This window comes from Aquarana catesbeiana, linkage group LG02, assembly GCF_042186555.1.
Source record: "Aquarana catesbeiana isolate 2022-GZ linkage group LG02, ASM4218655v1, whole genome shotgun sequence".
NCBI lineage: Eukaryota > Metazoa > Chordata > Amphibia > Anura > Ranidae > Aquarana > Aquarana catesbeiana.
Window position 1 is genome coordinate 125,070,492 of NC_133325.1, and position 288,358 is coordinate 125,358,849.

The 288,358-nt window shown below is 43.1% G+C and overlaps 1 protein-coding gene across 3 annotated transcripts; it reads left to right on the forward strand.

Annotated features, from left to right (window-relative positions):
- The first annotated feature begins 45,098 nt into the window (after nucleotides 1-45,098).
- Nucleotides 45,099-188,291, forward strand: SACS (sacsin molecular chaperone). 3 transcript variants are annotated; one of them, XM_073613437.1, is made up of 10 exons: nucleotides 45,099-45,232; nucleotides 67,408-67,838; nucleotides 99,397-99,547; nucleotides 132,761-132,848; nucleotides 139,611-139,696; nucleotides 139,923-140,034; nucleotides 140,874-141,020; nucleotides 146,975-148,457; nucleotides 149,577-149,668; nucleotides 174,145-188,291. In XM_073613437.1, the coding sequence occupies exons 2-10, from the start codon at nucleotides 67,819-67,821 to the stop codon at nucleotides 185,688-185,690; spliced, it is 13,725 nt and encodes a 4,574-aa protein (XP_073469538.1). In that variant the 5' UTR covers nucleotides 45,099-45,232; nucleotides 67,408-67,818; the 3' UTR covers nucleotides 185,691-188,291. The 3 variants fall into 3 exon arrangements, with proteins under 3 accessions (XP_073469538.1, XP_073469537.1, XP_073469539.1); XM_073613436.1 differs by having other exon boundaries at nucleotides 45,103-45,452; XM_073613438.1 differs by having other exon boundaries at nucleotides 45,103-45,243.
- Nucleotides 188,292-288,358: the final 100,067 nt, after the last annotated feature.

The following is a 288,358-nucleotide window of genomic DNA, read 5'->3' on the forward strand; positions in this document are numbered from 1 at the left end:
AATGATGTGCCAAATATGTTGGGGGGGGGCATAGCCAAAGTTCCCCTTTTGGGTGAAGTCTGCAGGACCATGGCATTAAGCCCATGATCTGCTAATCATGGGTGCAATGCTTTAAAGGTCCCTAACAAAAAAAATAATAGATGCATATTTTTTTAACCTGCAAAAAAATGTGCATTTATTCTGTTTTTTTTTTTTTGTAAAAGTGAACTTATCCTTTAAGCCATTCAACTTTCTGTAGACTTTTTACATCTTTAATCCAGTAAATATACCCTTTTTTTTGTCAATGTAAATGCCTATAATTCCTGAAGATTGCCGATCAAAGTAAAACAATCACATGTGACCCAAAGCTCTGAGGGGCAGAGCGAAACGCGTTGGGACGTGGCCTTGACGGAGTCCAGGCTGATGTTGCCATTAATACACTCAGACACTCAGCCAATGGACAGCACAGATGTGCGGCTGTAGGGAGACATTTCTTTGCATTAAAACAGTCACGTTACATGAAATTTGGCGGGACATACAAAAGATGTTTTCCTCACTCTGCAGAAAGAGTCCAATTTCTATATGAATAATTAGCCCCCCGGGGTGCCTTAACCGAACACAAGGTCGCGCTTTAATGCTGTCACTTGTAAAACTTTATTTAGCCAGCGCAAACACACAAAGAGTTCCCATCTGCAGACCATCCCACTTTAACTCTTTATCACCTCTACAACTAAGCCCGCATCAGGTAAAAAGCGCCAAAGTTTTACGAGTGATGGCATCAGAGTATTATCTTGAGTTTGGTTCAGTGACAGCGAGATGGAGTGGAGGTGGGGTGGGCTCCCTTTGGTCTGCACCTGCAATGCACGAGGATTAAGAGGTGTTTCGGATTGGCGACTTTGCCTTGGATTTGTTAACAATGACCTTTTCATTTTTGCTCCTATTGGTCTGCTAAATATTCCACTAAAAGTGTTTTGTTATATTGGTTTGATAAGTGCAAAAAATACCTGTTGATTTTGCAACAAATCTTGTGGGATAATAACCTGTGCTCTCTGCCATTGGATTCAGTAATCTCCATTATTAAAGACTTTATGAGGTGAAACGCGTTAGTCCGGGAGGTGGACGGGCGCTGTACAGGTGGGTCTCTATGTTGTAAATTCTCTATTTATCATATGGTATCAGTATGTAGCCTGTTCATTTCTACTTGACAAGTGCATAAGGAGGGGTTTTGGGGATGAAGAAAAGGTCTGTGCTCTTTGTAATCTATCAGAAATGCAATAGGCAGAACTGACAACACGTACTTAGAAATTCAGAGCTGTGTTGTCATATCAAGGTGGAAGGTAGGCACATCCGATATTTTGGGCACATCAACAGGTATTTGTACTTTCAGCATGTAATGGGATAACACATAGGGACATGTCCATGCATTCCAGAGATGTCCATGCATTCCAGAGATGTACTAAATATGTTTATTATTTTTATTTTGCCTCAAACATATGCTTTAAGTTATTTTACTCAAAACATCTGTCTGCCCACTCATGTATGACATCACTTACTTTAAAACACTGAAACATGATGGAATATATTACTGTATCATTGGAAGCAGAAGAGATCAAGATATGGAAATCACTTCATGTCAATGGAATGCTTAGCTTAGCGGGGTTTATATATTAATACGTTCTTCTCAAGAGATTTTTTCCTATGCTGCATGCAATCATCATTCTGTAATTTAATTTAATTATGCTGCCCTGAAATGGCCAACATTAATAATGGCCAAATGTCTAACAATATTCCCAAGTGATGCAACCGATACAAGTTTTGTATGATTTAACCACTTCAGCCCCGGAGCATTTGGCTGGCCAAAGACCAGAGCACTTTTTGCGATTCGGCACTGCGTTGCTTTAACTGACAATTGCGCGGTCGTGCGACGTGGCTCTCAAACAAAATTGACGTCTTTCCCCACAAATAGAGCTTTCTTTTGGTGGTATTTGATCAACTCTGCGGTTTTTATTTTTTGCGCTATAAACAAAAAAAGAGCGACAATTTTGAAAAAAAAAGCAATATTTTTTACTTTTTGTTATAATAAATATCCCCCAAAAATGTATAAAAAAAATGTTTTTTTTCCTCAGTTTAGGCCGATACGTATTCTTCTACATATTTTTGGTAAAAAAAAAAAAAAAATCGCAATAAGAGTTTATTGATTGGTTTGCGCAAAAGCAATAGCGTCTACAAAATAGGGGATAGTTTTATGGCATTTTTATTAATAATTTTTTTTTTGGAGCGATCAGCGATTTTTATCGTGACTGCGACATTATGGTGGACACATCGGACACTTTTGGCACTATTTTGGGACCATTCGCATTTATGCAGCAAACAGTGCTATAAAAATGCTATAAAAATGCATTGATTACTGTGTAAATGTGACTGGCAGTGAAGGGGTTAACCAGGAGGGGGCGCTGAAGGGGTTAAGTGTGTCCTAGGAATGTGTTCTAACTGTGGGGGGGATGGGCTACGTGTGTCATGACACTGATCACCACTCCCGATCACAGGGAGCTGTGATCAGTGTCCTGTCACTATGAAGAATGGGGAAATGCTTGTTTACATCAGCATTTCCCCGTTCTTCCTCTCCGTGAGACGATCGTGGGTATCTCGCGATCACACTCACGGAGCTTGCGGCCACAATGCCGCTTCTTAAAAGCGACGTACAGGTACGTTAATATGCCTGTCTGTGCCATTCTGCCAGCGTATATCAGGGTGAGCCGGTCGGCAAGAGGTTAAAGTACTGTATCTAAGCCAAAAATATAGCTGGAAGGGTTATAACCTCTGTTAGGTTCCAATTGCTCTCTTGGCCACCCCTAGGGAGATTCACCCTCCCTGTTTGCCTTGGTGACCATTGACAGCAGTCAATAGAACAAAAACAGGGAGGACATTTTCCAGTGGGGATACTTGTTCTGTTGACAACTGTTGTATGTGCAGGTGAGTGTGCCAGTGGCTATGACAGCTGCCATTATGCGCAAAAGAGGAGTGCCTGGAGGTATGAAGAGGTGGTGTATGCTGGATATGTATGACAGCAGGCAGTATGTGAAGAAGAGGAGTGCATGGGCATAGCAGTGGCCAGTATGTAAAAGTGGGAAGTGCCAGAGGGTATGACAGCAGTCAATATGTGCAGGAGAGGAGTGTGGAGGGTATAACAGGGGTGGAGGAAAGGAGGGCAGGGGGGTATGATTGCAGGCGATATGTGTAGAAGAAGAATGCAGGGGTATGACAGTGAGCAGTAAGTGCAAAATAGCAGAGCAAAGGGATGACAAGGGTAGTATGCGCAGAAGAGGGGTGCCATAGGGTATGACAGGGGCAGTATGTGCAGGAGAGGGGTGCAAGAGGGGTATGACTACAGTCAGTACGTGCAGGATAGGAGTGCATACGTATGACAGTTGGCAGTATGTGCAGGATAGCAGTGCAAAGTATATGGCAGGGTAGTATGTGGGGGAGAGGAGTGCCAGAGGGTACAACAGGGGCAGTACATGCAGAACAGGAGTGTGGAGGGTATGACAGCTAACAATATGTGCAGGACAGCATGTGCAGTGTATGACAAAAGACATTATGTGGAGGAGGGGAGTGAAGAGGGTGATGGAGTGGTGTATGCAGGAGGGGGTGCTACGGGGGAATGACAGTAAGCAGTGTGTGCAGAAGAGGAGTTCAGGAGTGTGACAGTGGGCAGTATGTACAAAATAGCAGTACAAAGGATATGACAGGGGCTAGTATGTGCAGGACAGGAGTGCCAGAAGGTATGACAGGGGCACTATGTACAGGAGGGGAGTGCCAGAGGGTATGACAGCAGGCAGTATGTGCAGGAGAGGAGTGTATAGGTATGATAGTGGGCAGTATGTGCAAGATAGTAGTGGGAAGGGCATAACGGGGTAGTATGTGCAGGAGAGGCGTGCCAGAGGGTATGACAAGGCAGTAGGTGCACAAGAGGAGTGCCAGAGGGTATGACAGCCAGTGGTATGTACAGGACAGGAGTGTGCAGGGTATGACGATGGACATTATGTGCAGGAGAGTAGTGCATGAGAGTGTGATTGGTGGTATATGCAGGGAAGGGGTGCTACAGGGGTTTGTGCAGAAGAAAAGTGCAGGGATGTACATTGGACAAAATGTGCAGAATAGCAGTACAAAGGGTATGACAGGGGTAGTATGTGCAAAAGAGGTGTGTCAGAGGGTATGACAGGGACAATTTGCACAGAGTATGATAGCAGGCATTATGTGCAAGAGAGGAATGTGGAGGGTATGACAGTGGGCAGTATGTGCATAAGAGGAGTGCAGGGTAAAACGTCAGGCAGTATGTGCAGAAAGGAGTGCCGGAGGGTATGACAGGCATAGCATATAGAGCAGAGGAGTGCCATAGGAGTATGTTGGCGGGCAGTATGTGCAGAAGAGGAGTGCAGGGTATAATGGCAAACAGTATAAGCAGAATAGGAGTGTAGAGGGTATGTCAAAGGCATTATATGCATGAGACGAGTGCTAGAAGGTATGACATGGGAAGTATTGTCAGGAGAAGACTGCAGACATTATGATTTAAGCAGTATATGCAAGATTGGTGTCTGCAGGATAAGTGGTGGTTTATGCAGAAGAGGAGTGCCAGATGGGTGAGACAGCAGGCAGTATGTGCAGGAGAAGTATGCCAGAGGGTAGGGTCAGTATTGGCAGGAGAAAAATTGTGTTGGGTATGAGGAGCAGCATGTGCAGGCAGTGCCGGGACAAGGTCATCTAGTGCCCAGGGCAAAGATGCCAAACTGTGCCCCCCCCATTCATTATGTGTAAGCTTAGGGGATCCTACGTCCAGTAGTCAATCACTTGTCAAAATCACTGTGCAGCTTTAAAATTGAGCACATGCTTGTGTTGATGGCTCTCTCCTCCACCTGCGGCTCTTTCCCTACAGTAAACCATTGCGCCCAGGGCAGCCACCCCTGCCGCCAACCCCTTGTCCCGACCCTGTGTACAGGAGTAAAGAGCAGATGGTAGGATAGCAGGCAGTATGTGCAGGAGAGGAGTGCAGGAAGTATGAGAGTGGGAAACATATGTAATGCTGAGAACTTGTGGGTCCTCTCTGTACAGTAGAGATTGGTGAACAGACCTTTACCCATCTCCTGTCTCTTGGTATTCTGACAGTGATGGCTAAATTGCAGGGTCTATCTTCATCTCTTGAAAAGGAGGATTACAGCAGGATGTGGAACATTGAAGGTCTGGACTCCTAGAAGCGGAGTTGAGGCCTACACCCAGCCCAGTCAACAATAATTTGTAAAGGAGAACTCATAGAAGTCATATCTAGCAGTCTCATGTAATATGCCCAGTGTAAAGGATTCCCATCAAATGTAGAGCTTGAAGGACACCGCCACTCGCTGGTTCTTCTTTTTAAGGGCTTTGTTTTCCCCTTTTTCAACAAGTTCAACAAACAAAGATAGGTTTCCCTCGCAGGGGTTTCAGCATTCCTTTTCATCAACCAAACTGCATTCAGCCTAGTTGTCTCTCACTTGCAGCACTGCAACTCTGGCCTTACACTCCAGGCCCTTGTCTGTCTCATACAGACTGTTTCACCGACCCCCTTGGTGCACACAGCTTTGAAGCCCTTCAATGCACACAGCTTCTGGCTTCCTGGACGCACACAGCTAACAGCCTCTTGCTGCACTGGCTCCCATGTGGAGCCCTCCTGACTCCTGGTACTCAGACTTCCTATCTGCCGGGTGGAGCCCAGAACCATGGTCAGGTTACTACTAAAAGCCCAGCACACACCTGACCAATCAGTATGCTGGCTGTTCTCAAAATCAGGACCCAGGACTAGGGATTTCATCCCACCTGGATCTCTCAGAAATCCCTGAGCTCCAGGTCCCAAAGTGGACTTTACAAAACACTGAGGAAACTGAAAGGCTAGTTTCCTCTTCACCGTCTGGTTGAGAATTCTGGGTCACATCCTCCTTCTAGACCCTGGCAGGGCAACGCTCTGCCACACCAAGCATTCCATTTTTTTTGTTTTGTTCAACCAGCAGGTTGAACAAGAAAAAAAACAACTGACAGAGCCCCCCATCAACACAATGATGTGCTGAACTATTGTATTCTGAGAGGAGGACTCCCATTGGTTGCAAGTGCTGATCGAATGCTGGTTTTCCAGCAAGACTGTTTGACAGAAGCCAGTCGCTAGGTCAGCTTCTGTTGAACAGACAGCGGTACACCTATACTGTAAGTCAGCTAGTTCCTGCTGAACTTGCCAACTTTCTGTACGTGTGTATCAGGCTTTAGACTGTCTTCTGCAGTATGTCTCCAACCACTCTTGCCATATACACTCTCAGACCATCTTTTGTATCATGCCTGCAATCTTGGACTGTCTATTATTATTATTATTAGTTAAGGTAGTTATATAGCACCATCTATTTATGCAGCGCTTTACATATACATTGTACATTCACATCAGTCCCTACCCTAAGGGGCTTACAATCTAAGGTCCCTAACTCACATTTATATACTAGGGGCCAATTTAGACAGAAGCCAATTAACCTACCAGCATGTCTTTGGAGTGTGGGAGGAAACCGGAGTACCCGGAGGAAACCCCCACAGGAACAGGGAGAACATGCAAACTCCAGGCAGGTAGTGCTGTGGTTGGTATTTGAACCAGCGGGCCTTTTTACTGCGAGGCGAGAGTGCTACCCACTACACCACTGTGCCGCCCATTCTAAAGCCGGTGTACACACAACAGTTTTTTTTGCATAAATAAAACCTGACAGCTCCAGTCGGAGCCAATGTACTAACCATGTGAAGTTAGTCCAGCGATCTCCCCCGCTGAGCTGTTGTGTTCTGACAGGGGGACAGCCCCCCCGCCAGAACACTCCGATCAGCGCTCTATGCCATTGGCTGAGAGTTCTGATCGTGAGCCAATGGGATGCTGGTCCGACATGCACATCTGACATACACACAGGCAGAATATCAGCAGGTATTTTTTGTAACGGCAAATGTTTCCCGACATTCTGCCCATGTGTATGGGGCTTTAGTTTTCTCAAACTATTTCTATAGCATAAGCCCTCATGCACACAGGCTGTTAAAAAAACGTTATGAAAACGCCAGTATCTTTGCAGTGATTTTTTTAAACTTTTTTCAGCTTTTTTCAGCGTTTTTGCAATAGCGTTTTTGAGCGTTTTTCCGCGTTAGCTTTTTTGAGCGTTTTTTTTTCAAATTTTTTTTTTTTTTTTTTTTCAATGGATCAAAAACGCTAAAAAACGTTGGTGAATGACGTTTTTGAGCATTTTTGAGCGTTTTTCAGCGTTAGAGCGTTTTTACAGCTGAAAAACGTCTTTCAGAACCCACTGGTCCTGGGTTTTTTTTACAGCTTAAAAACGCCTATGCCACTTGGAGCTCAAAAACGCCTAGGTGGGCATGAAGCCATAGACTAACATAGACAGGCCTTTTTAAGCTGCAAAAAAAGCTCAAAAAAGCAGCTGTAAAAACGTCCGTGTGCATGAGGACTTATAATCACCAATTGTTATGGGATGCCCTTTGGTGATGTCAAGTGGCACACTGACTTTGTTCATTTAGTAACAACCACTTAGTGCCTTAAAATACAACCAGAATGATAATGTATCTCACATACCCTTGCAGACAACTAAGGGTTAAAGAAGCCCGGATATGATCACAGAGTAGATTTTAAATTCTAAAAAAAAGTTAGGAACCAAAAGTCAGCTCCATAGATATAAAAATGATATGGATTGTTTCTTCAGGCCAGACGCTCAACAGCAATTGTTAAAGAATCCCCCTGAAGGCGATCTGGCTACGTGGCGCAATATGACATGTCAGAGGTAATGCCTGTGATACAGTATCCACTCTCATTCTCACACAGGTTACCCCAGATTTGCTTAGGAATATTACACTTTTACATACAAATCTGTGCTGTGTTCTGCAGATGATATCATAGGATCAGTGGTAGCTGCATTTGACATACAGTATTAATGGGCCAGTAACCCTGTGCCCTAATGTTGCTTAAATAAACAGCTAATAATAGCAATATTGATGACAGTTCAGAAAAGGTTCTCGTCCTGGAGAAAGACATATTCCTGCGCTCTGCTGACTTCCTGTAAAGCTTCATTAAAGCAGACCTTCAGTCATTTTTTCATCTTTCCATCTATTAAATCTTCTGCCCTTGTTGTTTTAATTTTGGATAGTAAAACATTTTTCTTCTGCCAGTAAATAGCTTATCCGGTTCCTGACCGGCGCACGCCGATGTATGTCGGCAGAATGGCAGGGCTGGGCAAATGGGCGTACCTGTACGTCCATTTGAATTGCCCGCCGTGCCATTGCGTGCGCGCCGCTGGCGGCACGCGCGCGCCGGCCGGGAGCTTCGTGAGTCGGGTCGCGGGTCCCGCGGACTCGATCGCCGTGGGGATACCCACGATCGCCTCACGGAGAGGACGAACGGGGAGATGCCGTTGTAAACAGCATCTCCCCGTTCTGCCTAGTGACAAGTGTCACTCGATCTCTGCTCCCTGTCATCGGAGCAGAGATCAGTGACGTCACACATACAGCCCATCCCCCTACAGTTAGTAATCACTCCCTAGGACACACTTAACCCCTCCCCGCCCCCTAGTGGTTAACCCCTTCACTGCCAGTGCCATTTACACAGTAATCAGTGCATTTTTAATTGCACTGATCGCTGTATAAATGACAATGGTCCCAAAAATGTGTCAAAAATGTCCGACATGTCCGCCATAACGTCGCAGTCACAATAAAAATCGCTGATCGCCGCCATTACTAGTAAAAAAAATTATTAATAAAAATGCCATCAAACTATCCCATATTTAGTAAACGCTATAACGTTTGTGCAAACCAATTATTAAACGCTTATTGCGATTTTTTTTTACCAAAAATATGTAGAAGAATACGATCGGCCTAAACTGAGGAAAAAAAATGTTTTTTTATATATTTTTGGGGGATATTTATTATAGCAAAATGTAAAAAATAATGTTTTTTTTCTAAATTGTCGCTCTTATTTTTTTTATAGCGCAAAAAATAAAAATCGCAGAGGTGATCAAATACCACCAAAAGAAAGCTCTATTTGTGGGAAAAAAAGGACGTCAATTTTGTTTGAGAGCCACGTCGCACGACCGCGCAATTGTCGGTTAAAAGGACGCAGTGCCGAATCGCAAAAAACGCTCTGGTCAGGAAGGGGGTAAAATCTTCCGGGGCTGAAGTGGTTATACAGCCCACATCTTGTCTGGTCATTAGCCTAGGCTTATGACATCATTCACAGCTCTCTCTCTCACTATTGTGAGAGTTTGCCAAGAAGGGAGGGTGGATGAGTCATAAGAGGGCCAATGAGAGCTGCAGGGCTGCAGTGCTGGAGGTGTGCCTCTGTGTGTCTGTGCTGCCTGTTCACTTCCTGTGTAAACACAGGAAGTGAACAGGCAGCAACTTCAGCTGCCCACAGTTAAAATGGCTGCAGCCAGACTCGGTGGAGGGAGATTTCTGCAGCATATTTGGCAAGTACAGAATCACAGTGTATATAAAATAATATGCAAAGTGGTTGGATGGATGCTTCAGAACGGCAAAGATGTTTTTTTTTAACAAATTATGTGAGCAGACTGTAGTTCCTCTTTAACATATGTGAATATACAGGCACATATGGTTGTTTAAATTTATTATGACACAATTGTTTTTTTTTTTTGTACCAAAACATTAAAAATGATTGAGCCAAAGAATGATTCATAAACATAAGGCATGGAGGGGCCTCCCTAACCTGTAAAAAAAAGATCTGTATACTTACCTAATTTCAATTTGCTCTGGTCACATGATCCCGCAGTTCCTTAAGTCAGCGAGCAGCTGCTGCAGGGGTGAAGAGAGGGCATTGGCAACAGCTGGGCTATGGGAGCTTATGGAGGATGTCATGTCTCCAGGAAATCAGAGAGGTTGTTGAGCACTCACTTACACAGAACTGCAGGGTCACATGACTGCAAGGGATTAGTAGGTAAGTACACAGATCTTTTGTTTATACAGGCAGAATATATAGGAGGAGGAGAGAGGGAACATTTTTATAACAACAGTTATAGGCAGGCTTTTCTTTAAGACCCCTTTCACACTAAGGAGGTTTTTTTCTGCGTTTATGTGCTAGAAATAGTGCCTGTAAAGCTCCTGAAACCCACCTCCCATTCATTTCAGTGTGACTTTTCACACCCGGGCGGTGCGCTTGCGGGACGCTAGGAAAAGTCCTGCAAGCAGCATCTTTGGGGCGGTTTGGGAGCGATGTATACAGGGCTTCCAAAACACCCTGCCCATTAAAATCAAGCTTTGGAAGTGCCGCAACACGGGTGCTTATAACCCCTTCTTCAGTAAAGCGCCGCTAAAACAAGCAGCGCTTTACGGCTAATGCTCGCGCGGCCCCAGTGTGAAAGGGGTCTAAAGGATTTCTATGGTCACAACACACACATTCATTTTTAGAACACCCGAATTACAATAACACCCGAATTAATAACAGTACAAACAATATTTATTTTTGACAATCCAATACAAGCTTACTTGAAAAATTGCCTTTTATGTCGCAAGGGCTGCCTGTCTGCTGGCCATCTCTATGGAGCGGCAGATGTAAGTGGCCCTTGCTCTTCAAAAACTTAGGCACCCCTGCTCTAAGACAATTGTCACCAGAACACATTTTGGAAGAGTTTCTCTCAACCCCCTGTTCGTGTAACAACTCCCAGGGACAATGGCCACCAAAACCTATAGTTAGGGTAGATCTCCCCATATAGGACACAGACAGCAATAAAAACCTGCCAGAGATGCTAACCCACATGTTATCCAAAACAAACATAAAAAAAGTTGTGGATTTACATACACTTTAAGACGTAACAGATAAATATATTCTATTTATATTATTCACTATCATTGTATCTTCAAATAACTTTGTGCTATAAAACACTGTGAGGATAACCATGATTGCTGTAAATTCCACGGGAGCTCCTGGAGGGTACTTCCAGGCAACTTGTAGTATAGAATAAGTACTAGCTCTGCACACCAGCCATGAACACAGCATACTTGTAATTCTTAGCAAAATACCTTCCGTATAAAATACCTTACACGAGCAGCCCGCTTTGTATATAAAAGTGGAGAGCATCCAGTTTTGTTCAGTATAGTTCAAAAATAATTGTACATATTAAGTGAAATAATAATTTAAAGGACATGTTTGGGCTATATAAAAACCAAACATACATACTCACTCCCATGCTGCAACATCGATCTTATGCTCCAGCTGTCCCCCACCGGCTCTAAGCCCCTGTTCACATCAGGATGATTTGACATGCAATTTGACAGGTCAAATCGGAGCCTATTGTCGGCAACAGGAGTGTCCCAATCGGTGCAATGCCAACTTTGCGGCGCCACACCGATTTCCAAAAGTAGTTCCTGCACTACTTTTGGTGACTTTTGGGGGCAAATTCGATAGACATCTGTGCATGAGCCCGCACATATGTCTTTCAGGTTACCCCTGAAGTCGGACTGAAATGTGGCTTTGAATTCGTGCCAGTGCAGATGCACTGGCACGATTTCAAAGCCATGCTCAGTGTGAACGAGGGCTTAGACCGAGAACTGAGCGATCACGTAACTGCCGATTGCTTAGTTCTCAGTGTGCTAAGAGTGGAGAGCAGTGACTGGCACTCACTGGCTCGCTATCAGCTGCCTCTGGGTCACAGGAGAGCAAAAGTAAGTGCACTTCTGTCACCCAGAAGAGAAGTATGACCAAAAAAACATTGTCCATACTTTTAACTTACACTAAAAATGTATTTCCCATTATTACCTGCTAATAGGAGTAACATCCTAAGACCAATGGTTTGGTGGTTATGCCTTGCATCACTGGGGTTCCTGGCTCAAATCTTGGCAAGGACACTTTCTGCATGGAGTTTGCATATTCTCTCTGTGTTTGTGTGGGCTCTTATATTCCAAAGAGATGCTGGTAGGTTAACTGCCTCTTTTCTAATTTGGCCCTACCATGTGTGTACCAATTGGATATGCACATGTCGTGTGTTATCACATTCTGCATGCCAATCCTAAACTAAAACAATTGTGGAGGCTTAGGAAAAGACCCCGGGGACCTACCTTGTAATAAAAATTTTAGAGGATAGAGGTTGTCAAGGGTCTCAGACATGGTAAAAGCTGACCTATAGAGTCTCCAAGAGTTGATTAAAACTGAATGGATACATTATTATACACACCAAGCTATAATAATCATTGATTGACATAAGTATTGTCATTTTCAGAAGTTAGAGCTGAAATATAGTTCATTATGGTAAATAACACATACATTATAGCTTAGTCACAGCTATTTGGTGACATGTTGTCTCTAAATAGGACTACATGCACCAGAAGTCACCTTGTCTTTTTGGGTCATAAGCACGTTCTTAAATTCTATGTGACCGGTTACATGGCAGCATCACAAAATACGGACAATTTAAAAGAAAAAGAGAGAGACTGCTGCTAAAATAGTTTTTTCCCATTATTGTAGAGCTTCCATCCACTCCAAGTGTCTCTTGATGCGATCTTTTCTCCAGTCAACTGTTTGTTGGAAAGACAGAAGGGGAAGTCATGTGGAGCAAAACAGGACATCAAAGGTACCCAAAAGCCCAAGGACATCAAAGTAACCTATAAGGGCAAGAACATACGCAAAAGTCATCTAAAATCACCCAAAAGCCCAAGGACATGCGCAAGGCAACCCATACCATTACATCCATATTTTATAGTTTCAGTACCTGGGAGTATAGTGCTGCAGTACTAAAGTGAACCTGTCAACCATTATAGTCATACAATTTCAAGTCATAAATTTGAGAAGGCACCACAAGGTACCTGATATACCTTCTGTAACCAGAACAGCCTCTTCTCTGCACTCCTATAATTCTTGTTTTATTTAGTTACTTAGACTCATGTCACACTTGTGGTCCTGGCGCTGATGACAACTTACCAGCATATGATCACTCTACAGGACATGGCAGAAAGATGTTCACCAGTTTCCACAGGCAGCTCCATTGCCAGGTGATGCTGGGAAAGAGGCGGATGAATGACAGGACCCTCTCCCCGGTTCACAGGATGAGCTGGGAAAACAATACAAAGATTTCTTCAATGTTGGAGCCAAGGAAATGACCCTCCGCAGTTCTAGAAGGAACATTTCTACATTTCTACATTATGGAGCAAGCAGCAGAACACAGCCTCATTAGAGAGAAGTAATGTTACCGAACATGAATTCCAGAAAAACATTTTAAACTAAACTGCAGCTTAAATTAGAGATCATTTATCTGTATTATATTCACAGGCACAGTACATAATGCTGTGTTTAATCCATGTATACATTTTATCCAAATCTATGAATAAAAATGAAATATAGTTCAGTTTATCAGTTGTACATTATGATAGCTGCATTTGTTTTCTTGTTTCAGACTTTTTTTTTATATACATGATACTGCAATTATGGGTAGTAATTCACATTTTAATTGTTATTAAAATTTACCTTTCCTTTTTAATCTGCAGCTCTGTAATTCTCTGTAAAATACAATGCAATATGGATACCTGGAGGAGTTCTCTACACAGATGGTGTACAGAATGCCCACTGAAAATGTAATTTCCTGCTTGTGTGATTGGCTCACTGACTTTCCAAGAAGTCTGCGCTTCAGATTTTTGGTATCCCCTGCAACAAAATGTCATTTTTGGTGAGATACTCCCCAAAGGAAATCAATTGTAACGGAATGCATACTTTGACACTTTCTTCATTAGAGCCCTGCAGGTGCAGCAGCTGATAATTATATAACCACTCCCATTCTCCTTCACTTTGCACATGTACACAGACAAACAAGCTGTATCTTCAGAATAACAAAAAATACGAATCTGCAACAAAGATTGTTAAAATCCAATGTACATAGATCACCCAGAGGGGAATGTTTTTTTTTTCTCAACAAAGGTTCAGTTATGCTTTAACCGCTTCAGGCCCGGAAGATTTTACCCCCTTCCTGTTCAGAGCACTTTTTGCGATTCGGCACTGTGTCATTTTAACTGACAATTGCGCAGTCATGCGACATTGCACCCAAACAAAATTGACGTCCTTTTTTTCCCACAAATAGAGCTTTCTGGTATTTGATTTTTATTTTTTGCGCTATAAACAAAAAAAGAGCGTCAATTTTGAAAAAAACACAATATTTTTTACTTTTTGCTATAATAAATATCCCCCAAAAATATATATAAAAAACTATTTTTTTCTTCAGTTTAGGCCGATATGTATTCTTCTACATATTTTTGGTAAAATAAAATCGCAATAAGCGTATATTGATTGGTTTGCGCAAAAGTTATAGTGTCTACAAAATAGGGGATAGTTTTATGGCATTTTTATTATTCATGTTTTTTTATTACTAATGGCTGCGATTTTTATCGTGACTGTGACATTATGACGGACATATTGGACACTTTTGACACATTTTTGGGACCATTGTCATTTATACAGCGATCAGTGCTATAAAAATGCACTGATTACTGTGTAAATGACACTGGCAGGGAAGGGGTTAACCACTAGGGGGCGATGAAGGGGTTAAGTGTGTCCGAGGGAGTGACTCTAACTGTGTGGGGGGGTGGGCTACAACTTACATGACAGCGATCACTGCTCCCGATGACAGGAAGCAGTGATTTCTGTTATGACACAAGGCAGAACAGGGAAAGGCCTTGTTTACATAGGCACTTCCCCGTTCTGCGGCTCTGTGACACGATCGCCTGGAGACTGGTGGACATTGAGTCCACCGGTCCCGCGGGCATAGTCAAGCTGTACGCGGCGGGGGCGCGCGTGCCTGCTAACCCTGCCAATTAAAGGGGACATCCAAGTACGCCCATTTGCCCACCGCTGCCATTGTGCCGATGTATATTGGCGTGCAGAGGCCGGTCGGCAAGTGGTTAAAGCAAAACTAAACATTCCTATTTTGACAGACCTATCCTTTACAGCCAAAGAAACTGCCATCTTAGCCTCTGTTCCATCTGCGGTTGCCTTGGTACTGCACATGTGATTAGCTATGACACCAGGCGTGGCGTGAATGCTAACTGTCACAGTTGCTTGTGCTTCAAAGAAACAAGACGCTCCAGGTGAGTGAGTCTCTGGTTAATCCCCACACACACTAGTCAGGTGTTAGCCCAGCACGCATGCTGTGTAACATGAAGAAATAATTCCGGATGGCTGCACTTCCAAAAATCCCTTTATTGAAGCTTCATATGACAAGCGATTGACAAATGGAGCAGGGGTAGACGCGTTTCACGCAAATGTTAGCGCTTAGTCATTATGGTTAAATGCTAACATTTTCATGAAACACGTCTACCTCTTTGTCCCCTGCTCCATCTGTCAACCACTTGTCATATGAAGGTTCAATAAAAGGATTTTTGGAAGTGCAGCCATCCGGAATGATTTCTTCATGCTTGTGCTTCAAACCAAACTGTGAAACCATCAAATGCCTGGTGTCACAGCTGATCACATATGCAGCACTTTGACAATTGCAGACCAAACAGATGCTAAGATGGCAGCTTCCTTGGCTGTAAAAGATTCTTTGTGTGTTAGGTTCCACTCTGATCGCCAATTGCTGCATGGCTGTGGAATCAGGTAATTATTTCAGTTTATTAGAGCCCCTGAGACTGAAAAAGCATTACGTTCCCTGTAATGCTTGTGGGGAGGGGAACATCCAACATTTCATTATTTTAAAGCAATCCAGAGTATAGTTTTAAGCTATTCATTATGATAACACAATCCAGCAGGGCCGGGACAAGGGGTGGGCAGGAGGGATGGCTGCCCTGGGCGCAATGGTTTATTGCAGGGATGGGGGCATCCTGTGCCAGTTGTTTCTGTTGCAAGGCTGACAGGAGTAGTGACAGCGACATCACTGCTAACCTAACCCTAAGGGGAGGGGGTGTCACAGTTTGGAATCTTTGCCCTCTAAGCTGGATGGCCTTGTCCTGGCACTGCAATCCAGCTATCAGCACAAAGGTGCACAGTTGTTCCTTAGACTAGCCAAACATGGCTAGACTTTCAATAGATTCTCCTCATGCGCACCAAACTTTGCTAGAAACCTCCAGTCCCGGCTATTGTATTCAGACAGCCGCAGCTGCCTGAATACCTGAACAGTGACTGCATCTCACTGTCACTGTTTGAATGACAAATTTCCATATGGCTTAGTTAATTGTCAAATTGACTTTTGTGGTCAGGCAGGTCAACAGGCCACTCACAGCATGAATTCTGGCGGATTCAGTGATAATCTGCTGAAATTCGAGTTGTGTATGGCTAACATTAGAGGGGCCAGATGTCTTTAAATCAAGAAGGAGAACCAAAATTACTTTTGCTGTGTGATTTCAAAGCCAAAACTACATTTTTAGCCCTTTGCGTAATTCATTTAAGAAATATGTTAAACATTATTAACAGAAACTTGAAATAATGTTTATTTCCCTCAGCACAGCACAGAAAAACTGTATGCCCCCCAGTCATCCTCTAAAACACCCCACCGAAAGTATTATATGTTGAGAAATGTTGCCCACCTGTCTATATATTTAATTGCGGCTCCATACAGAATATCTTAGTCCTCTTACTAATACTTTGTACACTCATACTTGGATTGCACTCACTGTTAATACATGATTTAATACATATTTGTGCTGTTACCTCCACCGACAGATGTTATCTAAATTTAGAGGTATTTTAGAATTCATCAACATGATACAAGAATTTGTTGATGACGCAGCAGAAAAATATTTAGCAATAAGGGCTCACTTATTCCAGAATGCAGTGTGGGAAAACCCGCGTTCCGTGCGTGTTTCCCGCACCACGTTTAAAACGCGCTGGGTATAGGATTGCTGTATCATCAATTTGCATAATTTTTGATGTCATTATGTCCAAATTTTGTCTAATATTATATGTATTTTTCTATATAGTTACCAAATAATTATCATTATCTTTTTCTATACTGTTTGTTGGTAGTGCCTAAAAAATCCCACCCCTATGGGTTCCTTTTTTTTCCAAAACGCACTGGGTGTGCAATCTTATGCGGGTGGCAATATATTCCCAACGACACCCCAAACGCAGATCGCAAACACAGTGCATACAGCAGTACTATACGATTTGTTGCAGTATGTTTCTGAAAAGCAGTGCACAAACTAATTTTTGTGTGATTTCAGCCCATTCAATGAGCCGCACAGGAATCGCTCAGGAACAAGGGACCGCAATTCTGTGTGATTCAGGTGTGAATCGGTCCTAATTACAGATACCTCCCTATGAACGTTGCTCATTTGTTTACTGTTGAGGCATTGTTGTTGTGGTGTTTGGAGGACCAATTTTTTGGTAAAGCTGGACAAACTAACAGCCCTACTGTCACAGTATCTCACAAAAGTGAGTACACCCCTCACATTTTTGTAAATATTTTATTATATCTTTTCATGTGACTACACTAAAGAAATGACACTTTGCTACAATGTAAAGCAGTGATTGTACAGCACATAACAGTTTAAATTTGCTGTCCCCTCAAAATAACTCAACACACAGCCATTAATGTCTAAACCACTGGCAACAAAAGTGAGTACACTCCTAAGTAAAAATGTCCAAATTGGTCCCAATTAGCCATTTTCCCTCCCCCGGTGTCATGTGACTAATTAGTGTTACAATGTCTCAGGTGTGAATGGGGAGCAGGTGTGTTAAATTTGGTGTTATCGCTCTCACTCTCTCATACTGGTCACTAAAAGTGCAACATGGAACCTCATAGCAAAGAACTCTCTGAGGATCTGGAAAAAATTGTTGCTCTACACAAAGATGAGAAAAAGAAAAATCCCTCTTACATTGGGACTTTAAAGGCAACATACACTTGGGTAATGCAAAAAAGTCAAACTTATTGAATGTACATAAAAATATTCAATCATAAAGATGATCGATGATTAAAAAACATCAAAATTTTTATACATGAAGTACATACAAAAAAGAAAAAAAACAAAAAACAACAATTTACATGAACAGTAATGACAACACAATAATACTCTCAGGTATATAGTGATCCCCGGTAGCCGATGCGTTTCTGTTTATACACCTCGTCAGGGGTATAGGATAGGAGTAAGTATAGTCACTCCAGTAAATGATTCCAACAGAGGAGAAATAGGTGAAGCAACTGTGCAGGAGGGGGCGTAGATGGGCGCCAAACAGGGAGCGGTGAGGTCATAGAAGGCAATGGGTTCCAGGTTTAGTATCTGCCTATTAGGTAGCAAAAAGTGAGTTCTGGCGGCTTGGCAGGACAATGTCCAATATCAGCACTGCAGAGCAGGGAGGCGCCAGTTTTTGGGACCCATGTACACACTTTTATGGGATAACATATACGTATGAAATTTGGATGTCATGGTGTTACTGATTAACTAGGAGCTTTTTTTAAGGCTCTGATCAGCTATCTTTATATGATATTGGACATTGTCCTGCCAAGCCGCCAGAACTCACTTTTTGCTACCTAATAGGCAGATACTAAACCTGGAACCCATTGTGTTCTATGACCTCACCGCTCCCTGTTTGGCCCCCATCTGCGTCTCCTCCTGCACAGTTGCTTCACCTATTTCTCCTCTGTTGGAATCATTTTGCATGTAAAAAACAAATTGTGACTATACTTACTCCTATCCTATACCCCTGACGAAGGTGTATATCCAGAAAGGTGTCGGGTACCGGGGATTACTTTATACCGGAGAATATTATTGTGTTGTCATTACTGTTCATGTAAATTGTTGTTTTTTGTGTTTTTCTTTTTTTGTATGTACTTCTTGTATAACAATTTAGATTTTTTTTAATCATCGATCATCTTTATGATTGAATATTTTTATGTACATTCAATAAACGTGACTTTTTTGCATTACCCAAGTGTATATTGCCTTTAAAGTCCCAATGTAAGGGGGATTTCTCTTTTCTCAACTATTTATCAGGGATGTAGCAACTGTACACTGTTTGGATCTGACATGGTGAAACGCTCTCTTTTTCTCTACATAAAGATGGCCTAGGCTATAAGAAGATTGCCAAGACCCTGAAACGGAGCTGCAGCACGGTGGCCAAGACCATACAGCGGTTTACCAGGACAGGTTCCACTCAGAACAGGCCTCGCCATGGTCGACCAAAGAAGTTGAGTGCACATGCTCAGCGTCATATCCAGAGGTTGTCTTTGGGAAATAAATGTATGAGTGCTGCCAGCATTGCTGCAGAGGTTGAAGGGGTGGACGGTCAGCCTGTCAGTGCTCAGACCATACGCTGCACACTGCATCAAATTGGTTTGCTTGGCTATCATCCCAGAAGGAAGCCTCTTCTAAAGATGATGCACAAGAAAGCCTGCAGTTTGCTGAAGACAAGCAGACTAAGGACATGGATTACTGGAACCATGTCCCGTGGTCTGATGAGACTACAATAAAATTATTTAATTCAGATGGTCTCAAGCGTGTGTGGGGTCAACCAGGTGAGAAGTACAAAGACAAGTTTGTCTTGCCTACAATCAAGCATGGTGGTAGGAGTGTCATGTTCTGGGGCTGTATCAGTGTTGCAGGCACTGGGGAGTTACAGTTCCTTGAGGGAAGCATGAATGGCAACATGTACTGTGACATACTGAAGCAGAGCATGATCCCCTTCCTTCGGAGACTGGGCCACAGGGCAGTATTCCAACATGATAGAGACTCCAAACACACCTCCAGGACAACCACTGCCTTGCTAAAGAAGCTGAGGGTAAAGGTGAGGGAATGGCCAAGCTTGTCTCCAGACCTAAACCTTATTGAGCATTTGTGGGGCATTCTCAAACGGAAGGTGGAGGAGTGCAAGATCTCTAACATCCACCAGCTCTGCGATGTTGTCATGGAGGAGTGGAAGAGGGCTTCAGTGGCAACCTGTGTAGCTCTAATGAACTGCATGCCCAAGAGAGTTAAAGCGGAGTTCCACCCAAAAATGGGTGAACTTCATGCCACATTTGGCATGTAATTTTTTTTTTGGGGGGGGGTACCCTCTTTTCGCACCACGGCACCGGAAGGGAGATCACCTCTCCCCCCTCCCTCTCGGCAATCATCTGGGACATGTCACAGGTCTTAGGTGATTACCTGGCCAGTCACAGCGCGCGGCGCGGCTCGCGCGTGCGCAGTGGGTACCCGGCTGTGAAGCCACAGCCGGGCGACCACACTTACAATGCCGGCACTGCAGGGAGGAGGGGGAGATGAGCGGGGCTTCGCTCCCCCTCATCGCTGGACCCTGGGACAGATAAGTGTCCAATTATTAAAAGTCAGCAGCTGCAGTATTTGTAGCTGCTGACTTTTTTTTTTAACAGAACTTCGCTTTAAGGCAGTGCTGGAAAATAATGGTGACCACACAAAATATTGACACTTTGGGCCCAATTTGGACATGCTCACTTAGGGGTGTACTCACTTTTGTTGCCAGCGGTTTAGACATTAATGGCTGTGTGTTGAGTTATTTTGAGGGGACAGTAAATTTACACTGTTATACAAGCTGTACACTCACTACTTTACATTGTAGCAAAGTGTCATTTCTTCAGTGTTGTCACATGAAAAGATAGAATAAAATATTTACAAAAATGTGAGGGGTGTACTCACTTTTGTTAGATACCCCCTTCCCGCCGACCGTATGCAGATCTGCGTACTCGGTTTTCCGGGGTTATACCGGGATGATGCCTGCAGCTGCAGGCATCATCCCGGTACCGTTGTTTAGAGCCAGCAATCGGCTATCCGAGTATATCAACCAATGCGGCTAAAAGCCGCTCGGCTGTTATACCGGAGGAGCGGAAGGGGACATCCCCCCTCCCGCCGCCTCCCGCCGCTCTTACCGGGCCTCCCGTGCGATTTGGAGGCCCGGTGTCCAATAAGCTGCCTTCGGCGGCTGGGGGCAGGCTGGAACGAAGCTGTGGGCGACTTCGTTCCAGCCTTCTCAATGTAAACGCAGAAGCGACGTCATGACGTCACTTCCCGTTTACCTCGGCTGCCAATGGCGCCGGTTTTAAAAAAATATACAGTATTCAGAATCGCCGTTTTCGGTGATCTGAATACTTTGAAGTGCAAAGGAGGGATTGGGGGTCTTTTAGACCCCCGATCCCTCCATAAAGAGTACCTGTCACCACCTATTACTGTCACAAGGGATATTTACATTCCTTGTGACAGCAATAAAAGTAAAAAAAAAATTTTTTTTTTAAACACAATTTATAAGTATAAAAATAAATAAAATAAATAAAAAAATAATAATTTTTTTAAAGCGCCCCCGTCCCGCGAGCTCGCGCAGCGAAGAAAACGCATATGGAAGTCGCGCCCGCATATGTAAACGGTGTTCAAATCACACATGTGAGATATCGCTGCGATCGTCAGAGCGAGAGCAATAATTCTAGCCCTAGACCTCCTCTGTAACTTAAACCTGGTAACCGTAAAAAAATTTTAAAGCGTCGCCTATGGAAATTTATAGGTACCGTAGTTTGTCGCCATTCCACGAGTGCGTGCAATTATAAATGGTGACATGTTTGGTATCTATTTACTCGGCGTAACATCATCTTTCACATTATACAAAAAGATTGGGGTAACTTTACTGTTTGGATTTTTAAAAATTCATGAAAGTGTCCCTTTTCCAAAAATTTGCGTTTAAAACACCGCTGCACAAATACCGTGTGATATAAAATATTGCAACAATCTCCATTTTATTCTCTAGATTCTCTGCTAAAAAAATATATATATGGTTTGGGAACTCTAAGTAATTTTCTAGCAAAAAATACGGATTTTAACTTGTAAACACCAAATTTCAAAAATAGGCTTAGTCATGAAAGGGATACTGTATTTTCTCTTATTCTCCAAAAGCAAGTCCTCTGTACTCATTGAAATCATGTGGCCAATACTTTGGTCATGTTTACCAACTTTTAGGCAGGTGCAGTTTATTGTGTCCATGCAGCTGGAGTGGAAGTCTGGAATAACCCGGTTCCTCTATGTTTTCCTGGATTCACTGAGAAGAACTGTTATGGAGACAAAGCTCCATTTGTTGTTGCCACCATCCCAAATATAGTATGTATATAAAAGCAAGTACCCCCCGGTACAAAAGAGACTCCAAGGGCGAACTTTTTACGAAAACACAAATATTATTAAAAAAAATATAGAAAAGTAGAAACATCTATTGAATAAAAAGCACCGTCATAGACAAAGATAACAGTAATGCATAGAATAATATACAGTATCCAAAGGTAGTATATAAACAGAGAAACACTTCTCCTATAGCCCGACGCGTTTCAGGAAATTCGGGATAAATCCCTTCTTCAGGCAAAGGCGCATGTGCAGTAAGGAACGCAGAGACGTCACGCGCCTCTGCGGCACGCAGGGGCGCTGGCACGTGCACAGTACAAGATGCAGTGACATCATGCGTCACCGCGACAAGCACATGACACACGTTGTCATGGCGCATCACGTGACATCACCGCATTCCGTACTGCACATGCGCCGGCGTCTCTATATAGCCCCAGATGGCGCATCTGCTCCTTGCGGATGCTGTCTACTGGGGTTATGTGTGAGACAAACACCAGTGATGATCATCATACAATCTCCTTTTACTCTCTGGTCTCATTATAATAACAAGGAGACTTAGTTTATCAATTCTTTTATTATCCTTCCTTACAATTAACTTATTTAAGTTACTAGTATAATGGAGGTAATGCTCGATATATGTTATATATTACATGATTTTGTTTTGCCTTCCTTTTTGTAAAATATCTTTAGTTATTTACCCCTTGTTATTTTGTTCTGTAGGACTGATTTTTTTTCAACAAGTGTAGCTATAACACTAGCCTGCACTTCTCTGGTGAGAGGACTCACTTTGTTTTTGGGGACCCTTGCGAGGGCTCTCTTAAGCCCTAAGGATTCACATTTTTTGATTGGGTAACCATCTTCCCTGCTTGGATATATGTCTTCACACCTGCTTGGTATCACCTTTAATCATCTAATTTTTAATATTCTATTCCATGAAATAGTATTGGTATGTACGCTTTTATGGCCATGATGTTTTCCATGTTCGTTTATCTGTTTTCTCTGTTTCAGAGCATCTCCAATCATTGTCTTCTCCATGCCCCTGAAAAAGGGATTTATCCTGAATTTCCCAAAACGCGTTGGGCTATAGGAGAAGTGTTTATCTGTTTATATACTATATATGGATACTGTATATTATTCTATGCATCACTGTTATCTTTGTCTATGACAGTGCTTTTTATTCCATACATTTTTTTACTTTTCTATATTTTTTTGAATAATATTTGTGTTTTCTAAAAAAAGTTTGCCCTCAAAGTCCCTTTTGTACCGGGGGGGTCACTGGGGAAGTGATCCAGTTGGATGCTGTTGCCCTATGTGACTCTGGCAGACATCTTGGGTCAGCCAGAGCCTATTTAAGACCTTGGCACCCGGGTTTGGTGCACTTTATGCAAGTGGGTATTGCAGGGAAAGGTAGCCCATCTGTTAGGGACAGTTCTAGCAGTAGGGAAAGGTTCCTGACAAGGAGGGAAAGCGTAGGGTCACATCTCCTCTGGACATCTTCCAGATTGGGCACAAAACGGACAGGCCACATTCTGCACTCTTTACAGAAATTGTTATTCTGGCTGGCACCCGCTCTGTAACCGTGAGTGTACCTGGTTGGGCAGTCTTCCCACCAGAATTGTTGTGGACTGTTCAATACAAGTTTATTATCGCAACTAACTGTGTGAATTATTGCTGCAGCATCACGTTGCACTGCATTTCACGTATTGCATCCATATATTGTTTAAAAGTATAGCATGGCCAATGTTTTTTTGGCCATACTTCTCTCGTGGATCACAGGAGTTAGTTTACTTTTGTATTCCTTTTGAGCCAGAGTCAGCTTATAGCAGGCTATTTTCCGCTATCACCCGACAAGGCAGAGCCTTGCCTGGCTTGGGAAGGATCCCAACAGTATTGTTGGAACTCACCACACTGCCTGATTGACAGCTGGCTCCACTTTTCAGCGCGCAGCTGTAAGCCAGAGCCAGTCGTGCCCACCCCATCCCCAGCTAGGCTTGCCACCTGTGCTATAATGACCCAGACAGTCCAGGTTTTGACACTTGTGCCTGGGTTTCTGTCCTCCTGAAACCCTGACACAGCAGCATACCTCCAGTCCCAGCCAGTGGGGGAACTCAGTGGGAGGGGGTTCATACCGTCTGTCCACGCCAACATCCCCCCCACCCCCAGGATTTTGTAATGCAGCACTAATGATTTCTGAAGGATTGCGGCTTCACTGCCGAGCGCTCTCTCTCCCTTCAGTGCAGCATTAGTAAATCCTGACGGCTGTGGCTCACTGCTGTGCGCTCTTTCTCCCCCACTGACCCCTGTCAATACAGCGCTAATGAAGCCTGAATGCACTGCTTCCCCCAGTAGTCGTGCCAGCGCCGCTAAGCAAACATCAGCGCCGCTACATACAGAGCCGTTATGTTATCTCCTCCCTCCGACTCGCACCAACGCCCCTGCTCAGTGTTTTAGGACTAGCGATCCTGCCAGTAACCGTCATGGTCACACTGGGCGCATCCCCAGGAGCATGCACGCACACAGATGTGTGACAGCGGTTACACACAGATGCAACAAGGCAGGTGCCCGCAGACACGCACCCAGTGACAGTGTTTGGCGCCCTCTAGCCTATTTAAGCCTGCTGCAGTTGTATGCAAGTTGCTGGATTATCATCAGCTTCCTGTGTTCCCAGTACCTGCTACCCGTATCTGATTACCTGATTCCTGTTTACTACTCGGCTTGCCTGACTCTCCCTGATCTCCGCCTGCATCGACCCCTGGCTTGGACTTGACTACGCTCTTGTCTGCACCCCTGTACCTTCGCTTGTCTGCACGGTCCTGACCCCTGGCCTGGCTACTGACTCTGTTCCTGATTAACCTGTTGTACCTCTTCTCGAACTGCTCCTATGGTACATGACCCCTGGCCTGCCTTGACCCTGTTCCTGGTTTCTCCACTGGAATCCTTCCATGCGGTTGCCCAACGCACCCCAGCAGCTCTCAGCTATCCAGCAATCAGCATCCGGCAATCCGTGCACCTTTGGGCACCGTATTCCGTGTCTCACTCCCAGGGTTACGCTGCACTTAGCCGCAAGGGGCGCCCTCTCAGCAATCCGGCCTCACACCAAGGACTTGACAGAAGGGATGTCTACAGTAGTTTGTTCTGCAGGGAATGTGGAGAGAGGTGAGTTGGTGGGGTTTTGTGAGATAATGAAGCTTGTGTGCAGGGACTTGAGAAAGGGGCTTGAGATTGGGGGGGGGGGGGGGGGGGGGGGCGATGAGAGCAGTGTCTGCAGCATGGTGGCCAGTACTAGTGCTGGGCAGCTAAGTTCAGTTGCTCTATGCATGTCACTGCAAAGTGGGCTCTGCAGTGCTCCATGAACTAGGGCTCATTCACACCATATACTTTTACACCATCTGCACCTCTCTCATGCACATGTACTACCCACCACCATACACTTCGCACTCCTCTCCTGCACATACTACCCGCCGCCATACACTCCGCACTCCTCTTCTTTTCATACTACCCACCGCCATACACTCAGCCACTCATCACCTGTACATACTACCCACCGCCATACACTCTGCACTCCTCTCCTGCACATACTACCCACACCATACACTCCGCACTCCTCTACTGTACATACCACCCACCGCCATACATTGCGCACTCCTCTCCTGTACATAGTACCCACCGCCATACACTCCACACTCCTCTTCTTTTCATACTAACCACCGTCATACACTCAGCACTCATCTCCTGTACATACTACCCACCGCCATACACTCTGCACTCCTCTCCTGCACATACTACCCACCGCCATACACTCCGCACTCCTCTTCCTTTCATACTACCCACCGCCATACACTCAGCACTCATCTCCTGTAACATACTACCCACCGCCATACACTCTGCACTCCTCTCCTGGCACATACTACCACCACGATACACCCGGCACTCCTCTACTGTACATACTCCCACCGCCATACATTCTGCTCTCCTCTCCTGTACATACTACCCACCGCCATACATTCCGCACTCCTCTCCTGTACATACTACCCACCGCCATACACTCCGCACGCCTCTTCTTTTCATACTACCCACCGCCATACACTCTGCATTCCTCTCCTGTACATACTACCCACCGCCATACACTCCACACTCCTCTCCTGTACATACTACCCACCACCATACACTTTGCACTCCTCTCCTGCACATACTACCCACTGCCATACACTTCGCACTCCTCTCCTGTACATACTACCACCGCCATACACCTCCGCACTCCTCTCCTGTTCATAGTACCCACCACCATACACTCCACACTCCTCTTCTTTTCATACTAACCACCGTCATACAATCAGCACTCATCTCCTGTACATACTACCCACCGCCATACACTCTGCACTCCTCTCCTGCACATACTACCCACCACGATACACTCCGCACTCCTCTACTGTACATACTACCCACCGCCATACATTCTGCTCTCCTCTCCTGTACATACTACCCACCGCCATACATTCCGCACTCCTCTCCTGTACATACTACCACCGCCATACACTCCGCACGCCTCTTCTTTTCATAATACCCACCGCCATACACTCTGCATTCCTCTCCTGTACATACTACCCACCGCCATACACTCCACACTCCTCTCCTGTACATACTACCCACCACCATACACTTTGCACTCCTCTCCTGCACATACTACCCCACTGCCATACACTTCGCACTCCTCTCCTGTACATACTACCCACCGCCATACACTCCGCACTCCTCTCCTGTACATAGTACCCACCGCCATACACTCCACACTCCTCTTCTTTTCATACTAACCACCGTCATACACTCAGCACTCATCTCCTGTACATACTACCCACCGCCATACACTCTGCACTCCTCTCCTGCACATACTACCCACCACGATACACTCCGCACTCTCTACTGTACATACTACCCACCGCCATACATTCTGCTCTCCTCTCCTGTACATACTACCCACCGCCATACATTCCGCACTCCTCTCCTGTACATACTACCCACCGCCATACACTCCGCACGCCTCTTCTTTTCATACTACCCACCGCCATACACTCTGCATTCCTCTCCTGTACATACTACCCACCGCCATACACTCCACACTCCTCTCCTGTACATACTAACCACCACCATACACTTTGCACTCCTCTCCTGCACATACTACCCACTGCCATACACTTCGCACTCCTCTCCTGTACATACTACCCACCCGCCATACACTCCGCACTCCTCTCCTGTACATAGTACCCACCGCCATACACTCCACACTCCTCTTCTTTTCATACTAACCACCGTCATACACTCAGCACTCATCTCCTGTACATACTACCCACCGCCCATACACTCCTGCACTCCTCTCCTGCACATACTACCCACCGCCATACACTCCGCACTCCTCTTCCTTTCATACTACCCATCGCCATACACTCAGCACTCATCTCCTGTACATACTACCCACCGCCATACACTCTGCACTCCTCTCCTGCACATACTACCCACCACGATACACTCCGCACTCTCTACTGTACATACTACCCACCGCCATACATTCTGCTCTCCTCTCCTGTACATACTACCCACCGCCATACATTCCGCACTCCTCTCCTGTACATACTACCCACTGCCATACACTCCGCACGCCTCTTCTTTTCATACTACCCACCGCCATACACTCTGCATTCCTCTCCTGTACATACTACCCACCGCCATACACTCCACACTCCTCTCCTGTACATACTACCCCCCACCATACACTTTGCACTCCTCTCCTGCACATACTACCCACTGCCAATACACTCTCGCACTCCTCTCCTGTACATACTACCCACCGCCATACACTCCGCACTCCTCTCCTGTACATACTACCCACCGCCATACACTCCACACTCCTCTGCTGCACATACCTACCCACCACAATATACTCTGCACTCCTCTTCTGTACATACCACCCGCCACCATATACTCTGCACTCCTCTCCTGTATATATTACCCACCACCATATATTCCACACTCCATATATTCCACACTCCTCTCCTGTACATACTACCCACCGCCATACACTCCGCACTCTATTCCTGCACATACTACTCACCTCCATACACTCCGCACTCATCTCCTGCACATACTACCCACCGCCATACACTTCACACTTACATGCATATATTGTGCTGCATCATACTGTATTTACATCTGTACATTGTGCTGCATCACGACAGCGACTCACACCAATACATTGTACTGCACTCGCTGTACACTATGCCACATCGTGCAGTACTCCCTGCGCTTCTGCACTATATATTGACTATATTGTTATATATATATATATATATATATATATATATATATATATATATATACTTTTACACCATCTGCACCTCTCTCATGCCCATATACTACCCACCACCATACACTCCGCACTCCTCTCCTGTACATACTACCCACCACCATACATTCCGCACTCCTCTCCTGTACATACTACCCACCGCCATACACTCTGCACTCCTCTTCTTTTCATACTACCCACTGCCATACACTCTGACTCCTCTCCTGTACATACTACTCATCGCCATACACACCGCACTCCTCTCCTGTACAAACTACCCCACCGCCATACACACCGCACTCCTCTCCTGTACATACTACCCACTGCCATACACTCTGCACTCCTCTTCTGTACATACTACCCATCACCATATACTCCACACTCTTCTTCTGTACATACTACCCACCACCATATACTCCGCACTCCTCTCCTGCACATACTACCCACCGCTATATACTCCACACTCCTCTTCTGTACATACTACCCACCACCATATACTCCGTACTCCTCTCCTGTACATATTACCCACCACCATATATTCCACACTCCATATATTCCACACTCCTCTCCTGTACATACTACCCACCGCCATACACTCCACACTCCTTTGCTGCACATACTACCCATCACAATATACTCTGCACTCCTCTTCTGTACATACCACCCACCACCATATACTCTGCACTCCTCTCCTGTACATATTACCCACCACCATATATTCCACACTCCTCTCCTGTACATACTACCCACCACCATATATTTCACACTCCATATATTCCACACTCCTCTCCTGCACATACTACCCACCACCATATACTCCACACTCCTCTCCTGTACATACTACCCACTGCCATACACTTCGCACTTACATGCATATATTGTGCTGCGTCACACTGTATTTACATCTGTACATTGTGCTGCATCACACAGCACTCACACCAATACATTGTACTGCATCGCTGTACACTATGCCACATCGTGCAGTACTCTCTGCGCTTCTGCACTATATATACTATATTGTTATTTTTATTTTTATATATATATATATATATATATATATATATATATATATATATATATATATATGTAGCGCTGGTAGATTTGCGATCTACCATATGCTAGGTAAATTTAGTAACTTGTTAGTTAGGAAGGTTAAGTTTGCCTCTGTTCCATCTTGGCTGACGTTGTGTGTGTTTCCAGACTGACCGTGGGTGTCGCTGTTATCACTAGTCAGTGTTGGAAAGGCAACATGTCGAAGCGTATGGATGCTCTTCTGTCCCGGAGACAACTCGGTGGAGGTGGTCCTCCGAGTTGCATTCTGGGCGAGGGTTATTTATGGGACAGACGCCATATTGTGGGGTTCGTTTTACAGTCACCTGCTGGCCCTCCTGGCCGACAGGTATGCGTTAGAGAGCAATCTCGTGGTCCTCTGTTCCGGAGGCCCACGTCGTGCACTCCTCTCCTGCACATACTACCCACCACCATACACCCCGCACTCCTCTTCTTTTCATACTACCCACCGCCATACACTTTGCACTCCTCTTCTTTTCATACTACCCACCGCCATACACTCCACACTCCTCTCCTGTACATACTACCCACCGCCATACATTCCACACTCCTCTCCTGTACATATTACCCACCGCCATACAATCCGCACTCTCCTCTTCTTTTCATACCACCCACCGCCATACACGCCGCACTCCTCTCCTGTACATACTACCCACCGCCATACACTCCGCACTCCTCTCCTGTACATACTACCCATCACCGTATACTCCACACTTTTCTTCTGTACATACTACCCACCACCATATACTCCGCACTCCTCTCCTGCACATACTACCTGTCACGGAACGTCCCGACACTCCGCTTGAGTGCTTCCGTCATATACCACTTCCTCCCAGTCCATATACAGATATCAGATATTCCAACCTCTCTGAGCACAAAACAAGGCGACACTTGCTTGTTGCTACCATGAACTGACTTTATTCAGAACCAGAATACAGTCTTATATACAGGAGAAAATATTACTCTAACAATACAAACGTAACCTAATTAACCTAATTAACATGAGCTAATTAACTAATCCTTTATACAAGCCTAGGTGACTGAGATATGACCTTTTGCCCAGACTGAGTTAATTATCACAGGACACCCTTCTCACAATAGCAGCAGCTCAATAGGAGTCGTCCCGTCTCCTACATTGTATAGAGGACAATGTGATCAGCTCATTCAATTAACATAAACACAGGTAATTGGAATTGATGACACCAGCATCTCCTCACAGGATGTGTCCCAACAGTATAATTCAGTCTTATCATTCTAATATGGCATATAAAGGGTTCCAGAGTCTGTGTGTTTTGGGGGGACATGGAGCTGAATCCAAAGTAACACCAACCCCAGGGTCCCCAGGCATACAGCTCACAGAGAGCACCATTCCCCCAAATGCTAGGGCCCATAATCAAAAGGCAACAGGCTTGCATTCAGTCCTCTCCAACAGCCTCTGTCCCGGCTAGGTCTGTCACACTACCCACTGCTATATACTCCACACTCCTCTTCTGTACATACTACCCACCACCATATCCTCTGTACTCCTCTCCTGTACATATTACCCACCACCATATACTCCGTACTCCTCTCCTGTACATACTACCCACCACCATATAATCCACACTCCTCTCCTGTACATACTACCCACCGCCATACACTTCGCACTTACATGCATATATTGTGCTGCGTCATACTGTATTTGCATCTGTACATTGTGCTGCACCACACAGCACTTACACCAATACATTGTACTGCATCGCTGTACACTATGCCACATCGCACAGTACTCCCTGTGCTACTGCACTATATATACTATATTGAACATTACATACTTCTTATCAAAATGTTCATTGTCTTAACAGTATCTGGTTACTAAGCAGTCCCTGACTATTTTAACTAAGGTTGCCTTTAAAGTAGGCTCATATAAAATGTTAGCTCTCTTGACTATTTTCAGTGTACGCAAAATCATATGTACTGAAAGAGTTTTTGTTTTTTTTAAGGATTGTGCTGAGGTTTATACATGTCTGTGAGACACTTACTTGTGGCACAGCAATCTAAGATTGCTGTGCCACATTACTACTCCCCTTGGGGCACCCAAAGCTGTCCCAGATCTTTTTACAATCCTATAGTGCAGTGGCGGCTGGTGCTCCAAATTTTTGGATGGGTGCAAACAAACTGAAAAATACTGAAAAAACCCATCAATTGCAGCCACTGTGCCATCAAACACAGCCACTGTGCCCATCAAATGCTGCCACTGTGCCCATCAATTGCAGCCACTGTGCTCTTTAAAGGCTGCCACTGTGCCATCAAACGCTGCCACTGTGCCATCAAACGCTGCCACTGTGCCATCAAATGCTGCCACTGTGCCCATCAAACGCTGCCACTGTGCCCATCAAATGCTGCAAAATGCCATAAAATGCTGCCACTGTGTCCAACAAAGGCTGCCACTGTGCCCATCAAAGGCTGCCACTGTGCCATCTAATACTGCCACTCTGCAATCAAATGCTGCCACTGTGCCATTGAGTACTGCCACTGTGCAATCGAATGCTGCCGCTGTGCCCATCAAATTCTGCCACTCTGCCCATTGAATGCTGTCACTGTGCCATCCAATGCCGCCACTGTGACCCGCCTGCTCGCTGTCTGCCCGGCACTTACCCTGTCTCAGTGGGGCAGCGGGTGACGGCAGTGAGCAGTGTCCTCTTGTGGTGTCTTCATGTGTCTCTTCCCGTCCTCGCCTCCCGTCAGTTGTCCAATCACAGCACCTGTCGTTTCAGCCAATCAGGTGATGGTTAACAGACCCAAGCACCTGATTGGAGGAGAGGCGGTTCAGTGTTAGGACAGCGAATATTCATTCGCTGTTCTAAAACACCTGGCAAGCATGACGCTCGCAGGTCACCTTTTTTGCCACCTATTAGAGCCTATGGCTCTAATCAGGTGCATCAAAAACACCCCCTGCTGCTGTAATTCAGGCGCCTGGCGCCCAAAAAGCGGCAGGGTGCCTGAATAGGGGGTGGCAGCGGCAGCCATGGATAGATTCATGCAATGCATGAATTTATCTATTGATCATAGAGGGGGTGGCTGGAGAGAGGGGACGGCGCCCGTACGCCCTTATTGTATGCTACAAAAAAAAAAATCCTGTGCGCTGCTTTGGCTTGAAGAAAATGTGACAACCCTATCCCCAGCCTGGCAGTCAAGTGTAAGCGCTGGAGGAGCAGTAAGGACCCAAATCTGACCCCCTGTTTCAATGCCTTTCTTAAACCCCAGCAGTGGGTGCTGATCCTATGATGGGGCATTGGGGGAATAGAACTGCAATACAGATTCTGCTACCTGATAGCCAACATTTATAATTAGAAAGGGAAGACGTTTGTTGTGGGAGCACTTACCACTGGCATTGAATTAAGGGAGATTTAATTAAAAATGAATGCGGCAGCTTCCTTTCCTTAGTTTTTTTGTTGAAAAAAATTTCAACAAGACATCCAGGTATGTCTGTAGATGTGTGTGTGCTGCCTTCAATAAATATAGAGGCTTAGGGAAGTGAAAACAAGGCACTGATAAGCAAATCATGACTCCCAATTTAGGTTACAAAATCTGAATTAGACGCCAACTTGTCTTTCTCTTAAAATCCATCAGCAGTCTTACTAACTTTTTGCCAGTTGATCCCAATTGATGACAAAAATTCAGCATTTTGTGCTATTTACCTTCCTTAAGTCCCATTGTGCCTGAGGTCTCTGTCTCCTTTCTGGGTTAAAGTGATTGTAAAGGCAAATGTATTTGTTATTTAACCACTTGACCACTGGGCACTTAAAGTCCCTTCCTAACCAGACCAATTTTCAGCTTTCGGTGCTCTTACATTTTGAATGACAATTACTCAGTCAGTCATGCAGCTCTGTACCCATATGAAATGTTTGTCCTTTTTTCCCCACAAATAGAGCTTTCTTTTGGTGGTATTTAATCACCACTGTTTTTTTTTTTTTTTTTTACGCTATAAAAGAAAAAAGACTGAAAATTCTGTAAAAAATGCATTTTTCTTTGTTTCTGTTATAAAATTTAGCAAATTACTAATTTTTCTTCATAAATTTTGGGCAAAATTTATACTGCTACATATCTTTGGCAAAAATAACCCAAATTGGTGGATATTATTTGGTCTTTGTCAAAGTTATAGAGTCCACAAGCTATGATGCCAATCTCTGAAAATTGATCACACCTGAAGTACTGACGGCCTAATTTCTTGAGACCCTAACAAGCCAGTACAAATACCCCCAAATGGCCCCTTTTTGGAAAGTAGACATTCCAAGGTATTTAGAAAAAGGCATGGTGAGTTTTTTGAAGTTGTCATTTTTTCCCATAATTCTTTGCAAAATCAAGATTTTTTTTTCTTTTATTTTTTTCACAAATTGTCATATTATCATGTTATTTCTCACACACAGCATATGCAAACCACAAATTACACCCCAAAACACATTCTGCTATTACTCCCGAGTATGGTAATACCACATATGTGAGACTTTTACACAGCGTGGCCACATAGAGAGGCCCAACTCGCAGGGAGCACCTTCAGGCATTCTGGAGCATAAATTACACATCTAATTTCCTGACTACCACTTATGGGCCGTACACACGATAGGATTTTCCGACAACAAATGTTGGATGTGAGCTTGTTGTCGGAAATTCCGAGCCTGTGTACACAATTCCGACGGACAAAAGTCCACGCATGCTCGGAATTAAGCAGAAGAGCCACACTGGCTATTTAACTTCATTTTTCTTGGATCGTCGTACATGTTGTACGTCACCGCGTTCTTCATGTTTGGAATTTCCGACAACATTTGTGTGACCGTGTGTATGCAAGACAAGTTTGAGCCAACATACGTTGAAAAAAAATCCACCGTTTTGTTGTCGGAATGTCCGATCATGTGTACATAGCATAACATTTTGAATGCCCTGGAGCACCAGGACAATGGAAACGCCCCCAAAATGACCCCATTTTGGAAAGAAAACACCCCAACGTATAGTCTATGAGGCATAATGAGTCTTTTGAACATGTAATTTTTTTCTACAAATTTTTGGAAAATGTGGAAAGAAAATGAAAACGCATTTTTTTAACACAAAGTTGTCCTTTTATGCAATATTTCTAGCACATAGCATGTACATACCAAAAATGACACCCCAAAATAGATTCTCCTACTCCTCCTGAGTACGGCGATAGCACATGTGTGAGACTTTTCCACAGCCTGGCCACATACAGAAGCCGAGTACGGCTGAGTATGGCTGAGCACGGCTGGGTATGGCTGAGCATGGCTGGGTATGGCTGAGCATTGCTGGGTATGGCTGAGCATTGCTGGGTATGGCTGAGCATTGCTGGGTACGGCTGGGTATGGCTGAGTATGGCTGGATACGGCTGAGTATGGCTGGATACGGCTGGGTACGGCTGAGTATGGCTGGGTACGGCTGAGGGTGGATGGGATGGCTGAGCATGAATGGATGGATGAGTATTGCTGAGTATGGATGGGTGGATAAGTATGACAGAGGGATGACAGAGCATAGATGGATGAGTATGGATGGTGGGATGGATGAGTATGGATGGCGGGATGGATGAGTATGGATGGCGGGATGGATGAGTATGGATGGCGGGATGGATGAGTATGGATGGTGGGATGGATGAGTGTGGATGGCTGAGTGTGGATGGCGGGATGGCTGAGTGTGGATTGCGGGATGGCTGAGTGTGGATGGCGGGATGGCTGAGTGTGGATGGCAGAATGGCTGAGTGTGGATGATGGAATGGCTGAGTGTGGATGACCGAGTGTGGATGTCGAGATGGCTGAGTGTGGATGTCGGGATGGCTGAGTGTGGATGTCGGGATGGCTGAGTGTGGATGTCGGGATGGCTGAGTGTGGATGGTGGAATAGCTGAGTGTGGATGACCGAGTATGGATAGCGGGATGGCTGAGTGTGGATGGCGGGATGGCCGAGTCTGGATGTCGGGATGGCTGAGTGTGGATGTCGGGATGGCTGAGTGTGGATGGCAGGATGGCTGAGTGTGGATGGCGGGATGGCTGAGTGTGGATGGCAGAATGGCTGAGTGTGGATGGTGGAATGGCTGAGTGTGGATGACCGAGTATGGATAGCGGGATGGCTGAGTGTGGATGTCGGGATGGCTGAGTGTGGATGTCGGGATGGCTGAGTGTGGATGTCGGGATGGCTGAGTGTGGATGTCGGGATGGCTGAGTGTGGATGTCGGGATGGCTGAGTGTGGATGGTGGAATGGCTGAGTGTGGATGACCGAGTATGGATAGCGGGATGGCTGAGTGTGGATGTCGGGATGGCTGAGTGTGGATGTCGGGATGGCTGAGTGTGGATGTCGGGATGGCTGAGTGTGGATGTCGGGATGGCTGAGTGTGGATGGCGGAATGACTGAGTGTGGATGGCGGAATGGCTGAGTGTGGATGGCGGAATGGCTGAGTGTGGATGTTGGGATGGCTGAGTGTGGATGGCAGGATGGCTGAGTATGGATGGCGGGATGGATGAGTATGGATGGCCGGATGGCTGAGTGTGGATGGCTGAGTATGGATGGCGGGATGGCTGAGTGTGGATGGCAGGATGGCTGAGTGTGGATGGCAGAATGGCTGAGTGTGGATGGCAGAATGGCTGAGTGTGGATGACCGAGTGTGGATGGCGGGATGGCTGAGTGTGGATGTCGGGATGGCTGAGTGTGGATGTCGGGATGGCTGAGTGTGGATGGTGGAATGGCTGAGTGTGGATGACCGAGTGTGGATGGCGGGATGGCTGAGTGTGGATGGCGGGATGGCTGAGTGTGGATGGCGGGATGGCTGAGTGTGGATGGCGGGATGGCTGAGTGTGGATGGTGGAATGGCTGAGTGTGGATGACCGAGTGTGGATGGCGGGATGGCTGAGTGTGGATGGCGGGATGGCTGAGTGTGGATGGCGGGATGGCTGAGTGTGGATGGCGGGATGGCTGAGTGTGGATGGCAGAATGGCTGAGTGTGGATGGTGGAATGGCTGAGTATGGATGACCGAGTATGGATAGCGGGATGGCTGAGTGTGGATGTCGGGATGGCTGAGTGTGGATGTCGGGATGGCTGAGTGTGGATGTCGGGATGGCTGAGTGTGGATGGTGGAATGGCTGAGTGTGGATGACCGAGTGTGGATGGCGGGATGGCTGAGTGTGGATGGCGGGATGGCTGAGTCTGGATGGCTGAGTCTGGATGTCGGGATGGCTGAGTGTGGATGTCGGGATGGCTGAGTGTGGATGGCGGGATGGCTGAGTGTGGATGGCAGAATGGCTGAGTGTGGATGGCAGAATGGCTGAGTGTGGATGGTGGAATGGCTGAGTGTGGATGACCGAGTATGGATGTCGGGATGGCTGAGTGTGGATGTCGGGATGGCTGAGTGTGGATGTCGGGATGGCTGAGTGTGGATGTCGGGATGGCTGAGTGTGGATGTCGGGATGGCTGAGTGTGGATGTCGGGATGGCTGAGTGTGGATGGCGGGATGGCTGAGTGTGGATGGCAGAATGGCTGAGTGTGGATGGCAGAATGGCTGAGTGTGGATGGTGGAATGGCTGAGTGTGGATGACCGAGTATGGATGTCGGGATGGCTGAGTGTGGATGTCGGGATGGCTGAGTGTGGATGTCGGGATGGCTGAGTGTGGATGTCGGGATGGCTGAGTGTGGATGACCGAGTATGGATAGCGGGATGGCTGAGTGTGGATGGCGGGATGGCTGAGTGTGGATGGCGGGATGGCTGAGTGTGGATGGCGGGATGGCTGAGTGTGGATGTCGGGATGGCTGAGTGTGGATGGTGGAATGGCTGAGTGTGGATGACCGAGTGTGGATGGCGGGATGGCTGAGTGTGGATGGCGGGATGGCTGAGTCTGGATGGCTGAGTCTGGATGTCGGGATGGCTGAGTGTGGATGTCGGGATGGCTGAGTGTGGATGGCGGGATGGCTGAGTGTGGATGGCAGAATGGCTGAGTGTGGATGGTGGAATGGCTGAGTGTGGATGACCGAGTATGGATGTCGGGATGGCTGAGTGTGGATGTCGGGATGGCTGAGTGTGGATGTTGGGATGGCTGAGTGTGGATGACCGAGTATGGATAGCGGGATGGCTGAGTGTGGATGGCGGGATGGCTGAGTGTGGATGGTGGGATGGCTGAGTGTGGATGGCGGGATGGCTGAGTGTGGATGGCGGGATGGCTGAGTGTGGATGGCGGAATGGCTGAGTGTGGATGGTGGGATGGCTGAGTGTGGATGTCGGGATGGCTGAGTGTGGATGTCGGGATGGCTGAGTGTGGATGTCGGGATGGCTGAGTGTGGATGGCGGAATGGCTGAGTGTGGATGTTGGGATGGCTGAGTGTGGATGGCAGGATGGCTGAGTATGGATGGCGGGATGGATGAGTATGGATGGCCGGATGGCTGAGTGTGGATGGCTGAGTATGGATGGCGGGATGGCTGAGTGTGGATGGCAGGATGGCTGAGTGTGGATGGCAGAATGGCTGAGTGTGGATGGCAGAATGGCTGAGTGTGGATGACCGAGTGTGGATGGCGGGATGGCTGAGTGTGGATGGCGGGATGGCTGAGTGTGGATGTCGGGATGGCTGAGTGTGGATGGTGGAATGGCTGAGTGTGGATGACCGAGTGTGGATGGCGGGATGGCTGAGTGTGGATGGCGGGATGGCTGAGTGTGGATGGCGGGATGGCTGAGTGTGGATGGCGGGATGGCTGAGTGTGGATGGTGGAATGGCTGAGTGTGGATGACCGAGTGTGGATGGCGGGATGGCTGAGTGTGGATGGCGGGATGGCTGAGTGTGGATGGCGGGATGGCTGAGTGTGGATGGCGGGATGGCTGAGTGTGGATGGCAGAATGGCTGAGTGTGGATGGTGGAATGGCTGAGTATGGATGACCGAGTATGGATAGCGGGATGGCTGAGTGTGGATGTCGGGATGGCTGAGTGTGGATGTCGGGATGGCTGAGTGTGGATGTCGGGATGGCTGAGTGTGGATGGTGGAATGGCTGAGTGTGGATGACCGAGTGTGGATGGCGGGATGGCTGAGTGTGGATGGCGGGATGGCTGAGTCTGGATGGCTGAGTCTGGATGTCGGGATGGCTGAGTGTGGATGTCGGGATGGCTGAGTGTGGATGGCGGGATGGCTGAGTGTGGATGGCAGAATGGCTGAGTGTGGATGGCAGAATGGCTGAGTGTGGATGGTGGAATGGCTGAGTGTGGATGACCGAGTATGGATGTCGGGATGGCTGAGTGTGGATGTCGGGATGGCTGAGTGTGGATGTCGGGATGGCTGAGTGTGGATGTCGGGATGGCTGAGTGTGGATGTCGGGATGGCTGAGTGTGGATGGCGGGATGGCTGAGTGTGGATGGCAGAATGGCTGAGTGTGGATGGCAGAATGGCTGAGTGTGGATGGTGGAATGGCTGAGTGTGGATGACCGAGTATGGATGTCGGGATGGCTGAGTGTGGATGTCGGGATGGCTGAGTGTGGATGTCGGGATGGCTGAGTGTGGATGTCGGGATGGCTGAGTGTGGATGACCGAGTATGGATAGCGGGATGGCTGAGTGTGGATGGCGGGATGGCTGAGTGTGGATGGCGGGATGGCTGAGTGTGGATGGCGGGATGGCTGAGTGTGGATGTCGGGATGGCTGAGTGTGGATGGTGGAATGGCTGAGTGTGGATGACCGAGTGTGGATGGCGGGATGGCTGAGTGTGGATGGCGGGATGGCTGAGTCTGGATGGCTGAGTCTGGATGTCGGGATGGCTGAGTGTGGATGTCGGGATGGCTGAGTGTGGATGTCGGGATGGCTGAGTGTGGATGGCGGGATGGCTGAGTGTGGATGGCAGAATGGCTGAGTGTGGATGGTGGAATGGCTGAGTGTGGATGACCGAGTATGGATGTCGGGATGGCTGAGTGTGGATGTCGGGATGGCTGAGTGTGGATGTTGGGATGGCTGAGTGTGGATGACCGAGTATGGATAGCGGGATGGCTGAGTGTGGATGGCGGGATGGCTGAGTGTGGATGGTGGGATGGCTGAGTGTGGATGGCGGGATGGCTGAGTGTGGATGGCGGGATGGCTGAGTGTGGATGGCGGAATGGCTGAGTGTGGATGGTGGGATGGCTGAGTGTGGATGTCGGGATGGCTGAGTGTGGATGTCGGGATGGCTGAGTGTGGATGTCGGGATGGCTGAGTGTGGATGGTGGAATGGCTGAGTGTGGATGACCGAGTGTGGATGGCGGGATGGCTGAGTGTGGATGGCGGGATGGCTGAGTCTGGATGGCTGAGTCTGGATGTCGGGATGGCTGAGTGTGGATGTCGGGATGGCTGAGTGTGGATGGCGGGATGGCTGAGTGTGGATGGCAGAATGGCTGAGTGTGGATGGTGGAATGGCTGAGTGTGGATGACCGAGTATGGATGTCGGGATGGCTGAGTGTGGATGTCGGGATGGCTGAGTGTGGATGTTGGGATGGCTGAGTGTGGATGACCGAGTATGGATAGCGGGATGGCTGAGTGTGGATGGCGGGATGGCTGAGTGTGGATGGTGGGATGGCTGAGTGTGGATGGCGGGATGGCTGAGTGTGGATGGCGGGATGGCTGAGTGTGGATGGCGGAATGGCTGAGTGTGGATGGTGGGATGGCTGAGTGTGGATGTCGGGATGGCTGAGTGTGGATGTCGGGATGGCTGAGTGTGGATGTCGGGATGGCTGAGTGTGGATGGTGGGATGGCTGAGTGTGGATGGCGGGATGGCTGAGTGTGGATGGCGGGATGGCTGAGTGTGGATGGCGGAATGACTGAGTGTGGATGGCGGGATGGCTGAGTGTGGATGGCGGGATGGCTGAGTGTGGATGTCGGGATGGCTGAGTGTGGATGTCGGGATGGCTGAGTGTGGATGTCGGGATGGCTGAGTGTGGATGGCGGGATGGCTGAGTGTGGATGGCGGAATGGCTGAGTGTGGATGGCGGAATGGCTGAGTGTGGATGGCGGAATGGCTGAGTGTGGATGTTGGGATGGCTGAGTGTGGATGGCAGGATGGCTGAGTGTGGATGTCGGGATGGCTGAGTGTGGATGTCGGGATGGCTGAGTGTGGATGTCGGGATGGCTGAGTGTGGATGGCGGAATGGCTGAGTGCGGATGGCGGAATGGCTGAGTGCGGATGGCGGGATGGCTGAGTGTGGATGGCGGGATGGCTGAGTGTGGATGGCGGGATGGCTGAGTGTGGATGGCTCATACAGAGGGATGGCTGGATTAGGCTGCAGTTGTCACTGAGCAGTGCTGTGGGCACTACACATCCAGCCCACAGCGCTACTTCATCCGATCTCTCCCCCTCTCCTCTCACACTGTACCGATCAGTACAGAGAGGGGAGAGAGGAACCGGACATGACGCTGATTTGTTTACAACCTGTCATTTGACGGAGCGATCACGTGGTAAACGGCCGCTGTCAGCAGCCATTTACTGTGATCCGTGATGCGTCAGGTCCTCTCGACCCGGCGGTCATGGATACTCCCGTGTGCATGCCCCAGGGGGCGCGCAAGAGCGCGATTCCCGGAGGACGTCAATGTACTCCCTCCCAGAGTTATCGAGCCGCACTGTAGCCATCATAGTGCGGTCGGCAAGTAGTTAAGATAAAAAAGATGTTATACCTAACTGTCCTGTGCAGTCCCCTTACCTCCTCCTCTGGAGTCCCTCGCTGGCGCTCCGCCCCCCTCAGCAAACTGTATGCTGAGGTGGGCACCCATGTGGGGCACTCCTGAGCCAGGCTGTATGCATCCATAGACACACACGGTGTGGCTCGGCCCTGCCCCCTGCTTCCTCCTCACAGGACTTGACTGACAGCAGTGAGACCCTATGGCTCCTGTGAGATCAGGAAGTGAGAGACATTGCTGCAGCTGTGACAACGCTGGACCAGTGACAGGTGCCAGGTGAGTGTTCAGGGATGGGGAAGGGGGATAGAATTGCCACCTCATCCCTTTAAACCTGAACACCTTTCAATTACACAGGTTCTGAGGCTAATTAAATGCAGATAAGGTTTAATTACCACCTTAATCAGCCACAGAACCTGTGTAATTAATATGTGTTCGGGTTTAAAGGGATAAAGTGGCAACCATAATAGGGGATAGTTAGTGAAACGTTTTTTAACCTTTAGACCCCTTTCACACTGTGCCACCACCGGCGTCAGCAGTAAAGCGGCGCTATTTTTACTGTCATTTTAGCGACGCTATTCGGCCGCTAGCGGAGCAGTTTTAACCCCCCGCTAGCGGCCGAAAATCCACCTGCAAACGCCGCCGGAGCAGCTTTTTGCCGGCGGTATCGCAGCGCTGCCCCATTGATTTCAATGGGGAGCAGAGGTGGAGGAGCGGTGAGTTCACCACTCCTTCACCACTCCAAAGAAGCTGCTGGTAGGACTTTTTCTGACGCCCTGCCAGCGCACCGCTCCAGTGTGAAAGCCCTCGAGCTTTCACACTGGAGTGAATGGAGCAGCTGTTTTAGGGCGGTTTGCAGGCGGATTTTTAATGCTATAGCGCCTGCAAAACGATCCAGTGTGAAAGGGTTCTTAGTCCCTATTCACACCTGTGCAATGTACATACAGTGCCTTGAAAAAGTATTCAAACCCCTTGAAATTTTCCACATTTCGTCATGTTACAACCAAAAACATAAGTGTAAAGGCTAGCCAGAGGCTAGCCTGTATTTGTGGGAGGAAGCTGAGAGGGCTACTTAAGCCTCCTCCTCTATCTGGCCAGGGCTCGTCGGCGTTTCTGGGTTCCCACCCACCCGTTTCCCCCAATCCTCATATATACTCATATTACGTTTTCTTACATTCAGGGTATGCCCTCTTTTCAGGCATACTGACCAGTCGGGTCAAGGCACACCTCAGGCCTTGGTGCATAGGAGTATCACTTTCTTACTCGAAGACTCTGACTACAAATGTGTTTTATTGAGATTTTATGTGATAGACTAACACAAAGTGACACATAATTGTGAAGTGGAAGGAAAATGATAATAGTTTTCAAAATTTTTTACAAATAAATATGTGAAAACTGTGGTGTGCATTTGTACTCAGCCCCCCGGAGTCAATACTTTGTAGAACCACCTTTCACTGCAATTACAGCTGCAAGCCTTTTGGGATATGTCTCTACCAGCTTTGCACATCTAGAGAGTGAAATTTTTGCCCATTTTTCTTTGCAAAATAGCTCAAGCTTTGTCAGATTGGATGGAGAGCGTCTGTGAACAGCAATTTTCAAGTCTTGCCACAGATTCTCAATTGGATTTAGGTCTGGACTTTGACTGGGCCATTCTAACACATGAATATGCTTTGATCTTAACCATTCCATTGTAGCTCTGGCTGTCTATATAGGGTCGTTGTCCTGCTGGAAGGTGAACCTCCGCCCCAGTCTCAAGTCTTTTGCAGACTCTAACAGTTTATCTTCTTAGATTGCCCAGTATTTGGCTCTATCCATCTTCACATCAACTCTGACCAGCTTCCCTGTCCCTGCTGAAGAAAAGCATCCCCACAACATGATGCTGCCACCACTATGTTTCACGGTGGGGATTGTGTGTTCAGGGTGATGTGCAGTGTTAGTTTTCCACCACACATAGCGTTTTGCTTTTAGGCCAAATAGTTCAATTTTAGTCTTATCCGACCAGAGCACCTTCTTCCACATGTTTGTTGTGTCCCCCACATGGCTTCTCGCAAACTGCAAACGGGACTTCTTATGGCTTTCTTTCAACAATGTCTTTTTTCTTTCCACTCTTCCATAAAGGCCAGATTTGTGGAGTGCAGGACTAATAGGTGTCCTGCGGACAGATTCTCACACCTGAGCTGTGGATCTCTGCAGCTCCTCCAGAGTTACCATGGGCCTCTTGGCCGCTTCTCTGATTAATGTTCTCCTTGCCCGGCCTGTCAGTTTAGGTGGATGGCCATGTCTTGGTAGGTTTGCAGTTGTGCCATACTCTATCTATTTTCAGATGATGAATTGAACAGTGCTCTGTGAGATGTTCAAAGCTTGGGATATTTTTTTATAACCTAACCCTGCATTAAACTTCCCCACAACTTTATTCCTGACCTGTCTGGTGTGTTCCTTGGCCTTCATGATGCTGTTTGTTCACTAAGGTTTTCTAACAAAAATGAGGCCTTCACAGAACAGCTGTATTTATACTGCAGTTAAATTACACACAGGTGGACTCTCTTTACTAATTAGGTGACTTTTGAAGAAAATTGGTTCTACTAGATTTTAGTTAGGGGTGTCAGAGTAAAGTGGGCTGAATACAAATGCACGCCACACTTTTCAGATATTTACTTGTAAAAACTTTTGAAAAACATTTATCATTTTCCGTGCACTTCACAATTATGTGCCACTTTGTGTTGGTCTATCACATAAAATCCCAATAAAATTCATTTACATTTTTAGTTGTAACATGACAAAATGTGAAAAATTTCAAGAGGTATGACTACTTGTTCAAGGCACTGTATTATTGTATTGTATTTTATTTTGCACTTTAGTTACGCAACAGCATAGGGCAGCCCATTCACTTGTATAGACTTCCCTACATGCAGCAAACCAGTCTTCTTCTCCTAGCTGTGAGCCTAATACGTTTTTGTAATGCGTGATTTTTGCGCATTTTGTTTGGACAAAATGTGTGTCTGCTAGTCTGCTGTGTGTCTGACAACGGTAAACTTGACAAATAGGGTGAATCTCCCTAACAGGGGCACAGACAGAAATAAACATCTGATGGGGTTCTCATTCCTCCTGACTGTAAGCAAAACTAAAAAAAAAAAAAAAAAAAAAAAAAAAAAAAAAATGCCTATAGTGACACTATAGGATGGAAAAAAAAAAGAAAAGTTTGACTCTAGGGCCACTTTAAAGCGGAACTTCAGTCATTTTTTCATCTTTCTATCTATTAAATCTTCTGCCCTTGTTGTTTTAACTTTGAATAGTAAAACATTTTCTTTCTTCCAGTAAATACCTTATACAGCCCACTTCCTGTTTCTTGTCTGGTAAAAAGCCTGGGCTTATGACATAATGCACTGCTCACTCTCACTCTTGTGAGAGTTTGCCAGGAAGGGATTGGGAATGAGTCATAAGAGGGCCAATGAGAGCTGCAGAGCTGGAGGCGTGCCCCTGTGTGTCTGTGTAAATCCAGGAAGTGAACAGGCAGCAGCTTTAGCTGCCTACAGTTAAAATGGATGCAGCCAGACTCAGTGGAGGGAGATTTCTGCAGCAAATTTGGCAAGTACAGAATCACAGTATAAATAAAATAATATACAAAGTGGTTGGAGGGAAGCTTCAGAATGGCAAATATGTTTTTATTACAAATTATGTGAGCAGACTGCAGTTCCTCTTAAAGCACAAAGTGTGACTGACATCGTTAAAAAAACAATTTCATGCATTTATATGTGTTTGCAAATCCCCTATAAACACACATATGTCATTGCTACTGTGGAAGTAGCCACAATGTTATTTCTTAACTGGGACCGTAATAGTATCCTTTCACCAAGCTGCTACAATGTACTGTATAGTGTAACAAGTATCTGAGCATGCGCAGTGCCCATACACATGGCTGCCTAGATGGTTTCCATCTCCCCACTGCACATGCTCACTTCCCACAGACGTGGCCGCCCCCTCTGAGCATGCGCAGTGGTTACAGCCTCCCTCTAGCTGCATCTAACGGTATCAGAGTGTGTGATGTTCTCTGACTACTCCCATTATGACTTTTCAAGGAAGGTCCCCAACTGACAGCGGAGGAAGCAGAGCCGGGGCGGGTGAGACGGAGGTGACATGCTGGTTGGAATGAATGGAGGGGGAGTCTGGTCTATACGGAACGTGTCCGGATCTGTCCCCGGTGCACCAATCGCCTCGGAGCACTATGTGGGGAAGCTGCTGATTTTATACTAGACACAGGAGAGCGAGCAGTCCTCCCAGTCCTCCCAGTCCTCCCAGTCCCTGCACCTGGGACCCGATCCTGGGGACAATCTGCGGCATGTGAGTACCCTTCCCCATCACTGACATCGGATCCGGGACTTTCTACATTACAAGGGACTGGTGATCGTTATCCCTGTGCCGGGCACCGACCGTTATCCCTGTGCCATGCACCGACCGTTATCCCTGTGCCATGCACCGACCGTTATCCCTGTGCCATGCATCGGTCGTTATCCCTGTGCCATGCATCGGTCGTTATCCCTGTGCCATGCACCGACCGTTATCCCTGTGCCATGCATCGGTCGTTATCCCTGTGCCATGCATCGATCGTTATCCCTGTGCCGGGCACCGACCGTTATCCCTGTGCCATGCATCGGTCGTTATCCCTGTGCCATGCATTGGTCGTTATCCCTGTGCCATGCATCGGTCGTTATCCCTGTGCCATGCATCGGTCGTTATCCCTGTGCCATGCATCGGTCGTTATCCCTGTGCCATGCATCGGTCGTTATCCCTGTGCCGGGCACCGACCGTTATCCCTGTGCCGGGCACCGACCGTTATCCCTGTGCCATGCATCGGTCGTTATCCCTGTGCCATGCATCGGTCGTTATCCCTGTGCCATGCATCGGTCGTTATCCCTGTGCCATGCATCGGTCGTTATCCCTGTGCCATGCATCGGTCGTTATCCCTGTGCCATGCATCGGTCGTTATCCCTGTGCCATGCATCGGTCGTTATCCCTGTGCCATGCATCGGTCGTTATCCCTGTGCCGAGCACCGGTCGTTATCCCTGTGCCGAGCACCGACCGTTATCCCTGTGCCGGGCACCGACCGTTATCCCTGTGCCGGGCACCGACCGTTATCCCTGTGCCGGGCACCGACCGTTATCCCTGTGCCATGCATCGGTCGTTATCCCTGTGCCGGGCACCGACCGTTATCCCTGTGCCGGGCACCGACCGTTATCCCTGTGCCGGGCACCGACCGTTATCCCTGTGCCGGGCACCGACCGTTATCCCTGTGCCGGGCACCGATCAGGATTCCCAGTGTCCTAGCTGGGCACTGATCAGGATCGTCCCAGCATGGCACAATGCAGATCTGCAGTCCACATTGACTCACTCCCCCCTTTGCATCACTTCCAATGCGGCAGCCGAGCACAGCTCATGATCAGGACAGGGATGGATTCTGTTGCAGTAATTCGCCTCCATCCAGTCCTATAACTTTACCATACTGCCCAGCTGTCTGATGTCCAGTGCAGTTCTATTCTGACCACACACACTGAGAGTTTCTGTTCATTTAATCAGATTTTAACCCCTTCTTTCTGATGCATCAATACATCCCACTCCCATCTCTGCACAGAGATATGAAGATCTGATGTGTGAGAGGTTGCTGTGCTTTTTGATTGTTTGCTTATGAGATCGAAAGTACTAAAAGATTGCCCTGTGTATTGATGCAGCACTAGGGTCTGTGTTTTTTTTACAGACTGTTTAGTTATTACAAGTGTTTATATAGTACCAACGATCTATTCCCTGCCCCCATAGGAGCTTACAATCTAAAGTCTCTCTATCACATTTGTACATACACACTTTAAGGCCAAGTAACCTATCAGCATATCTCTGGAGTGTGGGAGACATGAAGTCACTGTGCTGCCCTTCAGTTTTCAATATTGATCATTTTTGTTTTGAACTCCCCATTTTCTGGGATGCGTCATCCAGTACTACAGAGATATATATATATATATATATATATATATATATATGTAATATAATATTTCAGGCAACTTTTTATGGTCTAATAAATAGTTAGAACCCATTCTAGTAGATATGTAAGTAGCAGTATTGCAAACCTAGCTTATGGAAAATGAGATTTTTCAGTAAGGGCTTATTGTTACCACATCTCTTGTGATTATGATAGTTACTTTAATGTGTGATTACATGCTGTATATATGTATTCTGGTGTGTTGCAGTGCATTCCTAATTGCACTCCAGTACAACAGAAACAACAGAATGCACACGGTAATAAAATAGTGCAGGTGCTTGTTTGTGCCTTGAGGTGTATTACCTTCCCATTCAAAGTGAACTGGCTGACTAACGCAACATATGTGCTTTATTGCACCCATGTTGTGAAAAATCCTAACACAAAGAGATGCTGTAGGCACCAATCAGGATTTATGTCTCTCAGATCTGCCAGGAGCTCTGGTTTCCAACCTGTGGCCTAAACGCAGAATGTGGCCTTTTGGCAATTATGGTGCTTTACTTTGATGTTTTTTTTTCAAGCCAGTGAAGAATAAAATATCCTTTATATTAGCCATTCTCAACCAGGGTTCCTCCAGAGGTTGCTAGGGATTTTTGGAGCTGTGCTTGTTTGGCCTCTCATCTGATGGTGTTGGGATAGCTCCTGCCTGCTACATTACACCAATGATATTTGAACTGGAATTCTGATCACCACTGTAATGGCAGCATTCTTTCCAATGACCCACTGCCCACCAGTGTAAGGTGCCCTCTTCCCACTGCCCGCCAGTGTAAGGTGCCCTCTTCCCACTGCCCGCCAGTGTAAGGTGCCCTCTTCCCACTGCCCGCCAGTGTAAGGTGCCCTCTTCCCACTGCCCGTCAGTGTAAGGTGCCCTCTTCCCACTGCCCGCCAGTGTAAGGTGCCCTCTTCCCACTGCCCGCCAGTGTAAGGTGCCCTCTTCCCACTGCCCGCCAGTGTAAGGTGCCCTCTTCCCACTGCCCGCCAGTGTAAGGAGCATTCTTCCCACTGCCCGCCAGTGTAAGGTGCCCTCTTCCCACTGCCCGCCAGTGTAAGGTGCCCTCTTCCCACTGCCCGCCAGTGTAAGGTGCCCTCTTCCCACTGCCCGCCAGTGTAAGGTGCCCTCTTCCCACTGCCCGCCAGTGTAAGGTGCCCTCTTCCCACTGCCTGCCAGTGTAAGGTGCCCTCTTCCCACTGCCTGCCAGTGTAAGGTGCCCTCTACCCACTGCCTGCCAGTGTAAGGTGCCCTCTACCCACTGCCTGCCAGTGTAAGGTGCCCTCTTCCCACTGCCCGCCAGTGTAAGGTGCCCTCTTCCCACTGCCCGCCAGTGTAAGGTGCCCTCTTCCCACTGCCCGCCAGTGTAAGGTGCCCTCTTCCCACTGCCCGCCAGTGTAAGGTGCCCTCTTCCCACTGCCCGCCAGTGTAAGGTGCCCTCTTCCCACTGCCCGCCAGTGTAAGGTGCCCTCTTCCCACTGCCCGCCAGTGTAAGGTGCCCTCTTCCCACTGCCCGCCAGTGTAAGGTGCCCTCTTCCCACTGCCCGCCAGTGTAAGGTGCCCTCTTCCCACTGCCCGCCAGTGTAAGGTGCCCTCTTCCCACTGCCCGCCAGTGTAAGGTGCCCTCTTCCCACTGCCCGCCAGTGTAAGGTGCCCTCTTCCCACTGCCCGCCAGTGTAAGGTGCCCTCTTCCCACTGCCCGCCAGTGTAAGGTGCCCTCTTCCCACTGCCCGCCAGTGTAAGGTGCCCTCTTCCCACTGCCCGCCAGTGTAAGGTGCCCTCTTCCCACTGCCCGCCAGTGTAAGGTGCCCTCTTCCCACTGCCCGCCAGTGTAAGGTGCCCTCTTCCCACTGCCCGCCAGTGTAAGGTGCCCTCTTCCCACTGCCCGCCAGTGTAAGGTGCCCTCTTCCCACTGCCCGCCAGTCTAAGGAGCATTCTTCCCACTGCCCGCCAGTGTAAGGTGCCCTCTTCCCACTGCCTGCCAGTGTAAGGTGCCCTCTTCCCACTGCCCGCCAGTGTAAGGTGCCCTCTTCCCACTAGCTCGTCTTCCGTCTCTGATCATTTTCCTCCTGTTCCTCGTCTTCCGTCTCTGATCATTTTCCTCCTGTTCCTCGTCTTCCGTCTCTGATCATTTTCCTCCTGTTCCTCGTCTTCCATCTCTGATCATTTTCCTCCTGTTCCTCGTCTTCCATCTCTGATCATTTTCCTCCTGTTCCTCGTCTTCCATCTCTGATCATTTTCCTCCTGTTCCTCGTCTTCCATCTCTGATCATTTTCCTCCTGTTCCTCGTCTTTTGTCTCTGACAGTTTTCTGTAGAATTACTTTCATTGGATATTATGTGGCCCTTTGGTGATATCAAGGACCCCTATATCAACTAAGTTGACCACCACTGGTGTGAAGTAATCTGACCTACTACATTTATTCCTTCCATTGTATTAAAGCGGAACTTCACCCTAAATAGAAAGTTCTGTTTTACGACCCCCTTCCTTTTCTGTTTTTGGCAGTTTTTTTTTCAGGGGGGGGGGGGGGGGGAGAGAAGGTACCTGGTTTTGACAGGTACCCGCTCCCACTTCTGGACAGGTCGCTGCGCCTTCAGAAATTCTCCTCCCCTGCCCGCAACCTTCTGGGGCACGTCATAGGTCCCAGAAAGTTGCGGGAACAGTCATAAAGCACAAAGGGGCTTGTGCATGCGCAATCGTCAGCCGGCTGTAAAGCCGCTAGGAATCACAGCCAGCTGCCTGCAGTTAACATCCTGGTGCCAGGGGCCCAGGGTGGATAACTGGCATCAGAAATGGCCAGATTTTGGCCAGCAAGTGAATATTTCACAGTGGATACTGCCAACACAGCCAGAAGGGTTCTAGATGTTCAGATCTATAATTGCCATTTGCTCCAGTGCTGGTCATATGCTTCTTTTGGGTGGCTGATAAAGACATTCATGTCTGAAAAGCAAAGTTGAATTGGGTCATATCATTCGCACATGTTAGTGTTTGTGTCGAAATTCTATAAATATGAACAGCTTGTTCAGTGTTGGGCAGTGTTGTGCATTATGGAAATTCTTCTCATGCTATTGTTCCTAAATGTAATGGCCTATTATTAGAATGAATGGGGAGGGGGTCCTCTAAGTATTTGTTCCCAAATGATTAGACTGCTTTATTTTTGACATATGGGTCGTTTTACTGCATGTACGTGTATTGTGTTACAATCTGCTATTGGAACAGTGACACAAATCTATGCTCAAGGGGAACTTTGCTAGGACTACTGTGAGGAGCAGGTTATAGTAGGATTCCAGCTTTCGGCAGGCCCTAGACCTTGCAAATTAATTTTCCGCAATCACAGGTTGCAGGAAAGAAATTTTCACGATTCCCCCATCAACACAGACAGTGCAGACAAGAGAATCCCTCCAGCTTACGGGTGGGGGGAAGCCATCCCCGCCAGGAGAAGACAGTGGATAACGCTAGTTCCTACTGAACCAGCCAATATTCGAACCGTCTATGGCCGGCCCTACTATGACTATAAGTAGTTTGGAGGCAAGCTGGCCCAAACTAACAATTTTCTTTACATAATGATGTAACCGCTAATATACAGTAGCATTAGCCACATACAGTACAGTACGCAAGAAAGACACCCGTACTGCTGCCAGAACTAAATCGAGTTGGCCTGAAAAGGTCTCCATCATTCAGGGGAAGCCTCATATTTTCTTCAGTGAATACAAGGCTTCCTCTGATTGGCCAAAGTAGAGAGGTGGGTGGATGACGTCCTGGTTTTTTCCAGTCAGAGGAAGCAAAATACAAGACGACTTCTGAGATGCATTCAGACCGACTCAATTTAGTTCCGGCAGCGGACTACTGTATGTAGTTAATGCTACTACAGAGTATTACAGCACACACAGTGGCCACGTCATTATGTAAAGAAAATAGTTTGATCCAGCTTGGACCAAACTATTTAAAGTCCTAGTAAAGCTGGAATTCTTCTTTAAGCGATTCCCATCCAGTGACGTACTGTTGGATTGGAAGGGTGATATCTTGGTCATCACTGCAGCGATAACCCAGCTTCTGTATTATTTTTTACAGCCATCAATTCCCTTTAGTGTAAAAGTAATCCTACCAGGTTTGGAGCCACTGTATTACTTTTACAGGTGGTGGAAGGATGTCCCACCCCTCTCCTTCTGCCGCTGGCTCTCCCGTGCATTTGGGGAGCCCAGAAAAGATGCGACTGGTGGCATTTAAGCCTAAAGTCAGAAACCATAATGAGGATTAAATCTCTTCCGGTTTCCGTTCTTTATTTATTTGGCTGTTACTGGCCAGTGAAGAAGCTGATCAGACCGATCTGTGTCTGATCAGCTGCATTGGAGGCCAGAGGAGAGATCTGGAAGCTAACAGAACCCAGATCTTTCCATAAAGAGTCCCTGTTACATCCAAAGTTATCACTTTTCCTTCTGATAGCAATAAAGTTGATAAAAAAAAAAAAATTCTAAAAACAAGGGAAGCAACAATTTTTTTTTTTTTTACTGACATCTCCAATAAAGACATTAAAATTAAACCCAAGGCAAATGACTAAATACACAAAGAAATACTGTGGAGATATATATCAGTCTGCCCCTTCTCCTTTTAAAGGGGTTGTTAAGTCAGAAGGTATTTTTATCTAAATGAATTCTATGCATTAAGATAAAAAAACCTTCTTTGTGCAGCAGCCCCCCTAATATTTACCTGAGCCCCATCTAGATCCAGCGATGTGACAGAAGAGTCTCATCTGCCCGGGACTTTCCCTCCTGATTGGCTGAGACTGCAGCGCGGCACCATTGGCTCCCGCTGCTGTCAATAAAAGTCAGTGAGTCAATGAGGAGGGCGGGGCGGGGGGGGGGGGAACCAAACCACTGCTCCATGTCTGAATGGACACACAGAGCAGCGGCTTGGTTCGGGTGCCCCCATAGCAATCTGCTTGCTGTGGGGACACTCAGCAAGAGGGAGGGGCCAGGAGCGCGGGCGAGGGATCTGAGAAGAGGAGGATCAGGTCTTCTCTGTGCAAATCTACTGCAACAGAGCAGGTAAGTATAACATGTTTGTTACTTTTAATTATTACTTTAACTATCCAGCCACAGGGTGAGGGGTGGAGAGAAGACCAGTAAGTAAAAGTGTGCAGCAGAGAAAGATACGGTCCCCTCCGCTGCTCAACAGGACTGTGGAGCCGAGCTGAGTAAACCTCGGGACTGGATGGACAGAAATACATATCCTTTGGTAGGTAAAACAGCATATATATATACTCTCCACAGTATTTATTTGTGTACTTAGCCATTTGCCTTTGGGTTTAGTTTTAATGTCTTTATTGGAGATGTCAGTAAAAAAAAAAAAAAAAAAAAATCATTGCTTCCCTTTTTTTTATTTTTAGCATTTGAAGTTTGTTATTTTTAGTATAACTGTCACTAATATATTCAAAGTCAAACTCTTGTCTTAGAAATCGAGCCAGTGAAGTCTACAGTTAGTAAATAGGTTTAGTTAACAATCTTGATTTTTCCAGTGTGACAGATGAAAATGGTTTGTTATGGAGGATACAGATGTCTACAGTTCTCTCTAGCCGGCTAGGATTACTTTAATAGATACATCATTCATTGCCTACTGTTACTGTACAGCACCAAGAAATGCCTGATCCTCTTCTACAGGGAATCCTTAACTTCAGGGAAGTTTTAATAGTACTTCTTGCAGTGGGGTTCCCCTGCACTTCAAGGGTTAAAAGCTTGTTTTTGTCTGCGGAAGGGGACATAAAATGCAGTCTTGTACCTTACCCCTTACTCCCCTGGCAGCTGGAGCTCTTCCTCTTTCCTTCAATGCTCCGGATTGTGGATGGGTATTCATCATCCTCACAAACAGTGCAGGGCTGCTGGTCCTGTATGGTACATGATAATGTTATAGTACCTGTAACCAATGGTACAACAAAGAGATACTGCTTTAGGGAACCTAGGAGAGGAGGAGCTGCAGGGATGAGGGAATAGATAATTAAAACATTTAAAGGTACCCTAGACAAAAATGAATATATGAATTCCCTTTTTGATAATGTACTTTTTCTCCACATTGTCACTGGATAGTTTGATCGGTATGTAGATGATGTAGTTTAGACAAACTATACAATGCCATTGAGTGGCACAGTGGCTTAGTGGTTAGCACTTACTTCCTTCAGCACTTGTTTGAATCTTGGTCAGCACTCTACCTGCATGGAGTTTGCTTGTACTTCTGGTGCTTTCCATTGGGTACTCCACTTTCCAAAGACAAGCTGGAAGGAGCTGGTAAAGTGGAACTTATATATGTGTACAAATTGCTAAGCTGAGTAGTAGGACCGTGGAAAGACCTGGCCAACTACGTCATAAAAACAATGCAAAGAAAATTCTGTGGAAAAAATCTTTTAAGTGTATCGGATAAAGGGTATAGGGTGCAGAGAGAGCTTACCCATAGAATCAGATATGATAACGTCATCAGAAGGGGTATGCCAAGGGACTATTGATCTGGGGGTGGTGGGGCAGTCCCCCCGACCTGGATGGGAGACTTGGGGCTTGTTCACACTATCTTTGTTCTCTGAAAAGCGATCTGCTTTTGGAGCATTTGTCAGGCCGTGAGGAGGCGTTGTCACTTCCTTACTGCTGCTTTAGCCCCAAGGAAGGCATACATCAGCTATGGTTCCCAATTTTTTGAAAACTCACGGTGCGCATCTTTAAGAATACTAGACATTTGTTTATCAAGCATCATGGTCATCAGACAATCTCTCACGCCCTTAAAGGGGACCGTAGGTTTCTTCTAGGCCTGGGCAATTTGTTCTTTTGGCTGTTATCAACAGATAGGATGCCAATTTTTGTTAAAAAGCAAAGAAGCCTGGGATGGGGCAATGTAACAAAGCAAATTTAGCCTCCTTTCGGATGTTCATATGGAACAGGGAGTTCAGCAGACCAAACACTCAAGACAGAAAATGCATATAAAAGCAAAGGAGAAGGCCTTCAAAAAATACAAGGTTGAGGGATCATCATCAGCATTCAGAATGCAACAAGAAATGTAAAGGTGCAAAAAGGACAGATAAGATAGAACATAAAAGACACATAGCGGAGGAGAGAAAAAAAAATCCCAAGAAATTCTTTAAGTATGTAAACAGTAAAAAAGGGAGGACAGACCATATTGGCCCCATAAAGAATGAGGAAGGACATCTAGTTACAAAGGATGGAGAGATGGCGAAAGTATTGAATTTATTCTTCTCCTCAGTCTTCACAAGGGAATCGGGGGCTTCAGTAGCCAAAACTGCAGTGTTTATCCTAATGACACATCACAGGAAGCACCTCCATGGTTAACAGAGAACAGAATTAAAATTAGGCTTGAGAAACTCAACATTAATAAATCACCGGGACCAGATGGCTTGCACCTGAGGGTACTTGGGGAACTCAGTCAAGTAATTGCCAGACCATTGTTCCTAATTTTTACTGACAGTCTACTGACTGGAATGGTACCAGTTGAGAAAAGCCAATGTAGCACCAATATTTACAAAGGGCCCAAAATACATCCCTGGGAATTACAGACCAGTTAGCCTAACATAAATAGTATGTAAACTCTTGGAGGGGACGATAAGGGACTATATACAAGATTTTAGTAATGAGAACGGTATCATTAGCAGTAATCAGCATGGATTCATGAAGAATCATTCTTGTCAAACCAATCTATTAACCTTCTATGAAGAGGTGAGTTGCAATCTAGATAAAGGAAGGCCCGTAGACGTGGTGTATCTGGATTTTGTAAAAGCTTTTGACACAGTTCCCCATAAACGTTTACTGTACAAAATAAGGTCCGTTGGCATGGACCATAGGGTGAGTACATGGATTGAAAACTGGCTACAAGGGCGAGTTCAGAGGGTGGTGAAAAATGGGGAGTACTCGGAATGGTCAGGGGTGGGTAGTGGGGTCCCCCAGGGTTCTGTGCTGGGACCAATCCTATTTAATTTGTTCATAAACGACCTGGAGGATGGGGTAAACAGTTCAATCTCTGTATTTGCGGACGATATTAAGCTAAGTAGGGCATTAACTTCTCCGCAGGATGTGGAAACCTTGCAAAAACATCTGAACAAATTAATGGGGTGGGCAACTACATGGCAAATGAGGTTCAATGTAGAAACATGTTAAATAATGCATTTGGGTGGCAAAAATATGAATGCAATCTATACACTGGGGGGAGAACCTCTGGGGGAATCTAGGATGGAAAAGGACCTGAGGGTCCTAGTAGATGATAGGCTCGGCAATGGCATGCAATGCCAAGCTGCTGCTAACAAAGCAAACAGAATATTGGCATGCATTAAAAAGGGGATCAACTCCAGAGATAAAATAATTCTCCTGCTCTACATGACCCTGGTCTGGCCGCACCTAGAGTATGCTGTCCAGTTCTGGGCACCAGTCCTCAGGAGGGATGTACTGGAAATGGAGCGAGTACAAAGAAGGGCAACAAAGCTAATAAAGGGTCTGGAGGATTTTAGTTATGAGGGAAGGTTGCGAGCACTGAATATATTCTCTTGGAGAAGAGACGCTTGAGAGGGGATATAATTTCAATATGCAAATACCATACTGGTGACCCCACAATAGGGATAAAACTTTTTCGCAGAAGGGAGTTTAACAAGACTCGTGGCCACTCATTAAAATTAGAAGAAAAGAGGTTTAACCTTAAACTACGTAGAGGGTTCTTTACTGTAAGAGCGGCAAGGATGTGGAATTCCCTTCCACAGGCAGTTGTCTCAGCGCGGAGCATCGATAGTTTCAAGAAACTATTAGATAAGCACCTGAATGACCGCAACATACAGGGATATACAATGTAATACTGACATATAATCACACACATGGGTTGGACTCAGGGGCGTTGCTAGGTCTACAAAAGATCTGGGGCTAGAGCCCATAGCAGCATAGTAAAGAAAGTCATAAGCTTGGGTGTGCATACACATGTATATACAGTAATATATGTGTGTGTGTAAATATATCCCCAGAGAGCCTCCCCCTTGCATCAGGGTCCCCAGAGAGCCTCCCCTCCCCTTGGGGACCCCTGCAGAGACTTGGGGCTATGGGCCCCAGATTCGGGGCTATAGCCCCAAAAGCCACCCCCTAGCGATGCCACTGGTTGGACTTGATGGACATGTGTCTTTTTTCAACCTCACCTACTATGTAACTAAGACCAAAAGCCTACAAGTTGTGGACAGGTCCACCAAGTGTGCAGAACGTCCCCACGATGGCCACACCCCCGGAAACAGCGATCACTAGAGATTGGGTTGGCATGGGCCATACGAGCCAGAACCCAATACCATTGCAACAATACTTTATACGCCGCCTCTAAGGTGGCAGTGTTAAATGAACATTTAGCAACTGAAGACCAAGCCTTGCTCCAGTCTGCCGGATTCATTCCAGTTCCCAGATCTCGTTTCCACTGAGCCCCAAAGTAAAGTGAAAGATGATTGACTATTGAAAGACGCATAAAGTGTCTGAGTGGAGATGAGACCCAGGGAGTGCTGACAGATGTGTTCGAAAGTGGTTTTCTGGAATGGGTAGGAGGAGGTACGCCAGAGAGAAGTTGTCCAGTGTTGAAGCTGAAGAAAGCAAAAGAGCTCAGATTGGGGAGCGGCCTAGATCGGTAGAGATCAGGCAGTCAAAAAATGTTGCACATATGTAAGACCACAGGAGATCCACCAAGTGAACACCTGAGGCTGGTCTGTAAAAATGTCCATGTGGGAAAGTACGTTCCTACTTCCCCACTGCTGCTCTTGCCACCATATACCATCTGTCAAAATGAGGAGCACATCTCCTCTGCTTCCCCATTTACCTCCATTCTGTAGATACTGGGGAAGGAGAGGAGGGGAACTCTAAAGAATGTCCCTTTAGTGACAGTGGTGGGGCTTCTGATATCACATCCAAGATTGCAGCTTGCAGCATCAGTCTCAGGGCTTTGAGATGTGTACACAAGGGAGGATTTCACAGGTAAATAACTTGCATAAAATACATTAAATGTACATATAATCTTATGGGAAGATTTTTGTGGTAATGAATGGTTAATGGCAGGGTCTATTTAAATATTGATGTGGCTTTTACAGTTTTACATGCTTAGTATTCCTCATTTATGGCAGCAGAAAATAAAAGACTCGTAGATTAAAGTGGTTGTAAACCCTTACATATTCTAAAAGTGACTAGCCTCAGGTAATACACAGAGTTGAAACAATCTCCTACATAAGTTGTACCTGTCTATCTGCACCCCTCTCTCCTCTTCATTCTACAGCTTGTTTGAGCTTTGAGAATGCAGGGAGTGGAGAGCTGAAGTTACACTCTGCAGATCTCATTGAGTAGAGCTCTGAGAGCTGATCAGAGGGAAGGAACACATCCCCTTCACACAGCACACAGGAATAGAGTTGAGGCTGTCAAATCACACTTTCTCCCCTGTCACATTTTTTCCCTTTTGGTGTCAGGAAAACCTATCAGAAGGGACTCGTGCAGGTAGCAGAGGAACAAGGCAGCAGACAGAAATTACACTCAGTGCTCTTAATTGAGACAACTACACTCTATAGAGGGATATTCTTTGTTAATATTTCATGAGGTTTACTTAAAGAGGAGTTCCACCCAGGGGAGCCGTCAAAAAAAAAAAAAATTAAAAGTCAGCAGCTACAAATACTGCAGCTGCTGACTTTTAATTGGACACTTACCTGTCCCTGGGTCCAGCGATGCGGGGGATCGAAGCAGTAATGGACTGTGCAGCATTTTTGAATTTCAACCAACAGTGGTTGGCCTTATATCCATATGTCAGTAACATCAGTATATATTCACTGTTGTAGCATAGCATGGTGTGCTGACAGTTAACAGAAACAAAAAATATTTTATTGTATCAAGGCAGATCTCTGAAAGTTTTCACAGCTGCTATCTGATGATTTCTAGAGATCTGTGACACTGGAATAGAAGCAATAAAAATGCGTATACAGTGACAGGCTCTATGCATGTCACTTAAAGTGGTTTTAAACTCTTTCATATACCCAGCGAAGTCATTGGCCTCAGGTGATACACAGAGATGAAATAAATCTCCCTACATAAGTTTTACTTGTTTATCTGCAGTCTTCTCTTCTCTACAACCCTTTCAAAGGGCAGAATCATGTTAAAATCCTTCTCCATTTGTTAGTATTAAGAAGAGGGGGCGGAGAGCTTCAGTTACAGTGTGTGAGAGCTGTTTGGGGGAAAGGCGCACACACCCCCTCTGCACAGCGAATCGGAGCGAAGGAAAGATGCAGAACTGTGTTCCGGATAGACAAGCTCCGTGCTGAGCTCTTCTCCTCCGCCACAAATTTTTTTTCTCATGTGTTGGGAAAACTTCTCAGAAGTGACACAAGCTGATAAAAGGGGAACAAAGCACCAAAGAATGGACACTAATGCCGTGTACACACGACCGGACTTTTCGACAGCAAAGGTCCGACGGAACAAATCCGCCGGACAATTCGATCGCATGTGGGCTTCATCGGACCTTTGCTATGGAAAAATCAGACGGACTTTAGATATAGAACATGTTTCAAATCTTTCTGACGGACTCTAGTCCGGTCGTCGGTATGCTAGTCTGACGCTAGGGCAGCTATTGGCTACTGGCTATGAACTTCCCTATTTTAGTCCGGTCGTACGTCATCACGTTCAAATCAGCCGGACTTTGGTGTGATCGTGTGTAGGCAAGTCCGTTGCGTTGGAACTCCGTCGAGAGTCCTTCGGAGTTCAGTCCGTCGAAAGTCCGCTCGTGTGTACACGGCATAAGACCCCTTTCACACTGGGGCCGTGCCATGTCGGCGGTAAAGCGCTGCTAGTTTTAGCGGCAATTTACTGTCGTTTTAGCTTTTCGACTGCTAGCGGGGTGCTTTTAACCCCCGCTAGCGGCCGAACAAAGGGTTAAAAGCTATGTTGCGGCGCTGCCTTCATTTCAAAAGGGTCTTAGCGCTTTGGAGATAGACAGGTAAACACTACAGATATGTGTTTGTTCAGATTTCATGGTTGAAGTCTACAACCACAAAAGTACAAAAAAAAAATGTGGTCACTATACAATATTGTCATACAAATGTTTCTACAATCTTTTTGTGTATGGAACACAGATAATTGTATCAGTGGAAGAGAAGCATTTGTGTTACAAGTGGGCGTTTTTTTTTGATTGTCCCTTGTAATGCTCTAAAGCAGAAGTGAAATCAGCGTGGCACTGCAGATTAGGACATCATAGGCTGTATTTTGGGAAATTGCCGGACGTGTTGAATAGCAGATGCATGCTGGATGAAGGCAGGATAGTCTGAGGGATGCTTTAAACAGTTCTAATTGTACAAATCTGAAAATTAAACTAGAAATCAGACTAACACTTCAGTTTTATGGAACATCCAATACTTGGGGTGGATTTATGCAGGCTCAGATGTATCTGTATGTATGTACTATGTATCCTACTATGTTGTCATTATTTCTATTAACCGCTTAAGGACCACACCCCACGTACATATACTTCAGCAGGGCGGCCCTAAAGCACAAAATCACTTACCTGTACGGCGGCCTGCCTCTCCCCAAATGATCACCGGGTTTCTCATTGATTGGCTCCCGCTGTATCCAATCACAGCAGGAGCTGGGCTCCGACGGCGCACGTGTGCCCCAGAGTGCCGAGGAAAGGAATCACATACCGGTAAGTGATTTTGCGCTTTAAGGCTGCCCTGCCGCACTATATGTACGTGGGGTGGTCCTTAAGCAGTTAATAGAAATAATACATATGGATACATCTGAGCCTGCATAAATCCACCCAAAGTATTGGATGTTCCATAAAACACTGCCCTATGTGAACCGCTGCGGGTGTCAATAGAAAGTTAATGATTCCCCCAGATCAGTTTGATATGGCAGTGCGAACTGTCAATTCGGACAGGAATCGGATCGCATGGGTGTGAACAAAATGTGAATGCAGCCATACAATCTGTATGGCTGAATTTGCATCGCACAGACATCGCATGTGATTTTTCATAGCAGTTTGGTGCAAATCGCATGCAATGTCTGACATCGCAGCAGTGTGAACCGACCCTAAGAAAGCACTCCCAGGAACATAATTAACCCTTTGATCGCCCATGATGTTAACCCCTGCCCTGCAAATTTTTTTTGGCACTGATCACTGTATCGGTGTCACTGGTCCCCAAAAACTGTCATTTAGTGTCAGATTTGTCCACCGCAATGTCGCAGTCCCGCTAAAAATCACCGTCATTACTAGTAAAAACAATAAAAATTTTTTAAAAAAAAGTCCATAAATGTATCCCATAGTTTGTAGACGCTATAGCTTTTGCGCAAACTATTCAATATACGCTTATTGGGATTTTTTTTTTTTTAAACAAAAACATGTAGCAGATTACATATTGGCCTAAACTGATGCAGAAATTAGATTTTTTTTTTTCTTTTTTTACATTTTTTTTTTGTCTGTCTTTTTTTGTTTATAGCGCAAAAAATAGAAACCGCAGAGGTGATCAAATTCCACCAAAAGAAAGCTCTGTTTGTGGGGAAAAAAGGACATACATTTTATTTGGGTACAGCGTCTCACAGCTGCGCAATTGTCAGTTAAAATAACGCAGTGCAGTATCGCAAAAAAAATGGCCTGGTCAGGAAGGGGGTAAAACCTTCCGGAGCTCAAGTGCTTTAAATAATTTTCATTCTCCACACAGGCAAAATCGTGATCACTAGTATTTAGAATTGGAACAGTGGGATTGGTAGAGTGAATTTAGAGAGCTGTATATATCCCTGCATTGAGCTGATCCAGCGCTGAGCGTGATCTGCTAGTACTGCAGTGGTCAACAGCAATGAATAGTCTGCACTACAGTCCTCAGCTTCAGTTGTAGCTGGGATAGACAAGCAGAGGGTTAATATTTCAGCCTTGGAAGATCCAGTGAGTGGAAGAGCATAGACAAGGGTATGGGGAGATGTATGAGCCAATAGCAGCAGGAGACTTCAACAGCAGAAAACTAAGATATGTCTCTTCAAATGTATTCATTTTCTATGACGATTAAGGCTGCATTCACACCTGAGCATTTTCAGCTCGCAAAATGCCAGGAAAAACGTCCAACAAGCAAAATCCCATTAATTTAAATGGCCCCTGTTCACATCTGAGCGTTTTGTAGCCTGAAGCAAAACGTCTGAAGCTCAAAAAAGTACATGAGCTTCTTTTTGGCCAGATTACAGGCGGTTTACTGCTTTTTAGATTGGTGACCTTTTTGACCTGTGCAAAATCGCGGTAAAAATACGCGACTTTCTGCCTGAAAACAAAACGCTCAGGTGTGAATAAAGCCTAATAAAAAAATGCCAATATGCAGCTTTCCCTTCAATACTCACCTTCTTTCTAGCGCTGTCCTCTACAGGATGTCTGTTCCAGCCTCTGGCTGCTTATCGCCTTCTAAGTTGAGTGATGGCATGCATCATTTAACCCTCTTCCTGTAAGACATACCCCTTGGGTATACATCACCAAAGAAACCTGAACTCATAGTACAACAGTGTGCCGGGGATGATGTTCTCTGCAGAATTGAAGATGCCCCTAGCAACGCAGAAAGAGGATCCTGGGATGTCACATGACTGGGCAGAAGATGAACTGAAGGCTGGATTCACACAGCTTTTGTTGCATTTAGTGTGTGTTAAACTGCACTGACATCTGTGTATGTGTGTGTGTATGTATGTGTGTGTGTATGTATGTGTGTGTATATATATATATATATATATATATATATATATATATATATGTGTGTATATATATATATATATACACACACACACACACACACACACACACACACACACACATTATTTCCTTTCTTCCATGCATGTGGTAGTGTGCTGAGATATGTTGCAATGTATTGCTGCACATTTTTTGTTTGTTTTAAGTCCACGGTGGAGCAAAACCTAGAACGCAAAAAACGTGCATGGAGTAGGACCTCTACCCTGACCCCCAGGGCACAAGGCTCCTGATGGGGACATAGGTATACATGGTCTGCCTAGTCAGAAGGCTTGGCAGACCCCGTCCTCCTACGACAGCCGAAGCCACCCTCTAATACTAGGTCAGGGAAGCTCTTCCAAAAAGAGACCCCCCCCCAGAGGCAGGGGAGGAAGAAGCCTAAGACCCCTTTCACACTGGAGCGGTTTTCAGGCGGTATTGCGCTAAAAATACCGCTTGAAAACCGCCCCTAAACAGCCTCCGCTGTTTGTTCAGTGTGAAAGCCCGAGGGCTTTCACACTGAAGCGGTGCGCTCGCAGGACGGTAAAAAAAGTCCTGCGAGCCGCTTCTTTGGAGCAGGGAAGGAGCGGTGTATTCACCGCTCCTAAACCGCTCCTGCCCATTGAAATCAATGGGACAGCGCGGCTATACCGCGGTAATACCGCGGCTATAGCCGTGCTGTACGAGCGGATTTAACCCTTTTTCGGCCGCCAGCGGGGGTTAAAACCGAACCGCTAGCGGCCGAATACCGCTACAAGAACGACGGTACAGCAGCGCTAAAAATAGCTCTGTTGTACCGCCGACGCCCCCACCGCCCCAGTGTGAAAGGGGCCTAAAGGCCACACATCCTCCCCCTAGATGTGAGGGTAAGCCTGAGGACTCACACTTTTCATCCAGTTAAAAACACACACAAAAGTGAAAGGTGACAAACAGTGAGAGAAAAATAAATAGAAAATAAAAAAGTGTCCATGCCAAATAGTGCCCTGGCCAGGCCTTGAGGCCTGGTATACAAAAACTGGCCCAGACTTTAGCCAAAAGGCCAAGTCACCATGTGTTCCGTATACACTGTGGGGTTCCACACCCAAGTGTTACTAAGAGCACCCCTAGGGCGACCACTCCCAGGGGCCACAGGTACCGCAGACGCTCTGCCTTCTCAGCCCATGGCCAGACAAGGTAGAACATTCAAACCAGGAGGTAATAGGCTCTACCAGCTTGCCCGGGGGAATTACTCCCTTGCCCCAACTGCCTGTGAGCAACCCCAGCCGGTACTAACCTTCCAAGCCCCCACCACTCCAGCAGTATTGCATAGCCACCACCCCAACCTTGGTCAGGTCAGGATAGTAGCACAGCGCCACCACTGGATCACTGAAAAGAACCGATACTACACTTGATCTTAGCACATTGTGCTGCATTTAAATGAAGCATGTCTAATTTTCACCCAGCGCACGGATTTCACCCAACGGATTTTATCTTGCTGCATTGGACAACACAGCCCAATGCATTTGGTGTGAATGGGCCCTAAGGGATGTACAATGGCTTATTGGTTAGTACTTCTACCTTGCAGGACTGTTGTGCATGGTCAGGACACTATCTGTATGCAGTTTGTATGGCCTCCCTGTGCTTGTGTGGGCTTCCTCTGGATACTCTGCTTTCCTCCCACACTCCAAAGACATGCTGGTAGATTAATTGGCACCTTTACAAATGGACCCTAGTACAGTAATACCTCGGGTTGCGAGTAACGCAGTTTACGAGTGTTTCGCAATATGAGCTATATTTTAAAAAAAATTCTGACTCGGTTTTCGAGTAGTGGTTAGCATTTTCACCTAGCAGCAAAAGGGTCACTGGTTCGACTCCCAACCACAACCATAAAGCTCTGCGTATATTGTCAGCACTGTATAAATACCTGAAATCAAAAATAAAATAAGAGGAAAAAAAAACAAAGTTGTTGGGGAGAATGTGGAGCAGATGGTTAAAAAGAGGGGTTCTTTAATAACTATAGATTTATTATTTGAGGTTTAATGGACTAAAGAACTGGGATCTGAGTGTGTTTGTTCTCGCTGAATGATGTCATTTCCTCCCACCACCCAAGAATGTCAACTGTCCTCATGACATAGACTGTAAGCCATAGAATATGCAATTGTCTTTCCTTCAATCGCTCATTACCCTCATCAACGCAGTCAGTGTTGATGGGGGAATCCCTTCCTCTGAGCTATTATATTCTGACAGTGGGAGGTATCCCTGCCGCCAGAATACAGTGATCACTGCTGGCAGCTATAGCATGAGAAAAACCCGTCAGGCTGGTGATGCCGAAGTTGATTGATTGATCGACTTTAGTACAACCAGCCTGCTTATAGATGGATCAAAATTTGTCCGGTTCCTCCTGAATCGGCTGAATTTCCATCTGTCTATGGCTGGCCTTATGGCAGTGGTTCTCAACCCTGTCCTCAGGGCCCACTAACAGGCCAGGTTTGCAAGGTAACCGAAATACATCACAGGTGATATCATTTGCTGCTCAGTGATTGCAGTATTCTAGTCTACATCTCCCCAAGGTAATACAAAAAATCTGGCCTGTTAGTGGGTCCTGAGGACAGGGGTTGAGAACCACTGCCTTAGGGCATTAGGTTGTAAGTTCTTATTAGACAGGGGCTGATATGGTGGGATCTATATGTACCTTGTAAAACACTGTAATATGTTGGTGTTATATACATTGTAATGACTACCCTGGGTCTATCACATACCTTCCAACTTTTTAAGATGGGAAAGAGGGACACCTATTAGCAAAATTATGTGGGCATAAGACACACCCACTGCCACACCCCCTTAAAGGAGAATTATACAAAAAAAAAAGATTAGTTAAACCCACAAGTGCTTTTTTTTACCTACTACTATTCCTTTATATTGGCTTTTGAAATTTACAAATGCAGTAATTTAGAAATCAGATGAAAGGTTTAGCACTGGGAAACACTTTTTAAAAGATAGTATATTTTATATACAACTATATAGACAGTTGGGAGCTGTGCTATCATGGCAAATGTTACAGAGACAAGACTTGGAAACATTGGTGACCTTGGACAGCTCTAATTATATCCAGTGGAAAGATGAGCTGTTGGTAGGGGTGTACTGTACGTCGCTTTGTCCATCTTCAGTACAAGAAAAATGCTAGCAAGCAATTTAATTTGATGTCTTCATAGCTGCGCTATTTGCATCTGCTTCAGGCCCAGTATGTCACTGGAAGCTATGAGATCCATACTGTACGCCCACATTCCACAGCTGTTACTGATCCACTTTTGCAGCTTAATCCATAGCTAGATAATTCTGGTATACAGCAAATTGTTTGTATTCCATACATGGAGAGGACGTGTCCTGCACACACTTCATTTATCATATATATGGGGCTTCTGCACTCTTCTGCTTTATTGTATAAAAAATCCTGTATTTTAAATCCTGTTAAAACGGATTTGAGTACAGATGTTTTTAATGAGTAAATAATGTGGTCGCTAATGTGTTGACGCTTATGAAATCACTAAATAAAAAACACTTAACCCATTTACTATCTTTCATCTTCTGCACCAAGGTGCTGGGCCAAGCAAGTTTACAAAACCAACATTTTCACTTTTCCCTTTAGTTGTGCTGTCAGAGAGTGCCCTATGCGAACTGATGCGGGTCTCAATACCAGATCGGTTCGCAAGTTGCAGTGCGGACTGTCAAATGGTGCAAAATTGGATCGCACCCATTCGACCCGATTCTACTGTGGACCAAAAAAGTGTCCTGCACCATTTTGGTGTGAATGCGATTTCAACCATACCGTTTGTATGGCTGAAATTCGCATCGCACAGACATCGCATGTGATGCCTGTCATCGCATATGTGTGAACCAGCACTTAAGGTTGTAAAAAGGGTAAAAATATGTACTGCAACTCATGTTAACTGCTTTGCACCCGCCCACCATCAAATGACGGCGGGGCGGTGCGGCTCTCGTTCTGGGATGACGTCATATGGCAGCATGCCAGAACGGCCGCTCTCGCGTGCCCGCGGGGGTTGCGGTTGCGCCGTGTTGCTAGGACACAGCACGACCCCGATCTCTGTAAAGAGCCACATCCACGGCTCTTTAACCATGTGATCGGCTCTGTTCAACCACAGCCGGTCACATGTAAACACGGAGATGCCGGTAATTGGCGCTCCTCGCCTCACACTGACTGAGTGTGTGGCGAGGAGAGACGATCAGCGGCATCTCCATGCAGGGGGACATCTACAGATGTGATCAAGGCACTGATCATCAGTGCCCTGATTACAAAATAGTGCCAACAGTGTCACCAATCAGTGCCCACAAGTGCCACCAATCAGTGCCCATTAACGATGCCAGTCAGTGCTGGCTTATCAGTGTTGCCTATCAGTGCTGTCGATCAATGCCCATCAGTTTCGCCAATCAGTGCCCATCAGTACCGCCTATCCATGCTGCCTATCAGTGCCGCCTCATCAGCAGTAATTAAATACCACCAAAATAAAGCTCTATTTGTGTGAAGAAAATGAAAAAAAAATTTGTTTGGGTACAATGTAGCATGACCGCGCAATTGTCATTCAAATTGTGACATCGCTGAAAGCTTAAAAATGGCCTGGGCAGGAAGGGGGGTGTAGGTGCCCTGTAGGCAAGTGGTTAAAGAACACATGCCAGCCCGCGTGAGTAGTTATGCACACACTAACATGCACTATGGTGTGAATGAGCCTTTAAAGAAAGCATACCTATCATCTCTTTAAATCAAAAGTTGGGCTTTTATTAGCCAGATGCATTCATTTTTTTCAAGACCTCGCCGCACTATACACCTCCAGCTTCTGGACTCTTTGTTGCTGTCAGTATTAAAGTGTTGCTAAACCCACAACAGTAAAATCAGTCTGTATATGCAGTAAAGCATGCTACTCACTGTGGAAGGGATTAATCCCCCACATTGTGTATAAAGCTGTCTTCTATGATCCTCTCCTTCTTTTACTGCCCCAATCCATCTGCTGATATTACATAGCCTTGGAGGCACTCTGCACATGCTCAGTTTGGTGTGTATTGCTAGAATTTTTTATTTTTTTTGTTTTTGGGAGGGTGCATGTGATCAGCACAGGGCCAATCCGCACTGTCCAGACAGAGGGTCAGGGGTCCTGCGGCCTCATAGGACAGTCGGAGGACAATGAAAACTCCTCCTACAAGCTAACCAGTGCTCAGCTGGACACTGATAGAGGTCACAAGACTGTTATATACTTCTGATGAGAAAAGGTATTTTGCAGTTTATATTTACTAAAATAATTGCATTCCCATGTTCTGTGAGAGACCAGATATAGTGAATGCAGGGTCCTGGGTTTAATAATACATTTCATCAAATGGCCACAAATGGTTTGGTCATACCAGTAAGCAAAAGTAAGATGGGAATGTCCAGTTTCTGCTTGGATCAGATGGAGTAATGGCAAGGGGAACAACATGATACCTTTACAACTTTATATTTGTGTTGTTTTACAAATGCACCAAAAATTGAACCCGTATTGACCTAGTATCCTTCTGTTCTCTTCCTCCAGATATGTGGCTGCTGCAGTCCTGGTCCAGGAAGGTCAGAGTAGAAGGACGGGAAGAATTATTTTCATTCCGTTGACTTCACAAGCTGGAAGTGGAAGCAAACAAAGAAAAGTGCCTATGTTGGAAAGAGGAAATGTAAATTCTCAGATGTGCCATATGTTCATTGTTCCTCCTTGTTTATATTAGAGCACATTATTGGAAGAAAAGCCAACAGCTACAGCTTTATGGATCAAGATAACTGACAAGTAGCTAACTGGCACGATGCAAGATGCATACTGTTAGGTAGTATGCACACCCAATCAGGCCGGGAAGTGTTACCTAATCCAGAGAAGAGTCCCAATTGAGAGGAACCATGAGACTTTGAACAAGTCAATGCCTTGTTTGTATCTGCTGGGATCCACACAGTGAATACAATGGAGCCCATGGATACAAGGTAAGGGTGTTTGGTCTTCTGTATTGTTTTATGTGTGTTATACTTGAAGACAAAAAAAAACAAACAACCAAATACCTAGGTAAAATGCCCTTTCCTATAATTAGTAAAAAAATATTTCCAACCAGAGTCAGGCTTTGATTTGTTGGTGTTGGGATTCAGTATTGACCAGTATTGCCTGAATTGAGGTCCTTTCTAAGTTGCTTCAACATTTGCAAAAAGCCAATTTTAAACATTATGCTCAGCTATGTTACCAGGCTGCAGAAAATATATTCAGATATGGGTCAGGGACAGGAAGGCATCACAAACCTCCAATAAAGTTACATTTTCCTGACTCTTCTAGAAACGTGTTTCTTCTGTGGAAAATTACTCCAATCAGGATATAGACATAGTCATTTTTTTTTACTTTTATTCAGTGTTGGGGCAAGGGGTTCAAAAGTGTACCTTGCATGCAGTTAAAGGTGCACTTTATTGCTGTGTAATCCTGTACCATTGACCACTGCCCTTGATATTTGCGTGGCGATGGACATTTATAATAACTGAAGATTTTTTCGGTCTTTTTTGTGAGGTTTGAGCAATTTCTTTGGGTCTGAAAAGTAGTTTCAGGGCAATTTAATTCAGGGATTGGGTGGTGGTGGTGGGGGTCCACAACCTGACCTGTCATACAATGGCCTAATAAGCTTGTTTTTTAACCTGTAAATAATGTATTGGCCCTGTGTTCTAGGGCACTGGCACAAAAAAGATTTTCATTGCTGATCAATATCCAGTCAGTTTGTACAATGACCACTTCTGTTCATGTATGCATTTTTCATGCATTATGGTTTGCTTTGGTACCAGAACAGGCTGATCCTCAGAAATCTTCATAACTATCTTAAATGGTTATGAAGTGATGTTCTTGCTGTCAGTTTAAGGCCATATCTTGATGCCTATCTAGGCAGTATAGGAGACATACCACCTTAACAAAAATTAAAAAAAAAGCCGATCATCTTAGAAATTCAGAACTGCCCTGTGCCTCATTCTGTAGTATCTTTGGACTATAGAATGATTACCCTTTATGTTGTAGAGATTAAAGTGTTGTTAGGTCTAAAGCTGGGTGTACACGGACCATAAATCGGCCAGTCACTGTGTGTGCTCCTATCTGTTCAACAGAAGCTGGTTTTTAGACAGGCTTCAGTCGAATGGTCCTGCTGGAAAACCAGCATTCAATCAGTGCATGCAGCCACTGGCTGCAGTGCTGATCAGTGTATTCTGTCGGGGGGGAGTCCCCACTGTCAGAATACGATAGAATAATAGGGGAGCTTCCTTCATCCACATAGCTTGTGTGAATGCAAGGATCTGTGAGGGTTTTTTTTTTTCATTCAACCCACTGGTTGAATGAAAAAAAAAACCTCTTAAGTGTATACCCAGCTTCAGTAGTTTAGCAAAAGAAATATGGGCAGGACTGACGCCACACAGCCCACAAAAATGCTGTGTGTTGTCAGCCCAGTACAGGACTTTTACTAAGAGTGCATTCCAGCAGATCTTTAAATGGATAAAACGTGTGGAAATGTCCCATGTATCACATAGATGTACTGTACAGTTTATATTAGAAGTTGAAGACCCTTTGTCAAACCCTCTATAGCAGGGGTCTCCAAACTATGGCCCTCCAGTTTTTCGGGAACTACATTTCCCATCATGCTTGTAAATGTCAGAGTTTTACAGTGTCTCATGGGATGTGTAGTTCCGCAACAGCTAACAGCTGGAGGGCCGTAGTTTGAAGATCCCTGCTGTAAAGGCCTTGTTCCCACAGGCTCTGAGGCCTGCAAATGGGCCATATCACTGTTTGCGTTCCAGGTTGGTCACCCGCAAGACTGTCACATTAGGACGAGCGGCTGTGTGTTGTACATCCTAATAGACTTGATAGGGCTGCCTGTACGCAGCACCTGGAGGCCAGAAAAAAAATAGCCTGTTCATGGTATATGGGCCCCAGCGCCTGTGTGAATGAAGTTGGAGCTGTGGTCTCCTATATATATAAGTGACGGCTTTGCTGATGTGACAACCCCTCTACTTTTGGATTCTTTCATGTTATGAAGGGTGGTTTACACACAGTATGTTCCTAGGAAGCAAAGTATTATGTATTTCTACCTCTTGGCATACATGTAGATGATATCACAGTCCAAATAGGAAACAGCTTGAATAGTGCTTTCTGTAAATTTATATTCCGTCTCTTCCCAGGAGTGAGATGAGGTCATTCATTTTTCAGATTTCTTTTCCCAGGTTCCAAAACAAATGATAAGATTCAAAATAAAATAGTTCAGTTGTACGCTAATCCATTTTTTTAGTGCATAGAAGGGCATTGCTGGGTTACTCAGGATGACATTACAGCGGAACTTCAGTCATTTTTTTCATCTTTCCATTTATTAAATCTTCTGCCCTTGTTTTAACTTTGGATAGTAAAACATTTTTTTTCTGCCAGTAAATACCTTATACAGCCCACTTTATGTTTCTTGTCTGGTCATTGGCCTGGGCTTATGACATCATACACAGTGCTCTCTCTCACTCTCAGGGAGTTTGCCAGGAAGGGAGGGGGGGGGGGGGGGTTGAGTCAAAAGAGGGTCAATGAGAGCTGCAGATGAGCTGGTCACAATCTCCTGCTATGCAAATTGGATGCAGGAAAAATCCGCATCCAATTCGCAATATTGTGAAGTAAGGATGAGCTCCGGCGTGTTCGCATGCTGAACGTGCCGAGCCCGCCAGGAAGTCGGCACGGCGCGGCGCTAATCACAGGTAGGGAGACGTTTTCCGATCTCTGCAGCCGCACATCGGGAAATGTCTCACTGATTGTGATTAGCGCTGCGCCGTGCCGACTTCCTGGCGGGCTCGGCACGTTCAGCATGCGAACACGCCGGAGCTCATCCTTACTGTGAACCCAGCCTAAGCTTGCTACTGCAGCCATTAGCTTGTACTTAACCCTTCACTCTCTTGCCATCAGTTGCAGATTCAAAGCAAGTTAATCAGCTTTAACAGTGTATGCACTGGAGAAAGTTTTTTCTTTTTTTTTTTTTTTTTTTTTTTTCATCTATCCTTACAGAAATTTTAGGCACTGCTGATAATGTTGTCAAACTTTATAGAGACCCTGTCACCAACTTACTAAAATTGTAAGTAAAAGCACAGAAAAAAAAAAACAAGTATTTTAAATATCAACTGAAAGCTTTTTCCTTTCCATCAACAATTTATTGATGTGCAATATGCTTTTGAACTTTCTATATAATTGATACTCCATAAAATGTCAGTTATGTAGCACAGCCCCCCTTCCCCTCACCTATCGCCCCATATCCCTAATAAATATATATATATATATATATATATATATATATATATATATATATATATATATATATATATTATATCCCTCTATTCTTTTGGGAGTGTCTAATTACTGTCTGTGCTGACCAAGCTCCTCCATACCCTCCCATTCCTGCACATATAACCTTCTATGTAGCTGTCAGAGAAGGAGGATAGGAAAGTATTAAAAAGTGACACCTCTGAGTCTGCTGGGGTCTTACATCCTATCCAAGATGGCGGCACCCAGTCTCAGGCCTTTAGATGTCTATGTAAGGAATGTTTTTTTTTAAAGTAAATAACATGCATGAAATATGTTAAATGCACATATAATCCTATGGGGTAAGATTCTTGTTGAAATGAAGGGTCTGGTGACGGGGGTGAGAACTCTCTCTATATCCACTGGGCAAGTCAAAAAGTACCAGTGCCATCATGTGGGAGTCACCTGCTCCACCATACCTGATATTTCTCTACACTCCCTGTTGTAGAATGGTGTGGAGTGTGTACTGCAGGGTATGGGAGGAGTTTTACTCCCTATTAATGCTCTTATTCAGGTTTCCACCCAGTGACTCTAATGCTGAGTAGAATTTAGGTTAGGTGGTTGCCGCTGTGGGGACCGCACCTGTTCCTGCACCCAAAGAGAAAAACGTGCTGCAGCTCAGGAGATGCGTAGGGGTATCATTAATCCTAATGGCACCCCTACACACTGGAAACCGCACTGCACTATGTGGTTTCTATGCAGCTGTGTTTTCTGAAAAGGTGCAGGGATCTTTTCCCTGAGTTTTCAGTGGATACAAATGAATGGGCTGCTGTGCACGAGCAACCGCAGCTGCAGGGGAACGGCATATATGTGAACCAAGCCTTAGATTGTTTGCCATATGTTAAAGTGTTGCTTGCTATGATGATGTTGGATCCATGCCAGAGTCACAATACGATGGTGTCCCCCCACTGTCCCTCCCCCCATGACTGCATTGGAGTTGGCATGACCCTGGTTGTCTCAGCACCTCCCTTCTCAGCTGTGATGTAGAATTGTAAATACGTCTCTGTTTGTAAAAGGTCTGCATCAGTTTCAGTGTTGCTCAATGTTGCTTTGTCTGTTTTCCTATCTTGTATGTTCTACATCTTCGTAACCTGAATGTTAAATTAGCCGCTGAGTCATTGTTTCTTGTCTGCAGTCCCTGCATGCTGTGAGCTGCGGCTTCAGATCCTCCTTAGTTTTCTGTGAATGCTGCAAAAGCATCCTGCACTGATCATTGTTATAATGGGAGTAATGTGCTCCATCTGTATAATAAAATTCTACTCAGAGACAGGAAATTGTGGCAATGCAAGAATGTGAGGCTGCAGACAAACGGGAAGAATGCTATACTGCTGATGGAAGTGCCTCTGTGACCTCTACTGTCCCATTGCCTTCATTGTGCCAATACCTGTACACACTTGTGGAATTTGCATGGCACTATTTGCTCGTCTGGTGGTGCATTGGAAAAGGAATGCAGTTTTCACTTTAATATAACATAACATAACATAATTTGTAATAAAAACATCTTTGCCATTCTGAAGCTTCCCTCCAACCACTTTGCATATTATTTTATATATACTGTGATTCTGTACTTGCCAAATATGCTGCAGAAATCTCCATCCACTGAGTCTGGCTGCAACCATTTTAACTGTGGGCAGCTGAAGCTGCTGTCTGTTCACTTCCTGGATTTACACAGACACACACAGGCACACCTCTAGCTCTGTAGCTCTGATTGGCCCTCTTATGGCTCATCCCCCCCCCTCCCTTCCTGGCAAACTCTCACAAGAGTGAGAGAGCTGTGCATGATGTCATAAGCCTAGGCTAATGACCAGACAAAAAACAGGAAGTGCGCTGTATAAGGTATTTACTGACAGAAAAAAATGTTTTACTATCCAAAATTAAAACAACAAGGGCAGAAGATTTAATAGATGGAAAGATGAAAAAATGACTGAAGGTCCTCTTTGTGTAATGGCTGACCGCAGTTAATGGGCCTCTTGAAAAAACCCAAACATTTAATATATTGCAGTTTACCAATTCTTAGATGTGATGGCTGCATTATTTTTTTTCCTTTTTAGGTTTATTTCCTTTATTTTTATCTGGTGATCAAGCCAGTAAATCTGTTGTTTTTTTCAGCAGAGCAAGCTGTCCTGCAAATGTATCAGAGTGTTGAGACAAACTGTTACTACTGACAGAGGTGCTTACAATGATCCACTTTTATTTATTCATGTAAAACCTTTATCCCTAAAGAAAAAAAACTGTTGCTGTAACTGCAGTGGAGTTTGGCTTCAATTAGTTAGTGTATCTAAATCTACTAGTACATCCAATACTCCCCTCCCACAAGACTGACAATGCTTCTGTCCAAAGATGCCCCCTTTGCTCCTTCATCCAGAATGGGGGCACTCTAATACAGGAGGTGTGTTGCTGGCCAAATCACCGGGTAAAAACAGTGGGGGAAAAGCCTGAAAAAAGAAAACGAATGCAGTCACTACATCTAAGGATTGGTAATCTGAAATATATTACATTTTTTGGTTTTGGGTTTAATACCACTTTTTAAATTCTGGAAGATGCGAAAAACATAAAGGAATGCAGGTATTCATTTAATCATTACAATTGTTTACATGCATTTAGTGTAAGTACCTTAATGTGATTTGGTATCTTAATGTGACTTGGTATCAGCCTCTTGCAGTCTCCTGTACTGCAGCACTCAGACTGGGAGAGAAGGACTGGGAGCCAATCAGGTGTGTTGCATTCAAATATGTTGTCATGGAAAATGGTGATAGGAGGAGACAGTTGAGTGACTAGCGAGTGACCTTATCAGTCTGCAGCATATTGTTTACTGACATAAAATCACACACATAGGTTGGACTTGGTGGACTTTTTTCAACCTCGCTTACTATGTAACTATGTATATGCAAGGCTCTATGGCAGTCTTGTAATTAGGTTATGTGCTGCCCTAGGCCTGACTAAACTCATGCACCCCCTAATTTAAATACAACCCTGCCCCGCCCCTAAACACACCCTCGGAAATTATCTCATGAAATTACACTGTTAAATGTTTTATGCAGAATTAAGTTCCAAAAATAAATAACTTTTGAACAATATCATCATAAAGCCCTATCAGTGCCCATCAGTGCGGCCTTATCAGTGGCCACCAGTGCAGCCCATCACCGTGGCCTTATCAGGGCCCATCAGTGCGGCCTTTTCAGTGCCCATCAGTGCGGCCCATCAGTGCAGCCTCACTCTGCCAGGGACAGAGAGGGACACGGTGCAATGGGGACAGAGAAGGACACAGTGCGACAAAGACGGGGGGACAGAGAGGGACGCTGGGGACAGACAGAGAGGAATGCAGTGGGGACAGAGAGGGACGCAGTGTGATGAGGTCAGAGAGGGACGCAGTGTGATGAGGTCAGAGAGAGGGACGCAGTGTGATGAGGTCAGAGAGAGGGACGCAGTGTGATGAGGTCAGAGAGAGGGACGCAGTGTGATGAGGTCAGAGAGAGGGACGCAGTGTGATGAGGTCAGAGAGAGGGACGCAGTGTGATGAGGTCAGAGAGGGGGACGCAGTGTGATGAGGGCAGAGAGAGGGACGCAGTGTGATGAGGGCAGAGAGAGGGACGCAGTGTGATGAGGGCAGAGAGAGGGACGCAGTGTGATGAGGGCAGAGAGAGGGACGCAGTGTGATGAGGGCAGAGAGAGGGACGCAGTGTGATGAGGGCAGAGAGGGGGACGCAGTGTGATGAGGGCAGAGAGGGGGACGCAGTGTGATGAGGTCAGAGAGAGGGACGCAGTGTGATGAGGTCAGAGAGAGGGACGCAGTGTGATGAGGTCCAAGAGAGGGACGCAGTGTGATGAGGTCCGAGAGAGGGACGCAGTGTGATGAGGGCAGAGAGAGGGACGCAGTGTGATGAGGGCAGAGAGAGGGACGCAGTGTGATGAGGGCAGAGAGAGGGACGCAGTGTGATGAGGGCAGAGAGAGGGACGCAGTGTGATGAGGGCAGAGAGAGGGACGCAGTGTGATGAGGTCAGAGAGAGGGACGCAGTGTGATGAGGTCAGAGAGAGGGACGCAGTGTGATGAGGTCAGAGAGAGGGACGCAGTGTGATGAGGGCAGAGAGGGACGTAGTGTGGTGTTACAAGGACGCAGTGCAATGACAGGGGGACGCATTGCGGACATGAGAGGGGTTGGGACACCGTGGGGGAGGACCAGGAGAGTATTATGGGTCCTTCTGAATCTGCACTTGCTCCCCCCCCTCCCCCCCATGGTGGCGACCCTGGTGACTCCTGTAACAAATAGAGTACACAGCCTCACCCCATGACTGTGATAAGACCGCTCACGGTTCGCTGTTCCCCAATGGCCCCTCTCTCTCCCCCTCCTCCTATAGTCACAGACCCCGGACCAGGGAGAAGATAGTGTTGACGCCACACGGAGGAGTGTAGGCGGAGCATTAGGCTCCACCCACCAGAAAGTACGTGCACCCAGTCTGGCTAGTCATCGGCCGTCTTATGGGGGTGCCAGTTGCTCCCCCCCGACCAAGTATGCACAAAGACTTCCTATTAGCAAGTGCCGCGCTACAGCAGGCTGGTGTTGCTGTATTTGTACGGGAGGCCGCAGGAAGACAAATCTTCTGTAGCCATCATACTAAGGGTGCTCTGGGTGATTTTAATGCAGTGGAAAGTTTTTCTGGCACTAGAATTTAAAGTGATTATAAATGATCACCTTGTAAAACAACCCATTTAACTTGAAATAGAAATTAAATACAAAACATTTGTATATATATATAAAAAAAACTAAAAATTATAAATACCTTTTTCCCCTTTTTTAGAAGTGATCACATTCCTTCTGATCTCAGGTGCATAAGAGCTCGGGGAGGAGAAGCAGCAGCACACTGAGCTTCCCAGTGATTAGCTGTGCAACAGGGTCGTATCAGGACAAGCTGATCATTGGAGAAGAGTACACTGACCACGGTGTGCTCTGCTGATTTAGTGTGGTCAGTTTTTAATAGTAAAGCAGAGGGACTGGCATGAACACCAGGGATTTAACACAAAGGAAGCAATACAAAGAGAACAGGGGACTTTTTTTTTTTTTTAATACAAGTACTGGGTACAGCTGGCACATATTAGGATAGAAATGACGAGGTAACAAAACTTTAACTTAAAGTAATATTAAACCCCATAACAAAAAATATTATATTGCAGCTTACCAATTCTTAGGTGTGGCGGCTGCATTCGTTTTCATATTTTAGGCTTTGTTTCCTATATTTTCACCTTTTTATCTGACCAGTAGGTCTGTTAATTTTTAACTTTTAACAAACCAAGCTGTCCAGCAAAAGTGGCATAGAGGGTTGGGACAAACCATTTACCACTGACAGGGGTACTTTCAGTGGTTGGCTTTTATTCATATCTGTAAAAACTTTATCCCAAAAGGGAAAAAAAAAGTGTTTGCTGTAACTACCTAAATATTACCCAAACATATTATACTTACCTGCTCTGTGCGATGGTTTTTCACAGAGCCGCCCCGATCCTCCTCTTCTGGAGTCCCCGGCCCGCACTCCTGGAGTCCCCGGCCCGCACTCCTGGAGTCCCCGGCCCGCACTCCTGGAGTCCCCGGCCCGCACTCCTGGAGTCCCCGGCCCGCACTCCTGGAGTCCCCGGCCCGCACTCCTGGAGTCCCCGGCCCGCACTCCTGGAGTCCCCGGCCCGCACTCCTGGCTCCTCCTGCCTTTGAGTACTACCCCAGCAAGCCGCTTGCTAAGGGGGGTACTTGTGCAGGCTTCTCCCAAGCCGCACTGTGTACATCTGTTGACACATGCAGTGCAGCTTGGCCCCACCCCCTTGTCACTTGATTAGGTTGACAGCAGCGGGAGCCAATGGCAGAGAGAGCGCAGCAGAGGTGGACGGAGATCGGTCTTAGGTAAGAATTGAGGGGGAGGGGGGCTGCTCCTAAAAGTTTTTTACCCTAATGCAGAGAATGCATTATGGTAAAAAAAAAAAAAAAATAGCCTTTGCAACCATTTTAAGCATGCGTACAGGGCACCACATTGTGTTCTTCATTCTGTGGAAAATTTAGAAATCCATTTCATTAAACCATTTATCTTCTCTGACACTTGGCCACAGAACAATCCTCTTTATTATTATAAATAGGAATCATGTTACTTCTCTGATATCAGTTATGCGACTAGTAAAATAATGCCAAACAAGACAACAAAAACACAAGAAAACAAGAATTTTACTGTTCTCACCAATGTACTGAGCTTTTTTTCCTTAATATTTCACCAATTATTTATTTTTTTGGGGGGTAATTTCTCTTTTTTTCTCAGACAATAGGACAGGGTAGTCCATGGTTGTTTGCAGTCTAATCTTGTCCAAAACATATATTTTAGAGATTATATGTACATTATCCACCAAAGGCATAAATCTTTGAAGCTCTCCAGTGGTTGAATTCCACTCTTGTGGTTTGTGTTTCTTACCCCAACCAGAGGGTAATAATGTAAGGGTCACTTTCTAGAAGTTGGACTTCCCAATTTATTTTTGTAACAGTATGGCAGAAGAAATGGTATAAGAAGAGGGTTGAAGATAGATGGGTGATGATCTTCATGATCATTTGGACCCATGGCATTCTGGACTCCTGGGTCTGATGCGTAGGCTCTATTACAAGATAGAGTTTCAGACTCTACCCCCTCCTCATTTTATGTGCTCCAACCTTTCCTCATCTCCACAAAACCATGCAGGCCCCTCTATGCTGCCCTGGAGCAGTTCATTGGTCATGGCGTTAATACCTTTGTCCCAGAAGGGGAATGTTTTCAGGGGTTGTACTCCCATCCTTTCACTGTTCCAGAAGTCAACAGGGACATTTGTTCCATTCTGGAGTTAAAGATCCTTAACACCTACCTGCAGATACAAGATTTCTGCATGGAATCGACGAGATCTGTCACTGCCTCCCTACAGCTAGGGGATTTCTTGGCCTCTGTGTCCACAAAAGGCCCTTATCTACATGTTCTTATTTTTCTGGTGCACCAACACTTCAAGCATTTTGTTGTGGACACTCCGCACCACTAGTTTGTGGCCCTCTTCTTAGGACTGTCCATTAAGCTCAGGTCTTGACAAAGTTTCTGGCCATATGCTTGCCCTGCTTTGTCACAAAGTTTCTGGCCCTGTGTTTGCCCTGCTTTACTTACAGGAAATCCCCATTGGGGGATACTTGAACCTTCTCCTTTGGAAATGGTCAGCTTGGGCATTATCAGTCAATGTCTGTCAGACAGTCAAAATCCTGCAGAGTTTCGGATGGGGCCTCGCAATGACGTGCCACTAGGCCCACTCCCTTCCAACACTCTGAATGTGACATACATATCCCAGGAGGCCCAGCAAGCACTAGGTGAATGACGGGTGGGGCCGCGATCATACTTCCCAACTAAGGATGAGCTCCGGCGTGTTCCCATGCTGCACGTGCCGAGCCCACAAGGAAGTCTGCACTGCACAGCGCTAATCACAAGCAGTGAGACATTTCCCGATGTGCGGCTGCAGAGATCGGTAAATGTCTCACTGCCTGTGATTAGTGCAGCGCATTGCCGATTAACTGGCGGGCTCTGCATGTGCAGCATGCAAACACGCCGGAGCCCATCCTTACTCCCAACATTTTACGATGGAAATGAGGGACACCTACTACCAAATGTATGTAGGCATAGGACATGCCCCCTACCACTTCCCCTTAAAGGAGAATTAACCAAAAAAAGGTTGATTAAATCCACAAGGGCTTTTCTTTTTACCACTACTATTCCTTTATATTGGCTTGTAAAATTTACAAATGCAGAAATTTAGAATTTGGATGAAAGGTTTAGCACTGGGAAACACTTTTTGAAGGATAAAAAATGCATTTTATATAGATCAGACCAAAATGAGGGACAAATGAGGGGAAAGAGGGACAGAGGGACATTGCTCCAAATCAGGGACAGTCCCTTGAAATCAGGGACAGTTGGGAGCTATGGCTGTGATGCATGCAGAAAAAACAAAGTAAATTAAAAAAAAAACCAAAGCAACCTTCCATATTCATGGGGGGGGGGTGTAAAGGGGGATTTTGACAAAAAGCGTAATGTTTAGCTTTAACCGTGGTTACTGTGGGCTTGTTAGCAGTTTGTAGGCTGTGTTGCCCACCCCTCAGTTGGATTGCTTTATCTAAAGCCCCATACACACTATCAGATTTTCTGCTGATTTTTTCCTTCAGATTTACCAAAACCATATAATATGAGGTCAAACCTTAGGAGTTTCAATTTGTATGCAATCAGACAGCCCCTTGCACTACATGGTTTTGGTAAATCTGAAGACAAAAATCAGCAGAAAATCTGATAGTGTGGTATGGGGCTTAAGTGACTGAATATCTTTCTGTGTTCCCTAATGAATGATTATGAAAATTGTATTTTTGACTTGTCCTGTAAAATTCCTTTCTTGAAATTCATTTGGGGACACAGGTCCCACCACTTTGCTCCTGTGATCCTTTCCTTTTACTACTTGCTACAAAAGTGAGGCATGTGATCAGCAGGAAGGGTCGTGCATCAACTGGTTGCCAGTGTCCAGTCTCCTGAAGTTGGCTGCATATCCTTCTGTTCTGTATCCCCTAATGAAATCCCAAAAAATTAGACAGGAAAGTCTAAAATCAAATTTAGGTGTTCAGTGACAACACTAAATTTGCTTTGGTGCATTGTAGTACTACACTATATTTGGTTTGGTGTTCAGTGACAACACACATTTGTTTTTGTGTTCAGCTTAATTTTTTAACTTGCAATAGTAAATAATAATTAAAAAGAAACCCTTCCCTGCTATAATTTCACCAAACTGAGCTTCACAGATCATGTCCTATTTAATTGTTTGCTATGGACTGCAGCCCAGCACTTCTCTCTGAACTATGCGATAGGCCCAAATTTCAGCATAGTGAAGCAGTGTGCTGAGTCAGCAATACCCCAAAATGGCAAAAGGAAGTCGGCAAAGAGCCAGAGAGCATTTAAAAGCACCATGCACAGAAAATAGTAGAATTTGGTAAACAAACTTCGACACAAGCCTGTCCAACAGTTGCATTACAATGTTAAATTATCCTTGAAGAAATGCCAATACTGCAAGCCATGATGTTGTGTTTTTTTTTTTTTGTTTTTGTTTTTTTCTTTTTTTTAATTACAGCTCCTTTATATAGAGCCATAAATGTACGCAGCATTATATATAATATATACATTGTGCATTCACATCAGTCCCTACCCTCAAGGAGCTTACCATCTAAGGTCCCTAACTCACATTCATACATACACATACTAGGGCCAATTTGGACAGGAGCCAATTGACCTACCAGCATATCCTTGGAGTGTGGGAGATAACCGGAGTACCCGGAGGAAACCCATGCAGGTACAGGGAGAACATGCAAACTCCAGGCTGGTAGTGCCTTGGCTGAGATTCAAACTAATGACCCTAGTGCTTCCAGGCAGAAATCCTAACCACTTAGCCACCATGCTGCCCATGATGCTCTTTTATACAGCAGTGTTCATGGAGCATTTTTCATTTACCTGGAGAGCTGAATGGCTTATCCTGTCCCGGACTGCCAGCTGACAAGGGTGACCTCAGGCGCTGGATCTTAGAATACCGTTGCACTGCTCTTAATCCACTAGGGTTTACACAGCACAGTACCCTCCTGGGTAAACACAGATGCTGCCACTGAGTGGTTATAAATCTCCTGCACTGGTAGCAAGTGGCAGAACCCCTGGGACCTCTTGTAAAGCTCTAGGGTTCTGTTGGTTCCCGGTTGGGACTCCTGGTGTGTTTACAGCCACTGCGGACAAAAACTTGAATAAGACATCAGTAATTTGCCACAATAATACCCCTCGAAAGTGAAGTGCATAGGTAATTGGATGCCAGTTGGTTTAATCATGCACTGGTATGTGAAGATTGTGAACACACTTGGGGAAATCTCCAATCCCTGATAAAAAATAAGTGATGTCACCTACTGACTGAGGTGACACCAATGTTGCTTCCCTCTGTCATATAAACGTATCAAATATTCTGTTAACTAGAGACAGCGTAAAGTGGTTGTAAACCCATTACAACCACTTTAACCTACAGGTAAGCCTAGATTAAGGCTTACCTGTAGGTGCAAGAAATATCTCCTAAACCTACATGGTTTAGGAGATATTTGCAGGAATAGCAGCACCGATGTCTACGGGTACACCTTGCTAGTACTGGGTTGGACCCCCTTTTGCCTTCAGAACTGCCTTAATTCTTCATACCATAGATTCAACAAGGTGTTGGAAACATTCCTTTAGAGATTTTGGTCCATATTGACATGATAGCATCACACAGTTGCTGCAGATTTGTCGACTGTACATCCATGATGCAAATATCCCGTTCCACCACTTTCCAAAGGTATTCTATTGGATTGAGATCTGGTGACTGTGGAGGCCATTGGAGTACAGTGATCTCATTGTCATGTTCAAGAAACCAGTGGTGAGATGATTTGAGCTTTGTGACATGGTGCATTATCCTGCTGGAAGGAGCCATCAGAAGATGGGTACACTGTAGTCATAAAGGGATGGACATAGTCAGCAACAATACTCAGGTAGGCCGTGGCATTTAAACGATGCTCAATTGGTACTAAGGGACCCAAAGTGAGCCAAGAAAATATCCCCCACTCCATTACACCACCAGCCTGAACCGTTCATACAAGGCTGGATGGATCCATACTTTCATGTTGTTTACGCCAAATTCTGACCCTACCATCTGAATGTCGTAGCTGAAATTGAGACTCATCAGACCAGGCAACATTTTTCCAATCTTCTATTGCCAAATTTTGGTGAGCCTGTGCAAATTGTAGCCTCAGCTTCCTGTTCTTAGCTGACAGGAGTGCCACCCGAAGTGGTTTTCTGCTGCTGTAGCTCATCTGCATCAAGGTTCAATGTTTTGTGCGTTCAGAGATGGTATTCTGTATACCTTGGTTGTAACGAGTTATTATTTGCGTTAGTTGCCTTTTCTATCATCTCAAGTCTGACCATTCCCCTTGCTTAACCACTTACATCATTAAGGCATGTTCATCCACACAACTTCCGCCTACTGGATATTTTCCCTTTTTTCGGACCATTCTAAATCCTAGAGATGATTGTGCGTGGAAATCCCAGTAGATCAGCAGTTTTTGAAACACTCAGACCAGCCCATCTGGCACCAACAACCATGCCACATTCATAGTCACTTTCTTCCCAATGCTGATGCTCTGTTTGAACTTCAGCAAGTCGTCTTCATCACCTCTAGATGCCTAAATGCATTGAGTTGCTGCCATGTGATTGGCTGACTAGTAATTTGTGTTACCAAGCAATTGAACAAGTGTACCTAATAAAATGGCCGGTGAGTGTATACTGTAATTTATTTTGGGTTGAGGATACCCTTGCTGTGGCTAAAGGCAGTCCTTGGTAACCAGAGACGAGATTCTATCAGTAACTTGCTGTGACTTGATCACTTCCCCCTCAAACATTCCTTTACACATTGATCTGTACAGAATTTTGAACTGTGTTCAGCAAGGTCATTATTATCCAAGTACAGTAATGACCTCAGTAAAATGATCGATTCGCTCTTGCAACCTTTCGTCATCTGTATGCCCTCGTTTGTGAAGGACACAATGCACCTACTTTAACTCATTCAGGGAATATCACTTCCACCCAATTCCATCCTTGTGGCCATTGACGTCGAGGCCCTGTATAGCTCGATACCCCACTACAAGGGGATCGAGGCTATACGGGCACTCCTGTCGAGACATCTAAGATATGATGGGGCAGTTAACGAGTTCATCATCAAAGGACTCGAGTACATCCTCAATCACAATTTTTTCGTCTTTGACAACTCCCACTACCTCCAGGTGCAGGGCGTGGCCATGGGCACTTGTTGTGCCCCGGCCTACGCCAATCTGTACCTGGGGGAGTGGGAGAAAGTACTCGATGATGGGGAGGACATTGCCAGGTACAGGAGCCACATATATATGTGGCGACGGTACATTGATGATGTCCTCCTCATCTGGGACGGCCCTGAAGAGTTATTATTAAAGTTTTTTGACCAAATCAATGAAAACAAATTTAATTTAAAATTTACTATGTCCTACGATCGTGACCAGATTGCATTCTTGGATGTACAGCTGAGACGTACCCCTGAGGATACAATCTCTAGTACACTTTTTCGAAAAAGCACCGCAGGAAATACCATCCTTCACGCGGATAGCTTTCATCCTACTCGTCTAAAAAACTCGATCCCCTATGGACAGTATCTACGTGTCCGTAGGAATTGCTCCGACGAGGTATCTTTCAAACAAGAAGCACAAAAACTACAAACGAGGCTCTTAGCGCGAGGCTATAGCCGCTCATGCCTACGCAAGGCATACAATAGAGTGGTTACACAGCCAAGACATACACTGCTGTTCAAAGAGAGAGTGAGACATGATCAGGACATGGCCACCACCAGGGTGATTTTACGCTTCTCGAAACAGCACAACGAGATAAACAACGTCATCCGTAAACACTGGTCTATACTTTTAGATGACCCCAAAGTCAGTAGGTTCATTTCAAATACCCCCTCCATTACTTACAGACGAGCTACATCATTGAAAGATAGGCTGGTTCAGAGTGAGTTCAAAAACGCACAAAAAAGACGGAAACACTGTTCTGTTCTGGGATCTTTTCCCTGTGGGCACTGTTCGTATTGCCAATATATTAGACGTGAAAAGGTTTTTCATCTTCCAAATGGGTCAATTTTTAAACCCAGGCATTTTACCAATTGCCAAACAAGAGGGGTGGTATACCTTATGTCCTGCGAGTGTGGAGCGCATTATGTGGGCAAGACCAAGCAAGAATTCCATCAGCGGATATCAAAACACATCTACCATATGCAAATTAGTAATCCATACTTACCCCTTGGACGCCATGTAATGGAAATCCACAACTCTATAATGCCTAAGGTATCCTTCGCCGCACTCGATCGAGTTCATATACCCGTTCGAGGCGGCGATTGGAACAAAACTTTGTTGCAACGCGAACAGAGGTGGATCTTTATGCTTAATTCCACCTCGTTCCCAGGACTCAATGAGGCTATCTCATTTGCCCCCTTTTTAAAGGGTTTCGTTTCTGGAAAAACACAATAGTTAGTTTCCAATGAAACTATATATAGCTCACAAAAATTGGTGACAATAAGCTTTGCCCTTTATTGTTCTGTTTTATTTTTATTTTGTTTTGTTTCATTTTATTTTACTTTATTTTATTCTATTTTATTTCATTTCATATTTTTTATTTTTTTTTTTTTTTTTTTTTTTTTTTTTTTGTTGGTTCTTTTTTCTTATGCTTTTTATTCCCCGGTTATCTCTTTTAATAATTGGATATTCTATTATATTAGTATGTGTTATCAATTCATATACCCTACTTATCCATTATCACTTTTTCCCTTATCGGGATGTTATGTAGATGCCAACATATGCATTTGAAGTTTTCCTCCTGTACTGATGCTCCTTACGTATAGATATACATGCCAATGTTAGTATGAATGACATTGCTATGAATCAACAGATATATGTTATGTACAATTTTTCAATCGTTTTTTGTATACTCTTTTCCACTTGGAACTGCCCCCCCCCTCCCCTCCAGATTGAGGGAGTCCTGCGGTGCTGTCTCCGCCCCCATCTCAGGATCGGGGGTGATCCGCGATCTGGCTTCCCGGCAAGGTGGGGGGGGGAATGAGCCGGCCCCTATAGGTGGCTCCTCCCCCCCATGTTTCCCCATTGGATGCCCGAATGGCCACCGGGCGCTGTATTGGGGATTACTTCCTCCTTGCCGGCGGCATTCCGGAACACTCTCGGATGTCGCTCGCCACTGCGCATGCGCGGGGCCCCGCGCGTGCGGCATGACGTCATCGGCATCGCGAGATTTCGACGAGAGTGACGCTGAGTCGGAGCTATGCTCTTCCGGAATGCCGGGGAAGCCACGCTCGACTGCCTATATGGCGGTCACGCCGCCCACCGCAGAACAATCAGGGATGGCGCACACACCTGGATTGATCATAAGTGAGTACACACCCCCAGTAGGCAGTATATAAGAGGTATACTCGCAGCACATCCTCAGTCTCTTTTCCTCCCTGGTGAACAGCAGGCACTTTTCAATTTACACCAAGTAAGTATCACTTCTATTACTCCGTATTTGGTCCTTGTCTAGGCACTACTTTTTGTCCTATACAATGGGGGCTCATGCGAATATTATTTGATTCTGCATTGACCCCCGTTTATTTATAGTGGCCTTGCTGTACAATGACTTGGCCACCATTCGTTATCTACAACTTACACTTTGATGTTTACCTATTTTTCAGACTGGTGGACTCAGTGTGGGATACCAATCCACCGAGCCCGCTATACCCTATGACCAATCCCGGGTTTGGTTAACAGGCACCAGTCTTGTATATGGGGCAACACAGTGCCTAAACACGTGTCCTTTAGTACCCCTTGAGGTAATTAATTCTTTTTAACTTTTTGTGCAATTTCTTTTTCTTCCCCTGTTTACCCCCAAACACCCCAAACCTCCCCCCCCTCCTTCCCCTCCTTTCCCCCCCCCCCCCTCCCCCTTCCCATTTTCTCTCCCCTTTTTTCCCCCCTCTTTTTCCACATCTTTTCTCCCAGCAATTTCGGTGCATTCACTTCCTTTCACCATATTCCTACACTCAGTCCTCACTAGTCATTACCTATTTTTCATCCTTTTCACTCCACCTTGGTCTTCTTATATTTCACGTTTTCACACGGATCGTCATCACATTGAGCACACACTGAGGTGCTGCCCATACCTTATACTGCCTCTGGAAAATTTCATATATATATATAATTTTTGTTTTCTTGTCCCTTCTTGGACATATAATCAGTACCATGTAAATGACTGAGTTTATTATGAGGAACTTTTTGATTACCCTCACAGGTGTAATCCTCTGTGCTCCCTGGTTGTTTTTGTTAGTCTGGTGGGTGGTATCCAGGAGTGTGACCTCTCGCAAGCCACGTCGCTGCTTTCACTACCCCGGCCTGAACCGCGGTTGGCGGTAGGGGTGCCCGGTGTCCTTCTCCTGGGGGGGACAGGAGGATAGTCGTTCCAAGGGATCTCCATATGGGAGGCCTCGTTCTCCTTTTTGCCGAACATATATTACTGGGTAAATTATTACTATTGTATCCATATTCTACATGGTGAATGTAATTACCATTATACTAATGTAATTTATTTACATGTATCAATTTTCATCTATGTATATTTCTCAGCAGACCAATCCTCTGAAGAAGACCCCAAGTACAGGGGTTGAAACGCGTCAGGTTCAAATATTCATGCTACCGAGTGTTGTTGTGAATATATGTCTGCCAATATATGTTCAGCCTATTAATATGTAATGTACATTTTATCTCAAATGCCCCCCACTGGAGCTCATTGTTTTAACTTTTATGGTATACTTTAATAAATTTGTTATATTTTTGATACTGAATTTGATTTTCTTTATCATTGTGCTGCCTAAAAACCCCATTTTGGGGGAACCTCTCTCTTGTTTATAACTTTCAAGGGGTGAGCAGCAAATTCTTGGTTTCCCCTCTGGTGTCTCTCTATATAGTACAGTAATGATAAACTCCAGGATCAGCAAATATTTTCTAATTACAAGAGTCTAAGTATATTTTTGATTTCTGAATTCTTTGTGTATTTACTCCAGATCCGTACAGTAATCCAATGAGAAATGTTGCCTCTGTGCAGAGCTTCCTGTAATAAAGACCAGTCACTGCTGCTAGCTCCCCTTGTGCAGGTGACATTGGTCTTCATTTTTGGTCTGTGACAATTTATTGACAACTTTTTTTTTTTTTTTAAAGAACAAATTGTGACACCAAAAAATTGAATACAACCACATGACATACAGTAAGAGGCAACAGGTCTGACAGTTAAAATAAAACTATAGGCAAAACTTTTTTCTTTTTTCATTTTGGATAGAGGGTCACAACCCCTATCAGTTTATTTTTTGCCATCTGTGATTGGTGAGATTTCCCCTCACTTCCTGTCCCATAGCCAAACCACAAAGTGAGAGGAAATCCCTGCAGATTAGGGAGTCTCTGGGGGACACCCAGGTCACCAGTACTAGTGTCCACATAGGAAGATATCCCCTCTATTACTTTTCTGGGGACAACCCAAAATTTGGGATTTTCTTTTACTTTCACTTTCAATGATAATGGTAAACTGATACTGTTTTATTTTTTATCGGTGAGTACAAGTACAGATACTTGTGCCCAAGTACTCGCTGATACTGATTATGCCTCTGCGGTGCAGTTTGAACTCCTACAAAATGAATAGGCTCAAATCACACTGCGATTGCATGCGATTTGAACAGGAATGTGGTGCGATTTCTGTCCAAAATGCATGCAGTTTCTTGCATCGCTTCTATGTGAACAGTTTGAAGTCACTATGACAAGCCTGGGTTCACACAGGAGTGGTGGGGGAAACCACATGTGATTTGGCACCGCATTCCTGTTTAAATCACATGTGATTCTTTGCAGTGCAATTTGAGTCCAATCATTTTGTATGAGCTCAAATGACACCCCAAACGTATCGGAGTACTTGCGCAAATGCTTAGTATCAGTACTGATACCGATACGTTATCGGTAAAGGTGCAACCCTAGTAAACATGACAAATAGAGAGGGGGAATCTCCTTTATGGGGGCAAAGACGGCAATAAAAACTGCCAGGTGTTCTAATCCATCTCCACTTTATCCAACACTAACTAAAAAAAAAAAAAAGTTTTGTCTTTTAGTTGTACTTTAATTCAAGTGCAGTTTTGTGAATTGGGGTGTGTAAACTGTGTAGGCCTGTGGTCGGCCCAATACCAAACACTCTGATATATATCATACCAGCACTCGAGCAGACGGGGGGAAGGAACCCAGAGCTGCCACAGAAAAGTCTTGAATGAAGGAAAGTTGGAAAGTCAAGGAGGGGGGTCAGTTTTACTTGTCACCTGCAAGTAGGACATTATAGTCCCAGGAGCAGGTAAACCAGGTCTAATGGAACCAGGTACTTCGGAATTTCTGGCCTGTGGCAGTTTTATCTTTTAATCAAGTTTAAAAGGCAGCATCCTCTGGCAGTGGAAACTGGATTTTGCCATTTCTGCTTTCCACCATTATTCACATATGCAATTATTTTATTAGTTTATTCGTTTTGATTTGTATTTATAGTTCTGTTTATTTAAGGTTATAAAATATATATATATATATATATATATATATATATATATATATTATATTTTATTTTGTCTTGGAAGAAATGTCCTCATCAACAGCAGTTTATACATTTTTTGCAAAGCTAGACACCAACTATTAAGGCTCATGCACAAAGCGGTTAAAACATGCTGCTTATACAGCAATCAGTGGGGGTTCTTTTTTAAGCCTGTAAATGCACCTCTATGTTAGCCTAAGTGGCCATGCACACATAGGCGTTTACAGGCAGGAAAACAGGAGAAGACAGGCAAAAAAACGCACCACATGTGTGTTCTGATCGGAGTTTATGGGCATAATTTACTTGTGTACGTGCATAAACGCACATAAATATGAGCGTAAATGTATTCCAGTGGCCAGAATCAATTAATATTCCTACCAGTGGAATGCATTTATGCTAAGCGGCCATACATGCATTTTTTCTGTCAAGTTCTGGCAGACAATAATCCAGTATATTTTATGCATAAATTCTTACGTCCGTGTGCATGAGGACTTAGAACTTTTCTTTTTAAGGACATTGGGGTTGATTTACTAAAGGCAAATCCACTTTGTACTACAAGTGCACTTGGAAGTGCAGTTGCTGTAAATCTGAGGGGAAGATATGAAATGAGGGGAAGATCTGCTGATTTTATCATCCAATCATGTACAAGCTAAAATGCTGTTTTTTATTTTCCTTGCATGTTGTACAGCGACTGCACTTCCAAGTGCATTTGTAGTGCAAAGTGAATTTGCCTTTAGTAAATAAACCTCATTAACTACTTTCAGTAGTTTTTATTCAACTCTGGATGAACCAATATTCAACCATAATGTTCATGGAGTGCTATAAATTACAGGCCCAGTTTACATAGATAGCCATGAATTTTTACCTGTTGCTGTGTATGTGACCCACGGCTACCCTGCATGTAGAAGCACATTCTGAAGAATTATACAGAGATAGTATATTGTGCTCTCCACAGTGGGCAGGTGTCAGCAATAAATGCAGGCCTGGGGCAGAGTGTCTCAATGGCATTATCTACAAGAAAGCTTAGCAATCACTTTCTTTTTGTGGAATATGTGCTATACTCAGTACTCATAAGTATGATGTTTTAGTTATCGATTTACTTTAGGTCTCAACTTTTGCTATAATCGTGTCCCTAGACCAGTGGTCTCCAAACATTCTAAAAAAGTGCCCAGTTTACTCTCCTTCAAACTTTAGGGGGGGGGCTGGACTGTGACCAGTGAGAGAAGAAAATGTCCTGGAATCAGTTGAATTAAACAATGCCCCATCATTTATGAATAAGTGAAGTACAGTGGAACCTCGGATTGCGAGTAACGCGGTTAACGAGCGTTTCGCAATACGAACACTGAATTTCTAAAAATCCTAACTCGGTTTGCGAGTGCTGTCTCGCAAAACGAGCAGGATTCAGGCCAAAGCAGTGTGCAGTACTGCTTTTGGCCTAAGGTGGGGGGTGCCGGAGCCGATCGTCGCTGTTCAGAAATGCACGGAAAGGCCCGAGGACAGTTTGGCTGACCTCGGCGAACCTCGGAAAGGCTCGTGAATGGAGTCTTTCTGAGGTTTGCTGAGGTCAGCCGAAGTGTGCTCGGGCCTTTTTGGCCATTTCCGAGGCTCTCCGGCACCCCCGCCTCTGGCCGCATGAGGTATTACATCCCATTGAAGTCAATGCGGAACAAATTATTTTCGTTTCCATTGACTTCAATGGGAAAACTCGCTTTGATATACAAGTACTTTGTATTGTGAGCATTCTCCTGGAATGGATTATGCTCGTAATCCGAGGTTCCACTGTATGTGGCGCTAACTAAAGTGCAGAAATTAATCAATATCTATATAGATACTAAATAGAACTGCTCACACACCTGACAAGTAAGCATGTAGAACAGAATAGGCAAGTGCAAATAAAAATAACAAATCTTCTCTAGATCACTGGTAAAGTACACTAATGCCACAGATTCAAACAGCAATCTAAAATAACATCCAGTGTGTATATAAGGTGCATCAAGTGAAAAAATATGACAATCCTAGTCTAATGATATAATGACATAAAAAAACATATAACATAAAAATTTCTGAAAAAATCCACTGTTCTCCTTGAGTGTAAAAGGTGAAATTCAAAAAACAAAGTCCAACAAGTGATAAACACTAATATGAATTAGTACACATATATAAGTACATGAATAAAATCCGTGTGCAAAAACAACTTTCGATCAGTGTCAAATTCCTCCAATCACTTATATAATATCCGTGGTGTGCCACACGATTCCCCCAGCCTCTCACCTCAGATGGAGACCTCTACGGGTCGAGTCAAGCCTTCGGTATGGAAAACAGCAGATCCCAGCACAATGATCGATTTCCAGCGATTGTCCCAACAATAGCGGATTTTTTGGGGGTGACTCCAGGCTTAACCGATACGGTGATCACATGAAATAAGAGGGTGGCTCCATCGTGTATTATTTCCCAAAAGAGTTTTATTAAAACAAAGAGTAACTTACAGTTTAAAATCAGATAATCCAGCAAACAGCAGAGTACTTCTGGTCTCGGCCGCGACCGGAAGTAACGACACCTGGCTCTTCCCTGACGCGTATCGTCACTGAACACTTGACTTTATCAAAGGGTCTTTGCCCCATCATTGGTATTAGGAGGTGTAATAGTGTTCCATCGTTGGTATCCATGGAAGGAATAGTGCCCCATTGTTGGTATCAATGGAAGGAATAGTGCCAAACATTGGTGTGAGCAGGAGGAATAGTGTCTCATTGTTGGTATCAATGGGAGGATTAGTGCCCCATCATTTGGTATCAACGGGAGGAATATTGTGCCATAATTGGTGTCAGTGAAAGGATTAATGCCCCATTGTTGGTGTCAGTGACAGGAACTATGCCTATCCGCAGCAGTGGGGGATGGGGGGGTGGGAATAGTGCCCCAAAGGCCAGATAAAAGCATGCAATGGGTTGCAGTTGGCAGACCACTGCCCTAGATGATTTTTCCCTTTATACACTACAAAGAACAAAATAAGCAATTGATAAGAGCAGCTACATGTGGAGACCAGTCTGGTCCCTGTTTTACTGTAGTTATACTAGTGAAAGCACACACCTCCTTCACTATGCTCCAGTTACCAACACTTACACTCCCTGAGATTGGAGCACTGCAGAAGGGAAGTGTTGGACCTCTGGAGTCCCCTGTGTTTTGTGAGAGCAGTGGTTTGGCTCTCCAGGATGCTGCAGACACAGAGCAGCTTTTACAGTACAAGGCATACACTTCGTAAGAATCAAAATAAACAATTCCAGATTTTGTGGTTGTTCTTCATCTTGACTGCATAACAAGTAACAATGCTTGCCTTCAATTGGGCTTTAAATCTGGTTATTAGGGCCTGGTGTGCTTCCTTTGCAGTCATTTGGCTTTGCACTTCCTTATTGAATAAACATGTAAGTTCTGTTTACAATCAAAACAGTTTTTTTTAATCAAACTTCTCTTCTTGGTAATGCAGAGGAGATGCCATATAAGGCAGCATTTATATTCTAAGATAGGTCTGCCATGAAGTCACACTATACAGTAAAACTTTGGATTGCGAGCATAATTCGTTTCAGAAGCATGCTTGTAATTCAAAGCACTTGTATATCAAAGCGAATTTTCCCCATAAGAAATAATGGAATCTCAGATGATTCGTTCCACAACCATTTATTCATAAATCCTTCAGTTTATAGTCCATATAAAAATATTCTAGCAATGTGATAGGTTGTGTAACCATAAAATGTCCATCCACAAATGGTCGCCTCCACAAGGAGATTAGAAGAAAAATCCAGCAGGAGCTACAGAGTATAAAAGAAAAGAGAGGCGCCTCTAAGTGTAGCAACATGGTTACATTTAATGAAGGTACAACATTTAGCAACCCACATGGTTGATGATTAAAAGAGACACATCTAAGTATGCAGGCATCTGGGGTAAAGCTGTCCACCGCCGGCGCTAATCACTGTCAGTCTTCAGTCGTGACCGGGAAGACTACCCTGCAGTAGAGCGATCTGAAAGCGAGGCTTGAAGGGCTTGTGGAGCGCAGCCTGGAAGGGATGACGTCAATGGTGGTGTGGAGAATGGTCTATGTGAACAGCTTTACCCCGGATGCCTGCATACTTAGATGTGCCTCTTTTAACCATATAAGTTGCTAAATGTTGTACCTTCATTAAATGTAACCATATTACCACTTAGAGGCGCCTCTCTTCTTTTTTATACTCGGTTGTGACTTTACACTACTCTTATATTAAGACATCGCTTGTATATCAAGTCAAAAGAGGTTTCTTCACAGTAATGCCCCGTACACACGGTCGGATTTTCCGATGGAAAATGTCCAATCGGAGCGTGTTGTCGGAAATTCCGACCGTGTGTGGGCTCCATCGGACATTTTCCATCGGATTTTCCGACACACAAAGTTGGAGAGCAGGAGATAAAATTTTCCGACAACAAAATCCGTTGTCGGAAATTCCGATCGTGTGTACACAAATCCGACGGACAAAGTGCCACGCATGCTCAGAATAAATAAAGAGATGAAAGCTATTGGCCACTGCCCCGTTTATAGTCCCGACGTACGTGTTTTACGTCACCGCGTTTAGAACGATCGGATTTTCCGACAGCTTTGTGTGACCGTGTGTATGCAAGACAAGTTTGAGCCAGCATCCGTCGGAAAAAATCCTAGGATTTTGTTGTTGGAATGTCCGAACAAAGTCCGACCGTGTGTACGGGGCATCAGAGCTGTGTAAATGTGGAAAAGACTCCTTCCAGAGGTGGTTCTGGCCCAGTAGATTGCTTTAAGAAAGGCCTTGATTCTTTCCTAAATGTACATAATATAACTGGGTACTAACATTTATAGGTAAAGTTGATCCAGGGAAAATCCGATTGCCTCTCTGGGATCAGGAAGGAATTTTGTTTTCCCCTGCTGTAGCAAATTGGATAATGCTTTGCTGGGGTTTTTCGCCTTCCTCTGGATCAACTGTGGGTATAGGATTGGGTTTGTAGGATATTATTTTTTTTTTTATTATTGTATTTCTTTTTTTTATTTTTTTATGGTTGAACTAGATGGACTTGTCTTTTTTCAACCTGACTATGTAAAATTTATTTAAAAATGTTGCTTGTCTTGCAAAATGCTCTCAAACCAAGTTACTCTCAAACCAAGGTTTTACTGTACTTGAGTTGCGTTGCAGAAACAAGTGAGTCGTGTCTTCAGAACCGAAGCTGAAGCTTTTATTCTATTCACAGGATACAAGGTGTCCTGGGAATGGACAAGGGGAGAGGAAACAATGGGTGAATGACAGGATCCTTTCACTGTATGATAGCTGAGCTCTCATAGCTCTCATACCTGCAGTGTTGGCTTTACTTTTCGTTATGAATGAAACTAGGATTTTTACTCTACACTTCAGCAATCCGGATCTAGGATACTTGATCTAGGATAATCGATCCGGTTCTAGGTAAAAGACAGGATCTCCCCTTGTCCATTCACAGAAGACCTTGCTGTGACAGACCCAACCGGGACAGTGGCTTTTGGAGTGGTCTGCAGGGTAGCCTCTTGTCTACTGACTATGGGCCCTGGCATGTTATATAATGCAAAATGACATTAGCACATTTAACAGTCATGAAAGTCATGATTGTCTGTGCCAACTTGAAATTCATTGCGAAGATGTATATGAAAGGAAAGCTAGTTAATGGGATTTGGACAGCCCTGGGTCTTCTTGAATACTGGTGCCGAACTGTCTGGGTATTTTGCAATGTTTAGGATAATGTGATCAAGCTCTTACCTGATCTTGTGTGGTATATATTATGTAAGGATTTACTGTAAAGAGTTCCAGTTTGCACCTAAGCTAGTGTTGTCTAGTTCTTAGGTGCAATTCTCAGCTCTAATACCTAGTTCCAGGGTGGAGGAAGCTGTATCTTTGCGGAGGTACCGAAGCGGGCTGCTAGGTGGTCCATCATGCTTGTAATCTGTTAGCAGAATACAAGGTGTTTTGTGAATGGATCGGGGAGAAGAAAAGGAGATAAACGGGATCGCTTCCCTGAATGAGAGCCACAGCTTTCATACATACCTGCAGTGCTGGAAGTACAGGTAGCTTTTTTTGTCCACAGCACAAGTCAGTGTAAAAGTTTCCTTGTAGAGTTCCACTTTAAGTAATAGTAGTTACTAACAGAACTTCCAGTCTAGCTGGAACTGAGCAGATCACTTCAGAGCTGAATGAAATGTGTAACATATGCCAGGCTGCCGATGACTGACTCATTCCTGGCCATGGAGTAACTAATGAGAATCTCAGCACACTCTACTGACTCATGTATAGTGAAATGACTTCACTTAGTGTGTAAAACCACATAGGGCTCTGAGAGTAACCATTTTAATGGGTGATGGAAAATACCTACTTTATTCTTCTTGGCATCCTTCCCAGCCCTGTATGTGAGTTAAACACATCACAAAGCATACACAAAAACGTGGACAGAGCGATTGATGATTTAATGTTTTCCTCATTGTTTTCTGATGAACATTAGAGGATCTCTAACAAAGCAATGCCTAAAGGGAACACTGAGTGTATGTAGCATGAGATGAGCTCCATGACTGGTCACAGATGGATGCCAATATGACCTCAGGCTGCATTGTCATCCCTCATAGAATCCACAGCCAGTTCCATGCTGAGATACTGCCTTCTGAGTTTTCAAGGAAACATGGAATGAGAAAATATGTAGGCTGACATTTCTTGACTCTCACTTCCTGTTGTGGCGGTGGGACAGGAAGTGAAAGAAAATCTCCCCAATGGGACACAGATGGCAATAAAACAAAAACTGACAGGGGTTATAACCTTCCCTTACGCTATCCAAGATGGAAAAAACGTTTTGCCTTCAGTTCTACTGTAAACCAGTTGAATTAAAATAAATACAGATGCACAAAATGATTAATGCTCCATTCACACTTGTGCGCACTTGCATACATGAAGTCGCATGACAAGTCAGAGCCAATGTATTTCAGAGGAAGCTGTTCAAATCTATTCGACTTAAAGTTGCAGCAACCTAAAAATGGTTCCTGCACTACTTGTGACTTTCATGTAACTTGAGTGCCATAGACTGCAATGTAAACTCTCAAAAGTCACATAAAAATTGCATCTCAATGTTATCAATGCGACAATTGTGCAACAGTCAAAGTCAACAACCAAAGTCGCATTCAAGTTGAACTCCAAAGTTCCAATTTAAAGTCACAATGGAAATCGCACAACTTTGGAGTCGCAGAAGTGTGAAAGGAGCCTTAAAGTGTTACTAAAACCACAACAGTAAAATCAGTCTGCATGTGCAGTAGGGTTGCACCAATACCACTTTTTTAAGACCGAGTACAAGCACTGATATTTTTTTTTCCAAGTACTCGCCGATACTGATTACTGATACTTTTTTTTATGCTGAAAGCTGGAGACACTACTGGTTATACATCTCCATATGGCAGGTCTGAGCTTATCCCCACAGTGGTCTTCTCATCCCTTGTGACGGCTGACTGCTTGATTGGTGATCCACATCCACCCTGTGTGCAGCTTGCAAGATACTTTTATGTAAGAGTATCTCAATAAAGTGTTACTTGCTTTTACTATCACACTGAGCCAGGCACCCTCATTCTGCTGTTTTTGGGATACCTTTTTTTGTATGTCATGTGACAGTGGCACTAATATGCAGCACCGGTGACGCGTGGACTGTGTCAGTATTTATTTATTTTTTTACATAGCTTTCTTTCTTTGGGGGAAGGGGGGAGTGGACATTGTCAGTGTTTATTTTATTTTTTATTATTTAACAATTTAACCTTTTCAATATTTATTTATTACAATTCTTTTTTTTTTTCGCCCTGTTCGGGGGTGACTTTTGTGAGATATCAGGGGTCTTAACAAACCCCTGACATCTCTTTTGAGACAGGGAAAGGTTCTGAGGACACAGATTCCCCAGTACCTTTCTCAGCAGCCTCAGCTGCACTAAAGATGAATGGACAGGAGACAGAAACTTATCTCCATTCATAAACTGAAGCATCAGAAACACAGTTTATGATGATCAGTGACAGTTATGAATGAATTAAGTCAGTGATCACTGACTCTGTTCATTCGGAAAAGGAAGGACCCGGTAAATGACAGATTTACCGGCTCCTTCCTCCGCTCTCCATCCTGACAGATCGAGGATGGAGGGGGACCGAGGAGCACAGAGGGGGATTGGAGGAGGATATGGGGGACAGTCAAAGAAGATCGGTAGGGCACTGGGGTGAGTTACAATCACCGATCTCCCTGTATATATTTCAAGAGGGAGAGAGAGAGGAGAAGTGGCTGTCAGCTGCTTTATTGAAATCTATACAGGGAGATCGGTGATTGTAACTCCTCTCCAGTGCCCCACCGATCGTCCCTGACTGTCCAGGTATCAGATTAAGCATCAAAGCATTTGTACAAGTACTCTGGCAAATGCTCGGTATCAGCACGATACTAGTACTGGTATCTTTGCAACCCTAATATGCAGTAAAGCATGCTTGTTATACTCACTGTGGAACCTAAGGGGTTGATCCTCTGCATTGTGTATAAAGGCTCCTCCTCTTCTTTAACTAACTCCAACCCATCTACTGATATAGCATTAGGAGTCAGGCCGCACATGCTCAGTTTGGTGTGTATTGCTAGAGAGATTTTTTTTTTTTCCCCTTGGGACAGTACATGTGATCAGAACAGGCCGAACAGCACTGTCCAGAGGGTCAGGGGAAAATGAAAACTCCTCCTACAAGCTTTAACCGGACACTGATAGAAGTCACAAGACTGCTATATAGTGTTGATTAAAAAGGGTATTTAGCAGTTTATATTTACTAAAACGATTGCATTTCCATGTTCTGTAGGAGACCAGATATAGTGGATGCAGGGTCCTGGGTTTAGTAACACTTTAATAAAGTGTATATTCAACCAATATTTTTTATTTTTTTTATTTTTGAATTGGATGAGGGATGATTGGAACCCCTTTGCCGTTATTCTAGGATCCATTGGAAAACTTTCCACTAACTTACAGTTCCAGTGTGAAGGGTTTCGCCAGATGGAAAGTGATGCTTCTGGACTGTTGAGACCTGCTTATACCTATGCCATCTGGAGACTTCTGGGGGTAGTTGTGGGATGCCAGTTGAGCAGGGTGTGTATAACAGGAAGCCAGGAAAACCGTGACATAGACAGCAATACATTTTTTAATTGTTTTGTGGCAAAGTAGGCCTTTTATAGTTTTCCATTTCCCTGTTGAACATTTTCCCTCACTTGTGGTCATCCTGCTGACAGTTTAAATGATATGTTCACCTTTTGTAACATGTTACATCTTACACCAGTATTTAGGATGTAACATGTTACTAAAAAGCACCTGCCCGCACTTTCCAATGATCCCCCTCCCGTGACAGCAGGTGGGGGACCTTCTCCCGCATCTGCTGTAACAATTTAAAAAAGCGTGGCTGTGTAGGGCTTTGCCAACACAGCCGTGTCATTCATTCATTCATTCATTCATTAACAGAGTTCTGTAAATTAAATGAACTGCAAGTCCCCTCTGCCACTGTGGCAGACAGCTTGTAGTTCTAACTGAAATGCGAAGGTTCTGATGTGGGCCCTTGTAGTTCATTGATTCTTCCTGCTCTTCAGTAACTGTCTGCCCATATGGGAGGTACAGGCTGACAGCTTTGAGTGTCTGCAGGAGCCTGGCATTGCAACCGCAATCTGCTGATCGCAAGTGCAATGCTCTGCAGACTCTGGAAAAAAAATAAATAAATGCACACATTTTTTGCAGGTACAGAAATGTGTATTTATTTATTTTTTTTAAGTCCAGGTTCACACTGATGCGGTGCAGGATTTGCAGTGATTACTTGGCATTTCCGGCACCACATCACAATCGCACTTTGTTCATGCCGCTGAGCGTGTCAGTATTAAATGAACAACACCACAAAAACGGGTTGCAGAACGCAGTGCAATTGGCTGAATTGGATTGCATGGATGTGAACACTGTCACTGTTTATGCTGTCAGGAAAAACGCATCTGTTTAGACACGTTTATATCCATTGGGATTAATGCACTTAATCGTATATACATGTGTTAGGTGCATTTAAGTGTGTTTACAGGCTTTTGCATGCGTACATGTGGTATGAATTCACGATCTGTATTACTTCGAATGTCTCTCTGCGCTATTATACCACAATGCACAGAGTGTTCACATGTGTGGGTTGGGGTGTGATAAAACTGCTGTATAATGCCAGGTAGAAACACGTTAATGTACTAGTATGTTTTGGAATGAATGAATTTACAAGATTGCCCAGAGAAGCCAGTTTCTGCACCTGGTAAGATTTGGACATATAACGCCACATTGCAATTTACAGCACTGCCACTTGGCTACCGGTCTGTCCCATGAAGAAAGCAAGGGCCTACATTATTTCCTATCAGATGTTTCCTGGATGTCGTGTATAGGGGATATGTTTGCTCACAGAGCAGAGGCCATGGTACTAGTGACAGATGTCTCTGGGATCAGTTACTCCTCCATCTGTTTCCATGAAATGACAGCAGATGATCATATGCTGAACTCATGGTGCCACCTGGCTCTCTAATTATCAGTCTTTTACAGTAAACAGTAACTAGATTCACTTAGAAAATCATAAAAACTTTTAGATACGTTCAAGAATTCATCAAGGTCCATACCACCAAGTCCAGGACCCTCTTGTCTGTTTTGTGTGCATGGGTAGTGTTGTTTTTTGTTTGGTCTCATTGCTATTAGCAACCATATTTTATACACCATATGTAGGTTAGGGATTCAAAAATCTATATTAACTCATATGTTTGTGTGTATTTGGGTTCAATAAACATTTATTATACCTTTTTGAATCGTTGTGCTATGAAGATGCCTTGTCCATTCATTAGAGAATATAAATCTGGTCTTGTATGTTCATTTATGACACTTAATTACTCTGTTTGCCTTGGCAGGTTGGTCAGGGTAACAGTCCTACATGACTATATTGGTTGTAGGACATTTGAGGTGCCCCTTTCAGCAGCTGTGGAGGACATCAAGCAGCTTATCTACAGAGAAACTAATTTTCCTGTCTCAGAACAGCGTGTCTCGCTCCACGACAAAGAGGTGAGTAGCAAAACAATCGTATATCTTAAACTTTTTATATTGATAGTCGTGTTCTATGATTTCCACAGCTGAAGCAGGTTTGTGTGTTGGATAAAAGGTTACCATGGTTCATGTGGCCTTGCTGAACTCAAGAAGGCAATGTTTTGAAAAATGATGTTGAAGATGACTGCTGTACAGTGAGACCCCAGTATCTCAGGACAAGCCATCTAACTAGAGTGCGTTGAGTTGGCCAAGTTAGGTCTCATGTACAATGCTGCTGGTAAACAGATGTTTAGGCTTTATGTACACGGGACGTTTTTACAACCTCTCGTGAACGATTTAACTTCACAGATATTAACCCAGGTTTAAAACGTCTGTTTTGCCGCGTTTACATGCCGCGTTTCTAAAAAGAAAAAAAAAATTTACCGCGTTTAGACGCAGTTGGCGTCTGAAATGTTGGAAACTTCGGTGTCTGAACTCATTTTTTTGCCTTCAAAAAAAGGCCTAACAAACGCAACTGCCTAAAAATGACCGTAAACGAACATGTGTACATGTACACATAAGATAACATTGAATGAGTTCATGGGCAGTTGAAAAAAATGTCCAACTGCCTCTGAACGTCCGTTTAGCAGCAGCAGTGTACATGGGGCCTTAGGAACGGTTGGGAGTTTTTTTCAGCTGCCCCTGAACTCTCCTCTACACAATGTTGTCGTTTATAGTTGTTTCTAGGCAGTTGAGTTTAGAAGCATTTTTTCTAACGCAAGAAAAATGGGTTTAGGACGGACGTTCAGAGGCATTTGAAATGCCAAATCCTTGTAACTGTTTGTAAACGCATGTAAAAGCTGTAGCTTGAGTTTTGGCACGTTTTCGTTAAGAATATGTAAAGGCCTCATGTACACTGCTGTTGGTAAACGGACGTTCAGAAGCAGTTGGCTGCTTTTTTGAGCTGCCCCTGAACTCATCCAATGTTATCTTATGTGTACATGTACACAGGTTCATTTAATGATGTTTTTAGGCAGTTGCATTTAGAGGCTTTTCTTTAAAGGCAAAAAAATTAGTTCAGACGCCGAAGTTTCCAACGTTTCAGATGCAAAGCGCCGCTAAACGCAGCACTGACGTTTAGCCGCGTTTTCATTTAGAAGCGTTTTTAAAGTTGCCCTATTTAAAATAATAGCAAATGATGAAAAACCGCTAAAAAAATATTTTAAAAACTTGTAATTGCTTGCTATGCTTCATAGACCATTTATATACCCATAATGAGCCCATGATCCAATCCAATACACCACTGGCATTGCTATAAGCCAAAGTATAATTGGAATTTGACCTATATGTTGTTAGATTTCAACCAGATGACCCCACCATTGAGCTTCACCCCCGACTTGATCAAACATGTTAAATTCTAGGTAGCTTTGACAATAGTTAGGGTTTTCCCCTTGAAGAACAAGTTACGAGAACAAGTTTAGGGTTATGGTTTCCCGTTAGGGTTAGGGTTTACGGTTAGGGTTTCCCATTAGGGTTAGGGGGTTATGGTTAGGGTTTTCCCCTCGAAGAACAAGGTCAGGGTTAGGGCTTACAGTTAGGGTTTCCAGTTAGGATTAGGGGGTTATGGTTAGTGTTTTCCCCCTGAAGAACAAGTTACAAGAACAAGTTTAGGGTTATGGTAAGGGTTATGGTTTCCCGTTAGGGTTAAGGTTTCCCATTAGGTTTAGGGGGTTATGGTTAGGGTTTTCCCCTTGAAGAACAAGTTACAAGAACAAGTTTAGGGTTATGGTAAGGGTTATGGTTTCCCTTTAGGGTTTTCAGTTAGGGTTTTAGAGGTTAGGATTAGGGTTTCCCATTATGTTTAGGGGTTAGCGTTTTCCCCTTGAAGAACAAGTTGGGGTTTGGGTTTACGGTTAGGTTTAGGGTTTCCTATTAGGGTTAGGGGGTTATGGTTAGGGATTTCCCCTTAAGGAGCAAGTTTAGGGTTAGGGTTTCCGGTTAGGGTTAGGATTAGGGTTAGGGTTTCTGGTCCACGCACGCATTTTTCGACGTCTTTCCAGCCTCATCAACAGCAACATCAGGAGCATTTCCTCACATATGCTCATTATGGGATCCATAGTAAAAGCACCGAAATTGAGGTGAATACAAGTACACTGCTGCAGACATGCGCAGAAGCGGCCAGTCTTGTAAACTAGCGTTCGTAATGAAGAATTAACATTCATGACGTGGCAAATTATGAAATCTCGAAATGCAGAGCACATTCTCTTCTTCTTTAATGGGATAATAATGAAGCTGCTTTGCTGGTGATACTGATGGAGTTATTGCAAACGAATTTTCAAAGGCTTTTTTTTTTAAAGTGATATCAAGAATAATAATAGCGCAAAATAAAAAATGCAAAAAGAAAAGCGCAAATCAACACTCACCAAACTTCTACTAACACGAAATTAGCAGAAGGAGCCCAAAGGGTGGCGCTAACGAGCTGTAAAACCACGTAGTACGTCTAATTCATCACTACGTTCGTAATTGTTGGCCAACATTTGTGTGACTGTGTGTATGCAAGACAAGTTGGAGCCAACAACCTTCGAACAAAATTCCACGGTTTTGTTGTCGGAAAGTCCAATCGTGTGTACGAGGCATAAGTCTTGCAACTGGGAATGTTCTTAAATGGACATCTCCACATTTAAAATACTGTTGTATCAGTTTCAATAATTCAGTATTGAATTAGGGCTGTTAGTGTAAAGTTAGGATGTTTTTATATTCATTTTCTAGAAACATAGATGAGTTACAGAAAAGGGCCAAGAGGTCAATGAAGTTTATTTTTTTTTATTTGTTTATTTTTTTTTTGTCTGAGTATAGACCTAGGTTTGTCCCAAGCTGGATATCCAATGCAAGTATTACTACTTTTCAATAAAAAAAATAATTAGTTTAGTTTTGAAGTTTCCCTTTCCATTATTCCCTGGATATTTCTACGTTCCTGAAGCCTCTCCTGATATTTTATCCCTCAAACCTTTCACCATTTTTGTTGCCCGATTATCGACTCATTCTATCTTATCAATATCTTTTTTGTGAATTTGAGATTTTCCTGCTTGACCTTTGTCCTAACATGCTTCTTGTAGTCACCACTATCCCATTCGGCTTTCAGTCAGCCATGCAGACAGGTTTCCCTTGCTCTTTTATTCTCCAATTCATCATGATAGATAGAGTGCCTCCTGCAGCTTGATTACAAAGTAGTCATAGCTTTGCTGGAGACATAGGGATGGAATTCAGAGTTTGCAACCTAAAAGCCCAACTGAACCATTAGTTTACCACGCTCCAGGTACAACAAAACAAAAGGTGTGCAAAGTCTTTCAGTTTTGATTTCTGTATAAAGCATTGAGGAAGGAAAAGACATCCCAGGAGCCACTCATCACACAAAAGCCTCATGTAAAGAGTGGAAGCAGCCTCAGCCTAAACTCCATCCAGGCCTCAGCCCCGACATGTTTTGCCCTGTCCTCTTTACACCTGAAGAGCACCCTTAATTTCTTTATAAAGCAGCCACATAGCAGAATACCTCATCGTCTAACTGCATGCTGTATGATCCCTATGTAGAAGACACTATTGCTGGACAACTTGGTCTTTTGAAAAATACTGGCTGGATTACCAGGTGCAAATAAAGGGGAGAAAAGCCTTAAAAAGAAAACTTATGCAGCCACCACATCTCTGGGCGACAGTACAAGTACAGTAGATACATGATTTGGTTTGGCAGCATTCTGAAGGTGGTGCAAAATTGACCTTTTGCTCGGACAGTGTTTTTTTTTACTGTCCCTTTCTACCTCTCCTGGTGACAACTGAATCCCCCATTTCTTGTACGGGAGTGGGGGAAAATCTCCCCAATGGGGTTACAGAAATAAAAGCCTGATTAAAATGTTATGCAAGTATAATTAAAGGCAAAACTAGTAAAGTAATAGAGGGGAAATCTTCCAATGTGGACACTAGTTCTGGTGAACTTGGGGGGCAGGGGCACAATGGATTCCCTTAATTTGCAGGGATTTTCTCTCACTTCCTGTTTTGGCTATGGGACAAGAAAAGAAGGGAAACCTCTCCATTGGGACACAGATGGCAAAAAATTGACAGGGGGGGGGTTATACCCTTACCTTACTGTTTTCAAAATGTAAAAAGTTTTGCCTATAGTTCAGCTTTAACTCTTCTTTACCAAAAGAAAAAAAAACAGTTTTGCTGCAGTTATGGAGACTAAGGCCGCCCATACACAGTTTGAATCTTGACCTGTTCAGCAGGAACCGACCAAGATTTGAACCGTTAATGGACAGGCTGAATGTTCTAAGTGGATCGATCAATCAACTTGAGTACAACTAAACTAAAGTTGAAAACAAACACCTGGATCAACCGCTGGCATAATTGCAGACAGTAGTAAACGGTTAACTGTCCTAGCTGTATGACCATTCAATATGATTTATAGACAGTGCAGTCCCCGTGACTGAAACCAACACATACAATAAAAGTGTGTGTGTGTGTGGGGGGGGGGGGGGGGGGGTGGGTAAATCCAAGCCAGTCACAAAGGGGGACACCACGGTCAATTAGTTCAGCTTTATTATGACAATAACACAATTCAAAAATAAAAAAAATCTGGGCAAAATGTTGAGCCACCACCAACCATTACAAATTGTTTAACAAAGACAATGTTGTCTACCCCGGGATTGTCGCAGCTGCGCATACACCCATACACACTGTCATACACTCCTAAGGCACTGATGTAAAGAGCCTAAGTACAGGTTGCAGCAAGTTCACCAAAGTGGATGTTTATATAAAGAGTTAAGGTTAGCCAACCAAAACAGTTGCATCAATGCTGCAAATATCCATTAGAGCTGGTTAATATCAAAATGGAGCGTGTCAGGTAAGGAAGGGCAAGCAAAAATGAGAAAGATGGTTCAGAGTGTCTTGTGATCAGTTAATTACTGAAGAGGTACTTATTCAAGTCTCTGACTCTCTATCAAAGCGTGAATCGGCACTCATAACAGATGTAATCGCGACCAATAACCAGACATATGAGCTCTGTGAGCGGTATGTGAAGGCTGCTTCCCAATCACGGGGGGAGGCGGCCAGCCGGTACAAAGTGGGACAGGGTGTCGGGTAGAACACCGCACATGGAGCAATCTCACCACCTCCGTCGCACCACCACTTCCACATTCAGTTGTGCATAGTCTGTCAAACTGTTCAGGCTCATCCGTCCCTGTATCGGGCGTCTTCAGGTTCGGTTGATTGCAGCTCACTTCTCATCTATTGCCACTGCCCATGAGCGCACTTCCTGGGAAGCATCATGTGTGTGATGTAAATACTATGCGCTCGGAACAACCAGCCTGCCAGATTCTGTTATGATTATCGCTAGCTGCTGCTATAGCCACTAGCAATAATCACTGTCTTCTCCTAGCGTAGATGCTCCCCTTCTCCCCTGCCCCAGCCCCCCCTCACTGCCGGACAATGGCTCGGTAGGAGGTATTCCCTTGTCAATACTGCTTGTGTTGCTGGGGGAATCGTTCAAATTCGTTCAACACGTGGTTGCAGGATAGAAATCCTCACTGTGTATGGATGGCCTTAGCATGCCCCTACTGAACTCAGACTCTGAGCCAATCGGGTATCCTTCAATTACATCTGCTTTTAAACAACATGCTTGCAAGAGGATAGAGCAGAGAGATTACCTTATCAGTCTTTTTTCTACTCCTTCACTGTCTAATCTCAGGTATTATTATTATTATTATACAGGATTTATATAGCGCCAACAGTTTGCGCAGCGCTTTACAACATGGGGCAAACAGTGCAGTTACAATACAATTAAATACAGGAGGCATCAGAGGGCCTTGCTCGTTAGAACTGACGATTTAGAAGGAAGGGTCAAGATGGAGAAAATGAAAATACAGTTGTTAGGTGTGGAAGGGATAGGCTTCACTGAAGCAGAGGCTTTTCAGGGATTGTCTAAAAGCTAATAGAGTTGGAGATAATCGGACAGATTGGGGTAAGGAGTTCCATAGGATTGGAAAGGCTCTGGAAAAGTCCTGGAGGCGAGCATGGGAGGAGGTGATGAGGGAGTTGGAGAGTAGGAGATCTTGAGAAGAATGAAGAGAACGATTAGGTTGGTATTTAGAGACTAGGCCAGTGATGTAGCTGGGGGAAGCGTTGTGGATGGCTTTGTAAGTATTTGTTAGCATTTTGAATTCAATTTGTTGGGTGAGTGGGAGCCAGTGGAGGGATTGACAGAGAGGAGTAGCAGACACAGAGCGATTGGTAAGGTGGCTCAATCTGGCAGCATCATTCATGTTGCAGTAGTCGAGGCGAGAGAAGACCAGGGAATGAATTAAGAGCTTTGTTGTGTCATTGGTTAGAAAGGGGCATATTTTGGAGATGTTGCGGAGGTTGAGGCGGCAAGGTTTGGACAGTGATTGGACGTAGGGCTTAAAGGAGAGCTCAGAGTCCAGTATTACACCTAGGACCTTAGCATGTGGGGATGGGCTTATAGTTGTGCCATCGATTTTGACAGAAAGATCAGGGGAAGGGGCAAGTGGGGGAGGAAAATTGATAAGTTCAGTTTTGGATAGATTAAGTTTGAAGAAGTGGTGTGACATCCAGACTGATATATCCAATAGTAAATTAGTGATACGTGAGGAGACTGAAGGAGTGAGCTGAGGTGTAGAGAAATAGATTTTAGTGCCGTCAGCATAGAGATGGTATTGGAAGCCATAGGAGGCTATCAGCTGACCCAGGGAGGAGGTGTAGATTGAAAATAGGAGAGGTCCAAGAACAGAAACTTGGGGGACCCCAACAGAGAAAGGAAGTGAAGAGGAGTAGGTCGGATTGTAAGTAATGCTAAAGGTACAATTGGATAAGTAGGAAAAGAACCAGCGAAGAGTACAGTCACGTCGACCAAAGCCTGGAGTTTTTTTGAGTAGGAGGGGGTGGTCAACCGTATCAAAAGCAGCAGAGAGGTCTAGGAGTAGGAGCATAGAAATAGTGTCCATTGGTTTTGACTGTTAGTAGATCGTTTGTTCGTTTTAGCAGAGCAGTTTCTGTGAAGTGTTAAGGACGAAGGGGATCAAGAAGGCTATTATCAGCAAGGTGGTCGCTCAGTCGGTTTTAGACCAGACGTTCAGCAAGTTTGGATAAAAAGGGGAGCAAGGAGATGGGGCGTAGGTTGTTAAGTTTGGATGGGTTCAGTGAGGGCTTTTTAAGTATGGGGCTGACAAGTGCTTGTTTTAGAGAGTTGGGGAAGATGCCAGAAGAGAGGGAGAGATTGAAGATGTGGGTTAGAAAGTGTAGAATAGAGCTAGAGGGTGAACATAACATTTGTGAGGGAACAGGATACAGAGGGCAGATGGTAAGATGGGCGTTAGCAACTAGTTTAGCAACCTCATCTATAGTGGTTGTGTTGAAAGAGGAAAGTAACGATTGTTTCTGCGGGCATGAAGTGTAGAGCGTGGAGGGTATCTGAACAGTAGAGATCTCCACACGAATTGTATCAGCCTTCTGTTTGAAGTGATTGGCAATCTCCTGGGCTGTGAGTGAGTTGGTGGGTGGAGGCAGTGGAGGACGAAGTAGAGAGTTGAAGTTGGAGAAGAGTTGACGGGGACAGGATGATAAGGTGTTAATGAGAGAGATTAAATAGGTCTGCTTGGCAGTGAGGAATTGTATTATTTTTGGAGAGCAGAGTTATACTGGCTGAGATCTTTCTGGGACTTAGGCCACAGGCACTCAAGAGCATGGCTGTGATCAGACTTCTAGTGTCATCTGTTTGCCAAGGTTGAAGAGGACGTGGCCTCATTCTGTGTGTAGTGAGGGGGACCAGTGTGTCCAGTGAGGCTAGAAGTGAAGTGTTGTAGACAGAAGTGGCTAGGTTGGTGCAGGACAGGGGTGCGATTTTGTCATAGAGGTGGTCAGTAGCAGAGTAGAGAAGAGAAGGGTTGAGATAGCGTAGGTTTCTACGGGTAACCATTAGGCGGTTGGAGGGAGAGGAGGTGGAGAAGAGGGAGAGCCTGAAACCTAATAAGGTAATGATCAGAGAGAGGGTAAGGATAGTTGGAGAGGTTGCATGGAGTGCATAGGTGGGAGATAACAAGGTCCAAGGGTATTGCCTTCAGAGTCAGTAGAAGCATGTATCCATTGCTTCAGGTCAAAGGAGGAGGTTAGACTGAGAAGTTAGTATTAGTGTTAGTATTAGTAGGGATGTTGAAGTTCCCCGAGAATCATAGTGGGGATTTTCAGAAGAGAGAATATAGGGTAGCCAGGCATAGAAGGAGGATTCTAGATAGCAGAGGAGTCAGGTTGCTGGGCTGACTGTGTTTTCTATCAGGGCTTTGTAAATCACAAGGGTGGGCTCAAATTCAAATCCTTTGGCAGCCAAAAAAACTCCCATATATGAATTTCAATAGTGTATTTAGCCATTTGCCTGCAGTTCAGCTTTAAACTATGCCGCCCCATCTAACAATCCCCTAATTAGTTATGGTTTTCTGTCTCCTCTTCATGACCTCCAGTGCACTGGACACCTGTTCCCAGTTGTTCCAGATCACAGGGAAGCCACTGATGGCTGTTATAAAATAGAACATTATGGCATCCCGCCAGAGACTGAGTAATGTATTCTAGTTCAAGAGCCTCCACGGAGATTATACTAGAGCTCTAGTGTCTTTGGAATTACCCATGTTGAATTTCAGCCAGTGTTTCCGTACCCCGCAATGAACTGTAGTTTGAAACCAAGTGATAATTGATGCTTAACTGTTGTCTTTCATCAATTTAACACTGTTACAGTACAACTAAATCCTCTTAGAAAAATTTCTGCAGTATAGCACAGAGTAAATTGTTAGGGATCTCCAAAACTTTTTAAAATTCACATTTTTCTTGCAGTACAGGACACAGGCTTTCTCAAGGGAAGGTTTCCTTCTCTTGCCCTGTGAATGGTTTCTTTCTGTGATGATTTCTTAAAAGCTCTTCATGCAGCTTCTGGATCGATGGACTCAGCGGATCCTTGGAGGGGATTGTACCTGGACCATACCTGGTGAAAGATGCAGGGCTGGCCTGTAATGTTGATTTGCACTACATCCTGATTACCATTGGCAAGTCGTGCAGTGTGTTGAGTTAGTTGCAGGATGCTTTACTGGTCCAGAGCATTGGTCTGTCTTGTGCAAAGCCCAGTCTCTAAAGACCCCTGCACGGGTATGCTCATTATGGAGGGAAAAGCAGGAAGTGGGTAATTCCCTCTTATTCCTACAGCTAATGCAGTGACTACCAGGGTGGAAGCCCTTTAAACCTTTATCACAGGATGCCCAGTTATTTCCCTTTTTGGGATAAGGTAAAACCATTTCTACCCTTCAGGTGGCATGGTGTAAGGTTTTGGGATGTCTGAAGTTAATGGCGGTTTGCCGCCATTTAGTTGTCTTACTGCATAGTGCCTGATGGCATCTTATCATAAGGGTAGTAAGTCAGCAAACTCCCACACTAGTGTCGGATAGGATGCCGGTGGTTGGCAATTTCACATGGCATACAACATCAACTCCAGGACCAGTACATGAAATAAAAGCAATACTATCTAGTGCTCTCTAAATATTCAGAACATTTTATTAAAAAGAGTAAAATGTACTTACAAATCACGCACTTTGCCCCAGTGCTAAGGATAAATGGCATGTAATAGCAGTGTGTATCCACGGAGATCAAAATCCCACTAGTTACTACCCTTAAAGGAAACTGTTGTTTTGACCTGACTGATTTACTCAAGGGTCCATCGTGTGAAGAGGATCCCCAAATCCAGGTGTGAAAAACTTGTTGCATCTTTCCCAAAAAGACTCATGGCTGTATTAGATCAAATGGGTGCTTCTACTAAATACCGAGCAAAGGGTCTGAATACTTAGGATCATGTGATATTTCATTTTTTCTTTTTTAATAAATCTGCAAAAATGTCAACAAATTCTGTGTTTTTCTGTCAATATGGGGTGCTATGTGTACATTAATGAGGAAAAAAATGAACTTAAATGATTTTAGCAAATGGCTGCAATTTAACAAAGAGTGAAAAATTTAAGGGGGACTGAATACTTTCCGACCCCACTGTATATAGGGACTTCAGGTTTTGATAGCCAATCCAAAAACGGTCTCAAATTGAGACCTGCCCACATAATCAAACTCTAGAAGGACACCCAAGAGATAGGAGACACCTGGGATGTGAAGTTGAATTTTAAATTAAAGATTGAAGACAACATAATATGACAATATAATAATGCCTGTAAATTCATTCTAGTTTGGTGGACCTTTTACAGGCATTATTATATTGTCATATTATCTTGTCTTCAATCTTTGATTTAAAATTCAACTTCACATCCCAGGTGTCTCCTATCTCTTGGGTGTCGTTCTAGAGTTTGATTATGTGGGCAGGTCTCCATTTGAGACCGTTTTTGGATTGGCTATCAAAACCTGAAGTCCCTATATATACCCATGATCAAACTTTAATCATTTAGCTATGAATAAGCGCCATGATAGGGTGTGAAACTCGTTAGCTATTTTCTATTCCTCCCTGTACATGAGGTGACTACATTTGGATTTCATTTCTTCATATCAATAAAGATGCCTTCTATGGTGTGTGGCCGTCCAGGATCTTTTTCTTTCCTCATGCTGATCAGCACTCCCTAAAGCTCTGAAAATGACAGCCTGTACACTACAGAGGTACGGGCAACAGAGCTGTGGGCAGTGTGTGTGCAGGAGCTTGACATTGCACCCGTGATCAGCTGATCGCAGGTACAATACTTTGCAGGCTCCCATTTTAACAAATAATGAATGCACTTTTTTTTCACCTGCAAAAATATGTGCATTTGTTTTTTTTTTTTTTTGTTTTGTTTTTTTATGGAAAGGTGAATTTAGCCTTTTAACAAATGGAAGGGGAGTCCTAATTGCTATAGTTTAATGCACAATATTGCTATTTGCGCTGCCTTATTACATCATCTGAAAAATAAATGAATAGCCCCTATATGAAACAAATGGAGATTTTAATCATAGTTTTGAAGCGTTTTGCATAGTTATGAGAATAAATCACATGTTCACACATGCTGCAATTATATGAACTGTGCTTGCCTTCCAGGCTACAACCTGTCATTCTTTCCCTCTTTTCTACATTGAAAAAGGTCAGCATTTTGGATCTGTGCACCACGTGACCCTTGTAAACTACTCAAAGCTATTTTTACTGGCAAATAATTTTTTTTTTTTTCAGCTGTAAACTGTTCATTTTAACAAGACGGCTGATGGAAAGTATATCCTGCCAGGAAGAGCCGTCTTGTAAAATCATCAAATGTTTTTTTGTTTTTTTTCTGTAGTACTCTGTATCAATGCACAGAGGAATTGCGTGTCAATAGGGAAGATTGATTTTGCCTACAAATAGTTGCCTAAAGCTAATCAACCCCAGGGTTTACTGATTACATTGATTTTTACGGTAATATTCTGTACAGCTGTGTCTGACATAAGTTACTTTTTGTATAGACTATAGTTAGAGTGCGCATTGTCTCAAAACTAGGCTACAATGTGCAGTCCAAAGCTTGCTAACAATGTTAATTGAACTGCTGGTATCGACCATTTGAGTGAATCTCTGTATGCATGATTGGATCATCGAGCAGGATCAAATCTGTGTTCTAATTGGATAATTCTGTTCTGATTGGCCTTAGATGTGGTGGCTTCAGGGCTGCTGATGAGCAGTACAACTGGTCCTGTTATACTGAGCCCAGGCCTCATCAACTAAACAGAGAGGCCCAGGGCAGCTTTATTGTTCATTTCTACCTAAAATGAATAAATTGATTTTTACTAGACCACATGTCCCTGGGCCCCATCATGCCAACAGAGGGGCGCAGGAGGTGGGAGCAGAGGAGGGACTTTTCATTTTTTTCATTGTCAGGGCGTAAGCTGATAAAGTCAATGCCACTGTTCTACTGCACCTCGTTGGGTGGAGGCTTGGTTGGGGCAGGGTTGCTACCTTTTCTTCAAGCCAAACCCAAACACTTTAGCGGCCCGGGGCACCTTTGCGTGCCCCAAGGACAATTGGTACTGTGGTGTGCATAGCTTGCCGCAGCGAACTGTGGGTGTGGCCAAATTGCTCTCACTGACATCATCGTCCTGCCCCCCCCCAGTGATGCCAAACCTGCCCCCAGACAGCTCCCGGATGGCAACAGATTTGTGTGTGACTATCATAGTTACTTGGGGAGCCACAGCTCATTCTGAATAATGTGTCTGGGTTTCAGTTTGCCTAAAACCCGGACACATGATTCAAAACCGGACTGTCTGGGTGAATCCTGGACAGGTGGAAACCCTAGGTTGGGGGGCCCTGTAAGGAAGGCTGTATAGGGCCCCATGAATTCTAACAGCAGCCTTTTGTGGCTGCATTCGTTTTCCATTTTTAGGCTAAAAAACATTTGCAGCAAGTACAGAAAATACCTGCTGATTTTGCTAGAAATGCAGTGTTCCTGTCACTTCCTGGGAGTATAAAACAATTTTGTCTTTCTACTTTATACTACTCTCCTCATCTCCCATGCACTGAAGATGAACAAAGCAAATATGTTTGAAGTATAGCCTGGGCAGCAACTATGTCTCCCTCCATAGATACAGTAAAGAAGTGAGAATAGCCACCTAGGGACAGGAAGTGCTTTATTCAAGGGATTGGGATTACCAGGTAAAAATAAAGGAAAAAAGGCTAAGGGACGAAAACGAATGCAACCACCACATCTAACAATTACATTTTAGGTTTTTTTGTTAGATACGCTTTAATAAACCTGTAAGATAAATGATGCTGTTATTATCTGTTCTCCCTCTCCTTTGTCTGTTTCTGTTGGTTTTGTAATATTTAACTGGTATCTATTTCAAACAAATAGAGCCTTGTAATGATGCAGTCTTCTATCAATATGAGTACGCAGTGTCATGGGGGAAGGATGCAGCATTTCAGAGGAGGATGTGATAAATCTGTAATGTTCTTATTGAACGAAGATTATTATTAGCTTATATGAGTCATGGCAATTTGAGTTTTCAGCTTTCGGTGACAGAATCAGAATTTTCACCCATCTTGTGGAAAATACTACTTGTATTATATGTCTTTGTTGTCACCTTTGTAAAAGGGATTTTAGTTGATTGTACATTTGTGGCTAGTATAGAACATAATTACAGAGGGTTTGAAAAATACATTCACTGGCCACTTTATTAGAAACACTTTGCTAGTACTGGGTTGGTTCCCCTTTTGCCTTCAGAACTGCCCCAATTATTTGTGGCATACATTCAACAAGGTGTTGGAAACATTCCTCAGATGTTGATACACATACACAAAGGTTCTAAATTGTATTAAGATCCGGTGACTGTGGAGGCTATTGGAGTACAGTGACCTCATTGTCATGTTCAAGAAACCAGTGGTGAGATGGTTTATCCCCCACACCATTACACCACCAGCATGAACCGTTGATACAAGGCAGGATGGATCCATGCTTTCATGTTGTTTATGCCAATTTCTGACCCTACCATCTGAATGTTGCAGCTGAAATCAAGACTCGTCAGACCAAGCAACGTCTTTCTAATCTATTGTCCAATTTTGGTGAGCCTGTGAGAATTGTAGCTTCAGGTTCCTGTTCTTGACAGGAGTGGCACCCGGTGTGGTCTTCTGCTGCTGCCGCCCATCTGCCATAAGGTTTGATGTATTCTGCATATCTCGGTTGTAAAGAGTGGTTATTTGAGTTACTGTTGCCATTCTGTCATCTCAAACCCATTCTGCCCATTCTCCTCTGACCTCTGACATTAACAAAGAATTTTCTTCCACACAACTGCCGCTCACTGGATATTTTCTCTTTTTTGGACCATTTTCTGTAAACTCTAGAGATGGTTGTGCGTGAAAATCCCAGTAAATCAGTAGTTTTTGATATACTCGGACCAGCCCGTCTGGCACCAAAAATCATGCCACGTTCAAAGTGACTTTAATCCCCTTTCTTCCCCATTCTGATGCTCAGTTTAAACTTCAAGTCGTCTTCACGTTTCTTCCTCCAAACACGGCGAGTCAAGTTAATGCCAAAGAGCTCAATTTTTGTCCCATCTGACCACAGCATATTATCCCAATCCTTCTCTGAATTATTTAGATGTTAATTGGCATGACTGTACATGTGCCTCCTTGAGGAAGGGGACTTGCCGTGTTTGGAGGAAGAAAAATTCTGACTAAGAACACCATCCCTACAGTCAAGCATGGAGATGGAAAGATTATGCTTTGGGGCCGTTTCTCTGCTAAAGGTACAGACTGACTTTGTCGCATTGAATGGCCAGTGGATGGGGCCATGTATTGTAAAATCTTGAAATTATGAAAAATTTGACTCTTGTGCTTATGGTACAAATGAAAATTAAATGTAAAATATGTGAAGAGTGGCAGCCTCTATCAATAAATTTACTCTAAGGTAAATCTAGAAAAATGTGAAAAAAGGGGAAGGATAGATATGGCTCTGCTCTTATTAAGAGGTAATTTTCAAACCTCTAAATACTTGAGGGGTGTGTATACCACGGGTGCATATAGTGCAAAAAGTGAAAAAAAGTGTAAAAAATAAGAAATGTAAAGCATATCCTACTTTGTAAACCTCCTGATCGCTTATTTATAATATCCTACTGTTAGAAGCTATGCGCATTCAAACAAAAATAAAATGAGAAATAAAAATGAAAAAACAAATAGAAAAGCGCTGACTTTTCCTGTGTGAAATGAAAATCTGCAATTCAAAGTAAAATTTCTGTGCCAAAAAAATACAACATATATGACTGGTATACAGTATTGCTGTGAAACTGGGCTCAGAAACATGCATATACCATCCTTAAACCCTGGTGTATAAAAAAAGTCCAATAACAAAGTGACAATGTACTCCTTGTTCTGTGCTTCTTAGAAAACCGTGCCCCATAAGAAACGCACTCACCACTATTGTTCTTTTTTTTTTTTTTTTCTCTGTTCTGGCTAGTCGGTCCTCTGATGCCTCTGTGTATTGTATCCTCCTTGGTTCCTTCGTGGTCTCCAATTTTGATAATAATTTTCCCTCTGGGGAAAAAAAATCCTTCCTTTGTTGTAGTTCGTTTTGAGGGTAACCTTGATGGGTGTATCTAGGGGGAGAATACCTGTTGGGGTGCCTCTGAAACCTTGGTGTTCTCTGAGCGTTCACATGATGGTACTCGTTAGGTAATCGCTCTTGATTTCTCTGATCTCTGTATGTGGGAGTTCTTTCATTCCTTGGTGCTGGTCTGGGAGTTTCTGCTGTCTGTGGTCTGGTTTCATTCCATCCTATTATTTCCCATTTTTCCCTTTTCCCCCTTTCCCCCTTTAAAATCTTGGAAACCTTCCCTTAACCAGAACACTGAAGATTGGTCATGGATGGGTCTTTCAGCATTACAATGACCCAAAATATATCAACAAGGCAGCAAAGGAGTGGTTTAAGAAGAAGAACATTAAGGTCATGGAGTGGCCTAGCCAGTCTCCAGACCTTAATGCTATAGAATGCTATAGAAAATTTACGGAGGGAGCTGAAACTTCGAGTTTCCAAGCGGCAGACAAGAAACCTTAAGGCTTTAGGCCCCTTTCACACTTATACGACTTGTCCCACGATTTTGTACTGCAAAATCGTATGACAAGTCATTCTCCATGATTTTCAATAACTACCATTCATATTGGCACGACTTTAAGTCGTGCCGACTTGAAAGTAGTCCCTGCACTACTTTGGTCCAACTTCTATGCGAGTTGTACTCCATAGACCTCAATGTTAAACCCTGAAGTAGCATGCAAGTCGTGCCTGAATAATATAGACACGACTTCAGTACGACTTTGTAAGCACAAGCCTGGCCTCGCTATTCGGGAAAGGAAAACTTTTCTTTCCTTTCCCGATGAGCGACAGGCAGTGCTGACAGCTGCCTGGTATGAATCCAGAGGGGGAACGCCGCGCCAAGTTTTAAATGAAAAAACCGGCGTGGGTTCCCCCCCCCCCGCATACCAGGCCCTTAGGTCTGGTATGGAGCTAAGGGGAACCCCCTACGCCGAAAAATCGGCGTGGGGTCCCCCCCCCAAATCCATACCAGACCCTTATCCGAGCACGCAGCCCGGCCGGTCAGGAATGGGGGTGGGGACGAGCTAGCGCCCCCCCCCTCCTGGACCGTACCAGGCCGCATGCCCTCAACATGGGGGGTGGGTGCTTTGGGGCATGGGGGGGCGCAGTGCGGCCCCCCCACCCCAAAGCACCTTGTCCCCATGTTGATGAGGACAAGGGCCTCTTCCCGACAACCCTGGCCGTTGGTTGTCGGGGTCTGCGGGCGGGGGGGCTTATCGGAATCCGGGAGCCCCCTTTAATAAGGGGGCCCCCAGATCCCGGCCCCCCACCCTATGTGAATGAGTATGGGGTACATGGTACCCCTACCCATTCACCTAGGGAAAAAAGCGTCAATAAAAAACACAGTACACAGGTTTTTAAAATAATTTATTAGGCAGCTCCGGGATCTTCTTCCGACTTCGGGGGTCCTCTTCCGACTTCAGGGGTCTCTCCGCGGTCTCCTCCCGGTGTCCGCATCTTCTGCCGGCTCCTCCGCTATCTTCTGCAGCTCAATTGCTAGCGGTGGTCCGGACTTCTGCCTTCTTCTTTTCTTCCAGAGATGTTGACACGACGCTCTCTCCAGCCAGAATGGTCTCTGTGCGCTCCGCAAGGGACTTATATAGGCGGTGACCCCGCCCCCTTATGCCGTCACAGTCCCTGGGCATGCTGGGTCTGTGACGTTTTAGGAGGCGTGGTCACCGGGTGATGACCACGCCCCCTTATGACGGCACAGTCCCAGCATGCCCAGGGACTGTGACCTCATAAGGGGGCGGGGCCACCGCCTATATAAGTCCCTTGTGGAGCGCACAGAGACCATTCTGGCTGGAGAGAGCGTCGTGTCAACATCTCTGGAAGAAAAGAAGAAGGCAGAAGTCCGGACCACCGCTAGCAATTGAGCTGCAGAAGATAGCGGAGGAGCCGGCAGAAGATGCGGACACCGGGAGGAGACGGCGGAGGGACCCCCGAAGTCGGAAGAAGATCCCGGAGCTGCCTAATAAATTATTTTAAAAACCTGTGTACTGTGTTTTTTATTGACGCTTTTTTCCCTAGGTGAATGGGTAGGGGTACCATGTACCCCATACTCATTCACATAGGGTGGGGGGCCGGGATCTGGGGGCCCCCTTATTAAAGGGGGCTCCCAGATGCCGATAAGCCCCCCGCCCGCAGACCCCGACAACCAACGGCCAGGGTTGTCGGGAAGAGGCCCTTGTCCTCATCAACATGGGGACAAGGTGCTTTGGGGTGGGGGGGCCGCACTGCGCCCCCCATGCCCCAAAGCACCCACCCCCCATGTTGAGGGCATGCGGCCTGGTATGGTCCAGGAGGGGGGGGGCGCCAGCTCGTCCCCACCCCCATTCCTGACCGGCCGGGCTGCGTGCTCGGATAAGGGTCTGGTATGGATTTTGGGGGGACCCCCACGCCGATTTTTCGGCGTAGGGGGTTCCCCCTTACAATCCATACCAGACCTAAGGGCCTGGTATGCCCCTGGGGGGAACCCACGCCAGTTTTTTTATTTAAAACTTGGCGTGGAGTTCTACCAACTACTGTGTTTTCATTTGTTAATGCCAAAAACGTGGCAAAGTAGTACTGCTCCCAAATCGCGGCAAAATCGCGGCTGCGAAATCGCGGTAAAATCGTGCGCGTTTGAAGTCGTATAAGTGTGAAAGGGGCCTTAGAGAAGATCTGTAAAAATGAGTGGACCAAAATCCCTCCTGCGATGTGTACAAACCTGGTAACCAACTACAAGTAACGTCTTACCTCTGTGCTTGCCAACAAGGGTTTCTCCACCAAGTAAAGTCATGTTTTTCTGGGGGATCAATTACCATATTTATCGGCATATAACACGCACAGGCGTATAGCATGCACCTTCAATTTAAGGGAAGTTTCAGGAAATTTTTTTTTTTTTTTTTTAAATAAGCCACTTTGAAGAAAAATAATGGCCATTGCCCATCAATGCAGCCCGATTAGTGCCCATCTGCAGCCTCAATGCACCCTGATCTGTGCCCATCTGCACCTTCAATGCAGCCTGATCTGCGCCCATCTGCAGCCTTATCTGTGCCCATCTGCAGCCTGATCTGCGCCCATCTGAAGCCCATCTCCCATCAATGCAGCTGCCTGATTAATGCCCATCTGCAGCCTCACTATCTCTCATCAATGCAGTGCAGGAAATCACAGAGCGGTCATCTCCTGTTTACTCGGCTCTCAGTCGGCAGTCACACACACAGTCCCACCTCTGCCATCGGCATTGGACAAGCTCCTGTAATAGACAGAACACTGGTCCAATGCTGGTGGTGGAGGTGGGACTGTGTGTGTGACGTGAGAACCGAGTTAGAGCCGAGTAAACAGGAGATGACGGCTCTGTGAATTCTGGCGGCGCTCGTCCCCCTCCGAGGTACACTATCGGCGTATAACACAAACCCGTGATTTGCCCCCTATTTTAAGGGGAAAAATGTGCGTGTTATATGCTGATAAATACGGTACTTATTTTACTCACTGAACTGCAACTCAATGTATAACATTTATATCATCTGTTTTTTCTGGATTTTTGATTGATATTTGGTTGTTTGGTTATCTCTATCATTTTAAATACACCTATGATAAAAATTATAGACCCTTCATTTCTTTGTAAGTGGGCAAACAAACAAAATCTGCAGGGGATCAAATAATTATTTTCCCCACTGTAGATGAATGAGGATGTGTTTTAAAGTGCTTGGTCAGAATATGTGAATACATTAATGTGCATGATCTGGACACCACTTGCTGACCAGCCGCTGTCATTAAACTGCGACAGGTCGGCTAGTTCCTGCTAATCGGCTCTTTTAAGAGCTATAGCAGGCATGCCCGCTGCAAGGCCGGGAGCCAATGTGCGTGGCCGGCGGCTGCGATGTCCACCAGCCACTCGCTATCGCTCTACAGAGAACCAGAATGAGGATCTGTTAATGTAAATGAACAGATGCCCATTCTGACAGGGGAGTAGAGAGTGATCATCTATTCTTAGTGATAAGGAACAGTGATCTCTTTCCTCCTCCAGTCAGTCCACTCCCCCCACAGTTAGAACGCCTCCTAGGGAACACGTTTAATCCTTGATCACCACTAATGTTAACCCCCTTCCCTGCCAGTGTCATTTATACAGTAATTGGTGCATTTTTAATAGCACTGATCGCTCTATAAATGTCAGTAGTCCCAAAAAAAGTGTCCAAACTGTCTGCCGTCCCACTAAAAATCGCTGATCGCCGCCATTACTAGTAAAAAAAAAAAAAAAAAAATTATAATAAGAATGCAATAAATCTATCACCTATTTTGTAGACGCTATAACTTTTGCACAAACTAATCAATATACGCTGCTTGCGATTTTTTTTTTTTTTTTAATACCAAAAATATGTAGAAAAATACATATTGGCCTAAACTGAAATTTTTTTTTGGATATTATAGCAAAAAGTAAAAAATATTGGTTTCTTTTCAAAATTGTCGGCCTTTTTTTTTTTTTATAGCGCAAAAAATAAAAACCGCAGAGGTGATCAAATACCACCAGAAAAGCTCTATTTGTGGGAAAATAAGGACATCGATTTTGTTTGGGTACAGCGGCGTCAGTTAAAGTGACACAGTGCCGTATCGCAAAAAATGGCCTGGTCATTAAGGGGGAAAATCTTCCAGTCCTTAAGTGCTTAAACATGCCTTGGATGAAAATATCTTCAGAAAAAAAAGAAAAATAAATATATTTATATATAGATACAGTTATGTCCATATACCGTATATTGACACAGGCACAACTGACATGCTTTTGGCACTGTATGCCACCAGAATAAAATTAAAACGAAACAATCCAAATGAGTTTGTGCAGACTTTCAGCTTTAATTCAAGGGTTGAACATAAATATCAAGTACAAATTTGAGGAACGGCAACCATTTTTATACACAATCTATATAACACACTGTGCAGCGCTGATAAATATGGAAACAATACTAATATAAATATATAAATCCAGTAAACACTATAAATAACATAAATGTCTAAAGCATAAAAGCATATAAACACTATAAATAAAGTGCTCGTGCTCCATAATATTACACTCGGTCCTCAGTGAGGTTATTAAACTAAACAACAGTCCATATATATGAAAATAAAGTGCTCGTGCTCCGTGACTTTCAATTAATCCTTGATGAGTGTTTAACCACTTCAATATAGGGGACTTATACACCTTCCTGCCCAGACCAATTTTTAGCTTTCAGTGCTGTCGCAGTTTGCGCGGTCATCCATCACTGTACCCAAACTAAATTTTTATCATTTTGTTCCCACAAATAGATCTTTCTTTTGGTGGTATTTGATCACCTCTGCGGTTTTTATTTTTTGCTAAAGACTGAAAATTTTGAAAAAAATAAAAGTTTTGCTTTTGTTTCTGTTATAAAATTTTGTAAATAAGTTTTCTCTTTCACTGATGGGCACTGATAAGGCGGCACTGACAGGCACTGATAAGGCGGCACCAATGAACGGGCACTGATGGGCACTGGTAGGTGGCACTGATATGCAGCGCTGATGGGCATTGATAGGCGGCACTGATAGGCACTCATTGGTGGCACTGATGGGCACTAATAGGCAACACTGATGGGCACTGAAAGGCTGCAAAGATGGGTTCTTATGGGTGGCACTGATAGGTGGCACTGCTGGGCACTGATAGGTGGCACTGCTGGGCACTGATAGGCGGCACTGCTGGGCACTGATGGGCATTGATACGCGGTACTGATATGAGGCACTGATAGGCATCCCTGGTGGCACTGGCAGTGGTAGGCATTGTGAGTGGGCACTGATTGGCAGCTGCCTGGGCATTGATTGGCAGTTGCCTGGGCACAAATTAGTATTTCCCTGGGTCTAGGGGGGCATACCTGGTAGTCCAGTGTGGATGGCCATCCTGGTGGTCCTGGGCGGGATCCGAGGGGGCTGCGCTGATAAACAATCAGCACAGACCCCCCTGAGAGAGGAGCAGCCGATCTACTCGTGTCTGTCAGATGTGAGTGAGGAAAAGCCGATCACCGGCTCTTCCTATTTACATTGTGATCAGCCGTGATTGGACACAGCTGATCACGTGGTAAAGAGTCTCTGTCAGAGACTCTTTACCTAGATCGCAGTTGCGGTGTGTCAGACTGACACACCGCAACAAAGATCGCTGCGATGTGCGCCTTAATATCCTGATCGCGTCATATGACGTCCGGTCAGGATATTGAAACCACTTTGCCACCGTCATTCTGCTACATGGCGGGCGGCAAGCGGTTAAACTAAACAGCAAAAGTCCATATTAACATCAAACATGTGATAATTGTGTCTTCATATGTTGAATATGCACACAGCCCCAACCGGATGTACCCTCACCTTAGGGGCTTAAAAAACAAGTCTGTAATTGATAGCAATAGCCTGCAGAGATCCTCCTTTGCTTCCTTTATCCTGTGCAGGTTTATGGGACACTTGTATGGAACACAGGCCACCTGCTACTTCTGATAATAACCCAGCTCAGAGGTCACTATTTTCTCCTTGTATGTTCAGAGACTCTCCTCATATACAGTATCTCACAGTATTTTTGTAAATATTTTATTATATCCTTTCATGCAACAACACTGAAGAAATTGCAATTTGTTACAATGTAAAGTGTTGAGTGTACAGCTTGTATAACAGTGTAAATTTGCTGTCCCCTCAAAATAACTCAACACATGGCCATTAATGTCTAAACCGCTGGCAAACACCCCCAAGTGAAAATGTCCAAATTGGGCCCAATTAGCCATTTTCCCTCCCTGGTGTCATGTGACTCATTAGTGTTACAAGGTCTCAGATGTGAATGGGGAGCAGGTGTGTTAAATTTGGTGTCATTGCTCTCACTCTCTTATACTGGTCACTGGAAGTTCAACATGGCACCTCATGGCAAAGAACTCTCTGAGGATCTGAAAAAAAGAATTGTTGCTCTACATAAATATGGCCTAGGCCATAAGAAGTTTGCCAAGACCCTCAAACTGAGCTGGAGCACGGTAGACAGGACCATACAACAGTTTAATAGGACAGGTTCCACTCAGAACAGGCCTCGCCATGGTCAACCAAAGAAGTCGAGTGCATGTGCTCAGTGTCAGATCCAGAGGTTGTCTTTAGGAAATAGATGTATGAGTGCTGCCAGCATTGCTGCAGAGGTTGAAGGGGTGGGTGGGGTCAGCCTGTCAGTGCTCAGACCATACACCGCACACTGCATCAAATTGGTCTGCATGGCTGTGGTCCCAAAAGGAAGCCTCTTCTAAAGATGATGCACAAGAAATCCCGCAAACAGTTTGCTGAAGACAAGCAGACTAATTTAATGGATTACTGGAACTATGTCCTGTGGTCTGATGAGAACAAAATAAACTTGCCTACAGTCAAGCATGGTGGTGGGAGTGTCATGGTCTGGTGCTGCATGAGTGCTGCTGGCACTGGGGAGCTACAGTTCATTGAGGGAACCATGAATGCCAACATGTATTGTGACATATGGAAGCAGAGCATGATCCCCTCCCTTCAGAGACTGGGCTTCAGGGCAGGGCAGGGAATGATAACAACCCCAAACACGCCTCCAAAATGACCACTGCCTTGCTAAAGAAGCTGAGGGTAAAGGTGATGGACTGGCCAAGCATGTCTCCAGACCTAAACCCTATTGAGCATCTGTGGGGCATCCTCAAACGGAAGGTGGAGGAGCGCAAGGTCTCTAACATCCACCAGCTCTGTGAAAAACCCTGCAAGATAAAGGCATAATTAGCTAGTATGCATAGCATACTAGCTAATTATGTATTACTTACCTCAGATCGAAGCCCCCGCATCGGTCCACGTCTCCCCCTTCAACCGTCGACATGTTGTCCCGGAGTGACTTCCGGGTATCGCGGCTCTGGCTAATCACAGCGCCGGAGCTGCGGCGCTGTGATGACGTCACTCCGCGCATGCGCGCGGGAATGGCACAGTACAACTGGAGCAACGGCATATACCGCCATTGCTTCAGTTGTCTTAAGTGCGCATGTGCCGCATGACGTCAGCACATGCAAATACAGGGATATCTCCTAAACTGTGCAGGTTTAGGGGATATCCTTGTTAGCTACAGGTAAGCCTTAATATAGGCTTGCCTGTAACATAAAGTTGTAAACAAGGGTTTACAACCACTTTAAGGCAATGCTGAAAAATAATGGTGGCCACACAATATTGACCCTTTGGACATTTTCACTTAGGGGTGTACTCACTTTTATTGCGGTGGTCTGGTGGCTCCCCTCCTATACTATCACAGCAGCACTTTAAATAGACCATAGCCAAATCCTAATTACATAGTATACATATAAGCCGGTATCCGTATATATTGGATCACAATGCTCACACATAAAATTCAATATAAAAGGGTGACACCTAGTGGTAATACATAAAAACAACAAGGATATAAATCCTTATTGAGCTACAAGCTAATATTGCTGGGGAACCTATTACTGGTATCATTGCAAACATCCCATATATATATGTGACTGCTCAATGGCTGCACTTATCAATACAATACTGACATCAATATCAAAAAATGATGTAAGCTATATAATATATAATTGCAGCCCAGCCTTAACATATAAGGCGAAAGCCCACCCATCTTTCATAGACGGTTATATATATGATAATTATTAAAAAAATGTAATTAATAAGTAAAATTAATAAAATATACATACATATTCTTACAAGGTGATAAAATATATACTAAAAAGGTAAATATCCAGCATCGCTCTAATCTTACTTAAGTCAATCAAAACCCTCTGGGATATCATTATAATCAAAAATATTAAAAAATATTATTATAGAAATTAAAAATTAGCCAGGAAACAATTAAGATCAAATTCCTTATTATGTCCTCTGGGCGCCAGCGTGCCCAATTCATATAACAACCAAGATTCTCTTTGGCTGAGTGTTCAGACACGGTGACTGCCCCTCCAGTGTTTTTTATATTTTTTTAGTCCCCAAAATGTAATTCCTGACACCTGTCGGTTATGTACCATCCTGAAGTGATGATATAAGTAATCTTCATTTTTTCCTTTTACTATTTGATAAACCTGTTCTTTAATTCTTACATGCATTGCTCGTTTTGTTCTACCTACATATATCATGCCACATGGGCATTGTAGGGCATAGACTGCCTCCACTGTATTAGATGACACAAAGTCCCTCAGTGTGTATTCCTTTCCATTATGGCTATTAATGAACTTATCTCTTTTCTTTATTACTCGTGGCCGCCCTGCAGCTATAACATCTGCCACAGGAGAAAAAACCTTTTCTATTAAATAATGTCATGGTCTTGGTTACTGGGGAATCCACTGTATTCTTGACCATCTTATCTCTCAGGTTGGTGGTTCGCTTATATATAAATCTTGGCTTATCCGGGATGAGTGGTTTTAGAATGTCATCAAGTTTTAATACATTCCAGTATTTACTGATAATGCTTTCAACCTGTTTGTGTTGAATATTAAAATCCATTACTAAAGCAAGGGGTAATTCCTGCCTATCCTGTGCTGGTTTGTTAACAATGTGTCTCTTTCCATATTTCCCACCTCTTGTATTTTCTTATTAATGAAGTCATGGTTGTAACCCTTCATAGTAAATATGCTTGCCAGCTGTAATGACTGTTCCTCATAATCACTTATGGAGGTACAGTTTCTTTTAATCCTGAGAAACTGTCCCCTTGGTATGTTGACCAACCACGGCTTGTGATGACAGTTGTTATGCGGAATATATGAATTCCTATCCGTCACTTTAAAATTAGTTTTTGTAACTAATTTATTATTTTCATTAATGATTTTCGGGTCAAGAAAGTGTATTTTCTTATGGCTGAATTCCAAAGTCAATGTAATACTTTTATTGTTCCGATTCATCCCTACCATGAATGCAATCAACTCCTGCTCACCACCTTCCCAGAAAATAATCAGGTCATCAATAAATCTATTATACATCTTTAATTGACCAGGTGGGCTATGTAATATCTCTTCTTCTTCCCTATTGGCCATATATAAATTTGCTATGTTGGGAGCAAATCTAGCCCCCATAGCTGCCCCCTTAATTTGGAGGTAGAATAGATCCTGGTACCAAAAATAATTATGTTTTAAACAAAAATCAAGGCAATCAGCTATAAACTTTTTCCGTGGTCTATCCATATCCCTATTGTTCACTAGGGCCCACTTGGCCGCATTTATTGCCCCTTTGTGATCAATATTTGTGTATAGGGATGCCACATCTGCTGTAGCCATAATTATGTGGATATGCTTAAAAAATTGGTAACCAAGGATTTGGAACTATTAAATATAAAGAAACCCATGGGTCAGGGTTACATCAAAGAGGGGATTAAAACCTTGAAAGAGAGAAAGGACCTGGTGATTAGGCCAGCCGATAGTGTGTGAGGGGGGGGGGGGGGGGGGGAATAGTGGTATGGAATAAGGCTCAATATAATACAGTAGAGGGAGATTTATTAAGTGATACGGAGACATATAAGGTATTAAAAGGTGATCCCACTAAACAGTATAAAAAAGAATTGGAAATATTAGTGTAGGATGGAAAAGAGAAAGGATTCATCAATGAGAAAGAGGAAAAGTACCTTATTCCTGAAACATGTAGATTCCTGTTATATACGTGCCCCAAAAATTCATAAAGATAGCATAAACCCACCAGGACGCCCGATCATTAATGGTATCGATTTGTTGTCTTCCAGATTAGGACAGTATATAGATTCCCATCTCCAGCCCTTGGTACAAAAAAACTAAGGCATATTTGAAAGACACAAAACATGTATTGCAAACTATTAGGGATATTACTATATCAGAGAAAATCATTATGGCTACAGCAGATGTGGCATCCCTATACACAAATATTGATCACAAAGGGGCAATAAATGCGGCCAAGTGGGCCCTAGTGAACAATAGGGATATGGATAGACCACGGAAAGTTTATGGTCAATTGTCTTGATTTTTGTTTAAAACATAATTATTTTTGGTACCAGGATCTATCCTACCTCCAAATTAAGGGGTAGTTGGGGGGGCTAGATTTGCCGCCAGCATAGCAAAATTATATATGGCCAAGTGGGAAGAAGAAGAGATATTACATAGCCCACCTGGTCAATTAAAAATATATAATAGATTTATTGATGACCTGATTGTTTTCTGGGAAGGTGGTGAGCAGGAGTTGAATGCATTCATGGTAGGGATAAATTGGAACAATAAAGGTATAACTTTGACTTGGGAATTCAGCCATAAGAAAATACACTTTCTTGACCTGGAAATCATTAATGAAAATAATAAATTAGTTAAAAAACTAATTTCAAAGTGACGGATAGGAATTCATATATTCCGCATAACAGCTGTCATCACAAGCCGTGGTTGGTCAGCATACCGAGGGGACAGTTTCTCAGAATTAAAAGAAACTCTACTTCCATAAGTGATTATGAGGAACAGTCATTACAGCTGCCAAGCAAATTTACTATGAAGGGTTACAACCATGACTTCATTGACAAGAAAAGACAAGAGGTGGGAAATATGGAAAAAGACACATTGCTAGTTAACAAACTAGCGCAGGATAGGCAGGAATTACCTCTTGCTTTAGTAATGGATTTTAATCTTCAACATAAACAGGTCGAAAGTATTATAAGTAAATACTGGAATGTATTAAAACTTGATGACATTCTAAAACCACTCATCCCGGATAAGCCAAGATTTATATATAAGCGAGCCACCAACCTGAGAGATAAACTGGTCAAGAATATAGTGAATCCCCCAGTAACCAAGACCATGACATTATGTAATTGAAAGGGTTTTTTCTCCTGTGGCAGATGTTATAGCTGCAGGGCGGTCACGAGTAATATCAAGAAAAGAGATAAGTTCATCAATAGCCTCAATGGAAAGGAATACACACTAAGGGACTTTGTGTCATGTAATACAGAGGAGGTAGTCTATGCCCTACAGTGCTCATATGGCTTGATATATGTAGGTAGAACAAAACGAGCAATGCATGTAAGAATAAAAGAACATGTTTATCAAATAGTAAAAGGAAAAAAGGAAGAGTGCTTATATGATCACTACAGGACGGTACATGACAGACAGGTGTCAGGAATGACATTTTGGGGCCTAGAAAAAATATAAAAAACACTGGAGGGGGCAGTCACTGTGTCAGAACATTCAGCCAAAGAGAATCCTGGTGGGTATATGAATCGGGCACGTTGGCACCCAGTGGACTTAATAAGGAATTTGATCTTAATTACTTCCTGGCTAATTTTTCATTTTAATTTTTATAATAATATTTTTTAATATTTTTGATTATAATGATATCCCAGAGGGTTTTGGTTGACTTCAGTAAGATTAGGGTGATGCTGGATATTTACCTTTTTAGTATATATTTTATCACCTTGTAAGACTATGTTATATTTTATTAATTGTATTTATTAATTTAATTTTTTAAATAATTATCATATATATAACTGTTTATGAAAGATGGATGGGCTTTCACCTTATATGTTAAGGCTGGTCTGCAATTCTATATATTTTATATAGCTTACATAATTTTTTGATATTGATGTCAGTATAGTATTGATACGTGCAGCCATTGAGCAGTCACCTATAGATATGGGATGGTTGCAGTAATAGGTTCCCCAGCAATATTAGCTAGTAGCTCAATAAGGATTTATATCCTTGTCGTTTTTATGTGTCACCCTTTTATATTGGATTTTATGTGTAAGCATGGTGATCCAATATATATGGATACCAGCTTACATATATACTATGTAATTAGGATTTTGCTATAGTCTATTTAAAGTGGAGGATATTAGATTTTGAATAGTGCATTAACTGCTGTGATAGTATAGCAGGGGGGCCACCAGATCACCGCTGTTTTCTAACTAATAATGAAGGGCTATGAGAAAATGGCAGCGATCAGTGACTTACTCCATCTGAAACAGTGAGCTACAAGAAAATGGTGGAGATTGCGGCTACAGTAAGCATATATAGCAGTATACAAAGTAGTTTGCACTGTAGTTTACGTGTATTGTGAATTATGAGGCACTATACAGGGTATAGCTTATGATTTTAAGGCAGGGGAGTTAGTAGATCACAGCTGTGTGTTCATAAAAACGGGCTACAACAAAATTGCGGAAATCGGGGACTGCATTCAGTTTATCACAGAGAGCTACAAGAAAATGGCGACGATCGTCGCTATATAGTATGAAAAAAAATGTCAGCCAATCAGTATTCCTAGAGGAAGTCACGAGACTGTGACAAAACCGGTAGGAGGAGCTTGATCGGCTGACGAGAGAAGTACCAGGAAGTGTTGCAGAGCTGGCATAGGACAGGGGCAACACCGTGTATACTGGGGCTGCGGAACCAGACCACAGGTGACTCAGCACTATAGCACTTTAAAAGGCGTTTTTTATTTATTTGAAATGCGAGTTGTATATTCGTGGAGTTCTGTTTGCAATTACATTTTTAAAAAATGTTTTCACGCTATTGCATGCCTCTGTCATTTCCCGCATGTTATGTATATGAGGAGAGTCTCTGAACATACCAGGAGAAAATAGTGACCTCCGAGCTGGGTTATTATCGGAAGTAGTAGGTGGCCTGTGTTCCATACAAGTGTCCCTTAAACCTGCATAAGATAAAGGAAGCAAAGGAGGATCTCTGAAGGCTATTGCTATAAATTACAGGCTTATTTTTTAAGCCCCTAAGGTGAGGGTACACCCGGTGGGGGTTGTGTGTGCACAACGTATGAAGACACAATTATCACATGATTGATGTTAATATGGACTTTTGCTGTTAAGTTTAAACACTCATCAAGGATTAATTGAAAGTCACGGTAGCACGAGCACTTTATTTTCAAATATATGGACTGTTTAATTTAGTTTAATGACCTCATTGAGGACTGAGTGCAATATCATGGAGCATGAGCATTTTAATTATAGTGTTTATATGTTGTTATGCTTTAGACATTTATGTTATATATAGTGTTTACTGGATTCATATATTTATATTGGTATTGTTTCCATATTTATCAGTGCTGCACAGTGTTATATAGATTGCATTATCACCATCTGGGGAAGTGCGAGCCGATTATAATTATATCTCCTGTGTTTATTTTAGGTTAATTTAGACTTAGTGTGCCAACTCACAAGGCTTTTACCCATTATTTTTATACACAGTCCCCACATTTTCAGGGGCTCAAATGTAATTGGACAAATAATTCTAATCATAAATAAAATGTTCATTTTTAATATTTTGTTGAGAATCCCTTAGACCTCTTTCACACTGAGACATTTTTCAGGCGTTAAAGGGCTAAAAAAAAGCACCTGTAAAGCGCCTGAAAGACTCCTCCCCTGCAGCCCCAGTGTGAGTGCTTTCACACTGGAGGGGTGCGCTTGCAGGACGTTAGAAAAAGTCCTGCAAGCAGCATCTTTAGAGCGGTGTATACACCGCCCCTGCCCATTGAAAATAATGGGCAGCGCTGCACATTTAACCCTTTCTTTGGCCGCTAGCAGGGGTTAAAAGAGCACTACTAGCGCCCAAAAAGCGCCACTAAAACGACGGTAAAGCGCCGGCAGTGTGAAAGGGGTCTTACTGGCAATGACTGCCAGAAGTCTGGAAGCCATGGACATTACCAAAGACTGGATTTCCTCCTTTCTGATGCTTTGCCAGGCTCTTACTGCAGCTGTCTTCAGTTGTTCTTTGTTTGTGGGTCTTTCTGCCTTTAGTTTTGCCTTCAGCAAGTGAAATGCATGCTCAATTGTGGTTGAGATCAGGTGATTGACTCGGCCATTGCAGAGTATTCCACTTCTTTTCCTTTAAAAGCTCCTGGGTTGCTTTTGCAGTGTGTTTTGGATCATTGTCCATCTGTACTGTGAAGCGCTGTCCAATCAACTTTGCTGCATTTGGCTGAATCTGGCCTGACAGTATATCTCTAAACACTGCAGAATTCATCCGGCTGCTTCTGTCACATCATTAATAAACATCAATGACCCAGTGCCACTGGAAGCCTTGCATGCCCATGCCATCACACTGCCTCCACCATGTTTTACAGATGACGTTGTGTGCTTTGGATCATGAGTAGAGGTCGACCGATATATCGGCCGGCCGATATATCGGCCGATATTTGGCTTTTTTTACTTAATCGGCATCGGCCGATTGTGCTGATAAAAAAAGCCGATTCAGCGGGACTTGCAAATGACTTCTGTATTAGAAGTCAATTGCAAGTTGTCTGAAGTTTTCTTCTCTCCTCCTCTGGGCAGCCTGCCAAGTCTGATAAGAAGATACATTTGTATCTCTTTCAGGTTCTTTTATCAATAGACTGAACTCCGTGGAGAAGTTTTCAGTTTAACCATTTAAAGACTAAATCTTTTCTGACACTTGTTGCTTACAAGTAAAAATCCTGTATTTTCTGCTAGAAAATCACTTAGAACCCCCAAACATTATATATATATTTTTTTTAGCAGAGACCCTAGGGAATAAAATAGCGGTTGTTGCAATATTTTATGTCACACGGTATTTGCGCAGCGGTCTTTCAAACGCAATTTTTTTAAAGAAAATACACTAATGAAATAAAAAAAAAAGCAGTAAAGTTAGCCCATTTTTTTTCGTCCAAAAGTTTTGATTACCTGTTTTTGTGTATTTAATATTTAAGATATAGTTATTTTTTTTTTATCTAAATTATACATACAAGTGAACTGATTGGAGGTTTGTTTTGTTTAATAAATGTTTAAATATAAAAAAATTTCTGTATCACTTATTACTTAAGGCTGCTCTCACACTGGAGCGGGCATGCGTTGACAGTAAAACGCTGTTAATTTTAGCGGCGCTTTACCGTCATTTTAGCGGCGCTATTCGGCTGCTAGCGGGGCGCTTATAACCTAGCTAGCGGCCGAAGAAGGGGTTAAATGCGCCCCTGAAGCGCTGCTGCCGAAACGCTTTGCAGGTGCTTCGGCAGCGGTGCGCATTCATTTCAATGGGCAGGAGTGGTGGAGGAGCGGTATACACCGCTTTAAAGATGCTGCTTGCAGGACTTTTTTTTAACATCCTGCCAGCGCATCGCCTCAGTGTGAAAGCACTCGAGCTTTCACACAGACTGCAGGGGAGCCGTTTTACAGGCGCTATTTTTAGCCCAAAAGCGCATGAAAAACGCCTCAGTGTGAAAGGGGTCTAACTGTTAGATTTTATGAGATGAAGGGAAAAAAAAAAAAATCGGCCTAATATATCGGCCCAAAAAAATCGGCCCAAAAAAATCGGCATCATATATCGGCCATCGGCCACCGCAATTTCTAAATATCGGCTTTGGCATCGGCCAGAGAAAAACCCATATCGGTCGACCTCTAATCATGAGCTGTTCCAAGCCTTCTCCACGCTTTTTTCTTCCCGTCATTCTGGTAGAGATTAATCCTAATTTCATCTATCCAAACAATGCTTTTCCAGAACTGGTCTGGGTTTTTTAGATATTTTTTGGCAACGTCTAATCTGGCTTTTCTTTTCTTCACTTATGAATGGTTTGCACCTTGTGGTGTACCCCTCTGTATTTGCTCTCATGAAGTGTTCTCTTGATTGTAGACTTTGACAATGATACGCCCACCTCCTGGAGAGTGTCCTTCACATGTCTGTATGTTGTGAATGGGTTTTTCTTTACCATAGAGAGGATCCTGCGATCATCCACCACTGTTGTCTTCCGTGGACATCCAGGCCTTTTTATGTTGCTGAGCTCACCAATGCTTTCTTCTTTCCTCAGAACGTACCAAACTGTTGATTTGGCCACTCCTCATGTTGCTGCTGTCTCTCTGATGGATTTGTTTTGCCTTACAGTGGCCTGTTTAACTTGCATGGACAGCTCAGTGATGTAGGTTCACAGCAATAGATTCTAAATGAAATACCACACTTATGCTGGCCATACACTATACGAAAAATCAGCCGAACCCATTTTCGAAAAATGAACGTTCGGCCGTGAGAGCAAACAATAGTGCCATTATGTAATGACCAATAAATTGTTCAGTGGACATAAATGAATCAATTTTTTGTTGTTTTTTTTTTTTACATATACCTAGTGCAAACCGTTCGGACGGGAAGCACATTAACCTTTTTCAATTTATCATTCCTTCAGCAGAAAATTTCCAAATTTGTCCTTCCTGTCCTTTTTTCGGCTCAAAAACGTCCCAACGATTTTCGATTTTGTGCCCATTAACTGGCTGAAAAACGATCGAACTGACCAAATGACTGAATTTCGGCTGATTTTTCGTATAGTGTATGGCCAGCATTAGAATCAACTCCAGACCTTTTACCTGCTTAATTGATGCAGAAATAATGAAGGAGTAGCCCAAACCTGGTCATGAAAAAGCTTTTGATTTCAATTGTGCTTTTACTTTTGGTCCCTTGAAAAAGGGGGGGTAGCTATTCTTAAGAGCTGTAATTCCTAAACCCTTCCTGCGATTTGGATGTACATACCCTCAAATAAAACCTGAGAGTGCGCACTTTCAGCCCAAATCCATTATAGAACTATAGCTTGAATATGTTTTGGTATATACCTGGAAAAAAAACTAAATTTGTGCCTGTGTCAAAACATATAAAAACCTGTGTATTTATATATGTGTGTGTGTGTGTGTGTGTGTGTATGTGTATATATATATATATATATATATATATATATATATATATATATATATATATAATTTATTAAAACACTTAATCTTTTTTGCTGCCACTCGTCTATGTTTCTAAATTACAGTTGGGCCTCCTGCTAAAGTTAAACAGAGGGTCAGGGTGCTGGCCCCCACCGCTTCCTTTGTAACCAGTGACAGATAGGAAGGTGTCATAGATGATATACTATATATGATGTTTGGCTGCATGAGCTAAAAGTCCCACATTCGGTTGAAAACCTGAACAGCTAAAGTTTGGTCCAAACCTTGAGCTCACCCCTACTCAGGAGCAGAGATCTTACTGCCTTGGTCCCTAGGAGATTGAAATCAGTAGGTGATTCAGCCACTGCTGAACTTAAACACCTTCTCTTTGATGATAGTATTTTTAAAACCTCATCTTTATTAAACCTGACAGGTTATTGTCTAAAATTTATAGAGTTGTGTCTAAAGCTGAAACTATTTTATAATAACTTTAGACCTTAATATAATTATTTGATTTTTTTTTTCCAGCTATCTGATTGGACCAAGATCGGAGACCTAGGATCCAGCAGTGAACAAATATTTCTGAACCTCCAATCCAAAGGCCTGAAAGGAGGAGGTAACTATGTTGTCTAACAGTGCTGTCCTTAGTATGTCTCATTGCTTTTCTGTTACGAGGCCGTATGGTATACGGTATGACATTAGTTAGCAAATATAAATGTATTGCTGCTTGACACTCAGCATGCTCTATTGTATTATTTTCTTTCTCGAACATCACGGGACACAGAGCCACAGTAATTACTGATGGGTTATATAGGTATCACTGGTGATTGGACACTGGCACACCCTATCAGGAAGTTCAACCCCCTATATAATCCCTCCCCCTTGCAGGGATACCTCAGTTTTTACGCCAGTGTTTTAGGTGATGGACGTGTAAAGATGTCCTGTGCTGAGCTCCAAAGGGAATATCCTAAGATCCTATACTGGGGCAAGCCAGGCGAACCGGATCCATTCAAAGTGTCTTTTCATGGCCGAATTGAATGGTACCCGGGCCTCGTGTCTGAAGAAACGAGGTTTTACCCGTAATGCTTCTCTTTTTAGAGAGCTGGACCCCGCAGATCAGAAAATGGCTTTAAACTTCCTAATTTCTGGCGAGGTGCTTTACGGTCCCAGAACTGTTGGATCCCCCTACTGATGGGGGCCCCAGTCTCTGACGGTTTTTTCAAACGGAGCCCACCGTGAGAGGTGAAGATTGGGTCTGTGTAAACAGCACCCTGCGGCTGGATAAGGTAAGAGGAGATTCCACAGAATTTTTGAGTTCTAGTGGCTTTTCTCCTTTAAGGTAAATGCATGCTATGCCTATTGTGACCACCGGGGGCTGCCAAGAGCACAAACCTGCATATGCTGACTCTGTCTCAGGTGTTGTAATCGCTGTTTATGTCCCAGCGTCTCAAGCAGACTGCAAACAGGTGAGGTGGAAAGGGGGATTTCTCATGTTTGAATGTTCCCCCCCAGGCTAGAGAGGGGCCACAGGGGTCTAGAAAGTGGTTATACCACCCGGGCTCTGCGGCCTAATGGCCACCATCTCTCAAGATAGCCGTTCAGGCAGATCTTGTTACCAGCCTCCCTCCCTCCCCCCCCCCATCCCCAGCCTTTCTCCGGAAGCATGACAGGAGAGTCGGCAGCACGGGAAGCGTTCGTTTTTTTCAAAACTCGAGGGGGGGGGGGGCGGTAGAGGAGGGGGCGGGACGTCAGCACAGGTGCTTAGACTCCCACTCAGGCCAGCTGCAGGCTATTAAAGGCACTCTGTACAGGTGCACTCAGCCTTCTGAGAGACACAGAGCTGGCGGTCGCATGTAAGGTGGGACACAGGCATTCTCCTAGGCAGCATTTACTGAAGTAACACCAGACTGAGCATTGGGTAGCAAGGCTTTTAGCCAGACTACATCGCTCAGCGGGCAGTGTTCATTTGTATACCTCACACCTTGTTGCTTTGCACTATGGGTAGAAGAGGTTCAAGCACCCCAGGAACCAGAGACACTAGGGGATCTCGTTCAGGTTCTGAGGGCCCCCTGTCGGCAGCATCCTCCCCCCCTAAAGATGGGCCAGGGACAGCTAGCCAGGGAGAGCCATTGGGGTCAGGGGCTACACCTGCTTCTGGCACTTCAGCCCCTGTATATATTACACAAGAGGTTTTTTCCTCAACCATTAATGGTCTAGAGGAAAGATTAATGGCCGTGATTACGTCTTCACTCAGTGGAAGAAAACGCACTAGGCTTTCCTCTGTTCCCCAAGACCCTCAGACAGAGGAGCTCTGGGATAAAGGAGAGGAATCCTTTTCAGAGGATCGGGATGGGATGGATGATTCCTCTTCGGAGGATTCAGGTGGAGAGGGACCCTCTGCGACTTCCCAAGGAGGAGAAAGTCTTAGTGCAGATCCTCACTGGATTGGTCCGCTCCACATTTAAGTTGCCCATACCTGAAACTGCTAAAGAATCCTCTTCTGCTTTGGGGTCACTGAAACCTTTCCAAGCAGCACATGCTTTTCCTGTTCATACTTTACTTGAAAAGCTTATTTATTCTGAGTGGGATCACCCAGACAAACGTTTTTTTCCGCCGAGAAAGTTTTCAACACTTTATCCGATGGAAGAAAAGTTTATTAAAATGTGGGGAATACTGGCTATTGATGCCGCCATTTCCTCCGTAAATAATAGCCTGACTTGTCCTGTAGACAATGCTCAGATGCTCAGGGATCCTGTAGATAAAAGGATGGAATCCCTATTGAAGGATGTTTTCTCCTTAGCAGGATCAGTGGCCCAACCTGCAGTAGCAGCGATTGGAGTCTGTCAATACTTAAGAGACCATGTTGAGCAGGTCATCAAAGTATTACCTGAACAGCACACCCAGGGGTTTGCTAACCTTCCAGCGGCCTTATGCTTTGTGGTTGACGCCATTAGAGATTCTATCGTGCAAACCTCCCGTCTTTCACTGGGGTTGGTGCATATACGTAGAATCCTATGGTTGAAAAATTGGTCAGCCGAAGCACCATGTAAGAAGCTACTGGCTGGGTTTCCATTTCGTGGTGCAAGGTTGTTTGGAGAGGACTTGGATAACTATATCAAGAGAATCTCTTGTGGGAAAAGCACTCTCTTACCTGTCAAGAAGAAGAGTAAGCGTCCCTCTTTCAAACGGACTCTTTCCCCAGCACCGGGGGCTTCAGCCTCCAGGCAGTCTCGACGGCCGCCTCCATCGGGGTCCAGAGACAAGTGTCAACCCCAGGGACAAAAGAAGTCCTGGGGAAAGAAGCCTACTAGGCAAAACACTAAGACCTCTGCATGAGGGGGCGCCCCCGCTGCGACAGTTCTCAGAGCTCTGGCAGGAGGACTTCCAGGACAGATGGGTAATCTCCACGGTAACCTTAGGGTACAAGCTGGAGTTTCAGGAATTCCCCTCTCCTCGGTTCCTCAGATCAAATGTTCCCAGAGACCCAGAGAAGAAGCAGTCGCTCCTTCTAGCGTTAGAGTGACTTTTGTCGCAGGAGGTCATTATGATAGTTCCCGCAAAGGACCAGGGATTGGGCTTCTATTCCAACCTTTTTACGGTCCAAAAGCCAAATGGGGATGTCAGGCCCATTCTGGACTTAAGGGATCTGAACCGATTCCTAAGGATTCAATCCTTCCGCATGGAATCAATTCGAACAGTAGTTCCCACCCTGCAGGGAGGAGAATTTCTGGCATCAATAGACATCAGAGATGCATATCTGCATGTGCCCATTTTTCCTGCTCATCAGAAGTTTCTGCGCTTTGAGGTAGGAGGGCGCCATTTCCAGTTTGTGGCTCTGCCTTTCGGGATAGCCACTGCACCTCGAGTGTTCACAAGGATCTTGGCTCCTCCTCTGGCCAGATTAAGGACTCAGGGTATAGCTGTCATAGCATACCTAGACGACCTGCTCTTGATAGACCGGTCGGTAGCCTCTTTGAAGGGAAACTTGAGGACCACGGTCAGGTATCTAGAACACCTGGGTTGGATCCTCAACTTAGAAAAGTCTTTCCTAAAACCAGTAAGAAGACTGGAGTATTTAGGTCTGATTATAGATACAAGCCAGGAGAAGATATTTCTACCCCAGGCAAAGATCACTGCTTTGAGAGAGCTGATTCTGACAGTAAGGACCAAGAAGGGTCCCTCAGTCCGCCTTTGTATGAGGCTACTAGGGAAGATGGTGTCAGGTTGGGGAGCAGTTCTGGAACAGGCTGCGGTCCAAGGGGTATGGTCCAAAACAGAGAGGACCTTACCCATCAACATTCTGGAGATCCGGGCGATACATCTAGCTCTAAAAGCCTGGACTATCAGGCTACAGGGTTGTCCGGTCAGGATCCAGTCCGACAATGCCACAGCAGTGGCTTATGTCAATCATCAGGGAGGCACCCGGAGCCGAGCTGCTCAAAAAGAGGTGAACCAGATCTTAGTCTGGGCAGAGATGCATGTGCCATGCATATCGGCAGTTTTCATCCCGGGAATAGAGAACTGGCAGGCGGACTATCTAAGTCGCCAGCAGTTACTTCCAGGGGAATGGTCTCTGCATCCCGACGTCTTTTGGGCCATATGCCAAAGATGGGGGGTTCCAGATGTAGATCTCTTTGCATCCCGATTCAACAAAAAGATAGACAGATTTGTGGCAAGGACAAAAGATCCTCTTGCATGCGGGACGGATGCGTTGGTGATTCCGTGGCATCGGTTCTCACTGATTTACGCATTCCCGCCTATTCTGCTACTACCACGACTCCTTCGCAGGATCAGGCAGGAAAGGAAGTCAGTACTTCTGGTGGCCCCCGCTTGGCCCAGGAGGACTTGGTATGCAGAAATAGTAAGGATGACGGTGGGTTCCCCGCGGACCCTACTGGTACGCCCAGACCTGTTATCTCAAGGTCCAGTGTTCCATCCTGTCTTACAAATGCTAAATTTGACGGTTTGGCTATTGAGACCCACGTTCTGAAGAGTCGTGGGCTCTCAGGTCCTGTCATATCTACCTTGATTAATGTAAGGAAGCCAGCTTCCAGGATGATTTATCATAGAGTCTGGAAGGCTTATATAACCTGGTGTGAATCCAGAGGTTGGCATCCCAGGAAATATGTCATAGGTAGAATCCTTGATTTTCTACAGATGGGATTAGAGATGAAGCTGGCCTTGAGTACCATCAAGGGCCAGGTTTCTGCTTTATCAGTATTATTTCAGCGGCCACTTGCTTCGCATTCTTTGGTCCGAAACTTTAAGCAGGGGGTGATGCGTCTTAATCCTCCGGTTAAAGCGCCCCTAAACCCCTGGGACTTGAATTTGGTCCTGGCTGTGTTACAGAAACAGCCTTTTGAACCAATAAGTCAGATTCCTTTGGTCTTGTTGACAAGGAAATTAATTTTTCTGATGGCCATCTCTTCTGCTAGAAGAGTATCAGAATTAGCAGATCTTTCCTGTAAGGAGCCTTATTTGATTATACACAAGGATAGAGTGGTACTACGCCCTCATCCTAGTTTTTTACCGAAGGTGGTTTCTGATTTTCATTGAAACCAAGACATTGTTCTACCTTCCTTTTTTCCAGATCCCTGTTCTCCGGAAGAGAGATCTCTACATTCGTTGGATGTAGTAAGAGCAGTTAAGGCCTATCTAGGGGCAACTACTCAGATCCGCAAGACGGATGTTTTGTTTGTGCTGCCACAGGGTCCCAATACAGGACAGGCAGCGTCAAAAGCTACCATTTCTAAATGGATTCGACAGTTGATCATTCAAGCTTACGGTTTGAAACAGAAGATTCCTCCGTTTCAGATCAGGGCACATTCCACAAGGGCTATTGGTGCTTCTTGGGCAGTGCATCACCGGGCCTCTATGGCTCAAATCTGCAAGGCCGCAACCTGGTCTTCAGTTCATACATTCACCAGATTCTATCAGGTGGATGTGAGAAGGCATGAGGATATCGCCTTTGGACGTAGTGTGCTGCAGGCAGCGGTACAGGGTCCTCAGGTCTGATTGCACCCTACTTGGTCGTGGTTCCCCCCCCTCAGGTAGCATTGCTCTGGGACATCCCATCAGTAATTACTGTGGCTCTGTGTCCCGTGATGTTCGAGAAAGAAAATAGGATTTTTTAAAACAGCTTACCTGTAAAATCCTTTTCTTTCGAAGGACATCACGGGACACAGAGGTCCCGCCCCTCTTCTAATACACTATATTGCTTGGCTACAAAACTGAGGTATCCCTGCAAGGGGGAGGGATTATATAGGGGGTTGAACTTCCTGATAGGGTGTGCCAGTGTCCAATCACCAGTGATACCTATATAACCCATCAGTAATTACTGTGGCTCTGTGTCCCGTGATGTCCTTCGAAAGAAAAGGATTTTACAGGTAAGCTGTTTTAAAAAATCCTATTTTTCCTGTTTAGGAGTCTAAGAGAAAAAGCCAAATTGAGATTGGTGACGTATAAAAGTGAATCATTTTTCTTATCATAAAAAAGCACTTAAGCCCTTCTGTGCTAATTTATCACACCTTTTCTTTGGTGAAACTTTAAAAGTGGTTCTAAATGCAGAATGTGTTTTACCTTGCATTCCCTGTATTAATGTAAAAAATATCCCAGTGGTAGTATCGCCCCTTCACCCCCCTTACACTTATCGGAGTCCTATCACGATCCAACACTGTGCCTGTTTGCAGCCGCACTAATTTCTCTCTCTCTGTCCTCAAAGGACACAGAAGCAGCAACGGGAGCTAATCAGTTCTTCAATGTTCTGATTCAGTCTCCCATTTCTCATAAGAAAATACACATTTAATATGAAGTAACTTAAAATGTGAAATAAACCCTGACCTGTTAATCCCCAGGTCTTAACACACATATTGGATGGTGTGGATGACCTTTGCGCTAATTTTGTCAGCTTTGAGTGTTCTGGCAATTTTTTTATTTTTTTTTTTTATGTCATTCAAACTATTTGCAATTACAAACTATCGAAAACAGCACTGGCACATTGATTACCACTTAAAGTGATTGTAAAGTCTTGTTTTTTTTCCTATAACAATAACAAACATGTTATACTTACCTGCTCTTTTGCAGTGGATTTGCAAAAGCAATCATCCTGATTGCTTTTACACAATTGCACAGATTGCTCATGGACACTTCTGTGGAATTTCACTTCTATGAATTTACTTTGTTTTTGGAATAATTTTGTGCATGTTCATCACATCTTTGTTCATTTAGCGCTGCACCATTTGTTTTATATATAAAATAAAAATGTGTTGTGATGCAAGAGCTTTCTGCTCTCTTTATACTTGTCAGAAATATATATATATATATATATATATATTATATTATATTATATTATATTATATTATATTTTGTTTTGTGACAGGTAAATTTGGACAAACAACTCCACCACTTGTTGACTTCCTCAAGGACATTCTGAGGAGATACCCAGAAGGAGGACAAATTCTAAAGGTGACAATCCTTTTTCGTTGCTGTATGACTTGTCAGCGAGAAACTGGGATACTGATGGTAGCATGTGATTTGGGGGAACTGTGACGTAAAGGGGGAGAAACTGTAATGTGCAATGATCTTTATATAATAGAATTTACATAATGGTAGTGTTTATGGAATGCACAGAGTTGCTACAATAAACTTAATAACTTAAAAATAAAGAACTAATATTGTGTTCTTACTGTAGGAGCTGATTCAAAATGCAGAGGATGCTGGTGCCAGTGAAGTGAAATTTCTCTATGATGAAACACATTATGGCACTGAATCTCTTTTCTCTAAAGAAATGGCCCAATATCAAGGTGGGTTTGGCAGAAAGCCACTTGTGCAAACAAACATCCACATCTATGAACACATTGTGTTGAGAATTGTTTTAACTGTTGCTATATGAAGTCGCATTAGGTTTCAGATGTATACATTAGTGTTTTTTTTTTAATTTTTATAGCAGACTACTGCCTTATGGTATGTACCAGCTGGTGACTGTGATGCCATTCATAATGTGCCAGTGAGATATTTCCCCCTAGGGGATGCATAGTCACTAAATGGTAAACAAATGATGCATATTAGCATACTTACATTTTATGGGCACGGTGCTCTACCCCGTCATTTGTGGCAAGTCACATACTGCCTGTGTTTACTCCAACAAGCTGTAGCTGATTTCTTAGTATAAGTATGAGTAATATTCATCTTTACCTATGAGATATTTCTCTTTATCCCTAATTGTTTATTGGAATATCCAATTGGTTTAATATGCTCAGTGAATGCCCTGTGTAAGAATATTGCGATGCCATCAAACATGAAAAAAGATGAGTGTATGACATATGATGTCTCTTCACACCTGTCTCAGAGATCATTAATACCTTCCACTAGAAACAACCATTGTCCATCTCTGAGGCTGCATACACATTGCCAGGCCCAGTAAAGCTGAAGTGGCTTCATTGTATCGCAACTGATATGTCACCCAGAGGTTGGACATGTGCTGCTTTTCATGGTGCCTACTGCCCACGTATCCTCCAGAAATGAAGGACGGTCATGACAGAGTGACAGTAATGTACCATTTTGTGTGTGTCCTCAATACTTTTATACTAATTATACTACGTATTGAGTTATACTAACTCAATACGTGTTTTTCTGTTTTTAGGATCTGCACTCTATGCATACAATAACGCTGTTTTCACCCTGGAAGACTGGCATGGAATTCAAGAAATTGCAAGAAGTAGGAAAAAAGATGACCCCCTGAAGGTTGGAAGGTTTGGAATTGGGTTCAACTCTGTGTACCATCTAACAGGTGCGAAGCGTTTTTGGACATATAATGGTTGGGTAAACCTCTGCAGGGTATGATAATACACCAAGCCTCTAGAGCTGGCTGAAGATCAGCAAATTTCTCCAAGATACCCGACTCACACCTGAGAGTCTCGATCGGACAGAACCACGGGGCATGTATGTGAAAAGAAGGCTCCAATAGTGTTATAAAGTCTAAAACCGGCAAACAGAGAACAGAGCTACGCGCTGACGCCCTTACACCCTACGTGACCCCAGAAGTGCGGGTGACATTTGTTTTCTGTTTGCCGGCAAACGCATTACATTCAACGCTTGTGACCGTTTTATGTTTGCGAGTACCCCTTTTGGATTTTATCAATAAAAGTTTTCAAATTTATTACACTACTGGAGCCTTCTTTTCATATACATGCCGTGTGATTTTGGCCGATAGAGACTCTCAGCTGTGAGTCGGGTATCACCTATATATACTGTTTAGAATTTATATGAATTACCTTCAGTTTTTATGATCATTGTTATTTCACCTGATCACTTTCTTTTGTACATCATGTGGATTCTCACCTATATATACACTGTTTAGAATTTATGTGAATTGCCTTCAGTTTTATGATCATTATTGTTTCACCTGATCACTTTTTGCATTTTTTCAAGGACACGTAATAGACGTTTCTCTTCATTGTATATTTTGATTTTTGATTTTCACTTTGACTAGCACTACTTTTTTGTTTTTGATTTATGTCCATTATGGTTATATCACATGATCTGTCTTGTATTTAAATTTTATTTTTTCTTTAGCGCACTATACCATTTTGTATTGATTCATACTAATAAATGCTAGCACAGATCTCCCAGTCATAGTTATAAAGGAGATCACTCCCACTCCAATTGTCAAGGGCTAGTCATGTTTGCATCTTGGGAGGTAGTTAGCTGTTGGCAAAATATGGGTAGTGGCATGAATTGTGACAGGGAGAGTAATGAAAAATAGAGGGGAGGAGGAGATGTGGTCCATTTCAAAAACTGTGCAAGGGTAGAGAGTGAGTAGGTAAGGGTGTAGTAAGAGCGTGAAGAGAACTAAAAGGAGCATGAGGAGAGTGAGAGTGGGGAAAAGGGTAAAGAACCCACATCTTCAATCTCTCCCTAACCTCTGGTGTCTTCCCCAATGCTCTAAAACATGCACTGGTCACCCCCATACTTAAAAAGCCGTCCTTGCACCCTACCAATCTTAACAACCTACGCCCTATCTCCTTGCTCCCCTTTTCCTCTAAACTCCTTGAACGCCCGGTTTACAACCAACTGAGTGACCACCTCATTAAAAACAACCTTCTTGATCCCCTTCAATCTGGATTTCGCCCTCAACACTCCACAGGACTGCTCTTTTAAAACCCACAAATGACCTACTAACTGCAAAAAGCAACGGACACTATTCTGTACTCCTACTTCTGGATCTTTCAGCTGCCTTTGACACGGTTGACCACCCCCTCCTCCTCAAAAAACTTTACTCCCTCGGTCTCCGTGACTGTGCTCTTCAGTGGCTATCATCCTACTTATCCCAACGCACCTTCAGTGTCACTTACAATTCTACTTCCTCCACTCCTCTTCCCTTCTCTGTCGGGGTCCCCCAAGGTTCTGTTCTTGGACCTCTTTTATTTTCAATCTACACCTCTTCCCTGGGTCAGCTGATAGCCTCTCACGGCTTTCAATATCATTTCTACGCTGACGACACACAAATCTATCTCTCCACCCCTCAACTCACTCCATCAGTCTCCTTACGCATCACTAACTTACTAACCGACATATCTGTATGGATGTCACACCACTTCCTCAAACTCAGCTTGTCCAAAACCGAGCTTATAATATTTCCTCCCTCACGTGCCTCTTCCCCTGACTTGTCTGTCAAGAGCAATGGCACAACCATCCACCCGTCCCCACATGTCAGGGTACTAGGTGTTATCCTGGATTCTGAACTCTCCTTTCGGCCCCACATCCAATCACTTTCCAAAGCTTGCCGCCTCAACCTCTGCAACATCTTTAAACTACGTCCCTTTCTAACCAACTAAACCACAAAGCTCCTGATTCACTCCCTGGTTATCTCTCGCCTCGACTACTGCAACTCCCTCTTCATTGGCTTACCTTTAAATAGACTATCCCCCCTTCCATCATGAATGCTGCTGCCAGACTCATCCACCTTACAAATCGCTCAGTGTCTGCTCCCCCCCTCTGCCAATCCCTCCATTGGCTGCCACTCGCTCTCTAGCTCCCTCATCACCTCCTCCCATATCCGCCTCCAGGACTTCTCCCGAGCCTCGCCCATCTTCTGGAATTCCCTACCCCAATCTGTCTGACTGTCTCCAAATTTATCCACATTTAGGCAATCCCTGAAAACTTTCCTCTTCAGAGAAGCCTATCCTGCCTCCATCTAACAACTGCACTATTTTCTCCATTAGCTCATCCCCCACAGCTATTAACCTTTTGTATAACTTGACCCTCCCTCCTAGATTGTAAGCTCTAACGAGCAGGGCCCTCTGATTCCTCCTGTATTGAATTGTGTTGTACTTGTACTGTCCTCCCTAATGTTGTAAAGCGCTGCATAAACTGTTGGCGCTATATAAATCCTGTATAATAATAATAATAATAAAGAAGACACTAGGGCTTTCTATGTATACCCCTCTACAGTATGCCGCCCTCAGATAGTCATAGCTTGCAAGTGAGAGTAAGGGGTGAGCATACTGGATCCACTGGGTTTTCCATTGATAAAGAATGTGTGTATGCATTGTCAAACCTTCAGTGAATTGTGTCTTCAAAGCCCTTGCAATAGTTTGGTAGCTAGTAATACATAAGTGGCCAATTTTATTTATACATTTTGGGGCCTAGTTGGAGAGGCAGGTTTAAGATGGAAAAGTTCAAACCAAGAATTAATCTCTTTCAATGGCACACTTGGGTTGGTCTGCAACTCTGTGACATAGAAAACTTTGTAGGAAAATAACAGTGGGTAATATCTGCCGATTAGCAGGGGAATAATTTTTCTCAAGTGGAAGACCTCTTTAAAAACATAATGTCTAACTAAAACACGTTTTCTTGTTTTGGTTGGAGTAGGCATAGATAAGAACTTATTCATTGATTTCCTATTCTCTTGGGCTACGTTCCCCTTTTTAAGCCTCATGTACACAGGACAGTTTTGCAGCGACTTCTAGGTGTGTCAGGCCTTTTTATTCCTGTCTCTAAAGTCCCCTACATGTTAGCCTATGTGTCCATGCACACATAGGCTTTTAGCAGCATTTAGAGTCAGGAAACAAAAACCCCACTGTCACTGTGTGCAGTAGCAGTAGAGTTTTGGCAGAAAAAATGCTTGTAAACGTGTGCAAACGTGTGTTAACGCTAGGCACGTTTAGCGCTTATATGTTCATTTCACTTGCCAGAATAAATTATTTTTGTGGCCAATGAAAAGAATTAACACCAAAGCTCTTGACGCCTGTAAACATGCCTAAATGCTTGTAAAAGTTTTAGAAAAAAGCGTCAGGCTTTTTTTCTGCCAAAATGCTGCTGCTGCCAAAAGGAAAGGCTTCTAAGAGAATTTGCAAAGCGTCCTTTGTGCATGAGGCCTAATGCCCTGTACACACGGTCGGATTTTTCAATGGAGAAAGTGCGATCGGATTGTGTTGTTGGAAATTCCAATCGTGTGTGGGCTCCATCTGACTTTTTCCATCGAAATTTCCGACACACAAGGAGCAGGCTATAAAATTTTCCGACGACAAAATCCGATCCTTTAAATTCCGATCGTGTGTAGACAAATCCGACGCACAACGTGCCATGCATGCTTGCTCAGAATAAATTAAGAGACGAAAGCTATTGGCTATTGGCCCATTTATAGACCCAAGGTACGTGTTTTACGCCACCGTGTTCAGAACGATCGGATTTTCCGACAACTTTGTGCGACCATGTGTATGCAAGACAAGTTTGAGCCAACATCCGTCGGAAAAAATCCGATGGATTTTGTTGTCGGAATGTCCGCTCAATGTCCCATCGTGTGTACAGGGCATTATTGTTCAAGTGACAATGGGTTCACCAAAGTAGAGTAGGGGTATGCTAAAACCTCTGTTACTGTTTTGTGTCCCTATTCTGAGATTTTCCTTTACATCCTCTCTGGTGAAAGCATCATGTATAGTTTTATTTTTTTATTTTTTTTTATTTTTACTATTGCCTCTAAATGTGGCAGAAAAGGTAGGGAACACTAAATCTCTTATAATTTTTTATGTGGAGCACAGTGCATTTTTGGCAGTGGTGATGGATTGTTGTAAATTAGGAGCAGTAATGTAAAAAAAAATGGAGAGAGAAACTTTAGAGGGAATAATAGTAAATGCAATCCTATATTATTAGAAAGAGACAGAAAAGGTAGGAGTACAAGAAATTATACAACATAAAGATCCACAGAAAGAAATTGAAATATTAAATATGAAAAGAAGATAAATTAAACGTTTTTGGTGAAGGGTACAGAAACATTTCTGCAGCATTGAAGGTCCCAATGAGCACAGTGGCCTCCATCATCCGTAAATGGAAGAAATTTGGAACCACCAGGACTCTTCCTAGAGCGCGCCGCCTGGCCAAACTGAACGATCGGGGGAGAAGGGCATTAGTCAGGGAGGTGGCCAAGAAACCGATGGTCACTCTGACAGAGCTCAAGTGTTTCTCTGTAGAGTGGGGAAAACCCTTCAGAAGAACAACCATCTCTGTAGCACTCCACCAATTAGGCCTGTGCGGCAGAGTGGTCAGATGGAAACCACTCCTCAGTAAAAGACACATGACAGCCCGCCTGGAGTTTGCCAAAAGGTACCTGAAGGACTCTGACCATGAGAAACAAAATTCTCTGGTCTAATGAAACAAAGGTTGAACTCTTTGGCCAAAATGGCAAGCATCATGTCTAGAGAATACCACCAGGCACCTCTCATCACCTGGCCAATACCATCCCCACAGTGAAGCATGGTGGTGGCAGCATCATGCTGTGGGGATGTTTTTCAGTGGCAGGAACTGGGAGACTAGTCGGGATCGAGGGAAAGATGAATGCAGCAATGCACAGAGACATCTTTGTTGAAAACCTGCTCCAGAGCGCTCTGGACCTCAGACTGGGGCAAAGGTTCATCTTCCAACAGGACAACGACCCTAAGCACACAGCCAATATAACAAAGGAATGGCTATGGGACAACTCTGTAAATGTCCTCGAGTGGCCCAGCCAGTGCCCAGAATTGAACCCAATTGAACATCTCTGGAGAGATCTGAAAATGTTCACTGACGATCCCCATCCAACCTGATGGAGCTTGAGAAGTCCTGCAAAGAAGAATGGGAGAAACTGCCCAAAAATAGGTGTGCCTAGCTTGTAGCATCCTACTCAAAAAGAGTTGAGGCTGTATTTGGCCAAAGGTGCTTCAACAAAGTATTGAGTAAAGGCTGTGAAAACTTATGTACATTTTTTTTATTTTTAACAAATTTGCAAAGATTTCAAACCAACTTCTTTCAAGTTGTCATTATGGGGTATTGTTTGTAGAATTTCGAAGAAAATAATTAATTTAGTCAATTTTGGAATAAGGCTGTAACATAATAAAATGTGCAAAAAGTGAAGCGCTGTAAATACTTTCCGGATGCACTGTACTTTCTAAAATTAGTTTTGAACTTTCCTCCAGTTAGTTTGAGGTCATGTCCCCGTGTTCTTGATTTTGGTTTCAGAATATGCCCTCCTGAACCTTATTCACCCCCTTGATGTATTTAAGGGTTTCAATCATGTCTCCCCTTTTCTTTCTTCATGTCTTCCCTTTCCCTTCTATAGGTGGTTCAAATTTACGCATTTGCTTTTTAATTACTCATTGATTTGTGCTTACAAGATGAAATATTTGCCTGTTTTTGAACTGCTAAAAAAATTATTGTTGCTTATCTATATCTGATGAAGATTTGTTTCTATTTTTTTTTCGTTTGCAGATGTTCCCAGTATTTTTAGTGGAGATCAAATTGGGATTCTGGATCCACACCAGGTACTCTTTGGACGCCACGAGTCAGGCCAGTGTTGGAACATTAAAGAGGACAGCAAAGAAATAAGTGAACTCGAGGACCAATTTGCCCCATTTGTTAACATTTTCGGAAGCACTAAAGAAACCTTTACAGAAGGTCATTTCCATGGAACCTTCTTCAGATTCCCTCTTCGTGTCCAACCCTCCTTGCTAAGTAGCAATTTGTACAATAAAGAAAAGGTTCTAGAACTCTATGAATCCTTCAGAGCTGATGCAGACACTGTTCTTCTTTTTCTAAAGAATGTCCAAAAAGTGTCTCTTCACGTACGAGAGGCAGATGGCTCTGAAAAGCTAATTTTCAGGGTTACGGCTAGCGAGAACAAGCTTCTGAAACATGATAGACCCAACTCTATTAAGATTCTTGGGTCATCAATTGATAGCTATTGCAAAGGTGTGCCAAGTAATAGTATAACTTGTGTTACATATCATGTAAATATTGTTGTTGAGGATGAAAGTGTCAAGGAAACGCAGACTTCCTCGTGGTTGGTATGCAACAGTGTTGGAGGCCGAGGCATATGCAATGAATTAGATTGTCTTGCTGATGACCTCAAATTTGTTCCTGCTATTGGAATTGCCATGCCTTTATGGAGCAATGGTGAGGAAAAGGGAGCTGAGGCACAGTTTGTTGGAAGGGCCTTTTGTTTTCTTCCTTTACCTCCAGGAGATGAAAGTAAGACAGGTCTTCCAGTTCACATCAGTGGTTTCTTTGGTTTAACAGACAACCGTAGGAGTATCAAATGGAGAGAACTAGACCAGTGGCGGGATCCTGCTGCGCTTTGGAATGAACTTCTTGTCAAGAATGTTGTCCCAAAAGCATATGCCACTCTTATCTTAGAAGCCATTAAGAGAATGGAGACTGAAGAGAATCCAGATTTCCCTCTGTCTGCTGAAAGAATCTACAGAGTGTGGCCAGAGGTGGAACAAATTAGGACACACTGGAAACCCATCGTAGAACCTCTTATAAAGATGTTATGCCAGAATGCAGTGATTTTCTCCACCAAGAAGTGCTGGTTAAAAGAATGTGATGTCAACTTTACTGAGATAGATGAAAGTAAAGAGTACACAAAAACCATCCTGAACTACCTCCAGAACTCAGGGACTCACATTGCCAGGGTTCCGAAAAATGTTGCTGCTGCATTCCAAATCCCATTAAATAGTTCTAAGCCAGTGAAGAAGGTCACCCCTGCTCTTGTCCGTCAGGTGTTGAGGAAATGTGCACATAAGGGACCTAAACATGAGAAGCTTCACCTACTTGAGTTTATACTCAGTGATGAGAACTACAGTGAACTTATAGGATTAGAAATGCTTCCTCTGCAAAATGGGAATTTTATTTCTTTCTCTTCATCTGTATCTGATAAGGATGTTGTTTACATCACCTCCGAAGAGTTCCCCAGGTATAATTATGATATTAGCACTTTTTGTGTTATTGAATAGTTTTTTTTTTTGTTTTTTTTTTTAAAGTTTAAACTTTTATTGCATACTTCAGCAAGACAGTAAATCTTACAGAAAGGAAATAGTGATACAAAACTTAGAGGTGCATCCAATATCACAGTAATTGTAGAGCAGGATGAGTCACAGCATATTTTAGGTACAAAAATGGCAAATAAAGATAAAGAATACCCGACACATAATAAATGGTGGCATTGAGTGCCGGTTCACACTAGACGCGGCACGACTTGCAGGTCGCCTCACCGAGGCGACCTGCACACGACTGCCGGGGCGACTTGCAAGACGACTTCTGTATAGAAGTCTATGCAAGTCGCCCCCAAAGTAGTACAGGAACCTTTCTTCTAAGTCGGAGCGACTTGCGTCGCTCCGATTAGAGCGGTTCCATTGTACAGAACGGGAGGCGACTTGTCAGGCGGCTAGGTCGCCTGACAAGTCGCCCCCGTGTGAACCGGCTCTGAGTTACATTTTTTTGTTCTGTTTACCTGTTCTTGTTTTGGTTCACTTTGTCAAAACAAAAAACACAAAAAAAACAAGCTTATAAATTGCCCCTGCAGGATCAAGCAACATGTTCATTTTAAGCTGCCCCTAGGAGCTGCTTATATTACTCCTCTCCTCACCTCCCCTACCACCCTCTGCCACTGTGAGCAAGGATTGCATGCCACATGTAAGCCAACAGGTATTGGCCTAAACTGATGAAGAAATTAGTTTTTTTTTTTTTTTAAATTGGGGGAATATTTATTATAGCAAAAAGTAAAAAAATATATATATTTTTTTTAAATTGTTGCTCTTTTTTTGTTTATAGCGCAGAAAATAAGAACAGCAGAGGTGATCAAATACCACTAAAAGAAATCTTTGTGGGGAAAAAAAGGAAGCAAATTTTGTTTGGGTACAGCTTTGAACGACCGCGCAATTGTCAGTTAAAGCGACGCAGTGCCAAATTGTAAAAAGTGCTCTGGTCAGAAAGGGGGTAAAATCATCTGGGGATGAAGTGGTTAAGAAAGCACAAATGCATCTCCTAAACAATATGTGAAATAATTTCATAATTTTCTTTTTTTCTCGCTTAGTGCATTATTCCCTGGTCTAGAAGGAAGGCTTCTTTCTGAAGATTTAAAACCAGAAATTTTGACTGCTTTGAAGGAAGCAGCAATAAGTCGAGGTAATGGATTCTAAATTATTTTCTTTTGTTAAGATTCTCATGTGAAGTGTGTTTAAAAATTCGTTTTGTTTTTCTACGTGAACCCATACAAAAAAAAAAAACGTTCGAGCACTTACTACTCACTATAGTGTACACCGAGTTAAAATCACTATAAAAAGAGTTAAATCACATTTAGATTTAAAAAATAGGCACTGCAGATTGAGAGGGAAAGGTAATTAAAAAACAACCCATGGGCCAGCACAAAGGGACATTAGAAAAGAAGACACCAACAACCGATAATTTCAAACAAATAATATATTTATTTGGCAATTTAATTAATGGCCACGGTGTTATCCAAGGGGTAACCTGATAATAACTCAAAATTAAAATGAAATATGAATACTTAAACAAAATTTCACGGTGTCCATCCAGACAATGCTGGACGACTACTCCCCCACTGAACAACACCATGACTTTTTCAGGAAATTAGGGAGGGTGGGTGGGAGTCGCGGTCCGGTCCTAATGGTCTGTGAAAGACGGTCCTCGGCTCCCTTGTATCAGCTTCTTCTGCGCGGCTTTACGCCCACCCAATTAGACCAATAGACTACTCGATCGTTCTGACCAATCCCATGTCTGTTGCTGCCCAGGGATACCGCTGCAGCCAACGGCAACCTGCAGATAAATAACAAGCAGAAGAAATCTGCAGCCCCTCTTTGCGCTAACCCATGAGGGCCCCAGCATATTGCTATGACCTTACATTCAATTACAATATGACTTGTGCAGCAAGTGTATACGCTATGTTATTTTTTTTCTGTTTGCTATTTTTTTCGCGATGAACGTGGAGTTACCTTCTAACCTTCCCCTCACCTGAATCCTAATACCTAAGGTGAACCTGTGCACATATCATGTAAATTAGGCCCCTTGCACATGGGGCCGTCCAGCTGAACTGTGCCCCCCCCCCTCATTTTAGTGCGCACAGGTGCAACATCCAGCGCCACTGCAGGCAGCCTGGCAAAGAATGCTGTACCGTGTGAATGGCTCTGTGTGCGCAAGGAGCCTAAAGTATTTACATATTCTGAACATGAAGTAAAAACACTTAAAAGAAGCTCTCATACTGTACATCTCTATATCTGTAAGTATTAGGGAGGAATACATTTTCAGAGTTATAGCAAAGTTATTTAATGTAGACACACAGCAGGTGTTTCCAGGCCCCTGGTGCCCTGCATGCAACTCCATAAGCTTTTGGACATCATTTAGGTAGTAGAGTGGCAGTGGGGTTGGGCACTGGAACCCTGTATTCCAGCACCCAACACTGAAAAAGAGCCTGTACTATGAGAAAGTGTTGTCTTCTCCCACAGCACAAGTAAAGTCCCAGCCTGGGGAGAAAGAGCATTGCATGTGATAATGTAATGATCAGCAATGCAGGGTGGTTAACTTTGCCACTGACTACCAATGATTGGGGGGGGGGGGGGGGGTGTTCACTGCCACTGACCACCATTGCAGGGTAATGTATGGTGGTTATCTTTTACTGCCACCAACAACCAATGCAGGAGTGGGGGATTAACTTCCACTGTCACTGACACAAATGTGAGAGGGGGGATGTGAGGTTAATAGTACTGACACCAGTCCTGGAGATCATTATTGCATCCACCTACATTGGCGGTTATAATTATTGACACCAATGCTGGGGCTGTTGTACACCAACTTCCTCAATGTGTAATGCAGCAGAACTGAAATGTTTTGTCATTAAAGAGGAGCTCCAGTCTGGAAAAAAAAAAACAAATACTGTAGCTGCTGACTTTTAATATAAGGATACTTGCCTGTCCAGGGATCCCACGATGTCGGCACCCTGAGTTGGTTCGTCAGTCAGCTTCGGTGCAGGCACTGGCATTGTAAGGGAAACTGGTAGTGAAGCCTTTCTGAACGGTCCCACCATCTTCTAGGACCTGTGTGTGTCCCAGAAGGCAGCGGGGGAAGGAGAAGGGTCCCGAAATGCACGTATATCTCTGAATGTCAACCTTACCCAGATTGGGATCAAGTACCTGTCAAAACCAGGTACCTGTTCCCCCCTCCCCCACCTTCCCAAAAGTGCCAAATATGGCAGTGGAGGAGGGGGGGGGATGTGAACAAGCGAAGCTTCCCCTTTTGGATGGAGATCTGCTTTATGGTACATGCTACCCCATTCATTTTGGATGGGATGCCTAACTAGACGCAATGTACCTTGATGTACAAAAATGTGCTGCCATTTTGTGGTCCTCTGGAAGTGTTGGGGGCCACACTGGAGCCCTTTATAATTTTAAAGTTGACCACCAACTTTCAAGGATTTTTGAGGATCTTTGAGAATAAATAACTTCACATAGAGAGGGCTTGTTTTAAAGCTCTTTTACTGCTTGTAAAGAATATGTAAAGTTTGGACATTAGCAGTAAATCTCTTTATATGTATTTTGCTATGTTTACTATCAAATGACCTTTAATTTTGCCTGTCTGTAAGAGAAATATTGTAACCTGGGTATAAGACTACAATACAGACACTTATGGATCTATTTATTTTAAAAATTGCTGTGCGAATATCTCAGCATTCGCAAAGCCTCCATGTCTAATCTCTGCAATTTGTCTAATATATGTATTTCCCATGATTGTCAGGTTTATCTAGTCTTGAAATAATGCAGTTGGGAAAATACCGCAATATGGCCACTAGATGGAGCTGATGATACTGGGAAATACACACATTAGACACATTACAGGGATTATTTATGTTTATATTTTTTTAATGAACAGACTCCTTCATTTTTGCAAAGATCTTTTATACCTCTTCCTAAACAGATAAAGTGCCCTGAATCCCAGTGTGCTCTAATATTCGAATACTGAAACTTTTGTTAACGTTAGCTTTAGGTTTCAGTATTTTCATTGCAAAGCACCAAAGCATTCAAGGCTCTCGGATTGTCAGAGAGGAGTATAGAGGTACCTTAAATGGATTTACATTTGTTATGTTACCATTTGCATTTACGTATGTTACTGACTAATTCATTTTAGGTAGGTCTTTGTCATAATATGTATCCTTCATATATCATGTTCTTAATAGTGTGATATTACATTGTAGCACAACAGCTTCTGTGGGGATATGCAGGTACAGTAAACTGATTGCAGAACTGGAGATCCATAGAATGCTGAAGTGTCTCATTGCACCTAGTTTGTTTTCCTAACACAAGTGTGACAGATTACCATTTTGAAATACTACATTTTTAACAGATTAATAGTATTGAAAGGCAGTATGTACGTTCTTATTTGAATAGTGTCACCTAGGATTGAGCAATGTAATATTGAAATTTGCACATAAGTATCACAATTCAATTGCAATTCATCTAACTCTAGCCTTGCTTCCCGATTTGTACTAATGGATGCAATCTCAGGGAAGCTAAACATATTGACTCCCAGGTGGTGACCACTGCCACTCCATAGAACAGAACACTTCCTTTAAATGCTTGAGCAGCGCTCAGCCCGACTCAATATTGTTCTGGGACTGTAAGTTCTAATTCCACTGCTGGAACACAGCTCTGTATGTAGCTGAGGCTGCATACAGTTTATACAGCACTCCCAGATGCTGCAGCATTTAGTGAAGCTGTGTGAAAAAGTATTTGCTCCTTCCTGATATTTTATTTTTTTGCTTATTTCTCACACTTAAATGAGTAAATTCAAGATGCAGTTTTAAAAAATATTATTTCTTATTCATACATCATGGGACACAGAGCCTTTGATAATTACTTAGAGGGTTAGATAGTCACCATCAGTTGATTGGACAGTGGCAACCATAATTACAAGACAAGTTCATCCCCTATATAACCCCTCCCATATGGAGAGTACCTCAGTTTTTTCACCAGTGTCTAAGGTGGTTGGTCACGTTAAAGATGTGCTAAGAAGAAAACTCTGTTTGATGGTCTCTTCGGGGGCCTAGGAGCTATACAACAGGATCCATGCCTCGGGCCAATACGCCTAAGATAGACGGTACCTGGGTCTAGTGAAAGAAGAAACAAGGTTTTGCCTGTAATGTTTCTCTTTGAGGAATAGGCTCTGGGATCCCGCGCTTTGGTGCACAAAAATTAAGTTGCATAAAAAGTTTTTCTGGCAGTCTTCTACAGGTCCAGGGAAGAGGATCCTGTGAGTAGAAATCTAGAACCCTGAAGGTTGGTACAACGTTACCTGCCGTGATGGGTAAAGGTTGGATCTGTCTGTTATCAGCAGTTTCCTGAGGTGGGGATAAGGTAAGTGAAGATAATCCTAAGTATACACCTTATGGATTATCTTCTTTTTTTGAGTAGTTTGCATGTCTTACCTGATTTCTGCCACTAGAGAGAGTAAGAGACAAACCTGTTGTATACTTACATGCCATCCAGGATACACGCTCAGTGAAGCTGGTCTGAGAAGCCGCTTACCTCCTCCGCTGCAGGCTCTGCCACATAATCTGAAAAGGGGGTTCGGATCCAGGCATACCTAAGACATCTACTCGGCATCAGGTTGTGCAGTTAAAAAACACAGCCTCCTCTCCCAGTCAATGCCTGTTTAGGAGAAACGTACGTTGGGTGGAGCCAGAGGACCTGACGTCACCACACTCTCAGCTGATCGACTTCGGCGTCGGTTGTGTTTTTTAATTGCTACGGTGTTTTACCTTGCCAATGCTTTGATGTCAGTTGTGCATTCATGGATTAAAGCATTTTAAACTACTGCACAATGGAGCGCCTCTTTTTCTTTTAAAATATACTATTTCCTGCTACAAGTGGTCTTGCTGGGGCAGCTAATGGAGGAGAGCATTCCTGATTGCCGCCTCTGAAATTTCAACTACCAGGCGTGGAGGGAAGTCTGTCTCTACTCAAAGACCAGCTATTCCTGACCCCGAGAGGAGTTTGTTCAGGCTCGTATGATCTCTGTGGTGGGGATCCATCAAATCTGGTAAGCAGCCCCCTTTTCCTATTTCTGCACTGTCTTAGAAGATCCATAGAAGATTTACTGAAGATTTAAAGAGGAATCACACCTCCAGTTTATGATACCATCATTTTCCATATGAACTATAATTTTTTCATTTCTTTATATTCACATTATTATTTGAGTAGCGCACTGAACTTTTTTCTTTACACAAAAATTCTAGCCCTGCCCTTGGCAAAACTAAGGGTTCAGGGCATAACGGTGACAGCCTATCTGGATGATTTGCTACTCGTAGAGCAGTCCATAGCACGATTAGACCGCAATGTGCTCAGCACAGTGGAGTACTTGGAGTACCTAGGCTGGGTCCTCAATCCAGAAAAATCCTCCTTACAGCCCCTAAAAAGGCTGGAATATTTGGGCATGGTCATAGACACAGTCCAAAACAGTATTTTTACCCGGGTCAAAAACCAAAGCCATAAAGGATTTGGTCCGGGTAGTCATAGCAAGGAAAAATCCTTCCATTCGACTATGCATGAGACTATTGGGGAAAATGGTGGCCTCATTCGAGGCTGTTCCTTACGCCCAGTTTCGCTCAAGGCCTTTACAGAGCAGCTTTCTCTCGGCCTGGAACAAAAGAGTTCAAGCCTTGGATCTTCCAATGTCCCTATTACCTAACGTTAATTGGTGGTTGCTGACTGAAAATCTGCTAAATGGAAAATCCTTTGTCCTAGTTACTTGGAAAGTCATAACCACAGATGCCAGCCTAATAGGCTGGGGAGCAGTTCTGGAAGATGCTTCCACTCGGGGAAGATGGTCCAGAGCCGAAGGGCTCTTGCCCATCAACATTCTGGAGATTCGGGCAATTCGTCTAGCCCTCAGGGTATGGACTTACAGGTTGCAAGGATACAGTCCAACATTGCTATGGCAGTGGTTTATATCAATCACCAAGGAGGCACCAGGAGTCTGGATGCCCAAGTGAATCACATTTTTCCTTGGGCAGAAAGGCATGTTCCTTGCCTGTCTGCGGTCTTTATACAAGGGGTAGAAAATTGGCAGGTGGACTTCCTAAGCCGCCAGCAGCTTTGTCCAGGAGAATGGTCTCTACACCCCAACATATTTAAGGCCATATGGGGGTACCCCAGATGTGGACTTGTTGGCTTCCAGGTTCAACAGAAAACTGGACAGCTTTGTGTCAAGAGCAAAGGAATCCGCTAGCACAAGGGTCAGATGCCTTCACGATTCCATGGGATCAGTACTCTCTGATCTATGCGTTCCCTCCAGTTCCGCTTCTCCTGTGATTCCTTTGGAGGGTCAAAAGGGAAGGAAAGCGAGTAATTCTGGTGGCCCCGGCTTGGTCCAGACTATCTTGGTATGTGGAGATCGTAAAGAAGGCAGGAGGAAGACCTTGGGTTCTTCCGCTACGCCCAGATCTACTGTCACGGGGTCCAATATTCCATCCTGCCTTACGAAGTCTGAATTTGACGGTTTGGCTGTTGAGACCCACATTCTGAAGAGCCATGGACTTTCGGGGCCAGTCCTATCCACTCTGGTTAATGCTAGGAAACCGGCCTCCAGGCTCATCTACTACAGAATCTGGAAGGCATATGTTTCCTGGCGTGAATCCAGGGGGTGGCATCCTAGAAAGTATGCCATTAGCAGGATTCTTGCTTTTCTACAATTGTCGGTATTCTTTCAAAGGCCGCTTGTCTCTCATTCCCTGATCCAGGCGTTTGTTCAGGGGGCACTGTGCTTGAATCTGCCAGTTAAGCCTCCCGTGTGACCATGGGATTTAAATTTGGTTTTGTCTGTTTTACAGAAATAACCTTTTGAACCATTGCACCGTCTTTAGTTCTTTTGACAAATAAATCGTTTTTCCTGGTAGCAATATCCTCAGCTAGGAGGGTATCAGAATTAGCAGCTCTTTCTTGTAAAGAGCCATGTTTGATTACTCACAAAGACAGGGTGGTGTTGCAAACTCACCTGACTTTTTTTGCCTAAAGTGGTTCCAGGATTCCATCTGAATCAAGATGTGGTCCTACCGTCCTTTTTTCCAGATCCGCAGTCCGTGGAGGAGGAGTTGTTACACTCTCTAGATGTTGTAAGAGCAGTCAAAATCTATTTGCAGGCAACGGCTCAGATACGAAAGACTGATTATTTATTTTGCCAGAAGGCCCCAAGAAGGGCCAGGCAGCATCAAATTCCGCTATCTCTAGATGGATTTGACAGGTTATTGTTCAGGCGTATGGTGTAAAGAAGAAAATTCCTCCTTTTCAGGTTAAAGCACTCGACTAGGGCAGTTAGTGCTTCATGGGCAGTGCATCACCAGGCCTCCATGGCTCAGATCTGCAAGGCTGCAACTTGGTCTTCGGTCCATACATTCACTAGATTCTACCAAGTGGATGTGAGAGGGCATGAGGATGCCACCTTCGGACGCAGTGTGCTGCAGGCAGTGGTATAAGTCCTCTTGTCCGTTGGTGGTCTGTGTTTTTCTGATATGTGTCTTCCTCCCCTCAAATTTGGGCATTGCTCTGGGACATCCCACCTAAGTATTTATCAAAGGCTCGGTGTCCCATGATGTATTAACTAGAAAATAGGATTTTTTAAAACGGCTTACCTGTAAAATCCTTTTCTTGGGAATACTTCACGGGACACAGAGCTCCCGCCCCACTTCGGGTTTATACGTGGGGATACATATTGCTTTGCTACAAAACTGAGGTACTCTCCATATGGGAGGGGTTATATAGGGGAGGAACTCGTCTTGTAATTAGGGTTGCCAGTGTACAATCACCTGATGGTGACTATCTAACCCACTAATTATCAAAGGCTCTGTGTCCCGTGATGTATTCCCAAGAAAATGATTTTACAGGTAAGCTGTTTTAAAAAATCCTATTTTCATTTATTAAGGGAAAAAAGCTGTTCAAACCAGCCTGGCCCTATGTGAAAAAAGTAATTGCCCCCTCCCATGCTGAATCATGAATGAACTGTGATTAACCACGATTTTTTGGAAAGCTGAGTTAAATTTCACTTGCCACACCCAGGCATGATTACTGCCAGACCTGTTCAATCAAGAAATCGCATAAATATAAGCTGTCACAAAGTGAAGCACGCTAACAGATCACAAAATGCCACAATCTAAAAAAATTCAAGAACAGATTAGAAACAAAGTAATGTACATGTATCAGTCTAGGAAGGGTTTTAAAGCCAATTCTAAGGCTTTGGAACTCCAGTGAACCACAGGGAGAGCCATTATCCACAAATGGAGATAACTTGGAACAGTGGTGAACCTTCCCAGGAGTTTCCGGCCTTCAAAAATCACTCCAAGAGCATGACGACGACTCATCCAGGAGGTCAAAAAAGAACCCAGAACAACATCTAAAGAACTGCAGGCCTCACTTGCCTCAGGTAAGTTAAGTGTTCTTGATTCAACAATAAGAAAGAGACTGGGTAAAAATGGCATCCATGGGAGCGTTCCAAGGCCAAAGCCACTGATGACCAAAAAGAACACAAAGGCTCATCCCACATTTACCAAAAAACATCTTGATTATCCCGAAAACTTTTAGGCAAATACCGATGAGACAAAAATTAAACTTTTTGGAAGGTGTGCATCTTGTTACATCTGGCATAAAACGCATACAGCATTTCATAACAAGAACATCATACCAACAGGCAGACATGGTGGTGGTAGCGTGATGGGCTAGGGCTGCTTTGCAGCTTCAAGACCTGGACAACTTACCATAATTGATGGAACCATGAATTCTGAGCTCTACCAGAAAATCCTAAAGGAGAATGTCCGGCTTTCAGTTCGTGACCTCAAGCTCAAGTGCACTTGAGTTATATAGCATGACAATGATCCGAAACACAACAGCAAGTCCACTTCCAAATGGTTCAAACAATGCAAAATTTTGGTTTTGGAGTGGCCTAGTCAAAGCCTGGACTTAAAGCGGGGGTCCACCCACACCGCCAAAAAAAAAAAAAATTAAAAGCCAGCAGCTACAAATACTGCAGCTGCTGACTTTTAATACATGGCCACTTACCTCTTCCAGGGTCCAGCGATGTCGGCAGGGGACGCCGAGAACCCGCTCGGTTCTCGGCAGCTGCCGCTGCCATCCTAGGTGAGGGAATCAGGAAGTGAAGCGTTGCGGCTTCACTTCCCGGTTCCCTACTGCGCATGCGCGAGTCGCGCTGCGCGTCCCAAGTGGTCCCCGCTCTCTCCTGGGAGCTGTGTGTTCCCAGGAGACAGCGCGGTGGGGACGGGAAGTGGCATAGACTCCCATGGGAGTCTATGCCGGAAGTGGGTGCAAATACCTGTCTTAGACAGGTATCTGCACCCCCTCCCCCCTGAAAGGTGCCAAATGTGACACCGGAGGGGGGGAGGGTTCCGAAAAGCGGAAGTTCCATTTTTGTGTGGAACTCCGCTTTAAATCCAATTGAGATGCTGTATCATGACCTTACACAGGCCGTTCTTGCTGGAAAACCCTCCAATGTGGCTGAATTAAAACAATTCTGCCAAGAAGAGTGGGCCCAAATTGCTCCACAGCAATGTGAAAGACTTGTTGCCAGTTATCACAAATGCTTGATTGCAGTTGTTGCCGCCAAGGGTGGCACAACCAGTTATTAGGTTTAGGGGGCAATTACTTTTTCACATAAAGCCAGACAGGTTTGGACAGCTTTTTTGCTTTAATAAATAAAACCATCATTTAAAAAGGGAATTTTGTATTTACTTGGGTTATCTTTGTGTAATAATAAAATTTGTTTAATGATCTGAGTTATTTAAGTGTGACCAATATGCAAAAAAAAAAAAAAAATCAGAAAGGGGGCAAATACTTTTTCACATAACTGTAGTTTGTTTGAACCAGCTTGGTCCAAACAAACATTTTAGAGTCGAACGAAACCTGAAGTTCAGCATTAAAGCGGGTCATACACCGATTTCAATTTTTCTCAGTCTGTGGCCTTCCCTTCTCGACTTATTAAGTTGACTTCTGTTGAAGAGACATGTTGGAAAATCGGTTGCAGCCCATGATCATTGTATTCTGTCAGCAGGTGGCAGTGTCAGAGTACAGTGTTCCAGTGGGGGGATTCCCACATCCACCTCATTTGTGTGAATGGAAGAATCTGTTTTCCCCTGAATTCTGAGCTGTAGGGAAAAAAAATCGAACCACCTATGGCCAGCCTAAATCTCAAGGCTTAAAGCGGAGTACCACCCAAAAGTGGAACTTCCACTCATTTGTCTCTCCCCCACTCAGGTGCCACATTGGGGGGGGAGGCAGATACCTGCCTTTGACAGATATCCTGTCACCAATTCCGGGAGTCCTGGCCACGGCTAATTATGTCACAACTCAGCTTCCTCCTCCTCCCTTCTTCCCCCGCCACCGGGCCAGTAGGAGAGCGCAGCAGTGCCTTGCTCATGCGCAGTAGGGACCCGGTGTAAAGGTAAAGCCATAATGCTACACTGCCGGGTTCCCTTACCCACAATGGCAACGGCAGCAGCCGACAGCTGATGGAAACATCAACTGCAGTGCTGACATCGCTGGACTCCAGGACAGGTAAGTGTCCTATTAAAAGTCAGCATCTGCAGTATGTGTAGCTGCTGGCTTTTAATTTTTGCAGGGGTGGGCGGAAATTTAACTCCAACCAAATTGCTATTTTACGTAGTTGCTGTACTTGTGACGCAAGTGCAGTTATCATTATGACAGGAAAACATAGCAATAAAAACTAGGGTTACACCGATACTTTCAGTCAAGTACTCGCCGATACCGAGTACCGATATTTTGCAGTGAGATTTGTGCAACAGGACATATCTGGCCACATGCAAAATGATCTATATAGCTGTCCCGGTCAGCCAATGGTAGCAAATCTGGTGGTCTGTGTTTCCACTGGAGAAATTTCTAATTTCTTCCTGTCCTGAAAGGAAGTAAGGGAAAATATACCAAAAAGGAACGCAAGCTAAAATGAAAACGACTTATGGATGGAGTTGAGCTTTTTCATGAGCAGGTATAGATTTGTTGCACATGAGCATATTTTTTTGCTTAGAAATCTTTCCACGTACAGAGTAAATTTATAGTGATTGGCAATACAATTGGTCTGATGTGTTCAAATGTATTATTGAAGTAGAATTATGGCCAATATATGTGAAATTACATCTATTGAACAGATGAAATGTAGCTCAAACAAGGGCCTGATTGTTCATAGCTGAGTTTAAAGCGGAGTTCCACTTGTTTTTTTTGTTTATTAAAAGTCAGCAGCTACAAAAAGTATAGCTGCTGACTTTTTTAATAAACACACACTCACCTGTTCCACGGTTAAGCAATGCGGCCGCCCAAAGCCTCTCTCATCTCTCCCTCCTGTCCACGGTGCCAGTATTGCAAGTGTTGGCGCCCGGCTGTGACAGCTTGCGGCTTCACAGACGGCTGCACGTCCTGAATGGCCAGGCAATCTTCTGGGACCTGTGACGTGTCCCAGAAGATTGCAGGGAGGGAGGGGGAGAAGCGGAGTTGCCTAGGCGGCCGAGTGGAAGTGGGAGCTGGGTACCTGTCAAAACTAGGTACCCACTCCCCCCCAAAAATGACATGCCAAATGTGGCACATCAGGGGGTAAGGAGTGCTTAAAGCAGAAGTTCCACTTTTGGGTGGGACTCTGCTTTAACTACTTGACCTCCAAAAGACTTACCCCCCTTTATGACAAGACCATTTTTTACAATATGACACTGTAATACTTTAACTGACAATTGCGCGGTACCTGCATAAAATGTATGTCCTTTTTTTTCCACAAATACAGATTTCTTTTGGCGATATTTGGTCACCTCTGCATTTATTTTTTGCACTATAAACAAAACAAAAAAAACAGCTGGTTTTGAAAAAAAAAAATTTTTTTTACTTTAAAACACATCCAATGAAAAAATGGTGGCGATCAGTGAATTATAGCGGAACTGCGATATTGCAGCGGACATACTGACACTTTTGACACTTTCTGGGGATCAGTGACACTAATACAGTGATCAGTACTAAAAATATGCACTGTCACTGTACTAATGACAGGCTGGGAAGGGGTTAAACATTGGGGGGCGATCAAAGGGTTAACTGTGTGCCTAACCAGTGTTACTATATATATATTATACTGTGTGAGGTGCTTTTACTAGGGGAAGAGATGGAATTTATTCCCGGTTTTGCAAATTCCACCCCTTCCACTCTATCAGAATGGCAATATGCCTTGTTTACTTAGGCAGATGGCAGTTCTGTCTCTCTCCCTGACGATCGTCAGGTGACGGACATCGAGTAGCCAATATTCTCCAAGCAGCTTCTGATGTGTATAATGACAGCGGAAGCGAGCCACTAGCACAGTGCATGTGGGCCCCCTACCCAGAACTGTCGGATTACGTGTAAATACGTGATCCATCACACAGGTGACCTAAAGTGGCTAAAGAAGTAGTACTGTATAGTAAAAAACCTTTTCGTACCCCCCAAGAGGGAGTTATGTAGTACTTGGTCCTGTTCCAATCCATGATGTGGTTGGTGTCCGGATAGCTCGCCCCATGCCTCCCTGACCACTGTCTGACCATGCTGCTTACAATGAGACAAACACATAATTAGGTCTGATTGCCCGAGCTCGTCTCTGGCATGTAGGCGCACGCTACACATGAGTGCCATCATTCAGCACAGCAGGCAGAAGGGTCAGCTCCATTCATAATGCTTTCTAAGCCTGCAGAGCAGGATGTCTCCCATTGTTAGTGCTGGGGGAACATGGCATTGATGCACACAACTCCTTGAAGGAGATTGCTGAGGAACAGGGAAGACGGGGCAGCTCCAGGTGATACCACGGACTGTTACAGCAGTGCTTGTGGCTGGGTTTGCAACAATCTGCTTGAAGATAAGGATATGGAGCAGAAGGTGGCATCCCAAGGGAATACGAACAGACCATCTGAGCAAGCATCTCTGTGATCCAGCTGGCTGCTGAAAAACACGCTGCACTCACAATAATGGAGGATAAGTCAGCACTGGTGAAGTTGTGTTCTATCAACCAGCAGGTAAACCACTCAGCCCTACCATTGTTGACTTATCCTTTCATTGTGAATGCAGTGTGTTACTAGCAGCTAACCAGATCACAGAGGTGCTTGCTCAGATATGAAGTGTGTTCCCTCAGGGCACTACCTTCCGCTCTATTACCTTATTCTTATGTAACCTGCTGCTGTAATAGCCTTAAGGTGCCTTTCTTCTCTGTATCTCAGCAGCTCCCGTGTCAGGAGTTGGGCGCCACAATGCCACCTTAACCTGCAGTTAGTGGTAGGTTCTCTGGAGGGTGGGATTGCAATACAGTGAGCAATATGACCCTCCATTTTACTATTTTATTTTGCAAAGTGAGAATCTTGGGGGGGGGGGGGTCAGTGGCTTTGATGTTGGCTGTAACTTCCCCATTGGAACATCCAGGCTTTAGCCTGGAGTGAAGTTGCGGTCAGCACAAACAGAAATAAAAATGGGCTTATAATGTACAATTAGGCCACAGGGAAATCATCAAGGTTTTTTTTTTGTTTTGTTTTCAATACATTTTTATTGAAGGTAAACAATGTATTACAATATAAGCAAAGTATGCTGATCAAAAGGCCGTGATGCAGCACACCTATATAGTATTATCAATATAATATTACAATATATATATAGTATCTCACAAAAGTGAGTACACCCCTCACATTTATGTAAATATTTTATTATATCTTTTCATGTGACAACACTGAAGAAATGACACTTTGTTACAATGTAAAGTAGTGAGTGTACAGCTTGTATAACAGTGTAAATTTGCTGTCCCCTCAAAATAACTCTACACACAGACAATAATGTCTAAACCATTGGCAGCAAAAGTGAGTACACCCCTAAGTGAAAATGTCCAAATTGGACCCAATTAGCCATTTTCCCTCCCCGGTGTCATGTGACTAGTTAGTGTTACAAGGTCTCAGGTGTGTTAAATTTGGTTTTATTGCTCTCACTCTCACATACTATTCACTGGAAGTTCAACATGGCACCTCATGGCAAAGAACTCTGTGAGGATCTGAAAAAAAAGAATTGTTGCTCTACATAAAGATGGCCTAGGCTATAAGAAGATTGCCAAGACCCTGAAACTGAGCTGCAGCACGGTGGCCAAGACCATACAGTGGTTTAACAGGACAGGTTCCACTCAGAACAGGCCTCGCCATGGTCGACCAAAGAGGTTGAGTGCATGTGCTCAGCGTCCTATCCAGAGGTTGTCTTTGGGAAGTAGAACCATAAATGCAAACATGTACTGTGACATACTGAAGCAGAGCATGATCCACCTCCCTTCGGAGAATGGGACGCAGGGCAGTATTCCAACATGATAACGACCCCAAACACACCTCCAAGATGACCACTATCTTGCTAAAGAAGCTGAGGGTAAAGGTGATGGACTGGCCAAGCATGTCTCCAGACCTAAACCATATTGATCATCTGTGTGGCATCTTAAAATAGAAGGTGGAGGAGTGCAAGGTTACTAACATTCACCAGCTCCGTGATGTCATCGTGGAGGAGTGGAAGAGCACTTCAGTGGCAACCTGTGAAGCTCTGGTGAACTCTATGTCCAAGAGGGTTAAGGCAGTGCTGGAAAATAATGGTGGTCACACAAAATATTGACACTTTGGGCCCAATTTGGACATTTTCACTTAGGGGTGTACTCACTTTTTTTGCCAGCGGTTTAGACATTAATGGCTGAGTTATTTTGAAAGGACAGCAAATTTACACTGTTAGGCCTTTCACACGGCAAGCCTGCTCAGATCCGCCTGTCCATTTTTCAGGCGGATCCGAGCGGGCCATCCATTGACTCCTATGGGGAGAGGGATGTCAGCGGAGATGTGTCTGCTGACACCAGTCTGCCGACACCAGTCTGCCATCCAATCCGCTAAAATCAGACGTACGGCGATACATTCGCCATTCATCTGGGCGGTTTGCATCGGATGAGATCTGATGAAAACAGACATGCTGTCCGTTTTCGTCCAATCCCTCCATAGGAATCAGCGGTGCTCTGACAGGCCCCTCCCCACTCAGTGAGCAGAGACAGACCTGTCATCCGCCGGCTCAGCGGAGATCAACGGAGAGATCTCCTGCTAAGCTGGCGGATTCCACTGAGTGGAACCGCCTCGTGTGAATGAGGCCTTATACAAACTGTACACTCACTACTTTACATTGAAGCAAAGTGTCATTTCTTCAGTGTTGTCACATGAAAAGATATAATAAAATATTTACAAAAATGTGAGGGGTATACTCACTTTTGTGAGATACTGTATATGTGTGTGTATATATTATACAGTGGATATAAAAAGTCTACACACCCCTGTTAACCGGTTCCCGACCGGCGCACGCCGATGTATGTCGGCAGAATGGCACGGCTGGGCAAATGGACTTACAGGTACGTCCATTTGAATTCCCGGCCGTGCCATTGCATGCGCGCCGGCGGCGGCGTGCGCGCCGGCCGGGAGCTCCGTGAGTCGCGTTGCGGGTCCCGCGGACTCGATCGCCGCGGGGATACCCGCGATCGCCTCAAGGAGAGGACGAACGGGGAGATGCTGATGTAAACAGCATCTCCTCGTTCTGCCTAGTGACAGTGTCACTCGATCTCTGCTCCCTGTAATCAGAGCAGAGATCAGTGACGTCACACACACAGCCCATCCCCGTACAGTTAGTAATCACTCCCCTAGGACATACTTAACCCCTCCCCCTAGTGGTTAACCCCTTCACTGCCAGTGTCATTTACACAGTAATCAGTGCATTTTTAATCGCACTGATCGCTGTATAAATGACAATGGTCCCAAAAATGTGTCAAAAATGTCCGACATGTCCGCCATAAAGTCGCAGTCACAATAAAAATCGCTGATCGCCGCCATTACTAGTAAAAAAAAATTATTAATAAAAATGCCATAAAACTATCCCCTATTTAGTAAACACTATAACTTTTGCGCAAACCAATCAATAAACGCTTATTGCTATTTTTTTTTTTACCAAAAATATGTAGAAGAATACGATCGGCCTAAACTGAGGAAAAAAAATGTTTTTTTTATATATTTGTCGCTCTTATTTTGTTTATAGCGCAAAAAATAAAAATCGCAGAGGCAATCAAATACCACCAAAAGAAAGCTCTATTTGTGGGAAAAAAAGGACGTCAATTTTGTTTGGGAGCCACGTCGCACGGCCGCGCATTTGTCAGTTAAAGTGACGCAGTGCCAAATCACTAAAAACTCTCTGGTTTTTGTGATGTAAAAAAAATGAGACAAAGATAAATAATTTCAGAACTTTTTCCACCTTTAATGTGACCTATAAACTGTACAACTCAGTTGAACAACAAACTGAAATCTGTTAGGTGGAGGGAAGTAAAAATAAAATAATATGGTTGCATAAGTATGCACTTAAAGTGTTTGTACACCCTGTACAACCACTTTTACCTACAGCTAAGCCTTAATTGAGGCTTATCTGTAGGTGCTGGAAATATCTCCTAAATCTCCACGATTTAGGAGATATTTACAAAAAAGCAGCGCACCGATGACTATGGCGTATGCTCACTTTAGAAAGGGCAGATCGTGCCCAGTATGCTTTACCTTTGCAGGGAAATAAAGAGGAAGTAAAACCCACCAGGGTTTACTGCCTATTTAAACTAATACTTTGTTGAAGCACCTTATGCTTTTATTATAGCACTGTCTTTTTGGGTATAAGTCTATCAGAATGGCACATCTTGACTTGGCAATATTTACCGACTCTTTGCAAAAACACTCCAAATCTGTCAGATTGCGAGGGCATCTCCTGAGCACAGCCCTCTCCAGATCACCCCACAGACTTTCAATCTGATTCAGGTCTGGGCTCTGGCTGGACCATTCCAAAACTTGAATCTTCTTCTGGTGAAGCCATTCCTTTTTTGATTTTGGATGTGTGCTTTGGTCCATTGTCATTTTGAAAGATGAAGTTCTATTTCATGTTCAACTTTTCAGCAGAAGCCTGAAGGTTTTGTGCCAATATTGACTGGTATTTAGAACTGTTCATAATTCCCTCTACCTTGACTAAGGCCCCTGTTCCAGCTGAAGAAAAACAGCCCCAAAGTATGATTCCGCCACCACCATGCTTCACAGTGAGTATGGTATTCTTTTGGTGATGTGCAGTGTTTGTTTTGCACCAAACATATCTTTTGGAATTATGGCCAAAAAGTACAATCTTGCTTTCATTAGACCATAACACATTTTCCTACATGCTTTTGAGAAACTTCAGATGTGTTTTTAAAAAATTTAGTCCGGCTTGGATGTTTTTCTTCATAAGAAAAGGCTTTCGTCTTGCCACTCTACCCTATAGCCCAGTCATATGAAGAATGCAGAAGATTGTTGTCACATGTACCACACAGCCAGTACTTGCCAATTTAGCTCATTTAATGTTGCTGTAGGCCTCTTGGCAGCCTCCCTGAACAGGTTTCTTCACGTTGTTTCATCAATTTTGGAGGGATGTCCAGTTCTTGGTAAAGTCACTGTTGTGCCATATTTTCTCCACTTGTTGATGACCATCTTCACCGTGTATATCTAATGCCTTGGAAATTCTTTTGTACCCTTCTCCTGACTAATACCTTTTAACAATGAGATCCCTCTGATGCTTTGGAAGCTCTCTGCGGACCTTGGCTTTTGCTGTAGGATGCGACTAAGAAAATGTCAGGAAAGACATATTAGAACAGCTGAACTTTATTTGGGGTTATTCAGAGGCACTTTAAATGATGGCAGATGTGTACTGACTCCTATTTAACATGAGTTTGAATGTGATTGCTTAAAGCGGTGTTCCACCCGCAAATTTTTTTAAAGTTAGCAGCTACAACACTGTAGCTGCTGACCTTTAATAAGCACACTTAGTTGTCCAGGGAGCCCGCGATGTCACCCCCTGAGGCCGTTCCGTCCATCGGATCGGGTGCAGGCGCCGCCATTCTAATTAAGGGAAACAGGCAGTGGAGCCTTGCGGCTTCACTGCCCATTTCCTACTGCGCATGCGTGAGTCGCGCGGCGCTTTGTGAATAGCCGGCTGTCTTCTGGGAGACGCACATGTCCCAGAAGACATCCGGCTATTCACAAAGAAGACAATATGACGCCCTACATTGCAGACTGTATGGATCGGAAGTACAGGCTATACTTCTGAAAAAGGTAAGTTAGAAGAAAAAAAAATGTAACTAGCCAAAAAACGACCACCTCTCAAAAGCGGGAGGAACTCTGCTTTAATTCTGAACACAGCTACATCCCCAGTTATAGGAGGGTATGCACGCTTACAGTGCCTTGCAAACGTATTCATACTCCCTTGGCTTTTTACCTATTTTGTTACATTACAGCCTTTAGTTCAATGTTTTTTTAATCTGAAATATATGTGATGGATCACAACACAATAGACTAAGTTGGTGAAGTAAAATTAGAAAAATATATACATAAACTATTTTTCAGAAATAAAAAACTGATAATTGGCATGTGCGTATGTATTCAACCCCTTTGTTATGAAAAAGCTTGTGTACAACCAATTACCTTCAGAAGCCACATAATTAGTGAAATGATGTCCACCTGGCTGCAATCTAAGTGTCACATGATCTGTCATTACATATACACACCTTTTTGAAAGGCCCCAGAGGCTGCAACACCTAAGCAAGAGGCACTACTAACCAAACACTGCCATGAACATCAAGGAACGCTCCAAACAAGTAAGGGACAATGTTGTTGAGAAGTACAAGTCAGGGTTAGATTATAAAAAAAATATCCAAATCTTTGATGATCCCTAGGAGCACCATCAAATCTGTCATAACCAAATGGAAAGAACACGGCACAACAACAAACCTGCCAAGAGACGGCCGCACACCAAAACTCATGGACCGGGCAAGGAGGGCATTAATCAGAGAGGCAGCACAGAGACCTAAGGTAACCCTGGAGGAGCTGTAGAGTTCCAAAGCAGAGACTGGAGTATCTGTACATTCGGACGACAATAAAGCTGTACGCTCCATAGAGTTGGGCTTTATGGCAGAGTGGCCAGAAGTAAGCCATTATTTTCAGCAAAAAACAAAATGGCACGTTTTGAGTTTGCAAAAAGGCATGTGGGAGACTCCCAAAATGTATGGAGGAAGGTGCTCTGGTCTGATGAGACTAAAATTGAATTTTTTGGCCATCAAGGAAAACGCTATGTCTGGCGCAAACCCAACACATAACATCACCCAAAGAACACCATTCCCACAGTGAAACATGGTGATGGCATCATCATGCTGTGGGGATGTTTTTCAACAGTCAGGACTGGGAAATTGGTCAGAGTTGAGGGAAAGATGGATGTGCTAAATACAGGGATATTCTTGAGCAAAACCTTTACCACTCTGTGTGGTTTGAGGCTAGGACGGAGGTTCACCTTCCAGCAGGACAATGACCCCAAACACACTGCTAAAGCAACACTTGAGTGGTTTAAGGGGAAACATGAAAAATGTGTTGGAATGGCCTAGTCAAAGCCCAGACCTCAATCCAATAGAAAACCTGTGGTCAGACTTAAAGATTGCTGTTCACAAGCGCAAACCATCCAACTTGAAGGAGCTGGAGCAATTTTGCAAGGAGGAATGGGCAAAAATTCCAGTGGTAAGATGTGGCAAGCTCATAGAGACTTATCCAAAGCGACTGAAGCTGTGATAGCCGCAAAAGGTGGCTATACAAAGTATTGACTTTAGGGGGTTGAATAAGTATGCACATTGACTTTTTTCTGTTAGTTTGTTGTTTGCTTCACAATAAAAAAAAAAAAAAAATCTTCAAAGTTGTGGGCATGTTCTGTAAATTAAATGATGCAAATCCTCAAACAATCCATGTTAATTCCAGGTTGTGAGGCAACAAAACACAAAAAATGGCAAGGGGGGTGAATACTTTTGCAAGGCACTGTATGCAACCACATTATTTTAATTTCTTTTTTTTACCCCCCCCCTAAAAGATTTCAATTAGTTTTTCAATTGACCGAATGTAAATGGGGGTATGGCGCTACCTTGTGGGGGGTATATAAGTGATTACAGTAAATACTGATAAGGATATTATAATGAATAGTATATTGATTAGTATATACCATACGCAAAGGGTGAAAAAGTGCAATAACTCATAAATGGATTAATACCATAAGTATATACCATACGCAAAGGGTGAAAAAGTGCAATAACTCATAAATGGATTAATACCATAAAAAATTGTGAGTCCAAAAAAATGTGATGAAAACACCCCATACACATATAATTCATTCACATATAATAACAAGTGTGAGATATTGGTCAGTTGCAGGTGATGACCACTAGGTGCTACTACTATATATAAACTGTGCAACTCTTGTGATGAGTCCAACGTGTTCCAGAAGTAAATGACAAATGCAATCCAATCAGAAAAATAAAGGAAAAAATAATAAAAAATAATAAATAATAAAAAATAGTAAATAAAAATCCAAATGAAGTGAAAATACAAAATGCAAAAAGTCTATTCAAAAGTGATATATTCCCAAAATGTAAATATCATGACAAAGTTCCAAGAGCTTTAGTGACTGTAGTGCCCACAGAGGAGAATATCCGTGACTTCTGTGCTCCCCCTTTTGGCTCCCCACTCACCGGCTCCCAATACCCCTGCAGGGGTGACAGACACTTTAAGATCCCAATGCCGTCCTCTTGGTAGGTATCCTGTGGTTGCTGAGATATGGTATCCTCTCTCCCAGGATTTCCAGGTCACTCCTCCATATCACCTTATCACCTTACTCCACGTCCAAGAAGGGGAATCGTCAGAGAAATCCTCATAAGAAAAGATGCCACCTCATAGTGTAGTATAATTAAAAGCTTTATTAAAATAATAATCCCCGATAGGGAAAGAATAAAATCCGCAAAACACTACACTATGGGTGAAGCCGAAACCAGGAAGAGCTTTCCCGCAGCGTGCGGTCCAGCTGCGTTCCAAGCTCTCTCGCTCCGTACCCGGAAATGACGTAAGTGCGTAGCTCCGCCTTGCGCGTTTCGTCATCGACATTATCAAAGGCTGTTCTGTAAATTAAATGATGCAAATCCTCAAACAATCCATGTTAATTCCAGGTTGTGAGGCAACAAAACACAAAAAATGGCAAGGGGGGTGAATACTTTTGCAAGGCACTGTATGCAACCACATTATTTTAATTTCTTTTTTTTACCCCCCCCCCCCTAAAAGATTTCAATTAGTTTTTCAATTGAGTTGTACAGTTTATAGGTCACCTTTTAAGGTGGAAAAAGTTCTGAAATTTATATTTTGTCTCATTTTTTTTACATCATTTTTTATATATATTGTAGTTATACGTCTTTAACCACTTGCCGACCGCTGCATGCCGATATACGTTGGCACAATGGCAGTGGTGGGAAAATGGGCGTACCTGTACGTTCCCTTTAATTGGGGCTAGCAGGCGCGCGCCTGACGCGTTAAGCGTGCCCGTGGGTCCTGCAGACTCTATGTCCGCCGGTGTCCCGTGATCCTGTCATGGAGCCACAGAACGGGGAGATGCCAACAAGGCATTTCCCCATTCTGCCTAGTGACATGACAGGGATCTACTACCTCCTGTCATTGGGAGCAGTGATCGCTGTCACGTCATGTGTAGCCCATCCCCCCACAGTTAGAATCACTCCCTAGGACACACTTAACCCCTTGATCGCCCCCTAGTGTTTAACCCCTTCCCTGCTAGTGTCATTTACACTGTAATCACTGCATTTTTATAGCACTGATTGCTGTATAAATGACGATGGTCCAAAAATGTCAAAAGTGTCCAATGCATCTGCTATAATGTAGCAGTCATGATAAAAATCGCAGATCGCGCCATTATTAATAATAAAAATGACATAAAACTATCCCCTATTTTGTAGACGCTATAACTTTTGCCCAAACCAATCAATATACACTTATTGCAATTTTTTTTACCAAAAATATGTAGAAGAATACATATCGGCCTAAACTGAGGAAAAATGTGTTTTTTTAATATATTTTTGGGGATATTTATTATAGCAAAAAGTAAGAAATAGTGTTTTTTTTTTTCAAAATTGTCACTTTTTTTTTTTTATAGCGCAAAAAATAAAAACTGCAGAGGTGATCATATACCACCAAAAGAAAGCTCTATTTGTGGGAAAAAAAGGATGTCAATTTTGTTTGGGTACAACGTCGCACTGTGGTGCAATTGTCAGTTAAAGTGACGCAGTGCCGAATCGCAAAAAGTGCTCTGGTCAGGAAGGGAGTAAAATCTTCCGGGGCTGAAGCGGTTAACTTACAGCCTGAATCTGGGTGTTGAACTCAAATGTAGCCATTAACATGGCCATATCTACAGTCTCCTTCATATGAATGTGTCTATAATCAGATTGTATACATTTAGTTTTAGTTGTAGGCTGTTCTGCAACAATTCAGGAATGATTTACGAATATCCAGTTCATATAGTAACATTTGAGTGAAATATGTAAATTCACTAACCAGTGAATTTAGGATAATTTATGATACTGTAGAGAACATTTAACAACTGATGCATGAATAGGTTGAATGTTAAAAGTATTTTTGTGTTGCTTAGCATGGAATTGTGTAGCTAGTTGGTCTCTGCATGAATTTGTTCTATTGGTTGTTGAGCATGGAAACCATTTACTTTACTAATTCTCTGCATAAAAAGTACATTTTAAACTCGGTACTTCTGTTTTACTGTAACCTCAACTGAATTACAGACACCCCCCTGTGCCATACATTTTTAGAAAAGTACACCTTATTTACCTAAAATCTGGGTTTTTTCAACCTCTTCTTTAACATTGGGGATGAGCGTTTTTTACTGATGCACAGAACAACGCTCAGCGACATGTTAGCTCTGGTCTGGGCATCAGCACTTAGAGTTAATGATGGCATGATTACACACCTGCAGATGATATGCAATTAACAGAAAAAATGTATAGTTTCTATGGACCACCCCTTTCTGAGAAGGGCAGCTAGGTGTAATGAACACCTGTGATCTGAAGCTGTGTTGATGGTCCCAGGATATTTGGAATAGAAAGTGTCCATAGTTTTATGATTTATGATTTGAGTAGCACAGATGACTGTGTACTGCTGTTATGATATTAACAGCCTGGGCTCAATGGAAGGTTGATTAGATGATGCTAGGTGTCATTTCATTTGGAAAAGGGGCAGCAAAAAAGAGCAGTGAGCCTGGGGGGGCGCAAGGGGCATTGTGCATAGCGCTGTGTTGTAATATGCTGGGCGATTTATGTAGGATATTGTATTTAAAGTACCATGTTGACCAGAAATTCAGTTGAGTTGTCCAAGCCAACTGCGTTTTAACATATCAAGGGGACAGCTGAAGACCCTTTCATGTGTTAATCTTATGCAAGTCTACCTAGGTGTGTGAGGTATGGCCTGTTAACCTAATTGGACATTTCAAAGGGTACATTGTTTACATAAGGATGATGTAGGACCATAGAAGAAGTATTTATTGATGGAAATTAGACTTGAGGGGGTATTCATGGGAAACATTTGGTTGACCTAGCAGAAGCCCCCCCCCCCCCCCCAGTGTCAGACCAGTACCTGACAGCACATTCAAGCTGGCATTCAGTCAGTCTTTTCTGTGTGTGACTATGAAGGTGCAGGTCTAGGAAAAATGGGACTCTGAGTTATATTTACTCTGTTGGATTTTTGTCATCTGTGGACTTTGTTCTGTGTTGGAAGTCAATAAAGTGCATCTCTCTGGAAGAATTGGGTTGCTTCGGAAGATCACTTGTAATAACTACTAATTAATTATCTTCCCACTATACTATATCATTACACGCTGGACGCAGATCGGACTCAGATGAATATTTTGGGCGGGGAAGAGTGTGAGCTACCATTAAAAGGTTTTAGAACTTAATGCAGAGACCAATCATTGTAACCAACTATATACCATTGTATCGCATACAATTAATTAGTTCATATAATTTTAAGTTTGTGAAATTGCAATGCCATGCAGAAGTATTACACCACAAATCCTATGAAGAAAGCCAGCACCCTATATGTTGAAATTCTTTTCTTGAAGGTTAGAATCAAAGATCTTACACTAAGTGAAATGTAAAATCGTGAGGTTGTCAAACCAGGGTTCCTAAGTAAGGATTTCAATGTAAGACAAGAGGAACTTTTAAGATTACCGGCCCTCTGAAATAAAAACCTTCCTAAATTTCACAAAACAAAACTGATTTTATTTCTGTCTGTGTTGCTGTTGGAGAATTCCCTTCACTGGTAAAACCATGTTGGCACAGGAAGTGAGGGCAAATCCCTCTTATGATGAAAGCAGTAAAAATCTAACCGGGTTCTAACTCTTCTCCACTCCATCCAAAACTAAGAAAAAAATTTGTGTCTGAACATACACTTTAATATTCCCTCTTTGAATTCGTGAAATAATATTTACTTAGAAAAGTCCACCACCCCCCCCCCCCCTGAAATCTCAAATTAGGGAGGAGTTTAATTTTTTACAATATGTTTGTAAATATGAGAGGGTTTGTTTTTACCAATAATTTAAGACACCTATTTAACTTTCCATGTAAATGCTGACTGCTGATGTATTTTTCTTCTTTAACAGGAAGGCCATGCACACAGCTGCAGCTCCTGAATCCTGAGCGTTTTATACGTCTTACTAAAGAAGTTATGAATATGACATGGCCAACAAGAGACTTGGTGGTCAACTGGTCCCCAGGCAAGGACAAAAAGCATCCTTCCATCTCATGGCTTAAAATGGTCTGGAAACTCTTATACATTCATTTTTCAGAAGATCTGACATGTCTTGATGATATGCCACTAATTCCTACAAGGATTCTAGAAGAAGAGGAAACCACACTAGAACTCATTCGCCTGAGGTCACCATCTCCCGTAATATATGATGATGAGGCAGACACTCAACTGCCTGAACATTTGCCAGAAATTATTAAAAACCTTGGTGGCATTGTTCTCCAGTATTTAGATCCTGCCATACAACATCCGCTTCTTAAAAAATATGTCTATCCTCCAACGCCCAGTGCTCTCCTCCAAATAATGGACAGGATGTCTCTTCAGAAACTCTCCAGTCAGGTAGCTTCACTGACCCCAGTCCACAAAGACTCTTTGAGGAGATTCCTTGCTAGCCTAACAGACATTAACGAAAAAGAGAAAAAGATCATTCAGGAACTAATGGTCTTTAAAAAGATAGAACAGACTTCAGGCCAAAAAAATTCTTATGTTTTCTTGAGAGGTTGTAAAGTTCTCCATCATAACGCCAGACTTCCTCCGAATACGCACCTCTCATTTCCTGTAATTGATAGCAGCGATGAGGAAACCATACGTTTGACCAAGATGCTCAAAGTTGAGCAGCTAAAGAGTACAGACTGTGTAAAAATGATTATACAAGATGTAGAGAGAGGTTTTTACTCAAGTGAAGAAAGAACAAGTGTTGTGCTTTGGGTGCTTGAAAATTTTACCTTTTTAAAGAATGAAAACCCAGCCATAATTAACTGGTTATCTAATCTTAAATTTTTGCCCCTAAACAAAGACAGACTTGTATCAGCTAATGAAGTTTTTGATCCAGAGGTAGCTATCCTTCAAAGTCTTTTCTGTGCTGAAGAACATCTGTACTTTCCACCGGCTGCTTTTACATCTTCTGATGTTTTGCATTCCCTTCGACAAATAGGGCTCAAAAATGATTATCATATTTTAGAAAAGGACATTGTGCAGATTGCAAAAAAAATTGAAGCTTTACACAGTGGATCTGTAAAAAATGACGACATTGTGTTAAAAAAGGCAAAGACTCTTCTGACAGTTTTGAAAAAAGCATATAAACTCATACAGTCACCTGAAGCAAAAGCTGTATTAAATAAGATCAAATGGATTCCTGCTATTAAAGAACGTCCACCAAATTATCCCAATTCTTTGGTTTGGATGGGAGACCAGTTCAAACTGTATGCCCCAGGAGAAATGTGCAACACGTGCTACGCTGTCCTTGTAGGATCTTCTGTTCCGCTGGTGGAGAACATGAATGACAACACTGAAAAAGTCCTGGGCATTTCCAAGGAGCCTAGCATTGAAGCTGTGTTGAAACACCTAAAGGTTGTGGTTGACTGGAATAATTCCAAAACAATCACTGATGAAGACTATTATCAGTTTCAACACATTTTATTGGAAATCTATGGCTTTATGCAAGAGTCTCTTGAGAAAGGTAAAGAGCTGTATCAAGCACTTTCATTTCCATGGGTTTGGACAGGAAAAACCTTTTGTTCTCCAAAACAAGCAGTGATCACATCAGTACACAGTCTTGACCTTCAGCCCTTTTTGCATAGTATACCAAACACAATGGTGAAATTTCACAAGTTATTCAAATTATGTGGTTCAATTGAGGAGCTGACTTCTGACCAGATCTTTCAAGTTGTAAATATCATTTATGAGAGAAGCAAGGAAACCATGCACAAAGAAGAGAACAAGCAAAACCTTGACATTATGCTGAACATTGTGAGATGGATGTATAGTCATCAGGTTATTGTGAGTCCAGAAACCCCATTGCCTGTGCATTACAACAAAGATCCTTCCAAGCTTGTAATGAGGCCTATACATGAGTGCTGTTACTGTGATATCAAAGTTGACGACTTGAATGACCTCCTCGAAGATTCAGTTGAACCAATAATATTGGTACATGAAGATATACCAATGAAGACAGCAGAATGGCTGAATGTACCTTGTTTAAGCACAAGACTTATTAATCCAGAAAACATGGGATTTGAACAGTCAGGGCAAAGAGAACCTCTTACAGTGAGAATCAAAAATATTTTAGAAGAATACCCATCAGTTTCAGATATCTTTAAAGAACTCCTTCAAAATGCAGATGATGCCTCAGCCACTGAATGCAACTTTTTGATTGATATGAGAAGAAATATGGACATAAGAGAAAATCTTCTGGACCCTGGAATGGCAGCATGTCATGGACCTGCTTTGTGGTCTTACAACAATTCTGAATTCACAGATAAAGATTTTATGAACATAACCCGACTTGGGGAGTCCTTAAAAAGGAGTGAGGTGGACAAGGTTGGAAAGTTTGGTCTGGGTTTCAATTCTGTGTATCATGTTACAGACATTCCCATTATTATGAGTAGAGAATTTATGATCATGTTTGATCCAAATATCAACCATATCAGTAAACACATTCGAGACAAATCGAATCCAGGAATCAAAATTAATTGGAGCAAGCAACAGAAAAGACTTCGCAAATTTCCCAATCAATTCAAACCTTTTTTGGGTGTTTTTAAGTGTGATCTACCACTTGCTGTAGAAACACCATACCGTTACAAAGGTACACTTTTTAGGCTGTCCTTTAGAACACAGCAAGAAGCAAAAGGAAGTGAAATTAGCAGTGTTTGCTACAACACTGCAGATATTTATACACTTGTAGATGAATTTAGCCTGTGTGGTTATAGGCTGATTCTATTCACTCAGCATGTAAACTCTATGGTTCTCAAATACCTAAAGCCCGAAGAGTCAGATCCAGGTTTAGCGAAAGACACAGTGACTATTAGAAAAAATGAATGTTCCTCAAAGGTTTTAGTTCACCCAACAAGACTTCTAAAAGAAGCTGCCAGAGTGATGCACAACTGCAGTACAACTAAAAAATTTCCAACAGATATGCCAAAATCATCCTCCATCTTGCAGATTGTCGTTCAAGAGTTTCACCATGTATTTAGACGAATAGTTGATCTGCATTCCCCCTTATTCCGAGGCCCAGAAGATGAACCAGCAAACATATTTGAAATGGCCAAATCTGGACAGAGCAAAAGAATGACAGAGGAACTTCCACAAAAAACAGTAGACTCAACAACATGGCTTATATGTTCTTGCATGGACATTGGGGAAGCCTTAAAATTTGCTTTAAGTGATAGTGGCAAAAGGCTTGGGCTTGTGCCATGTGGTGGAGTTGCAGTAATGCTTTCTGAAAGTCAGAACGGTAAATGGGCAGTGAAACCACTCTCCACTAATGTTGGAGAAGTGTTCTGTTACTTGCCTCTACGAATAAAAACTGGTCTTCCATTGCATATAAATGGTTGCTTTGCTGTGTCCTCAAACCGTAAAGAAATTTGGAAAACTGATACCAAAGGAAGATGGAATATGGTATTCATGAGGCATGTCATTGTTCGATCCTACTTAGAAGCTCTTTGTGTCCTAAGAGACATGTCCATCAGTGAAGAACTACTTAATTACAACTACTATTCAGTGTGGCCTGATCCTGACTATGTGCATGATGACTTTTCTGTAATCTGTCAAGGAATTTATGAAGACATTGCCAAAGGGAAAGGAAAGGATAGGATTAAAGTTTTTTCTGATGGAACATCCTGGGTCTCCATGAAACACGTACGATTTCTTGATGACTCTTTACTGAAGCGACCAGATATTGGACCTGCTGCTTTTCAAATTTTTCTAAAATACTTGAAAAAGACAGGCTCTAAAAATCTGTGTGCCGTAGAACTGCCCTCATGGGTTAAAATGGGCTTTGAAGAAGCAGGCTGTACAGATGTTTTGCTTGAGAATACTTTTTCTGAAAGTCAGTTTTTTTCTGAAGTTTTTTTTCCACATATTGCAGAGATTCAACCTGAATTACGTGATCCATTGATGCTTTTTGTTTTGAACGAAAGGATACAAGCTTTTGGTGACATCCTGCAAGTAACACCATGCATTCCCTGTTCCAGTGAAGGTCATCCTTTGGTTGTACCTTCAAGGTTAATTCACCCAGAAGGTAGGGTTGCAAAATTGTATGATGATAGTGATGGAAGATTTCCTTTTGGAACTTACCAAAATTACCTAAACCCTGTGGTGTTGGTGAAACTACTCCAGTTAGGAATGGTTAAAGATGACATTTTGTGGGAGGATTTAATTGAACGTATTGAGTCCATATCAGAGGTCAACAAAAGTGACCATGCTGCAGCTTGCATGAGAAGCAATATTATTTTAAGTTTGATTGATGAAAAACTTAAGTTCAGGGACCCAAAAGCAAAAGAATTTGGCAAGAAATGTCAAACCACTCAGTTTTTACCATTTTCAACAAAACCTGCAGGCTTTTCATTGCGTTGGAAAGGAAGTGAATTTAGTCCAGAGTACTTGTTTGCAGCTACTGATCTGTATACCACTGAGCACCAAGATATTGTTTGTCTTTTGAAACCAATACTCAATGAAAACTCCCCTTCCTTTAAGGGTTGCGGACCCATATCATTAGCAGTCAAGGAGTACTTGGGTTTACTCAAAAAACCATCCCCTGAATTAGTGATAGAACAACTGAAAGAAGTTGCAAAACATTTGGATGGAAACACTCTGTACCAGGACAATATCACAAATGCTTGCTATAAATTTCTTAATGAAGCTGTATTGCTGAACGAAGCCACTAGAGGCATGGTGGTCACAGCGTTGACGAAAAACCCTTTCATCTTTATAGATGGCATTTACGTTGAACCAGAAAAAGTTGCCTTTCATCTAAATTTTGAAGCCGCACCCTACTTGTATCAAATGCCCACCAAGTACAAAAATAATTTTCGTGAACTGTTTGAAAGTGTTGGAGTGAAACTTTCCTTTACGGTGGAAGATTTTGCATCAGTTCTTCAGGCCATCAAAAATGCAAATAACAGTAGAAAAATATCAGAAAATGACTTCCAACTTTGCAGACGTATTGTTAGTGAAGGAATTTGGGGACACATTCGAGAAAAGAGTCAAGAATATTGTGAAAAGAACTATGGCCAAATTCTTCTGCCTGATGCTAACCTCTATCTACTTTCAGCAAAATCCTTATGTTATAATGACTGCCCGTGGATTAGAGTGAAAGACACAGCTGTAAAATATTGTCATTCTGATATTCCAAGGGAGGTGGCTGTTAAACTGGGGTCTATTCCAAAACGACACAAAGCTCTAGAAAGATATGCTTCAAATGTTTGTTTTACTGCACTTGGAACAGAATTTGGACAGAAAGAAAAACTTACCAGCAGAATTAAAAGCATTCTGAATGCTTATCCATCAGAGAAGGAGATGCTCAAAGAACTTTTGCAAAATGCAGATGATGCAAAAGCCACAGAAATTTGTTTTGTCTTTGATCCAAGACATCACCCAACAGACAGAATATTTGATGAGAAATGGACTCCACTACAAGGTCCTGCACTATGTGTATTCAACAACCAACCTTTTACAAATGATGATATACGAGGTATCCAGAACTTGGGAAGAGGGACAAAGGAAGGCAACCCTGGCAAAACTGGACAGTATGGGATAGGGTTTAATTCGGTTTACCACATCACTGACTGTCCCTCATTTGTATCTTCAAATGACATCATTTGTATTTTTGATCCCCATGCAGAATATGCCCCAGGGGCAACTTCATTGAGTCCAGGGCGCATGTTCAGAGACTTAGATGCTGACTTTAGAACACAGTTTTCAGATGTGCTAAATCTATACTTAGGCAACCACTTCAACCTTTCCAATGCTACAATGTTTCGGTTTCCACTTCGGAATGCAGAAATGGCAAAAACCTCTGAAATTTCTTCAGTACCTTGCTCAGATAGAATGGTACAGAACCTTCTTGATAAGCTGCGTACAGATGGAGCTGAACTTCTTATGTTTTTGAATCACATGGAGAAAATCTCAATTTGTGAGATAGAGAAAACAACTGGTGCCCTAAAAGTGCTATATTCGGTCAGAGGCAAAATTACTGATGGTGACCGATTAAAGCGCAAGCAGTTTCATTCATCTGTTATCGACAGTGTTACCAGAAAAAAACAACTAAAAGATATACCCGTCCAACAGATTACTTACACAATGGACATTGAGGATACAGAAGGAAATCTCACAACATGGTTAATATGTAACCGGTCAGGATTCTCAAGTATGGATAGAGTGATGAAAAGTGTCATCTCTGCACATAAAAATGAAGACATCACGTTGTTTCCTCGTGGTGGAGTTGCTGCTTGTATTTCTCACAACTACAAAAAACCATACAGAGCTTTCTGCTTCCTGCCCCTTTCTCTTGAGACGGGACTTCCATTTCATGTCAATGGACATTTTTCTTTAGACTCTGCTAGACGAAATTTGTGGAGAGATGACGATGGAGTTGGAGTAAGAAGTGACTGGAATAATAGTCTGATGACAGCTTTAATAGCGCCAGCTTATGTGGAACTGTTAGTGCAGCTGAAAAAACGAAACTTTCCAGGTAGTGACCCAACAATCTCAGTTTTGCACAATATACCAGTCCATGCCGTTAAAGATATTTTAAAGAAGTTTTTGTCATTTTTCCCAGTTAACAGACTGGATTTGCAGCCAGACTGGTATTGCCTTGTAAAAGCTGTATATTCTTGCATCTATGCTGATTCCAAACGTCTCCTGCCTGTTGTGCGCACCCCAAATGTTGATGGATCTGATGGGCAGTCAGCTGTCATTGTTACGTGGGTAAACATGTCTGCAGTGAATTCTGGCAAGCCATATTTTGACAATTTACTACAAGATGAGTTGCACCATATGAAAAATATTGAGTATAACATAACTACCCGTAAAACAGTAGCTGAGAATGTTTACAGGCTTAAGCATCTTCTCTTAGAAATTGGATTCAACTTGGTTTACTACTGTGATGAAACAGCAAATCTATACCACTGCTTGGTTGATGCAGGAATACCAGTTTCCTATGCAACACCTTCTGATGTCCGCAACTTTCTGATGACCTTTTCTTCTCCTGATTCAAACTGCCACATTGGAAAGTTACCCTGCCGCCTTCAGCAGACAAACCTAAAGTTATTCCACAGTCTGAAACTTCTTGTAGACTACTGCCTAAAAGATGCTGAAGAAAATGATATTAAGATTGAGGGCCTGCCACTTTTGATTACTCTGGACAATGTTTTGCAGATTTTTGACACAAAACACCCCAAATTTCTAACCACCTATCATGAATTAATCCCATCCCGGAAGGATCTGTTCATGAATACCCTTTATTTGAGATACAGCAACATCCTGCTTTCAAACAAAGTCGCAAGTGTTTTTGACATCAACAGCTTTGCAGAGTTGCTGTCATCTGTTCTTCCCAGAGAATATAAAACAAAAGTCTTTGTGCCCTGGAAAGATAACTTTGCTAGTGAATCTTGGTTAAAAAGTACCTGGCATTTCATCAGTGAGTCATTTAATGTCAAGGATGATCAAACCGACATGAGCACAACTTTTGATACAGTTGTAGAAACACTTAAGGATTGGGCTTTGTTACCAGGAATAAAGTTCACTGTGTCACCTGGCCAACTGATTATTCCAGATGGTGATGTTTTGCTTCCATTCAGTCTCCTGCACATTGCAATCTTTCCAAATGCACAAAGTGATAAAGTATTCCATACTCTGATGAAGACTGGATGTATCCAACTGGCTCTAAACAAAATATGTTCCAAAGACAATATATTGCTTACCTTGTTGGCAAGTCACACAGCAAATATTGACCATCCAATAAGCATCCTTAGAGCTGTGCATCACATGATTCAAACATCAAGTTTTAAAACTGAAAAAATAGCAGAGAATGACTTTGATGCTCTTTTAATGTATTTTAACTGCCATCTAGATCAGTTGGCAACAGAGGATGCCATTAACATCTTAAAAACTCTTCCTTGCTATAAGTCAGTAAGTGGTCGCTATATAACTATTTCAAAGTATGGGGCATGCTATGTTCTTACAAAGAGTATACCGTCACCAGAGGTGGAAAAGTGGTCTCACTCCTCAACCTTTGCTTTTCTTGAAGAGAAAGTTAACCTTAAAGAACTCTATACAGCAGTAGGCTGCATTCCTGTGGATGATCTGGAGATTTATTCAAAGCACTTGTTGCCAAAGTTTGAAAACCTCTCCTACAATGCCAAGTTAGAACATCTAATTTATTTGAAAAATAGACTATGTGGTCTTGAGGAGGCTTCTGTAATAAAGGATCAGCTTTATGCAAAACTAGAGGATCTTTCTTTTATTCATGATGCCAGTGGTCGGCTGAAGCCTGCCAAGACTTTTTATGATCGAACTGTCAAAGTGTTTGAAGTGATGCTTTCTGAAAAATTATTTGTACCACTGGATTTTTTTAAGAAACTGGAACAAATTACAAAGCCAAAGAACCAAGCTGCCTTTCTCCTCTCATGGATCAAATTCCTTCGAAATATAGGCATGAAGCATAATCTTTCTCAGCAGCAGTTGCTGCAATTTGCAAAAGAGATCAGCATGAGAGCCACCACTGAAGGCTGGTCAAAAGAAGTGCTGCAGAACACAGTTGATGTAATTCTGTATCACGTCTTCCAAGAAAGAACTGATTTACTGTCAGGGAATTTTTTAAAGGAGTTGTCTATGATATCTTTCTTATGCCCTGAACGGGCACCTGCAGAGCTAGTACGTTTCCACCCTCAGTACCAAGAAGTAAATGGTACTCTACCTTTGATAAAGTTTAATGGAGCTCAAGTTAATCCAAAGTTTAAACAAACAGATGTTATACAGCTACTGTGGACATCTTGCCCAATTCTTCCAGAAAAAGCAACCCCGCTGACCATTAAAGAACAAGAAGGAAGCACTCTTGGCCCACAGGAGCAACTTGAGCAGATTTTGACAATGCTTAATGTGAATGTAGACCCTTCCCTTGATAAAGTCATTAACAATTGCAGAAACATATGTAACATTACAACCGTTGATGAGGAAATCGTGAAAACAAGATCAAAGGTTCTGAGAAGTATCTATGAGTTTCTTAACACTGAAAAGAAAGAATTTAAGTTCCAGCTGAGAGGAGTTGCTTTTGTTATGGTTGAAGATGGATGGAAACTTCTAAAACCAGAGGAGGTGGTTATTAATCTGGAATTTGAGTCTGATTTTAAACCTTATCTATACAAACTGCCTCTGGAGCTAGGAACATTCCATCAGCTGTTTAAAAACTTGGGCACAGAAGATGTTGTATCTACAAAGCAGTATGTTGAAGTTCTTAGTCGCATTTTCAAGAGCTCTGATGGAAAACAACTAGACCCCAATGAGATGCGCACTGTAAAGAGAGTCGTTTCTGGTCTTCTTAAAAGCCTTCAGAATGATTCAGCTAAAGTGCGCAATGACTTTGAAAACATTCGTGACCTGGCACTTTATTTGCCAAGCCAAGATGGAAGACTGGTCAAGTCAAGTATCTTAGTATTTGATGATGCACCCCACTACAAAAGCAGAATTCAGGGAAACATTGGGGTCCAAATGTTGGTGGATCTCAGTCAGTGTTACATGGGAAAAGATCATGGATTTCACACAAGACTTATTATGCTTCTCCCACAAAAGTTAAGGCCGCGACTTCTTAGTAGCATCCTTGAAGAACAGTTGGATGAAGAGACACCAAAGTCTTGCCAGTTTGGGACCTTATGTTCTCTGCAGGGGAGACTACAGTTGCTTCTGTCCTCTGAACAGTTTATCACTGGACTTATTAGAATTATGAAGCATGAAAATGACAATGCCTTTTTGGCAAATGAAGAAAAGGCCATCAAACTTTGTAAAGCCTTTCGAGAAGGCTTAAAGGTTTCCTGCTTTGAGAAGTTACAAACCACATTAAGGGTAAAAGGGTTTAATCCTATCCCTCACAGCAAAAGTGAAACACTTGCCTTTTTGAAGAGATATGGACATGCCGTAATTTTACTATACATCCAGCATTCTGACAGTAAAGACATCAATTTCTTATTGGCCTTAGCAATGACATTGAAATCTGCAACAGACAATCTCATTTCTGATACATCATATCTCATTGCTATGTTGGGATGTAATGACATTTACAGAATTAATGAGAAGCTTGATAGCTTAGGTGTTAAGTATGACTCATCAACTGAGCAATCAAAGCTGGAACTTCCAATGCCCGGCACTCCCATTCCAGCAGAAATTCATTACACACTCCTTATGGATCCAACCAATGTTTTTTATCCGGGGGAATATGTTGGCTATTTGGTTGATGCTGAAGGTGGAGACTCATTTGGATCATACCAGCCAACATATACATATGCCATTATTGTTCAAGAAGTGGAGAAAGAAAATGACAATTCAAGTTCTCTTGGAAAGTTTTACCAAATAGATATTGGATATAGTGAATACAAAATTGTTAGTTCACTTGACCTGTACAAGTTTTCTAGACCTGAGGAAGGTCCTCAGAATAAGGACAGTGCCCCCTCTACACCAACAAGTCCGACAGAATTTCCACCACCTGGTCCCAGGACTGCATCTTCTTTTCCAAGTAAAGAAGGCAATAAGACAAACGCTTCAAAACAGTCACCAAAAAAGATCAAGTTGAATTCTTTGCCAGAGATTCTAAAGGAAGTCACTGTTGTAATTGAGCAGGCCTGGAAATTATCTGAATCAGAACGGAAGAAGATCATTAGGCGGCTTTATTTAAAATGGCATCCAGATAAAAATGCAGAAAACCTTGATATAGCAAATGAAGTTTTCAAGCACCTGCAAATTGAAATTAATAGACTAGAGAAGCAAGCTTTTGTAGACCAAAATACTGAAAGAACAGCAAGAAGGACCTTCACAACACAGTCAGCTAGGTTCCAGTCTGACAAAAGCTCTTTTCAAAGGTTTTATTCTTTTTGGAATGAAGAGGCCACAAGTCACAGGTCAGAAAGGCAACAATATAAAGAAAGGTTTGCCTCCCATACAGGCTCATATGATTCCAAACGTTTCTTTGTACCACCAACTTTCAAGACAGTTGGGAACCCTGTTGAAGCTCGGAGATGGCTAAGGCAAGCAAGGGCTAACTTTTCAGCTGCAAGAAATGATCTGCACAAAAATGCCAATGAATGGGTCTGTTTTAAATGCTATCTCTCCACAAAATTAGCTTTGATTGCAGCGGACTATGCCGTTAGAGGGAAATCAGACAAGGACGTAAAGCCAACTGCACTTGCACAAAAAATTGAAGAATATGGTCAACAGCTAGATGGCCTTACAAAAGACGTTCAAACTTTAGAAGCCTATGGTGTGGACAGCTTAAAAACCCGTTATCCAGATATGCTCCCCTTCCCACAGATACCAAATGATCGATTTACTTCAGATGTTGCCATGAGAGTCATGGAATGCACTGCTTGTATAATAATAAAACTTGAAAATTTTATACAAAATAAGATTATTTAAACCTTAGAGCACATTCTTTTACATATGCAACTACAGCAGATATCATTTTAAAGCTCCATAGCACAGGATATTAAATGGTACCACAATGCCAGAGATTCCTTTTTAAAGGTCTCTACTGATCCAAGTGATTTTAAACTAGACTTTTTTTTTCAAAAACTAATGTTAGTAACATTCCCTACTGTCAGTATTGCATAATTAGAACTCAAGCAAAAGTTCTTCCCTCTAAGGAGAAGTTTTCTCCCATACAGAGAGATATCAGCTGACTAATCCTGTTGAAGGACACTGCCAACAACATTTACATGAGGTGAATGTTACTAGAAAATTGTGCAGTCTAGTTTACTGCCTACCTTAGATAAAATGCATTTTAGGTTTACCAACCCTTTAAATTTATAACTAGAAATGATATAATTACAAAAGCCTAGATATGTTTTGCAAATTCCTTGCTGCTATTTAGGATGTGATTATGCAATTGCATAATGTTATTTTCTAGGCTTGAAAGGGTACGTCATTATTTAAGAGGAATGCAGTTTAATTGGTAACTGTATATCAGTTGAACACGCATTAACCATGTAACTGGAAGAGACCTAAATTATAGATACATAGTAGAGATTTAAGATGTGATGTGTGTTAAGTAAATCTAAATTATTTTTTGAAGATATTATTTGCTAATTAATAAGAATGCAGTATCTCTGAGCTTCAAGGTCACATTTGTAATGTGAATAGAACAGCAGCAAAAATGTACATAAAATTGAATGTGTATAGTTGTGCATATTAGGAAAAGAGCACTTTATGTAACCAAAGCTGAGCAGCACATTAGACAATCCCTTCACCCAGGAATTCACTATTCTCTCTGTATCTAGTATTGTTGTTGGTCAGCGGCCCAAGTCCCTGCTGTTTTTTTTTTTCTGTATGGCCTTTTGTGTTTCAGTATTTTTAGCTTAAACTCTCAGTCCATATAAAATAGATTTGTCATCTTATGGTAGACACTTGCTTGTTGAATCATTTCCTTCCTTGGACCCCAGTGTTAAAATCTCCTAGCTGAATACAAGATCTATCCACTAATGCCCATTTTAAAGCCAAGAAAGGGTGTGACGTTTTCCCTGACAAATCTGTTTAATGGTTAATCCACCTGAAACTGATATTGTAGTGCTATATCCAGAAAAACAAACTCATTGAACAATTTCTAACGTATCTTAGAGACTCCAGTGTTGATTAATACACAAAAGATCCCAGGCCTACATGCCTGCCAAGGACTTTACCAAGGGGTCCTCCTCTCCCTGCTGAATTTTGCACATCAAAAATCACCTGTAACCTAAGTATCTCTTTTGACCAAATTTAGTTGTCAGGTGCTCCAAGGTTTAACGTAAGTTCAAGGCTTGTGTCCACCTACGACTTGGCTTTTAAAGGGCTACTGCGTTTAATGTAGATCAGTAGATGGCATGAGTTTAGGTTTTTATGTAAATAGCCCTAACCTCCATTGACTATTCTACCAAACATCAGTCCAACTTTGAGTATTATCAGGACCTGACAGCTGGTGGTTCCTTCTATGTGATTGAAGATCTGTTACAGACTTCCAAAAACTTTAAAGGAGAAGTCCAGCCTGAGCTCATTTGGCTGGGCTTCTCCTATGGGGTCACAGGAGTGAAATACTTTTTGCACTCCTGTGACCCGTTTTTAGCAGAGAGCGGACTGAAGTCCGCTCTCTGCTGACGTCACAGGAATCCATCCAGGCACCACGTCATTGTGACAAAGTCTGGATCCGCCAGGTGCCTGGACAAAATGCTGAGAGCCTGAGATGGCTGCTCCCCACCCCTCCACAACACAGTGCTCCAGTGAGCGTGGAAGAGCAGAGAGGAGAGCTGCTGATTGACAGTCAGCAGCTCTCCGCATGGGGATCTGTGAGAACCGAGCCATCGGCGATGTTCGATAGCTCAGTTCTCAGTGCAGAGGCGCCGGGAAACAAATTTAGGTAAGTATGAATGTGCAGAAAAAAAACCCATACTTCTCTTTTAAACAAGCAGAGGTTTATCTGGGCTGTTGGGTCCTGAGGTGCTCAAAGTGTAATTTTAAACTTGTAGATTGGCCAGGCAGGGAAGGTGGAAGAGTAATATTTATGTACAGTGCTCACCTTCCACCTCACCAGTGCATAGTAGAAATTCTCTTTAACATCCTGCTCTAATCAGCTGGATCTGGTTTGATATTATTGCAGGTCAGGGCAAAATACAGTTTTTAACTCACTGCAGTCCCATTGCATAATCATGTCTATAACTACCTTGCTTTTTTAAATCGTTTTTGCATTTTCTACTGTAAATTTCCATTGCATTTTTTTACATATGTAATATTAAACTATAAACAAATGAATGTTAACATTGATTAGAGATGTGCACTGAAATAATTAGCTTTTTGTCTTTAAACAAATGCTGGAGCCTTATTTTTCTTAACAAATGTATAAAGCCTATGGATGTTTTAAGTTATATGTGTTTAATGCCTTGTATTAGGCATGGCATCAAATATTGGCCTAATAGTTCAAGTTTTCTTTTATACAAGCCTTAAAATGCTGTTTCATCCACATTGGTCGTTTTTAATAAAATGGTGAACCTATTTTGTCTATTTGCTTGATGTTATATAATATGCAGTGTTTAAATAATCAATCTGTGCAATCCAATATTATGTCAATGAAATTCATGTAAAAAGTTGCTAGCCAACATCCATACGTGGTTCAAACTTTAGTAAGCTAATATATACAACAGAATTATGTAGCACAACTTACAAAATATAACCACAATAAAATAAAAGTGCACTTTTGCCTTAAGGAGGCGGCGCCTCAGAAACGAATTGCGGCCTGCCCTGCCTTGATTTTGTCCCTTGCTAGCTCTGTGAGAGCTGGAGACACTGTTGGTTATAGACCTCCATACAGCAGGTCTGAGCTTATCCCCACAGTGTTCTTCTCATCCCTTGTGATGGCTGACTGCTTGATTGGTGATCCACATCTGTGCAGCTTGCAAGATACTTTTATGTAAGTGTATCTGAATAAAGTGTTTCTTGCTTTTATTATTACACTGACCCAGGCGCTCTCTTTCTGCTGTTTTTATTTTTGTAAGTTGCGCTACATCATTCTGTTGTAAATATTCAGTGTTTGTTTAGCATAGAATTTGCTGGTTTTACAAGGATCACTTTGGCAGCATTGCATTGGGCAGTCAAGGAGGGGCCATTTATAAATGCACATAGACTGAAAACTACCATTATCTGCACTTTACCAAATACTGAAAGGTTTTTATATTATTTGCATTTCAGAAAAGTAGAGCTGTGCACTAAAAATACACACTTAAATTGAATTTTAGGTATTGCGTTTTTACATTGGTCTGGCTTGGACCAATGTAAGTACACTATATTACCAAAAGTATTGTGGCGCTTGCCTTTACACGCACATGAACTGGGTTCAATATTGAGCTGGCCCACCTATAACCGCTTCAAATCTTCTGGGAAGGCTGTCCATAAGGTTTAGAAATGTGTCTATGGGAATGTTTCCAGAAGCGCATTTGTAAGGTCAGGCACTGATGTGGGCGAGAAGGCCTGGCTCGCAGTCTCTGCTCTAATTTATCCCAAAGGTGTTCTACTGGGTTGAGGTCAGGAATCAAGGTCCTCCACCCTAAACTTGCTCATCCATGTCTTTATGGACCTTGCTTTGTGCACTAATCCAAATCATTTGGTGGAGGGGGATTATGGTGTGGGGTTGTTTTTCAGGGGTTGGGCTTGGCCTCTTAGTTCCCCTTGAAGGGAACTTTTAAGGTGTTAGCATACTAAGACGTTTTGGACAAGTTCATGCTCTCAACTTTGTGGGAACAGTTTGGGGATGGCCCCTTCCTGTTCCAACATGACAGCGCACCAGTGCACAAAGCAAGGTCCATAAAGACGCGGATGAGTGAGTTTGGGATAGGGAACTTGACTGGCCTGCACAGAGTCCTGACCACAAACTGATAAAATACCTTCAGGATGAATTAGAGTGAAGACTGCGAGCCAGGCCTTCTCATCCACATAAGTGCCCGACCTCACAAATTCGCTTCCGGAAGAATGGTCAGACAATCCCTTAGAGACACTCCTAAACCTTGTGGACAGCCTTCCCAGAAGAGTTGAAGCTGTTATAGCTGCAAAGGGTGAGCCAATTCAATATTAAACCCTGCAGACTAAGACTGGGATGCCAATTAAAGTTCATGTGCGTATAAAGGCAGGTGTCCCTATACTTTTGGTAATATAGTGTATGTTACATAGTAGGTGAGGTTGAAAAAAAGACATAAGTCCATCAAGTCCAACCTATGTGTGTGATTATATGTCAGTATTACATTGTATATACCTGTATGTTGCGGTCGTTCAGGTGCTTATCTAATAGTTTCTTGATTCTATCGATGCCCCCCCACTGAGACCACTGCCTGTAGAAGGGAATTCCATATCCTTGCCGCTCTTACAGTAAAGAACCCTCTACGTAGTTTAAGGTTGAACTTATTTCCTTCTAATTTTAGTGAGTGGTCACAAGTCTTGTTAAACTCCCTTCCGCGAAAAAGTTTTATCCCTAATGTGGGGTAACCAGTATGGTATTTGTATATTGAAATCATATCCCCTCTCAAGCGTCTCTTCTCCAGAGAGAATAAGTTCAGTGCTTGCAACGTTTCTTCATAACTAATATCCTCCAGTCCCTTTATTAGCTTTGTTGCCCTTCTTTGTACTCGCTCCATTTCCAGTACATCCTTCCTGAGGACTGGTGCCCAGAACTGGACAGCATACTCTAGGTTCAGCCGGACCAAAGTCTTGTAGAGTGGGAGAATTATCGCTTTATCCCTGGAATTAATCCCCTTTTTAATGCATGCCAATATTCTGTTTGCTTTGTTAGCAGCAGCTTGGCATTGCATGCCATTGCTGAGCCTATCATCTACTAGGACCCCCAGGTCCTTTTCCATCCTAGATTCCCCGACAGGTTCTCCCCCCAGTGAATAGATTGCATTCATATTTTTGTCACCCAATTGCATTATTTTACATTTTTCTACATTGAACCTCATTTGCCATGTAGTTGCCCACCCCATTAATTTGTTCAGAGTTTTTTGCAAGGTTTCCACATCCTGCGGAGAAGTTATTGCCCTGCTTAGCTTAGTATCATCTGCAAATACAGAGATTGAACTGTCTACCCCAGTGTTTCTCAACTCCAGTCCTCAAGGCGCCCCAACAGGTCATGTTTTCAGGCTCACCATTATTTTGCACAGGTGATTTGATCAGTTTCACTGCCTTAGTAATTACCACAGCCGTTTTATCTGAGGGAAATCCTGAAAACATGACCTGTTGGGGCGCCTTAAGGACTGGAGTTGAGAAACACTGGTCTACCCCATCCTCCAGGTCCTTTATGAACATGTATGTATGTGTCATAACTGTGGGATCTATGTGAAAGCTGGAAATCAATGTAGTGAGCACCACTATTGCAGGGATTGCTGATAGCTTCCAGTTCCTGTACCGAGTGGCTGCCCTGCTGCATTATGAACACAGGGGATCACTCACATGCCATGGATTCAATTTACCTACAATATGTAAAATTATCCTAAACTTTAGCTTTAAAGCTCAAGTCTAGCTTCCTTTTAAAAAAAGAAAGCCCTTCCTTGATTCAAGACAAAAAAAAAGTTGCCTAGACAAAAAAAAAAATCCTGACCAATTTTTAGCTTTCAGCACTCTCACGCTTTGAATGACAATTACTCAGTCATGCAACACTGTACCCATATGAAATTTGCATCCTTTTTTCACACAAATAGAGCTTTCTTTTGGTGGTATTTACTAGTGGGTTTTTTCATTTTTTGTGCTATGAATAAAAAAAGACCGTAAATGTTGTGAAAAAAATGCCCTTTTCTTTGTTTCTGTCATAAAATTTTGCAAATGAGTAATTTTTCTTCATAAATGTTGGCCAAAATGTATACTGCTACATAGCTTTAGTAAAAATAACCCAAATTAGTGTATATTATTTGGTCTTTGTGAAAGTTATAGAGTCTACAAACTATGGTGCCAATCACTGAAAATTGATCACATCTGATCAGGCCTTTAGTATCAGGTGTATCTCATTTCTTGACACACTAACAAGTCAGGAAAGTACAAATACCCCCAAAATTACCCCTTTTTAGAAAGCAGACATTCCAAGGTATTAAGTAAGTAGCAGTTTTTTTAAGTTGTATTTTTTTTCCCCACAATTCTTAGCAAAATTAAGATTATTTTTTTTTTTTTTTTTACAAAATTGTCATATCAGGTTATTTCTCACACACAGCATATGCATACAACAAATTAGACCCCAAAAGACATTCTGCTACTCTTCTCGAGTATGGCGATACCACATGTGTGAGACTTTTACACAGCCTGGCCACATACAGAGGCCCAACATTGAAGTAGCACCTTCAGGCATCTAGGAACATAAATTACACATCTCGTTTCATTCCTACCCATCAGACTTTTGAAGGTCCTTGAGCACCAGGGCAGTGGAATTACCCACAAAATGACCCCATTTTGGAAAGCAAACACCCCAATGTATATTCTATGAGGCATGGGCTGCAGATAGATACTCGGGTACTCTGATGAGCTGCAGATAGGTACTCGGGTAACTTGATGAGCTGCAGACAGGTACTCGGGTACTTTGATGAGCTGGTGACAGGTACTCGGGTACTCTGATGGCCTGGTGACATGTACTCAGGTACTCTGATGGGCTACAGATAGGTAATTGGGGACTCTGATGGGCTGGTGACTGGTATTTGGGTACTCTGAAGGGCGGTGGCAGGTACTCAGCACTCATATGAACTGTGACAGGTACTCAGATGGACTGTGATAGGTACTGGGGTACTCAGATGGACTGTGACAGGTACTCAGGTACTTGGGTACTCAGATGAACTGTGACAGGTACTCTGGTACTCAGATGGACTGTGACAGGTACTCATATGGACTGTGACAGGTACTTGGGTACTCAGATGGACTGTGACAGGTACTCGGATGAACTGTGTGTGACAGGAACTTTGATGGGTGGTGACAGGTCCTCTTTATTGGGGGGGGTCAATCTGTGTGTGCTGGTGTACACTGTAAGCGGTAACAAGATGTTACCGCAATCTCCTTGCACACGATCGGTGTGTGAGGAGGAGAACCCGGTAACATCTCGTTACTGCTCTATGTTTACATTTAGTGATCGGCTGTGAAAGGATCACAGCTGATCACATGATAAACAGCTGGCGGCCAATGGCTGTTTACCAGCATCATGATGAGCAGCGTTCCCGGGAACATGCCGCCACCGACATGCACAGCAGCGCTCGCGATCATGCGCCGTGCAAAGTAGGGCGGTACCATCTGTGATCGGCCATGACTTCATCACGGCCGATCACGTGGTAAACAGCCACGCCCAATGGCTGTTCACCCCCCTCAGTGGCAAGCAGTGTCTCCGTGACACACCGCCACCGAAGGTACAGGGCTGCGCGCACACGATCGCTTGCATGCCCTGTTTAAATGGATGGATGTCATATGACGCCCGCCCAGAACAAGAGCCGTGCTGCCTGGCCATCAAGCGGTTAAACTATTGTTACCCTCTACTTTTACCAGGTATCACAGCACTGGTCCTGTTTTGGGTTGAGTTACATCCATCGTCATTCAACCCAAATTCCAGTGAGCTTAGGGAACCATTGGCATACCACCTGGAATGCCTCATAAAGCTAGCCTGGTTTAATCTGAAAATTATGCAGAAATTATGAGAAAAACACACTTGGTGCATCATACAGGGCCACTCATAACTGTATGGCTGAAATTTGGCTAAAAAAAATGTTTTCCCCTACAACTTTAGTTACATTACTTACCTATAATGAAGTACGTCCCATGATTAGCAGACTGCTGCAGTTTGAGCCCGGAAACCCAAAGCTGTTAACACCAACCACGAAGAAGAAGAAGTTCAGCAGCATGAAGAGGACAGGACAACCCTCCAGTTAAAAATTCTACAGAATCCACAACTTGCAAACTTGGGATATACTTCATACTACAGCTTTAAGTAAAACTAGCTCTGGGGAACAAAAAATATACAATGTATTGAAAAGAAGTAGTGGAATTTTTAGATTCCACAAGTTTTATATAGGTCTCCTTTTGCTCATGTCACAGTCAAACACATGCTTTTCACACTTCCTCATGCTTATTTGGTACAAAGTGTAGCTTTCCACAAATTAGAGCAGTCATGACAAAGTATTGTATGTTTATTACCTAGGTCTCTACAAACCAGGTTATTAGTAGCAACTAAACTGGTTGCTAAGTTTTTATGGTAAAAGAGGAACCTAATGGGATCTCTCCAAAACCAATCAATCGCTCTAGACAGACATGGAGATCTTGCATTCTTACACTGAGGGTTAAAGGTCCAGTACATGCTAAAGCATTTTGCTTGCAATTCTTGCATCCAAATTGTCTGTTTTCTTCAAGGATGTTTATTTGAAGTTATATTCTGTTTTATATACTGCACCCGCATCAGGGTATACAGTGGGGACGGAGAGTATTCAGACCCCCTTAAATGTTTCACTCTTTGTTATATTGCAGCCATTTGCTAAAATCATTTAAGTTCATTTTTTTCCTCATTATTGTACACACAGCACCCCATATTGACATAAAAACACAGAATTGTTGACATTTTTGCAGATTCATTAAAAAAGAAAAACTGAAAAATCACATGGTCCTAAGTATTTAGACCCTTTGCTCAGTATTTAGTAGAAGCATCCTTTTGATCTAATACAGCCATGAGTCTTTTTGGGAAAAATGCAACAAGTTTTTTCACACCTGGATTTGGGGATCCTCTGCCATTCCTCCTTGCAGATCCTCTCCAGTTCTGTCAGGTTGGATGGTAAACGTTGGTGGACAGCCATTTTTAGGTCTCTCCAGAGATGTTCAATTGGGTTTAAGTCAGGGCTCTGGCTGGGCCATTCAAGAACAGTCACAGAGTTGTTTTGAAGCCACTCCTTCGTTATTTTAGCTGTGTGCTTAGGGTCATTGTCTTGTTGGTAGGTAAACCTTCGGCCCAGTCTGAGGTCCTGAGCACTCTGGAGAAGGTTTTCGTCCAGGATATCCCTGTACTTGGCCGCATTTATCTTTCTTCGATTGCAACCAGTCATCCTGACGCTGCAGCTGAAAAACACCCCCACAGCATGATGCTGCCACCACCATGCTTCAGTGTTGGGACTGTATTGATCAGGTGATTAGCAGTTCCTGGTTTTCTCCACACATGCCAATTAGAATTAAGGCCAAAAAGTTCTATCTTGGTCTCATCAGACCAGAAAATCTTATTTCTCACCATCTTGGAGTCCTTAAGGTATTTTTTTTTTAGCAAACTCCATGCGGGCTTTCATGTGTCTTGCACTGAGGAGAGTAAATGAGTAGTGAGTAAATGAGATTATAGATATGAATCCAAAAGCGTTTCACCTTGGGGCAAGACCACCATGTGTGTAATACTGTACCCTTCATCCCACATCCTCGAAAACATACAGGGGAAACTCCTGGGGCATACGCTGCTATTCTCGTGGGGACCATGTACCATCTCATTAGTACCTTGTAGTTGGCTTCGATCAAGGAGGTGTTTATGTATGATCCCGATGCCCACCGTACCATTTTAGACCATTCATCCATTTCAAAAGTTTTGCCTAGATCTTGTTCCCATTTCGTCATGTAGAACAATTTCTCTGACTTAGAAGTCAGTACTGTATAAAATTTAGAAATCTGCCCAGTGTGCTTATCAAAAGTCCTACACGAACGCTCCATTGGTGTGGAAGTCGTAATATCAGATGTTCGATGTAGAGTTTTAAAAAAATGAGCCATTTAAACATAATGAAAGAATTCAGAGTTTGGAAGTTGATATTTGTCACGTAGGGTGTCCTTGGATAGGATCTCTCTGTGGTCACAAAGATCGGCTATTCGCTGTAAACCTTTATTAGTCCACTAAGCAAATGTGTGGGGATGGAGACCTGGAGTGAATGTTGGGTTAAGGACCAAGGTGGCCATAGGAGTATGCAGTGATTTAAAGCAATAGGGCTTTACAAGTCTGTCCCACAAATGTAATGAGAATGATAGTGTCAGGCACATCATGACCGGCCTATCTTTTGGTTGCAGCCACATTAAATGACTAATTGGCCTTGTTGGATATAAGGAGGATTCCAGTTTCATCCATATTGGTGGTGGTAATGAGGAGTGGAACCATATAAATTGAGCCAGTTGTGCCGTTCGGTAGTATGTAGCTAGATCCGGGACCCCCAGATCACTCCTTGACTTTGGTGTGTATAAGGTGCGTTTATTCACTCGAGGTTTCTTTTTTCCCCCCAGATAAACTTCAAAACCTCATTTTGAAATTTATGTAAGTCAGGCATGGAAATCTGGACAGGCAATGTTCTGAACAAGTATAATAACCTGGGCAATAGATTCATTTTTATTGTGTACAGCCTGCCGAACCATGACGGTGGATTGCGTTCCCATTGATAAAGGTCTGCCATCATCTTTTTATATAAAAGGGGGATAGCTTGTCACATATAACTTGTCTATAGTGGGAGTCAGAGAAATGCCTAAATATGGGAGGGCCTTTGTCTGCCATTTGAAGGGGAATGAGTTCTGTAATTGCGTGACTGTGTTTGCCTCTAGTTTTAGTATGGCTAATAGTGAGGCCCGAGACAATGGAGAAATGGCGCATTACGCGAAAAAGAATTGGGAGTGACGTGACCGGAGCAGTGAGTAGTAAAAGGATATAATCTGCAGTGTATCCCTTTGATGTTGGGGTGATTCTTAAGATTGATGGCCAGGGGCTCAGTTTTTCTTTTTTAATAAATCTGCAAAAATGTCAACAATTCTGTGTTTTTATGTCAATATGGGGTGCTGTGTGTACATTGCTAAAATCATTTAAGTTCATTTTTTTCCTCAAATGGCTGCAATATAACAAAGAGTGAAAAATTTAAGGGGGTCTGAATGCTTTCTGTCCCCACTGTATATAGATCAGTTTTTTTTTTTTGTACAAATCATGGTAAAGGCCTCATTTGTAAGGTCCACTTTTTCTGACAGAAGACAGGAAACACCTAAGCTATTGAACTAGCTGTATTCAGAGAACTTAAGAAAATAGGCCATACAGGAAGAGGAGAAAAGAGCAAGGTCATGTTGACTACCAACTGCCTCTACTTCATTCAGTAATATAAAAAAATGCTATTAAGAAATAATTCTGTTCCAAATAAAAATTTTCATGGTTTACATGCATCACCTACTGCCGTGCCTTTCTCCTTTCTACATAAGCTTAGGGCAGCAAACAAATGTAGTAAGTCATAGGTTAATGACCGCTTAGTAACACCAGATTCCTGATCGTTAAAAAAATGTCCACCAATTGTTCAATAAAAAGGGTCTTGAAATTACTTTAGCATTTCATGACTGGAGACAAATATATTTTTATACACTCACCGGCCACTTTATTAGGTACACCTGTTCAATTGCTTGGTAATTGGTGAAGATGACTTGCTGATGTTCAAACTAAGCATCAGAATGGGGTGGAAAGGGGATTTAAAGTGGGATTCCAGCCGTAAAAAAAAAAATTAAAAGTCAGCAGCTACAAACACTGTAGCTGCTGACTTTAAATAAGTACTTATCTGTCCTGGGTGCCCGCGATGTCGGCCGCTTGAGGCCGACCCGTCCCTCGGCTCCCGGGTCCCGGCACTGCCATCCTAGGTAAGGGAAACAGGCAGTGGAGCCTTGCGGCTTCACTGCCAGTTTCCTACTGCGCACACCCGAGCGGCGCGGCGCTCTGTGAGTGGCCCCGTGATGTTCTGGGAACACACACAGTTCCCAGAAGACAACGGGGCCGCTCACCGAGGAGCAGAACACGCCACGGATAAGGAAGAGGCAGATTAGGAAGACTGCCTAGCAACAAGGGTTTAGGGAAGTTTAAAAATGTTTTTTTTTTCAAATGTTTTTTTTTAATTTTTTTTAGGATTTTTGATTTTTTTTTTTTTTTTCAGGGTGGCCCTCCATTTTAAAGTGGTTGTAAACCCTATTTTTAAACTTTATGCTACAGGTAAGTCTATATTAAGGCTTACCTGTAGCTAACCAGGATATCGTCTAAACTTGCACAGTTTAGGAGATGTCCCCTGCACGTGCGGATGACATCGGCACATGCGCACTAGAGCAAACTGACGCAATGGCACCTATGTGCCGCTGCATCAGTCTGCATGCCATTACCGGCTTCTACCACGCATCCGCGGGAGTGACGTCATCGCGGCTTCAGCCAATCACAGCGCCGGAGCCGCGATACCCGGAAGTAACTCCGGGACGACATGTCAGCGACCGGAGGGGGAGACGAGAACGGCTTCGGGGACTTCAATCTGAGGTAAGTAATACATAATGAGCTAGTATGTTATGCATACTAGCTCATTGTGCTTTTGTCTTGCAGGTTGTCTTTTTTTTTTTTTTTTTTTTTTTTTTTTTTTTTAGAAGAGTTTACTTCCTCTTTAAGTGACTTTGAGGCTGGGTTCACACTAGAACACGTAAAAGCTCACAGCATTAGTCCAATGTGTCTCCAATCACTGTTTCATGTTAGCTGAATTCGGACCTGAAACTGACCAAAAGACACACAGGGCTCCTGTACAATTCGCCCTGGAGCCACTGCGGAGATATGTGAACCAGCTCCATAGAGAGACAGTCATAATCTCCTGCTATTCGAATTGAATGTGGGGAAACCTCTGCATCCAATTCGCATAGGTGTGAACCCAGTCTCAATGTGGCATGGTTGTGGTGCCAGACTGGCTGGCCTGAGTATTTCAAAAACTGCTGATCTACTGAGATTTTCACGCACAACCATCTCTAGCCACTTCCCATCCAGGCCAATTCTGACACTTCACTCCTACATGTAAAAATCTCCTTTTTTTTGCTAGAAAATTACTTAGAACCCCCAAACATTATATAATATATTTTTTAGCAGAGGCCCCAATAGAATAAAGTGGTGGGTGTTGCAATTTTTTTTACGTCACACAGTATTTGTGCAGCATTTTTTTAAAGGTAGTTTTTTGGAAAAAAACACTTTCATGAATTAAAAAAAACAAAACGCTAAAGTTAGCCCAATTTTTTTGTATGGTGTGAAAGATATTACGCCAAGTAAATGGATACCTAACATCTCACACTTTAATATTGCATCTGCTTGTGGAATGGCGGCAAACTACAGTGCTTAAAATTTTCCATAGGCAACACTTCAAACACAGGTTACCAGTTTAGAGTTGTAAAGGAGGTCTGGTGCTAGAAATATTGCTCTCGCTCTGATGTTCGCGACCATACTTCACATGTGTGGCGCGATCACCGTTTACATATGCATGCAGGAGTAACGTATGTGTTTTTTTTAAATTTTGGATTAACTTTATTCCTATCACAAGGGATGAACAACATCCCTTGTGAAAGCATTGGCCATGACAGGTCTTGTTTATCTCGAGATCTGGGGTCTATTAGACCCCGAATCTCTCCTCTAACCTCCTATGCAGGTGATCAGACACAGGTTGGTCTAATTGACTGCTTTCCTGGCCGCTGGTGACCAGGTACACATAGAGGTGGAACTGGAAGTGACAACATAACTAGTTGTTCTTTTTTTCGAGGAGTTACAGAGAGACGGGAACAATGACAGTTCCTCTCTCTCTGTTCAGGGCAGCCATCGCCATGGGCTGCATTGTTCCAGGGCACCCTGATCGTACGGTAGAGCCCAGGATAGTAGGAAGGGAGGTGTGATCTCCTTCCACCACCCACAGAAGTGGCTAATTAGCCATTTGCATCACGTCTGCTTGAATGAGAATCGCCAACTGAAAATATATATTCCGGAATGATGCCTGTAGGTGCAGGCATCGTTCCGGTATAACAAATGAAACGGGCGGGAAGTGGCTAGGTTTTACAGAGAATGGTCCGAAAACGAGAAAATATCCAGTGAGTGGAAGTTGTGTGGATTAAAATGCCTTGTTGAGGTCAGAGGAGAATGGGCAGACTAGTTTGAGATGATAGAAAGCCAACAGTAACTCAAATAACCACTCGTTACAACCAAGATATGCAGAATGCCATCTCTGAATGCACAACACATCAAACCTTTAAGCAGATGGACTACAGCAGCAGAAGACCACATCGGGTGCCACTCCTATCAGCTAAGAACAGGAAACTGGGTGTCAGAGAGGGAGGGGCCAGATGTGGACGCTGATCTGGAGCCGAGGCTGAGCCTGGGAAGCCCGTAAGACTCCCTCCCTGAGATGGTCGACTAGGGGAAGGCCGTCTCCCGACCCTGTGCTGACCCCCCCCTCGTGCCTGCTCATGCTGTGGGCGGGCTCCATCGCCGCTACCGCTGCTGGGACGAGTGACACATCCCCGTTCCTTCAAAGCTCCGGGTGCGCGCCTGTCACCATGCGCACTCAGCAAACCTGGAGAGCCAAGCTGAGTCTATATCCCATTAGATGGGATATGGCATCCGACCCTGGGAGCCTGCACAAGCATAGGGTCTGAGTGGAGTGTCGCCTGCGAAGTGGATCAGAGCTGTAGGAACGGCAAGTAATACGAGCAACTGATTGTATCATGTGGAACTTGTCGTAATAACACATTTAAAGAACACAGAGACTGACAGACACAGGTGTATAGATATGTGCGTGCCTGGGTTAAAAAGGCATAAGGCATGGTTACAGATGGCCACTGATATGGATATAGACTGATATTGTCACATTGATGTTAAAGAATTTTGGGTGACTTTCTAATAATCTCATTCGGCTACCGAATTAAACTGAGCTGGGACAACCGGAAAAAAATAAAATAGCAGGAAAGAGCCATGGGATTTAAGCAGGAATACAGAGACTCGCCTACATATGAAAACTGGTCCAAGTGCAAGGGGGTATTGAGGTGCGAAAAAACGACAACTACATAGTCTTGCCAGTGGAGGCGGGGCATATATGCCTGCAATAATTACCCGGATTCTATAATAAACTACTTAGATGGTTTGATGTTTTGATTGGGCGGTGAAGATAAAACTAGCCCCCCCTTTATTGGGGAATAGAAAGACGGAGGGGGGGGGTTTATAAAATTAAAAAAAAAAAAAAAAAAAAAAAAAAAGGGGGTGGGTTGCCTGCCCAAATGACTTAAATTAAAAACACCCTTGTTAACAAGAAATGAGAGGTAAATCAGTGAAAGGGGCTGCAGCAAACCCTCCCAGGTTAAGTGCTAGCCCAGGAACCATTACAAAATATATGGTACAAGAAGGGAGCAAAGAAAGCCCAGGTAAACAAACGGGGGCCAAAAGTAAACCACCAGAAAGCAGCCAAAAGGCCGGATCAAGAAAACAGTTTGAAGACGCAGAAACCCCTACAGCAAGCAGCGGGTTACTCATTGCACCAGAGGAAGAAGGTATAATGGAACCTAAACAAAAAAAACAGCTACCAACCAAGAGTGAAATGGCAGAAATGTTTGCGAGATTGGAAACATTTATAAAAGGAGAAATAGTAACCCTCCGTGAAGATATGAATCACATAGTAAAAAGGGTGGAAGAGACGGAAGTAAGGCTGGACATGCAGGGAGAGGAGATAAAAAAAACTCAAGGCACAAATAAATGAGATGCAGAAAGATCAGAGGAATATACTATACAAAATCGAAGACCAAGAGAACAGGAACAGAGGTCTTCCGGAGATACAAGGAGAAAAGGAGGAGTTGCAGGAAAAAAATGTATAAAATCTTTGGGCATATGATTAATACATCGAGTGCAAGTAGTAAAATTAAATTTGAAAGAATACATCGGATCAGAAAACCCGCAGAAATTGCATGGGACGTCCCAAGAGATGTTTTCGCAAGATTTCATAACTATCAAGACAAAGAACAGATTAAGACTTGCCTAAAAAACAATCACCCAGTGAAATATGGAGAGACATTCCTGCAGATCTTCCCAGATCTGGCAGCGGAGACTCTGGCCAGGAGAAGAACCCTGAAACCCCTGCTTGCCCAGCTTAAAGTGTTTAATGTCCAATACTCATGGGGTTTCCCAGCCTGCCTAATAGGACGCAAAGAAGGCTGCTCTGCAACGTTAAGATTCTCAGAAGACACACCAAAATTCTGTAATCGCTTAAATGTGCCAATAGTAGAAATCCTGGGTTGGTGGGAAAGGATTGTAAATCTAGAAAGCTCTGAAGTATCACAAGCATGGTGGCAACCCATCCTTAAAGCGAAACGATCAGAAGGAAAGAAGAAGTAAAATTTCAAGGAACTAGTAAAAAAAAAAAGACCCGGAGCTTAAAATGTGTTTGAAAAGGCTATATTGGGAGGGTCTTTGGTACGGGGGGGTGGTGGGGGTGCGGAGAAGGGGACTGGGGGGGAGGGGAATGGGTACGGGAACCCCCATAAATTTGGGGGGAGCAATGGTTCTGGCGGCGGCCGACCTGCATCCAACCTCTAGGGGGCTAACCGAGGGACCGGGTGGAGTAAGTGGGGACTTGGTTTGTTGGGCCATGGGGAGGCCTTTGTGCCCCAAGTGGGGGGGGGGATGTTGGGGAAGGGAGGGGGAGGAGGATGTGAGAAGGGTTGGGGGGGGGATAGAGAGGGTATTTATGATATCAACCCCTATTCCTATGGGTGGCTTGGAACAGAAAACTCATGCTCATAGTAAGAAAGGATGTCTAGCCTGAACATAATTTCATATAATGTACAGGGTTTGAATTCTCCCATAAAGTGTGCTAACATAATGGGTGAATTGAAACATCTTAAAGCAGATGTAGTATTACTGCAGGGGACACACTTCTATTGCGGTAAGAGTCAAAAAATGTTTTCAAAAGATTTCCCACTTTGGTAGTATGGAGTGTCTCCTATTAGTCGAGCAAAAGGAGTTGCCATAGGGTTTGCCAGGGGGGTAAGGTTCGAGTTAGAGGAGAGAATAACTGACCCTGAGGGGCGTTATCTCTTTTTGAGAGGAAAACTAATCGGATTCGAATTCTCCCTGGCAAACATTTATGGCCCTAATAAAAATGCAAATAGATGCCTGCTGGGAGCTTTAGAGAAGTTCATGGAATTTAGGAAGGGGAGGGGGCTATAATAGCAGGGGATTTTAACCTCTATTTTGAACCAGGAAGAGACAGTATGTCCCAGGCATGGGGGACAGGTGGAATATGGATGAATAAATTGAAAAATAAACTACATCAGTACCAACTTGTAGATGCATGGAGGATGCAACATAACAACATAAGGGATTACACATTTTACTCCCCCGTGCATGCGACGTATTCTAGATTAGTTTTTTCCTGGTTATTAGAGGTTGTGACTAGCACAAATATAGGAATAACGACCCTATCAGATCATGCGCCTGTGAGTCTACAAATTAAAATTGGGGAGAATCAAAAAAAGAGTAACATATGGAGGTTAAATGAGGACCTTCTATATGACAAAGAAATTGAGAAGCGAATAAAGGAAGAACTAGAACTGTATTTTAAAACAAATGTTGCAGTGGACATCTCAGAAGCTACTGTGTGGGAGGCTCACAAAGCCTATATCAGGGGTATCCTAATTATGGCTGGATCGCAGAAAAAAAAAGAATTAAAAAAGATAAAATAGCCTTAACAAAAGAAATATCTGAATTAGAACAACAACATAAGATAACTGGAGATGGGGAGGTGTTGTTAAAGCTATATGGGAAAAGAGAGGCCATGCGGAATTTAGTGGAACAAGAAAAACGTAAGGTATACAATTTAATCAAAAAGAAAGATATATAGGAGGGAACAAACCGGGTAAATTCCTGGCAAAGGTATTGAAAAAAAAGAAAACTATCAACTATATAGAAAAAATAAATAAAAGGACAGGGGACTTTAGATATAGATCTAGAGATATTGCTAAAATTTTCCAAGACTATTACGGGGGGCTGTATGCAATAAACAAGAAGGACACCCAAGAAGAGAATAGAAAAAAATACGAGAAAATAAAAGCTTTCTTAAAAGATATAGGATTAATTACAATTGCAGAAACTAAACAGAGTGCTTTAGAGGCCCCCATAACAGAAGAGGAGTTAAAAAGAACACTGCAGGAAACACCAGCTGGCAAAAGCCCTGGTCCCGATGGCCTGACAGTACTATACTACAAAAAATTTCAGGACCAATTAATCCCCAAGATGTGTTCCTATATGAACGGTATTCGGGACAAATGGGAGATGAGGAAGGAAGCGTTGGAAGCCAATATTACCGTTATCTTGAAAGAGGGTAAGGATAGCACACTCTGTTCCAGCTATAGGCCCATTTCACTCTTAAATGCAGATACGAAACTATTCGCTAACATTCTTGCCGAATGGATGAAAAAGGTAATAAATGAGATCGTACACCCAGATCAGGTGGGGTTTATACAGGAAGAGAGGGGAGGGATAATGGTATGAAAACGCTCTTGGCAGTGCAGAAAATTAAAGACAGTGGAGCCCTAGGACTTCTCCTGTCAATTGACGCTGAAAAAGCTTTTGATAGGGTGGACTGGGGCTTTATGCAGGGCATGTTGGAGGAGATAGGGCTCAGGGAAAATATGATCAGATGGATAAAGGCATTATATACCCGACCCACAGCGAGAGTGAAGGTAAATGGCTTACTCTCTGAGCCATTTGAAATGTTCAATGGTACAAGACAGGGGTGCCCACTTTCCCCATTACTGTTTGTGCTGGCGCTCGAACCCCTTCTAATAAATAAAAGGCAAAACCCGGACATTAGTGGGATAAAAATTGGTGAAGAAGTTCATAAACTGGCCGCCTTTGCAGAAGACATTTTATTCTATGTCACCCAAGGATTACTCTACCAAATCTGATCACAGTCTTGAAAGAATACGGGAAGTTATCTAATTTTAAGGTAAACTCGGCCAAATCGGAAACGTTAGACATTAATAACAGCAAACCAGGGGAAAATACTTATCAAATGGACTTCCCATTTATATGAGGGAAAAAAGAACTTATTTATCTAGGTGTCAAGATAAACACATAAAGGGAGACATTATACCAGGCTAATTTTGTGCCACTGTTATTAAAACACTCCCGCAGCCCATCAGATCTGCCAAAGACTTACGGCCTTTGGAGAAAATCTGTATGGAGAAAACTGGGAGGAGGGGGATCTCTAAGATCTATAAAGTGTTAATAGAATTAAAGGGGATGGAGATCTCACCATTTATTAAAAAATGGGAGAAGGAACTAGATGTTAAGCTTAAAGAGCCTGAAATTTGGCAAATATTGAGGAGGGTCAACGCCACGTCAGTTAACTGCAAGCTGCTTGAGTTAAATTACAAGTGTTTGGCGAGATGGTACATTACCCCCAATAGAGTACATAAATATTAGAGTGAAACAGCGCAACTCTGTTGGAGGGGGTGTAAAGAGATTGGGACAATGGCGCATATACGGTGGCAATGCCCGGAAATTAAAAATATTGGGAGGGGGTTAGGCGAATCAACAGTTAGATTACTAATATTGAAATTCCAGATGACCCATGGGGATGCTTATTTCATGGGATCAGAATGCCCATGAAGAATTATCTGAAAACGTTAATACCAGAGCTCACCAATGCGGCCAAAAACCTTTATACCTAGATACTGACAAAAAAAAGGAAGACCCACGTTACGGAATTGGTTCAATAAAATAAATGAAATTCAAAGCCTTGAATATCTAAGGTTCAGTGAGGGGATGGGAATCGAAGACTATGAAGAAAAATGGAGGGATTGGGCAGAGTATAAGTGTTCAATGAGGTGTACCTAGGTGATGGGTACATAGATTAAATAAAGATGTGAGGCCCCAAGGTAGCTAGACTGACCGTATCCAAGGAGAGAATAGTTGAGAATAGACCTGATAGGAGTAAAGGGGAGGAGGAGTTGGGTAAGAAGTGTGTGGGTGGGTGGGGTGTGCAGGGGGGATGGGGATTCTCATAGAATTTAAATTTTTCTTATTTGTGTTCTAAAGAAGGGATGGAAATTGTAATAGGGTTTTTCTAATATTATTATTATGAATGATTCAGCAAAAATCTGAATAAAATGCCACAGAGATGTGAAGACGAGTAGGGACGAGATTGAACTGGTAAGGTGAAATAAGTCTCTCGGAAAATTTTGCTGAAGTGGCAAAAAGAAAAAAAAAAAAGAACAGGAAACTGAGGCTACAATTCGCACAGGCTCACCAATATTGGACAACAGAAGATTGGAAAAACGTTACCTGGTCTGATGAGTCTCGATTTCAGCTGCGATATTCAGATGGTAGGGTCAGAATTTGGCGTAAACATCATGAAAACATGGATCCATCCTGCCTTGTATCAATGGTTCGGGGTGGTATAATGGTGAGGGGGTATTTTCTTGGCCCCATAGTACCAGTTGAACAACTTTTAAACACCACCGCCTACCTCAGTATTGTTGCTGACCATGTCCATTCCTTTATGACTATAGTGTACCCATCTTCTGATGGCTACTTCCAGCAGGATAATGCACCATGTCACAAAGCTCAAATCATCTGAAATTGGTTTCTTGAACATGACAATTCACTGTACTCCAATGGCCTCCACAGTCACCAGATCTCAATCCAGTAGAGCACATTTGAGATGTGGTGGAGGAGATTCGTATCATGGATGTGCAGCCAACAAATCTGCAGCAACTGCGTGATACTATCATGTCAATATGGACCAAAATCTCTGAGGCATATTTCCAACACCTTGTTGAATCTATGCCACAAAGAATTAAGGTTCTGAAGGCAAAAGAGGGTCCAACCCAGTACTAGCAAGGTGTACCAAATATAGTGGCCGGTGAGTTTATATACTTTTTATGCATGCACATAATAAAAGCAGTAAGAATAATTATAAGAATTTTTCTATGGCTATCTGACATCTAAGGAAACAGTTCTTCCTTTTATCTCTTGCAAGATAAACAAAAAACTTGACACTCTAGGTGTTCTCACAGTTTTTACAAAAAACAAAACAAAGCAGGAGCTTGCCATAAAGGTTGACGTAGAGAGTTCCAGAGGATGGGAGAGGCTCATGAGAAGTCTTGGAGGCAAGCTTCGAAGGAGAGAAGAGGATGGTTTTGGTTAAATTTTAAGTTGAGGTTGCTGATGCAGCTCGAACAGAGTTGTGAATATATTTGGATGTTGTTAGTATTTTGAATTTTATTTTTGGGTAATTGAAAGCCAATGGAGAGAGGTAGTGGGCAGTGAGCAGTTGGTAAGGTGGATGGGTTTAGCAGCAGCATTTATGATTGACTGAAGGTTGCATAGCCTGTGTAGAGGTAGGCCAATGAAGAGATAGTAGAAATAGTGAAGTTGAAAAATAAGTCCTTGAATTGGCAGCTTTGTGGTGTTATTTGTTAGGAAGGAAGGGCATATTTTGGAAATGTTATGGGGGTGAGGGCGGCAAATGTGGACAGTAATTGGATATGGGGCTGAAAGAGAGAGGTCATAGTCCAGGATTATACCTAGTTTCCTGTCGTAAGTGGAGGGAAGGATAGATGTGCCACTAATATTGATGGAAAAGTTGAAGGGGGTATTATGAGCTCTCCTTTTGAAAGATTGAATTTAAGAAGTGGTGTGACATTCCGAAATGTCAGTTAGGAAATTAATGCTGTGCAAGGAGTTTGAAGGGGTGACCTAAGGGGTGGAGAGGTAGATTTCTGTGTCATCAGCTTAGAGGTGGTATTGGAAGCCATGTGAGTTTATTTAGCTGACCAAGGCAGGAGGTGTAATTAGAGAATAGACGTGGTCCGAGCACAGAGCCTCTGGGGCCCTTTACAGAAAAAAAAGGAAAGAGAGTTGTAGGTGACACCGAAGAAGCATTTGGGTAGGAAAAGAACCAGGAAAAAACAGAGTCTTTGAGGCCAAGGGAATGTTTTTTTTTTTAGAAGAAGCAAGTGATCGGCTGTTTAAAAGCAGTGTTAACCCCTTCGCTGCCAGTGTGTCATTTATACAGTAATTAGTGCATTTTTATAGCACTGATCTCTGTATAAATGTCACAGGTCCCAAAAAAGTGTCAAAAGTGTCCGATCTGTCTGCCGCAATGTAGAAGTCCCACTAAAAATTGCTGATCACTGCTATTACTAGTAAAAAAATAAATAAATAGTAATAAAAATGCCATAAATATAACCCCTATTTTGTAAACGCTATAACTTTTGTGCAAACCAATCAATACATGCTTATTGCGATTTTTTTTTACCAAAAATTTGTAGAATACATATTGGCCTAAACTGATGAAGAAATTTTGATTTTTTAATTTTTTTGGGATATTTATCGTAGCAAAAAGTTAAAAATAAAAAAACGCAGAGGTGATGAAATACCACCAAAATAAAGCTCTATTTGTGGTAAAAAAAAAAGGACCTCAATTTTGTTTGGGAACAGCGTCGCATGTCCACGCAATTGTCAGTTAAATTGACGCAGTGCCGTATCGCAAAAAATGGCCTGATCGTTAAGGGGGGAAATCCTTCAGGGGCTGAACTGGTTAAAGAGCACAGAATAGAAAAGTGGGTGGCTGAAGTAGTTGTGAGGTAATAAGAACAAAGGGGGCAGGTGATGAGACAGGTGTCAGAGAACAGTTTAGCAATCTTATCTGTAACAACAGGGTCCAAAGGGGAAAGTACTGAATGTCGTGGTAGACATGGTATGTTAAGTTAGTTGATGGTGGCAGTGGGGGACAAAGTAGATTGAGTTATATACAGCAGGTAAAAAAATTTATTGAGCACACAAAGGGTTGGCAGGGCACACCCTAAACATACAATTCTAAGGTTGGTGCTGTTATAAAGACCAATATACAAATAAAGCCACAGAGAATAGCACACACATACACAAAAAAAGGTTGCTTTCAAATTTTGCAAGGCTACTTAATATCACCTGATCTTAATGAGTAAATATGGGGATTTAGTCACACCATATGACCATACTGTGCTTAAGCCCACCACTGTGTCAAAGTACCCCATTTTCAGTGGGTTCTACACTATTCATAGAATGAAAGATAAATCCCACTTCTCTAAACCATGGGAGATACTTACTCCTTACATGGGAGAAGTCTGCTAGCTGCAGATTCACTGCTTAAACTGCACTATAAAGGGACTCCTCCTATAACTGTAACCGTATATACTCGAGTATAAGCTGACCCAAATATAAGCCAAAGCACCTAATTTTACCACAAAAAATTGGGAAAAATTATTGACTTGAGTATAAGCCTAGGCTGGGACATGCAGCAGCTACTGGGTAAACAATGTCCATCTGCAGTCTCACTGTGCCCATCTGCAGCCTCACTGTGCCCATTTGCAGCCTCACTGTGCCCATCTGCAGCTGTACCTTTTGATAACTAAAACAGCGGGTGTCTCCCGATGTGTCATGCAGTCTTAACTGTTTGGTGGCCGTCCACTGTAACAAAGCCCCGCCTCCTCCTCGTCCGTGATAGACAGAACACTGAAATACTGGGAAACTGAATCAGTGTTCCGTCTATCATGAATGAGGCGGAGGCGGGGCTTTGTTACAGTGGACGGCCGACAAACAGTTAAGACTGCATGACATAGCTGGAGACACCGCTGTTTTGGTTATAATGTACAGCTGCAGATGGGCACAGTGAGGCTGCACCCTCACGTGAGACCCTCACTCGAGTATAAGCCGAGGGGGGCTTTTTCAGCATAAAAAATGTGCTGAAAAAGTTGACTTATACTCGAGGATATACAGGACTTACTAGTGGACAAAACAAATAAGTTCAGAAATTAAGTTATATGTAATAAAATGGAATGACACAGGGTAAAAGTATTGAACACGCTAACTGAAATGTATTTAATACTTCATACAAAATCCTTTGTTGGGAATGACAGCTTCAAGACGCCTCCTGTATGGAGAAACTAGTGGCATGCATTGCTCTGGTGTGATTTTGGCCCATTCTTTCACACAAACAATCTTCAAATCTTGAAGGTTCCGTGGCCCTCTTCTATGAGTTCTTATCTTTAGTTCTTCCCATAGATTTTCTATTGGATTCAAGGCAGGTGATTGACTGGGCCATTCTAGCAGCTTTATTTTCTTGCTTTGAAATAAATTGAGCGTTTCCTTGGCTTTGTGTTTGGGATCATTGTCTTGCTGAAATGTCCACCCTTGTTTCATTGTCATCATCCTGGTAGATGGCAGCAGATTTTTATCAAGAATGTCTTGGTACATTTTTCCTTTCATCTTTCCTTCAATGATATGAAGTTTGCCAGTCAGTACTGAATGCTGAAAAACAATCCCACACCATGATGTTCCCACCTCCAAACTTCACTGTTTGTATGGTGTTTTTGGGGTGATGTGCATTGCCATTTGACCTCTAAACATGGTGTATATTATGGCATCCAAGCAGTTCTATTTTCATCTCATCTGACTAGACTATATTCTCCCAGTATTTTGCAGGCTTGTCTAAATGTTGCTTCAACATGCTTTTTCTTCAGCAATGGAGTCTTGCATGGTTAGCGTGCATACAGGCCATAGCGGTTGAGTGCTTTACTTATTGTTTTCTTTGAAACAATTGTACCTGCTAATCCCAGGTCCTTCTGAAGCTCTCCACAAGTAGTCCTTGGCTCTTTGACAACTCTTCTGATAATTCTTTTCACTCCTCTGTCAGAAATCTTGTGAGGAACACTTGGTCATGGCCAGTTTATGGTGAAATTATGTTCTTTCTACTTCCTAATTATGGCCCCAACAGTGCTCACTGGAGCATTCAGAAGTTTAGAAATCCTTCTGTAATCAAGGCCATCAGTATGTTTTGCAACAACAAGGTTGTGAAGGTCTTGAGAGAGCACTATGCTTTTACCCATCATGAGATGTTTCTTGTGTGACACCTTGGTAATGAGATACCTTTTTATAGGCCAACAGTTAAGGCCGAACCAGCTGATATTAATTTGCACTGACACGGGGCAGGATTGCTTTCTAATTACTTATAGATTTCAGCTGGTGTCTTGGCTTTCTATGCCTTTTTGCACCTACCTTTCTTCATGTGTTCTATTTTTTTCCCTGTCTCCTTCCATTTTATTACACATAACCTAATTTCTGAACTTATTTGTTTTTGGTTTCTTTGTATGTATGGATTGAATGTTTTGTTACTTACGTGGTAAAAACTTCATGTCAACAGCACCTTTAGATATATATTTACCTAGAAAAATAGTGACGTGTTCAATACTAATTTTACCCACTGTATCTCCAGAAGTTAGGACAAGCAGCACAGTGAGAGAAGTAAGATGGCAGCAAGATTTATATGAATGCACATGCCCCAATATCCTAGGATTTATACAAACAGTAACAAAAAAATGGCCACCGCCCACACCCATAACTGATCTTCACAGTAAGGAGCATATGGAGGGCATATACATGTAAGACAAAGACAATTCCATTGCTCAACTCACCAACCAGTCTGCTGACCAACCAAATTAGCCTGTCCAGCCGTCTGTTAAAAGCAGGGGTTTAGTTAGCACACATTTGCAAACGCATGTGAAAGCTGCAAGGCCTCGTGAAGGCACCCTGTATTACTTGCAGTCCTAACACTACAAAATTTATAAGCGTCTCCACTGTTACTGTTTGTATATATGGGAGTCGGGGACACACTGGACACCTTTGCTGCCATTGTGCTCTCGCTGGGTGTCCAGTGTGCTCCTGTCCCTTTAAGGGGGCTAGGGCGGCCTCCAGGCTCACCTGTCTCACACCTATCCATTCAATGCATGTGCTTCCACTGTAGAGACACTTATAAATTTTGTAGTGTTAGGACTGCAAGTAATACAGGGTGCCTTGACGAGGCCTTGCAGCTTTCACATGCGTTTGCAAATGTGTGCTAACTAAACCCCTGCTTTTACAGACGGTTAGATAGGCTAATTTGGTTGGTCAGCAGACTGGTTGGTGAGTTGAGCAATGGAATTGTCTTTGTCTTACATCCTAGGATTTATGTCTGCATGTGGGTGCAGAATAAGCAGGAGGTGATAAGTGTAGTAATTGGGAGAGGACATAAGTGCAGGTGATGCAGTATCTATAAGGTGTAGGGTGGAGAAGAGGGGTACAAGAACAGGAGTTTGAGGATTGAAGACACTATTGTGAGAAGGAATGATAGATAGAGCATATTACAGGATGGAGAAAGTAGTAAAGTGCTGGATGGGGCAATACAAGTTTACCTGCAGTCGGTCAGAAGCATTTGTAGATATTTTCTTATTTTTTTGCCTTAGTCAAAGTGTCGTATAAAAATGCTTTGACACTTACAGTATGTCAAAATAGACACTTTGGGTAAAATAGACGTGTCAAGAGTGTCTTCCCACAATGGTTGCTCTAAATAATAGGAATATGGGGTGTATGTCAAATAATCGACTAGGAACACTGGCAATACATTTATAACCAAGCACAGAGGTTTGCCTGATATTTTTATTTAATTCTTGTTTGCCCTTTCTCAAAAATGGTTTAAGTTCGGAAATATATGACCATGGTAATGAAAGGAGACTTGTATGACTCACGCAGCAGCCTCATTTATGCTTTTAACGGGTTAGCTGGTCAGAAAGTCACATGACTCCTAGCACTTAACACATTATTCTACTTGTAAAAGTGCTTCATGTATATCACAGTCCTATGTGACCTTTATCAAATCTTACAAGTATTCCAGTAAATGTACAATTTTACATTCCCTAATAAAGATGTTGTTAACTAAAAACACAGAAAAATGCAAAGGAAGTACTGAAAGCTGAACTCCATGCACATCTTTCTCCTCACACGTTACCTCTAAAGTGCATAATATCAAAGATTTTATCACCTGCGGAACTTTAGGAGTTATTTATCTTCTTAGGTGCCTGTGTGGCCTCCAGTATATTGGGAGGACCACACAGGCACTAAATGTTTGGATAGGGGAACACTTAGCCAACATTCGCAAAGATTTCATTGCATTTTCGTTATCATCATGGTAGGATGCCGTGAGACCCGGTGGATTTTTGACTTAGTCATATAGTTCCCTGGGTCCCAACGTAGAATGGGATATCAATTGTTATATAGATAATTGTTAGTTATGGCTGCTTATTTTTCCCATGTGGGATGATTATTTTATGTGAGGTATATTCTGTCCTTTTTTCTTTAATAGTGTTTATTTGATATCAAGAAAGTAAAGTTTATTCTCCATGTTCTCATCACTTTTTCCAGTAAGATGTTTTTTACGTATTATTCAGGCTGGAGTTATGTATGTTACCAATAGGTTGATGCCATGCATGTTTTTTATTCGTTAAAAATATGATTGAGGTGGGAGTCTGAGAATAATTGATTTGTCCCCTAGACCCTATCCCTATACATTTTCATATAAAAAAAGAATATATATATATATATATATATATATATATATATATATATATATATATATATATATATCAGATTTATTTTATGTTATTTATTATTTCTGAGTTTGTATATTCATATAAAAATATTTTTATTCTGTGAAATTAATTATATGTCAAATTATGGTCTTGTTAACCAATGGGTGACTTTTCTTTTTTATTAATAACTTTTTGATACATTATAATTTTGAGATGGCCACTCTAGAACCTTCACTTTATTCTGCTGTAGCCAATGACAGGTCGACTTGGCCTTGCATTTTGGATCATTGTCATGTTGGAATGTCCACGTATGTCCCATGCGCAGTTTCCTGGCTGACGAATGCAAATGTTCTTCCAGTATTTTTTGATAACATATTGCATTCATCTTGCCATCAATTTTGACCAAATTTCCTGTGCCTTTGTAGCTCTTACACATCCCCAAAACATCAGCGATCCACCTCCGTGTTTCACAGTAGGAATGGTGTACCTTTCATCATAGGCCTTGTTGGCTCCTCTCCAAATGTAGCGTTTATTCTTAGGGCCAAAAAGCTCAATTTTGGTCTCATCATTCCAAATGACTTTGTGCCAGAAGGTTTGAGGCTTGTCTCTGCTGTTTGGCGTATTGTAAGCAGGATACTTTGTGGCATTTGCATAGTGATGGCTTTCTTCTGGCGACTCGACCATGCAGCCCATCTTTCTTCAAGTGCCTCCTTATTGTGCATCTTGAAACAGCCACACCACATGAGAGTCCTGCATTTCACCGGAAGTTATTTGTGGGTTTTTCTTTGCATCCCGAACAATTTTCCTGGCAGTTGTGGCTGAAATTTTAGTTGGTCTACCTGACCATGGTTTGGTTTCAACAGAACTCCTCATTTTTCACTTCTTGATTAAAGTTTGAACACTGCTGATTGGCATTCTCCATTCCTTGGATATCTTTTTATATCCCTTTCCTGTTTCATACAGTTCAACTACCTTTTCCCACTGATCGTTTTACAATTTTTTTGCTGACTCAGAATCCAGAAACATCAGTGCAGCACTGGATAAAAGATGCAAGGGTCTGTCAGGAGTCCAGAAACGCATTGACCTTTTATACACACACACACTAATTACAAGCAAACAGATTACAGGTGAGGATGGTTACCTTTAATAGCCATTCAATTCCCTTTGTGTCAACTTGTGTGCATGTTATCAGGCCTAAATAACCAGGGTATGTAAACTTTTGCTCAGGGTAATTTGGGTAGTTTCTGTTGCCATTATGAATTAAAAAGAGTAAACACAGTTGATTGATAGTAAATGGCTTCAGCCAAACACTAACTGTGAGTGAAAGAAATGTTTTTCTGTTATCATTCATATTCTCTGAAAAATGGCTAAGAAATCATAAATTCTGCCAGGGTATGTAAACTTATGAGCACAACTGTATATATACAGTGGGGAGAACAAGTATTTGATACACTACCGATTTTTCAGGTTTTCCTACTTGCAAAGCATGTAGAGGTCTGTGGTTTACATCATAGGTACTCTTCAAATGTGAGAGACAGAATCTAAAACAAAAAGTAATTAATATGCATTTTATCGCATGACATAAGTATTTGATACATCAGAAAAGCAGAACTTAATATTTGGTACAGAAACCTTTGTTTGCAATTACAGAGATCATACATTTCCTGTAGTTCTTGACCAGGTTTTGGCCTACTCCTCCGTACAGACCTTCTCCAGATCAGGTTTTGGGTTTGTCGCTGGGCAATACGGACTTTCAGCTCCCTCCAAATATTTTCTATTGGGTCCAGGTCTGGAGACTGTCTAGGCCACTCCAGGACCTTGAGATGCTTCTTACGAAGCCACTCCTTAGTTGCCTTGGCTGTGTGTTTCGGGTCATTGTCATGCTGGAAGACCCAGCCACGACCCATCTTCAATGCTCTTACTGAGGGAAGGAGGTTGTTGGCCAAGTTCTCGCGATACATGACCCCATCTATCCTCCCGTCAATACAGTGCAGTCGTCCTGTCCCCTTTGCAGAAAAGCAGCCCCAAAAATGATGTTTCCACCACCATGCTTCACGGTTGGGATGGTGTTCTTGGGGTTATACACATCTTTCTTCTTCCTCCAAACACGGCGAGTGGCGTTTAGACCAAAAAGCTCTATTTTTGTCTCCTCAGACCACACGACCTTCTCCCATTCCTCCTCTGGATCATCCAGATGGTCATTGGCAAACTTCAGACGGGCCTGGACATGCGCTGGCTTGAGCAGGGGGACCTTGGGTGCACTGCAGGATTTTAATCCATGATGGCATAGAGTGTTACTAATGATTTTCTTTGAGACTGTGGTGCCAGTTCTCTTCAGGTCATTGACCAGGTCCTGCCGTGTAGTTCTGGGCTGATCCCTTACCTTCCTCATGATCATTGATGCCCGACGAGGTGAGATCTTGCATGGAGCCCCAGACCAAGGGAGATTGACCGTCATCTTGAACTTCTTCCATTTTCTAATAATTGCGCCAACAGTTGTTGCCTTCTCACCAAGCTGCTTGCCTATTGTTCTGTAGCCCATCCCAGCCTTGTGCAGGTCTACAATTTTATCCCTGATGTCCTTACACAGCTCTCTAGTTGTGGCCATTGTGGAGAGGTTGGAGTCTGTTTGAGTGTGTGGACAGGTGTCTTATACAGGTAACAAGTTCAAACAGGTGCAGTTAATACAGGTAATGAGTGGAGAACAGGAGGGCTTCTTAAAGAAAAAATAACAGGTCTGTGAGAGCCGGAATTCTCACTGGTTGGTAGGTGATCAAATACTTATGTCATGCAATAAAATGGAAAAATATTTTTTTTAAAACATATACAATGTGATTTTTCTGGATTTTTGTTTTAGATTCCATCTCTCACAGTTGAGTACCTATGATAAAAATTACAAACCTCTACATGCTTTGTAAGTAGGAAGACCTGCAAAATCGGCAGTGTATCAAATACTTGTTCTCACCACTGTATATTAGTGTATATAATTTGTGTATTTGTATATACATAAGGATTATTTTTAATACTTATGAATTTTTAGTAATTGTGAACAAATTAATAATATTATAATCCATTGAAATGCATGACACTAGACAGGAAGAGCCAGAAATGGCCCTTCCAGTGTCTCTCCTGCTCGACATGTATATAGTGCGTGGTGAGTGACATCCAGGTAGAGCCTCCGGTCCCAGTCGATATCTTGTATGGGGAAACGCAGCGGGTGGAACAGCAATCCTTGACGCCACCACGTATCATCCTGCTGGCTTGAGCCGCGGTTGTGTGATTTTACACTTTCTACCGTGATTTTGGATGTAAGTGTTATATTATTTTTTTAAATAATATCTTTGGAAATACTGCACCATGAAGCCTCTTCCTTCTATCCTATGACATACCATGATGCTGGAGATTACCTGGAGAAGGTGTTTTTTGTGTCTCTGAGATATACATGTCACCGGACAGCCCGTTGTATGAGAGAGGACCTTTCCCTTGGTTCAGCCCGAGGAGGAGCATTCCTTGTCGGACGTTTCTGGTGTGAGCCTGTACGATCTCTATAATTTAAGATCCAACGGTTCTGGTAAGCGGCGCTGGTTTATCTTTGTATGAACAGGAGCACCAGGTGAACTTATTGTGTTTGTCTACCTTTTCTGCACATTTTGGAACACTTTATGGATTTTTGTTTTTTCTTCTTTGCCTTTTTTCAGAATTATATTTATGATTAACTTTTGCATATATTAATTTCATCTTTTATATTAAGGTTAGTTTTTGCATTGGATGCGCGCGTATTCTATATACATTTTTAATTTACATATATTCCTCAACAGCCTCAGGATATAAATTCACATTGTGTGCGCCAATTATCACTGTGCTGTACATAGCCTGTAAGATCAAACTGTAGGAGGGGTCCAGCATACCCCACTCACCACAGGCTGCCTGCAGAAAACCACAGGAGAGGGGTGGAGACAAGACCAATCACTTGCACAAGGAGAGAGAGCAGCAGTGACCAGTCTTTATTATAGGCAACTCCAACACAGAGGCAAAGTTTCACACTGGATTACTGCATGGATCTGGACTAGAGACACACATAGCATGCCAAGATTCATGTAAGAATGCAAATGTCTCTTGTATTTAGACAATATTTGCTTTCCCTGAAGGTCAGCTTTAAAATTAAGGGCTTGCTCATGTGAGAAGTGTCCTGATTTAAATCACTATTTCCCATATGTATATAGCAAAGAAATATTCCGCATTGCTTTATCAAGCACAAAGAACCACCCACACCAATCCCTGCACCTGTGATGTTTACACTGCTCTAGGGCTCATGCATATTAGAATGCGGTGTGAAAAACCCGTGTTCCATTCGTGTTTTCTACACTGCATTCAAAAGGCACTGTACTTGTGATTTGCAGCAGGTATCACTGCTAACTTAAACTTTAACAATTGACCCCCCAAATGCAGGTTGCAAATGCGAAAGATGGGAAGGCCTGGTAAAAAAGGAAAAACTGGGGAGAAAACTTCTTTTTACCTTTTTTTTTCCAAAAGCTGTTTTTTGTGTGGAATATGTTATTTTACAGTGAAAAATAATAGCTCTATGACATGATATTCAAACTTTATAACAGACCTTAATGAAAGATTTCTGAGACTTTATGTAAAGTCTTCTATTATTGCAACTTCTCTCAGCTGAAGACAAGCTAACCCTGAAATACAGTTCAAGTAACACTATACTTCTCAATGAAGTTCTCAAACAAGAGAAATATGCATTTCTGCCACTAGGGAACACTGCAGGGGAAAGCCCCCAGTTTAGTTTGCTTGTGGGCTCCATCTTGTACCTCCTACAGTTAGTTGGGTGATTGTTGGGGTACAGTAGATGATAGTTTTTGTCCTTGCCTTAATTGACAGGTGAGGGGTGAATTTGTCTTACAAATTTGTTTATCTTTATAACCTTTATTAATTCATTTTAATGTTCTCCGCCTTCACAGAATAATGTTTCACTATAATCTGCTCAGTAAATTGTTTTTTCTTTTCCTCCTCTCAGTAAAATGGTGAGATCAACATCTAGAGTTTGGAAACCTTTCCACAGCACAATTTCTGCTCAGAGCAAAGCCGCAATTTGCAAATATCGTGAGAAGAAGAAGTCTTACAAACCAAAACTACACAATCCCTTAATTTATAGAGAAAATGACACCTAAAAATCAGGAGAAAATTCATCAAGCCCTTGCAAGAATAATATATGCTACTAAATCAGCATTGTCAATAACTGAAAATGCATATTGGCATTGGAAGCTTTTACATTATTATGGAAGTGGTTATCTGTTCTTATGTATTTTCTTTAAAGTGGAGTTCCACCCAAAAATGGAACTTCCACTTTTTGGATTCCTCCCCCCCTCCGGTGTCACATTTGGCACCTTTCAGGGGGGAGGAGGGAGCAGATACCTGTCTAATACAGGTATTTGCTCCCACTTCCTGGCATAGATCACCGCGGCGCTTGCGGTGACCTACGCCACTTCTGCCGCCACCGCTGTATTCTGTGAGACACAGCAGGGACCAGAGAGGACGCGCAGTACGACTCATGCATGCGCAGTAGGGAACCAGGAAGTGAAGAGGCATGGCTTCACTACCTTATTCCCTTATCGAAGATGGCGGCAGCAGCAGCCGAGAGCCGAAGGACGGATCGGCTTCGGCTGCCGACATCGCGGGCTCCCTGGACAGGTAAGTGTCCATATATTAAAAGTCAGCAGCTGCAGTATTTGTAGCTGCTGGCTTTTAATATTTTTTTTTCAGCGAACCTCCGCTTTAAGTCACAACATTTTTTTTTTCAATCAGATAGTTGTTATTTAAACTTATTAATCTTAATAAACTGTCCTGAGTATTTTTGTGCATCTCACATTGTGTCCTTTGCTTATCCTTTTTCCTATCACTGTACCCCAAAATCATGGAGGCCCAGAGAGCACATCAAGGGAGGCTCCCACCCCCTAACAATGGGGTGTGATCCAAAAAAGACAAACATATACTTAAAACAGGTACTTAGAAACACAGAAAACAAAAACAAAAGCTAAACAGTTAAACAATTGACCTCTGCGTGTCAGATCACCAATATACCATATACATGTTGAGATAGGGGCAAGACGCAGACATCAAGGCTCTGTCCTGAGTGGCTCTGTTACGAGTGATGCGCAGTTTCACCTCCGCAGTTATCAATTCTGAAATGTCTATCCATCTGTACGCTCTACTCTGCTGAACTGACATTACTGTAACATATTTGGTAAATGTCTATCCATCTCTACACTCTACTCTGCTGAACTGATATTACTGTAACATATTTGGTAAATGTCTATCCATCTGTACGCTCTACTCTGCTGAACTGACATTACTGTAACATATTTGGTAAATATCTATCCATCTGTACGCTCTACTCTGCTGAAATGACATTACTGTAACATATTTGGTAAATGTCTATCCATCTCTACACTCTACTCTGCTGAACTGATATTACTGTAACATATTTGGTAAATGTCTATCCATCTGTACGCTCTACTCTGCTGAACTGACATTACTGTAACATATTTGGTAAATATCTATCCATCTGTACGCTCTACTCTGCTGAACTGACATTACTGTAACATATTTGGTAAATGTCTTCTGCTGTCATATCTTTAAACTTCTATATTTAATGCTAGCTATATAATAAGCACACTACAATAGCAACATTACTGGTGATTGATTCTCAACCCCATATGGCTTGAGTGATCAAGAGAGACAATTAGCTTTACGACCCTAGCCTGTGTCTGGTGTTGGCTATCTTCTCTCCCATATTCAGGTGTCTCAAATCAGACCCTATGATGACCAATAGAGAAATGAATGCCTGCTCAGTCTCACTATAAATTTAAAGCAGCCTATGGGGTGGCGCAGACAGGGGCAAGGCGCAGATATCATGGCTCTGTCGAAAGTGATGCGCAGTTTCACCGCCGCAGTTTAATGAAAGCAGGATAACTAAAGCTAGCTGAAGATACAAGAACTCTGCTCCACTCTGCAAGATGGCAAGCAAACCAGCATTTGACATTTATTTTATATCAAGTCAGATTCCCACTCTATCCACTAACATGCTCCTCATTCTCTTCCTTCTCACATCAGTGTCTTCTATCCTCAAATTATCCTTACTCTACCCCTCCTCTCTACCCTGCAGCATGCACATATCACCCTCACTCCTACCCTCTCCCTACTACTGCACCCATCATCTCCTGCATTTGCTGCACCCACATGCTGGCATAAACACCAGGGCCACTAGACATGTGTGCTCATGCACATCCCACTCCCATCTTACCTTCCTCGCCCTCCTCCTTCTAGTCTCAGGTGACATTTATCCTAATCCCGGTCCGCCATTTTCAAACTGCAAGCCACATCTCCAATACCCCTCCCTCTCTGGCAACCACCGCAATCCACTTAATTTAGTTTCTATCCCCCTGCTTCCTCAAAGCAGCCCACCTATCTCATGCGCCCTTTGGAATACCTGCTCCATCTGTAACAAGCTAACATCTGTACATGACCTCTTCATCTCTCATGGCTTTAACATACTTGCCATAACCGAAACCTGGCTTCAAAATTTGGACTCTGGATTCTCCTGCTGCCCTCTCCCATGGTGGCTTCCATTGGACTCACTTCCCCAGATCCAATGGACAGAAATGAGGTGGAGTTGGATTCCTTCTATCCCCACAAAGCACCTTCCAAGTCCTTCCTATCCCTCTCTCTCTATCCCTCTCTTCTTTTGAGATGTACTGTATTCATCTGTTTTCTCCTATTTCTCTGAGGATTGCAGCAATTTATCGGCCTCCTGGACCGGTGTCATGCTTTCTTGATGACTTTGCTGCCTGGCTACCCTACTTCCTCTCCTCTGAAATACCCACGATCATTCTTGGTGACTTCAACATTCCAGTCAATGTTAACAGCCCAACTACAGCTAAACTTCTCAACTCATTTTTTTACCTAACACAATGGACACATACTTCCACTCACTCCAATGGTAATACCCTTGACCTTGTATTCTCCCTCTCTGCAACCCTGGCAACACCTCACAAACACCCCTTTCCTCTCTCTGATCACAACCTCATTAGTTTCACCGTATCCCTGCCTCCAACCACCCATCCCTCCAAGCAGCCAACAATTACTTGTAGGAACCTTCGCCACCTTAACTCTTTTCTTCTCTATTCTGCTACTGTCCACCTGTATGACATAATCTCTCCCCTGTCCTGTCCTGACCTGGCCACCTCTGTCTACAATAGTTTGCTCTCATCATCACTAGATGCACTTGCTCCTCTAACCACACACAGAATCAGGCCCCGACCGTTACAACCCTGGCAAACTGACAACACTAGAAATCTCAAGAGACATTGTCGCGCTCTTGAACGACTGTGGCATAAAACCAAATGCCTGCAAGACTTTACCCTATATAAATCTGCCCTTCTAAAATACAATTCCTGCCTCCATGCTGCCAAACAAGCCTACTTTGTTTCTGTTATTAATACTTTGTCATCCAGACCACGTCAGCTCTTCTCAACCGTTAACTCTCTGCTTCGTCCCCCACCCCCTCTACCCACTAACTCACCGCTCAAGAGATTGCCAATCACTTCAAAGACAAGATTGATGCAATTTGTGAGGACACCTCCACTGTGCGTACATCTTCCCCACCCAACATACCTGGCCTAACGGCACATTCAACACTCTTCTCTTTTGAATTGGCTACTACTGAAAAGGTTACAAACCTTTTCTCAGATGCCCACCTAACCAATTGTCCCTTGGATCCTGTTCCCTCACAACTACTAAGGTCACCCTCTTATTCTATCCTATGCTCCCTCACTCACATCTTCAATCTCTCCCTCTCTAGTGGCACCTTCCCCTCCCCTCTAAAACATGCGCAGATCACTCCCATACTTAAAAAGTCCTCACTGGACCCCACCAATCTAAACAACTTAAGACCCATCTGATTGCTCCCATTCGCCTTTAAACTTATAGAATGCTTAGTCTACAACCGTCTTAGCTCCTAGCTCAGTGAAAATAACCTTCTTGACCCATTACAGTCTGGCTTTTGCTTGCAGCACTCCACTGAAACTGCCTTACTAAAACTCACTAATGATTTACTAACTGCTAAAACCAACAGCCAATATTCCATACTCCTACTACTTGACCTCTCTGTGGCCTTTGATACTGTTGACCACCCACTCCTTCTCAATAAACTACATTCCCTTGGCCTCCGAGACTCTGCTCTATCCTGGTCCCCCAAGGCTCTGTTCTTGGATCCCTTCTCTTCTCTATCTACACCTCCTCCCTTGGTCACTTGATAACTGCCCACGGCTTCCAATACCACTTATACGCCGATGACACCCAAATCTATCTGTCTACTCATCACCTCACTCCCTCAGTCTCCTCTCGCATTACTAATTTACTAACTGATATATCAGCAAGGATGTCACACCACTTCCTTAAACTAAATATCTCTAAAACTGAGCTATTAATATTCCCCCCTGCACATGCCCCCCTCCATGACTTTTCCATCAAATTCAACAATGCAACCATCAGGCCCTCCCCTCACGCCAGGCTACTAGGTGTAATCCTAGACTCTGACTTGTCATTTCAGCCCCAAGTCCAATTGTTGTCAAAAGTTTATAGAATTCACCTCCGTAACATCTCTAAAATTCGCCCCTTTTTAACAAATGAAACCACCAAGCTCCTCATTCACTCCCTTGTTATCTCTCGCCTTGACTATTGCAACTTCCTTCTCATTGGCCTGCCTCTCCATAGGCTATCCCCTCTTCAGTCTATCATGAATGCTGCTGCCAGACTTATCCACCTTACCAACCGCTCAGTGTCTGCCAACCCTCTCCTCCAATCCCTGCACTGGCTCCCAATCACCCAGCGAATTAAATTCAAAATACTAACCACAACATACAAAGCCATGCACAACTCTGCCCCGAGCTACATCACCAATCTTGTCTCCAAATATCAACCAAAAGACTGTTAAGAGATGCGCGCCTGAGTTGTAAATATTGGAAAAACAGATGATTTGGTAAGCCAAATTCCCCTCTCAAAGATTGGAAATCTTTTAATAAGGTACCACGATATAGCTGTGAGATGTAAACCAGCCCACATCTAGACCAGGTGGAGAAGTCTTGTAGCTTACCAAGTTTGGTATAATTGCTATTATTTAGGATACGGAAGTAGCTGGTATAGCCAATATATTGTGTGTTGTTTTAAAAAAAATATTGTTTTGTTCTACACAATGTTGTTTTGTTCTACACCAGGTCTTATCAATTAGTACCAGTGTGGGATATTGTGACATAGTTCTAAGTTCTCTCACCTCTATGTATTCCACAAGATTGTCTTTAGAAAGCACTGTTGTAAGAATGCTTCCTCCAGATCAATGTACGAAATATGGTGTTGCATTTAAAAAAAATATGGATAGGAATCAAAATTGGTGCATCATGGAGCACATACAGTATGAGAGCTGTGGACTCCATATAATTTTTATCAAGTTCCAACGCCCCACCATTGATAATGGTAACTTAATCCAATTAGCTGTTTTTTTATGGAATTTATGAACCAATGGGTTGATATTGAGCTTGACATATGAGTCTAAGCTGGGGTGTATAACTATTTCCAAATAGCGAAACGTGTCCACTATCTTGATCTGTGTTGCCACTTGTGGTAAAGGCAAATCAATAGGCTCTAACGGCAGAAGCGTGGATTTGTCCCTATTTATTTTGAAGCCAGAGAAGGACCCAAATCTTTGTATCAATTCCATGAGGTTCACTAAAGAGTCTGAGGTGTCACCCAGGAAGAGAAGGGCATCATCAGCAAATAATACCAATTTTTCTTCCACATTTCCCCTGGCTAAAGCCACTAATGTTAGGGCTCCCTCTAATGGCAGCTGCCAGAGGTTCAATTGCCAGAGTAAATAATAATGGGGATAAGAGACAGCCCTGTCTCGTTCCACCAAAAATGTTTAACCAGTACTATAATTAGTCATGACTGACCCAGAGATAAATTAACTGAATTACTAATGGATTTGAGAATGTTCACACAAATTCTATAAATATTAACTTTCATTACCCAGTCATGTGCAGGAATTTTCTTTTTACAATTGGATAATCAAAGTAAAGAGATGCGTTTCATCTCATTTGCACTCCCACATTTGTGATGCAACACAGAGGAAATGATTTTGGAGAAACTTCACATTTTGAAATACCTCTCTAATTCTTTTGAATACTCTGCAGCAGGGGTAGGAAACCTTTGAGAGGTGGAGATCTACCATTAGGGCCTAACAAAATAGTAAGGAAAACTTTGAAAATATATTAAAACAAAAGTCACTGTAAAAATATAAACTTAGCCTACCTGAAAAGTGATCAGTGTCAGTAAAGCAGTGGAGGGTGTCAGAAGAACAGTGGACGTTGTCCATATGGCAGTACACTTTGTCAGTAGGGCAGTGGATGGTGTGAGTAGTTTATTTTTGTTATTTTATTTCATTTATTATTTTAATTTATTTTAATACATTTTTTTATTTACAATTTTATTTTTTATAATCTTTTACAATTTTTTTTTTTTTTTAGAAGCCCTATTGGGGGCTTTGGTGAAATATCAGGTGTCTAAACAGTCCTCTGATGTTTCACATTTGACACAGCCCTAAATCTCCATCTCTACAGCCTCAGCTTCACAGAATGAATGGACAGGAATAGCTCTGTACAGAGCTTCCCCTTAATTCACTAACTGAAGCAGAGTAAGCAAAATTTACTCTGCTCTAGTTATGTATGGACACAGGATCGATCAGTGCCAATCACGGTAATGTGATCATTCAGAAAAGGAAGTATTTCCCCACTCTCCATCCTGAAACATACCCCGTCGCAGCACACAGGAGAGGAGAGGAGGGAGGCCGGCAACGCTTCATGGGGGATCAGGGGAGCACCCAGGGGCCCTGGGCAACGGGAAACAAATAACCTGGACAAGAGAGGTGGCAGGGACAGCATATACAGGAACCAATCCCCTCCATTTTCCACCTGCAGTTGCTGAATGCTGGTAGGAGGGAGAGGAGGAGAAGCATGGGGTCAGGTCGCAATTGTAACCCCTGATGCTATGCCAGTAGGTGGGAAGGGAGCTGCAAAATGTTTCATGTTATAACCTAAAGATGGGTGTACCATTTAAACCAATGTCAAAAAGGTGGAAGTTACCTTTAAAGATGAACCCTGGGATCATCAAATTCTGTCTAAATACAATTCCTTGAATTTTGGTGGACCTCGTATATTTCTTCCAGATCTGTGTCGTAATCCAGTGTGAAAATTTGTCCCTCTCCTTGAGCAGGGTGACTTGTCTTGTCCCTGCCCCTTCCTGGAGTTTCCTGTAGTGGGTGGAGTCCCTCACACTGTTCTCTCCACATAGGCCATGTACTGTACAGCACATTGATGATGTCACTGCTACTTTTGCAAGGTAATATCTAGATTTGCATAGGCATTTGATGCACACAAAGTCGATTTATATCCACTGTGGTTATTGAAGAATACACTAATCACTCATAACTTTAAGTTCACAAACACTAAAATGGATTGTCTCATTACAATGATGTAGCCAAGATCAGCTATTATGCTTATAAGTTAGAAACATTTTGTGTTGTTAATGTGGGGTTGGCTCCCTCTAGTGTTTGCTGGACTCTATGTGCGAATTCTTCTCTTCCTGTGTGAGGACGTAGAGCAAAGCAGCATTGGAAGTGTAGTTCAGAATGCTGAAGTGACACTGCCAGCAGGACTAATCTGAACTACAAGGAACAGAATGCTGAGTGCACAGAACAGACTGCTGGGAGAGGATATAAAAAGGGCTGGCGTGGCCTAGATCAGCCTCTCTGGACACCATTTTGACTCTGCCAGCAGGAGGTCTGTATGACAGGGAGTTTGCTGACGATTTGTGGCCTACACAGCAGGGAGCTGGACAGCTATACCCAGAGGGATCTCTGCAGACAGCATCGTTTCTTCAGTGCAGTGGACCGGCGGGTGTTCCGGGTCATCCAGAGGTGCCTGCAATTCAGAATCCAGTGGGCTGCAGCGTGGCGTGGCAGCCACCATTTTTTAGAGCCAAGACACAGTGAGAAAGAGTTCCAGCTGGAGTCTTCTCGTCATCTGCACCATTATCTAATCCAGTGTTTCTCAACTCCAGTCCTCAAGGCGCCCCAACAGGTCATGTTTTCAGGCTTACCATTATTTTGCACAGGTGATTTGATCAGTTTCACTGCCTTAGTAATTACCACAGCTGTTTCAGCTGAAGGAAATCCTGAAAACATGACCTGTTGGGGCGCCTTGAGGACTGGAGTTGAGAAACACTGATCTAATCCATCTGAGATTTGGTGTAGTGAGCGGGCATAGCCCATGTGATAGTTGAGCACACTGCTGTTGAACAACACTCAGACAGTTTAGCTGGTGGAACTTCTAGTCCCACAAAAGTTCAACTCTATTATAATGGACACAGCCAGTAGATGCCTATGTTCAGTACACATTACTGATTTCAGTCATATCAGATGACATCTTTAGGATTACAAAAAGGAAGTTATACTACTACCAGGATAAATCACAGCTTTGCTACACCTTGCCTTTTTGGATTACACTTATTTACAGCTTAAAAGAGGCTAGCTGAAGACATTTGGATTTCAAAGAATACCCTTTCGCACCTTTTTATAATTTTCTCTCCTGCTCAAATTGCACTGAACTGCTAAAGGGAGCCATCCTATTAAATATAATATTGTTTATACCGTTTTCAATACTGTGCAGGATTGCTGGCCTGTGAGTTGAGGAGGCAGAAGGGAGAAATCTGACACATAAGATATTGTGCCAGGTTTCTACTCTCCTGTTAACCTGTTCACATAGGCCCCCGTATTGAGTTAATATTTGTGTTCATTCACAATTAAGGGAATTTTACACCAATATATTGTGTTTACTAGATAAGCTTGAGATAAAGGGCGGTGTATACAGGAGTGTTTCTATTATTGGCCAAAGTTGATATACACATGTATCTTGTGTTTTGATACTACAGTAAACATATTTGAACTGTTTCTCTAATATTGTGTGAGTCTCTATTTACTACCACAGCTGGTGACATGATGGAACCCAGGGTGTCAGAGATAAGGGAGGATTTGCAGAGTCGAGGTAATCAGTGGGGTACAGAGTCTATTAGCAACCCTTTTGGGGGTACCGCTACAATGGCAAAACAAACTGGACCGAAATTTTGCAAAGCTTCCAGAAGCTTGCCGAAAGATGCTATGTAAAACTTACTGTACACACTGCTCTTATATAAGATGAAGCCTTAACAACCTACGCCTTATCTCCTTGCTCCCCTTTTCCTCTAAACTCCTTGAACGTCCGGTTTAAAACCAACTGAGCGACCACCTCATTAAAAACAACCTTCTTGATCCCCTTCAATCTGGATTTCCTCAACACTCCCTCAACACTCCACAGAAACTGCTCTCTTAAAACTCACAAATGACCTACTAACTGCAAAAACCAACAGACACTATTCTGTACTCCTACTTCTGGATCTTTCAGCTGCCTTTGACACGGTTGACCACCCCCTCCTCCTCAAAAAACTTTACTCCCTCGGTCTCAGTGACTGTGCTCTTCAGTGGCTCTCATCCTACCTATCCCAACACACCTTCAATGTCACTTACAATTCTACTTCCTCCACTCCTCTTCCCTTCTCTGTCGGGGTCCCCCAAGGTTCTGTTCTTGGCCCTCTTTTATTTTCAATCTACACCTCTTCCCTGGGTCAGCTGATAGCCTCTCACGGCTTTAATATAATTTCTATGCTGATGACACACAAATCTATCTCTCCACCCCTCAACTCACTCCATCAGTCTCTTCACGCATCACTAACTTACTAACCGACATATCTGTATGGATGTCACACCACTTCCTCAAACTCAACTTGTCCAAAACCGAGCTTATAATATTTCCTCCCTAACGTGCCTCTTCCCCTGGCTTCTCTGTCAAGAGCAATGGAAAAATCATCCACCCGTCCCCACACGTCAGGGTGCTAGGTGTTATCCTAGATTCTGAACTCTCCTTTCAGCCCCACATCCAATCACTTTCCAAAGCTTGCCGCCTCAACCTCCACAACATCTCTAAACTACGTCCCTTTTTAACCAATTAAAACCACAAAGCTCCTGATTCACTCCCTGGTTATCTCTCGCCTCGACCACTGCAACTCACTCCTCATTGGCTTACCTTTAAATAGACTATCCCCCCTTCAGTCCATCATGAATGCTGCTGCCAGACTCATCCACCTTGCAAACCGCTCAGTGTCTGCTACCCCTCTCTGCCAATCCCTCCATTGGCTACCACTCGCCCAACGAATTAAATTCAAAATACTAACAATAAGTTACAAAGCCATCCACAACTCTTCCCCCAGCTACATCACTAGCCTAGTCTCAAAATACCAACCTAATCGCCATCTCCGTTCCTCCCAAGACCTCCTGCTCTCTAGCTTCCTCATCACCTCCTCCCATATCCGCCTCCAGGACTTCTCCCAAGCCTCGCCCATCCTCTGGAATTCCCTACCCCAATCTGTCAGACTGTCTCCAAATTTATCCACTTTTAGGCGATCCCTGAAAACTTTCCTCTTCAGAGAAGCCTATCCTGCCTCCATCTAACAACTGCACTATTTTCTCCATTAGCTCATCCCTCACAGCTATTACCCTTTTGTATAACTTGACCCTCCCTCCTAGATTGTAAGCTCTAACGAGCAGGGCCCTCTGATTCTTCCTGTATTGAATTGTATTGTACTTGTACTGTCTGCCCTAATGTTGTAAAGCGCTGCGTAAACTGTCGGCGCTATATAAATCCTGTATATAAATAATAGTATAATAATAATAATGAAGCCATGTGGGCAAGGCCTTACTTCCCAACAATACTAAAAAATATTTTTAAAAATCGCCACATTCAATTCAAATTGCTGTTTTTCCAGTAAGCTGAAACACAGGGAAGTCTAAGGTGTGAATAATTCTGTTTAAATTGCTGTTTTAAAACAGAGTGTGGTTGATTTTAATGTCCTTAAAGTGGTTGTAAACCTTTTTTGTTTTTTTGTTTTTGTTTATCAAAACAACAAACGTGCCTATACTTACCTGCTCTGTGTAATGGTTTTGCACAGAGCAACCCCGATCCTCTTCTTCTGGGGTCCCCTGCCGGTGCTCCAGCCACCCCCCCTTCTTTGGGTGCTCCCACTGAAAGCCGATTTCCATGCGGGCACCTGTGCGGACTCGCTCCCAAGTCCCACCTCTGCATCCATTGACACAGACAGCGGGACCCGACCCCCATGTCACAGGATTTGATTGACAGCAGCGGGAGCCAGTGACTCCCGCTGCTATTAATCTGTCCAATGAGAAAAGAGATGTGCTGGAGCTGCTTTGTTTGTGCACATTGCTGGATCAAATCGGGCTCAGGTAAGAAAAAGGGGGGGAGTCTGGGGCCTGGGGGGGGCGCTGGAGCGACATGTTCCACTGTGATTGGACACAGCGGATGCCAATCAGTGGGTCCAGTGGATGCGATGTCTGCTGGCGATCATTCATAGAGAGGCAGAACGACAGTCTGCTTATGTAAATAAGGCAGATCGCCTTTCTGTCAGAGGGGAAGATAGAGATCTTGTGCTTCTGCTAAGCGAGAACATGAATCTCTCTCTTCCCCCAGTCAAACCATTGCCTACACAGTTAGCAAGCACCCCCTAGGAACACATTTAACCATTTGATCGCCCCTGATGTTAACCCCTTCCCTGACAGTGTCATTTATACAGTGACAGTGCTTTTGTTTTAGCACTGAAAGCACAAAAGGAGTCACTTAGTGTCAGATTTGTCCGCTGCAGTGTCACAGTCCCGCTACAAATCGCTGATCGCCGCCATTACTTGTAAAAATATAAGTATAATATAATATAAAAAAAGTCCATAAATCTATCCGTAGTTTGTAGACATGACAACTTCGCCGCAAACCAATCAATATATGCTTATTGGGATTTTTTTTTACCAAAAATATGTAGCAGAATACATATTGGCCTAAATTGATGAAGAAATTTTTTTATTTTTTGGGGGGATATTTATTATAGCAAAAAGTTAAAAATATGTTTTTTCTTCTCAAAATTGTCGCTCCTTTTTTGTTTATAGCGCAAAAAAAAACCCAAAAAAAAAAAAACCAAAAAAAAACCGCAGAGGTGTTCGAATACCACCAAAAGTAAGCTCTATTTGTGGGAAAAAAGGACATCAATTTTGTTTGGATACAGCGTCGCACGACTGCGCAATTGTCAGTTAAAGCAACGCAGTGCCGTTTCGCAAAAAATGCTCTGGTCAGGAAGTGGGTGAAACTTTCCGGGGCTGAAGTGGGGAAATGCATAGAATGCATTAAGGTGAAAACCCTTAAGGCTTTACAACCACTTTAAAGTGAGCTGACTAGAGCCAGGAATGATCGGTCACATTGAATATACATTTTTTTCTTATTCATATTGAAGTCATAGAAGAGTGGGTTTCAAACTGCATTACTGCTTTATAACATTAGATGGCAGAATAACATCACACACTACATATCACAGTATGGCATGCTGCTAAGTACTATTACTTGCTCTGTAACTACATCAACACAAAACATTACTGGTGATGGAGACAATAACCTTACCACTGTTTATTCAACAAAAGCCTTGTAGCAAAAGCAAGGCTTCATATAGCAAGAAATTATGTGAATATTCCCACACTATACTGTATATACACATACACACTCAATGGGCACTGTATTTACGCATTATCTCCTGTACGAGAGAGCCCTAAAGTCTGAATTTCCTGTGAAATTGATTCAGGAAATTCTGGAAAACATTACCTTGCACCATCGGATTTTTACTGTCTATGACACATTCTGATGCTACAATCTGCATAACATGGCAGAATCACAGGCACATTTTCCATTGTTGCAACTTTGGTCAGCTTTAAAAAATTTAATTTGGGTGACCCCCATCCCAATAGTAAATTTTAATGCTTTTTAGTTTATGGGGTGTTTAATAAAGAGCAATACCTACCTTATTCCTCGGTTGTGCAAGCTTCCTCTCCACCAGTTCCGATATTCACAATTCTACAAAACTGTTCCAGTTCTCCAGTTGTGCAGCCAACCCCTGGCCAACTTCATCACATATGATGCATAACTTGTGGTTCTGCATAATATGTCAGGCTGTTTAGTACCCACTGACGTTCCAGTTGTGGAATGGGAGCAAGGAAAAGCTCCAGCTGTCAGGCCCCATTCACTCTTTCTCGCTCCAGGAACACGCGCAGGAAAGCACATTTCTGATTGCAATCACAGAAACGTGTGAAAAATGTGCCAGAATGCAGAATGTGGTGCCAACAGTTCTTAATGACACTCCAAATGCGGCTAGGAGATGTTGACAAAACACACGTTCCAAAAATGCGTGAGGCTCACTGACAAAAAAAAGGTGTAGGAGTTACTATGTTTGTCACATGTAGGACAGACCATTCAAGGAAATGGGCTGCCCTATGCTGTTGAGTGACTAACACACAAAAAAATGTAGAAGGTGAATGAGAAGATCCGGACAGCCACACTCCAGGAAGATGTAGTTCAAAAATGATTTATTGTAATAGATTCTTGAGCATACAGCATACAAAACACTGTGGCAGAAAGTACAGGTAATCGGCTAACGCGTTTCGCGCTTATAGCAGGCATTTACTCATTGGCTATGAGTAAGCGCTTGGTATAAGCGCGAAACGCATTAGATGATTACCTGTACTTTCTGCCACAGTGTTTTGTATGCTGTATGCTCAAGAATCTATTACAATAAATAATTTTTGAACTACATCTTCCTGGAGTGCGGCTGTCCGGATCTTCTCATTCACCTTCAACATGACTCAGCATTAGCCAGCACCTGGGGCTCTTTATCCTGGGAGATAACTGAGTTGATACCTGGAAGCAGATCCATGCCTGTGCGGTGAGAATTTTTTCTGCCACACAAAAAAATGTACAAAGAAAACGTGTTGCTTCATGTAGATGTGAATGGGGCTACAGGGTAATGACAAATAAGGTTAGAATATCATTGTATTACATGTTCTTATATTAAATATACCCATAACATACAAGGAGAGAGGGCACCTAAATGTGATTTTAACAAGCTAAGCAAAGTTCAGCTTTAAATTGAATTAGATCCATCTAGTTCAGTGCAAACCCCACGCTGTAGGGGGTGCTGTAGGAATGCATGCTAAGGTTTCTAATAGGTGCTCCTATATAAAACAGTTACAGCACTAAGGCCATTCCTCAATCCTAAATGTTTCTGAGCTCACAAAAATGATTTGTATGTACAATGCTCCCAGATGTAATAGCATGTAGCGTTTGTTTTAACCTTTTCTTTGTGACATTTAATAATCGGAAAGGGCAGCCACAGTATGAAATGTACGCCGTTTATATAGGATTTCACGGGTAAATAATGTGAAAGCAGCCTGGCAGTGAAGATTCCGTTTGCACAGTTCCTATAATAGAGGAAACACATACTGAGCATTCATTAGAAGCATTGATCAATGGGACAAAACATTGTAGCTATTAAGGCTGAACTCCAGACAAACTTCTCAACACATACATAATTTTGTTAACTGATAAAAATAAACTATTAACACTTCTATTTCTGAAAGCACTCCTAATTTACAACATGTTTTCACACCTGTCTAAAACTTTTGCACAGTACTATATATGCAGTACATCCCTGCAATACCCCCCCCCCAGTTTAATTTTATATGTTTTAGTTCCAGTTCACACTGGAATCTAACAGGAACATGCTCCATGATCCTGTGCGATTCAGTGCGGATGGCTGGGAGTTTCTGATCATTGGAATGTATGGGTAATGATGTCAGCACGCCATACGCACCTGCAGTCCCATTTAGCTCTATGGTAGATTCCAATCAGTGACCAAATATGGCGATTGGCAGCATCCTTGGTCTCAATATCCCAGTCGGGGATTGGTCATTGGTTGCAAGGACACCTGTTCATTCATGACACTTGCTAGCACATACATGCCCTACTCTGAGCACTCTCATTCTTTGTAAGCCAACTCAGAGTTGGTCTTAATTACCGCCAGTTTAAATTTTGTTGCAACCATAACAACAGATTTTAAAGTAATGTATTAAGAACTATTTGAATGTGTTGCATCGAAACTCTTATGGAAATTGTTGCAGGGCTCTTCTAAAATAGATGAGTATGGCGTATGTAACAAATAGAAAGTTTTCTATGTCAGGACCTGAGCCTACGGGACTTGAACTCCCATAGGCTAGTGGGACACTATCAAGTTCACTGCCCAACTATCTAAGTCCACTTTGTTTCCTGTTTTCTTGCCAGATTATTGTGCTTCAATCATAATCCTGTCTGCTATCTTGTGATACCTCTACTTCTACTTGGAACTGACCCCTGCTTGTGACCCTGAGGCTGATTCTCTGTCACCTAAACTGACCCCGGCTTGTGACCCAGATGCTGATTCTCTGCTGCCTAAACTGACCCCGGCTTGTGACCCTGACACTGATTCTCTGGCACTTAAACTGACCCCGGCTTGTGACCTTGATTTCTGTGCCTTGTGATCTGGACTACTTGATTTCTCTTTCACTAAGAATTGTATCTAGCCTGAAGTTTCTGGCCACTGGTCTCCACTCCCTACAGGTATATTCCTAACATTCTACATTTTGCATACATCCATACGCTGTACTTGTGTTTACTACAGCATTGCCATACAGATGAGTACAGCAGTGCACAGTTATTCATGTCAATGGATGGAAGGTTGTATGCTGCACCTGGGCTGCCTGGGCGTGGGAAATATGCCTGTATTTACGCTGAAAGGGTAAGAGCCCTAAAAGCAGCTAGAGTGGTCAGGGATGGATGGTTGTAAAGCTCTTTTACTGCATTATATATGTTATGACAGTGCGAGGCCAAAAACAAAACAGGGTTATTAAGAATACTGTTTAAGGGGCTCTAGAATGTCATTTCTGAGTGGAGAGAGGTGGCTTTTCATCTTTCTCCAATTTTTTAAATTCCAGAATCAGAGTCTATAGCTCGCAGATTTTAAAGTGCTATGGGAGGTAAAGAAGTCTCCAGTCCTGTGTTCGGGTCTTGCCAGAAACCAACAGACTGAATGTGCAGGTGCTCACAGCCATTATAATCTAGGAACTGACAATAGTTCAGGGCTCCATCCAAGAGACAGGAGGTCTTTGCATAGGGGTCAGGAGGACTCCAGTCCTTCCCCAGGAGTCAGAGAGGCTGCATGGGGCAACCAGAGTGTGTATGTCTGCACAGTGCAGGTGCAGTTGGTGACAGAGCAGCAAGGAGCTGGAAAAGACCTGAAATACTGAGGTGCTGTGTTATATGATCTGAAGGACCAAGGCAAGGGATCTAAATCAGTGGAGCTGCTAAAGAGAGCTACGGGGCTGAATCTCATTTATGTTCATGCTAACTCTGGAAACCCCTGCATGGGAAATTTTCTGTGTGAACTTCTTTCCACTTTGCTAATAAGAGTGGGCCACGAGCCCTTTAAACATCATTTCTGGAGTGGACTGAGACTGAACTCACTAGGAAGGAGTGCCACTAAGCGACCCCCCAACAACATCATAATTGGTATATATCTGTTAAGTGGTATCTGACATTCAAAGATTGTTTGAGTGAACTCTCCGAGCCCCATGTCTGATATGCCTGAAAATCTTCTCCATTGAATTTTCGTGGTGAATTTTTTTTTTTACGGGAAAGGCCTCCAGGTCTTACCCCAACCCTCCCCAATTGCTTGGCTTTGGACTGAAATGCAGAATGTGATAACAGATGTGCATAGCCAATTTGTATACACAAACTAGGTATAACTTAAACAGAAGTCAATTAGTCTTTGGAGAAGGGCACAAACGATTTTCTGGCTAATAAGGATAATGGCACTGCAGGTAATATATTTACTTTAAGATTTTAAATGGTGTGCCGGTTCACTTTAATGTTTTGATTAATGGCCAAGCCCTCCCCTCTGCTTCCTCTTCTCTGTCGGCTAGCCATACCAAGCCACTGGTATCTTTATTACTCCGGGCTTGATACAAATCTTGCAGAGTCACTGATCTTTCATGGACACTCATCTCTACTGCTGTAGTCTAGTCATTTCAATTCTCCTGGGGCAAAGGCAACAGCACATCAAGGAGCCAACATTAAGATGTTATTGATTTTTTTCACATTTGTACAGAATGTCCACAGATGTACAGGAATAAAATACTGAAGTAACAGAAATTTCTTAGAATTATAAATGATCTTGTTACAGTGGTAAATACCTAATTGATTGGTACATATTGCCTATTAATGTAGTTATATAAGGGAGAATATAAATTAGATTCGATAAAGTTCCAGTTAACACAAAACGTGTGCTGACTGTCTTCAAGGGCCTTTTTCACTTCTTGTTTTCCAGTTTGGAAAGTACAATGATGCCTGTTTTATGGATTCAGTGCCTAATGATGTTGGTTTTTTAATAGGAGGCACATAGCAGTGTGTTTGCCATCATCTCCCTGTTAATTAAATATTTGATTCATTCTATTGGAGATTGCACTGCAAATGTAATATGTTCTCAAGAAGTCGTTCCAAAACTGTGCAATTAATTCTAGCTGTTCGCTTTAGAGTAAGCTCACTTTGAAATATTCAGGTTTATGACAGATTTTCTTTAAAATGGACATTTACAAGTCTGCATGAATACATGTCTATGTCACAATATACTACAACAGTATTTGTCTTCAAATAGCTACAATGTTTACCATTAAAGCAAACCTTGTGCTACCATTAATGACTTTGTCTAGGCTGTGATGAGGCCATCAGCTGCAGGCAATTCCCTCAGTCTTCACTCCCCCCAATGATCAGATTTGCAACATTGTAATTTTGCAGCAAATCAAAGAGGTTGCAGCAGGGTCTGATCTGTGTGGGCCAGTTCACACCAGAACACAGTGCGGGAAAGGCATGTTCCATGCACGTTTCCCACACCATGTTTAAAACGCACTCCCTTTTGTGATCTGCATTTGGTGTGCCATTGCAATGTATTGGCATCAGATCACAGACACAGTACGTTTTACATGCATCAGATCGCATGGTACCACAGTACCCTGTGATTTGGTGCATCCACTACCTTTTGTGAGTTCTGGTGCTCTGGTGCAATTTGCAGTCCATTTAAATAACTGGGTTGCCAATCTGCACTGCAGGTGAACGCAAAGGAATCGCAATGGAAGTGGACCGTGTTGCTGTGCAATTCTGGTGTGAACCGGTCTTTAGACATTTGTAAACACAGCCAAGAACTGCACAACCAATAAGGCTTTAAATTTTAGTTCAGCTTTAAAGAAAAAATGTAAAGGTGAACTAGCACTGTACATCCTTCCCACCCTCCTGGTCCCCGCTGTAGTTACCTTTTGTAGTTACCTTTGTGAATGATGATCTGTCAGTGCCCATGCAGCCAGTCCAGTGGTCTGGGGATTTGGAATCCCCGCTTGCCTCCTCTCTGGGCAGCGCGTCTGGGATGGACCAGCACAAGGCTCTATAATGGCACTGACCAATCAGGTTTGCTCTAGTCTGTCCTGGAAGCGCTGCACAGAGAAGTGGGAGAAGAGTGAGGATTTCAAATCCCCAGACCACTGGACTAGCTGCATGGGCACTGACAGCTCATCACCCACAGAGATAAGTACATTTTTTTTGTAAAGGTGATCTAACAGTTTAAATCATGGGTGCTCAAGCTGTGGCCCTCCAGCTGTTGTGGAACTCCATGAGGCCTTGCAAGGCTGAGATTAACAAGCGTGACTTCCAAAGACATGATGGGAATTGTAGTTCCGCAACAGCAGGAGGGCCACAGGTTTAGCACCCAAGCTTTAAATAATTGTGCCATCTCTGAGCCAGCATCCCCGACATCATTGTTAAAGCTGAACTCTGGGAATTTTCTTTTTTTTTTTTTTATTTCCATTGGTCCAAGCTGGGTAAATCCAACAGTTCATATCTCACATCCAAAGGGGGATGTAGAAATTCTCCAAAGCAATCATTGCCGCCCTCTTCCGGGTGCTGCTTAAGTGACTTGCTTTCTGCATTCTAAACAAAGGGGTTTGCTTGTTCTGCCTCTCCCCCATTCATAGAACACTTTGTATTTTTCCAATGAATACAAGGCATTCTCTGCTTGGACAAGGCGGAGAGGAGGGGTGGATGGAGTTACAATCTCACCTTGGCCAATCCTAGAATGCCTTGTATTCATTGAAAGAAAATGCAAGAAGATTTCTGAATGGCGGAGGTGCCCTGTGCGCCGTATTCAGAGGCAGGTTGCTTGAGGTCACCAGCGCTGACTGTATGCAGCACAGGCTACTACAATGAATTTATGCACCTCCAGTGGCAAGATATTGATAATTGTAACCAACCTGGACCATTGTTAATTAAAAAAATAGATAATTCCTGAAGTTCAGCTTTAACAAGGATGTCTCCATCCTTCTAACAAGACAGATCTCGGTGACAGGTAGACTTTACACTTTGATATCACTTATCATGCATGCACATAACATGAAAGATGTACAGTATATCATGCTAGGTACCCTTTACACTTAATATAGTTGGATTGTATTCTTGTCTTTCCTAAGAATTTTTTTTTAAATGTTTACATCGTCAATAGAAATCCATTTTTTTTCTAAAAAAGACACAATGCTGTAAGCGCCAATATTTTGTAAGAATACAAAGGTGTCATTATAAAGCAGAGCATAAATCGCCATTGAAAAGTTACATTCGCAGTTGCAAAGTCGACCATAACTTTTCATTGTTCTCAAGTAACTGCAATAAATTTCACAGTACATCGTAACATAATGCGGGACGGGTGATTTAAGGAGTTGACAGAATCAGGAACAGGTGGTGCAAAGCATCTGATTATCATAATAACATAACAGGAAATATTATTATGGGAATGAATAATAATGCCAAAACCGCACAGTTTTTCCTTAATGATTTCAAGGAATAAAGTATTTTTTTTCCATTCTTGCAGAAGTCGGTAATAAGATATTACTCCAGCAGATGAAAAAGACTTTTCAAGGTCAAATGAAGAGCTGACATGAGATTTAAATTGGGTTAAGCCTCTTGAAGAGCCGCTACTATATAAAATTGAATGTATAATATTCTTCATAGTAATGTGCGTATTATCTAACAAGATCATTCAGAACACTACAGGATAGCGACTATTATCTTTATTTATTAATACACAGGATGCGGATAAAAACACAAGGTCAGTGTTTGTGAACTGCTTAGTCCCAAATGTGTGCTTAGCACATAAATAGGAATTACAATTAATTCTAAGATTTTGTTTTGTTTATATTTTTTAGGATATTGGGATAAAAATAATTAGAATTACGTCTGTGTTTTTTTGTTTTAAATTTAGGATATATAGATAACAATAATTAGAATAAAGCCTATTTTTTATTTTATTTTTATTTTAGTGGGATATATGGATAAAAAAGAAAAAAATGCTTTTGAATGTGATATAAGGCTTTTATTTAAAACCAATGTAACCACAGTGTGTTTAAAGCTGAACTCCAGGCTAAGAGCTAATTACACAGTTAAAATCAGTAGCGGCTGGTGAAGTTTTAGGATGGGGGGGCGCCAGACCCCACCCTACCATTTTGACCCCTCCCACTTGGTGAAAATGGGCGTGGTTTCAGTGAAATAGTGGGCGTGGCTCTAAGGTGGTGTGGTTGGTGTCTGAGATGAACGAGGGATGGAGGGAGAGGGATGGAGGGACAGCAGGCCCAAATCCTACACAACAATAGAAATATACAGTCAGGTCCATAAATATTGGGACATCGACACAATTCTAATCTTTTTGGCTCTATACACCACCACAATGGATTTGAAATGAACAAGATGTGCTTTAACTGCAGACTGACTTTCAGCTTTAATTTGACGGTATTTACATCCAAATCAGGTGAACGGTGTAGGAATTACAACAGTTTGTATATGTGCCTTCCATTTTTTAAGGGACCCAAAGTAATGGGACAATTGGCTGCTCAGCTGTTCCATAGCCAGGTGTGTGTTATTCCCTCATTATCCCACTTACAAGGAGCAGATAAAAGGTCCAGAGTTCATTTCAAGTGTGCTATTTGCATTTGGAATCTGTTGCTGTCAACTCTCAATATGAGATCTAAAGAGCTGTCACTATCAGTGAAGCAAGCCATCATTAGGCTGAAAAAACAAAACAAACCCATCAGAGAGATAGCAAAAACATTAGGGGTGGCCAAATCAACAGTTTGGAACATCCTTAAAAAGAAAGAACGCATCGGTGAGCTCAGCAACACCAAAAGACCCAGAAGACCACGGAAAACAACTGTGGTGGATGACCGAAGAATTCTTTCCCTGGTGAAGAAAACACCCTTCACAGTTGGCCAGATCAAGAACATTTTCCAGAAGGTAGGTGTATGTGTGTCAATATCAACAATCAAGAGAAGACTTCACCAGAGTGAATACAGAGTGTTCACCACAAGATGTAAACCATTGGTGAGCCTCAAAAACAGGAAGGCCAGATTATAGTTTGCCAAACAACATCTAAAAAAGCCTTCACAGTTCTGGAACAACATCCTATGGACAGATGAGACCAAGATCAACTTGTACCAGAGTGATGGGAAGAGAAGAGTATGGAGAAGGAAAGGAACTGCTCATGATCCAAAGCATACCACCTTATCAGTGAAGCATGATGGTGGTAGTTTCATGGCATGGGCATGTATGGCTGCCAATGGAACTGGTTCTCTTGTATTTATTGATGATGTGATTGCTGACAAAAGCAGCAGGATGAATTCTGAAGTGTTTCGGGCAATATTATCTGCTCATATTCAGCAAAATGCTTCTGAACTCATTGGATGGCGCTTCACAGTGCAGATGGACAATGACCCGAAGCATACTGCGAAAGCAACCAAAGACTTTAAGGGAAAGAAGTGGAATGTTATGCAATGGCCAAGTCAATCACCTGACCTGAATCCAATTGAGCATGCATTTCACTTGCTGAAGACAAAACTGAAGGGAAAATGCCCCAAGAACAAGCAGGAACTGAAGACAGTTGCAGTAGAGGCCTGGCAGAGCATCACCGGGGATGAAACCCAGCTTCTGGTGATGTCTATGCGTTCCAGACTTCAGGCTGTAATTGACTGCAAAGGATTTGCAACCAAGTATTAAAAAGTGAAAGTTTGATGGATGATTGTTAATCTTTCTCATTACTTTTGGTCCCTTAAAAAGTGGGAGGCAGAGATACAAACTGTTGTAATTCCTACACCGTTCACCTGATTTGGATGTAAATACCCTCAAATTAAAGCTGAAAGTCTTCAGTTAAAGCACATCTTGTTTGTTTCATGTCAAATCCATTGTGGTGGTGTATAGAGTCAAAAAGATTAGAATTGTGTCAATGTCCCAATATTTATGGACCTGACTGTACATACTGTACATTTGTAACGTGCATAACCAGTATTGTGATCCAGGCGGCACTGCCAGACAGTTTAGCTATATCCTGGGTTGCCTCTGCATTTGAAGAAGAACTCCAGCTTTTCCTCCCCAAAACAGCAGATGCATTGTGCATGTAAATGATTCACAACCCCACTGTCAGTTTTGTGTGTAACTTACCTCCTTTAGCTGTATACAGCAGTTTTCTGTGTCTTTGATGTCACTCCTCTTCCTGGCTGAATTTCAAAGTTCTCTGACTTCCTGTTTGCTTCTTTTTCCAGTTCTGATGCTACATGTTCCATGATCCTTTGAGCCTCTGTAGCTTCAGGGTGGGCTATGGGAGTCACTTTTAGCAGTTCTGGGAGTTGATGTGGGTGGGTCCTAGGGTTACTGTGGGTATTTCTGGGCCTTCATCTGGGTGGTGAAAGGCGTAAATGTCTCATACCTTCTCCTGTGTCATTCCTGTCTTGCAGCATTCCGAAGCACAATGGCTTACTGCAAGACTACTGAGGAAGAGCTATGATGAGAAGTTATTATAAAGGTGTTTCCTTTAATATGTAAATTAATCACTTCACAGAAAACAGGGCTCTGGGAGGGCTGGATCTGAGGGGCGGGACTCTCCCTGTTCACTCTGGTCAGCATACATAACTGGACAGGATTCAATTCTTATTGTGATCCATTCCATTCTGCCCTTCAGCAGCACAGCTAGCTTTCAGGACAAGCTGTGTATGAAGGGGACTCCTTCTTCATAGTTAGCTTGAAAAAAGACACAATTCCATCTAGTTCAACCATAAAAAAAAAAAAATAATTCTTGAATAATGTTATGATCTGTGAGGCGGGGCTGGAATGCTTCAGTAGTGGCTGCCTTATACAATATAATAGCTTTGTGGTGATGATAATCATCTGAGGTAATCTTGGCAACATTTTCATTCATCCTCCTCTGGACCACTGTGCCCAATATTGTGTTTGTGGGCATTACCGACTGAAGTTGGAGCTGTATAATAATTGGTAACCAGAGGACAGACTATGTGGATATATACCTTTCAGAGGGACCTTTTTTTTCTTGGAATAAGACATATGAGTCATTATGAATATGTTATCAAATGCTTTTCTGCCACTTTACAGCCCTTTGTTATATATCATCTCGCTAGTTTACAACTTTTCATGATTGGAAGGACTATAGTACTTGCACACAGATAATATACCAGTCCCTTTGATGTCCTGTGCAACTATTTATTGGACCGCATGAAAGTATGGACACTATGTCTTGAATATGAGAAGAGGGCAATTTTCTTAGTGTTTTTAGCTGTATTATTGTCTGTGGTATGATTTTAATTCTGATTGTATTAAACACTTAAGCCCCGGAAGGATTTGCCCCCTTAATGACCAGGCCATTTTTTGCGATAAGGCACTGCGTCGCTTTAACTGACAATTGCGTGGTCGTGTGGCGCTGTACCCAAACAAAATTGACATCCTTTATTTCTCACAAATAGAGCTTTCTTTTGGTGGTATTTGATCCCCTCTGCGGTTTTTATTTTTTGTGCTATAAACAAAAAAGTGCGTCAATTTAAAAAAAAAAAATATTTTATACTTTTTGCTATATTAAATATCCCCCAAAAAATGAAAAAAAAAAGAAATTTCTTCATCATTTTAGGCCAATATATATTTTTCTACATATTTGTGCCTAAAACTGTTTTCAAAGAAATCGAGAGTGCCAGTTATATAAAAAATGTCACACTCTCAATCACAAAAATAAATTTTTATAAAGTAAATGCTGTAATCTTCCTGAATATTAGTAAGAACTTAACATTTATTTCTTACTAATATTCACCTTCACCCCTAAGTTCACCCCAATTTCTGCACCTTCACACCTCAAATTACTCCAATTCTTGCACCTTTACACATGATGTCAACTCTGATTCCTGCACCTTCACACCTCGGATCACCCCAATTCCTGCACCTTCACACCTCAGATGACCCCAATTTCTGCACCTTAACACCTCAGATCACCCAGTTCCTGCACCTTTACACATCATGTCAACCCTGATTCCCACACCTTCACATATCAGATCAGCCTAATTCCTGCACCTTTACACCTAAGATCAGACCCAGTTACTACACCTTCACACCTCAGATCACCCCAATTTCTGCACCTTCACACCTCAGATCACCCAGATCCTGCACCTTTACACATCATGTCAACCCTGATTCCTGCACCTTCACACCTCAGATCAGCCTAATTCCTGCACCTTCGCATCTAAGATCAGACCCGATTGCTACACCTTCACACCTCAGATCACTTCAGTTCCCATCCGCATCTTCACACCTTAGATAATCCCCAATTCCTGCACCCTCACACCGTGGATTAATCCCAATCCCTGCATCTTCACATCCCAGATCAGCACCAGTTCCTGCACCTTCACACCTCAAATCAGCTGCGATTCCTGCATCTTCACACCTCAGGTCACTGTACCCCTTTGCAAATCTGTCCCACCTCTGTGCCCCCCTTTTCATCTGTCTCACCACTGTAATACCCTGCTCTTCCCACCACTGTACCCTTGTCATCTGTCCCATCACTGCACCCCTTGCACGTCTGTCCCACCCTTGTACCCCCCCAGCACATCTGCCCCATCACTGCACCCCCCTGCATATCTGCCCCACTACTGTATCCCCTTTCTTATCTGCCCCCCCGCTGTACCCCTTGCACACCTGTACAACCACTGTACCCTTTGCACATCTGCCCCATAACTGTACCCATTGCACATCTGCCCCACCACTGTACCCCCTTTCTTTCTTTCTTTTCTGCCCCCCCGCTGTACACCCCTGCACATCTGCCTCACTGCTGTACCTCCTTCCTCTTCTGTCCCACCACTGTACCTTCCTTCTCATCTGTCCCAACACTGTACCTCCTGCACATCTGTCCCAATACTGTACCCTCTTTCTCATCTTCCCCACCACTGTACCCCCCTTCTCATCTGCCCCACCATTGTACCCCCTACTCATCTGCCTCACCACTGTGCCCCCGCTTCTCATGTGCCCCACCACTGTACCCCCTTTCTCATCTGCCCACCGTTGTACCCCCTTTCTCATCTGTCTCACCACTGTACCTCTTTTCCTATCTTCCTCATCTCTTTACCTCCTTATCTGCACCAGCACTGTGCCCCCCTTCTCATGTGCCCCACCACTCTACCCCCTTCTCATGTGCCCCACTATTCTACCCCCCTTCTTATCTGCCCCACCACTGTACCTCTTTTCTCATCTGCCTCACCGATGTACCCCCTTATCTGCCCCACCACTGGGCCCCACTTCTCATGTTCCCCACCACTCTACCTCTAGAGAAGTGTATAAAAACAGTCAAAATTAGGCCAAACATATTATCAGTGCTGCTGAAGCACAGGAAGAGGAGGAAATGGCTAAATCTAGGAGATAAAACCATGCTCATTACTGACAGGAAGAAAAGATACCCCTCTTTTCATCTTCCCCACCTTTGTACTTCTTTTCTCATCTGCTCCACCACTGTGCCCCCCTTCTCATGTGCCCCACCACTCTACCCCCCATCTTATCTGCCCCATCACTCTACCCCCTTCTCATCTGCCCCACCACTGTACCTCACTGTACCTCTTTTCTCACCTGCCCCACCACTCTACCCCCTTCTCATCTGCCCGACCACTCTACCCCCTTCTCATCTGCCCCATCACTCTACCACCTTCTCATCTGTCCCACCACTCTACCCCCCTTATCTTCTGCCCCACCACTCTACCCCCTTCTCATATGCCCCACCACTCTACCCCCTTTTCATCTGCCCCATCACTTTACCAACCCTTCTCATCTGCCCCACCCCTGTACCTCACTGTACCTCTTTTCTCATCTGCCTCACCACTGTACCACCCTTATCTGCCCCACCATTGTGCCCCCCTTCTCATCTGTCCCAGCACTCTACCCCCTGCTCATCTGTCCCACCACTCTACCCCCCATTATCATCTGCCCCACCACTCTACCCTCTTCTCATCTGCCCACCCACTTTACTCCCCTTCTCATCTGCCCCATCACTCTACCCCCCTTCTCATCTGCCCCACCACTGCACCTCACTGTACCTCTTTTTTCATCTGCCTCATCACTATGCCCCCCTTCTCATCTGTCCCACCACTCTACCCCCCCCCTTATCATCTGCCTCACCACTCTACCCCCTTCTCATATGCCCCACCACTCTACCCCCCTTATCATCTGCCCCACCACTGTACCTCACTGTACCTCTTTTCTCATCTGCCTCAGTGCTGTACCACCCTTATCTGCCCCACCACTGTGCCCCTCTTCTCATCTATCCCACCACTCTACCCCCCTTATCTGTCCCACCACTCTACCCCCTTCTCATCTGTCCCATCACTCTACCCCCCTTATCATCTGCCCCACCACGCTACCCCCTTCTCATCTGCCCTACCACTCTACCCCCCTTCTCATCTGCCCCACCACTGTACCTCACTGTACCTCTTTTTTCATCTGTCCCATCACTCTACCCCCTCATCTGTCCCACCACTCCACCCCCTTATCATCTGTCCCACCACTCTACCCCCCTTATCATCTGCCCCACCACTCTACCCCCTTCTCATATGCCCCACCACTCTCTCCCCCTTCTCATCTGCTCTTCCGCTGTGCCCCCCCCCCTTCTCATGTCCTCCACCACTCTACCTGCCTTTTTTATCTGCCCCATCTCTCTACCTCTAGAGAAGTGTATAAAAACAGTCAAAATTAGGCCAAACAGTGCTGCTAAAGCACAAAAAGAGGGGGAAATTGCTAAATCTAGGAGATAAAACCTTTTTAGGTACATGATCTTCAGTGACAGGAAGAAAAGATACACATTTAAACAATTAATTATTTTCAGTCTTCTGAGGAGTAACTGACACAAATAAAATCGAGTGTGAGAATCATATTGGGTCTGGTTCATGTTCAGGGTTTCTAAAGGCAGAGGCACAAATGAACTGGCTCACTTAAAGCTTAACGTGGTAGTCCATCTTTTGCAAAAAAAAAAAGTAGTAAATGCAGCAACATTGATCTAATGATCAATGTACATTTGTTAATTTTTTGTCATGGAGCCAGCAGAGCATTGTACCCATGATTAGTTTCAGGCAGTGGCGGCTGGTGCTCAAAATTTTGGGGGGGCACAAACAAACGGAAAACTACTGAAACCCCCCATCAATTGCAGCCTCACCGTGCCCATCAAATGCAGCCATTGTGCCCATAAAATGCAGCCACTGTGCCCATCATATGCAGCCACGTGTGCCCATCATATGCAGCCACGTGTGCCCATCATATGCAGCCACTTGTGCCCATCATATGCAGCCACTTGTGCCCATCATATGCAGCCACTTGTGCCCATCATATGTAGCCACTGTGCCAAAACGCAGCCACTTGTGCCCATCATATGCAGCCACTTGTGCCCGTCATATGCAGCCACTCATGCCCATCAAATGCAGCCACTCATGCCCATCAAATGCAGCCACTCGTGCATGTCATATGCAGCCACTTGTGCCAATCATATGCAGCCACTTGTGCCAATCATATGCAGCCACTTGTGCCCATTATATGCAGCCACTTATGCCCATCATATGTAGCCACTGTGCCCATCAAACGCAGCCACTTGTGCCCATCATATGCAGCCACTTGTGCCCGTCATATGCAGCCACTCATGCCCATCAAATAGAGTCACTCGTGCATGTCAAATGCAGCCACTTGTGCCAATCATATGCAGCCACTTGTGCCCATCAAATGCAGCCACTTGTGCCCGTCAAATGCAGCCACTGTGCCCACTGACCCCCCCACTTGCGGCTCTGGCATCTCCCAATCCCTACGTGGCTCTGGCAGCACTGTGAGACAGGGGAGAGGGGAGAAGAGTTGCTGCACGGTGCTGGATAAGGTTTTTTACCTTGTTGCAGACAATCCATGAAGGTAAAAGACCAAAAAAAACAAGAACAGGACCTCAAACTAGTAGAAGCAAAGTTTTAAACTAATCTTAAAAGGGTTATTTATCAAAAGAGTTGCTGTTGCCTGGAGCACACTTCCAGTCAGTGAACTCTAAGTGAATTTAAAGATGCTTGGGACAAACATAGTTCTGTACTCAGACACAAAAGTTAAAAAGCCAAAAAAAACAAACAAAAGGATTAGACTCTATGCACCACTTAGTCTTTTTCTGATACCAGACAGAGTTTCTTAGCTCATAACATTCTATAGGGAAATATATGCAACCACATAACCAGACCCATCATACACATCTAACTTTATTGTACCTGACAGTACACAAACCTATTATGATCCTCACTTGCTATTGTTTTTAGCCAACAGGCTTAATCGTATTTTAGGGACTTTACCTGTACTAAAAAACTACTGTATCTATTTCCTTGTGGACCATGAGTGTGTATGTGTGTATCTATCAGGGCAACTGATGCCCTAAGCAGAGCCCAGCAATGGTCCCCCCTTTATTGCTTAACTGGATAGGAACTGCTTTTTCTTAACACACCTCCCATGCAAATTGAATTGTTGCAATCTCTTTCTGATTGAAGATGCATGCACATTGGCCCTACTATTGCAAGAGCACCCTGAGCACCCTGTGATGAAATTTTAGGGGCTCTTGGAAATTTCTTTTAGCATGAAATGATTAGCTTGTGAGTTGAATTTGCTAGACTGGCTAGTCTTAGATAAATTAGCAGCTGTTTGAAACCTATGCCCCTTCATCATTTCCCATACAGTGAAATGATTGATTTTAAACAATTTGGTGATCTTTATAGACCCCTTGCAGACTCACAAGCAACCACAACTTTCTTTCTGATTGCCTTAAAGAGCTTTATTGATCTCAGAATGATGACATCACACACTTCAATAGCAAAGAGCACACCAGAACCTAGATATTTAAGGGGTTCCACCTGCATGCTCCCCTAAGGAGCTTCTAATCATTGGCACCTAATCTGGAACACTGTATTATAATTTCATGGATTTGAGGTGGTGTTAAATGTGGGGGACTACTTACTTATTCCATGTAATAAATCTACATTTTTGTTAATTTATATAAAGAATACACCCTGTCAATTTTACAGTAGGTGGAATTTGCTCAAGTGTATCCTCTTTATCTGCAGGCACTGAATCAAGATTTAATGTTTGCTTATTCAAATATGTTGGGAAAGAATCAACACTCTCCATTGGGTGCACTTCCTTTTTCATATGACTGTGTATATATAATGTCTGCAGTGAGGTTGATGTTCCACATTGAGAAGGTTACCTACTCTTTTTTAGCACAGGCATATATTTAGAATTACTGGGGAAAGCTGCCAATTCCCATGCTAATTCTTGTGTATACAGTCAGATAAGCGGGCCCCTCCCTGTATATGCACAGGACTTTCACATCACATAACACCAGTCAAGTATCTAATTTACAGTTTTGCATTTTCAAGCCAGCTAAATTTAAATAAGTCGACACTTTCAGATCAGTGTACAGACTCATACATCAACCAAAGTATGGTAGTTAAAAAGCGAAGAGGCCTAGAGCCACATTTTGTAATTTAATACAAGGCTTTCATAATCCATTTACTTCTTTTTAAGATCCCTCAATTTATTGTGCCCTGAAGCTTATACTCATTTAAAAACATGGCGGCTATATTGTTCTGTTATCAGTGTCCATCATCATAACACAAATCCACTGCAGTAAAAAATGCAGTACAATTCCATTTACATAGGATTTGGCATATTTATATCACAGCATTTGTGTATAGAGCTGCTGTTTCTTTTTTCTTTTAATTTCCATTTGGCAAGAACAGATTAAAGGAGATGCAATAGATCATATCTCGATTCGATTAGGTAGATCAGGAAGGTTTTTAGGTGACTTGGAATAAGTTTTGTTGTAGTTTATTTTGCCTCATTTCTACTACTATCTGCTCAAATCACGAAGCTATAACAAGCAGTATGTTATTTGCTATAACAACCATTTTTATTGTCACCTGATTTAGTACTCATTAGTTGTCATTGCTGAAGATAATGCGTTTTAGGGCAAAAAGTTATTATAGTTTAGTTAACTGCATTCATTGCATTTTGAGGACTGCTAGTAATGTTAACCACTTTAATCCTTGCATCTCTTGACCTCATATAAGATAAGAACATTTTGTGTTTTTCTGCTATGGGCCTGTTGATTCAGCAATACATCTGTAGTTAAAGAGATTTTGTCTCTAGAACAAAATACTGCTGCAGGCAAAATAGGTAATTACCTAGAGGCAGGGGCGTTGCTAGGTCTACAAAAGATCTGGGGCTAGAGCCCATAGCAGCGTAGTAAAGAAAGTAAAGAAAGTCATACGCTTGGGCGAGCATACACATGTATATACATTAATATACGTGTGTGTGTGTATATATATATATATATATATATATATATATATATATATATATATATCCCCAGAGAGCCCCCCACTTACATCAGGGTCCCCAGAGAGCCCCCTTACATCAGGGTCCCCAGAGAGCCCCCCTTATATCAGGTTCCCCAGAGAGCCTCCTCCTTACATCAGAGTCCTCAGAGAGCCTCCCCCTTTCATCAGGGTACCCAGAGGGTCCCTCCACTTACATCAGGGTTCCCAGAGAGCCCCCATTACATTAGGGTCCCCAGAGAGCCTATCCCTTGCATCAGGGTCCCCAGAGAGCCTCCCCTCCCCTTGGGGACCCCTGCAGGGACTCGGGGCTATTGGCCCCAGATTCGGGGCTATAGCCCCAAAAGCCACCCCCTAGCGACGCCCCTGCCTAGAGGTTCCTGCACATACCCACTGCAGCCTAATAAATGCCTACAGATATGGCCAAGGAATGGGCAGTTTTTACAGAGCGCTTCCTGAAGCTTGCCTACCCCTTCTTGCCTCCTGAGCATTCTCGTTGACCAGTGGGAAAAGCCCTCATAATGATGGGCCTAAAGGAATAAGAAGGTGGTGGCTTAGCAGAAAACTTGGATTATTCCAATATGTTGGAGTGCTGCCTGTCAGAGTGGCATGGCACTTGGCTGTACCTCTACCTCTATATGCCTATACTTTACTTTTATACAGTTGTGCTCATAAGTTTAAATACCCTGGCAGAATTTATGATTTATTGGCCATTTTTCAGAGAATATGAATGATAACACAAAAACTTTTCTTTCACTCGTGGTTAGTGTTTGGCTGAAGCCATTTATTATCACTCAACTGTGTTTACTCTTTTTAAATTATAATAATAACAGAAAATACCCAAATGACCCTGATCAAAAATTTACATACCCCAGTTCTTAACCACTTCTTTTTTCCCCACAAATAGAGCTTTCTTTTGGTGGTATTTAATCACCTCTGCGGTTTCTATTTTTTGCGCTATAAACAAAAAAAGAGCGACAATTTTAAATAAAAAACAATATTTTTAGCTTTTTGCTATAATAAATATCCCCCAATTTAAAAAAAAAAAATCAGTTTAGGCCAATATATATTCTTCTACATATTTTTGGTAAAAACAATCGCAATAAGCGTATATTGATTGGTTTGCGCAAAAGTTATAGCGTCTACAAATTATGGGCAAGATTTAGGGCATTTTTATTATTATTTTTTTTTTACTAGTAATGGTGGTGATCTGGAATGGGCATGCATGCGCCCTCTGCTGACCGAAAAGGGGAAGGACGTACCCGTACAGGGTTCCACCCAGGATAGCCGTTCTGCCGCAGTATATCTGCGTGAGCCGGTTGGGAACCGGTTAATACCATGTATTGCCCCCTTTAACATCAATGACAGCTTGAAGTCTTTTGTGGTATTTGTGGATGAGGCTCTTTATCTTCTCAGATGGTAAAGCTGCCCATTCCTCTTGGCAAAAAGCTTCCAGCTCCTTTAAATTCTTGGGCTGTCTTGCATGAACTGCATGTTTGAGAGCTCCCCAGAGTGGCTCAATGATATTGAGGTCAGGAGACTGAGATGGCCAATCCAGAACCTTCACTTTATTCTGCTGTAGCCAATGACAGGTCAACTTGGCCTTGTGTTTTGGATCATTGTCATGTTGAAATGTCCAAGTACGTCCCAAGGGCAGCTTCCTGGCTGATGAATGAAAACATTCCTCCAGTATTTTTTGATAACATACTGCATTCATCTTGCCAATTCAAATTTGACCAAATATCCTGTGCCTTTGTAGCTCACATATCCCCAAAACATCAGCGATCCACCTCCATGTTTCACAGTAGGAATGGTGTACCTTTCATCATAGTCCTTGTTGACTGTTCTCCAAATGTAGTGTTTATGTTTGTGGCCAAAAAGCTCAATTTTGGTCTCATCACTCCAAATGACTTTGTGCCAGAAGGTTTGAGGCTTGTCTTTGTGCTGTTTGGCGTATTGCAAGCGGGATACTTTGTGGCATTTGCGTAGTAATGGCTTTCTTCTGGCGACTCGAACATGCAGCCCATCTTTCTTCAAGTGCATCCTTATTGTGCATCTTGAAACAGCCACACCACATGTTTTCAGAGAGTCCTGTATTTCACCGAAAGTTATTTGTGGGTTTTTCTTTGCATCCCGAGCAATTTTCTGTCAGTTGTGGCTGAAATTTTAGTTGGTCTACCTGACTATGGTTTGGTTTCAACAGAACCCCTTTTTTTCCACTTCTTGATTAGAGTTTGAACACTGCTGATTGGCATTCTCAATTCCTTGGACATCTTTTTATATTCCTTTCCTGTTTTATACAGTTCAGCTACCTTTTCTCACAGATCCTTTGACAATTCTTTTACTTTCCCCATAACTCAGAATCCAGAAATGTCAGCGCAGCACTGGATGAAAGATGCAAGAATCTGTCAGGAGTCCAGAAACTCATTGACCTTTTATACACACACTAATTATAAGAGAACAGATCACAGGTGAGGATGGTTACCTGTAAGCTCTAACGAGCAGGGCCCTCTGATTCCTCCTGTATTGAATTGTATTGTAATTGTACTATCTGCCCTGATGTTGTAAAGCGCTGCGTAAACTGTCGGCACTATATAATAATAATAATTTAATAGCCATTCAAACCCCTTTGTGTCAACTTGTATGCATGTTCTCAGGCTAAAATCACCAGGGTATGTAAACTTTTGATCAGGGTCATTTGGGTAGTTTCAGTTGTCATTATGATTTAAAAAGAGTAAACACAGTTGATTGATAATAAATGGCTTCAGCCAAACACTAACCATGAGTGAAAGAAATGTTTTTGTGTTATCATTCATATTATCTGAAAAATGGCCCAGAAAGCATACATTCTGCCAGGGTATGTAAATTTATGAGCACAACTGTATGTATGTACAAACACCTTTTGTTTTTCCTCTAGTGATAGAGCCTCTTTAAAGTAGAACTATAGGCAAAACTTTTTTTATTTTTGTTTTGGATAAAGTAGGGTTATAACCCCTGTAAGGTTTATTTTTGTCCCATTGGGGAGCTTTACCTTCACTTTGTGTCCCATAGCCAAAACAAAAAGTGAGAGGAAATCCTTGCAAAGTGAGGGAATCTCTTCAGGTCACCAAAACTAGTGTCCTATTAGAAGATTTCCCCTCTATTACTTCTGGGTACAACCCAAAATGTGGGCTTTTCTTTTACTTTCACTTTCCTTGTCAAAAGAAGTTTATTGAGTATACAATGTTATAAAGATACATTAAGTAAGTTTACAAGGATCTACAAGGATCTGAGTAAGCTCATTGTTTTACAGTAGGGTTTCTATAGGTAAATATAATGAAATTTCAAATTTCAAATATTAAACATTGGGTTTACATAAACCTAAATTAAAGATATATATCATTTCCTTAGTTACTTTTGTAGGTATTTAAATGATTTATACCTACTGTACATATTGTTTACAAGTAGAGTGTATATAGGTCAAATAAGTTCTGATAATGAGCTTTAATCGTAAGGTGGAGAAAAGGAAAGAAAAAGAAGAAAAAGGGTTGAAAGGTAGAGGTATGGTCCACAAGGTTGTCCCGCTCGTCAGTTTATTATTCTTTTTAGTTCTCTTTGAAGCCTTAGAATGGGTGTCTCTGTAAGTCATTTAATCTGTTACCATGGCAACAGGACAGAGTCATTGAAGTTTGACAGGAACTGTTGTTTTATCCAAGGATGCCAAAGTTTTTCAAATTTTGGAATTTGATTTTGATCGATGGCTACCATCTTAGCATGGGACATTGTATTATTCATTCTGTGAATTGTTTCTGCTAGTACCAATGTAGGAGATTTCCATGCCTTGGCCACTGTTTGTTTTGCAGCCGTTATTAGTTGGATCATAAGTTTGAATTGAGAGAGTGTTAACCATTCCGGTTTTAGATTAAGTAAAGTTAAATATGGATCTGGTTGTATTATTTTTTAAAATATTTTAGATGCAATCACGAAGACTTCCTTCCAGAAGGTTTGGATTACTGGGCATGTCCACCATATGTGTAAATATGTGCCTATTTCTGGGCATCCTCGAAAACAAAGAGCTGAGGTATTAGGTGAATATTTTGCCACTCTAGCGGGTACAAGGTACCAGCGAGTTAGGACTTTATAATTTGTCTCCAGTGCTAAGATGTTGGGTGAAGATGACTTAGATGTGAGCCATATGTTAGACCAGTCCGTGTCTTCTAAAGTTCGTCCCAGGTCCTCCTCCCACCTCTGAACGTAAGAGGGTCTATTAAGATTTGCTACTCCATATAATTGATTATAAAGTGATGAAATTGTACCTTTAGCAAATGGATCTTTTGTACAGATTGATTCAAAAATGGATAATTGGGATAATGGTGTATCCCCCTTTAGGAATGGTGTATAGAAATTTTTGATTTGGAGATATCTAAATATCTCAGAGTTTGGTAGATCATATTTTTCTCTAAGCGATGGGAATGAAAGGAATGATTTAGATGCTATGAAGTCATTTAGTGTCTGAATGCCTGATGTTGTCCAAGCTTTAAAAGAATTTGGGTAGATCCATGCCGGATAAAAGGCCGGATTTCTGATAAAAGAAAGGAGAGGATTGTGTGGAGATTGTAACTGATATTTGGTTTTTAGTTTATCCCAGAGAGATAAGAAGTGTTTAGTTATGGGATTATGAATTTTAAAGCGGTCTTTAGGATCAAGCCATAATAAATTTGATATTAATAGTGGGTCATTTTCTGAAGCCTCTATAAATACCCATAATGGGATTTCCTGTTTTGCATGGTATTTGGACAGACTGGCCAAATGTGCTGCTCTGTAGTAGTTAGTAAAATTAGGGTATCCCAGGCCTCCTTTATTTTTGGGAAGATGTAGTGTGTGTATAGGTATACGTGGTTTAGAAGAGCCCCATATAAACGAAGTTGCTCTTTTTTGTACTATTCTCAAAAAATAGGAAGGAATTGGAATAGGGAGGACTCTGAATAGATAAAGCAATTTGGGTAGAATAGTCATTTTGATTGCATTAATCTTCCCTATCCAGGATAAAGGAAGTTGCGACCATTGTTTTATTAGATTTGTGATCTGTCTTAATACAGGAGGATAATTGGTTGAGAATAAGTCAGAATGAGATGCTGTTAAATGAATTCCAAGATATGGGATTGATTTTTCTGCCCATGTGAATGGGAGTGCAGCCCTAGCCGGGATCAATTCCATGTTTGTGAGTGAAATATTAAGCATTAGGCATTTCTTAGGATTAATCATAAGGCCGGATAGGGCTGCAAATCCATCAAGAGCTGGTATTAAGTTAGGACCAGAGACCTGTGGTGATGATAGAAAAAGTAATATATCGTCTGCAAATATACATAATTTGTGTGTAATACCTCCTACTTCAATGCCAGTTATAGTTTGGTTTGTTCTGATGTATTGGGCCATGGGTTCGAGTATAAGGGCAAATAATAAGGGAGATAATGGGCAACCCTGTCGGGTACCTCTTTCGATATTAAAGGCTTCAGATTTGTATCCAGCATATTTTATATAGGCTTTGGGTTTATTATATAATGCTTTGATCCATGTTAAAAAGTGGGGTCCAAAGCCCCATTTTTGTAATGAATATTGCATATATTGCCAGGATACTGTGTCAAATGCCCTCTTAATATCGAGAGATAGAAAACATAAAGGGATTTTCCGTTTTTTAGCAATATGTGCCAATAACACTGCCCTGCGTATATTATCGCCTGCCTGTCTATTTGGCATGAAGCCTACTTGATCTCTATGTATGAATTTTCCTATAATGCTATTAAGGCGTTTTGCTATTATTTTTGCTAATAATTTAATATCAAGGTTTAACAGAGAGATAGGCCGATAATTCACACAGGAAGTATCATCAGAAAGGGGTTTTGGGATCATACAAACAATTGCCATTAGTGTTTCTTGCCGAAAAGAATGTCCATCTAGAAGTTTGTTAAACGTTTCAGTGAGAATGGGAGAGAGTATTTCTGAGAATGTTTTATAGTATAAAGCCGAGTAGCCGTCTGGGCCTGGTCTTTTGTTAAGTTTTAGGTCTTTTATGGTGTTTGCAACTTCATCTATAGTTATAGGCTCATCCAAACTGCTTTTTTGATTCTGAGATAACTCAGGTAAGGTTATTTTTGAGAAGAAGGATTCAGCCTCTGTAGGATTAAATTCATTGTTTGTCTTATATAAAGTTGCGAGATGTGAGTGAAATTTATGGACTATTTTAACTGGATTACAAGTGTAAACATTTTTTGATAATTTCAAACGTATTGGTTTGAAAGATTTGTTAGTTGAATTTAATGCCCGAGCCAAATATGTACCTGGTTTGTTTGTATTCATGTAGAAATTGTGTTTGGAGCGTTTGAGGGATTTATCAACTGACTCAGTGAGAAATAGATCGTATTCCAATCTAGATTTTTCCAGATGAGATTTTGTACTCTGAGATGGATTATCTTGAAATGATATGTAGGCTGCATTAAAATTGAGTTCTAGTTTTTTTGCTAGATTTTTGCGTTCCCGTTTAAATAGTGCCATTTGTCTTTGTATTGTACCACGCAAGACAGGCTTATGAGCTTCCCACAGTGTTATTGGGGAGATGTCTGTTGTATTATTAATTGATATGTATTCCTTTAAAGCTTGTTCAATGGCCATCTGATGTAGTGGGTGTTTGAGCATTATGTCCGGTAAGTACCACGTTGGGTCATGCGCTTTTGGTATGGCTGAGGCTATAGTAGTGTATACTGCATTATGGTCAGACCACGGAATCGGAAGTATATCTGATGCAATAATTTCTGGTATCATTCCTATTGTTAGAAAAATATGATCTATTCTGGTGAAGGTTTGATGAGGGTGCGAGAAATAAGTGAATTTCTTTTTCATTGGGTTACTTTCTCTCCACGAATCTACCAGATTGTATTTGGAAAGAAGTTGAGAAAAAGGTAATCTAGAGGTTATTTTGGATGGTGTAAAAGGTGATTTATCTAGAAATGGGAGGAGGACCTGGTTCGAATCCCCACACATTATCACTGTTCCTATTTTGTGTGTATTAATCACTTGTAATATATGTGAGGGAATGGTGTAGGTTGTTTGTTAGGAGCGTAGTAGGAAATCACCGTGATTGCTGTATCCATTATATAACCCATGAGTATCAGGTATCTACCTTCTGGGTCTTTAATTTCTGATGATAAGGTGAATGGTGTGGATCGGTGAAATGCAATTAGAGTTCCCCTTTGCTTGGTACAGGCAGAAGCCGTGTAAATTTGTTGATAAAAAGGAGAAATATATTTTGGAGTAGAATCTTTGGTGAAGTGTGTTTCTTGGAGGCATACTATGTGAGCCTTCTTGTTATGAAAAGTCCGGAAGGCTTTGGTCCTTTTTTGAGGGACATTTATTCCCTGAACATTCAGGGAAAGTATATTCAGTGGTGCCATGGCAATAGATCAAATAGTTTTGACTTACTTTTTGTTATGCAGAGCTAACTGCGCAGATCAACCTGTGTGGACTGAAGAGATGAATAGATAGAAAAGAAACCAGTGAATTCTGGAGTAAAGAGTAAACAAAAAACATATGAGATTAGATGATACATTGTATAAATTATTTTTTGCAAGTAATCACAATTTACCCGTGAAAGAGAATAAATATCTCTCTCAGGGGAATAAGTGCCTTCGTCACACTCCCACATAATATGGTTGGGAGAATGAGGAGGGCTAATGGGGGTACACGGATCTTCCGCTTACAGGAGAGAAGTGCTATGTCAAAAGACATCAAAATGATGTTTCATTAATTGGAGTGCAGAATATAGTTTTTGTTGAAATTATTTATTCCAGGGTGGTTGTATATGGTTAGTCTTGCCCTAGGCTAAATAATTCAGTTAGAAAGGTACTGTTAATAACTTTGGTATTGATGAAGATAGTTTGAATTATTTTGGGATTTTAACCCTTTTAGAGTAAACAATTACATATTTTATTCATATGCAACTGTTTAGATATGTTAACTCATAAAATTGAGGTTATATTGCTTCAGATTAGAATAAACAAAAACATAATTCTAGGAAGTAGTTAGGTAATAATATATTTGTTTTAAGAAAAGAAAGAAAAAGCTTCCATTACTTCTGGATTATTGAACATATTTGTCCTAAAAAGTAATAAATCTATTGTTATTACCTGATAATATATAACTGAACAAGAATTTCCTTATTTCACTTATATATTCTAAGGCTATATGAATCAGAAGCAATAAGAAATATAACTGGAATGTAACATGATCCCACACAGTGTGTGACTATCAGAATGCAGTTACATTCAGTTATAAATATAGGTTTTTTATAGAGAACCATCTCTTAGTATAATAAATGAAGAGATATCAGGAATTAGGATGTCAGTCCATTGAATCTTCTTGGTCCATGGATGATGTGGCATAACGGCCTCTTTTGTGAGAATGATGATTCCCATTTTGTTCTGAAATTTTCTGGGTGCTGCCTGAAGGTGAAGATGATGCCATTCTTCTGCGTGTGGGTTCTGTCAGATTTAATTTTAAAAGGGTTTGTTGTAGTTCATCTGCTGATCTGCTTCTGTAAATTGTACCTTGGTAGTTAAATCTGACTGAAAAGGGGAAACCCCATTGATACATAATGTTGTGGTGTTGCACTTCCATTAGTTGGGGTTTCATGGATCATCTTTTAGTAATAGTAAGTTGGGATAGGTCAGCAAAAATTTGATAATTCTGTCCTTGAAAATTAAGTTCCTTTTTTTCTCTTGCAGCAATTAGTATTTGTTCTTTCGTTCTGTAATAATGAAATTTTGTGATTATATCACGTGGGGGTCCATCTTTCTTTTTGGCTGTGAGGGCTCTGTGTACTCTGTCCAGTTCTAAACGTTCAATAGGGATATCTGGCTTTAGTTCTTGTAATAGAGCAGTAATAGTAGATTGCAGGTCTGTCACAGTTTCAGGTATTCCCCTTATGCGCAAGTTTGAACGCCTGGCTCTGTTTTCGTAATCTTCGAGCTTAGTTTGAAGTATTAAATTCTCTTTTTTTAATTGTTCCAATTCTGTTATATTTTCTTGGGTTGTAATTTCAATTTCATTCATTTTTATTTCTAAGGCTGCGGTGCGGTTTCCCAGCTCTCTTATTTCTTTGGTTAGGCTTTTTGTTATTTGGTCTGAGGTTTGTTTTAAAGCCTTATGAAGCATCTTTTCAAATTGTAATAATATTACTGGGGATACTGAGGAGGCTTGTGGAGAAGTTTGTGAGAGGATTTGTTCTGTATCTGACTCAAATGGAGAGTCTTGCTGTGACATTTTCTGTCTGTGAGAGCGCCCTGATGCTGTATCTTGTGAGGTGACTGGAGCTGCTTCAGCTGCAGTGAGTGCCTGTGAGCTCTTTGTGAGGTGATTTTTATTTCTGCCACGGTTTCCTCCCAGTACCATATTTCCTGCCCAAACTTTCACAGTTTGTTCCCAGGGGCAAAAAGGTTCAAATGGATACCTTTTGAGCCTGCAGGCTCCGCTTTGTCCTTCTCTTCTCTCCTCAGCGGTGTGGAGCTCTAACAATGCATGTCTGCTCCGCTAGGCTCCGCCTCCTGCCCCCCCTTACTTTCACTTTCAATGATAATGGTAAATAGGACAAATAGAAAGGGATAATCTCACTAACAGGGGCACAGACAGCAAAAAAAAATACTGACAGGTGTTCTATTCACTCTCCACTTTAACCATGGGATGGAGCTACAGAGAGGCTGTGCCAGGGCAAATAAAGTTGAATGGTAGTTGACGTGCCACAGTTGGGGTGGCCAATATTCTGCCCACATTAGTCTGGAACCCTACAGCCTTTCAAAGAATTGTTTCTAATCCTCCCCAGGACCCATATACCAATGAAATTACATTACCTGCTTTTTCATCTGGTGACTGAAGGGTCTGAATGCTAAGAAATACAGGCAGATACTTATGTATCATGCCATACCATCAGGGGGGCATGTAATTGGCCCCAAATTCTGCAGGAGGACAACAACTCCAAACACACAGCCAATGTCATTAAGCACTTTCTTCAGCGTAAAGAAGAACACAGAGTCCTGGAAGTGATGGTTTGGCCCACACAGAGTCCTGATCTCATCATCAAGTCTGTCTGGTATTACATGAAGAGACAGAAGGATTTGAGGCAGAGTACATCCGTAGTAGATCTGTGGTTAGTTCTCCAAGTTGCTTGGAATAACCTAACTGCTGAGTTCCTTCAAAAACAATGTTCAAGTGTACCTAGAAGAATTGATGCTGGTTTGAAGGCAAAGCGTGGTCATACAAAATATTGATTTAATTTAGATGTTTCTTCTGTTCGCTCACTTTGCATTTTGTAAATTGATAAAATAAACAATTGAAATAAATATTTCTTTATTGTACAACACGGGACACAGAGCACCATAGTAATCACTATGTGGGTATATAGGCACCTTCAGTTAATGGACACTGGTATACCCAATACAGGAAGTTCACTCCCTATATAAACCCTCCTCCTATCAGGAATACCTCAGTTTTTTCGCCAGTGTCTAAGGTGTTGGTTACGAGTGAAGATGTGCTCTGAGGAACTCCAGGAGGGATCCTTGCTGGATTTAAATAGCCTCCACAGACCGGATCCATTCAAAGTGCCACTGAGGCCAAGGTGGATGGTACCCAGGCCTCGTATACGCAGCACAAGGTTTTGCCTGTAACGTCTATCCAAGGGCTGGACCCCGGGACCCAGGGCTTTCGTCATGCTTACATTACCTAAAGTTTTTCCTGGCGGGGTGCTATTACAGGTCCAAGGGAGTGGAACCCCGATAAAAAGGGACCTGGTCCTTGAAGGTTTGCTAATGCAGCCCGCCGTGATGGGTGAAGGTTCGATCTGTCTGTTCAGCAGAATCCTGCGGCGAGGATAAGGTAAGGGAAGAAGCCTAGGAACTATAAAAGTCCACCTATGGTTTTCTTCTTTAGGGAAAAATGATGTCATGCTTTAATTCTCCACTAGAGGGAGTATGTGCACATAACTTAACCTGTTGTCTTAACTTCAGCTCAGTGTCAGTATGTGTGTGGCCGCAGCAGCTTGCAGGGGGATTCCTCTTGAGGTAAGAGATCTGCCATGCTTTTCACCCCTCTGAAGGGACTAGGAGGGTTAGGGAATTCAGCAATCATTGTTAACCCCTTGCACCCCCTCTGCGGGGGGTGCAGAGGTCCTGGTTGTCAGCTCCACATGTGTTTTCCACGTGTTTTTTCCTTTCTGCTTGCACTCATGGCTCTGCTTCTCCCCCCCCTCGTGTTGGGTCTGTGGACCCGAAGACCGCCCATGGGAACGTTTTAAATTTCAAAACGAAAGGAGGGGGGTGGGTTGATGAGGGGGCGGGGCCTAGGCGTGGCGCCATGTGTAGGACGTAGGTCCACGAGGACGCATGGCGCAAGTGCAGGCTTAAGAGATCAAACTGGAGCGCACTCTCCTCTGCTAATAGCAAGGAGAAAGCAAGCCTGGCTACACTCGGGACACAGGAGTGGTGGAGCACGTAAGGGCTGCAATGCCATTCCTAATATGGAAAGGACATTTTTTCCCAGAGCTAGACTGAACTTGTATAGCGGCATTATTCTGTCAGACTATTGTTCACCGATTAGTGCATTTAAATAGTGCCACTGCTTTTTGTGCTTAGGACTATGTCTGCTAAAAAAGACACCACAAAAACCTCACAAAGGGTACCAAAGATCGCTGGGAAGTCCAGTCGTGCCTCCACACTGTCATCCTCGCCTGAAATACCAGTTGGGGCAACCCAGGGTGGGTCATTGGAACAAATTGATGGTGCAGCGGCTTCTCACATCTCAGCCCCTGTATACGTGATTGAAGATGCCTTTTTCTCCGCCCTGCAGGGACTAGAGGGAAGATTAGCAGCTTTAATCGCATCCTCCATCCAAAGTGATAGGAAGCATGTTAGATCCCCTTCCCCCACCTTAGACCCTTTGCAAGGGGAACAGTGGGTTACCCTCAGGCGATCAGGAGGAAAAACAAACCGATTACTCCTCTACGGAGGAAACAACGGTAGATGAACCTTTTTCGGCCTCGCAGTCTGAGATATTGTTGTTACAATATCTTACAGAGATGGTTCATTCCACTTTCATGCTACCCCTAATGGAGTCTGCTGAAAGTTCAGTTTCTTCCTTGGGTTCCTTAAAACCTTCACAGCCTTTGCATGTGTTTCCTGTCCATGCATTACTTGAAAAGCTTATTTATGCTGAATGGGATCACCCTGATAAGCATTTTCTCCCTCCAAAGAGATTCTCAGTTCCCTATCCCATGGAGGAGAAATTCACCAAAAAATGGAATGTACCAGCAGTATATTAAAGGGGGTGTTATCAAAGAACTGTATTAAGAAAAAAATAAAAATAAAAAACTAAATGACCAAGGCACACCAAAAAAAGTAAACCTAAAAAAAGTTTATTAGCTATACAAAACTAAGCACAAAAATATGCACAACCACCCCTAAAAGATAGATATGGCGGGGATACCAACATGAGGAATCCCACCAAACTATCTATACCCTCCCTGTAAACAGTATATAAATCCTTATAAGAAAGCGAGGAAGCCCGCAATTGGGGAGGGGATCCTCCCTACCCCAATATATAGCACTCCCCTATAGCACCTATAGACCCCCCTACTACCTGAAATAACAGGCTAAACCATGCAATTCCTGAGGGGACAGCGTGTTAATGCTAATGCACTAAATATTCATGCTGTTCCCAAACACGAATAGCTCAGTGGCTGGCCATGGTACCTACAGTCCGTCAGTCAGTCAAGCAGAGAAATTTGATAATAGAAAAAGGGACAAAGTAGGCAAAAAAACAATGTGAGGACAAAAATTATATGTATGAGATCAAATGCATGTAAAATGTCCAGCATAGTTCATTTGCCATTGGATATAGAAACAATGTCTGACCACACAGATGAGGACATGTGAGTAGGTAAGTATGCACTATACTCATATGCCGAGGAGTCTATGCTGGACATTTTACATACTTTTGCTTGAATAACACAGGAAGAGAATTTCGGATTGATACATATCTCAGAAAAATAAATTCCTACTAGGCAGAATTAGCTTCTTTTGCTGTCTCCTACATCACAGCATTTGATCTCATTATATAATTTTTGTCCTCACATTGTTTTTTGCCTACTTTGTCCCTTTTTCTATTATCCATTTCTCCTCTTGACTGACTGACAGACTGTAGGTACCATGGCCAGCCACTGAGCTATTCGTGTTTGGGAACAGCATGAATATTTAGTGCATTAGCATTAACACGGGGCATGCGTTTGTAGGTGTGGCATAGGGTAAAAGTAAAATTGGGTGTGGTTTACGCAAAATAGTGTCTTCAATGGGCGTGGCTCAAAGGGGGTGTGGTTAGCGTCTGTGATGAACAAGGGATGGAGGGAGAGGGATGGATGGAAGGAGAGGGAGGGAGGGATGGATGGAGGGACAGCACCCCCCAGATCCTACACAACAATAGAAATATGTGTATTCCAGGAAGTTTAACAATCAGCAGATAAAGATTCTCCAAACACCTGGTGTTAGCACTTCCATCATCCTGGCACCATGGTTGTTATGGTGTCAGGATGATTGAAGTGCATTATTTCTATTATTACATTGTAATCTAAAATGAAATCATTCAACTCACCATAATGCCAAATCAGTGGGATCCCTGAGCGTGTCACCTGGCACATCGCCTGCCACCAGCCGTCTGTCCTTGGATCAGGTGCCCCAGCAGAGTCCGTCCTTGCATCAGGTGTCCCAGCAGAGTCCGTCCTTGCATCAGGTGCCCCCAGCAGAGTCCGTCCTTGCATCAGGTGTCCCAGCAGAGTCCGTCCTTGCATCAGGTGCCCCCAGCAAAGTCCGTCCTTGCATCAGGTGCCCCCAGCAGAGTCCGTCCTTGCATCAGGTGCCCCAGCAGAGTCAGTCCTTGCATCAGGTGCCCCCAGCAGAGTCCGTCCTTGCATCAGGTGCCCCCAGCAGAGTCCGTCCTTGCATCAGGTGCCCCCAGCAGAGTCCGTCCTTGCATCAGGTGCCCCCAACAGAGTCCATCCTTGCATCAGGTGCCCCCAGCAGAGTCCGTCCTTGCATCAGGTGCCCCCAGCAGAGTCCGTCCTTGCATCAGGTGCCCCCAGCGGTGCCCCCCTTGCATTAGGTTTCCCCAGCGGAGCCTCCCTTACATCAGGTTTCCCCAGCGGAGCCCTCCCTTACAACAGGTTTCCTAGTAGGTCTCCGCCGGCCGCGTGGTTACAATAGAACAGGGCGGAGTGGGACGGGGTGGTGGGAGTGAAGCGGAGCGGGGGGTAGGCAGGGCGGGGCAGAGGGTGGGCAGCGACACAGGAGCTCCGTCTAGACAGAGAGGAGGGGGGCGGCTGAAGGGGGGGCGGCACACAGAGAGGAGATGGGGGGCGGCTGGAGGGGGCCTGACAGAGAGGAGAGGGGGGCGGCTGACAGAGAGGAGAAAGGGGGCGGCTGGATGGGAGGGCAGCTGACAGAGAGGAGAGGGGGGCGGCTGGAGGGGGGGCGACACACAGAGAGGAGAGGCAGGGTGGCTGACAGAGAGGAGAGGGGGGGCGACTGACAGAGAGGAGAGGGGGGGCGGCTGACAGAGAGGAGGGGGGGGCGGCCGACAGAGAGGAGAGGGAGGGAGGCTGGTAGGGGGGCGGCTGACAGAGAGGAGGGGGGGCGACTGACAATGAGGAGAGGGGGCTGACAGAGAGGAGAGGGGGCGGCTGGAGGGGGAGCGGCTGACAGAGAGAAGAGGGGGGGCAGCTGGAGGGGGGGCGGCTGACAGAGAGGAGGGGGGGCAGCTGACAGAGAGGAGGGGGGGCGGCTGACAGAGAGAGGGGGGCGACTGACAATGAGGAGAGGGGGCTGACAGAGAGGAGAGGGGGCGGCTGGAGGGGGGGCGGCTGACAGAGAGAAGAGGGGGGGCAGCTGGAGGAGGGGGCGGCTGACAGAGAGGAGGGGGGGCGGCTGACAGAGAGGAGAGGGGGGGCGGCTGACAGAGAGGAGAGGGGGGGCGGCTGACAGAGAGGAGACGGAGGGTGTCTGACAGAGCAGTTGAAAGACACACAGCGCTATAGGACACTCCGGAAGCATGCAGGGCTGGCGCGATTACTCACAGACACAGTCCAGCCCTGCATCCACATGTGACCTGCTCCTCCAATCACGTCCTCCTCTGTCCCGCACATGCCGCTGCACTCTGTGTTTGAGCCGAGCTTAGCATGAATGGGCAGCGGTGGGTGTCCTGTGATTGGCCGAGCAGGTCGCTCGGCCAATCACAGGACACCCACCGCTGCCCATTCATGCTAAGCTCGGCTCAAACACAGAGCGCAGCGGCATGGATTTTGACAGGAACGGTCTTCTGGAAAATGGCGGCCGGCTGAGACATTATCTCCGCCGGCCACGGACCTCTACCAAAAAAAAAAAAAAAAAACGTGAAAAAAGGGATTTCCCGGGACATTTGCATGGAAACCCTAAATTCGGGAAAAGGGTCTAAATCCCGTGAATGTCCCGGGAAATTCAGGACTATTGGCAACTACAATTGCGGGCTTCCTCGCTTTCTTATGAGGATTTGTATACTGTTTACAGGGAGGGTATAGATAGTTTGGTGGGATTCCTCATATTGGTATCCCCGCCATATCTATCTTTTAGGGGTGGTTGTGCATATTTTTGTGTTTAGTTTTGTATAGCTAATAAACTTTTTTGTAGTTTACTCTTTTTGGTGTGCCTTGGTCATTTAGTTTTTTTATTTTTATTTTTTCTTAATACAAATGCTTAAGGATCCAACAGATAAAAGGTTGGAATTCCTGCTAAAATCCTCTTTTTTCTTTGGCAGGTGCCGTTACTCAGCCTGCAGTCGCTGTTATAAGCATCAGCCAATCCCTAAAGGACCAGTTTAAACAGGCCCTTAAAGAGCTTCCTGTACAGCAAGCCCGGGATTTGGCCGAGCTGCCAAGAGCATTATGTTTTGTCATAGATGCCATTAAAGATTCTATTCACCTGGCGTCCTGCCTTGCGCTTGTGCTAGTACACATACGTAGAATCCTGTGGTTAAAACATTGGTCAGCCGAAGCACCCGCAAAAAGCTGACTGGTTTTCCTTTTCATGGGGATAGGCTATTTGGGCATGATTTGGACAAATACATCCAAACGATTTCCAGTGGGAAAAGTACTCTTTTGCTATTTAAAAGAAAGAGTAAACGCCCTTCATTTAAGTGGACTCTTTCTCCTGCGTCAGGGGCATCCGCCTATAAGCAGTGGTGATGGCCTCTGCCATCAGACTCTAGAGGAAACCCTGCAAAACAGAATTCTAAAGCCTCATTATGAAGGGGCGCCCCACTGGTCAAGGTGCGGGGAAGACTTCTGCAGTTCTCAGAAGTCTGGCAAGAGGAAATTCAGGACAGACGGATCATCTCAACGGTAACTCTAGGGTACAAACTGGAATTTCAGGACTTTCCATGTCTCGTTTTCTGAGGTAAAACGTTCCCAAAGATCCAGGGAAAAGACCATCTCTGTTTCAGACACTAGACCGATTAATGGCTCAGGGGGTGATCATACAAATCCCAACAGAAGAGCTAGGTTTGAGGTTTTATTCAAACCTCTTTATGGTACCAAAACCAAAAATGGAGATGTCAGACCCATTCTAGATCTAAAAAATCGAAATCAGTTACTGAAGATCTGTTCCTTTCACATGGAGTTGATCAGGTTATTGATTTCTATCCTACAAGGAGGAGAACTTCTGGCATCTATCGACATCAGGGATGCATATCTACCTGTTCCTATATTTCCCACTCACCAAAGGTTTCTGCAGTTCAAGGTAGAACAGCAGCTTTTCCAGTTTGTAGCCTTGCCCTTTGGGCTAGCTACAGCACCCTGGGTTTTTACAAAAGTCTTGGCCCCACCTCTAGCCAGGTTAAGGGCACAGGGCATAACAGTCTTGGCATACCTAGACGATCTATTGCTAATAGACCAGTCAGTGGCTCGTTTGGAGCAAAGCGTACACATTACAACCAGTTACCTGGAAAGTCTAGGTTGGATTCTCAACCTAGAGAAGTCTTCCTTAAAATTGCTAAAAAGGCTGGAGTACTTGGGTCTGATCATAGACACAGCCCAGAAAAGGGTGTTCTTGCCTCAGGCAAAGATCAGTTCCATAAGAGAGCTGGTGCAGATGGTCAGGTCGAAAGGAGACCCCTCCATTCGCTTTTTCATGAGGTTGTTAGGAAAGATGGTGGCTTCATTCGAAGCGGTTCCCTATGCCCAGTTCCATTCAAGACTGTTGCAAAACAGTATTCAGTCTGCTTGGAACAAAATGATTCAAGCTTTAGACTTGCTAATGCGGTTGTTCCCAAGGGTGTCTTATAGCCTCAGTTGGTGGTTACTAACCCAGAATCTGCTGAAAGGAAAATCATTCAGACCGGTTATCTGGAAGGTGGTAACGACAGATGCCAGCCTTTCAGGCTGGGGAGCAGTGCTAGAAAAAACAACTGTCCAGGGACAGTGGTCAAGAACCAAAAGAGCCTTGCCCATCAACATCCTAGAGATTCGGGCAGTGTGTCTGGCTGTGAAGGCCTGGACTTTCAGGTTACGGGATTGTCCTGTCAGGATCCAATCCAACAATGCCACAGCTGTGGCCTATATCAATCACCAAGGGGGGACCAAGAGTCTCGCAGCACAGAGATGGGTGAACCATATTCTAACTTGGGCAGAAAGGAATGTTCCGTGCCTATCGGCAGTCTTCATTCTGGGAGTAGAGACATGGCAGGTGGACTACCTAAGTCGCCAGCAGTTATTCCCGGGGGAATGGTCCCTTCACCCTGACATTTTTCGGGCTGTTTGCCAAAGATGGGGGACTCCGGACGTAGATCTTCTGGCATCCAGATTCAACATGAAGTTGGTCAACTTTGTGTCCAGAACAAGGGATCCACTCGCATGCGGAACAGATGAGTTGGAGACCCAGTGGGATCAGTTCTCACTGATTTATGCATTCCCCCCTATTCAGTTGCTGCCATGACTTCTTTGCAGGATCAAGCTGGGAAGAAAGCCAGTAATTCTGGTAGCCCCAGCATGGCCTAGAAGGTCCTGGTATGCAGAAATCGTAAAGATGGCGTGGAGGATCCATGGTTCCTTCCACTATGGCCAGATCTACTCTCACAGGGGGCCGATATTCCATCCTACCTTACGAATACTAAATTTAATGGCTTGGCTATTGAAACCCACATTCTGAAAAAGCGTGGGCTTTCCGGGTCAGTTATCTCTACCTTGATTAATGCAAGGAAGCCAGCTTCCAGAACTATATATTATAGGGTCTGGAGGGCTTATGTTTCCTGGTGTGAATCCAAGGGTTGGCACCCTCGGAAGTATATCATAAGCAGAATTCTTGCCTTTTTACAATTAGGTATAGACATTAAATTGGCCTTGAGTACTAATAAGGGCCAAGTCTCAGCTTTATCGATCTTATTTCAACGAACACGTCACATTCTTTAGTCCGGGGTTTTATGCAAGGGGTTATGCGGCTTAATCCGCCAGTTAGATCACCTTTGAACCCTTGGGACTTGAACTTAGTTTTGTCAGTGTTACAAAAACAGCCATTTGAACTGATACAGCATATTCCCTTAGTCCTTCTGACAAGGAAGTTAGTGTTCTTGGTTGCTATATCCTCAGCAAGGAGGGTTTCGGAATTAGCTGCTCTTTCTTGTAAAGAGCCATACTTGATTGTTCACGAGGACAGAGTGGTGTTGCACCCTTGTCCAGGTTTTCTGCCAAAAGTGGTCTCAGGTTTTCACCTGAACCAAGATATTGTCCTGCCATTGTTTTTTACAAAACCATGTTCCAGGGAAGAGAAGTCACTACATTGTCTTGATGTGGTGAGAGCAGTCAAGGTCTATTTAAAGGCGACTGCTCAAGACCGGAAGACTGATGTCTTGTTTGTACTGCCAGAGGGTCCTAAGAAAGGACAGGCAGCGTCGAAATCCACTGTCGCTAAGTGGATTCGTAAAGTTATAATTGAGACTAAGGTAAGGTAAGATTCCACCTTTTCAAGTCAAAGTGCACTCTAACAGGGTGGTTAGTGCTTCTTGGGCAGTGCGTCACCAGGCCTCCATGGCTCAGATCTGTAAGGCCGCAACTTGGTCTTCAGTGCACACATTCACCAAGTTTTATCAGGTGGATTTAAGAAGGCATGAGGATATCGCCTTTGGGCACAGTGTGCTGCAGGCATCAGTATAAGTCCCTAAGTCTGGGGGTGCCCTACGGGTTGTGTCTCCCTCCCCTCAAATAGCATTGCTATGGGATGTCCCACATAGTGATTACTATGGTGATTTGTGTCCCATGATGTACGATAAAGAAAATAGGATTTTTTTAACAGCTTACCTGTAAAATCCTTTTCTTGGAGTACATCACGGGACACAGAGGTCCCTCACCTCTTTCTGGGGTTTAGGTATATTACTTTGCTACAAAAACTGAGGTACTCCTGATAGAATGAGGGGTTATATAGGGAGTGAACATTCCTGTGTTGGGTATACCAGTGTCCATCACCTGAAGGTGCCTATATACCCACATAGTGATTACTATTGTGCTCTGTGTCCCGTAATGTACTCCAAGAAAAGGATTTTACAGGTAAGCTGTTATAAAAATCATCATTCAATTCAAACCTTGTGATCCCAGATAGCCCTGGACCCTCCCCAGCCTATTATTGGACAGTGAAAGGAGAAGCAGCACAGTAATGGGCTCCTCTCTCTGTCACTCTGCTTTCTCTTCCTGTCACCAGGCATCATTTTAGCACCACATGAATTCATTGGCTCCATGTACTGCTTCTTGCTCTCACACTACAGCCCTTCTGTACAGGGACTGCATGAGGCGTATACCAGATACATTTGAGGTACTTGCTCTGCTTGCAATAAAAAAGTACTGTATATTTAATGATGTATTAATGATTATAGAGCTACTTTAATTGAGGTTGAGGTATAAAAAAAACTTTGTTGCACAGATGACTTAATTAGCAATAACCATTTAGGGTTCTGATAAAATCTGATGGTTGTTAAGCCTAAAATGAGGTGAGGTGTCATGCCATGCCCATTCATACTGTACATATTACTAAATATATTTTATGTGTTTGCTGTACATGTTTCTCTAATGTCAAAAAGTTTAATTCTTATTTTATTATGTCCACCTTGCAAATCATACAAGCAAGGTTTATATATAAACACATAGGGTGACAACACTTGCGCTGTTCAGCTGCAGTGTTGTCACTCCTGAATTTCACTACAAGTAGCCAGGCCAATGCACAGTGTACTGACTTATTCTGCTGTAATCATTGTGGTTAAATTGTGATGTATTGCCAATGCTCGAGTGGGCACACACCCAGAGGAAGTTCATGCAAACAGCCTACAGGATTTTCCCAGGGCTGGGAGAAAAAAAAAAGCAGAAAATGGTGTCTTTTTAGCAAGCAAAATAATGCAATCCTGTTTTACTTACCTCACTCTACAAAACTAGTATTGTTTTGTGAAAGTCTAGTTCTACTAAACCCAAACAGAACTCGAGCCAAAAAAAAAAAAATACAAATGAATAGTTAAATGAATATTAAAAGATAAAATAACACAGCCAGCTTTGGCTGCAATATTCAGCTTCCATGTAGAGATTTTCCCTGCAGTACTTTTTTCTGCCCCTAGATGTCCCCAGTCTAATGGCCAGCATCAAAAATCCAACTTCTGCAGAGCCCAACGTTATCCTGGACCCATGCCAGCCTGTAAGGGGTGTTGTATTCTGCTTTCTCTTCCTATCAGCTTGCTTTAGTGCACACATGAACTAATTGGCTCCGTTTACTTTTCCCTGTGTTTTTTTCTTCAAACCTTCTTATTACATTGTATAAATGTTCCTTAAAACATCCACAACCTTACCTACTCCTTCCTTTTCCCACCCCTCCCTATTTACCTGCTTATAATATTCTCATTGGATAGTGTCATTATATGAACCGTACAGTATATCTCTTGTAATGGATACAGTATCTACCTTCCCTCTGGCATTATTTCTTACTCATGCTTTGTATTATTGGAGACTGTTATTAGTTTTTATAGTTGACTAAAAGGACTCAGCAGTTGTATGTATCTCATCGTTCTCAGTTGGACACTGTTCCATCATATTTTTAATTGACAACCCTTCTTTATTTGTTTAATAAGAACAGATTTAACAATAAAAAAATTAATGTATTATTGAATACAGAGCTGCAACAATTAGTGTATTTTATATCTGCTTTAATATCAGTTTTAATCATCAAAATAGTAGTAACCACCTTTTATCCTACTGTGTGTTTTTTTTAATAATTAGTCTTAGCATTCAGTGCACTTAGTCATACTGTATTATCCTAATGATTATACTGTAGACCACCTTTCATTAATAAGGAAGTAAACAACAGTATGGAAGAGTATATGTTGTACAAATGACAAAAATAGATAATGATACATCTACAAACTCTATATAGATCAATTTATATAAATAGTCAGTTATAATGTAAAGACAATATAGTAACTAAACTAGTATGAATGTGAGTTAGGGACTTTCGATTGTAATCTCCTTGGCGACAGGGCCTAATGTGAATGTACTATATAAATATATATGTAAAACACTGAGTAAATTGGCAGTGCTATATAAGTACCTGTAATAAATAAATAAACAAGGGAAGTTCACGGTTTAACCCTGAAAGGCTGAACATAACTAGGGAAGGATATCAGAGATGCAAAAATCGGGAAGATGCCCAGTAGTTGGTATAAAGTGACCCCAGATAGTATGAGAAGAAAAGATTTGACATAGAGAGAAAAGATTTGATATAGAGAGAAAAGATCACTGCTGGAATTGGGTGGGGGAAGTAAAATAAAAATAATAATGATGATGAATGTTATTGGCGGATTGTAACCAAAGCGGAGGGGCAGTAAAATAGCTAGAACTAAGTACACACGTACAGCCAACTTACTTTCACTTACGATTAGCAGAGACACACACACTGAATCATTTCAGAAGACAGTCAATCTTAGCTGGTCTGTTTGTCAGAGAACCTGAATTATTTAGCAATTAAGCATAAGCACAGTAGCAGAACAATAGTGAAGCAAGCTACAGTCCAACTTAACTTTTTCATAATAATCTGCTGCTATTGTGTTATACCCCGTACACACAATCGGACATTGATCGGACATTCCGACAACAAAATCCATGGATTTTTTCCAACGGATGTTGGCTCAAAATTGTTTTGCGTACACACGGTCGCACAAAGGTGTCGGAATTTCCGATCGCCAAGAACGCGGTGACGTACACCACGTACGACGAGACTAAAAAAGGCCAGTTCAGAACCAAGCACGGCACCCTTTGGGCTCCTTTTGCTAATCTCGTGTTAGTAAAAGTTTGGTGAGAGACGATACATGCTTTTACAGAGTCGTGGTTTTCAGATCGTTTTCTGCTGTTCAGTTTGTGCTTGTGGGTTTGTATCTGCTCTTCAGTGCGTGCAGCGAGTACCATTGATTTATCATTGTGTTCTTGTTCGTTAATGTTTTTCAGGTTGCTCTTCACAGGCCTTGCTTTTCTTCAGTGCGTTCTGTTACTTCGTTCTGAGCAGCCAACCGTTTTCTAGCCATGTTGCATATACGTACTCCTCGTAGAGTTTGTGCTGTGCGGGGGGCTTGGTGTTCTGACCTTGACACAAGTCCAGTCCATGAACAGGGTGGGGAGGAGTTCATGAACCAAGAATTGGTTGCTTCAGCGTGACCAGTTCTGTCATTTGCCTTTGCTCCATGAGATCCATGAGAATAATCCTGATGATTTCAGGAACTTTCTCCGGATGATGGATCCCATATTTCACCGTTTGTTGGCTTTGCTGACTCCTTATATTAGCAGGCAGGATACCTGCATGAGGCAAGCCATCACTCCGGAGCAGAGGCTAGTCGCCACCCTGCAGCACTTGGTGATGGGGAGAAGCCTGCAGGACTTGAAGTTCTCAACAGGCATCTCCCCCAGGCTCTGGGGATCGTTATACCAGAGACCTGTTCTGCCATTATTCAGGTCCTGCAGAAGGAGTATATGAAGGTAAGATTTTTATCCTTTAATCTCACATTTTATTGTATTTAATGTTTGATAATATATTGTATTTCTTTCCTCATTCCCTAAAATGACTAATTTGTTTTTGTTGTTTGACTCCACAGTTTCCTTCCACACCACAGGAATGGTAGACTGTGGCCTCCCACTTTGCCCAGCGGTGGGACTTTCCTAACTGCGGAGGGACAATTGATGGGAAACACGTCCACATCGTCCCACCACCCAACTCGGGGTCATACTATTTCAACTATAAGGGGTTCAATAGTATTGTGATGTTGGCGGTGGTGTCGGCTACTTACAAGTTCCTGTATGTGAACGTGGGGAAGAATGGCCGGATGTCCGATGGTGGGGTCATCACCCAGATGGAGTTCTACAGGCATCTCCAGAATGGCAGCTTGGACTTGCCACCTCCAGAAGACAATGTGGAAGGACTCCTATTCGTCTTCATTGCAGATGAAGCATTTGCGCTGGGGGACCATCTTATGCGGCCATTCCCGATGAGGACCCTCACCCCGGACCAAAGGGTTTTTAATTACCGGCTGGCCAGAGCTAGAAGAGTGGTGGAGAACACGTTTGGAATCATGGCCAGCCGGTTCCGCCTATTTCTTACACCCATACACATGGCGGAGTACAAACTGAATCATATAATCCTGGCGTGCTGTGTTCTACACAACTTTTTACGGCAACATTCTGCCAACTATGCTGGCTCAGTGGGGCCTGAGGCTGGAATTCAAAATGAACCAACCCTGACGGCGCTTGAAAGTGGCCATCCTGGCTTGCCCCCCCGAGTGCCCGCTATGTCCGTCTAAGATACCTTGAATACTTTGCAGGTAGGGGGCCTATCAATATGCCAGACAATGTCTGAAACCTTTTTCAAATAATAAAAATAGTTAAACTACTAAAATCTTTGGTGACATTTACTGCTTGTGTTTCTTTTAGCTGACCCTGACAGAAATGTGGTGAGTCCTGAAAATGTCGTGATTGTGTAACATTACAAAGCATTGTTGGGTGTTATTTACTAAAGGCAAAGACACTTTGCACTGCAAGTGCCCTTGAAACGGCACTTGTAGTGCAAAGTGGATTTGCCCTTAGGAAATAACCCCCATTGTCACTGAAAACAACAATTAGAGCACAACAAAAGTTTTGGAGCATTGAAACAATAATCCACACATTCTTGATTAACAATCTTTTTAATACCAGCACAATCACATGTGCATTTAGAAAAGGTTTTTAAAACAAACCAACATGTTTGTTGTATAACAATTTTTGGGGTCACATTAGAAAAAGTAGAAATGTCCATTTAAGATAAAACAGGCATGTTTAAAACCAACAAGAAATACACAAATCTTGAACTTACAAAGTTCACATTTGGTAGAACTTGAAGGCAATATCAGACATGAGTATTTACAAACTGTGTTTGATATTGCGTTCAGATGGGGTGAAGTCACCCCTAGAAAAGCCAAATTTTGAAGATGCACACCAATTGCCGAATGTCAACATGTGCTAGCTGCCATCATGGGGGATCAAGGCACGTGTTTTGAGGGTGCAACCCCTTCCTCACAGCTACTTTATTATTGAGGAAGGGGTTGCCCCCCCAAAACACGTCCATTGATCTCCCGTGATGGCAGATAGCACATGTTGACACACTTTGTGCCTCTTCAAAATTTGGCTTTTCGCAAATATGTCAAAAAATGCTAAACATTTTTAGCTCACAAAAAGCACAAAAAAATAGGGATTTTGAGGGGTTTTAAACTCTCCCTAAAACATCAATGATGTTCTTCATTTTTTTTTTAACATCATTGATGCTTTTCTGGATGTTTTCCAAGTCCCTATTACACCCCATGATCTCCCCAATCAGGATCTGTGCACTTTCCAAGGTGAAATGCCCTGGATCCACAACATCACGATCACCTAAAAAGATAGAAACAAAAACACACCATGTATTATAAATATGCCGGCATCCATCTCTTACCTGAGCCTGTGGTCGCAGACACTCACCTGTTGTGGTGACAATTTCCACCACGTCTTCCTCCTCCTGCTCTGCTTGGCTTGGGTGGATTTCACCTTCTTCCAGAGGTGGGGGGGTCTGTGGTCTCCTTGGATGAGGGGTGTCCTCCGAGTCTGTTATCCCCATGTAAAAAAAATAGGTATACTTAGCACACAGATATTTGATGGCAGAAATAGGAATATGAAACATTGCTTGGAAGTGGGGTACAATTGTCTGTTTTGGCAGAGTTCCAAGATGTAGAATTTTTAGTGTCCTTTGTCAAGCTTCAATACTTTACCTGTTTTGTACAAGCTTCACAGATGGAGACACCCCTATAGAATACACTGGATCACCTGTGTGGGGCCCCCTAATAAAAAGGGTGTTCTTGTGTCCCGCACTAGTGCTCCAGTGTCCAGATGTGTAAACAGCTATTGAGTGTCCTCTCCTTACACAGAATCTAGTTTGCATTTCATTCTAATTACAAACCCATCTACGCAACCAAATTATTTGCAGACAAGTAGGCAATAAAAAATGTGGGCAAATGCATATGGCCAAAACAATGGTGGTTTCTAGGCCGAACGAACAATGTTTTATACGAACGAATAATGTGCCCATGAACATGAAAGTTGCCATTTTAAACTGGATAACAGTTAAGAAAAGCACATGGAGCAGCACGAACGTAATAAACATAAAGAATAGGAACACATGTCAACTACTTACTTTTTTGCAGCACTCTCCAGATCTTTCTCTACTGCTCGTGCTCTCTTAATTTGAGGTCCGACCACCGTTTCCTGAGCTGATCTTTTGATCGTCGTACCCTGAAATTCTGGTGCAGATTCTTGACCACTTTCGCCATGATCTTGGCCTTTCTGACATTGGGGTTGGGGTAAGGTCCACACTTCCCGTCATAGTCGGCCTTCTTCAGGATGTCGACCATCTTCAACATCTCCCCAAAGGACATATTTGATGCCTTAAATCGTCTCCTTTTGGATCGGGACGTTTCTGGCTCCGGGCTTTCCTCCTCCTCGTTGGTGTAATTATCAGACACCTGCTCTGTCTCCGCCATGTGCTCTTCCTCCACTGCGCCGAACGAGAAGGGGCAGGGAATAGACTAGAAAGAACGTCAGGGGTGGGCGGAGTTTCACGCATGCGTAGTGTCTATAAAGCGTAACACGCATGCGTAGTACGTACAATCTGTGAGCGGAGAAGGGAGTAACGGAGGTGCCGATTGTGATTGTGAAGGTAGGATTTAACATTGGGCCTATACTGCTTCTAGATTGAGGCCTGTATTTGCACAAGTTTAGAAGACTTTAGGCTGACATTAGGGTTTGTCTTGTGTTGTGTCTTGCAGTGAAAATGGATATCTTGAAAGATAAGGACTTTATGCCAATCTTCATTGATATGTTCAGGGAGCTACCCTGTCTATGGCAGATAAACCACCCGGAATATAAGAACCAAACAAAGAGGAAGGCAGCGTTGGATAATTTGTTGGAATTTGTGAAGACGGTGATCCCCATGGCAGACATCATCTATTTGAAGATCCTAATTGGTGGCCTGAGGAGCACTTATCTTATCTATCTTAAGAAGGCAAGAAGGTCCAGGATTCCCAGAGATCAGGAGCTGCAGATGACATTTATGTCCCCAGGCTGTGGTACTATGACAGACTGCATTTTCTGGCAGGCCATACTGAACCCAGGCCAGCACTCTCCACTCTTCCTTGCATGCTTCCTTCCCCCCAGCTGAGGCTTCAGATGCCCAACCTGGGCCTTCCAGGCAGCAACATGTGGAGGAGTCCAGCTTGAGCCAGGTATAGCATTCTTCTAAATATTTCTGGTTGTCCAATCAATGTTAAATAGATGTTAGTTTGGATTGCTAATTTATGATTGTGATTGATGATGCAAAAACTAAAACGATGTCCCTTTTTGGGAAGTCTCAGCCAGGAGGTGGCCGGGCCAAGCAGGCTGCCCGATACCCAGGTCCCTCCCCTACACCTTCAAAGAAAAAGTGGCAGGAAGAGGAGTAACCTGGAGGAGGCTGCCATAGGCCTCTTTTGGAAGGCTACTGAGGCCCTCAGAACACCCCACAATGTGGAGGAGGACTTTGCTGGCATAACTGCCTGCAAAATGATGCAGATGGAGGAGGGCCAACGCCTCTTGTGTGAGTTCTTAATTTTGGAAGCTCTCAATAAAGGGTTGAGGGGCCAAATAACATGTGCAACCCACATTTGTGACCTCACACATAGTCCTCTTCCTCCTCCTCCAGGTCCTACTCTTCCTCCTCCTCCTCCTCCAGGTCCTACTCCTCCTCCTGCCACATCTCCAATACCAGAGCCACAGCCAGGAAGGAAGCGTGGAAGGAAGACCAGAGAGTGATGACCCTGGGTTCAGTCTGGTCTGGCAAAAGATGCAGCCTCTTGTATGACCACAGCCTGAGGACACAGATGTCATCTGCTGCTTTCCAGATCTCTGGGACTTCTGGACCAGATTGCACTCCCTTAGATAACGATTCCTCAGGCTACCAATTTTGCTGGAAAATAATTGATGTGTGCCCTGGGGGTCCAAGGCTTCGCCAATTTCTGCTGTTTCTTCAGCGTTGCCTCCCTCTTTGTTTGTTTGTGAGCCCTTAATAAAGGTTTTTTGGTTTAAATTATACTCGCCTATGTGTGTTTTCCTTCAAAAAGGACAGTTTGTTTGTGAGGAGGCAGGTACATTTCAAAAATACAATGTGAAATTAACAAGAGACACCAACACCAAGCAACCTCCTTGAGATTAAATAATACAAGATAATAATGGTGTTGTGGTAACTTGACACACAAAACACACCCAAAAATATTCAGGATGTTAAATAACTAAAAACAAAAAAAAAAACAAGATCAGCCTTGAAAAAAATACAAACCAAAAAAAAAACACATCAGGCTTGAAAAAAAACAAAAAACACAAACAAAAATGATATATCTTTTTGGTCAGATGTGACAAATCATAATATATTGAGGGAATCACGATAAATAATAAAGAAAGAAGTTTGAGAGAAGTCTGTGTGAATATCAGCAGCAAAACTACTTCGTTCTTCCTGCATTATAAAGAAGAGAGTGCGCTGCATTAAACCATTTTTTACATTGCAGCATGACGAAAGTGCTCTATCCATTCTGAACGCTAATTTTACCAGACCGAGCTGTTCCGTCTCGGAATTTCTTCTGAGCAGAATTGACGCGATTGGATTTTGTTGTCGGAAAATTTTATAGCCTGCTCTCAAACATTGTGTGTTGGAAAATCCGATGGAAAATGTTCGATGGAGCCCACACACGGTCGGATTTTCCGACAACACGCTCCGATCGCACATTTTCCGTCTGAAAATCCGACCGTGTGTATGGGGCATTAGTGTTGTGAACTTGATAGTGATACTAGTGTTGCTAGTGTTGTGATAGCCTCAGAGGCTGCCCGTGTTGTGGGGATTTATTATTATAGATTCTATATTATAATGCCATATCAATATCTGACACAACGTCGGATGCCCACCATTGCACTTGGAGATTGAGAAACGAATGTGAAAGTTGGCTGACTGTTGGGGTAGAGTAGACCATTCAACATGAACGACGAAGATTCGACAAAGCAACGAAAAACATACAAACGTCGAATCTTTGGCTTATGGTGTCTGTCGAAAGTTCTAAGAAGTTTCAATGGAGCAGCTAAACTGTACGACGCTGCAATCGTACAATTCCTGGTCAAATGCATCCACCCAAAGGCTATAGAAAAATTCTAATGTTGGTTGACTAGTAAAATAATTAATAAATATAATTATTACTAGTCATACAACATTAGAATTCTACTACAGCTAGCTTGTAGGTGGAAAATTCGACCGGAAATGTACTCATACAGTTTAGCTGCTCCGTCGAAATCTTCTTTGAACATTCGAACAGACACTATAAGCCTTCAATGACAGATTCCATCTTAATTAATATGGATTTTCGGACAAATGCAATTTTTAACGAAAAACGAAATCAATAAAAACGAATTTCGGGAGTAACTAAATAAATGTATTTATCCATGCACGGATGATCCATCTTCCCTTGCTATCTCTCCTCAACTGTGGATTGGCTATAAGCCAACATTCAATCAATAAAGTGAATAAATGCAAAAAAATGCATAAAAAAAACATATAACCTGCTATCACAATCAGTAAAGTGAATAGGTGCAAATAAATATATCAATCAATAAAGTAAATAAATGCAAATAGATGCATTAAAAAACATATAAGGGAACACACACCCCTAGATATATGTAGATGGGGGAAAAAAAAAAAAAAGAAAAAAAAAGCAATAAATAGTGTCTATTTGTGTTAATCCAGCTGAGGTCTGAATGTCCAATCACTTGCCTTTGATGAACTTGCTTGTATTTTAATTCTCACAGATCACAGTTGCATGATGAATTATATTTGAAAGGTGATGATTCACATAAAGATAAAAGAAAAACCATCATTGTGCAGTGTTTTTAAATGCTACAAGACTGGGCAAACAATGTAATCCACTCACATATTTGCAGTAGCTGAATCGCTTTTGTTATAATGGTCAGACAGCTTCACCGCTCATACAGCTATCGCTGGGTTTGCCGAACACTATGCGAAGACGTCACTGACTCCTTCTCCCCACGCGTATCATCACATGTCACGTGACTTTCTCAAGGGCAGTCATGTGAACAGCCAAGCTTCCTATTTAAGCTATGGACAGCATATTAGTTGCCATAGTGATATCGGTAAATAAGCAAGTCATCATTCCATTGAGTCTTCATTACAGCAATACTTATTTTTAGTAATAGATTACACAATATAACTTTTAATAATACAACTTTTAAAAGACACAAGTTAAAATCAAATTTGGAATTAAGAAACATTATTCACTAAAAGAAACTAAAAAGATCTATTGAACACAGACTTCAGGCTCCCCCCATGGTCAAACTTGGTATTTATATCCAAAGTAAATAGTAGATGACAATAATCCATAGTGCTATCCCCTCCATTGGTGAGTATTAAATATAACATCACTAGCGAAGAAGCATGTGTAGATAGGTATAATTCAACCACAAATTAATTTAAAATTATTACAATACACACATCACAGCCTCCATATTATTGTTATATAATCTTTATAATATAGGACCCTTAATACCATTCCATCCTGTAATGAGCCATGGGAAAAAAACACTTAAAATAAATATATTTAAAAACCAAAAGAGATAAAATTTAAAAACTAAAAATCTGAAATAAAACAATTCAAGTCAAAATCAATATTCAGGCCCCTCGGCGATAAAGTGCACATTTCAAAGATCCATCTGGATTCACTTTTACTTAACTCTCTGATCTTATTACTACCCCCCCAGTGGGATTTGTACTTATCAATAACCCAGAATTTTATGTGAGTAGGATCTTTATTATGATGTAGTGTAAAATGGCGGGATACACTGTGTATGGGGGAGCCACTTCTAATATTTTGTATATGTTCCCGTATGCGTTTCCATAAGGGACGTTTCGTTCATCCTATATACTGCAGTAAACATGTACACTGCAACACATACACCACCCCTTCCGTCCTGCAAGAAATGAAATCCTTGATTACATACTCTTTGTTGGTACTTATGGAAATAAAATTTGTGCATTTTTGGCCATTAAGGTTTGTATTCCTGCATGCATAACACCTTCTGCAGGGATAAAAACCTTTTCCCTGAAAAAAAGTTAGGTCATTAGACCTCTTAGGTGGATCTGGGACATTTTTTGCAACTAAGTCCCTCAGGGTTGGAGCCCTCCAGTAAGTAAAACATGGTTTCTCCGGTAAAATCGATTGCAATTGTCTGTCAGCTAAAAGAAGTGACCAATGCCTTTTGATAATCTGTTCAATTTGTTTATGTTGTGTATTAAAATTCATAATTAAGGGAATTTCTTGATATTGTTTAGACTTCTTTACTTTATCCTGTATAAGTTTCTCCCGTGGAATATCATATACTTCCTGTATTTTATCTTCTATAAAGTTTTTATTATATCCTTTACTTGTAAATTTATTTCCTATAATTTTTGCTTGTTCCAAATAATCATTTTGGCTGGAACAGTTCCTTCTCAGACGTATCAGCTGGCCTTTAGGTATGTTAATAAGCCAGGGTTCATGATGGCGACTGTCTACTGGTATATAACTGTTCCTTTCCACAGGTTTGAAGAAAGTTTTTGTAGTTAGTATTCCCTCTTCTTGACATATTTCCAGATCAAGGAAGTGAACCTTTTCATTACTAATTTCATAAGTAAGTTTAATATTTTTCTGATTTTTATTTAATTTTTCAAAAAATTGTACCAAACTATTTTCATCCCGCTTCCATATGACTATACAGTCATCTATAAACCTTCTGTAAAGGATCAAATCTTCAGGAAGGTCAGCGTATATGGCCTGTTCCTCCCACTTTTCCATAAATATATATGCAACACTTGGTGCATACTTAGCACCGATCCCAATGCCATTCAATTGCCTATAATATTCATTATCATTCCAAAAATAATTGTGTTGCAAGCCAAAAGCCAAACACCTCAGAATAAATCTTTTTTTGTTTCGAGATCAAATTAGTAAACTTATCTAGAGCCCATTTAGTAGATTGAATGGCTTCATCATGATCTATTATCGTATACAGCGATGATACATCTGCTATGGCTATTAAATACTTTTGTTGGGGTACCAAATCTGTTTCATTTAGTATCTGAATAAGGTGCTTTGTATCTCTCAAGTACGCACATGTTTGTGGTATTAAAGGCTGTATAAATGTATCTACATATTCTCCCAGTCTAGAGTTTATAGATTGTATTCCATTAATTATAGGCCTTCCTGGAGGATTTAGTGGATTCTTGTGGATCTTTGGTACTGTATATATAATGGGCACCCTGCACACCTCAGGTACCAAATATTTCTCTTGCTTCTTGGTTAGAATATTCTTCATACTTCCTTTTAATATAAGTTAACGTAACTCTTCTTTATATTGCCTTGTTGGATTACCCTTCAATTTAATGTAGGTACTAGTATCACTTAATTGGTCTATTAACTCTTTATTATAATAATCTTTTGACAAAACAACAATTGCTCCCCCTTTATCAGCGGGTCTAATCACGACTTGTTTGTTTTGCTCCAATTCCCTAATTCCTCTTTTGATAGCTTGAGGCTTATGTATTTTTTTTAATTTTCAGTTTCTCGAGGTCTTGTATGACCATCCTGTTAAAAACCTCTATATGCTCCTTATTATGAACCGGCGGGTTGAATAGCGATTTATTTCTCAGTTGGCTATGCACAATTTCTTCTGATATATCCGATCTTCCATTTTGAATAATTGGGGTCTTGTTTAGCATGTATTTTTTTATATTTAATCTCCTTGTATATTTCTGAATATCAACATACACTTCAAATTTATTAAGATTCCGTTTAGGGGCATACTTCAGTCCTTGATCTAATGTCAGCATTTCTGATCTTGTTAGTTCTATTCCACTCAAATTAAGGATGCCTTCCCCTACTATTCTCTTTTTCTTTTGGACCTTCCGTCCTCCACGACATCCTCTTTTGAGCTTGGACTTCTTGCATTTAGCATTTTGTCGTGCCTTGATGGGGTCCGTTCGTTCCAACGTTCACCTCGATAGTCTCTTAGGGCCTCATACCTATTTTGAGTGGGGATCGGACTTCTTCTGCAGTCATACTGATTATAATGGTTGTGATTTTGATGGCCATAACTTTGATGTTGAGGGTAGTCTCTATCATCTCTTCCTTCTGTCCAATCCTGATTTTGGTAATTATAGTTCCTTTGATTTTCATGACCATAGTTGCCTGAATTTCCATAGTTACTATACAGTTGATTTGGATGTTTCTGATTGTTTCTATTTCCATTCTTCCAAAATGGCTTTTTATTCTTATTTTTATTTCTCCACCAAGGTTTAGGTGTTCTTGGACCATTATTTTCATCCCTATAGACTCTACCCTGTTCATTAGGGGTCTCACTATAATATCTTGGTTCTTCAGGTGACCTAAATCTTCTTTCAGGTGATTTATATGCTTGGTTCCTTCTTGAGCTTACAATTCTAACCTCCCTTTCAGGTGATGAAGAAATAGAGCCTCCCTTGCCTTCTTTCAAATTAAGCTGCCATTTGAAAGTTTGTTCCAATTTATAGTCGTTAATGTCTCTTAAATACTTTCTTTTTTTCCTTCGCTTTAATTCACTATCCTCCTGTTCCGATACTTTAACTGTTTTGTTAGTACTCCAAAAGATGCTGACTCCTTTTGCGCTTCTAATGTTACTTTGATTAATTATTGCTAATTTCCTTTGTTTCCTTTTTAATACAAAATCCCACCTTAAACTCCTCGGGGTAATACTCTCTTTTATATATTGTTCATGGGTGGCTATATCCCACCACAAACTGACCTTTTTTCTCCATGAGATGACCAAATTCCTTAAGTGTTTGGACATTCAGACCTCAGCTGGATTAACACAAACAGACACTATTTATTGCTTTTTTTTTTTTTTTTTTTTTTTCCCCATCTACATATATCTAGGGATGTGTGTTCCATTATATGTTTTTTGATGCATCTATTTGCATTTATTCACTTTATTGATTGCTATATTTATTTGCACTTATTCACTTTACTGATTATATCAGGGTGTTTTTATGGTTTAGGATTTTATATATAAGCACCACTCCAACAGATGGAGATAGTTTGATAAGCGCACCAACATATTTTATATTGATTTATAGCAACAGGTGTCACAGCACTAATTGGTTGGTTGCAGCTCACACATTTCCCCACTCAAAATAGGTATGCTGCCCTAAGAGACTATCGAGGTGATGAACAGCCACGGTCTTTTTGAGACCAACGTTGAAACGAACGGACCCCACCAAGGCACGACAAAATGCTAAATGCAAGAAGTACAAACTCAAAAGAGGATGTCGTGGAGGACGGAAGGTCCAAAAGAAAAAGAGAATAGTAGAGGAAGGCATCCTTAATTTGAGTGGAATAGAACTAACAAGATCAGAAATGCTGACATTAGATCAAGGATTGAAGTATGCCCCTAAACGGAATCTTAGTAAATTTGAAGTGTATGTTGATATTCAGAAATATACAAGGAGATTAAATATAAAAAAATACATGCTAAACAAGACCCCAAATATTCAAAATGAAAGATCGGATATATCAGAAGAAATTGTGCATAGCCAACTGAGAAATAAATCGCAATTCAACCCGCCAGTTCATAATAATGAGCATATAGAGGTTTTTAACAGGATGGTCATACAAGACCTCAAGAAACTGAAAATTAAAAAAATACATGAGCCTCAAGCTATCAAAAGAGGAATTAGGGAATTGGAGAAAAACAAACAAGTCGTGATTAGACCCGCTGATAAAGGGGGAGCAATTGTTGTTTTGGCAAAAGATTATTAGAATAAGGAGTTAGTAGACCAATTAAGTGATACTAGTACCAATATTAAATTGAAGGGTAATCCAACAAGGCAATGTAAAGAAGAGTTACGTGAACTTATATTAAAAGGAAGTATGAAGAATATTCTAACCAAGAAGGAAGAGAAATATTTGGTACCTGAGGTGTGCAGGGTGCTCATTATATATATGTAGCACTAACTCTCGGTGGAGCTGCTGGTTTACAACAGGCTGTTACCTTCACTTCCGCCACCTCTATTTTACCGGCACCGGGTCTAGGGTCCCGTTGAGTTTACCTCCGGACAATGTAGGCACCAGACACTTGAGTATCTTTTCCCATGCTTTAATGAACAGGTAATAAAGGAAGTAGCAGGAAAGAGGCAGAAGGAAAATTGCAGGGAAGCTCAAATACCTTTTCTTAGTATTCTTTGGTACATCATTAGAAATTTAACGCTTGTAACTGAATATACTCCCCTTGTGGGATTCAATCTTTGCCCGCCTGGATAGGTTTCTCTCACTTGCCTAGCAGCCAGTACGCAGCACGAACAAAAGTCTCTGCCACAGACTTGTTTGAAGCAAAACCCGTACGATCCTCTGCCACAGGATGTAATGGTTTTACGGTGAATATCAGACACAGCACTTGAACCTTTAAGCCAACCCGGCAGTACTATGCAATAAGATTACTTCAGGATACGTCCTCCAACTGAGTCACCAGGCCCCTCTCCAGACCAGCACTCTGCATGATCCTTCCATGACAGGTCCTCCCCTGGGATCTCCTCAGTTGTCCAGCTTCTTCACACAGGATAGACAGCCCAGGACTATTCCTCTGCTGCTGTGGTAGGCCCCAGACAGGTTTCTGGGCCCACCCACACGCTGCAGCAACGTGGGCCTCCGGATCGGAGGACCACGATGTGATACTCGTAATGCATACCTGTCGGCCAGGAGGGCCAGCGGGTGGCTGAAAATGAACCCCTAAACATGGCGTCTGTCCCATAAATACCCTCTCCCAGAATGCAACTCGGAGGACCACCTCCACCGAGTTGTCTCCGGGACAGAGGAGCACTCATACGCTTAAACACGTTGCCCTTCCAACACCGGCCCATGGTGACAACAACACCTACCGGCGCAGTGTGGAACTACACGCAACTCAGCCAAGCTGGAAGAGAGGAAAATCTAACTTCACCTAACAAGTAACCCACTAAATTTACCTATCAGCGGTAGATTAGAAATCTACCAGCGCTACATATACGGTACCAAAGATCCACAAGAATCCACTAAATCCTCCAGGAAGGCCTATAATTAATGGAATACAATCTATAAACTCTAGACTGGGAGAATATGTAGATAAATTTATACAGCCTTTAGTACCACAAACATGTGCGTACTTGAGAGATACAAAGCACCTTATTCAGATACTAAATTAAACGGATTTGGTACCCCAACAAAAGTATTTAATAGCCACAGCAGATGTATCATCGCTGTATACGATAATAGATCATGATGAAGCCATTCAATCTACTAAATGGACTCTAGATAAGTTTACTAATTTGATCTCGAAACAAAAGAGATTTATTCTGAGGTATTTGGCTTTTGGCTTGCAACACAATTATTTTTGGAATAATAATGAATATTATAGGCAATTGAATGGCATTGGGATGGGTGCTAAGTATGCACCAGGTGTTGCAAATATATTTATGGCAAAGTGGGAGGAACAGGCCATATACGCTGATCTTCCTGAAGATTTGATCCTTTACAGAAGGTTTATAGATGATTGTATAGTCGTATGGAAGGGGGATGAAAATAGTTTGGTACAATTTTTTGAAAAATTAAATAATAATCAGAAAAATATTAAACTTACTTATGAAATTAGTAATGAAAAGGTTCACTTCCTTGATCTGGAAATATGTCAAGAAGAGGGAATACTAACTACAAAAACTTTCTTCAAACCTGTGGAAAGGAACAGTTATATACTGGTAGACAGTTGCCACCATGAACCCTGGCTTATTAACATACCTAAAGGCCAGCTGATACATCTGAGAAGGAACTGTTCCAGCCAAAATGATTATTTGGAACAAGAAAAAATTATAGGAAATAAATTTACAAGTAAATTTTATATAATAAAAACTTTATAGAAGATAAAATGCAACAAGGATTCAAAACAATGGGTGGGAATGGAAATTGAGGACTCCTCTATCCCCTTGCTCTCGTCCCCGTGGCTCTTGTCCCCACTCCCAGAAGACCAGAAAACCCACCCGCTAATAGGAGCTACCCTTCAGGTAGCGAGGAAAATATTCCGCAATACGGATATATCACCGTTACCTTCCCCCTTGACACCTATCATAGGTAACCCAGATTTCACTCCCGGACTTACAAGCCGTAGACTGAGACAATTAATTACTCATGAGAAACAGTCTCTGGGTGAGGTTTGGTCCCAGGGGGAGCTGCCATCTTTTTCCACCATCTCTAGACTTACAGAACCAGAGTTTCTATTGAAACTCTGGTTCTGTAAGACGCCAGAGTTTCTATTGAAGTGGGAAAGAGACCTAGAGACTCAGTTTACCACACAACAAAGGGAGAAGATCTTGGCTTTGGCTCACAAGTCCTCGATTGCGAGTCATTATCAAGAATCGGGATACAAAATCCTGACCAGGTGGTATAGAGTCCCATATATGTTACACAAAATGAACCCTACGCTCTCGGATGGGTATTGGAGGTGTGGCACAGAAGTAGGAAATATGCTACATGTCTTTTGGTCGTGTCCGGTCCTGAGACCCTTTTGGGAGGAGGTGACTTCGACCATTCAAAGTTTGACCTCGGTCGAACTTAAAGACAACCCCGCTGCATGCCTTCTACACCTAACCACCAGACCTACTAGTAAATACAAGAAAACTTTGACTATGCAACTCCTGAACGCAGCGAGAGCCTGTATTCCCGTGGTATGGCGGGATCCCCTCCCACCTACTAGGGTCCTGTGGTACTCGAAAGTAAACTGTATTCTACGTATGAAGGAATTGACTGCAACTCTACAAAACAAGGAGGAACAATTTATGGATAAGTGGAGACCCTGGAGGTATTTTGTTGGTACTAACGCATATCTCCAGGAGTTAACACAAGCACAAACTCAACCTACTTGAGAGGACATCCCCGTAGGTATTACTAAAACAGGCACCTGTACTTGCCCCTTTGGATAGTGGGTCTGATCGGGGGGCGGTGTCGCAGCCATACCCTTCCAACCCTCTTCTTTGATCTCTTCTCCCCCTCCTCCCTAAGCCCTTCCTGTCCTACCTTCCCCCGCTTTCCCCCTGATTCTTTACTATACCCCCTTTTCTCTGTTCTTTTGTACTGATAAGCTCACCAGGTAGCCGTGGTGACGGCGTTAACGAATTAATGAGAACATGTTATTCTCGGTGAGCAGGAAACACATGCTCGTATAGCATTAGACACATCTGTCTTAAAATATTTTAAACATTGCATTATGCATCAATACTGTTTAAGATCTGTTCAAGGTTTATACAAGGAGGCCCATTTGTAGGCTACCTTGCTTTATTATGTTTAGGAATGATGTATAGTTGGCTGGAACACACATGTATTACCCCACTTGTTTGGTGGACAACCTGATTTGGGTCTACGATCTCAATCTACTGTATCCTAAACATGTCAATGTATAAAAATGTATGACCTGTTTTATACTGGACTATGTATCCATGCCTTCTTTATAATAAAATAAAGGAATTAAAAAAAAATAAAAAATACAGGAAGTATATGATATTCCACGGGAGAAACTTATACAGGATAAAGTAAAGGAGTCTAAACAATATCAAGAAATTCTCTTAATTATGAATTTTAATACACAACATAAACAAATGGAACAGATTATCAAAAGGCATTGGTCACTTCTTTTAGCTGACAGACAATTGCAATCGATTTTACCGGAGAAACCACGTTTTACTTACCGGAGGGCTCCCACTCTGAGGGACTTAGTTGCAAAAAATGTCACAGATCCACCTAAGAGGTCTAATGACCTAACTTTTTTTCAGGGAAAAGGTTTTTATCCCTGCAGAAGGTGTTATGCATGCAGGAATACAAACCCAAAAATGCACAAATTTTATTTCCACAAGTACCAACAAAGAGTATGTAATCAAGGATTTCATTTCTTGCAGGATGGAAGGGGTGGTGTATGTGTTGCAGTGTACATGTTTACTGCAGTATATAGGACGAACGAAACGTCCCTTATGGAAACGCATACGGGAACATATACAAAATATTAGAAGTGGCTACCCCAAACACAGTGTATCCCGCCATTTTGCACTACATCATAATAAAGATCCTACTCACATAAAATTCTGGGCTATTGATAAGTACAAACCCCACTGGAGGGGTAGTAATAAGATCAGAGAGTTAAGTAAAAGTGAATCCAGATGGATCTTTGAAATGTGCACTTTATCGCCGAGGGGCCTAAATATTGATTTTGACTTGAATAGTTTTATTTCAGATTTTTAGTTTTTAAATTTTATCTCTTTTGGTTTTTCTCTTTTTTTTTTTTCTTTTGCCACGTCAGCGAGGTATTTTCCCTGGGAGTAATTTTTCAATTATTAAAAATTCAAATTTTTCCCATTCTTTCATCACATCATCGTGGCAATTTAATTCCATAAATTAACAACATCAGAGATAATCCAGGCGATATTTGTTATACAAATTTCCAGTTAAATCCCACCTCCTTATCCCCCCCGCCCTTATCCATCCCCCTTCCCCCCTTCCCCGAGACCATACCCCGCCTGTTGCCCCCCCCTTCTCCTCCGGACTCCTCTCATCCTCCCATTGTTTCAAAGGCCACCATTTTCATCCCTTCACTAAACCTTAAGTATTCTAAACTATAGATCTCATTCATTTTGTTGAACCAATCCCTCATCGCGGGTCTTTCTTTCCTTTGCCAGTACTTAGTTATCAGGCTTTTAGCCGCATCGGTGAGGTGTGGCAAAAGCGT

Bases quoted from the DNA above. Each gene is read 5' to 3' on its own strand.
- SACS (XM_073613437.1), top strand. From the start codon at position 67,819: ATGGAGCCCATGGATACAAG. The intron at 132,849-139,610 runs GTAACTATGTTG...GTTTTGTGACAG, and splicing joins CAAAGGCCTGAAAGGAGGAG to GTAAATTTGGACAAACAACT. The intron at 149,669-174,144 runs GTAATGGATTCT...CTTCTTTAACAG, and splicing joins GGAAGCAGCAATAAGTCGAG to GAAGGCCATGCACACAGCTG.